At 39.0% G+C, this 288,358-nt stretch overlaps 1 protein-coding gene across 1 annotated transcript; it reads left to right on the top strand.

The window, feature by feature from the left end:
- The first annotated feature begins 43,708 nt into the window (after positions 1–43,708).
- Positions 43,709–235,375, top strand: fstl4 (follistatin-like 4). Its single transcript, XM_061055081.1, has 16 exons — positions 43,709–44,011; positions 60,174–60,325; positions 69,865–69,898; positions 122,646–122,888; positions 166,550–166,740; positions 170,091–170,211; positions 202,816–202,982; positions 207,012–207,132; positions 209,970–210,131; positions 214,224–214,358; positions 215,067–215,093; positions 216,340–216,458; positions 218,414–218,563; positions 224,415–224,522; positions 231,037–231,146; positions 231,360–235,375. Exons 2-16 carry the CDS (start codon positions 60,182–60,184, stop codon positions 232,060–232,062), a joined length of 2,535 nt encoding a protein of 844 aa, XP_060911064.1. The 5' UTR covers positions 43,709–44,011; positions 60,174–60,181; the 3' UTR covers positions 232,063–235,375.
- Positions 235,376–288,358: the final 52,983 nt, after the last annotated feature.

The raw sequence follows: 288,358 nt of genomic DNA on the forward strand, positions 1-288,358 counted from the left end.
TAGACTGCAGGTGTAAAAAATTAAGATTTTGTCTCATATGTCTGTTTATACTATTATACAGAATAATAGCATACAGTATAGCTACTTTCTCTCTCGTCCTCTCTCCTTCTTTCAATATTTGATCTCTTCTTCTCTTACTCCTCCAGTTGTCTAATTTGCTTCTATTGTTCCCTTGGAAATTGGAATATGCAAATGGTACATCAATGGCAGAGTAGCCATGTGCCACAATCACACACAGCTAGAATATTATTCCTCCTTACCGTGCTCCGGGTAATTAGCCTGATTTGATTGTTAATGCACTGCCAATTAGAGGTGGCAGGCGTCACTGTGGCTCCGCTTGACAGCACTCATTTAGAGGTGAGCAAGCAGCTCCGGCGAGATGAGCTCTGGCTGGAAGCAAGCAGGCTGTTACACAGACTGTCTGAGTCAGTAAGCACTTAGAAGGTGTGTGTGAGAGTGTGTCTCTCTGTGTGTGTGCAGTATGATCAAAACTGTCTCTGACTTTCTTTCCATTTGTGTGGATGTGTGTGCTTGTATCTGATGTGCTTCCATGTGTGTGATTTGTTTTAGTTTTTTCTGTATCTCTATCTGACTGTCTGTTGGGTTCTGTGTGTATGTGTGTGTATGTGTGTGTTTTACATAAAAGTATAATGACTCCCTTAACACAGACGTAGGGAACGAATAGAGTAAGAGACGCATGTTATTCCAGTCTAAAAGGCCTCGCCTGTATGAATTGCACAGCACTTTCGTTCACATGCACTGAGGCTTTTAGATGCTTTCTCACACATTGTCCGTCATGTTTTACACCATTAGCATCCATGTGATTTTGCCTTCTGTCATGCAAAGATGAAAATGCATTTGTTGGGTTTCCTCTCGCATGTATTATGCAACAGTGCTATACTGTAAGATTTTACTTCTTCGGGGTAGAGTTTCTAAAATATGGGTATTGGCTTGTGAAAAAATTCCACCCTGAGGTTCAAACATAATAATCATCAATCCTTGAAGCTCAGTGGGTTCAACCATTTATTTTGTTGCTCTGTGAAATATATGTAACTAATTTTCATTGAACTGCCTAATCTATTTCTGATTCGCTGCTATTTGCCAAGTTAACAACCCCTGGGGTTTGAAGATTTGACTTGTTGCAGTCACTAATACATGTGCTGATAATAAAAAAAGATCAACAGAAAAAGCATGTTTAAATGCACACAGAAAGGTAAACATTTTTATTTTATTACTTTCTAATATATTGACGTTCCTGTCAGGTGAGTAGTTTGTAGCTGCTGCAGGCAGACCTCACTTTTTACTTTATAACACCAGACATAAAGATCCCGTGAAAGATATTAGGTCCAAAAACATGTTGTAAATGTAAAAATTGTAACTGAAGGGTGTTAGCTGTACCCTATATTGTAAAAACCAAATATCCTGGGGAAAAAACACACAACATGGGTGCATCGACTTTTACTCCGATGCATTAAGTGATCCCTGGAAAGCACAGACCCTTCCATGAACTGTAATCCTACAATTCTTGGCACAGTATTGGTTAATATGATATTTGATATTGGAAATAAAATGCCAAGCCAAGCCACAGCCACATCAAGCTAGGTAGAACTTTTACGTAATTACTCCAAGTGGGGAAATCAGATATTAGCTAGTCATTTAGCCAAAAGCGGAAATTAAAGGGAGCAATATCAGCAAGCTAACCTAAGCAAATTTGGGGGAAAAAAATTAAACATCAGCTTTAGCTTCTGTGTCTAACGCTGCCATGTCAAACTGTAACATAAGGCAAAGGTCAGAAACTAGCTTGCATTAGAGTTCAGCTGCAGAAAAACTGTATTTCAAAAACACTCAAGATGTGAAATGTAACTGTTAAACTCGCTAGATAGCTAGCTGTTGACCTGCATTCAGACAAAGGAGCCGTTCAAGTTAAGAGGGTATTGTTCCAGTGATTAAACTGTTGTACGAATTACTCCCTCCAGTTAATTGCGACAAAGTTATCTGATTGGACAAGAGAAATATCATGAGTGCTGACATAGAGTACAACAGCACTGGGTCATTTTGCATCACTCTGCCTCAGCCATTTGTTATGAATACTATTGATACCAATACTTAGACAGTGTTGCAGAAGGTAATTAATCCACTGGTTGCATGGTGATTTAAACATACTAATAAATGTACAAAACACAAAGTAGCTGGTGTGGCGGCAGCTCTCTCCACCTCTCCCCACCTCAATGGAGCTGAACACACAACAGCTGCTCCTTTAAACTATTTTAGGATGTACAATATATGTTGATCAGCATTCAGTGTTACTGTCCTCTGAGGCTGACATAACTAGCTGAGAGAAACAGACAGTTTACAGTGACAACAGTTTGTGTGCATGTTTGGTCTGTCATTAATTAGGAGGTACTTCACAGAGTGAAATGAGAGAGCAGGGGAGCAGCGGGCGTTTTCTTTTTAAACATTGGAATATTTTCCTTACAGCCATTTAACATTTACAAAAATGGCAGAAAAGATTCCTCAGAATCAAAAATCAATCTACAATCAGCCAATAGAGACTTTCCCTTGTGCAGTCAGGATAAGAATAATATATGCATTGTGTATCATCTGTGTGGGTGTAATAATGCTTTATGTGATGTGCGGATCTTGCAAAGGGCCCATACCATTATGAGGAACACTGACCATGTGATTTTTGTATTTTCTGGATATCACTGGGTGATGTGCACAAGACTGGCAGTTTTCTTCATTTCACACTTACTGCTGTGTGAAGGAAGCACAGGACCAGACGAACACTACCTCAACCTGTGATTCACAGCGCACACGTAGGGCAAGCAGATCGCTTCTGACTGAGATGACAAGAGAGGCATATTATTGAAGATCACAGCTACTCTGTTAACGCACTGTAGTGCACTAGCAATGTGGAAGCATATGTTGCATTACAAATCAAAAGATGACATAATGCAAACATCTTGTTGAAAAGTGACTCTGAAGAGACTTAGTTCTTCCATCGGCTTTTAAGACCAATTAACTTGTAGGCGATTGATCTCCCTCACTCTGAATCCCTTGCATGTCATAGATGTGTGTACTCTGCAGGTGACCAGAGAGGTCTCTCAGCTTTTAAGTCTATTTGAATGCATTTCTTGCAGTGCAGCGTCCGAAATACAAAAATGCCAATGTTGATGTTTTTTTTTTGCAGTCATTTTTTGCAGCTGCTTTCTGTCGATGTGATTCTGCTCTCTCTTGGTTTCACTCCATCTTGATAACATTTTCATATTGTTTGCCATTCTGACAAGTGCATAAACCAAACAAAATGATGTCATACTAAATTATATATCAGCTATGCATAGGCTACGCGTATAAAGAAACTGAAAACAATTGCATGGCTAGAATAGTGCAGAAACACTACAATTATCTTGTCCACATGTTCATGAAAGATTTCAAATGAATGCATTCATCATTGTGTGAGCATGTGTATGACACTAAAGGAAACACTAAAGGAAATTTGAAAAAAAAACACATAGTATAAAAAGACTAGATCATAATCATCAAGTTGTGCAGAAAAGACACAAAATGATGCTTAAAAGTTGGAGTGCAGGAACGGAACATTTTGGAGCTTGAAACTTGACTTATCATCCTTTTTAAAAGTTGAGTTTAAAATAAAAATAATGAGCGAGAGAGAGAGAAACAGAATAAGTTACATTATGAGGAGGTATGTTTCATAATTATTCATCTGCAAATAGTAAACCAATTTGATGCATTAAAAGCACAACAACTACATAGAATGAACTTTACTTACTTTTTATTCAATATTCATTTTTAACTTGATTACATCTATTCTCATCTTTTATGATAACTGTAGCAAGAAAGCTTAAACAAACCTTGCTTTACTATACAAATGCAGATGTGTCTCAACACACCCCATCATGCATTATTGTGTAATTCTGAGCGCCACAGCTGTAAACAAATTTAGCAAAAGCAGATGTACAATTTCCTCTAGATGAAAACCAGAATCTTTTTTTTGTGTGCAGAATCTTTTTATTTTCCCAGATAACCGCAAACTCTCTGGCCTAATCTCTTAGTGCACATCTTGTTTTGTCCCCTGGAATATGATCTGTCGTGAAAAGGCATGTAATGATGACTGATGGGAGCGAGAGAATGCCTGCAGATGGCGTTATCTGTGCTGTCGAAACCTCCATCTACACTAAATCAAATATTGCTCTGTTTAAACATTCCATTTATCCACATGAATTATGGCAGAGCCCTATGGCTCTCATAACATGGAAGAGAAATGTGTGTGTGTGTGTGTGTGTGTGTGTGTGTGTGGGTGTGTGTGTGTGTGTGTGTGTGTGTGTGGGTGTGTGTGGGTGTGTGTGTGTGTGTGTGTGTGTGTGTGTGTGTGTGTGTGTGTGTGTGTGTGTGTGTGTGTGTGTGTGTGTGTGTGTGTGTGTGTGAATAAAATGTTGTATGCTGTGTCTTCAAAAAAAGCACAGCTAATCAGACCAAATCTCCCTGTGCCTGCAGGCTCACCTTCATGAGGACCCTCAGTCTAAGAGCGCGAGTTCAGTCAAAGTCTCACCCTAATCTCGTCCCCGGTGAGGCAACAAGCTTCCTGGTAATGATGGAAATAATGACTTTGGGGCAACAAGCAGATAGAATGAAGTATCTCTGCAGAGTAGACTCCTCACACTGCACAAAGGATCCCAACTAAGTCAGTTTCTTTAAGCATGACCAGGTTGAAGAAAGACCTCAGGGTAGGACTGAAGGGTCTCTACTCCCAGGTTGCCTGTGTGGGCCATGGGGGAAATCTGCTAAACTTGCAGCAATCACAACCCTGGTCCAGCTATTATTTGTGGCAAGAAGCATGAATAATTGAAAGATTGGTCGATTCATGCTCCCTACAAAATCGTCAGAAACACGACAGCTTGGTCTGTTGTTCTAAATATTTTCGACATGGGCCACACTTGCCGTTTGTAGGGCTACACGGTCAAGCTAGCAATACGAGACATCTGGTTAACCTAAATAAAAAATGAAAAATCAGGCTAGGTTTAAAAATACAAAACCTTCACAGGCTTCAAAATGTTTTGACATTTAAACAATAATTCACATGTTGTTTATATACTTTGAATAATGGTCACAATATAGCCATAGTTAGGCTTCATAATGAATTGGTTAGATTAAGAAAACTATGGAAGTAAGAGTTTCAATGTTATCAAATTGTACCAAATGACATAACACAACAAATTACCAAAACTTGAAAAGTCAACATCCAAACATAGACCCCACTTTACTCATTGTTTTAGACCAGAACTCAACCCTGTCTCCTGTAAGTCCTGTTTATTTCACCCATCCCTGCAGTATTTACCGCTCATCAGATATCACTACCTAATTAATATGCAAGCGATGGTTGTTACTGTAAATATCTCTCATACCTTGGATTCTCCTTTAAATATCTATAAATATGGGATATATGGCCTGTGAGACTTCTGGGGAAAAGTATGATGAAACGTTGCATCACGGCAATAATCGCTATGAGGTTTTAAATTACTCACAGAGGTAGATGTTTTTGGTACAACATACGTTAGTGGAAAACAGAAATACAGAAATTATCAAAAGTGAATCCAAACTCCTCTGAGATTTATTGGATTCTATTATTTAAAGTCTAATGTATACAGTTTATTGAAGAATTCAGCTTTCTATGACATCTTAGCTATTCCTGATTCATCCAGTTGCATGAAGATTTTGTGAATTCATGATGAGCGGTGACATATAATGTATGCCCCCCCCTCCTCCCCAAGTGCATGTGGATAGCAACCCTCCCACGTGGAACGCAAACATTTATGGTTAACATGCTGACATTTTGCTTCTTATTAACATGCCAAATTCCTTCCGTACATTTACCATCACCTAGGAAACTAACAGAGACTGACATGTAGCTCAAAGCTTTGACTTTGGTTATGGAGTTCACTAAAATGTTTTCCAAACCACTCAGTCTAAAGGCTTCATAATGCTTCATGGGTACAGATCAAATTGTATCACACTTTTAATGATGCATACATTACCACAATCTTATTGCTAAATCCTTATTCTTATTACATCTAAATATTTCAGATACTGAAAAGCAACACACACAAAAAAAAAACATCTAAAGCCTCAAACACATCCATTGTTCTTTTTTACTGCCCCTGAAGGTTTAACATGGATGAGGAAAAAAAAAAACCTAAAAGCTTTTCTTTTCTGAAACCTCTCCACAGAAACGCCTGCAAGATGTCTCACACCCGATGTCTCTTACTGAGTTCAAAGACAAAGTGGCTGCAGATGATCTGCACAGAGCTGCTGTTGCTTTGAATAAGTCATCTCTCTTTCAGTTCATCCCCCTGTCCCTTTTCATTCTATACTTTTAATGTTGCTGTCTTGATCAGGATTCATCCTGTAGGTTCATTTGTATTTAAAGGTTATATTTCTTCTGTTGAAAACTTTTGTAATCCTTCTTGTTTTGATTCAATTTCATGCCTGTGGTGTCGACTGTATCTACGTGCCTCAGGTGTCTCTTCTAATCATTTGTATATGAACACAAATGTTGGAAAATGTGAAAATTGTGTCTAGATCATTTCCTGACTGCTAAAGGCCTGTGTTCACAAATTAAACCTTTTGCACCAGCAACGCCCATTTCAATACAACACTAATGTAGATCAGCACTCATCATGAGCACTAAAACGCCCTCAGTGTCAACACCTTTGTGTAGCTGGGCTCACTGGGCTCTCAATTGAAAACAGTTCAATGTTTTGAACAGTGCCACGCACGTCAATGTCACTTCTACCTCACTGACCAATCAGAAGGAGGGGCGGGACTTCTGATATCAGCTTTATCAACATCAATGGCAGAGGAGAAACTAATAGGACTCGTTTTTTCAAGGATACAATTTTCAATTTTCTTGGTGATTTATACTTAAATAAAAGCAAATAATAAGCACACTGGGCTATCTCAAACACACCAAACAGACATTAGCGAGGGAAGTGGGGGTAACATACAACAATAACAATAGGCGCCGGTGAGAAGCGCCCTGAAACTGAGGTCATGAGCACAGCCGGCACAACCAGCACATAAGTTCGTTGCACATTGTTAGCGCCTGTGTCCGTTGTAAGCGGACACAGGCGCTAACAATTCCATTCCACCCAGTACCTACCATAAGCTTCTACAGTTTTAAGAGTGTTTGCTAGATGAATGCATAAAAACCTGGCTGAAGACTTCTTCATGCTTAACGCAGTCCCTGTAACCTGCTGTTATCCTCTGAGAAATAGTAATATACCTATATTCTAGTATATCTATGGGTTGAATAAACAAAAATAAGTTTCTGTGACTGGAGATGTTAATGGTTTTCATTTTTGTAAGGCAAACTGTTTACAATCCCTTACTGTTGTTATGCTAAGCTAGGCTGATGATGTACACGTTTAGATGTGCGTAACATTCGTGAAGAAAGAACCAAAATGTTAAACAAGTCAACGGTATAAAAACCGGTATGGAAATTGCCGCTATAAAGGAAAGCCTTCAGCAAATTAGATTGGGTTTCAGGCAATCAGCCACAGGCAGGATTATAATAAACCCACAAATTATTTGACATCCCTCTCTGCAATATTACATAGATCAATTATGTCACCAACAATACATAATATAGAGTATGTATTGTTTAGTTATCTGCTGTCTGCATTAATAAAATAAATATTCATTAAATTATGGGCATTAGGAGGTAAAATGATTAACAGTGTTTTAACTTAGCAACAGATATGTTAATTTCCCCTTTTAATTAGCACCCAGAGAATTATGAATGTAAAAAAAAAACATAAAGCTTCAGGGTAGTATTTGGCAAAAACAACACTGTAAACAAAAATACACTGTGGGAAATACTTCAAGAATCTTTCATGCTGCCTACCAACTTCTTCATGCGTGTGTGGGCATTTGTTTGCGTGTTAATGAGGTCCTGCGTATCTGCATGGGCTTTGTGAACAAATTCTGAGTGTGTGGCGATGCAGGCATTAGTCAGGCTTGTGTATACACCTCTGATTGAATTTTGGGTTTGTTCTGCCTGGAGTGGAATCTTTATTTAACAGAGTGTTTGTAGAGGCACTCTAAGAAAACTGAGAGAGAGAAACAAACAGAGGGAGATAAAAAAAAATAAATGGTAGAAAGTAAGAGAGAGTTGAGGAGACAACACAAAGACGGGGAGCGTAGCCGGCGTCTCTAATGAGAACATGTCGGGGGAAGACTCGGAGTGTAGCGCAGCAGGAGGGCCGGCCAGGGAGAGACTGAACGTGTTGAACAACAGGGGGCCAGAAATAATTAGCTGACACTGGTGGATGAATGGAATGGCCTTGTCTGCGGCTCCCCGAGAAACAAGCACGGGAGGTTGTCATAACACATGTTTACCACTGTGGCTAGAGGCCTTCGTGCATGTAGAATGCACACATGACATAAACAGACCGCTAATTGTCATTTAGGCTAACATTTATGGACATCTAAATCCCCAGTTGGGTTTTCTACATGAGATGCAACAACAGCAGCAACAGGAGCAGTGAGCCTGGGTGGAGCAGGAAGGGGGAGGGGCAGGGAGGTGTTTCTGGTTAAATTAATAATGATCAGATAAGTCTGTAATCACAGGGACTGATAAAAGGATTTGACCGCTGGTGAGTGGAGCTGTGCATGCCGATTACTGCAAAGCAGGTAGATCGACCCAGGTGGGCGGAGGAAAAGGCTATTTTTTTAAATGTATATACACCACCTGCATAAATACTAGATAAGCACTCCTCTGTCCGTAATCCACCTGTGTGGAAACCAGTAAATTACATCCTACCTAAATGTGACCACTATTTTAAGGACACGAAGAGGTGTGATATAATGCATCAATGACTATGTTTAAAGAGACACAATTATGGACTCCTAGATTTGATGCATGTCTTAAACCTAAAGGTATAAGTTATAACCGTTTTTTTTATTGTCAAAATGCTCCTTAGATATAGACATTCATTTATAATCATGGACTTAAAGTTTTTTCACAGAGGTCTTAAAATGTTGGGGGGTAGTTTGAAGTCCTTCATAGTTCCTGGTTCTTTACAGTGTTGTCAGATGTGTTTGTGTAATTACTCTGCACCTGGAGGAGGAGAAAGAAAACAGATGTGGTGGGAAAAGAGTACTTTGGATGCCCAATAAACACACTCTCTAAATGGGTGTCCTCTTGCCATGTTTAAAGTGACTTTTAAACACTGTCAAGTGGAAATTGCAGAGGTCTAATGAAGTCATATCATTCTGTGTCAGTTATAGTGAGTATTGGGATTTCTGTTGGTGTCATCGTAAGAAAAAAATGTAATTTGTGACTTATGAGGATAAAAAGAATTGGGATGCTGGAAGTCAATCACTGTTTTGGAAAACCCTATAGGATGATGTCATACTTAATTTAGCACCTGCATCATTTAAATCTATTGTATATAGACAACATTTTAAACTGCAAAACAACAACAGCTATTACACATTTACAAACACTTACACCTCGTTCTGACTGCCAGACCAATTCATTTTTTAATCGCACAATACAATTACATCCAGATTGATTTTTTTTTTATGTCTGGGAGGGAAAAAATGAAATACTTTTGAAGAACACATGAAAACCCCCTTTACATGTGCCCTGAATGTTTTGACACATGTATCTTTTTTTTTGTTGTACAAGTTGGATTTATCATTTGCGTCACCAGCATCTCGCACAATGATGACGTGAAAACCAGAGTAACTCAAGTGCGTCAGTGTGGCTGAGCTGAATACATGCTGCAGCTAGCGGAGCAGCACAGTGAGATGAAGATCAGATTTGAGAAACAAATCTGATTTCTTGCAGTGTGAACAAAGCCTTTGGTAACTTCCTCAGCCTTGGGAGTGGAAAAAGTCAGGCGGCGAGTGCACATGAACGAAAAGATGTGGCCTGTGACTAAAATAATGCATGGAAACAACGCTACGATATACAGCTTGGGTGACATAACTGTTCATCACTGTTTATCAGAGCAATCTCGAGTTGCTAAATGTATAACCAAGCTATGACTAAATCACATAATCCGTCTGTATGTTGTCAATTTGTGCAACAGTAATTACAGCTAACTTCCATACTTTAGCTGCAGCTGACTAAATGTATAACTATTTAGTCAACAGGAAAAAGAAAGGCAAATATTTCAACTGTGTCACATCCAGAAATAGGAACTTTAAGTAAAAAATCCTTGACCTATAACTGAAAATAAAATACAGCAAAGTGAAATTTATCACAAGCAGATATTTGAACGATCATCATTAAATATCTATAGGCTATAAAGTAACAGTAATGTGACCTGCAGGGTGCAACAATGACGATCAGCCAGTGATTTTTCATGCTTCCTTACATTAAAGGGTGACAAACAGGATACTTTACAGATATTTTAAGAAAGCTTTAAAGTGAGCAGCAACAGCCCCCCCCCCCCCCCCCCCCCAAAAAAAGAGATTAGCCTATCCAAGGAATAAGTCAGCTGGATTCAGTTCAGAGTTCTAAGAGCATCAAGCTCCACAGCCTAAGACGCTTTAAGCTGTTTATTCATGCTGCTGTCACAAAATGCAAACGTGCACGTACACATAATCTTGGCGTGCATGTCTGTATACAAGTTTGTTAATGCATGTACAAGTTTTTTTTCCCAAGAATTTGTACACTGTCTACAAACTCCTGGAGAAATGCACAGCAATTTAAATACCGGCACCAATGTCATTGTATGTTTCAACACTTTTCTAACATCTGATTACCTGCCAGGATGCTTTACATGAAGGGAGCGTACAGAAGCATTTATAGCTGTCCACAAGTCTCTGATGCCTTTAGAATGCCTTTATTAAGTTCAAGAATAAGTCAGTAATCTGATGCTTTTCAGAAACCAACATTATGCAGAGCCATCCCTTCTCTTAACCTTTAACCTCTAAAATACTGAATAAAGAAGAATATCACAATAACAATAACCTGATTAAGTGATAGGAGATGAGAAGAAAAAAATACATGTCCTCTTTTTAATTTGTTCTTATGTGCAGACAAACATTATGTTTAAATGAGATGTCACAAGTGACCTTTAGAAGGGGGCATTGGAAAATGTGAATAACCTTTAGACAATGCAAAGGTAGCGGTTTCCTCCTGCCTCCATGCTAAAACTTTATCAAAGAGAATCAGTAGCCTTTTATTTTACCAACATGGCAGCACTGATTATTTTTCATATAACTCCAAATTAGGGAATTTCTCAAATGTTAAACTCTCCTTTTGAGCAAAATTGGTATGATTTAAATAAAGACATGGTTTAAAACCACAATTTTCCTTCACATCACAAAAAAACAACATATTCTACTTCGCCTTTTCTACCATTTCAACATTAGGTTCATTTTTATCACCCTTAAGACTACAGCCGGCGCCTCCTGTCTTGCATAGCGTGAAATCACGCTGGCTTGTCTTCCCTTTACATCCTCTGTCCTCTTAAACAGCAGTAAGATGAAATGGGCTAAGAGTTGATATCCATCAGGGGACGGGACCCACAGTGACTTTACTAGACACTGTGGGATCATTAGGGCCTTTAGACTTGATGGGATATTGTGTTTTTATGAGCTCTGTGCAGTAATCCATTAATAGAGCTGACACGCCATTAGCCTTTATTGATGTCCAATGCGTGGGCTCACATGAAAACACCATTATTTGTCATGATCAAAGTTTAACGCTGACACGCAGTGATTTAATGGCACCACCGGCTGCTGGGACCCCTGTCTTTAACCTTCAAGGACATCCAGGTTGATGAGATATACAAGTTGGACAGTTTAACAGACACAACTTCATTTTTTTAGGTTATGCCTTTCAGCTATTTTTGAAGAATACCCTACTTTATGTTTTCTTTTAGTGGGGCACAGAAAGGGAAATGTGTTCTTTTGAACAACAATAAAGAAACACTTTCTTGTAGTGAACATGAATTAGACTTCTTTTTTAAAATACTACAAACCAGCACATTCTCAATCCTGCCTGAAGTACTGCCTCTGCCTTGAGAAACAGGTTTGCTCAGGTTTCTCAATGCTGATACCTCATTTATTAAAAGGAGGATACATCTTTTATTTGTTTAGCGTTTTTTTTTTGTAATGCTGAGTTAATACATTTTTCACCGTGGCACTCCTGCAGAGCTGCTTGCTTGTGCAGACTTTCTTCCCTGCCCCTCTAGGGAAATCGAATATGTATTTGCCATTCTCTTAGGATTTTAAAAAGGGTTTAGCAACATTAATAATTTCTAAAAACATAAAAGAGGATTGTGGCTTTTTTGATGTGTCGTCCTTTTGCCAGATAAGCATTTGGAAGAGTTAAGGAGCGTGGGCGCTCACTGTAGGAGGTTGGAGAGAGGTAATGGGTTTGCAGTGAAACATCATAATGGGTACCTGAGCCAAGTGTGCAATGCAGGAAACGAGGAAGAGAGACAAGTTGAAAAAGGAAAAGATATCAAAGGTGTTTCTGATCACCAATAGAGACAGACTCATTTTAACCCTCAGCAGATACCATCCATCCATTTTATTCAGAGGAGAGAAATGTTCTTAAATGTTTGGAGTTTTTAAGGTTTATTTACGCGTTAGCTTTTACTTGTACACTCTTGTTTTAACTTTGCTTTAAATAGTTTTTTAATAAATATGTAACTGTGCACAACTGACATATCATCAGCCAGAAGGCTACAGAGGAAAATCATCTCAGTCATTTCTGATTGAAAGATCCCATTTAGCATATATTTCCAGCTCTTATTAATGATGACTTAAATTCCTCCCTATGTTAGTCCTGATCTGATCCCTTTTATCACATAAAGAGAGCGTCTGAAAGGGAAAAAAGTTGATATCAATCACCTGCCTGCTTTCATGCCAGGATGGTGAGGGCATCAGAATGACACTGAAGCATGCTGGGACTTGTATGCTCCTAGCTGCTATGTGTGGCTAAGTCCTGTTGGTCAGGGTTAACTCCCAGACACCCCGATGACGAATGACAGTTATCTATTTTTACGGCTTGATATAGATCCATCAGCTTCCTCTGGAGAGTCCTCCTCAGCGTCTCACTGCCCTTTGGAGGAGATTTTCCAGGTCACTAAGCCAAGGTGAAAAACAAAACAATGCACTTGAGCACTCACATATTGTGGAGAAAAAACACACACTCTCACAGACATGCATGCCTGCAGACGCACTGTGCCACACACACAACAACTTCCATCCGACTGGACATATGGAAATGTCAGTGCCTCCCAAGAGATGTTGGCTAATGTCAGGACATGTGGCTGGCATGGACCCGGGCCACACGTAAACTCAGTCCAGCTGTGTCAGGGACTGCTGGCCAACCCCTGCAACCCCCCCTCATGTACCTCTTTTCTGCCTCTGCCCCCAGGAGGGAAACTAATTGTGAGCATTATTGATTGCCACAGCAAATCTGCGCTGTCCAGCGGGTAAATAAGATGGATGGAGTTGTCAGGTTGTCATCAGGCAAGGTTTTTTGACAGCATGCCTCAGGGCGTGTAGAACACAGTCCAGGTTAACTGAGGCATAGACTGAGCAGTGAGGCAGTGCAGGGCTGCAGCTTTGACTTTGGACAGAAACACAGGGAGTGAAAGGCGTCCTACTTTACAAGACAACTTATCCCTATCATTCACAAATTATGTTTCAAAGACTGTATCATCTATTGATGATGATGGCTCTGGTTCAAAAGGTCACCTGAACTACAGATAAATCAAATATTCTTTAAACACTTTAGTGGTGTAAAACCCATGCAGCTTTTTGTTGTATCTGTCTGTCAAATTTGTGCTTCTTCAGCGTCCCTGTTTGTCTTCTTATTCACATGTTGTAAAGGTGGACTCTATTTTTGTCATATACACTTGTCACTTGCGAATGCAGATAAATTTAAGAATTTAACGGGGCTCTGAAAACATTGTGCATGGGATGCAAGTGCCGGATTTCTATGAATAAGTGGAATGTGTAAAAAACAAAAAGAGGAAAACATCATGTGACAAATTTGTTGAATTAGGTGTATGAATAATCGACATAACAAGAAGTCTTCAGTCTAATAAGGACTCTTATTCTCTTTTGTGTATACCTTTAAACCTTTACCAAGTTAATGAAAATGTAATGCTTGCTGTTTTAGTTTGCTATAATGATTGCAACAAGAGGATTTGGGCAGGAACAAATATAAATAAATAGTTGTCCAACTTCTGACCTCTTGCCAGCACTTTTGAGTGTTGTATTCCCTAAAGACCAAAACACTTCTGCTTCCTTTTTACTGGCTAACATGAAACACACTGTTGAACTTTGCAGGGGAATTTTCAAACACAAGTGCTTACTATATACACGCTGTCCATCTCATAAAAAAATTGTGGAAAAAAGTAATTTTCCATCTGCTGGTCTGTTGTTTCGTCTTTTAGGCCTTAGGGGTTAAATTGAGACTTTTTAATAACAAGTTACAAAAGTCCATGGTGTAATTTTTAATAAAATTGTTAGTTGCTCAAGTTAATTTCACATTCAGTCGGTGCTTACCTTTTAGATCTATATATTAAGGTCATTAGTCATTAGCTCATGATATTTTGAGTGTATTTTTGTCCCATAATAGCACAGTGCAAAGCAAAGTAAGTCCATCTAAAGAAAACAAATATGAAAGTGAAGTATAGGTGTTGATGTCTTTTGTCTCTTTTATGTTATCATGCTCTTGGTGCAAGACAAATTCCCCTAGGGGCAATACAGGTTTAATTAATTCCAATCAATCAAAACCTGTTACCTCTGTTGAATTACAGGTAAGAAATACCACTGTATCTATGGTCATTCATTTCTACTCAGCATTCAGAGTACTCTGATTGCACTTTGGATGTAGAATGTGATATGTGTGTGGTTTGTTTTTGTGCTGTGCTGTCACTTCTGTAAACTATACGCACTGATGCTTTTTACCCAACTGAAGTTCCAAAAAAAGTTTGAAGTTTAAGTATTTCTTCACTGATAAGTACCATGTATGTATGACTTACCAACAAACAAGATTCTCAGTTGTATTGAATTGCCCTAAACTATGAATTTCAGAGTGTAAACCCTCAAAACGGCTTCACAGAGTCCTAACCCCATATGACCTTATTAGCATTTTTGTGGATCAACACATACATTACTTACACACCCGGCACACATAGGTCTAGTTTTAGGATTCATGGGGCCTCTCCAAAGGCAGAACAGGGTTCTGAATATGTAGAAGGGCCGTCTGTACTCCTGTGACTTCTTGCTGCTCACCACACTCTCTAGATTGTGTGCAAAGTAAACACTGCTCTGGGCGAGGATTGCTTTCTAAATGCTGTTGAGGATTTGAGTGATTATGAAGAAAATGAATACAGAGGAACCAAAGATTAGCCAGAGCCTGAGTTGACCCTCTCCTATTGTAAGCATGGTCTCAACACTCGGCCGTTTTCTTGATGAATTTAAACGATTCTGTGGATGATTTGCATTTTAAATAATGAGCTGAACGGGGATACGGTTATACATAAAATGATTGGAAAAGCAAAACAATTTATATTTTGCCTTGGTGGAGAGATTTTCAAATATTCAGTTGTATAACTCATATACTGTTAGCAGTATGGACTAAATAATGAATACTATCTGCACTAAAAGTAATATAGTTGAGGACTTTATAACCTCAAGTCTTGCCAAGTGAAAAACTCTTTGGTTCATGACAGCCCTCTATCTCTTCATTTAGGATGGATGGACTAAGACTTATGTTAAGCAGCAATCTTTCTCACATTCCTTTACTTCGGGCACAAAATAACCAGGAAGGGGCACTATGGTACTATACTAAAGATGCTTTACTGCTGGTAACTAGGATAAAGCTGGGTATTTGTTCTTCCTTAAGAGCACCTAAGCTCAACACCAATCAGATACCTCTCAGCCATCAACTGTGTAAGATGGTGACATCGCTTCTGGGTCAGAAAAGTAAAGCCAATGTTCAACTGTGCAGAAGTCTGTAAGAAAATTAACTTACTTCTCATTCAATGTTTTACCTCAGCAAACATTATTCCGGGAATGAAATGGTCTAAATATTTAGTTTCAAGTTTTCTTCAATACAGGATGATATTCATTTTGTAAATTGTGGCCCTGAACATTGTACATTTGGGGTTGGACTAAAGTGACAGGTCACTATCATGTGACCTCTAAACAAAGATAGTAGGTATAAATATACAAATGAACTAGATGGTTTAAAAAGACTCTAAAACAACAGAAGCTATTCTTGCACATATAAATGAAACGGAAACCAAATCCTTTGTGACTTCCCAACTATCATCTGTCGTCTGAGCCTCTGGGTCAATTCCTCAGTTTTAGAAACAGCCAATTAAATATTAATGATTTTTGTGTGGGCCGTTGTTATTAAATTTGATTTGAACCCAAGAAAGAGACATCTTCTAATTTAGCTGCTGGTGTTGGTGCACAGTTTATTCAGCACCTCCCTACAGTATGTGTTTTCTCATGGGAGAAGCTCAAAATGGCCCCTTGACTTCTTGTCTGCAAACGAAGAAATCAATAGGAAAGACCATGATTCTTGACAACTCCTGACACGTACACTAATGTATGATGTATGGAAATAAACACTGAGTTATTCTACTTTCCCATGGGGACTTTAATGGTGTTGTGCACCTCAAACTACTTAAGTTGCTGAAGTGCAGCGCTTTTCTCTACTAATGTTTTCCATTAACTAATTGAAAGCACTAACAAATGCAGATGCAAATGTACACATTAGGTTTATTTTTCACCTTCGTGTACCCCTATAGGTGTTCTATTAATGGAAATGTAAAGCAGAAAACAGATGAGAGTGTTAAGGGGTAAGTTTTCAGCGCAGCACTGCAGGATGGCCTTTTCTGCATATTGAAATGTTCATCTTGAAAGCCTTGACTTAGACTTTGCATCTTTACTCTTAATGGGCCTCTCTGTATTTTTTATTTTTTGCCTCTAAGGAAAAAGGGGGGAATTTCTGTCAGCATCTCAGTAATGCAGCATTAATTCACAGGTGTCTGTAAATCCTGAGCGGTAAATACTGTGGGTGCTGCCAGAAGGCGTTATGAGTCACAGAGACTCAGTGATCAACAGTAATGGAAAGACTGCAAGACAGCAGGCATTGATGTCAAGCCAGATGAGCAGCATCTGTAAACACTTGGCTGGCATCGTCATCTAGAAAATATTACAAAAACAAAAAGGTATTTACATGTTGATTTTCTCATCCCTACAAGCTATTATTTTCTTCAAGATGGTCCCACATTGCCTTGCTCCGCACGACAGCAGCCCGTTCACAGCAAAATGCTTCATTCTGCTTCAGCTATCATTGGTGGTGTGACAAAAGAATTGAAAGTCAACAGATTATGTTTACTTCCAGAACAGAGCTTATCAAAGCGTCATTAGGCTGCTGTGATGCTCCCTTTTTTATATTTGAGGCTAATGATCCGTGTAATATCTGTCCTTTCCCCCCGGATGTGCTGTTTTCCATCAAGGCAAGGCTATTTGAGACAGTGTGTGTGTGTGTGTGTGTGTGTGTGTGTGTGTGTGTGTGTGTGTGTGTGTGTGTGTGTGTGTGTGTGTGTGTGTGTGTGTGTGTGTGTGTGTGTGTGTGTGTGTGTGTGTGTGTGTGTGTGTGTGTGTGTGTGTGTGTGTGTGTGTGTGTGTGTGTGTGTGTGTGTGTGTGTGTGTGTGTGTGTGTGTGTGTGTGTGTGTGTGTGTGTGTGTGTGTGTATGTAATCTACTTTGTAATGATACCAATGACCCTACTCCACCATCTTTGGACAGAAGGACACCTTCTCTTTGCTTAGAATGGAGCAACATCCTTCATTTGGTTGGTGTTTTAATGAATGTGCTCTGTTGGTTCTCTAAAGTCAGAGTAAAAGAGTCAAGCGCATCATAATCTTTAGAGAAATCAAGGTGAAAACTGTGACTTTGCGTTGATGTGCTTAAAAACATTATGAGTGGAAGATTTATATAAAACGGAGGGACACAGGTTGGAAGCTAATTTGGCCTTCGCACCATGCTTCAAAAGTTCTACAGTAATTTAGAAAGGTTTTCTCTAAATCAAGTTGAGGTTCAGGTTACTTTATTTGTACCTGTAGGTAAATTTGGTTGCAGGGAGAGTCACTTAACACATACAAAGTGCAAAATGCACGGTATATGGGTAAAAGTGTTGCGGTGCATAAAGTGCACAGGATCTAATCGCACAATCTGAGACAAAGAGTTTTTTGGTTTTAAAGCAGGCAACTTCTTTGTTTTGATGCTCTATTTTCAATACCTTAAACAATGATGTTTCATGACTCAGCTGAAAGAAAATATGCATAAAATGTCACCCAAATTCATGCCTTAAACCTTTGTTTGTTTGTATGTAGTTTGCTGTATCAATCAGGCAAGTTGATCAAACTTGTACAGTCATTAAGTGGGAGCTTCGCTGTCGATCTTTGCTACAGTTCAAAGTCAGCAGAAGATTAGGCCTATTTCTTATACACATTTTTCCTATTGATTGATTCTCCGAACAAGTTTTACACATTTAAAAACCCTACTATTCCACTAATATCTTATTTTTTCTGTAACACTTCAGAACTAGTTCATCTTCACTCACCTTGACACACTTCTATGCTCATTACCAACACAGACCCCCTTCTCGGGCTGTGTCGGGTGCTCCTCTTGTGCATGTGTGGAGATGTGGATTAACATGACGGCAGGCTGTACATATGGCAAGGATCAAACAATTAACCTGCTAGTGATTGGCCGTGCCATCAGGGTGCAGTAATTAGAGCTAAGTGGCCCTGAGACCGGACTGCAGTAATAGGAAAGCTCACTGCTGAGAAGAGTCATGACTCTCAACGTCTGTGCGAGTTTGTGTGACCTCAGGCTTCATTCATCTTGACACTTTTCAGAATCAGTAACAGTTTTATTTGCTGCTTATAATTTCATGTTTACTCAGTGTTTTGATTTAGTGTGAAACCACTGAACCAATGGACATTTCCTCTACTCCTGCACTCATATAATATGCTACCAGGCTGCTGGGAAATATTGAATGGAACATGTATTTTCATAGCTGTACATAGTTGATGGACTATATATGTATTTTCTGCACCTTTGCACTCGATATGTGCCCTCATACCTGTTTTGTCTGCATGCATTTATCTTCCCTTGCGAGTATGCTGCGCTCATTTTACAAAGACAGATCCATCCTGCTCTCATGCGCTCTGTGAATAAAGTGATTCTTCATCTGATTCTCATATCGATCCTTGTTGGAGAGGGCTACAAATGTAGCTGTTTTGTTCAAAGTCCTGCATTGGAATCAGCCAGCAAGTTGTTAGATCTTATCTAACCCCCTTAGACTGCGATCGATAAAATTAAGCTCTTAAAACTGAAAAGATTCAAAAGTCATTCAGTGCTGCATGAAGGCTACACACAATCATTCTGCCGTGGGTCATGCTATATACACAGGACTCATCAATCCGCAAAAGTGAACTAATTGAATTGCGAATAGCTGCAAAATGTAGAGTTCTCCCAAATGCATTTCAATTTGTGTACCTTTATTTTTTGTGGCACTCAAGGCTTGTTAATATAGATATAAGCCCTTGTGCTGTTATGCTTTTATACATTAACTGGCTTTTATTATTGTATTCCTTTCTTCAATTGTTGTCTTTTGTTTGTTTATGATGTTTATTATTCTTGTTAAAATAATAAAAATGTGTTAACAAACAAAAATAGTAGGATAGAGGGAGAGACATAAATTGAGACAGTGTTTCTATATACTGTAAATCACCAGCTTATACATAAAGAAAGAAGTCAGAAATGCTGTCTGTCCTCATGATACAAGCTCTAAACTGTTATAGATGATCTGTACAGCCACACTCAAAGCCTGAGTGAAAGCTCTCTGTGGAGGACATGTGATATGATTTTTAACGAGTTCAACAGTGTTCCTTTTTCTGACAATCACTCCTGAAATAGAGAAACATTCATATCCAGGAGCTTTTCTCACCTCTGCACAGTTGACAAACCACACTGTGAAGTGGTTTTCAAAGTTCAGATTGTCCATTTTGGAAAATTACAGACTTTGCCTGACACGGCCCCCCACAAGTCTGACAAAGAGGAGTGTGTAGTGCCTTAGATCATTGGCACCAAAAGTGAGGGGTCAGGACACAACATGAGGGTTTTTTTTTAGATGCCTTCCAAAAAAAAAAAACTAATGAAATGTTAATGGTTTGAAATTCCATATTTAACACATTATTGTAAAGATTTTCAAAAATAAACCATTTCATTTAGTGAAATGTATTCTGAAATGAAAGTTATGTGTAAATCCTTTACATGTAAGTTTGCAGAGAGCTACTTCAGTTCAGTTGGTCGTGCAGATGCACTATAAACAGAGGCTGTATACAGTCCTCGTGGCACTGGTCACACGTTTGATCCCCACTCTCTATCCATATATTTCCTGTTGAGCTTCAACTGTTTCATCAAATAAAGGCAAAAAGCCAAAATACACCTTGTGTATGCAGCTCTTACAGACAAAGATTCACATACCTGTATCTAATGACAATTGTTTTTCACAACTTGTATTCTGCTTCGAGCCTTTCTTACAAGAAATTACTGAATAAAAGTATGTTCTTTAGGCTGTCGTATTCGTTTGTGTTACCAGTGTTTGGAAAGCTCTATTAGTGCGTGGTCATGCCTGTGCACATGCCTTAACCATCTCCAGGGACAGTGGGGGTCCCCAGTTTCTGGCACCATTGGGGGTCCCAAGCTGCAAAGTTTGGGAACCAGTGCCTTAGGTCATGCTGTATCACGTGGTCAGTTATCATAGTCTCTGGCCTAAGATGTGGCTGTCATCCTTGATACTTGTCCATATATTCCTCAGTCAGCGGTATGACAGAATGTTGTTTAACCAATGCAGATGTTGTTTGCTCTCAGCGTACATTGTCCAGCATCATTGCCATTCCGTGATGTGGTTTTCATCACCTCTGTCTGATATGAAGTGATGCAACAGTAAACTCCCTTCATCCAAAGTTTGTTATTACCAAGATCCGAAATCCTCCTCCACCTGAGCTTGGATCATTATGATACATACTTCTTTTTTTAACAGGTCAGGAATCAATTTACCTTCTTTAAATGTATGAGACAGGTCTGGTTTTGCTGAATTGTGACTCTGTTTTTTTTCCAAACTCACTTCTAATTAGGCAGCCTCAGCTGAAAGACTCAAGGTAATGATGAAAGCATCTTGGATAGCACTTCACAGCAGCATTATTCAAAACACTTTGGTAGCTGTGACGTCATTTTGACACAGTTAGTAACACTGTGACACACACACATATTGTGAGTAGGGTTTGAGTCTGACTGCAAAGTTACTGAGCGGCAGATATTTTACTCAGACACTATAGGGGAGCAGTATAACACTTTATGACTAAATGCACAAGGTGGAGTGATGTAACGATGCACATTAAAGCTTATACAGTGATATTTCAAATTAAGTTTCATAAAGTGAAGAGTGCATGGCATTTTATATACCAGTTTTTTATATCATAATTTCCACATTCACAAATAGTTGCAGCTTTATGTTAACATTAGATCATTATACTGTAGCTGCTTTGTGTCAGCGAAAGCTTTTCTTGATGCTCTTTAACGATGACGAAATTAAACTATTGAACTAAACAATTTTTGTTTGATTTTCTGTGTCTGCCCTGTTCATCATTTGGCCTTTGAGACAAAATCGTGAACCAAAAAAAGTAATACAGAATTAAAAACAGGTACTGTTTTACACCTTAGCTTGCTGCTGAGCAACTAAGAGATAAATCTATCACTAGTGGTGTGACTGAATGTGCTAAAAGAGTGAGTTCATTGAACTTTCTCTTCTTCTTTTTTTTTTTTTAACACTGAACTGAATGGTTCAATTTTCACCTCTTGAAGGAAGACGTGAAACAGTAATTAACTGCTCACATTCTGAGGTACTAAGATTTATTGAGCACTGTATTATCTGGCATGTACAAATTCCAATGCCTGAAATGTAGAGTACAGTAACACTGTACTAACACAACACTGGTATTGTTTTTCAATGTAAGGGCTCAACCGTTATTTATTTTTATTTATTTATTGTATCTATGATAAGACTACCCGCTCTTTCCATACATATCATTTATTCAGTATTTTTGTCTGGATCACTTGATGTAGTGAATGAAGTCATGACTTTTAAGGCTGTTTAGCTCTATCTTGGGGTTGCTGCTAACCCTTTTTGTATTTCAGAATACTGTAGTTATAAATCTTGTCCGCTGTAGGTACGCTATGTTAATCATTTAAACGCATCAGGTTATGTTTATTCTTGTGTGATCTCTCTCCCGTTCTCTGCCTCCTTCTGTGCACATATGTGCTTCTATATGTCTGTATATTAGTAAAGTACCTATTTTTACAGCGTTCTAAATCCAAATCTCTGAAACTTTGAAAACAACTGAAGCATCCTCGGTATAGGTATAGCAAAGGTGTATTACTTTACAGTTGAGCATAGCCTCTTTGCCCTTTCCTTTGATTTAAAAAAAAAAAAAAAAAAAAAGTCATTTTAATAATTTATGTGCCTAATTTGGTCGAAACTTGCAAGTGAACGATGATGAATGACGGGCTGGAAAGGAAGCTCTCCTGAAAGAGAGCTGAAAAAAAGAGTAAATGAACATGAACTAGTTAACTTTTGTGGAATTTAGTTCAAAATTCAAAATTGGGAACTTTGTACATGAACCAGTTCATTTTAATCTGTGTGGCCTGAACTTTAAGATAACTCCTTTGAAGTGTGAACTTGCACAACACTGTCCATGGCTAGCATTAGCTGCAGGCTAGATATCTAATTATCTGCTTAGAGTTTGCAGATTAACCAACGTGAAATAGTTCCTGCGAGTGTCACATCTGTTGAGTAAGACGGGCAAAAAATATCTACACTCTTTGGTTAAGTTTATTTACTTAGTCTTTTTTTTGTATTATGTAGTTCCAACAAGTAAAATCACTTTACTGGCAAAAGAAAACAAGTTTCATATATTTGACCTCAAAAATACTTCATGTGATATCAGTTGGATTGCTTTCATAGAAAACTTCATAAAAATTTCCCTCACAAATCCGAGTTTAATTCTGCTCTCTGAATATTTTACACTTTTAAAAGATAGAGATACTATGTGCATGTAAATCAGTCCCCCCAAAACATCTGGTTTTGTAATTATTTGTTGAGGCAAAAGTTGTCTCTAATTTGTTCGATCTCTTGTCTTATCTACAGTCTTTCATTTGTTCAATTGTAGAGTTTATTTTGTCCTAATCATAAGACTATTCAGCTGTGTCCCGAAATCACCGCATTTGTCCCAACCCCTCTAAGATAAAGTAATTATTTTAATTCATTGTGAAAAACAATCTACACAAAACACACTGATGAGGTCACTGTGTTTCAACCTCTGTGGCCTTTCAGCAGGACATTCTCTGACCCCCTAATATATTCAGGTGAGGGAGTTTTTATCGTAGCAGCTGGAGCCTGAAAGAATCCACTGATTGCGTTTGGAGCCACAGCGATATTGTGCTGCCAAACAGGATGGAAGGTCACTTTGGACCTCCAAATATCAAGTGCTTGTGGGAGTTTCTCATGGAAGAGGAGAGGGTGCTTAAGGACACCAGCTGAGCTTAAGGTGAGCACCATCTCATCTCATTGTTGTAGAGGAAATGATGCGATTCCTCCCCATCCCAAGGTCATCCCATGCTACAGTGATTCCCACAAACAGTTTCCAGCATCAGAAATACCCCACTGCATTGAAAGCTGGAGAGCTGGATGATTTCCGAGGCCAAGCGGTGGCCATCTGAGGTTCTAATTCCATAATTTCTTGGCTGAAGGAAGTCATCAGCGGTAATATGTTTGGGTGTTAGAAAATCACTCATCGCAATGTTAAATTACTTTCTACGTAAATGACTTTCTTCGTGAACTCAACTCTAGTGTGCAGTTGAATTTTCATTAGTGTTTGCATATTGCATCTCCAGGCTTTATTTGCCTCAGTCCCTCTCAAACGTTCCCGGTGGTTACATTTCTCCTTCAATTAATCATTGTTGCTTTCATTTGAATTCATTTGGTGAGTCCATAGCCGGAAACCAGTAACTGTCCCTCATTTACTTCCCACTAATTGAGTCTCACACTGTAGGCTAACGTTTCCCTTAAAACAGATTAATGTTCCTCTTTAAAAACACACACGGACACACTATCTCAAGACAAAACTTTAGGAAGTCCCCTTTCACATGAACTGCATCTGTATTCTGTAAAGTCCATAAGTGGATCCCAATCCTTTTTTCTGATTTTTCTTCCTTCTTATGAAACAGAAGAAATCAAGCCTAATACATTTTTTGCAAACAGCAGCTTACTACGTTGGTTCATACCGGAACATTAGAGTATACTTCAGAAGAATTGCCATGAAACTTTACTTTTACTTTAGTTTTTTAGTTTCTGTTATAGTGTAGAATATGGTAACAAAATCGGGCAAGTTGACTGATTGTTTGTTGGCAGGACCTTCCCCATAACTTGAGACCAACCATCTATTAACCCTTCAGCTTTCTTCTAATGACCCACCTCTTGAGACGACTTCCCAAGGCTTACATTTTTGCCCATGGTTTGAGATAAAGGGCTTCCAGCCATGACTTCCTTTTCCATGCGTTGGTTTTCTTTATAGTTTCACCAGTTCTTTGGGAAGCGATAATAGATTTAGAGTTGATAGTTTTAGCTATTTACAGTACATGCAGATACTGTTGTTGACATTTGCAATCTGCCCTTTTTGCCTTCCAGACAGACTGTTGTCCTGTATAGAGCCAGTGTCTGCAGAAACACTTGTGAATGATTAAACCCGGACAACAGGAAATCAAAGAACTTCAGATACTAATGTCTGGTTGAGAAGAGCAGAACCTTTAAATAGAGATGAGCTATTAATATATGTTATATGTAGCCTTTGAAGGAGTTGGGTTAAAGATTAGTAACGGAGCAGTCAATGTCTACTTGAAATCAGTAGGAGTCACATACAGTCTCCCTGTCCCTCAACAGTCATTTTCATCAATCCCAAAGTCCAATTCTTCCAGTTCTTCACACAATACCTTCAAACCTATCTTTCTTAATTCATCATCACACAACCAGCACCTCAGTGTCCTGACCTTCCCAGCCCACTCAACTGTCTCAGCTTCAATATATCATGCTTATTCCTTATATGTTGAACTTTTGGCCTGTTTCATTTTAAATTGATCTGTTTTGCTCCACCGTGTTGCTTTGCTGCTGTCTTGGTTTATGTATTTGTTTTGAAAGTTTTACCTTAAGACTTGACCTGCCTGCCTACCTGCCTGTTTCTTTGTCTGCCTTTTTGACTCCCATACCTGCCTGAAAGTCAACATATCCCCAATAATTTGCATGTCTGACTGTAATCCTCTGCGCTTGGGTTCTACCTTTTCTGCCTGGCAATATAGCTACAGAGCTTTGAACCTGCCTGTAGGTTTGTCCTGCTATAAAATGCAGAACATCAAAGTATACACACACTCAGTACAGCGTTGAGATCCAATCATATCGAGGTGGACAGTGAAGCATTTGGTCAATTTAACAACAAAGAGTAAATGACTGTGTGTCAAATCAACATATAAGAGTGATGTAAACATTGCGTTTTCTTTGTAGATCCAACAAGTATCTCACACCTCAAACAGACAGCATGCAGTCTGGATTAGCCATGCGCCGACAGATGGGAAACAAGATGTTTACTGTCAAATTTAAAGTATGAGAGAGTAATGTGCATGACAGGGGAGGAAATGAGAAATCAGATTTCAGAGCACACAAGAGGAATATTTTAATGTGAGCCGTAGAGTTTTTTCAGTCTACCAGAAGTCTAGAAATCATATCAGTCGTCTCTGTGTCTTATCTCTAATGCGTTTTATTGGATCATATCAATATGAAAAGGTATAAAAAATGTCTGTTTTCTTTATTTTCCTTGTAGCTACAGCAATACTTCCACATCTCCACCATATTACCTGTACTATTTCCATTTCTTTCACTTTTTGATGATGACATTTCTTGAAGAAGACAATTTTTTTTTTTTTTTAAATTACTCATCATTTACTAGAAATTTAAAGAACTGTTCTCTGAAGATTAACCCCTGTAACCCCCCTGTTTTTGCTTTGTAGCCTTGAGATCAAAACTTGACTAAAGACCTACTTTTCTCTCTCCTTTCCTTGCCATCCTCTGTCCATTCTCTTTTTTGGCCTCTTACACTTTGTCTCCATCTCATCCACCCATCCCTCCTCATTCTCCCCTCCCAAGACAATGAACGCTTTTGTTATCTTCTCTTCCCTCATCCCCTGTGTATCAATGTTAACTGCCAACTAAAAAAAACGACTCCCCGTGGATCAGTCTCTCACTGGTGATGCTTCACCTGTGGGACTCATCTCTGGTTCCTATTACCTTAAAGAGTGGCCGCGGAGATTTATGTCGACGGTGCAGCTGACACAGGTTTAGAGCCGTATCAAGCGAGCCAGCTGGCTGCTGTACTCTGCAAATAAACCTGAGTACTATGTGAGAGGCAGAAGAGTGGGCACGTGAACGTCTTCCCAGCAAGCTCTATGCTGTCTCGTCATTTATCACAACTTAACGACTTTAGTTTTAATTTTATTGCCTTCTGGAGATGAGAGTTTCCTCTCTCACTCTGGTTATCCATCAACAGAGCGACATTGATTGCTGTCATATAATTTTGTATAAAGCAATCATGATTCATGGCTGTCTTATGAAAAATTGGTTTGAGTGATCTTTTCTTTTCCTTTTTTTGATTTTCAACAAATAGTGACTAAACAGCAATTACATTTGTCCTATGTTCTTTAGTGAAACACTGCATCTCCATCTATCTGCAACAAATCCTACATAAATTATCAGACATGTTTTAAGAATATTTTAAGTGGAAAAAAGCCATGCCCGGTTTCATAATTCAGCAGCAGACTCATATAACTAAAACTGTTATACATGGTTGTTTTTGATCTTCAAAAAATAAAATGGCTTGAGCAGTGTATCTTCTGCATTTCTAATGTCATCATTGGTCATTGAAGAGATAGTTTTGCAAAACATAACAAGATCAACTGCCTTGTTTTTGTCTGGAGCTTTCAGCAACAGCATGGTACTCAAGGAGTAAAGCTCTCAAAGCTCTCCATTTCCATGACAGCTGAGCAAATTACATTTCTTGATACAGCCTTGTGTGATATAGAAAAACACTAAAGTAGTCATTGAGTCCGCATTGTTTGCTTAAAAAAAATAAGAAAAAAAAGAATAATCACTATTCATGTATTTGGCCTTTTTTTGCCTTTTTTGTGCAGCAGCAGCTCCTTCTCCATGAATTGTCCAAAAGCATATTGTTTGATTGATTTGTAATGTTGAAAACCAATCCAGGAAGAATTGTGCACTGGAGGGTTGTTGCAAAAATGTGAAAGTTCAGTCAAAAATAAAGTATCTATTCCTAACAAACTACTGACTTAACTATGTGTATTAATTTAACTGGGGTTGTCAGACATGAAAATTACAAACTTGATCTGTGATCCTAGCTTTACAATCTGTGCTATATTGTGCAAACTGTGTGTTTATTAAATGTGTGTTTTCTTTGAATTACCTTGAATTGTTGGGAGGAGAGAGTGGGGAACATTTTAAGGATAACGCATTTCCTAATCGTGTTGTACTAATAATGACAAAAAAGGCTTTCTTAATCTAATCTATTCTAGCAAACCCTTAGCGGGATAATATGAGCTGTAGTTATTTAATTTTCTCCACTGTTAGTGATACACCATCAAAAAGTTGAGTCCAGATTATATTTATTTTCCCTCGATGATTGTAATTTGCTTGGGTATGGTACAAATTGTGGATTTCTTGTAGAAACAGCTCCCTCATTTTTTCCTTTCCTCTTTCTTCCAGGACAATGTGAGAGTGATAACGCATACTTTTATCACTGCCTCCACAAAAATGTGCAAGAATTTCAGTCCTGGTTACAAGAGACTATTTTCTTCCACAGCTCCTGCTTTTTGTCATATAATCTCAACCCTGTTCCTTTTATATGACACAGTGTGCAGCATTCTGCAGCGCATGGTATAAGATATAACACAGCACACGGGTAAAGGAAGGATAGGGGTTATAAAAAAAAAAAAATCCTCTCACACAGGCTGATGTCCAATCTCCGATAGAGAGAGAATAACCTGTGTGAGATTTAAAGAGCTGCTCTGCTTTACTCCACAGATACAGCAGAGATGTGAGACATGTTGCTGATATACAGGCGATGCTAAGACTGTGTCTGTGTATTTGTGTGTGTATGTGTGTGTTATAAACCTGCAGCCCCCCCCCCCCCCCCCCCACCATCCCCACAACTCCCCTTCCGACTCTTGATGGGATTGTACACTTTCAATGATGGAGAGAGACACGGTGCAATAGACGGCTTCTCATCCGTCTCTGCCTGGAATACACTGCAGTCTGTAGCTGCTTGGAGAGACAGTAGAGAGTGTGTGTGTGTGTGTGTGTGTCTGCAGGTGTGCATGAGAGAAAGAGAGCAGGTGAGGAGAACTGTCCATTCATTTAAGACTAAGGATAATATAAATAAAAAACATTTAATAGAAACCGAGGGATTTTGAAAACAAGTAAAGGACAAAAAATAATGTGTAAAGACATACATAGTTTACCGGCTCCCTTTTCTTTCAGAAGAATATTGGGCAATATTTTGTCTGTATTGTGTAACTATAGTGGGATTAGTTCTTTACATGATTGTTAGTTTCTGTTTTCATTTCTATAATATTCCTTTTATACTTGTTCAGCCCAATATCATGAACACAAATAGAAATACTTTCACAGGAGAGTATCATATGTTATCTGAGAATATGTTGATGCTTATTAATAAAATATAAGTCACAAGACACATCTGCATTCAAATCACATCATCATCATCATCACATCGTCATTCCTATTACATGTACCACATACTGTATGGGCGGGTGTGGTTCAGTGGTAGACAAGGCCATCTTTCAATCAGAATGTCGGGGGTTCGATCCTCAGCTCCTGCAGCCGATGTTTCCTTGGGCAAGACGCTAAACCCCAAGTTGCTCCCTTTTGTGGTGTATGAATGTGATATGAATGGGATGGTCACTTTACAAAGCAGCCATCTACGTATCAGTGTGAATGGATGTTAATGGGAAGGTGTGACCTGAGGTGTAAAGCGCTTTCAGGAGCCACAAGACTAGAGAAGTGCTCAAGTCTTTTAGTCATTTACCATTTATAATAAACTTAATGAAACTCCTACCTTCCACAAAAAAACACACATACACATCTCCAGACATCTCACATTTTTTTCTATCCACTTCAATCTGCTTTAAATCCTCCTTTCCCTTCAGCACAAGTTGTTCAATCTTAATTTAGTAGCTTAAATGTTCTTTCACACCTCATGAAATTTCTTCATTTAAAAAAAAAATAATAATAATATTCAGAACAATGATTTTCTATGGTCAAACAATTCTCACCAGTTCTTTCAAAATCTCCAAAGTGTTTTTTTCTACTTTTTGAACATGCTTCTTTTTAATAAGATAGAAAGTTGCTTGGAGTGTGTGCAACAATAGGGAAGTGTGGTGCCATAAAGTACATCTAAAATGGTGTGAGGGGCAAAGGCAGATTTTCCACAAACACACATGATCAGTGGATCAATGTTTCTAGTGTCCGTGTATGTGGTGTGTATGTGAGGAAGGTGTCATTGGGCTTTCAGTCCATCACACCAACAGAAAGTGTACCCACCCATGGAGGGTCATTTTCAGGGAGCGACCAACCACTGCTGTTAGATGAAATCCTTCATTTTACAGCAGAGTGGATAACACACTTACTGCACAGCTGCCCCGGCCTCGTAATAGACTGACCATTTCAATACGAACCAAAGTGCTGATCTTTTATTAAATTAACCTATTAAATGTGCTTCATTAATGAAGGGAAGGGTATAAATGAAGCAGAGGAAGAAGTGATTAAAAGAAGGGGTTGGAATGACCACGAAATGGAAATTGTGAAAAGCACTTTTTTTTCTTTTTACATTTGCAAGAATTCTTCAATTTTTATCTAACTTTTATTCAGAGACCCAGAAGCTCAAGGACACTTTTGACAAGATGCTTGCTGCTGATGGATATGTAAGGTTAGATTTACTGATTGCTGCAGGGCCTGAACGTGTCAACATAAAGTTAATGGGAGGGACTTTAACTGGCCATCAATCCTTGGGAGAGATTCCTGAAATGTTGCACATAAAGCGAAACCTGAGATTATTGCTTATCAGAAGTCAGAGTGGAATGATCATAAACAGTTTCAGGGTGTGCAGGCGTCTCTTCACAGGTTGCTTAGGATGGATTACGGCACGCAGCAAGCATGATAGACGAGGTGAGACAGACATTGTGACATTACACCCAAATGTGATGGGTGAGAGTGCTGAGGGCCTCACAAGCTATGACTAACACATAACCTTGTTCAAAAATTCAAGACGAGAGGGGGAAACATAAACAAGAACATGTGCGAGCAGGGACACAAGGGCGTGATGTTCATGTTCACACACTCTCTGTGTCTCTCTCTCGCTTTCTCTTCCTACGTCACTCTCTCCTCTTCTTCTACTTCTTTCACGGAGGTCTGCCTTTGTTCCTGAAATAGAGACTGAGAACAGACAGCGTGGTGCAAACCAAAATTCTGAGACACTGACGGAGATGACATGGGACTTGTTTACGAGAGCAAAATATTCTGGATAAAAGCTTGTATCTGTTAAGGTTATATTCAGAATGAGTTGTTTATGTGTCTCGTTCTGTTCTTATCACAAACAGCAGGAACGCCTGACAACATGATCCATTATTCAGGGTGTTATAATGGAAATAGTTCTTACACATGCCACAAAACCATAAGCATCACAAGATATGTTAATGTCTGTTCTTACATTTTAATATCCCATCAATGATATGTAGATGGGATCTGGCATTTAAATGCTTTTAAATTTAACATTTGTTCAGCGGTGGGGTTCAACTTTGGCTCAGTGGTTTATGTGTGCGCCCTATGTGCAGAGGCCATAGTCCTCATTGCAGCGCCATTGGTTCGCTTCCGACCTTATCTTTTCACTGTATGTTGTCTCAGACTCTCTCCTCCCAATATTTCCTTTCTCTCATCAGCTGTCCTGTCCATTTAAGGGAAAAATGGCCCCATAATACTTCAAACAAAAATATATATATATTTTTTTAAGAATATCTTAATACTTTTAGTATTACTTATAGTAATGCATTTACAGTAAGCTTTAAGATGAAATAACTGATTTTTTTTTTTTATCATAGTAGTGTTGTTAAAACTTCCACACATTCATTATTCATACCATGATGACTTATAAAGACCTCTCCACATGGATGTGTGAGTGTGTTCACACCACGCTGTTGGCCATCTCTAGCGTTTCCAACACTTACTTTTGTTGTACCTGTTAGCACCGGAAAACTAACGCTCATGAGTTCACTGAAGTTGTGAATAACACTTAAGATCCACAACAATTCAGCATCGACTTCAGTCCAAGACTTCATAGTTAAGAGCTAAAGCAGCTAAACCTGGGAGGTTATTCATCAAACAGCTGAAAGTGGAATTCAAGGCTGAAGTGAAAAAGTACAAATCGTTCTCTTTTACTCGTAATTGCAAAATAAAGAATCAAAGCTGTTCTGAGGCATTTCATTAGATACATTTTTATATTCTTTGAGAGAATTGTGTCCTCTTTCTCACACTGGGTAATTACACTGTTGGACTCCCTCATTGGAGCACCAATGATAGATGAGATAGATGCAGTTTTAAGAATACCCACTATGCATAAATTACCTTTTACTTTCCTTACCAGTCCCATTCCTCCATATCGGAGCTCTCGGATAAACATGCCCTCTTACTTCATCTTTATCTTCTGCATATAGAATTTTGGATGATAGTTTAATTCCCCTTGAGTCAGATAAGAACATGTTTTCAGGGGGTCTTTTTCTTTGCAAACATTTAGACTCTTTCACAGTATTAAAAGCACAGGTGTATAAAACATTAGAAATGGCTTCTTTGTATTCAATAATCCAAGAAAGTCTCACAGTAGTGGCAAAAAGAGTAAGCTATAGCTGTGGCTTTAGCAGCCATCATTGAGTGTCTTGTTTACACACTGCAGGAAGGCTCTGGAATGTCACGTGAACCAGGTGATTTGAAACAGTTCTAGACATTTGATAATGTCTACTCTCCACTTTACGCTTTTCACCTTTCCTTGAACCTTCAAAATGCCAAGTCTCTGGAGAGTTATAAAGTCTGTTTCGTTAACGACAAATCCATCTAATTGATTTGACTTAAGGCACACCACCGATGCAGAACAGACGTGTTGTGACTGTCGCACCCCATCGAAGGCATCTGAAGTCATTTGGTTCCTTCTGATTGGGTCTTGCAAATGATATTAAACAACAAGTGAAAGCCGAACAGTTGCTTTTCATTTTATCATATTAATTACAATGAGGGAGTGACCGGACGCTTTCCCACTGTGCAGAGCTGGCTCTCTGTTCAACATAATGACGAAGATTCACATCTACAGTATTGATCGGGCTCCAGCTTTGGCAGGGACAACAGTCATTTATAATCCCTCCCTGCCGCTGATGCAAAAACTATTTCTTCTCTTGGTTGGATGATTTGGTTTCCTTTTCAATCTGGGAAAAAAAACAGGATTGTATACTCATACTGTAAACAGTAAATATAACTGGGCTGAGATTAAGAGGGGTGTAATTGTAGACCTCTTACATAGGAAGTAGGTAATAGAGGAGCTTCTGCATTCTCAGGGGGAACATTTAGGAATGATGTAAGAAACCAAGTAGTCTTAATGTGTATAGGAGTAAAGGAACAAAACATGCACCGTCCTTTTTTTTCTTTTTTGCAATCTGAAGTTTGATATGAAACCAAGACAATGCCACAATTACAAGAGAATGTCGATGTTTACCACAAAAAAAGTTCCACTTTTAGGAGGAGAGATTGCCACACCTTTACACTAAAACTCTTGCCACTTGGATATAGATTACAGTTTGTTCAGACGGTTCTTAATACCATCCTTGTTGCATCTTTAATGGTAACTGGTCATTTATTTTTGGAATTCATATTTATCACGTTTTCTTTTTTTTTTTTTTTTTTTTTTTTTTTTTTACTGATTTTTATTATAATAAATTTGCCAAACACTGATTATTTCCTAAAAATGGGGAAAAGCTGAATGACAGTGAGCAAAAATGGGCAGTTCAACAAAACATTTTGTTTGGTCAGAGATTTAGCTCTGTTGGTAGTTCAGAAATGATTTCTGGATTTAATCATCCATTATCATAATTTACTATCGTTGTATGTTTGCAACACAGCTAGCATGATCAATATATTTTATTTAAAGATTCATTTTGGGCTCTCTGTTCCTCTTTTCCAGAGACAGGACAGTGGACAGAGTCAGAAATCAGGGGGAGAGAGAGAGTGGGGAACGACATACGAGAAAGGAGCCACAGGCCGGACCCGAACCCAGGCCACCCACCCAAAGGACCACAACCACCAGGCCACCAGCTCTCTGAGGTTTATTCTTCTCAAACTCTTCATATTTCTTCTTTTAAGGATCTTGCCAAAGCTCAATTATTTTTAAGATCATATCTTGCAGAGCCTTTTATTCACACACATAACTTTTGTACTTTAGTTTCACACATCAGAAGTTCTAAAGCAGGAAATCATGACTGTTATAAAACCGGCTTCTGCAGTCTTGGTTTCTAACCTTTAAAGAGAAGTTAATACTTTTATTGTGCAAATATGCAGAATGAAAAGCGTTTCTCATGAACTTGGTGGAGTTTCAGTTCTCAGAAACCATCCTGCCAATGTTGCTGCTGGTTTTTTGCTGCAGCTGGAGCAACTGGCTCTAAGCCTGACGTTGGCAAGAATCTTCTGGCTTTGAGCTGACCCTGATCTCTGGCAGCTCCTGCAGTACAGTGAACGAGCTATTACATTAACATTATATTAAACCTCATTATTTTAGAAAAGGAGGCTCGGCTTTTGGTACCATTCATCATCTTTCCAATAAGCTCCCTAAATATTGGAAATGAGACAAAAAAAGGCAGTGGAGCCTCTCTAAAGCATGCAAAATTGGTTGCCTGCCAGTTTGTGAATTGATTTGAGCATTTTATTGATTTCTTTCAAAGCTTTTTAAGGACTGGCCTCTAGTTATCTGTCTGAACTTTTGATCCCTTATGAGCTACGGGGCCCTTATGGCTGTTAGTCTTTTTTAATTCTAATCCTTGTTGTACCGCCGGCTTTTCATTTCATTTGTTTTAGCCTGTGGCAGAGATTATTCACTTACTCTTTCATAACTCTTTTACTGTATTGATCATTAGTGCAGTTTTGTAATCCCTGCTGACTCTTTACATTTTAAGGCAGACCTCCCTTCAAACCATGAATAAGTCATCTGAAATCTTAAGAGCCCTCCATGCATGTCCTCTCTCCTGACTGTTTCAGTTTAAAATGACCCCAAATGACATTAAACATAACATAACATTAAAGTTATGGTCATAATTTCAAATAAAACTAATAACTGTCAATAGTTCTGAATATTGTTGCAAACAAAAAACACTCATGTACATTCTTACACATACAGTACCATACCCAGTCTGTGCATGCTTGCAGTTTGGGACTGAAGATTTATTTGCCTTTACCCTTTTTAAAAAGTGCAGATTGAAGAAAAAAAGAAAAAATACTCAAATGAATTGACACAATGACAACACACGTTGATTTCCCCTTTCCTTCACACCATCACCCTCTGCTCCAAGTCTGTTTTCAGTGTTTTTTCATCCTTTGCCATGCTCTGCACTCTCTGTCTGGTATTATGATCTAACTTTCATGTGCCAAATCCCTGCAGGCAGATTGTCCCTGACTGGGAATTACGCTGCTAAATGACAGGAACGCAGTAAGACGCCACTGGGACTCATAATCTTAAGAGTTACCCTGTTATTGCAGCTGTCTGGCATGACTGTGGCACTTAGAAATATATGTTACAATGGGAAATCTTCTTCATTAGATAGTGTTACTTGTGGCGGTGCCATTGCTCTCTACAATGGGAAATGATGCAATGAGTCTCAGGTTCTGCAGTTATATTCCAATAACCGAAAAGCAATTAACAAAAAGGACATATAAAGAACTTTGAGTCCTGTGTGATTCTTTATATGATGACTAAACTTAGGAGCAAAGCAACTTATTGTTCTGCTTTTGAGCCAGAAGGACAAGGTAAAGAACAGGCTAATCAGATAATGTCATATATTTCTGTGACAGAGAAGTTCTGATATGCTTTTCTTCAGGCTGTTTGTATTCCCTGATCGTACTTGTTACCTAAGAAAAGTAATGCTCTATAATTTGTATATAACCCATGTAATCCCCTTGCTCCTCTGTGTCTCATACATATGCACAAGGAACCCTTTAGTATCTGTATGAGATGCACAAGGCTTTCTATTAATTCCAACTTAAACACTCCTGCAGAAATATTAGGCACTCAGAGCAACTGCTCAGGCGGTCCAACATGCCCAAGTCCCATGTAAAACAAAAAGTAAGCATTGTGATGTGACTTAACTAACACCATTCAGTGTTTTGTAGGCTTACCCAAGTCGTGCTTTGGCCTGAATTTACCCAAACACACGACTGTTTCATTTTGAACGTGATGGAACAAAACAAAGCAGCCCTTGAAAACAGATGTTACCTTGAGAAACACAAAAGAGGGCAGTGGCTAAGTATCAATATTAAACACACTAAGGTGGAAAACGTGGTAAACCTTTCTATCTGTAATCCTACAAATGTCTGGCATGTTTTGTGGTTGCTTTTATAAAAATATCATGCAAATCTGCTAAGCATTGTATCGCCACAGTGATGCCACCACCTCCTCATCTCAACCTGTTCATGAACAGCCCATGAACCTGAACAAAAACAGATTTTCAAAATATTTCACCTGCATTTGTGCAGTTCAATAAATATGAGGCAACACATTTTGAAACATGTAAGAAACTAGATGCTTTTCTGGCTGTTGGCATGGAACAAAAACCCCTGTAGACAACAAGAAAAAGAGGGAGGATGAGGATTTACAGCCTTTCTGGGTTAATGGGGGCTGAAACACCAAAATGTGCAAACAGGGTAATGTGTGTGGTATGTGACAGTGAGAGTGTGAAAGCTGTCTGATACAAAGGACAGATAGAGAGCAACCCTGATGCCTAACTTCTTAGCATTGCTGTGAAAGATAGAAACCCTCCTATTTAAAAAAAAAAAAAAAACATTCCAAGTCATTGTTTCTGCACAAACGTGTCCTGACCAGGAAGAAGAGCCATTATACCTCTTGATCAGTAAAGAATAGAAAGAGATACAAACAGACCTACCTGTAAACACACACACATTTCACTATTTCTGAACAAAAACCCACCAAACAAATACACCAAAGCAAAAAAAAAAAAGTGAATTTCCTTCTGGCATGCTCTTCGGTGAGATAACACTCATGTCAATCACTGTTGAATCCAGGCCCGGTCTGTTTCTTTTAGTATGATTTAAAAAGGTACAGATCCTCTGCAGACCCTCTCTTACCCTTATTAACATAAACTTCCCTGTTATCATGAAAAACAAACAAACCCAAAAAAACATAATCCTCCCTCTTTTCTGAACCCTTTCATACTAATAGTTTTTAAAAAAGTCCCATTATGAACATTACCAGGAACACTAATAATATAATTCTTTTATTTTACTCTGATTGGTTCTAGTCTGCGTTTTGCTCTTAGTCTTCCATTGCCATAAATCACTTTTTGGAGTTCTGTAAGAGCACATTTGGCCCTGTTTGCAGCCCTTTCTATACGCTACGGTACATGCACAGTTGTTTCTCACATCACATAACAAAAATGGGAAACTACATGAGCTGAAAGTGCATCAACTTATTAAAGTAATTTATGTCCTTGAAAGCATTACTTCACATTTGTCCATGCTGCATACAAGCTCCTGTGTCCCTGCCTCTGTAATACTAACAGCTCCTCCCAGCAGCTCACTCCTGCAGGTGTCAGAGGGAAGCCGGGCGGCACAGTCATCAGGGAGAAATATGGGCTGTAAGCCGGAGCTGTAGCACCATTACCGCCAGCGTCTTACTGCTGCTTTCATCTGTTAGCTCTATCTCAATGGTCATCTGGGGAACCTGGAGGCCTCGCTGCCATCAAATTGGAGGTGGGCAGGAGGAGGAAACAAAGACCATTATACAAGGTGTGTGTGTGAGAGTGCGTGTGTGTGTGTGGGCATGGGAACAAAAGTAAGAAGTGTAGCTCTGTGCAAATGTCTGAGTGTGTTTCAGTGTATACAGGAGCTGGTATGCACTTCTGTGTGTGTACCCCTGTGTGTGCATTACAAGAGGGTGAAGAAGGACAGAGTGACACAGAGAGAGAAAGAGAGGGAGAAAGAGGGAAAGTAACAGAGAGAGAGGCTGCATAACAAATGAGAAGCACTGGTTGGTCTATGAGAGAAGCCCTGTGGCTGGAGGCTACAAAGAGAAGCTGGTCTCTCTCTCTCTCTCTCTTTCCCTCGCTCTCTCTCTCGTTCTGCGGTGGCAGCTCGTTTCTTTGAACAACAGTACTGCAGCTGATACAGCACTGGCTGCTCTGACGGCTCTATTCAATAAAGTACAGGATGAAGTTACTGTTGTTTATGCCTGTGTGTGTGACAGCATGTGAATGTGCAGAGACTTGTTCATGAGGGTGCTTGTGAGTGTTGTTTTCATACTGCTTGGGGAGCACAACATGATTGTGCACTATATGGCTACTCTGAGTTTGTTGTTGCATTAGAAACTATATTAAAATGAGAACATTTTACAAGAGGTTGCTTTTATTTTTAGTTTATTTACAAGAGCATCATAGTGTCCTTAGTGTGTTGAGTCCTGGTCTATTGTTATTTGCAGCCCCTTTTTTCTTCCTCCCCAGTCCTCTAATTTTATGTGTTATGAATGAAGTGATGTAGTGTGAGTTGGTCTGCTCACTGTGTGGGGTTGGGGGAACACACAACTTTCATCCATTAAACAAAGGCTTGTTTGGATTCTGGCTGGGAAACAACAGATCAGTGGTCTTCTCTTGATGTTACATGGGGGCACGTGAGGGCTTGTGGTTAGTTCAGCTGTAGTCCTCAAAGCCTGGCCTGAGTTTGAATCCGAGCTGTGGATTCTTTCCCGCATGTCATTCCCCATTCTCTCGCTCCCCAATGTCCGACTCTACCCACTGTCCTGTTTCTCCAATAAAGGCACAAAAAGCATCAAAATAAATCTCGGGGAAAAAAAGTGACATTACATGTTACTTACATGCTTGAGTTAGTTTTTCCTAAATAAAGCCAAGTTTGTTTTGGGCATTATATGTGACGGTATTATGTGATTTTGCATTTTTACACACGTGTTGATGATTGTTCCATTCCAACTGTTGTAAAAAACAAGAAAAGCCACAAGTGTTGTTATTAAAATCTAATTTCATTATCTGTTATTTCCAATGTAACTTTTTGTTCTGTAGTGTAACAGGGCTTTGCATATTTATAGTTGCCACTATGAATGCAGAGCCTTACATTGACACTATGACATACCTACATCTTTCTATTTTCAATTGTCAAATTTGAAGAAGCATTATAAATGAACTGTAATAATCTGTATATGCAATCAACCTCAAAAATAAAACCAAATATTATGATTTCAGTTCAGATAAGGTCAGGCATAAGAGTTCCTTTACTGTAAGTGATGTAGACGTGTATGAGTGTGAATCACATCAATACCCGCAGTTGTGAGCTGGAAGAAAAGGGCATAAAGAAGAGTTATGGCTATATCTCCTAGTGTCTCTGTCTCTGAGGGAGCAGCTATGTAAGAGAGACCTTTTAGTGCTGACACATGCCTGAGTGCCTTTAAGGTTGCGGCGAGAAGATGTTATGTTTCTGAGGTATGACTGCTGGTACAAACTCTCCTGAGCAAACTACGGCAGAGATAATGGGGACTGCTGTCCTGCTGAATCTTCACATGCTGGTCTGAGACTCAGGTTTGTCCAGATTGTGGTATAGCTACGAGGGTCAGAAGCTTGTAATGTTTATCTTGAAATGCCATGCACAGGCTGTCCTCTATATGCGGCCCTCAGGAGTCGATTCATATTTGCACCATTTAGGTGTGATTGATTTGCCACTCAGGGTACACCTGCAGCAGTCTGAGATGGTCTCTGCTTTACTCAGAGAGATGTTGGTTTTACAGATGTATCACAGAGATATGCATTTGTCAATAACATGGATTTGAACATATTCTCAGCAGTGGAAAAAAACATCGGTGAAGGAATGTGTGTGTGTGTTGGCACCTTATGAGGTATAGTGTGAATGTGTTACATTAAGGTATTGCATTCTTTGTATGCTGCGTGCAGCGTGTAACAAATTGATATACATTACAGTGAGGATATGAAAGCACAAGAACTTAAATCACAATTGTTTGATATTGACAGTATCTGGGACAATTGTTGTTTAAGTGCATTTGGTGTGTGATGTGACCCATGTAATTTGGGGCGGCAGTATCCCAGCCTGTAGGGATTTGGATTGGGAACCAGAGGGTCGCCAGTTCACGTCCCTGGTTGGCCTGGTAGCTGGAGAGGTGCCAGTTCACTTCCTGAGCACTGCCAAGGTGCCCTTGAGCAATGCACATAACCCACCAGCTCAGGAGCACTCACTATGGGCAGTCCCCTCTCTCTGACATCTCTCCATTAGTGCATGTTTAAGATCCTGTTTGTGCATGTGTGTGTATTTCAGCCGATGTGTGTGTAGCATGGCCAAATAACAGTGTAAAATTGAATTTCCCATCGCTGGATTATTAATAATGTATATCTTCTGTTGCCAGATTAGAAATCACAGGATATTACACAAGTATTTTACACCTAGATTATATACAGTAGTGTAATTTTTGTTGTTTATATCCATTTCTGTCAAGGTGGTTACTAACACAGGAGCACAGACCATTTATACAATCCACACAGTGTTTACATTATCACTCAAGACTAGCGTCACCAGTTCACGTTGTTCCCTCTGCTCCTCTTTGGTGCTGATGAATAACAGCCAAGAATGTGTTTCTTCAGGACATTTTGATGTAAGGGAAGTTGTTCTTTGACCCCTTGGGTCATAATTTTTCCTCTCCAGCATTCGTGCAGGAATTTGAAGTAATGGTCGAAGAGAGTTCTGATGCATGCAAGTGACCTTGACTGTTGACCTTTGGCTCAAGAATGAAATGGGTAGAACTTGGCTGTTGGAGTGGAAAATGTGTATAGAAATTCACACAAGTCATTCCAGAAATAAACATTTAAGAAAATGCAACAGACAGCGGAGGCAATATGCCTTTAAAAATATGTGCAAGGTGCATTGTTTGAAATGTTTAAGTTCTGTGTCTTCACTTTTACAGCTACAGTATATGTTGATGTGAAGTTGTAAATCAGATTTTTCAACACTGGACTGCTGGTTGATGTACTTGCTTGGCATCAAAAGTCTGCTATCTTCAGTAATTTTATTTTTAAATGTTTTCATTGTATTTTTCCACACTGTTTGCATTCATTTTTGAAGCTCTGTAACACCTCATGAAAATAGTGTAATTTTTTATTCAGAAATACAAAGTTTGGCCTTGTTCTCAGTCGAATAAAGGTATGCTGTATTTTTCATGGATAATAAAACTGATGTACCAGAATGAATAAAAGAATGTCTTAATCATTCTTTTCCTTGCTTCATTTAATCACTAGAGACAGAATCAGAAAAGCAAACAGACCCTGAACATTGGGTGAAAATGATTAAACTCAGTGACACTCTGATCTGCTGAAACGTGCAAACTTGTGCTCTGAGAAGACACCAGGGATACTTTACTAGAACAGATCTGAGATATCAGTTTGCTACTGAATCGGATTGACCTTTAAAGAGCCCATATTATGCCCTTTTTGGGGTTCATATATTTAATCTATGTACCTACTAAAGTATGTTCACAATAGCTAAACTTCGAAAAAAGTGTCTGTTTTCATGTACTGCAGCACCGGCTCGCTTCTGACTCTCTCTCTAAGGCTCTGAAGTGCCCACGTTCAGAGTCCCCACGTGTGCCAAGTCTGATCTGATTGGTCGGCCTGTCGGCTCTGCCGTAATTGGTCAGTTGCTCAGCACGGTTCTCGGAAATGTCCCGCCTCTTTTACCATATTGGGAATGCAGCCACTGGCTCCGTCCGAGGGGAGCATAAACATTAGCACCTTAGCACTACTGTGCTACCGCAGGCTACGGCATATCGTGGGCGTGCTACAGAAGTTAACGGGCGTGCAACGTGAGCTGCTGGGCTTGACACAACGAGCCAATGGGCTTAGATCAGTGATCTCAAACTGACAATGACGTTGGACTGACAAATTTTTATCGAGGGGGGCTAGAACCGAGCGTTACATGCAGCTAATGCTGCAGCTAACAGGAGGAGGTAGGAGAAGCCGCGTTTCCACGGACTTTGAATTTTTGCAAATAGATGTGCCTAAACATGCATAGGACACTTGGAAAACACACTAAAGAGCATATAAAACCAGAAAAAAGCATAATATGGGACCTTTAATGAGTTATGGACACTGCTACAAGTTGAAGCTCCTTACAGATTAGAACAATGATAAAATAATGTGTCAACATTCTTTTTTGGTCTCCATAGGATACTGTTGTTGCTTGACTAAAGCTTTGATGTGTCTCCAAGAAAATGTATCATTGTCAGACGATCGGTGTTGGGATCCAGGTTTGTTGTTGCCTAGCTTCATTTTATACAATGCAGCAAACTACAACTTATTTTAGTTTTGACTTGAAGAAAAATAGGTTTTAACATTGTGGTCTCTAACTGGAGCCGACATGAGTAAAACATAAAAAAAAGCCCCAACAACCACAGCAATATAGCAGTTATCACGTAACACCCAAATGTTGCCACAGAATGGCAACCGCATTAAATCTTTGAACCAACCCAATAACCACAAGGTATAGAAGCATCTTAGCAGTCAACTAGCAACAGCTATGCTCAACACCTAAGACACAAACCAACCTCTTCAGAAAATGTAGCCTTGTTAGTTGTACTGGGAGCTTGCTTAAATACTAACACTAAAAAAAATACAGAGAAATGTTCTAATTTAGAAGAGAATGTTTCATCAAAGTTTATTTCTGTTGTATGATTGCACTTACATTACTTGTGCATGTCTTTGGATACACAAGATGTTGCAGTTCATTGGAAACAACTCCTTGACTTAGTCTGCTTCAACCCCCACCATGCTGTAAACTGACTTCCCTCATTTGAAAAAGAAAAGAAAATGTTTTATTTATTGCAGACAGAGATGAAATAATATTCAACAAAATTGGGTCATATCAAAGATGCATGACAATTAAATGCATTTAAATGTAAAAGGCAGATTGTGTAGCATTGTGCAACATGGTGTTTTTCCCTCAGTCATCACCTGTTAGTGCAGGTAATGCTCTCATCTAGACTTAAATGTGTAAAATGTGCATGTGTGTTTCATTTATTCCATCGCTTTTCTTTTGCACTTTCTCTAGCTCGAGGTCTACATAAGGAATCAAATATTGCAACTTCATGACTTAAGTTCCTTTCTTTACTTTTCTCTTATTCTCCTCTATCCCCACCACCTCATTTGCTCCAGCCCTCTTGTCTTTCCTCTCCATTGTCTTGATAAATGTTACATTGAGTATAAATGTTTTAGTGCCACATGCAAATTTGATGTGGACGCCACCATTCTCGTGTCTTTTTGGAGTTACAGTATGTGGGCCTAATTATGCCATGCGCAGTTAAACCTCTTCCCACTTTAATATCATGCTTCAGGGGGAAAGAGAAGAACACATAGAGAGAGAATAGTTGGGTGCCCATGCACATCCTTGCTGATTAGCAATGGGTGCATTTAGTGTTTGTCAGGAACCTTTAGGGTCTGAGTGGAGAAAAATCTGTGAAAAACAAAATTAAATATGCATAATGCTACTTTTGACAACATTTGACTGTTTGACGGTCTCGCTGGGTGAATCCAACAACATGCTCAACATCTGTCTCCATGTTCACGTGTGCGTGGCTTAGCAACATTTCCATCTTTATCTTGGTTTAAATGGACAACACATGCTGTTTTATGGCATTGGATAACCACCTTTTGCATTTTCTGAAACATGTTTGGCAGTATGCCCTACCCAGCTCTATGTATTTATTATCAGCAGATCACTGTGCCAAAAATGACGAAAAAAGCCGCATATAGAATATAATATAAAATGTCTCAATACACATTCTTTTTAAACTTTTTTTTGTAGAAAAAAAAAATCTAAATTTCATCTGTAAATTTCACCCAAAACTAAATAAATTCCCCCAACTGAAATTTTGGGATTAAATTTAAATCATAGGCTACTACTTTTCAATCCCGAAATGAGAGAATAAAACAAGTCAAGTATCACCATGAAGACAAACTGTATAATTTTAATGTTCACAAACTTACACAAACAGACATGCATGAATGCACACGCAAACACAGGTGTCGCTTTTCCAGCGAGATGAATCTGCAGATGCAGCCTCCCCGCATTCGGCGCGCAGCGGCTGACGTCAGGAGCGGAGCGGAGTGAGAGGAGTTGAAATAGGGCAGAGCAGGAGTGGAGCGCGGAGAGGAAACCAGCCGGACCCAGCCGTAGGATGGCAAACCACCACTGCTGCTGATGCTGCTGCTGAGAGTTGGGACTCGCTACTACCTATAACTACTGATACACCAGCCTGCAATTAATCTGAAGCCTTTAAGCCTTGCTGAGCGGAGGAGGAGAGGAGTGGAGCTAAAGGAGTGCAGTTTGGACGCGTGCTGCGAGGAAATCTGTGGCATATTTGCTCGAATTTCCTTTCCTTTTCTCTCCTTTTGCCTCGGGATACCACAGGTAAGGTGGAGGAAGTATTTACCGATGCGCAACGAGGGCTTCAATGTTGCTTATAGGCTTTTTCATTATCATTTTTTGATCAAGTTTGATTTGTTTTTGGTGCATGACGCTTCTCTATCGTGACTGTTTGCATTTGAAGTGTGAGTGGTGCGAAACTGTGAAGAGGGTGGCAGTGGCGTGCTTTAATTTTGGATAAGTTTGTGAGTAGCGGAGGAGAAATGCATCAATAATATAGAGGCAGAATTTACAGCCTGAAATACATGCGTGAGGTGCAGGATTGTAGCACATGCAGGGCGATGTCAATGGCAATCTCTGACATTGTTTAACCACTCTGCCTGTTGTGTCTATGCCTATTGTCTGGGTGTGATTAATCATGGAATATGACGAGATGCCAGCTTTGGTAACCTCACAGTACAGTAAAGGGACTAACGTACAAAAGGGCAGTGTTTGATTAACGGTTCAAGTAGGAAACCTCTGCCAGGTTTGCTCAGGCAGCAGAGAGGGACCGAAATAATAACACAGTGAGACACGCACATCCCTCCTCGGGCTCTCTGGCACGCATTCCAGGTCCCTACACCTCCCACCCCTACACCCGCTCCTCCTTTACCGGCTGACAATTTATTAGGCTGTATGCCGGGACAAGCTCATCTTTTAAAGACCAGTGTTTTTATAAAAACCTCCCTCACCAGCATCCAACCAAAAGTCTCAAGAACATGTCTGGAGAGACATTCCTAAACAAGACGAGATTTCCTTATCTGATTGGGTCTAATGAGCTGCTTCAGCGCGCTCTCATGGGAGAATCCTCTCAGTGTCAGGAAAGAAGCTGGCACAGCGGCAGCAAAGCCTCCGTGACGGCCAGCGGAGTGGGAAATGAGGATTGGTTTGCGCGCACGCTGCCGTGATGTAGCGTTTTTATATTGCACCGGAGCTCTCCAGGGTGCTGAAAACGCTCCTGCCTCCTCCTTCCCTATACTCCACTCTCTGGACTCTGTCTTTTTTTCTTTCTTTTTTTTGCTTTGTTGGATTTCCTCCTTACCTGGAACCAGATACGTAGCAAACATCCAGCAGCAGAATTATGGCCATTCATCACTCTGATATCTGTGAAAAACTGGTTGTAAATCTTCAGCCCTTCAGCTTTGTGCTGGGCCAACAACACGTCCAACTCTTCACTCAGGCACCTAGCCTCACATAAACACACAGACACATGCAAACACCACAGTCAAGCACATGCAGAGAGCTGGATCAATATATTAATGGCAGCAGTTCCCATCTGGATTTTTTTCAAACTGCTGAATCCTGTCTCTATACTCTTACATTTTATACAGCCTTAGGACACGAGCCTAGTCATTCTTTGCTGGGGACAATAAACACAGCAAGCACGCTGACATCCAAAATACCATGATTTCTGGAATACAATAGATTTTCATGGAATAATTTGTCTTTCTTTAGCACACTCAAAGAAAAAAATAATAAAACAGGGGTGAAGTCAGCGAATCACTCTAACTGACAGCAATGTGTGGTGATTTTATATTTTTCCGTCTTGGTGACCCCCTGTTAGATGCTGTAGCGGTACCTCTCATCTCTATGCTGATCCTATTCTATTCACACAAGTTTTGTTTTTGTATTAAAAAAAATAATTCTGCTTTCTTTTACAGTCAAAAGTATCACTAACGGGCTATCTTTGCCATGGAAAATGTAAACAAAGGCTTAATTAGCTGCATGCTGTAAATCACCTAATCTGCACCAACCTCCTGGCATTGGTAATAGGAATAAATAAATAAAAATCTTCTTGCTGTTGGTTGCATTTGTTTTGCAGGTCAAATAAACTCATTCGTTTTGATTTCAGTTTGTTTCATAGCCTGCTAAAAATAACCTTACAGGAGCTTTAAATACTGCTAAACAAAAACATACAGTGTATTTAATTTATTCCACATATACAATATATAACCTAGGGGTTACGGAGGTCAGAGTCCACTCTGGTTTTTCCGGTGGCACCATCATGTCAGAGCAGTTCCGCAACGCACCATGCGGTCATGTCAGCCGGTTGAGAAATAATGATACAGCCTATAATAGTGACTCAGCCGGGCTTTTTGCAGTTTGCAATCTGGTGTGTAACTTATTAGCTGTCTCGCAGGCAGCCATTACCGCGCAGTGTCCAGCAGATTACGGCTGCTTGTTGGGCTTCAGAGACAGCCTAATAGTGGGATGAGTCACACACTTACAGATTGACGCCGAAGACACGCTGTAGGCACATCACCCTTTGCACAAACACACACACACAGACAAAACATCAGTGTACCATTCTACTCATTAGAGTTGAGAATGGCTGCTGGGGTGCTCCCTTAAACTGTACAACAGCCAAAATGTGCATGAATGCATGTGTGCAGATTGTCATGCATGTTGGTTGAATAATGCACACAATTTCAAGATAGCAAAAAAAATCGCGTGTAACCAGGTTGAGAAAATAATTTCCATTCTCCTATGGTCTTGCATGATCGGCTACTCTCAGAGCAGCAATCTATTTAGCCATGTCTCCAGACGAGGATTTGCACATATCAACATAAGCATGTAATTGACTTTCTGAGTGACACTGTTGGAACATAAGCTGTAGTCAGCTTTCCCTCTCCAATGAACAGTGTCACTACTGCCTTTGTTTTCACGTGTTAAGCTGATTGTATTTTGAGTTTCTGTAATAATTTGTTGGAGTGACTTTGAGTGTTAAAGCTAGACCAAAACAAGTTAAAACAAGAAATACATTATTCAATAATATGATGAATGTGGTACATTATTAATCTTAAGAGAGGCGTCGCTTGTGAGAGGTCAGAGGTGTGACTCAGCGACAGAACAGCAGACAGGAGTTTAGTGTCTTGCTCCGGGACATTTCAGCTGAGTGAGTACTCAGCGACAGGAGAGGCTAAAAACAGGTCGTTTTGGTAAAAGCGCAGTCTCTCTACCCACTTGCACACTTGACTTCTCAGCTGCTCACAGATGCTAAACGCTGAAAAAAGAAATAGAAGCCTGTGTGCTGGAGATAGATGTAGAAAAATATTCACTGCCTGCCTTTCCTGCTCCAATACATAGCAAGAGCAAGAAAAAACATGAATCTAACTATTTGAGGTATTGCAAATGGGACAACTTTCTTGCAGCACTACGGTGTAGTATTGGTACGCCTTACCGTGTGTGTGCGTGTGTAAAGATTGTTTGAAAGTTTCCTTACTAAGGTCCAGCAATAAGAAGACAGCAAACTTGTATTTTTTCGTTTGTACATTTAGGTCTATTGGAGGTTGAACATGATGCAGGAAAAAGTCTAATTTTGTCGGTCACAGCTGTTGTTTCTGAACAAAGACTTCCAAAAGTGGTGGCTCCCAAATCTGTTTCAGTGATTTTTCTTACATTCTGCATTTCAAGGCAATATTTTAAACAACTGTATATCTTTAAAGCACATGTGGACAGACCAACATCCAGAACACATCAGTTATTATACTTGTGGTAAAAATGTAGAGTTTCAGGTGGATAATTCACATGCGTATGTTCCCAGTGGTGTATCAATGGTTCTGTTTTCTCCTACACAAAGAGTACACTTGACCTGCCCTTTTTTTTTTTTATATTAGGAGGCACTGCAGGCACTGAACAATAGAACTGAAAAGAGCCCAGGATGACAATTTCATGTAACGCTTAAGTAGACTAAATTAAATGTTTCATATCAATTACAATGCCCTGCTTGTGAACAATTTAAATCATTGGCATCACATCGCCTGAACCCCATGCAGAGCTCATCTAATCAGGAGCAGGATTTATTTCCACACCACAAAGCCTTCCCCTCGGGTGAACCGAACCCGCTTCCTTCCCCTTTTTTTTTTGTTTTTTTATGCCTGGCGACTTTGATTTGTTTGGCTTTGCAAACCATTTTTTCAAATAAATGTAATGAGTGGTGCTGCCAAACAATTGTAAAAACAAGAAAATGCATTACAGATGGTGAGTCACACTCTTATTGGCTTCACACTCCCGTTCTGATGGGGCTGACGAGATTAGTTTGAAATTGAACTGATGAAAGTCTTTCTCCTGGGTTTGAGAGTGGGCACACTGACACTCAAACAAAATCATATTCCTAATTTTTTTTTTCATGATTAACATCAGACCTTTGACAATGAGAAGCACTTAATATGAATGACTCTGAAATTGAGGAGGACCAAAAGCTCGCATCATTAGCATCTGAATCCTTTTTATTCCAGAGACACATCACCGGATAACTCCGCTGTACTCCCTGAAGAGCGCCGGGCCACAAAATGTTGGCATCACAGTTCACTTGAAATTCCGATCACTTATGTTGAACTTCTAAAAAATGACCTTTACGGCTGCATCCCATATGAACACCGCAGCTGAGCGCAAAGCATCAGTGGCGCGGCTTTGAGCAAACAGAGCTCTCTTCCTGCTCCGCCTGAACAGAGAGGCCTGACGAAAGAGTCAGCAGAGAGGGAGAAATGCGTAGAGGGGTTACGGAAAGGTCACCTAGCATATCTGTTTTCTGCAGTGAATTTAGTCAGCCATCTGCCTGTCCCTTTTATGCAGTCACTCCTCTCCGTGGTGCTCTTGCTCAGAGTTTTTCTTCTTATGTCACACTGGGAGAAGCGGTGTGATTCAAGGTTGTCTTGAATTGTTGCTTCACATATCACAGTCTAATTTCTCCACACACAATATTCAACATTTCAAGTAGAAGGAATGATTTCAAGCCTCACTCATTAGCAAACTACCTTTTTGAAGATGAAAATGCTTTTTTTGTCACGCACAAGAAGAGAAGACATCTGAGACGCAGTAACTCTACGGGAATAAAGTACAAGCTTTAAAAAATTAAAGATCAGCTCCAATACGCACTGTAAAAGTCTTTGAGTTTAGATAAACTGTCACATATTCTGTCAAGGTCAGGAATGAGCTCTAATGCTCGAGTCTTTATATTTAAAGTAAAGTTTTACATGATTCTACAATGTTTTAATGTTAAATAATACACTGAATTAATGTGTTGTTTGGCCTTATTTAAGTTGAACATCCTGACTGAAAAGACCATATGCTGTGGCAACAAAACCAAATATGAACACATTCATTCTTTATAAATTATAAATATACGGGGTGTTGGGGACCTAGCGGTTAGTTCATGCACCTCAATGTACAAAGGCTGTAGCTCTTGAATCAGACGGGTTCTTTTGCTCCTTCTCATTTTCCAATTTACAAAGCATATCAAAGCGCAAACATGCCATTTAGTTGTCCTTTTCTGTTCAGTTTGATCTTCCTTTGCTTCTGATTGTGAAGATGAGCAGTCCAAAACTTTACTCTCAGCTGCGCTGTGCCATGTCACTGCTGAGGGAGATCTATTTTTCCACAGGATGATGAGCTGGGAGGGGAGGAGACACTACATACCAGATAAATGTGATCTGAGTACCCCAGTTTGTAACAAAGCTTCCTCCCTCTATCATACCAGCAAGGGCATCTCATCTAGATTAAAAAACTATTCATCCCCGTCATGCGCAGCGGCTCTTCAACACATGTGGAGAGAGAATGTGCCCGTATGTGCCAGGGTTAATCCTCAGAAAGCCAGGGACTAATTCAACTCCTGATTATGATCATAATTGTAGATGTCATAGTGGCATTTACAAACTTTATTTACAGATCATTTATTTTTATGCCATCCAGAGGTGGAGCCTGAGCACGGCAGACCTTATAAATGCTGCAGCACAGTCACAGTCAAATCTCAAAAGACAGTCATATTTTTTTACACTTGCTTTGCGTGGCTTTCAGCATCAGGGTTTGTGTATTAGACATATCCTGCAATGAAATCCACAGAGTAGTAGGGGATAATTTTAGCATTTGCACAGGGTTAGCACCTGCAAGGCTCATCTCTGGAGAAACAATAACAGTTGGAAATCTGCACCGCTTTATTATCAGCCTTTACGGTTTGTTTAAGTTAGGTTTCTGTGGTAGGCTTTATTCGTGCCATAATGCATCTCTCTGACTCTGTTATACACGTTCATTTTCCTTCACTTTTTGTGAACTCCCAAACTTGAAGTTCAAACTCCTCCTATGCTTGGGGGATGAAAAACATTGAGCGTAGTAGTTAGAACAAGCAGCAGAACCTCAGTAAACGGGGTCATAACTCTAGAAATTGGTCCATCAAGTGGTTCTCCTTAAATTGTTACAGATCCAGGACATCTGAATTTGATTGGTGAATCTATATGACCCTATTCTTGTCAGTCACACAGAGGCTTGCTAGATGCAGTTTACATGCAGCCCACTTTAAAAGAACAGTATGTCATTTTTAGCACTAAGTCGAGCTAGCAAGTTTGAGAAATGAAGGGTCTATTTTGAACATTAGCACATTTAGAAAGTACAATGACCCACATGGTCCATAGGTGACAATGCACGAGTGCGGTGCTCTAGTTACAGACAATAATAACATCTTCACAAAGTGCTGCAATTTGGAACTTACCTCAGGCTTCTCTCTAAGGAACTGACGACGTCTCCAAGCTGCCATTTGAGTTTATCAGAGAGCGAGAGAGCTCCACTCTAAAGACAATAAATCAATCAGACAATAAATCAGTCAAATTGCCTTGATATTAGATTAAAGCAAGCCGTATCACATTCTAGATACATTTTTTCACACAAACATATTTGTAATGGTCATAGCCCAGGCTCAGTGAGCTGGACAAAGAGGCAAGCAAGAGTTTTAAACTATGATTTATTGAAAACTAATGCCTAAGATCCAGCGACGTGCTTTCTGTAAATCAGTAGTGATTGCAATGATGTGGTGCGGTGGCTGCAAAACAGCAACAATATACCAACGTTGGTGATCGCAAGAGAGAGAGAGAGAGATGCCAGACATCAAACTAACTAGCCCCTCCCCTTTCTACCTGAAGGCATCCTGAATGGGGAGTGACATGACAGCATGGTGAAGAACTGACACATTCAGGGGTTGTTGTTACAAGTAAGGCTTGAAATGTTCCTTGTTTGTTCACTTGTTTGGGTAAACCTGTTGGGCACAGCCGTGGTGTTATTTGAACTGCAAAAAAACTGCTCAAACTTTTGAGCTGCAGTAGGACAAACACTAGTAACTGCCAGGGCTAGGCGAGTGGGCATGTCATCAAGGCACACTCTGCAGCAAAAAAAAAAAAAAGCCCTCTGTGAGCTTTAACAGCTAGCTTCTTTGTTGTACATATTTGTAGTGAAAGAAAGTAGTGTCAACCTTGAATTTCTTGAGAAAGTTGGTGGGATTCTTTTGGCAATTCATGTTTACTTGACTGCACTTTGAGTTTTCTTGTACATAAACTTTAAGAGTAAAACGACAAAAGGGATTTATTTGACACGTGTGGGTTTTGGAATGTGAAATCACAAATAAGACATTTGCCTTTTCATATTTCTTTTTTATTTCAGGCTGATGCAGCCATGAATGTGCCTCCAAATAGAAGCTCACACTTATTTATGGCTTTCACGAGGTCCCTCAGTCAGTCATGGCTAAATACAAACAACATTTTTCAACCTCTTCCAAAGTGCAAATCACTGCCTCTCAACACTGATTTGTACTTTGGAAGGAGTTTCTCTCTTCACTACCAAATCAGAACTCTTTTGTGTTGTTTGCTAACACTTAGCACCGCTCTATAATTAGCACACACAGTCCAATTATCCAGGCAGACCACCCTGTTGTGGCACTGCACATCCTCCTGATTTTCTTTTTACTGTAGCATGTAGTCAGCGGGGGAATATAACGAATTAAACCATTTCGAGGGCTTTTAGTATGTCTGTGACAAGCAGGAGAAAAGTTAAATGTCATTATCAGTGATGAGTAAGAAAGGTGAAGAGGAAGAGAAGAAACAGAAAGAAGCTGCCTCTGATTTTTTTTTTTTTTTCACCCTTACTCTCTGAGTCTTGAGATGAGCTCTTATTACTCCTAAACGAACAGCCCGAAGTTCTATCTCCTCCACACACGCAAAGAAGCAAAGAAAGAATGTCAGACTATAATTAATTCTGAGCTCACACACGCTGATAAGTATCTTTGGTCTATGTAAAGCACAAACCTACATTCGGTTCTTTCGAAGGTCTCTGTTCATATTTCTGTGAGGCCGGCTCATTCTTTTTCTCTCTAACGCTACGGTGTTTCCACAATCTGAAATGGCACGTGCATTTTTTGGCATTCATTTTATATCTACGACTGCCATATGCTTTTCTGTCTCATACTCTAATTGCTTTAAAGGCGTCCCTGTTGTTGCTCACATTATTTTCTCTTTGTTAGTCCCTGTGTGTGTCCTTGTGGCTTCTGATAGAGTTTAATTGTGTCTATTTTCCTCTACAAATTTCCCCTACTAGTTTTCTCCCCTTTCATTTAAGGACTGTTCTAATGTTTTGCATGTTTAGGACCAATTACTGCAAGACAGTAAAAGTCATCATCACAGCAGACTTTTTTTTCAAACCAGAGTTTTTTTTTTGGGATGTTGCTTTAATCCAGGTATATCCTCCGTGTTGTTGAGCTAGTTTAACCCTTTCCTAATGTAACAGCGTTTCTTAGGGTGATGTTGATCATTTTTAGTTTAAACCTTGGTTTTCTTGCCGTTAACTATTCATTACACATACTTTATTAAATAAACCTTCGTGTGTGGGTAAGCAAACGCACGGGGAAAACTTCTGCTGTGCGCCTCGTATACTTTAATATCTGTCCTTGGCATAGAAAGCATATCACTTCACTTGTCTCAAAACAAACCGTAACCATGAGCAACCCTTAAAGGCAAAGTGCAGCATATCAAACAGTTACTCTAATAATTGTATGCAAAGTACAAAATGTAAATGTTATTTTTTTTTGAAGATGTACTTTTGGGCTTTTCGTGCCTTTAATGGAGAGATAGGACAGTGGAAAGAGTCGGAAATCAGGTAGAGAGAGTATGGAGCGACATGCGGGAAAAGAGCCACAGGTGGGATTTGAACCTGGGCCGCCTGCTTGGAGGACCACAGCCTCCATACATGGGTCGGGCGCACCAACCACTGTGCCACCAGCGCCCCACAAAATATAAATACAAATGAAGTTAGCATTGAATCAAAAAAAGTATATTGTCTCAACCTGAGAAAAATAAAGATCTATTAAATAAAAGTTCTTACGCTCAACATCTTACACTAACATCGAAATACAAAGTAGCCGAGAAAATTAACATTGTCCCAGAAAAATGCAGAATTGAACCCTTTAGTGAAAAGCTCCTTAAAACCACAGTGCCTTTCAGCTGTTTCAACTTTTTTATTTTGATCAAAATACTTTATTTCAGACAGAGGTCAGAGTGCAGTGGAGATGAACTCAAGCTTTGATGCTTTTTTTTGTATTTCATGAAACATTCAAGCACACGTTACATTTATTCTTTTTTTTTGCCCTGCAGAACAGGTCAGACATTATACTTTCACACTGATGCTGTTGCAAATGAATGCCAAAGTAACCTCAGTGTTAATTGCCAGTTGTATTTTGGCAAACTGACTGATAAATCCATTACTTGTAGTCCTGACAGCTCTATATTGCTCTGACAGCTGATTAATACTCAATTTAGGTCAGCAGCTGGTAGCAAACTTGTCTGTGGTTTGCTGCAGAACAAGTAGTGGAATGTTGGTTTTTTCAGAGTTCATTTTGTTTTTCGCTGGCTGCCTGTTGCTAAAAAAAGAGATGTTAAAAGAGAAAACTGGCTCTGGAAAGGGACACATTTTACATTACTCATTATCATTAGATCACTGAGGATTAAAAAACACTGAATCATTCAGCTTTAACAGCCTACATCTCCATACACACACAGGCATTGTCCTTTAAGAATTAAGTTGAATAAACAAAGGGAATGATTATGAATTAATTTATTTTGACATGTATTTTTGTTGTTGGAGGCAGTTGTTAGGTCAGAAATAGGATCTGAGACAGAGCCATGGGTTTGAGCCTAGGGGCAATTATCAGGAAGTGAACAGGAGGAGAGCTTAAATAACCCTAAGCAGACTGATAAAGGCTGAAAAATGTCCTGTTATTCACTTTTTAGTCCTTATACTGCAATCATCATTAATGAGATCTTTTCTTTCTTAATTAGTTCCAACTAGTCTGAGTGAAACTGCTTTTACAGTCAGCCACCTGCATGATGGGCTGAAATGAACTGTCAGCCTTTAACTGGGGGGGCTGTCACCTCCCTGTCTGCTTTCGAAGTGGCAGTACTTATGAGCCTTTAACATTACACTGAATGACAGTTCATAACCTTATCTCTCTGGGTTACTCTGCTGTATAAATTCTCTTCAGGAAACACCACCCTAGAGCATCCTGGGATTTATCACATTTCTTGTCATAATATAAATAAATAAAAGGGGGAAGAAACCTAAAAGGATATGCATCCAGTTCACCTGGAGTGTCTGGAAGATAACCAGGGTTAGCGTGTGATCCTGATGCATGACTGACAGACTAGATTGACACTCCTGGTTTCCTCAGTTTCTCTACCCAACCACACAGGAACAAGAATGGAATATAGACAGAACATCATCCAAGCGTTGTGAAAACATTTTGGGCAAAGGCGATTCCCCTTGGTGGCTCTATTTCATGCTGCATAGACATCTGTCTGCGGAAAGGGGCTGTTTGAAACCTGAGTGCAGGCTGATAGGCTGGCAGATGTTGTATGATAGCAGAGATTTTACAGAAAAGTAGCATCAGTTTGTGACAGTACTGAAAAAACGAGTGTAGAGTGGTTTGTTCTAAAATGGGACATGCACCATTTGGGGAAACCAATGACACCGATTTTTTTTAAATGATTGACAGCAGCAAATCTTAGCTTTCTGATTTTTAAGGGTAGTAGGATGCCAAAATGCACAACATTAAAACAGTGATTTTTCTTATGAAAAATTACTTTTTCTAAGCTTCTGTCTTGATTAGTGGTGCCTTCTAAAATCCAGCTCAATGTATTTCTGCTTAAAAAAAAAGGTTGAATACAAATATTTCAGTGATTGTACTTGAAGATGGTGAACTAAAAACTATACGGCCTCAGTATGTGTTGTTCAGCGCTTGTAGATGTCGTTTCATTTCCTCTATAATCTTAAGCATTCAGCAAGTTGCAGGGAGGAAGCATGCTGAGCTAGGACGTATTGTCATAATGGAAGGGCATGTGTCATTTGTAACTTGTGACGGCAAAGCTACGGTACCTGGAGCTCAGAGCTGGGACAGAAAGCAGAGAGGAAAGCTCAGTCTGATCCAGGAGTTTGTCTTAAAGCACAGCCAAAGGCTTTTTCCTGCTGCTGTTACAAAGAGAGGCTGCAGGGCTGCACGCAATCTTCATTAACATGCCAGTTTTACTCGTAATCTTGGTCTCTTGATTAATAAGAAATAGGATTGTATCACGTTATTTTAGCTCAGTCATAACAAATCAGTGTTCATAACCATGACTTGATTTTCAAGTTTGTACCAAACCTTATGATGATGTTTTGGTATAATAGATTGAATGGATGCAATGCATTGTCTTTATAATCTAGGTTGGCTTGACTGCTGGTGTTTAAAGTAACTATGTCTAGATCAAACCTCGGAGGAATTATCTGATCTGACACCACTATAGGCAGGATAGGATCGCCGGTCAGTTCCTTTTAAAACCATTTTGAAACACTATCAAGATATGTCACCTATATAATATGACAATTCTCTGGCCAAGGTTTGGTTAGGTCTTTGCACATTTCACTTAGCTCGGTATAGGTTTAAGAAAGGTCTTGGTTTTGGGTAAGCATGACTACTTTTGTTACTCTCAGGAAAGCTCCATTGTTATTATGAAAACTGTTAACAGTTGGTTAAGATTGAGCAAAACTCATGGCCATGCTTTGAAAAAAACATGTACAATGTTGATTGATGGCTCCGAGGAGGTAAAAAACAGTGCTATACTGCATTGTTCAGAATGCGATATTTTGATGATCTGACCCCCCTCATATGACTTATACATTAGAAAAGAACAGCATCACTAAAGCGTATGGATACACTTTAAAACATGAAAAAAAAGAGTTGGATGAAGAACTTAATTATTATGCAGGGATACCATCCAAATCATTAGGTTCTCCATGTTGTATAATAACAACAAAGCATCTCAAGATTTTGGTAAATTTGCATAAATATAATTCTAAACCGAGACATCTGTAAGTGGTGAAAAATTATATTAAACCACACAGAAAAAGGCTAGAATATTCACAAATTAATACAATAATGTATATGGTGACCATTGTTCCAAACATGAAACCTTCTAATGTTTCTTTGCTAGCTCTTAGACGCAATCTAATAATCCCATTTTTGCTTCATCATACCAGACTTTGCCCCTTTAGTGAAAATAATTAATTTGTGTTTTCCATGCGTCCATGCATCCATTAAGAAATCCTTAAAGCCATGTAAAATGAAGCAGAAGGTGAAAATGAATATTTTACCTTGACCTAGAAACAAAGCAGCTCCTGGCTGAACAAAGCTGGTACGACTTAAGGGCGTGATGCAGCCTTCCATGGAATGCCTTATTTTAAAATGTGACGGCTTGCAGATGGCTCTTTATTGTGCCCCTGCAATGCACATTAAAGGTATTTAGCTAGCTGTTTCCATCAGAGTTATAGTAGCACAGGAAGGCTTCAGTTTCTATACTGTGAGCATTTCAAACGACTAAAGACATTTAAATTATGGTTCTGTAGTCAAAAGTTTTATTATTTCTTATTGCACACTTTCTTGACACTGACATTATCACAATGCAGAATCAAGTACATTCTGGTAGCTATTGGGTGTAATCATTTTCAAGTCAATAAATAATTGTCCTTGATTTGTGCAAATATGCATCTAAATTCTAAATTGGATGTGTCTGTTTTCTCATGTCATAAAATCAATTGGTGAAAGCCAGTGTTTCAACTTATATCCAGCTGGTTGAGTTCATAATTTAAAAAAAGCCTTCTTACCAATTTCTTGAAAATGCTTATGAGGAAAATGATCATCAAAACTTTTGTCCTGAACGTAAGAGACCAGGAAAAAGGAAACAACTGCCTGGCGGCTCTACAGGACACTTCAGGTCTCTAACTTTGACTTTAACTTTTGATGTCCTAAAATGTTGTTCTGAGGAAAGAGATATGAAAACAAACACATGAAAAATATGGAGTAGCGCAGCTAGCACTGAAGATGGTATTTAACATTCAGCACACTGAGCCTTTTACAAGACAAATCTTTCATTGAAGAAGTCTGGTCGGAGCAAAACTGCAAAAAGGTGCAGTGCTTTAAGAGAGTCTGTCTCTTTAAGCTTCTTAATATGCTGGTCAAATAATAGCTTCCTCATTGACTCTCTCCCTGCTGATGAATTCAAAAATTGACCATTCAATCCACACCACCAGTGCTTTGTTTGTGTCAGTGTGTGTGTCTGTCAGTGTGCATTTATGTATAAATGTGTGTAGCTGTGTGTGGGCCAATGCCAGGGGGCTATAGGCAGCACATTAAGACAGTGACTGGCAGATCTCATTTGGTGTTTAATTTCACAAGGGTGAGCTCTCATCAGTGAGGGCCCATTAGCCTCAGGCTAGCTAACTGAATGATGCTGGCGGTTCCTCGATGACTGGTGTTTATATTGACAGGGCCTACAGTATGTGATTCTCTGCATGGTTAGCTGGGGTAGAAAGTAACTAGGTATACTTTTGTACAAATGGGTAAACTGTCATTGTAGTTTTTGTTACATTTTAAATGCATTCTATTTAATTCACTAAATTCCAGGGTCATATATTGTTTGTATGCACTCTCATTGCCTTGCAGAACAGATTTTTTGTTTAAACCACTGGGCACAAAGGACCAAATAATTTAAACTGGAAGGTCCAAAGAGGTCGTAGTCTACACATCTTTTTTTGAGCTTTCAACCACATCGAGCAGCCCGAGTTGGTTGTAAACACCATTGGGAAAAAAAACACATGGCAAGATACAATTAATAGTAGCTCAGAGTAAGCAGACTAAATTGAGATTTGTCACAAAAGAGAGTGTATGAGATAGGATTTATTAATATAATATACATTTATTTAGAAGATAAATACTCAATAATACTGTAGTACAACATTAACAGGGTGACATTCTTCATGCATCATGTCCACATTGCTGAGCATTGTTGTAATTATACCTTTACTTGCACTTATCCATATTTTCATTTTAATAATTGATCATGTGACTAGTTGTTCATTGAAATGGATCTTCTCTTTTGCCAAATACTCTGAGAATGATCATCTCGATTCTAAGCAGAATTTGGTTAACTTTGGCTCAGGTTGTTGGTTTCTTGCTTTCAGATATAACATCTGATACACTGACTGTACTCAGTGAACAGAGCTAGTTTGTAACTATCATAAAATGCCTCATAGACAAGTCCCTATGAAGGCTGTGTATGTCGCTCCATAACTTCTGCTATGCAAATGATAACGGATCTGTCTGTCCCACTACTTCCAATAAGCCTTAACAAAATCAATGTGGTTTTAAGCCTTTTTATGCACGCAGGATTGGGGGGCTTTTACATCGTGTTATTTTTACTTGTATCTAACACGTGAATATATACTTCTGGTGATAGGGCAACGTTTTAAACTTCTCATGCATCTTAATGTTACGAAAATGAATAAGTCAAAGAATAACATGTTTGAAAAGCACAAATAGTGATGAAAATAAACACAAAAAAAGATTTGAGATAGCATGACCAAGGTTTCTCAGGTCAAGGTGATATTCAATATTCTTGTAAAGAGCTGCTGCAGACATTGAACGCCATAAACAGCTGCACTGTTTGAGATACATCATGTGTTTTTGTGCCCTTGATTCGGTTCAGATGCAAACTTTATGACCCCCTAAGTGGAATTTGTTCTCTTACTAGTTCTGCAGTTAAACACACAATAAAGCCACATGATAAAGTAAAAGACCTTAATAAAAGCAAGAAACACATTACCTTAAAGTACAAAGCACATATAACAAAGTGTCGTGTCACACAACAAAACCACAAGGAATGGAATCAACCAATGAGGCTAACCAGAAATCAGAGCTCTGATGCTAACCAATGAATGTTTCTCATTAGAGCTAAAAGCCAATGCAAATATAATGGAAATTAAGAGGGTGGGACACAAAACTATTATGCAATATAAACAGTGTGGTACTGCATTCATCTATTAATTGTGACTTTATCAGAGAGTACCAAATTAACTCTGTGCTGTCCAGCCTGTCTTTTATAGGGTTTTATTTTTAAGTAAGTTTGACATATTATCAAAGTATTTGCCCAGAATTTAAATGTGATCTTATGCTAGTTTACTATGATGCCTTTTTTGAAAACAGCTTAACCTTTAATTATTAAATGGCTGCTAGCATTTTTAAAAGATAATTTCCCAAAGGAAGCAGTAATTATTTAAAAAAAGAAAAAACCTGAGGCTGTAGCTGCTTCAGGTTTTTTTTTCTTTTCTTTTCTCCGTCATCCACAACACTAGTCGTGATGCTTTGTTTATTTATTTATCCGTTTCTATTTAAGGAGGGTTTCATTGTCTTTGTTTGTGCTTTTTGTATGTGTGTATGTAACCGAGTGAATAAGCTTGTATGTGTCACAGCAGTGAAATTGATCCTCTCAGTTTATATTTTTAAGCTCCCATAACACACTCCACCATTTTTTGACTTCACAGGCTTGTCTCTTTGTTGACATCAAAAGATTCTTTGTGTCCTTTGTAATAAAGATAATTATCCCCATCAGTGTGGGCTTTGATGTTTACATAGCCGTATTATGCCGTGTGTTATTGTGAGTGTGTTCCTGATGAGTGTAGGTGAGTGTACATAATTTGTCCCATCGTCTCTGTGTGCATGCATGAACATCATTTCTGGTGTTTGCTCTGCATTCACTCTAAAATAAAGACGCCTGTTAGAAGAAATAATCTTATTGAAACTATTGTAACATGGAACAATATCAGATCAGATGCTAGTGACTATATTTATAGAAAACAAACTACATCTTAACTTTAAAGTATTTCAGTGTTACAATTCAATTCAGTGCTCAAGGTTGCCAACGGTGAATGATTTCATTCACCTCAAATAAAGACGGACATGGGTGTGGAATATATTTTGTTGGAAGTGTTTATAACAGAGTGACTCTAAAGACTTTGTGTTTATTGTGTTTTACATTTTTCCACCCAGGTACACTCATGGGCTGCCTGGGTGTTTGGGCTGTTGTTGTGGCCGCTCTGCTGGGAACCTCAGGGTGCTGGCTGGCTGAAGGACACAAAAGATGGAGCAACGTGGATACAGCCAGAATGTCACAAAGCTCCTCTAAGGAACAACACTCCATGGTAAATATCCTTCCAGAGTTCCACATTTACAAACTTCTTCTTCCAACATGGCAGCCTTTCCTGTCTTTAACTGTTTAACTGTATCCTCAAAACAAAGTTGAAATCTAGAGCAGTGTGGCTGGCCTAAATCTCCAGTTTCGTATCCCTGAAATATTCATCGGCCTGAATATATGTTGCCTACAATATAAATGTTTTCACGCCATCATCATCATCAAATAAGGTAAATTAGAAAGTCCTGCTAGTAAACACCTAGCTATATGCAATTGGTTACTTTCCCAAGTGTTTCAAGTTGCAGATTACTTACTTGATGACACCAGCCATCATTTAAATAAACGTAGGTGTCAGGTAAACATGCATCCGTCTGATTGGATGATGGCATTACCCATGGGTGTTAACTTTGTTGATGCTTAAAAGCATTGGTCCAGTCAGTAGTCCATCCGTTGTAATAGCATGAGTTAGATGGTTGACATCCATTAACAAGATTTTGTTTACAAAGTAACATATTTGAAGAAGTTTTTTTCTTATCTGGTAGGGACTTCAGATTAATTTAATCATTGAGGGGAAGTTCCAGGGAAAATATGATCATTGGCGAAGGGTAGGGTTGCCTAGTTACCGACTGTTTGATGCAGTAATCTTTAGTCCTTATCACTTCCTTTTTTCTCCTCCCTTCTTAAAAGAAGTGGAAATTGACAGGTAGAGAAATTGGCAGACTGTGTGAATGCGAGGTTAGCAATTACTCTGTGAAAGTCACAAAGTCAAAAACATTGTTTGGCCATAGCTGAAGGAGAGAATATGTAGGATAAAGAATTGAATAGTCCTTGACCTTAAACTGTCTCCAAACATATATTTTCTTTGTTTCCCTGTTGATTTTAATTACACGTAATGAAGACGAGAGTGAAGTTAGCCTTTTCTTGTTTAATTAACCTTCACAGTTCGGATTGCATGGCTTATAATAGTAGTTAGCTTAAGTAAAAGAATCATATATCCATTTAAGTTACCCCTCTATTCATACTAAATATATTTTATGTATTTTCTTTACTTTATTATTTATTAAACAATAAGTGACTTGACTTGGACTTGCAGTAAGTGATGTGTTCATCTCTGCTTCGCTAGTTCATATCGCTTGTAATACGATACTTTAATAAGATCATTACAGTCAAAAAATAAATAATGTTGATGTTTGCATGAAAGGGACAGCTTCTGTCTGTTGTAATTAAACACTTCTTAGGTGACAGACTACAGGGAACTGTTTAAGTGTTATACAGGTCTTGTAGGCGGTGTTGAAAGAGACGTCTCGCTCTCTTTAACATTAAAGATGATTAAAGCATTTGTCACACTTAGAGGAAATTTAAGAGGGAAAATCATTCAGTTAAATTCATGAATTCAGAATTTTCCACAAAGGTTTATTTTTGGGTTTTTTGTGCCTTGATTCAAGAGATAGGACAGTGGATAGAGTCAGAAATCAGGGAGACAGAGAGAGAGTGTAATAACATGCAGGAAAGGAGCAACAGGTCGAATTTGAACCCACTTGGAGGACTGTATAGCCTCTATATGGGGATACAGTCCAACAGGCTACCGGCACCCCACTCACCTGCCTTTTAAACGTAATGGTTAAGGCCACTGAACCTTATCATGAATGAAAGTATCATAACAAAGCCAATGCCAGTCAGGCTAAACATTAATGAGTGAGAACAAACAAAGCCTGAAGAGTTTTCATTTTAACCATGCCAACCGATTTAAACAAATTAAAAACCGGCATTACCCTTTTTTAAATGACTTGTTTCATTTGTGTTAAGACCCTCTAAAAACTAACAGAGGCCAGGAGTTCTTTAGCCTTTGAGAGTTGCTGTGTGGGTATGGGTTGTTACTTTATAAAAGTGGTATTTATCAGGGATTGTGTGCACATAGTTGTAGATGGCTGTTAAGAGTAGTCAATGCTGTTTCTTAATACAATACAATTTGCAATACAATATGTGTAACTTAACAGTGTGTCCATGTATTGTATTTACAGAGGAAGGGAAGTGAAGTTCTTTACTCATTGTCTCTATCTAAGGCTTGTAAACAATACTGTGTATTTCATTGTTACGTGCCTGGCTAAATTAGCTAGATCTAAATGTCTCTCTATCATCGTTCAGAGCCAAAGGTCCTGTAAAGCAACAATACAACAGTTATGTAAAACCGTAATCAGAAATAATGGAAGAAAACACCAATTATAAAAGCAAAAGGCTGTGACTCACAAAAAGACAAACTCTCCTGCTCAAAATCTTATCCATAAAGTATGACTCCTTGATGATGTGTTTGTACAGCCAGCCTTTACACATTCAACTTTTCAACTTACAAATTTGTTGTTGTACTCCCCTGCTTGACAAGATTTACTGTACTCAAAAATTATTTTGAATCTGATTTGATCATCTAGCTGAACTTGAGTAAGCCAGGGGAGCAGTGGGAACCTTGTTTGTAGTTCACCCAAGTTGACCAAAGTTTGCTTGCTGCATCTGAGTCTCCCATTGGCACAGCTTGGTTCTCACTTCATCTTACATGTCTGTTACCACACTATCCTCTCCCTAAAGCTGAAGGTTTAACACACTGAGATGATATCGCACAGACCTGATATAAATGTTCTCCTGGCCAGATGTGGCCTGTGCAGGCCTTGATTTTGACAACTGTGATGTACATCTAAAATGTGTGCACTGTTTCATTCGATCTCTATGGTAGTTCCTTATGTTGGTTGGGTGTTTCATCTGTTGGTTGCCTTGTTGTCTTGTTTTTTTCTGTTGCGGGTTCTTGTGCTTTGTTCTCATGTATGCATTCTACACATGTCAAAGCATTTTTCAAACCCATGATTTCAAAAGTGCGATACAAATAAAATTATATTGATTATTATGATTATTTTATGCTAAAGGCAGCAAAACGACAAAGTAACCTCACATCTATCCTCAGATTGTGGTTCATTTATTTATTTAAGATTGTGTTTGTCCATCAAGTTGAACAGTTTTTAGTTATTGCATAATCTTCTATTTTCTCTAGGTTCTTAATAAGACGCTTTCCTGGCAGCATCTATCAAAGCTGAATAGAGGAGAGAAAAACTAGCCCTGTGAAGAAATGGGTCCTTGCCAGCAACAATGAACACCTTAAACACACCTTCTCTGCATAACAGAAGCATAAAGCCCGAGCAGGTTATCAAAAAACGTATGCACAAACAGACGGACACACACAACACATCCCTGCGGTCATCCTTATTCTTTCTCAAATGAAGCAAGCACACCCCCTGGTCTGTTCAATGTGTGACTCACTTTGGGCTTTGCCAAATTGGCTTCCGGATCTGGGATGTAATTTTGCCCTGGTGGTTCAGTCCTTTTGAAATCCCTAGGCACCAAAAACAAAAACAAAAATTCCCAGGCTTTCTCCTTCCTTCCATGTGGCCAGAATAGGAATTAAAAAGCTGTCATTTGGCACCAGCATTTAAAGAGAGCCCCTGGATTACAACCTGTGAATCAGTGCAACCACATGATTATACAGAATGAATTCTCAAAGCCTTAAATAATGAATAAGTAGTGCCAGATTCTTTTCTTTCTGTTACTGAAATTTCCTCATAAAAAACAACAACACAGTTACTCTGGGGACTAAAAGACTGAATAAAATAAAGTAAAAAGTAAAGACAAAAATGCAGATGAAAACTTTGTGACTGTTGACAAACCCAAACTGGGCTGGTGGCGGCTTTAGTACAGTTACAGTGTGCAGGAGTTCTTGGTTTATTTTTTAGGGACACATTTTCAAGAAAAGGAAAACTAATCAACGTAAAACAATGCACAGGATGCTGGGGCAGGTTGATTTCAGCTATAACTTTCGGAATATGAAATATTGGACTGCAGATTAAAAAGTAGGATTATCTTGTGCTGCCTGTTGGCATCCCTTTGCTGGCAGCGACAGCGTAGAGGCTTTGAGGGGCTGCAGTTAGAGCTGCGTTTTCAAAGCATTTTTTATCAAATATTGATTAAATATATGCTGAACCTTATTCTATTATTGAGTCTTATTAATAAATCTGAATCAGTTCTTATCCTTTATTAAATCCATCTAAGTTAAAGGGGACATATTATGAAACACCCACTTTTGCAGTGTTTTTGAACATATATTTGGGTAACCTGAGTGTCTACCGTCCCACAAAATGTGAAATAAACCCATCCAGTCCTTTGTGTGTGGTCTGCATAAGTCTTACAACACAGAGAAAAGTACTTTGTTTCCAATTTGCTGTCCTTGTGATGTCACATTGGGATCCTGGTAAAAAGAAATACCCTCCCCTCCCCTGGTATCTCCGACCATTGACTCCACCCCCAGCCTAGAGCTAAACTTTTGAGCATGTCAGCCATTTATATTCCCGCTAGTGAAGGAGTGGTGTCTACCGGGAAAACTCAGGGGTGGCTTATTGCATTTAAAGAGACACACACACCAAAACGGAGCATTCTGAGAGAGCTGGTTTAAACAGGGTCACAAACCTCCTCTGGTGCTTGATTCATGTTATATTTTGACCAAAGCACATGCACAGAAGTTTCATAGACCACAGGGGACTGTTTGAAAAGGTGGAAAAAGGGTATATTATGTCCTCTTTAAGTGATCAACTTTTGTAGAAACTAAAGTGAATAATTACATCTTAAAACACGAGCTACAATATGTATAGGCTAACTGTTTTAAGTGGATTGCAACCTTATGTATTCTATAAACAACATGTGAATCACAAAGATTTTTTTCATGAAACAAATGCTCTGTAAAGATACATTTTGGAAGTAGAGTTCACTCCAGAAGTTGACACTTTGTAATCAGCTTGATTATAAATCATGGCAGCATGCTCAGCACAGATGAACAGGTCAGTTTTCATTTATTTGACAGTGAGGTTATAACTTGGTTTGGAAGTGGTTTCTATGACAACATTAAGGAGTGAAGTAGTTGAATGATTTCAAAACAACTACAAAGAAAAGAAGTAATGCATTGAGTGAATATCAACTGCAGAAAGGATGAAAGAAAAAGAGAATTAAATAGCCTTCTCTCTTTGGGGGCATGTTCTTGGTTGTGTTTTTGATTTTCGGTTGCAAAAGCTACTCCCTGCCACATTCACAATTTCATTATGACTTGTACCCAGAGACTTTTATTTTATTTTATTTTATTACACTCCTTCAGACTCAGTTTCCCCTTATGTGGCGGCCTCCAGAAACCGTATACTCAAAGCTGAAAGAATCCTGTCAGGCAGCCAGAACATGTGCAATGGTTGACTTTCAGTTAGTAGCAGGAGTCAGGCGGCATGGAGGGATAGAGTTCTGTTAACTTGTAGACGGTGAAACACTTCATTGAGTGGTGCTCTTGCTTCTGATCTTCTCCTGATGTAGAACTTTTGTTGTTTATGATTATGTCTCGAGAAGCGAGGGACAACTTTGAATAAATGAAAATGTTTAGAGAACAGATCGTGCCAGCGGTGAGCATCACTGGAAACATGAAACCACTCCAGCTAATGATGCCGGGATAAAAGCTTGAATTTGCAAGGCTTCAGTTCTATTTTTGGACTCATCAGAGTTATGCTTGTGAAGGTATTACTACTTACAGTAGGTTCATTGCCAGTTCATTTTTTTCCCTTTTGGCTCCTTTTCATTTAGTTCATTAAGTAGCTTGTTTGTGCTCTGATGAATTACTGTTACGTAAGACAGGTCCCTTTTCTCTAAGCAACAGACAGAGGGGAATAACTATTGAATGTAGATGGATGAACTCTTGTGAAAAGAAAGACATTAATGGATTCAACTTCCCCTCCCTGTTCCTCATCGGGCTGCCTCTATGTCCTAATCCGGCTTTATCTTATAAAAGTTACAAAATGTCAATATGCTTCACATGTAAGACAATAACGTAACCTGATGCTTTAAAGACGTATCCACAGCAGTGTGAGTCTACAGGCAGTTACAATTTGCAGAGTGTTGTTGTTGACTGGAATGAAGACTCAGAGAGAGGTGATGAGAGAGTAAGTGTGCACCACATAACATATGGGTCCTTGAAGAAGAGAGCCTGCATAGCAACATTTTTAAGAGAGAGCAAGGAAACAACATATTCAAGCTGACTTCATAAGAGGCACAGCTTGAATTGCCCTGTTGTTTAAATTGCATTCCCACAATATGTCAGACTCTGTGGCATCAATGTCACATTCTTGTTTTGTTGGGGTGTTTAAATGGCATCAAAGATGGAGGCGAGACGCACAGAATGATTTGTTTGTACTAGTAATCGAAACACTTCAGCAATCGTATTTGGATTATGCCGTTGAACTCTATTGCTACGTCAAATCCAATAAAATGTGCGACTTGAAAGAAAGAAAGAGCCAGTGATATAAATAGCACCACACACCAGCATTATATTTTAATTTGCTACACAGCACCATTACTGCTTCTTTAGTATGTGAAGCTTTTTGTAGGAGTAAAAATCTCAGTTTATCAATGCTTGTCAAGTGACGCCACAACCCCCAGGTAATAATACTTAATTGGCATGTATTTAAAAAAGATTTAGAAATGATAATATAAGGATGAGAGGGTGTATCTGGAGGGTTGCAAATTGTTGGCTAATGCTAAGTTAGCAAAGCTGCACAGTCTAATGGTAATTCATTAGCTGTCCAACTTTTTGGGGAGAAATTTCCCTTTGGTTGCAAATGACTTCGTATTCAGTCGTTAACATTTTTTTTACTCTCGTATTTATTAGTATGACTTAATGTAATCATTCTTGAAATGTAAAGCCATTTGATGGTTTTGAGTAGCACAAACTGTCTTGACAAGGGTTGGGTGGGTGGTTAGAAGGTATTCATTCTCCTTTGTCCCTTTTGTGCATGTCTTTCAGCATCCCAACTGTTTTCATGATCAATTTACAAACCCTAACTGCACTGGACAGTTAAAACCCACTCCTATGTTGAAGTAGCCTTTACCACAATGACAAAACCTTCTGATCCCTCCTAATTGAAACTCAGTGACTTTGTCCTCTCTGCTCAGATAACATTCTCTTGATACGTATTTACATGTCTCCAGCAATTGAAAGGGTTGCAGTGCAAAAGAAGAATATAAACTGCCTCCTGTAAACGGTATGTAAGAGTTAAGAGTCTTGCCTTGTGACAGTTATCACAAAATTGAAAATTTTCCTTAAAAGTCCCTAAAGCTTAATGGAAAGGGAAAGAGAAGAGTGATAAAAAGAACTGTGGGGAGTCATGGATAAGAGAGGACTGTATTTTTAGAAAGAAGCACATAGCCTTTCTTTCACCTCCATGCTTGGTTTGATTCTCTAATCAATTGATCAAACAGTGGCACTCGAGATGATGGAAGGCGGTGCTGATGAGCACACTCAATTTTTTCCTGCCATCATGAGGAAGCACGTCTGCAATTAAGATGGACAGATGGCAGAAAAGAAAGAGGGATAGAGATGAAGAGAGGCAGTGACAGGAGGCACTAAAACTGCTGGTTTCTCGTGAAACTCTCATTCTCCTGGGAAGCCAAGAGGGCCTTGCAGACGCACACATGTTTTATCACTGAGCCTCATTACTGGAGACATCCACACTGAGGGACAAAAATGCAGAATGTCAAAACACTTCAAATGTTGCCACATATTGGCTTCTTCAGAAGGCTCTCTTATGTTCTATTCTAAAACACTGTGTCGATCCTTTGTTGTCGCATCTGTACATTAAATTGCATCTCAAGTTCAGATACATTTATGCAGAGCCACATGCTCTCCTGCTGTAACAAGCACACTTGATCAGTGGCTAACAAGCACAGCATGCACACTCAAATTCCGACAGTTTGTGCACACCAATTCACCCATTCATACACTGGTCAGCTGTACTCCTACTAAAGATCACAGCAAAGACAAAACTCTATGTCCTTTGAGTTTCAGTTGTTCTAAATGCTGGATGCAAACATATAAGTTTTTCACTTTCTGTTCATATTATTATTAATTCATAATGCCAGAAACGAAGAGAACCCTTTCTCAAGTTTTAAAGTCCTATTTTGACCTCAATCTGCCATATAATGATGTCTTTTGTTATCTTCGTATCCAGACGTGTCTTCCCCTTTTCACTTCTTCAGGATAACTCTCCTATAGTTTCCAAAATCCTCAACACTTTCTTTCATTTTGCAAGGCTACTCGGTTTCACCGTGCACAGATATGGAATTTAAGGCCAGATAACAACGTGCGATGTTAATCTGTTTTTTTATGGCAGATACAAATGAAATAACAGATTGTACAAATCATGCTAATGCATGTATGAGTAAGAACTGAAAAGCTAATCTCATTCTTGTTTGCAATTATTGTCACAGCGACTTCAACTTTCAACCTTCCCTTGAATAAGAAATGTTGCAAAGGCTATCTAGCTCTGTCAAGGTTAGTTTCCCTCACTTGTAGTGCTCACAATCCAAGATATCCACTGTACTTTTTACAAAGTAGGAGAAATGATGCTGCTGAAATTCAGCTTCACAACATTAGCCTTGGTTATAGATCTTTAGGGGGGGGGGGGGGGGGGGGGGCTGTGGCTTAGCAATAGAGTCGGTTGTTGCTCAACCTGAAGGTCGGGAGTTAAAACCCCTGCTCCTGCAGCCACCACATAGCAACCTCTGCCGTCAGTGTGTGAATGATTGGGTGTGGCCTGCACTGTAAAAGTGCTTTGAGTACTCAGAAGTCCAGAAAAGCGCTATACAAGCTCGAGTCCATTTACCAGATGAGCTTTGATAACAAGCAGAGTTAGAATCCAGATCATGGACTATGTAAACATTCTGACATTTACTGTATATATTGTCGATGATGGAGACAGTGGGGGGGGTGGTGAATTTGAGATGAGTATGTGTGCATCTCCCATGCTCATGTATGCAAGAGCTGAAAGAGCTGAAGTCAAATAATCAAATATGAAGTTTTATAAATACATAATATTCATGTAATTTGCATGCAAAACAGGACTACCTCAGCCGCAGACAAAATATTCAACCCACAGCCACACTTCAAAAGTAGCCCAATTTTTGCAGGAAAACCGCAGACCAGGCAACCGTGCTCCCTGCTGTGACCTTTCCTCTGAAGTTATGCAGCTCTCCAAACACTACTGAAGCCTTAATCAAGCCACGAGGGAAACTGAAATGTATTAAGATAAATGTGAAGCCACATCTCACCCTCATTCTCAGTTTGGACTGACAATTAAATCTGTGTTCATCCTGTATCAGTTGTTTGACATCCCGACAAATATTTCAGCGTAACAGTATGTCACCTGCCACCTTGCAGCCGGTTTTCAATTAAGGTGACTGAATTGATTCTAGGAGGTGACTTTTGAAAGGACTTTTTGTTACTGTGCTGTCATTCCTTCCTTTCTCACTCTTCATTGTCTCTCTGTTACTTCACTTTTGCTTTCTTTCTCATCGTCTTTTTCAGAATCCAGAAAAGGGTAAAAGACACAGTAACGGATGGTGCGCAAAAAGCTGGAGAAAGTGCTGTTTTTGTCTCACGCTTCCAAGCCTGTAATAACCACTTTTGTGTGTGCTCTGTGTTCGCAGGAGAAGGGGAAAGCAGACGGCAACATCGATCAATGTGAGTACACTCACTGTGTTCAAACCAAACAGCATTTTTCAAAATATGCCATGTTGTGCTCCAATGACAATTTCTTTTTTTTTTTCTTCTGTTATTATGGCGTGCACTTTCGTTTTCTTATTGCTGGGAGATGCTGCTGGGAAATGATTCAAATTGAAATGGTTTCCATAAAAGGGACAGTGCGGCCAGTAATGGAAGAGACATCTGATGATGAAATAAGTGTGACAGTCTGAACAATCTAACTAATCCCTGAATCGGGTTTATTGCTCAGCCATCCTCAGGGCAGTGTTTAAAAGCATTGTAGATGTCATTTTGAAAGGATTTCAGTTGTTAGTGGATGCTAATATATAATCAACTATCCAGCGTTGGTACTCAGAGTCATCAGTGTGCTTACTTTACTATTCATCTGAGAGGAAATAACTCTGTTCTGTTTTCAGAATCAACTCCATCATGTCCTGCCATCTCTTCCATCTCCACAAAAAATACAACAAAAAATAGTTTGAATCTGAAATCACTCATTGCTAGTGACAAGCCCTCTTTGATCTGAAAAATTAGTCCGGTGAATAATTACTCAGCTGTCAAACATCCTCAGCTTCCTGTCTGAGATGATAAAGTAATGTTTGTTCTATGCAGGCCTCATAGGTGGTTTTACACTGCAGTGATTGCTTTGGCAGTTGATCTCCTGTATAGAAGATCAATCACAATAGGATGGAAACACTGATGATACAGTGCTATACTAAGTTCAATAAATATAAAGTTGGATGCTAATAATTCTGAAATTTGGCTGTGTCTACCTATAGTTATTATTTTTTAAATAATCAACATTGTCACAGAAATCCTGAAACAATGTTGTTATTGTTTTCAAGGACAACGGATGTCTGAATACAGATCCTGTCTTTGGTTGAAACAGCTACATGTTTTTGTTTTTCTTGCCTCACTTTGAGGCTACATGACATTTCTGGTAACCAGCCACGTTTGTTCACCATCCTTCGGTTTTATCCCTAACCCTAACCCTGGTGAAATTTTCTCAGTTTAAATATGGACTAAGCTGTGAAATGTATGATCATGTAGCTACTTTGGACATAACCATTATGTGTATGGCCTTTGTATTCATAGGTTTCCTGTTTTCTAAGCTTGGTCCACTGTGTGTTTTGCTGCATTGTAGTGCATTGACAGTTAGATTGAGTAGATGTGTGTAAGTTACTGTAACAGCATTATTTCTATGGCTGACTGCATCCTATTTGACAAGTGACTGGCTCTGTAAGCATTAGGCCCTATTATGATGTGTTGTTGTCATCTCCTCAGGAAAAAGCTGTTTTCTCAGCTTGCAGAACAAAGTTCTCTGTGCCTGCTTCTATTCGACCTAAACATGACCTAGAGGATTTTTCTTGCTAATGTTTATTATTCAGCATCCAGTGCGGCATGTGTTCTCTTTTCTTTTCTTTTTTTTACCTCAGGATGTTTGCGAGTTGATTTCTTACACTGTATTTTGTGCAGGAAGGTAGCTTTCTAGGTGATAATTGCTTTTCCAGCTATGTGAGCTTCCCTCACCTTCTTCTTACAATTCTGCTGCAGAATCACACGTGCTGATGAAAGAAATGCTGGGAGGTGTTTCTGGTACAGGCATTTCCATCATACTCTAGCTCTGCTCACAGATGTTTACTCAGACTTATGTGCATGTAAGAAAAAAAAAAGACAAATGACATTGAAGGGGCAGGCTGATGAAACCAAACAGTAGAGAGAGGGGTAGCTCTGTCCCAGAAGCAAAATGCAAAAACACATCTCTATAAGCTGTAAGCATTTTACAGAAGCTTGCTGAATGTGGAGGCACTGTTGTTGAACAGTAGCATATAAACACGTGTTGGCAGAAGCATATTTAGCATGCAGTCACAGGAAGTTTATGGGAACACCAGAGGGAAACAATGGATTGAAGGTCATGGCTTTGATTTTACATATACTTTGCCCTTATAATTTTAATATCTGTCTTCCCGAGCTCAAGGTGCTCCAAGTGACAAAATAAGTTCATCTTGTGCACAGATGCAGTGCTACATGGTCAACTTGGGGTCTTTTTTAAATTTTCCCTTTTGCTATGTGTTTATTCTTGTGTTGAGAATTGGTTTATCTATAGTAGGCCTATTTGACTCTGTAAAATCATTCATCCTAAACCATTGAACTGTCGAGCGAGGAACGTGTCTTATTTTCTGTATTAAATCTTATTAGTATTCAAATCTGCAACTTTCAACTTCTTTTTTTCCTCTTTTAGAACATGTTACAATTTCTCACAATGTGATTTAGTTCTCATAATGACTCATTACAATATGTTCAAGGACTGACAGCCACTTCTTAACATCAGCAGTGTGTTTGACTCTCCTAATGAAGTGAGTTTTGGAAGCGTCAGCATTGAACCAAATAGTCCCTACTGGGACTCTGAGAACAGTTAGAATGCATTCAGAAACACTTTAAATAATAATTTACCGAGCTCTAGTATTAAAGGCTATAATAAAAAAGATATACTGTAGCTTTTGTCATGTTTTCTTTCCCACTTATTTAATATTGGTATCCATCATGGCCATGTCAGAGCTCATAGGCCAATATTACATTGGCCATGAGGTAAGAGGGCAGTCTCTTCATTCTCTGAAATCAGTATAAATATTATATATGAAGCCATTTAGAATAATTCAAATTGGTACTGAAACAAAACACCTTTTTGGATATGTTTTGTATTCTGAGATATTTTAGGATGTAATGTTTTCTGTCTGTAGTGCTGTGTCATATGGCTCTTTACTATTAAGAGCATAGGCAGGAAAGTACATAGCATGTGTTGATGTCTATGTATGAGTAGTATGTGTTTCGCCAATCAGTGGTCTCATCCTATTTATTATATTTAACTGTTTTTACATTTTATGTGATTGCATGAGACAAATAAGACATTGTCGATGGCCTTGTGTGATAGAATATTCGTCTGCTTCCTATCCATAATGTTTTTCTCTTTCTGTATATTAGTGAACAGAAGTACCGAGGAGTATTGCTTGGTGAAAGACTCTGACATAGGTAATCAGTAAAATGCAGGAGAATATTTCTAACACCTGATATTCATAAGCCTCACTCCAAGGTCTCACCCACATAATCTGAGCAGGTTTGACTAAACTGTAATAACAAGGTGTTGACAGTGGTTGGCGCTTTATGTTCCATTCCTGAATGCCTTTAAATCTAGCTAAACGACATGACTGATTGTGCAACAGTTTCTCCCCATTCATCAGTAAACCATCAAAGCTACCGCTATTTAGTGAAATGATTTTTAGATTGCATTTCACTAGGAGCATAGTAAATTGTTGACCTGATTTATGACAAGGGATAAAATTAACATTGTGAAAAAGTGAGGATATGTTGAAGATCTCTAGCCAATAATGAAATATTTCTGCTTGTCATTTAAGGACAGCCGGTATCATACCGTGAGCTTTTCTTCCCACTTAGCGTACGCTGATTTACTCTTGAGACTAATTATCCGCAGCCTGTTTGTATACTAAACTAGATCCACCGTCAAATCAGGCAATTGCATTTCATTTTCTTGCTCAGCTCTCTCTTGGATGATGATCAGTGTAGCTCCTTAGGATTGTCTCTTTTCACTGCCAGTTTCTGATTGCTTATCCCACTTTTGATTTTTCATTATTTTATTTTACCTTTCCCTCCTTACTCTGTATTTTGTAAATCCTTTGTTATGGCTCTATCTTCTGCTCTACCTCATTTGACTCCCCTTACAAATTTTCCAGCCTTATTTTCACTCACCCGCTATCCCTTTTGGCAAACATTATACTAGGGTGTCTATGCTCCTCATTTTGAGACGGTGACATTAATCAAATTGGCCCAGTTTCACCTCTGGAAGGCAGATGCTTATGGTGAATATTTCTTAAGTGCAAACATTGCATATGAAGGTTTTTAGCTTGCTCAGACACGAACAAAATTGACATTTTACTGGCTGGTTAAAATGCTATGGTCTGGAAAGTAAGCAGTTTCTTTACAGAGCTTTGTTGGTTGGATCCATATGGAAAAAAATGAATAATGCCCATTTATCTACCAAGCGAGTGGTGATTAATTCAGCCATGAGTGCTTAATTTATGAACCTTTGCGAAGGCCTAATCAGAGTTTGTTACCGTCACAAATTAAACAATAGGAGGAGGCAATGGGAAGAGGCAAAGCAAGTTAAGCAGTCCTGTGGTTCATTTAGATTGTAATTGGGTGAGAATTAGATGGGACAAGGTTGACAGAGAGACTCTCTAATAAGCAGTAAATGACTGAGGAGGAAACTGGGAGGAGGGTAGAAGTTAGTGGAGGGGGCTTAGAGAAGCTGGAGTGAACTGGGGGTGGGGAAGGAAATATGTTTGGTAGATTGGTAGTCATCTCCTGGCTCTAATTACTCAATTAGGTAGGAGACTTCAATTGTCTTTCATTTAGCATTCTGTGACCTACGGCATACTGACTGTAACGAAGTTTGCCTTCCTGCTTCAGTCAATGATGAGAATATATTTTTTAGAATCCTTTCTGAAATTAACAGAAGGTTGTTGGACATTTACTTTTTGTATCTTAGACGCTCACATGGCTCGTGTGTTTTGTTAAAGGTTTTGTGAAAGGTTTACTCCCCAAAAAAAAAGCAGAAGAAAAAGACATAATGACAATTCAATAGTTTTATTATAAATATATTGGTGGGGCGCCGGTGGCCTAGCGGTTGGTTTGGGCCAACCTGTGGCTCCTTTCCCTAATGTCATCGCCCATTTTCTCTCTCTCCTATTTGCAGCCCTATGTCCTATAATGAAAGAATAACCCCCTCCCCCAACAAAACCAGAACAATTACATATACATTTCATTTTTTCCAATGGACTCCTAAAATGATTAATCTTTTAGCCAAAAAGTCTTCTCGAAAGATGACTCCATGAATAAAATATATCTGGCAACACTAAACAGACCATACACACACAATAAGTCAAAGCCTCAGATTTGATTATGGAAAGATCAGAGGAGTAGGTCTAATAAAACAAGGGTTAGTACAGACAAACAACAAACAATAGCTAACTCATTCATATTTTTGTTTTTGCACCAAAACATTTGGTTATTTATTTATTCATAAAAGTCGTATTTGACAAGTTGGACATTATAGAGATGGTGTTATTATAGGTGGTGCATACTAATCTTTAGAAAGTCTGTTTACTCTCTGAATGAAACCCATGGTATTCTATCATTGTGTAAAATATGAGCTGATGAATATCAGGGTAACATCACACAGTAAGGTGTAGTTAATCTTATAAGGTTTGCAGATTTGCACAAAAGTATTCGAGAAGATGTTATGAGGAAAAAAAGATGGCAGATCAGATGTATAGTTTTGATAGAGTGATAGAGTTTAAGGGATTCTACTTTTCAATGCATAGAGAAGGTGGAATACTATAACCTCTAACTGTATTCAAGGTTGAGAAGGAAATGATTAAATCACTAGCTGAGAAACAAATCCACCCAAGTTTACAATTTATCAGTCCTGAATCCTTCACTTGCAGAAGAAATGTAAACTAAAAGAACACTGTAATGTCATCAGATACACTATACTGAACTGTAGGTCTCACTGTTAACTTTGATCTCTTAATTTACACGTTTATTTCTCTTTCTGAGACTTGATCAATATGAGCAAATCGAGTTGTCTATGAAGTATCTCTGTGCTTACTCATGTTTTCTGCAATACATTTCCCTCTCCCTACATTTGTCTCGCAGGGAGCTATCGTGTAAGAATCTGCCAGTTGTCGATTATTTTCCCAGAGACAATGTGCATAATTAGAATGTGCAAAAAAGAATACATTTTCACAGCTGAAAGTTGTAAGTCACTCTCTCAGTCACATCATAAATCTCTGTGAAATGTGATTTCATTAAGCTTCCGAGCAATAAAGATTACCTAGCGAAAAGTTCATTGACGACTTAATCAAAAGAGCAAAATGAAACCGGCGCTGCTGAAATCAGGCCCACCTTTTTATAGACCTGGTTACAAAATTAGAATACCTTCAAGCAAAGTTATGATTTGCGCCATAAATCTCACAATTTCCACATCGTCGTGAAACTTAATTTGATCGGCTCGGGAATTATGTCTCATTTATTTTTCTGATCTAATTCATAGTCAGCTGAAGTTTCATGCGGTGATAATTTTGGCCAAGAAGTCTGAAAGTCAAAGACAAAGGGGATTGTAGCAGCAGGGTAAGCTCCATGTTGAGCATGCCTGCAGATAGCGCTGAAGGGCTTAAGGAGGGCACACAGCCTCTCCAGGGACTAAGAGGGACTGACAGTGGCACTCTGAATAACACTTTCCTCTGACTGGAGCAGGCTGCACCACTAGGCCTTCTTTGGACACACAAACACACACCTGCTGTAGTAAAGGGAACTGAAAGGACACAGGCAGTGCTAAAAAAAAAAAAAGACAACAGAAAGAACCAGCAGCAAAGAAAACGTTCATGCTGAAAGATGAGCACAGTTTTTTTTGTTCTTTTAATGAGCTTAAGTTACATCTCCACATCATTATGCTTCCCTTTGTGATACAAGAGAGCAGTTACAGCGATAGCTGTAAGGATACCACCAAAGGGACAACAGTATTGTATATGTTCTACAGGTTTTTATTTTTTTTTTACCGCAAACCCTAACTGGTCTTTTATAGTTACCTTTCTTGATCCCATGGCCATACTTTTTTACACTCAAAATGAGTGTATGAATTACTTGATGACGTGTGGTGTTCTCCTGATAATACAAACAGTTTTTTTCTTTCTTTAGCCTACCCTCTCACAGTTAACATGTGAAGTACCTGGTGCCAGGCATAAGCATGTACTATATAAGTTGGCCCATAGGGTCCATAGGGCTGCTATTAATCAGTGTTTATTGATCAATCCTTAAGCACTTTTTTATAAATGCATTTTTCAGTTTCTCAAGCTGAAGATTACATTACATTATTTGTTTCCCAACTGATTGATTTTCCTTTTGGCTGCACGTTGGTGCAGGGGTTTGCGCTGTTGCCTCACAGCAAGTGGGTTCCAGGTTTGAATCCCCTTCAGACAGGGTCTCTCTTTGTGGAGTTTGCATGTTCTCCCTGTGCATGCGTTTGTTCTCTCCGGGTACGCTGGCTTCCTCTAACAGAGACGTGCTCGTTAGGTTAATTGGTGTTGCAACATTGCCCGTAGGTATGAATCTGAGTGTGGCTGGTCTCTATATGTCAGCCATGTGATTGACTGGCGATCAGTCCAAGGTGTACCCCGCCTCTCGCCCACTGTCGGCTGGGATTGACTCCAGCTCCCCTCGACCCCAAATGGGAAAAGCGGTATACATAATGGAAGGATGGATGATTTTCCATTTTTCAATGAACAAATATTTTAAGTGCAACAAATGTAACTGTTGTCTGATTATCAAGAGGTTTCTGTTCAAACAAAAGAATACCATTTCCATGTATACCATTTTGCGCGATTAAATTACTTAGACTCCGCACCTTAACATACCATATAACCCACAGGAGGTCAACTCCTGGATGATACCATCTGCTGCTTTGTTAGCGAAAGCATCACTGCAAACCGTCAGATCCATTCTTTACCTTCATCCCCCTGGTTTTTACTGCCTTACCCATCACCAGCAGACGGCTTTATGAGCTGAGAACAAAAATGATTGCTTTTGAATTCAGATTATATGCCTCTGCACTCAGCTCTTTCTTTTTCCCTAGCTCGCTCTTTCTGCTCTTGTCGTCTTTCCCACCTCTAACACACACACACACGCACACACACACACACTCGTATATAAAAAAACACACACACACACACACACACACAAACTGCGGTGCACACACAACCACACGTACATTATATACAGTACGTACAGTATATGCCTGCTAGAGTTTGAGAATAAGTTATTATGATTTGAATCTCAAACAGCAAGGTCCTCAGAAGCACTTTTCAGAAGACAAGGTGAGCTTACACCCAGGGGAGTGGAAATATTAATACGCTGCTGTCAGGTCACATTTCTACAATTCAGTAAACACACTCACTCTTAAAATCCTTCTTATATCTCATTTTGATTAACACCCACTGCAATTATTCTGTTTTACGGAATATTTTTTGAGAATACCATCTATTTGTGAACTATTCCTGATGTATTCCTAATTCAGTTGCGTTCTTTTATTGTTACAGACTTCTAACTACACCAAAATAATTGATCAGATCCTTTTAAAGACACCTTAAAGGCACTGAACAAGCACTTTTCTGCTCAGTGTCTGCTATCAATGTTTCCAGACGGGGACATACAAGATCAATTTAGATCTGAAACAATTTACATTTTTAAAACATACAAAGCTCATGAATTTGCTTTTCTCTGAAAACAATGCAGCAGACAGTATGACCTCTTTCTATGTTGTAGGTGAAGTTGGTAATGGTTTATTTTTGTTTTGACCAGAGAAGGTAGGCTGTTTTGAGGTACTCTCACACGGCCGTCTTGAGGTACCCCCCCCCCCCCCCCCCCAAACCAGGAGATGTTGCAGTGATGGAAGAGGGCAAGCGCACTGGTTCAGATTTAACTGATTCTACCTGACCTCAGCATTTTTCTAACAAACTCCATGACAACAAACGTTGTAAAACTAGGGTAATATTGGAGATGCTAAAATGGAGAGAGGTTAGAATAAAAATGTCAAAACCATGCAAAGTTGGCTAAATACTGAAGCTTCAGTGTAAGTGACATGGCAACCTGCGTGCATATGACTCTAGGGAGGAGGAGACGGGGGGAGACAGCTCTCTCTCTGTAGTGTTTTTTTATTCAACAATTTAAAATGCTATGTGTCATTGTTTTGTATTGCTCCTGTCAATAATTTGCATAATCGAAAAGAAAGAAAAATTAGAATATAAAAGTAGAAACATCTTTGCTCTTCTGTTTGGTAGCGACATGGTATTGTAGCTCAATAAATGATTGCTTGTCATTGTGACCGCCATGTAGTGGACTGTGACGTTTGCAGGCAGCAGGTCATCTGAGGAGCCAGTTGCTATCAGGCAGAAAATAAATGAACAATTGATTGTACAAGCAGGATGCTCAGGGGAAGGGCACAGCAAGTACAAAATGAAGAGTTCATCCCTCAGTATGCATATATGCTCTTTAGTTAAAGGATTTCAGTCAGCCTTCTGCGGTTACCTGATTCAGAGATCATTACACATAATGGACGTAATGGTCCATCCTCATACTCAAAATGAATTTCCTCTGACGGATATTTGAGTGTTCACTCACTCAAAGCCCATTCATGTAAAGAAAAGCTCCCGCCTCATTACAAAGCCAGTTCATGTGCTGTCGGCCCTTCTTCACACAAGCAGGGTGAGGAAAGACTTGATTATGAACTCATTGTTAGTTTTCATGTAGCCTCCTGTTTTTGAATTATTTTCTCAAAGTATTTATCATTACAACCACATACTCAGGCCTGGAAGGTGAAAATGCCAGCTCACATAGCCTCACATCAGTCATTCCTATTTGTAGACCCTTGGGTATGGCTGCTGAAGTCAGTTCTCACAGTGTACCCATTTGCTTGTCTGTGTAGACTCTCTTATTTGTTCCTGTGCTCCTGGTACTGCCCCTGTCTGTGCAGGCTTGTCCACAGTGGCAGCCTCTATCTGTCCAAGCGTCATCTCTCTGCAATTTCTCTTTAGCTTTACCCTCTTTCACCATCTGGAAAATGGTTCAGTGTCTGAAGTGGTGACCTAAGTGTGACCTTAGTGTAATGGCTGTCTCCACTCAATATGTGACCCACGCATTTCATCAGCTGGCTTCCTTAAAATCCAGAGTTCCATAAAATAGCACCAAAAAACTATTTATGCCTGCAACTCCATTCATTGCCATTATATGATTATTTAGAATAAATGTGTAGAGACGATGTAGACACATTTTCAATGAAATAGAAAATGCTGGCAAATCACGATTATGTATGTAAATAGAAACCATTCATACCTCATCAGGCTAAAAAACCTTTAAAAAAAGTAATTTATGTCTGATTAATTAAATTTAGGAACGTTACAGTGATATTGTCAATTCACTGCAGTAGAGCCTTTAGTAGGTATGCTTCATAATGTCATGGAAAAATTACACTTTGTTGCAATGAACTTTCCCACCTGCATCAGATGGAGATGAAGGTTTTCTAAAGATTCTAAAGGTTAACTATAGACTACATTTTCTACTACGAGTATTTATCTTTACTAAATCATGATTTCACTTATTTTAACTCTACTGATCTATAATGTGATTACACAAATAGAATGCAGTAAAGAAAGTTTGGCAGATAACTGGAAAGATCTCAATTGGTGTATTTTCAGCCTTTCTGTCAGAGGAGTCCATCAGGGAGGTGTATTGTCAAATTGTGCTTTTCACTGCTTTTGAAAAGGATGATATGTTGAATTGACAAAAAAAAAGGAAAACATGAATTTGAGACACTCCTGTGTAGATTGGAAAGCTGGGGCTTAGATGTAATAAATAAGGCACTACTAAAAGTAATGAGTCAGTAAGTAGCCAAGTCAGAGATCACTCCAGTGCACCTCATCTGGATGGAGTGAGAAGGGACTGAATCAAATGGGCTTTGTGTATAGTTAAAATAAATGAATAGAGTATTTGTATTTCCTAGATAATTTTCCCAAATATGACAAGCAATTATGATTGTCCAGGTTTTGGCAGTGGGAGTGAGCGAGCTCTGCCAGGATTCTGCCTTTGATGGGGAGCTTTTTAGAATTCAATATGCAATTTGAGGTTTCTCACAAGCTCTTTGTCCGCACCCCCTCCTTTTCTGTCAGCAACAAGACAGCACATAAAAGCACTGCGGCGGCTGTCTCAGACATTGTGATCTCGACAAACTACTGTATACCCATATCCCACTGAGAAACATCTCCGGAAATAGCCTCATACACTCTCAGGATTGTGTGATCACTGTCATGGCGTATATACAGGATTCTATTTTTACACATTGTTATGATCCCTGAAGCCCCTTGAAATGCATGAAGATTAATGAGAATCTACTGTAAATGTAATTTAAAAACAAGTCAGTGAGGGAACAGCACCCGTGGCTGGGCAGGTGGGTTGCTTGTTCTCAAAAATGTTTGCCACTTTCTTAGCAATTTAATCACTGAATAATTTATTTTTCAACAAATTTATATGTAAAATGGCTCGGGCAGCCAGCCACTGGGGGAGGAAACCATGGAGCACCTGCAATAATAGAAAATATAAAAAAACTGTTTCTCATCTCAAAGTGAGCCTGAGAGGCAGTGTCCAAGATGGTAACTAGAGCCATGCATACATAATGTGAAGAGGTCATGAGTTCTGGGGGAAAGGAGGACAGGTCAAAGGTGGTGGATAATTTAAATTTGTCAATATCAAAAGATTAATTATTTTGTCAGATCAATATATCACTTCATATTATCAAATTTCCCTTCATTTCCAAAAGGCTGGAGAGGTGGAATGTCTTGTCAAAGGTCTTGCTTCAGCTCTGCCATTTCGCTGATAACTGCTGTAATGAGCAAATTAATTATAATGCAGATTATTAAACCTCTCCTAGTGAGTGACTCTTTGGGCCCTGACAGAGCTGTGCTATTTTGAATTTAACTGAAAGTTGGAAACACTAGTGTCTGAGGTCAGGCAGGGGATTAACTTTGTCATCAATTGACAGTTTTCTTTCCAGCGTGGAAACTGTTCCAGACGTGCTTTTAGCACATGAACGTTAAGGTGTTGGTTAGAACTAACTTTACATCTTCATATAATTCATCTAAAAAAAAAAAGAAGTTTAAGCTGTTAAAATGATGATGACAATTCTATTTATTTTATCATAAACAGTACTACTGTACTGGGTTACATTGCTACTGTATCATCACCACCATTGACAGGAGGTTTCGCTGTCTTTAGCAAACAAATCCAGATCTTCTACATATTGAATGTCAGGATAACGAGGTCTACAAGGGTTTTTTTTTCTAGTAACTGTTAGAAGCAGCACTTTACCTTTCACAGTTGTCTGATCTAGGTTTGAGGTTTAGGTGAAATATTTTAGATTTGCTTCACTTGCTCTTCTTCTCATGGTTAACTGTCTACACTTTGGTTTCTTTTTTATACTGTCGACTTTTTGACAGTAAGTTGCCGTATGTCTCACCACCATGGACCAGTTACTGAAAATGAGTAACTAGTAAGAGTTAGTTACTACAAAGTAACTGATTTTCTTACTGACTACATTATAGAAGAAACTAGTTACTAGGGAAAGTAGCATTTATTTTTATGCTTCAATACTCATATTAATGTACATATTATTGGTAATGCCTTTGGCAGTTTGAGAGGAAACAACTCACAATATGACTAATATGGTAGAAGCGTGTTTTCAGCTCTGTGCTTAATGAGATTAGAATTACTATTCTTGTCGGTACACAAAGTTTTCCTTCTTTTCCTTCCTTCCTTTGTTAGTTTAATAACCACAGAAGATCTTATTTTGTTTTAATTTGAACCAACAGGGCAGGCAGGTAAACCACATATTGCATTTTTTCACAGGACAGCATTTGCAATACATAGACCCTTCCTACTTTGCCTTTGATTGGCTTACCCTGATAATCTTACTCAACCAAACAAGAAAAGCAACAAGTACTAGCCAATGACAAGGCCGGTTCATACCTTCACCTTCAGAAAACATTGCAGTAAACTACTGAATGATGTGCATTTTGTAACAATGCACATGTTCACTTCTATCTACAAACTGTTTGTGCCATCTGACATCGCCCATGTGCTCCTCCAGCACTTAGTATTATACATACAGTATGTGCTGATTCCTTTTCGTCTCCTTTTTAAAGTGGTCCTTAAACATGTCGGCTAATGGAAGCTTGTATTCTTACTTCCAAAACAACCACCATGTAATCATAAGTGCACTCTGCACTGACTGAAGAGCGTGCTCATGGTGCTTGAGTAAATGTAAAGCACAAAGACTGGGATAACGTAAGATGGCAGAATCTAATGTATGATGCTTATAACTAGTGATGTCATTTTGACCATAAAAAAACAGTCACCGAATTCATATCATAAAGAAATTATACAAATAAATGCAACCAATCATTTGTTTGCCCTAATGTAACCTTAATTTTTGCCATTGGGCTGGCCTTTATCCCATTTATAAATGAATAAAAATGTATACAATAAAAACTAGGTAATCCGTACTGTGCCTATTCGTGCTTTAAAACAGTGAGGGACAACTTTGCCTAGTGTTAGTGCGCCCCAAGTGACTGAGACGGTCACAGGCATAAAGAAGTGTGAAGCATTTTTTGGTAAAATATTTGACTCATAGGTTTGTTGGGATTTTGAGCAAGGAGGAAAGATTATAATTCACTTTGTGCAACATATTGATCAATAACGTTATTACCGCTGAATATACTTCTACATCAATGATGCAGATGTTAAATCACATCAACCTTTATTAAGAGATACAATCTCAGTGGACAGTGGCTTTATACTGTCTAAAAAAATAGCTAAAAAAAATGGAATCAGCCATTTTATCTTGTGTCCGAATAGATTTCATTTTAGCTTTTGTAATCTTTGTAACTCCTTAATTATTGATGCTTAGGGAAAGTGCCTGTCTTTTATGTGTGCACGCCTGAGTGCTATTTACAAAATCTACAGTCAGTGAATTAAAGTCCAATAATGAGCAGATATCGTACATCCTGTGATTTAAGTAGGGAAATTGTAAAAGTCACTGATTGATCAGTTCATTTATAGATAAAAAGTACACAGCATTTGCAGTGTTGCAGTGTGTGCAATTCTATGGTATTAACAGATTTTCTGTTTTCCCCATCAACTGTCCAAGCCCATTTGAAATCTACTGAACAGTTCAAGTCTTTCATCAGCAAATGGAAATTTGGTTGTTTGTTACAAATTCACACACACAAAAAATTCCTCAAACGTCCCTCACACCATTGGCAACGATGAATTGAAGAGCCAATTTTGATGAAGAATAAGATATCCCCCACACCAAAGCTCTCTTAGGGGGTAGATATGGTTTCCAGTCATATTCATATTCATATACAAATGGAGCAATTTTTGCAAATAGTATGTGCAATAGTGGGGCAGCCTCCCAGGTGTGTGAGCGACCGCCAGGACCCTGAGGAGATGCTCTTCACCCTAAATGCATCAGCAACTACACCCTGGGCCAACTGAAGTAGGGCAGTGAATGAATTAGGGTGTCATTGGTTAAGGACATCAGTGAAAAGAAAGAGAGGGAGATGGAGAGAGAGAGATCTGTAATAAAATTGCCACTTGCCATACAAAGCAGGCGCAGCAAGTTTAGTGTGAAATCAGATGGAGCTGGTTGTGGCTAGCATGGTGTCGGATGGATCTGTCTCTCAGTGAGCTAAGTGATAATTCAGCTGTCATTCCGAGGGGGAGGTGAGAAATAACAAATTTCTCAGATGGCTGAGAGAGGGCAGGGATCAGAGTCATCAACCTAACGTTGCTTTCTGGTAACACTAATTAAAGAAACGTTAATCACAGACTCACAACTTCAAGCCACCCAGCAATCACCTGCCTCATTAGAGATATTCTGTAGGATTGTGGAGTTATCACTTGAAGTCTTTCTCAGTAGATCGTTGGCCCTTTTAAGCTATTGTGGAGCACTTATTAATGCTTTACCATGCATGTCTATGTTCTACATTTACAAAGCCATTCAAAGAGTTCTCCATGTATAATCTCCTTATGAACTAATGATATGACCCATAAGCAGCAACTACAGGGTAGGTGTCCATTAAAGGGAAACTCTAAGATAAGGGCTTGCTAGAGTAAAATGTGCTCATGCAGAATGAGGCATTGATTAGTGTAGTGCTTGTTAAAGACTTAAAATAAGCTTTTATTTTACAAATGCAACATGAAAGTCTTATTACTGTGTGAGTTTATATCTGTGCCGTTCGGTTAAATTAAGTGTTCTCAAGTTCTTAAATGCAAAGTAACTTCAAACAATGGGAATCAAACTCGTTTTAATCTCTATTCTAAATGTACTTAGACCCCTGTACCTTTTCTCCAATCTTTTGGGGCAAGTCCAACTTGTAAGTCAGCCAGTCCCCTTTCTCTTGCATTTACGTTGGCTGTTTGATCTGCTCATATCTTGTTAGTATGAATGGTTTTGGCTTTGTTAGTTGGGATGTTAGACATAATTCACTGCATCAGCTCTTGTACTTTAAACTCAGTGATTTCATGACAAACCAAACCCTTGTACAGACAGACTGCAGGATTTCCATCTTTTATAAATGGAGAGCATAATAAGCAGCAACAGGACAGAATTAATTCACCAAGGTTTCATACCCACACAAGACAACCCACGCTGCAGTCAGTAGGAAGTCAAAACTTATTCCACAGGCCTTTATTATTCAGAGTAGGTGTTTCAAAGCCCTGACCCTAATCACAGTTTACTGTCATTTTCAGGTGTCTCTGATGATAGCGTTTGCATTCATAGTAGCAGCAGAAACCGCAGACAATCAACCTTTTGCTTTGTTATTCTGAAGCTCCGACTCTCAGTTCCCTGTTCTTTATCGACTGTTCTTTTTTGTTGTTTGGCTTTCTCTTTCTGGCTTTTTATCTCCCAATTCTTTTGTTACCAGTACATACATTAACCCAGAGGGTGCATGTGGATGCAAAGATACAGAGTCAGACTGAAAACACTCAGACTTGATTTTTAAGTACTGAAGTTTCAGCTTTGTGTACCTACAGTCCATAAAACTCTCTTCAGACATTCATTTAATCTTTATACAGGTACATTGTTCAGTCTGTTTCAATATAGACTTTTGGGGGAAATAAGTATGTATAATCCTCTCTGAATAGGTTTATGGATTCAGTCTTCTAATTTGTGTCTTCATGTGAAATAAAATGATTCACACATGGACATGTTACTGTCTATGTCCCTGTATGTATCTCAGTGTGGTCTTGTATGTGTGAGTGCACAGGTATGGAGACAGGCCGTTGAACCGCTTTAAAATACATGAATCTCTCTTTAGTTGGCCCCCGAGACCTGCTGAGCTGGATCAAGAATGATGTCAGCAGAATTTTTAACGATATAAGGGAGGAAGACTGTGACCACATAATTTCTCTTACATATTTTATTACCTCACATTCAATTTTTTTTTTCTTCTGGCGTTTGTATCGAATTTGCTTGAATGTACACCTACATATGTCTACTTGTACTGATGCTTGTTATTTTATATTCATCTCTGTCAGACATGATTATTTTCTTTGAGTTTTGTTGATTCTAAAATCTGTTGAGCTACTCTCAAGAAAGAGTACATAACTAAATTTACACACATTAGAATGAAATCAACTTAGTAAACTTTTTAAAGGTACCCTGAGCTGTTGTATTATATTGAGATATATTGCACATATTCACATCTATTGACATGAACACTGAATGCGTGCGCACAATTAAGCAAGCCCTTGCCCTTTGAATGAACTGGCTTATTTTTAACACAGAAGACTGGCGCAAGTACAGGAAAAGGCTTGACAATTAATATTATAGCCCTCAGGTAATATTATATTGTTCTTCAGTGTCATTGCATAATGTACGCCTATTTGATTCATAATGCATATTCAATTAGGTCATTTGAAATGTGGATAATGAGGTTCCACTTTACTGGTCATTGTGATTTAATTCATCATGCAGAGGAAAAAGGAAGTTGAATATGAAGTTAAAAGTGTTTTGCTACATGGGTAACCCCCCCCCCCTTCCTCCATGTAGGTCTTTATTTCATCTAAGTATGCTGAGCTGCAGTTTGCTGCTCCAGGGCAATAAGGGAATGATGGAGCATTTGAGTGTGGTACCCTACAGCCAGTGCAGAATGACTATGTTGCTGCCTCTGTGTCTATAATCCTGCTTTAACAAGTTGACAGCCGTGAAAATCACAGGATTATGACATTAGATGACCATCCCATGCTGTCATCACTGACTCACAGAAACCCTCCACTTCAAAAGTAGGAGTCGTTCTACAGGGCTGCTTTCCACTCCAATGGTGAAGTGTTTGAGTGGTGTGTGGTGTGACAGAGAGCTAAATGACTCCATACTTCATGTTTTTTCCTGCGTTTGATAGACACATTAAATTGTGACCTCTATTAAAATCAGGGAGCCAAAATGAGTCTGAAGCAATTTATTTGCACCAGTCTGAAGTTGTTTTTAACTTGAAGCAATAACATCATGGCTCTTGCAAAAAAAAAAAAAAGGAAGCTGTATTGTGAGCGCGGTTGAGGCTAATGAACGCCTGCTGTGTTCTCATCACTCTGCGTCCCCATTCATTTGGCATATTAGGCCAAATGCTCTGAGAGATGTAATTACATTCATGTATCATTAAAAGGATATTTGAACGTTTTTTTAGATGAACAAAGAAAAAAAAAGAGTTGGACCACACTCAGTGGTTTTGCAGTCAGATTGCCCAACCTACACAAACATAATCTTTCAATACACGTACAAATGTTTTAAATATTTGCCTACAGTAGGAAGATAGTGATGTCATGAGCTGAGAAGATAATAGAATTACATTTGTCATCTTCCTTTATTTGCATTTAGGAAAAAGAACTGCTTGTTTTATTCAAACAAAGCTATTCTTATCTGGGATTGTGGAATACGTCTGTATTCACATCTAGGCTGTTTTCATACTTAGTATTCATAAGGATTTGGGCCACTATCGGTTTTTCTCATAGATTTACAAATTACTATGCAAGCTGTCACCTTTGATATCAAGTATGGAATATAATCTATCAGAAACATATCTGCTAGCTTTGTTCAATACCAATGAAGAGTCACTTTAAGTATCTCTATTTCTGACTAAATCTTCATGTTCTGTGTTGAAGACATCATATGAGTAACCAGCAAACTTTCAAACCTTTTTTTTAAAGATTGATGTTGTTGGGAGATGCTTGTTTCTCTGTTTGAGGTTATTTTTGGTACCTGGCAAATAAAGACAATCATTCAAGTTTACATTTTAAAAAAACCTTTTACATCTTGTTGAACATTTTATGAACCTTACAATTACAGTCCTCACAATAAGCTATAAAAGAGTTACAGCCAAAAGAGTGAAGAGGCACTGATGTTGGGTAATTAGTTCTGGCTGTTCAATGAGTGTTCAGGTCAGTGTGCTTTGCCAAGCCAGTGAAGTTCTTCCTTCCCAAATGTACCATTTCTATCTTTGTGTACAGAAGTGGAAGCACTCTAAAATATCACTCATGTACAATAAATAATATATATTGTGTCTAAAACATAGTTTAAGGCATCAAGACATTGGAAAGACAGATCCATTTTCAACATTTTAGCATTAAACATTCAAAAAGTAGTTCTTAGTATGTATTTTGTGATTCTACATTGCTTAGTACTTTTGAGAAAACTTCCACAGGTCCATGATAATGATGGCTTTCTGGCCACAGATGAGAATAGAGTACAGCTCACTACTGGCTTCAGCTCTACAGCCAAGCTGTATTGATCTCTATTGGATTTGGTCTACAACATACTCTCGTCTAACTCTGAGGATAACCCCCAAAGGCACCTTAAAGACTCATAGAAGTTCATAGTGAGTCTTCCCTGAAAAGAGAACAAACGATGTAAGACTCATTCAGTGCCCTTAGGTTACTTTGGCTTGGCTAAATCACAGGGAAGTGCATCCAAAGTCCTGACTCCCAGTTTTCAATCAGTCTTCATCAGACCTATTCTGTGAAGGGCTTAAAGGTAATAAGGCCCATATGGTATAGAGATATATATATATATTTTTACATGTGAAAGTTTTGACAGTCATCAAAACAAAGCAATATGAAATGTAATATACTGTTCATAACAATTATAGTGATAGCAATGTTTTTGTATATTACAAATGCAGCCAAGCAAAACTCACTCTATACAGGACTTCCATAAAGTCTTTACAAGACATATCCCATATATTTAGGAAACTACAACGCTAAAGTTCAGAGTATTTAGATTTTTTATTAAGTTGCTATTCATAATTTAACTTTTATTCATTGTAATTTGTTGTATTAAATTGTGTATTTATTAAGCATGATTACTAGCATTAATAATGACATGTTTGAATTTCCATTATTTTGCTTTTTTAAAAAGTGCTTTTATTTTGTATTTTTGTACTGTCTTAAGTTAAAGTTGCTTGACTTCCTGTTTGGATACAAAGCTGGTTTTATATTGAAAGCAAATAAGGAACAGACATTTAAAGGCACGAGTAGGTTTACGTGGACTTCAGAATTCAGATATGAGCCTTGTCCTAGTTTTGATCATATTCGGATTATGGCCTTTTAATGGGATAATGGTTTATTCCGGTTACTGAATTTGTGATATGATGTTTACATGCACAAAAACAAAAACAAGATTCTTTAAAAACTAGATCAAAACCAGGTCCATGTCCATGTAAACATACATGATGCCATAACCACTAAATAATGAATGAAAATGATTTTACAAATATGTGTGTATACACATAAAAACAGAGATACATGTCCCTTAATTTGTCCTCACTTTATGTTAGAAATATGCAAACAGTGAAGTGCAATGAAACAACAGAGCAGATATTTTTCAGTGGTACAGTATAAATGTGAGGCGGACAGCTACGTGAGGATGAGGATAAAGCCTTGGATGGAGCTCAATCCCCTGCTGATGGCTACATGTGATGCAGAGGCTGAAGCCAGATTTACAGCTGGGTTTAATTGCAGGACTCATGCAGATCCATGCTTACCTTTAGGGCCCAGCAGCGTTGCCAGGTCGTACTGTGCTGTGCTGTGCTGAGCCATGCTGGGTAGACCTTTGCAGAGAGATTTTGTTCTCCATGGTAGAGTAGCCCGAGAGCAGCCTCTGCTACAGTTAATAGAGTGACATGCAAAAAGATGCACAACACCTGCTGAACGTTAGTGCAAGTATGCTCATGCTGCCTATATGTGTGTGTTGAAGGGTAAAGACTCCCTCACACTCATTATCACTTACAGAATGCCTGTGCACACACATGTACATCATGCCTCTGGCTCTTTCACCACTTGCATTAATCAAAACAGCAAGGGCTCAGCTACACAACATAATTATCCATTTTTATTTAACTTTTGAGAGTCTTAAAATCAACACCCTGCCTGTGTTTATTTAATCCCAAATTCACAAGAGCTGTTTAAAAGTTTTGAAGTGTAAAAGTAAAAAAAAAAAAAAACTCCTTAAAGCATCACAAGCTTCATAAGTAAGAATAATTTACAATTGGCATTCAGTTTTTAGACCAGTATGACAAAAACAGACCAGCTCTATCGTCTCCCTCCCTATACCTCCCTCACTGCCTGTGTATGCATGGCTGGATTCCAATCGTGGATGAATATGGTGCTCAGCTACAGTTGATGGATGCCATTTGTCTTGGCGAGCAATCATACCTGGGCCTGTATTTTTGGTCCCCTTTATTCTCCTGCTCGCTCCCTCCCTCTCAAGAGAGAAGTCAGTTAGCGTGATAAGTGATATTTATAGCCATGATGACAGCTGTGGAGAGTATATGCACGGCATAGCAAAGCAGAGACATATCAGGAAAGTGGACGATTCAAAGGCATCAGGGAATTGGGGCTTTGTTTTCATTAATTGCTTTCGTTCTCACTGCCTCTCTCTCTCCTCCTCTCTCTCTCTCTCTCTCTCTCTCTCTCTCCTGCTCATTGTTACAGCGTCTCTTTCACTCTCTCAAACAACTACTCTTTGCTTGAAGGACAAATATGTGGCTACTTCTGTTATCACATTTCTGTGAGACATCCTTTTTTTGTCGAAAATATTGAAAGAAAAGTGTTTTTTCTGATGCACATATATGGATGGCATTGTGTCCATGTGGTATCTTGTCTGGGAGTTAAGAGGGTTACAACATTTTAAGGTCAAAGGAGGCAAAAGCCATCCAGCAATCTTGATTTCCAAGAGCAGCTGATTGGCTGGCTTCACCCCTAATCAGCAGCAATCATAAGTCAAGATTGAGGATGATTGATCATTTTTGATGACGGTCAAATCCTGATTAGACGGTCCTATAATGATAATGGTTGGGTTTCCTGTGGAGCTGCAGCACTGTTGGCTCACCTTTGATCTCCTGAAATACCTGGAGGCACCAAACGGCTATAAATGTTTTTACTGGTTTCAGGAAAGCTGATTGAACTAGGATCTGATGAGAATGAAAGGTTTTCAAAAAAGAGCTGAATTGGAGGGGCATCAAGTGCTCGGGTCAAAAGGAAAATATATAGTAATTGGGAGAATTTGTGTGAACTCCCTGTGATTTATTAGCCACGCTCTCAGGTGAAAAATGGATGACTTGAAACCTCCTGGCAGGCTTAATCAGTCAGTCATGTTTTCTTTTCAAACCATTTCATACTCTACTCAAAGTTCAGATAACATTTATGAGTGTGATTTGTATGTTGTTGTTTTTTTGGCTGTTAGCCTTCATGTAATCACCATTTTCAACACACTGTACACAGACTGTATTTTCATTCTGTCCTGTTTCTTTAACCATCAGCCACAGTGTCTAACTCTGTCAATAATTTAGCTTAATAATGCAATGTTTGGCTTCACTGGTGCCTGAGAGCGGCCCGTTTCCCATTTATAATCAATTTCACTGCTGATCCTATTTGTATTTCCAGCTCTTCTCTATCTGCTTACACAGCATTACTTATTGCTGGGTTTCATTATCAGGTGTGCAGCTAGCCATGGCGGGGAGTGAGAGGAGAAGGCTTGGCTTAAACAAACACTGGAAATGAACACTTGGAATACTCATTTTCACTTCAAAGTATGCCCAGGCTCACGGACTATTGATTATTTAAAGAGTGCCATCCCCATTAGCCGGGTTATATTAGCTTGGGGGAAAAGAGATAAATAAGACAGTATGTTTTTAAAAATTATTTATACATCATTTTGTTTTAATGATGACAGGGAATAGATGAAAGAAAATATAGTGTTAAAACTGAGATACTGTAAAGCTTGATCACATACCACATGGTGATAAATGTGGCTGGATTCAGTATGCCATACTATACCCAGTATCATGTAGTATAAAATGGATCAAATTCATGCATTGTTTGACTGGAACAGTTTTGATATGATCTAAAATAGTCACCGCAGGACATTTTCAATTGAATGAGCCGTGTGATTGGCTCGTTACTGCAGCTGCTGAAAACTATAGGCTATGGTATGGTGAATGTATTCATGTGTAAACAAGATAAACAAGAAGCTGAGAGATTGGGCATGACAAGCAACTGAGCTCTTACATTCCATTCACATAATGTTCATTCACTAAAATAAATAAAAAAATTGGTATTGGTACCACCCAGAGGGCACTTGTAATCTTAGTAGAATTGTAATTTTTTTCTAGACCTATATTTTGGACTGACCTGCTTGATACCTAACAATCAGTACAATGTTTTCCAGTTTAGGACCCAAGACACGTGCCTATGCAATACAAATTTAATGATGAATATACTGTTTGACCCACAAAAAGAACCATTGCTTAGTAGAGAGAGGATTAACACTACAGGGCCCAGACTGCTGATCTATGAAACATACACTCCCTGATGTGGTGTGCATCTTATTTAGCTACCTCAGGATATGCTGTATAGAAAGATTTGCTTCCCCTAATGGGCTGAAACAGGCCATAGATTTTGAAGTCAATGCACAAGAGACAAGTCTTCTATTTGCCTCTATATGATGGCTGCAGGACAAGATGGAAGTCTTCAGTTATACTAGCGTAAATGTGTAAATAATTCTGTTTCTGCTCATGGCACTATTGCCAGCATTTACTATAGTTTAGTTTTTGTTGTTGACCAGTTTTAAGCAACAGCTCTTCCTAAATATATCCTCAAGAATCTTACTCATAGATTATCATTCTGGTTCCTTACACTGATTTATTTTTTCCCATTAGAGCTTTCCCTCTGATCTCATATTTGTTGTTCTATTTTTGCAGTAGGGTTAGGGTTGGGTATGCGATGGGTCCACTTCTTTTACTATAGAAACGAAACAGGAAAAGTCGAAAGGTTGAATTTACTCCACATATCAATTCAAGAGCAATGATACATTTTCACAAGATACAGCATGTAAAAAGATGAATCAATGCAAGATGCAACAGCCCTAAATTATGGAGGAATCTAATACATATTAGTACATATTTCATTATTTCTTATCCACTTGTGACAATCTTTTGAACAAGAATAACGCTAGAGTTTAAAAAAGACTGCCAGTGTTCTCTTTCATAAAGGTGTCCTTGAGCCACACACTGAGTCTACCTGCCTCAGGCATACTGCTCCCGGTTACCCTGGGTTGTTTCATCCCTGCGGTAACATATGTGAATGTAATTTTCCCAAGGGATAAAAATAATATAGCTCTCTAAAAATCTAATTACACTCATGGCAATTTATGTCTCATAAACACTCATAAACACACTCTATCCTCTATTTTACCTGTATTAAGATGAAGTCATTGAACCCAAAGGGGCTTATCTCACATATGGCACCAAAATGTCTGCTCATGTGTCGATGCAATTACTCTGTGTTGTCATACTTTTATACAACCTTCAATTTCAAACAGAACTCAACCTTAATGTGGCATGTGATTCTTTAAAAAAGCAAATGTGTAAAATCCTGGGTTGCACTTAATAAATATTATTGCCAAAACATGTTTCCCTTTAACCCTTTTAAAAACAACATAAAGGTCCAGACAGGAAATAGACTGTCAGCAGGCTCACAGCTCCTAGTTGATAGGAAAACGTGAAAATCATGGTCTATCGTTTTTTAGGACTTAGGTACGGGTGACATTGTCGAAATGGTAAATGTCTTAAAGGGATACTTCACCCATTGAAACATGGCAATATAGCAGTAGAAATATAGCAATAAAAACATTTACAGACATATTAACTTAAACACATACGGCCATTTCCTCAACTGATTCCGAGATTTCTTCCAGAATTGATCTTGGAAATTCCTGGCAGAAAACAGTCTCTATGTCTGTGTCCATAGGCAAACTGTGAGAGCACCTACACTACCAGTCCGCCCCAGCTCGAGCCGGCCCCGGGCTCCTCGACCTCACCGCTGCCGACAGGCAGGCCTTAAGTCTCGGCTGTTGAGCTGGCAGCGGCCGGCGGTGGCCAGCAATATAGGAATATAGCCGCGAGACGGTTGCTGCCGACAGGCCGGTCTTGTGTTGTGGCGGCCCTGGCGCACCGTGACGCAAAAATCATCATTTTGCGTCACTGGAAGCTCCTTTTCAGACTTAAAAATACAAAGATTTCCCACCCAAGGGAAAATGAGGGCGGGATGCATGACCATTCAAAAATACTACCAGGTTTCTAATGATACAAAGCTTAATGCAAATGGGTGAAGTATCCCTTTAAGTATCAAAAATACTTTTTGATGGAATAACTGGTTTTCAACTATGTTTTAGGCATCCAGTGAAAAGTTCAGAAAATAATCCACATAGTAGTCTAAGTAAAAAGATGTGTGGTCTATCTAAGCCATTTTTCTCTGGGTATACCTAAAGTGACTTATTGATGTTGCTCTTAGAGGTGAAAGAAAATCTTCCGCTACCTTTGACATTTTCCTTATGCCGTCATCATTCAGGGGAAAATTATTGGGGAGAGTGCTGTTTTTTTAGGGTATATAAAAAGTACATGGAAATAGTCTTGGGTGCGAGAGAAGAAGTCAGCATTGGAAAGGTTCACCCAGGGGAAAAATTCTGGAGGGTGATAACATCAGCTTTTATCACTAGTTGTATGGTTGACTGCATCCTGTATTGTTCAGGGACAGGCAGACCCATCCATCTCCATTGGCTTTCATACAGCAGGGCGGCCCTGCGGATCAGAGAAAAGAGTAGCAGCATGAAATGTCAAGGTAATTTGGTTGGCCATTTACCTTTTTCAGAATTGCTGGTGTGATTGTAGTTTCTCTCTCTTTTCTTTCCGATGGAACTGTTAAAATACCATAGGTGAAGTTTTTCTACTGAGACAAAACATGTTGGGAGGAAAAACTTGGCAAAAAGGAATTTAAATAATTTTCTGTCAGGGACACATTTTTTCTAGTCTTATTGTTAATTATTTTTAATGGAAAACTCAAATCCTCCATCAGAGCAGCGTCTTGCAACTCAATGTATCACGGAAAACTGAGGCCATATTAACTCCATCAGACCCTCCGGAGTATTATATTCAGGATAATGGGGAAAAAAAACCTTGAAAGCCACTAGCTAAAGCCTTCCTAATCTTTTATACTGAACAAATATCTCAATAGATCCATGTAGCTAATTTGATACATTTTATGTTATGCAAGCTCTGATTCTTTAGTCAGACCTCACTCCTTCTCAAATGACAGGACTAATGGTGACCAATGGTGACCCTACCTCAGCTGTGAAAGCATTTAAAATCCACAAAGAGAGATTGGAGGAAACTAAACATTGGCTAGTAGTCTTCGGATGGCATGTCAAGTTGTCAAGTTGTGGAGAAAAAAAGGGGTGATTGAGATATGCTCCTGAGAAGCCTTGTAGAAGTATGAAGCTTCCGTTGAGGCTGATCATGTGGGTGATTCCGAGTTGTAGCTACCATTGTTGAAATCATCCACAGTGCTTATGAAAATGTATCAAAATGTGTCAGTGAGGTGAAATTTCGGACCCTTTCATTCAGAACTGTGAGATGACGACTGCTCTTTCACAAACACTCAGCTGTGATGAAAGGCTAACCTGCAGAAAGCGTAGCCACCTCTTTTAGAGAAGCTTCTGTGGAGTGGGGGGGTGTTTGTGCTTGTGTCCATGACAACTGCATTAATGTGTTGTTGGCAGAGAAATGCTTCCTTCAGTACTCTATAACAATTTCATGGAAGTTCTTGAATTTGAAAATGACTTCCTATGCACATCCCAAGTGCTTTAAAAAAGTTAAATGTTTGCAATTCAGTTAAGGAAAACAGAGCTAACACAGAAACCACATTATGGAGAGGTCATGAATGTAGCAACAGAAAAATAAAGCACATTTATACCAGCACTAAAAAAAGAATGTCCCCGCTGTGAGAGGAAAAGTTGTTTTCTGTCCTGTGGCTGAAAATCAACCTTGAGGTTTCATAATGTGCCAATGCTGATGGCTAACCACGACCTGAAAGCAATTTCCCTTGCAGCTGAGATCGTTGACTGGCTGAAATGACACACACCAATTGTTACCACCGAGCCGGCGAGGAAGCATGCATACATGGTGGAACCCCGGCATCAATCATGATCCCACCAGAATTTTTAATAAGAAGCAGAACGGCATAATAAATAACACAAGCCAAGCATATACTGTTACTAATGATCTTTTGATTAGCCATTATGAGAAGCAGAAGTGCTGGGAGTCACTTAATTATCCTCCATGGATGCGATGGACATTGTATTAAAAAAAAAAAAAAAAAACGGGAGTCAGCCTGCGACAGAAATGATACTGTTGGAGAGAGAGAAGTTATTAAACTCATGCATGTGACTGTATGTTTATGTGTGTGTGTGTGTGTGTGTGTGTGTGTGTGTGTGTGTGTGTGTGTGTGTGTGTGTGTGTGTGTGTGTGTGTGTGTGTGTGTGTGTGTGTGTGTGTGTGTGTGTGCTCATATTCTGTAATTGAACATTCCAATTATTTGTTCCTGCATATGTATGGCATTGTGATTTATGTGTAGGTGTCTTGATGCAATTAGGTAATAACGTTTAGAATGAGGGGAAGCCTTATATATATATATATATAACGAAGGGAGAAATAAAATGTAAATGTGCAAGTTGAGCTGATAGTGTCTATGAATTTATGAATTCTCAGCACTGTTATAAATGAGTTCTCTACTTAGATTACCTTTATTGTATCATGTATTTGTGTAGTTTTTGCTTATGAGCTAATACTTGGGAGATGTGATCTCTTGTGGGGCTGTGAATATTTTGCTTGTATAATGTGAACACCTTCCATAGATTAGTTAAATTAAGTGTGTGTCTATGGTTTAAAGTGTGGGCTGAAATGTTACATTTCATTAAGCACAGATATGTCCATCTCCCTACTTGTGTGCCAGTTTTCCTTATGGGATGGCAGCGTGGTATAAAGCAGATATTGTCCCATATATGAAAGGTTACATTTTTTCTGTCCCTGCTAAAGCCGAAAAGGAAGCTATCAGTAGCCATATGCCCTTGAGAAGACAATAAACCCTACTTGCTTTTTGTAAATCACTCTAAAAAAGGACATGATTTAATCTCTAAATTGTAATTTGTGCAGCTCTGTCTCTCTTTATATATCTGCCTTTTTGATTAATGTTGCAATAACCCACCTGTGGGAGGATTCTGAAATGATTCATGGTTATTCTAAAGGCCATCTCCTGTACTCAAGTCCTCGTCTGAGTCAGAATTTTCAAAGGTGAAAAGTTATAGTCCTTAACTTAAAAAAAAAAAAAAAAAAAAAAAAAAAAAACAGGCAGAGAATTTGAGAGACTGAGTTTGATATTTTGTGATATTTGTCTTACAGTTCACTTTCACAGCTCGTTCAGATGGAGACAGAGTTTAAGACACAAAAGAAACAGCAGTCTGCTACTGAATCATGTATGTATCAAATGTGAGAGCATTATTTTGTCTCTTCTCTTTGAAAGATCTGTCCATCTAGTACTTCAAGTGATTTTGCTGTCTGGAAAAAAATAAATCTATCTCATCTGAATCCAGCATGAGAGCACTCTTCCTTTGTAATTGTTCCCTCATGAATGAGACTCAGACATCTTTGATGCATGCCAGATAATTTCCCCCTAGCTGTGTCAGACCCAAGGGAGGCCTGCCCACCAGCTTGAGAACAAATGTTCCTCACTGTATTAAGATGGCATGAAACTTGCAACACAACCAGCTAGCTTCATACATTCTATATATTAGCCACAGAGAGAGAGAGATAAATTATAAATGTAGAGATTTGGTTGTTTGAAAAGAGGATCCAGTGTCAATTCATCCTCCTGCAAGGTTGCTTGACTGGACTCAAATGCAGAAAATTATTCTGGTTCCTTTCTTTGAGTATATATATCCTTCTGCTATAAAAAATAAAGTGCCTGCACTTTATTTTTTTGTGTAGCAGATTTTAGTTTGTATTGAAGCAGTTCTACACATAAGTGGTTGTTAAAATATGAAGGAGGCATTAGTGTCTTATTCGTATTCTGTGCCAAAGGAAAAGCCTGGAAAATAGGTAATAAGCAGTTACACTAGCTAAGTTGTCCCGTACCGTGCTTAAAGGTCCCATATTATGCTTTTTCTGGTTTTATATGCTCTTTAGTGTGTTTTCCAAGTGTCCTGCGCATGTTTAGACACATCTATGTGCAAAAATTCAAAGTCCGCGGAAATGCGGCTTCTCCTACCTCCTCCTAATAGCTGTAGCATTAGCCGCATGTAACGCGGTTCTAGCCCCCCTCGATAAAAATTTGTCAGTGTGACGTCTTGTCAGTGTGACATCACTGATCTAAGCCCATTGGCTCGTTGTGTCAAGCCCAGCAGCTCATGTTGCACACCCATTAACTTCTGTAGCAAGCCCACGATATGCCGTAGCCTGCGGTAGCACAGTAGTGCTAAGGTGCTAATGTTTATGCTCCCCTCGGACAGAGCCAGTGGCTGCATTCCCAATATGGTAAAAGAGGCGGGACATTTCCGAGAACCGTGCTGAGCAACTGACCAATAACGACAGACCAATCAGAGCAGACTTGGCCCACGTGGGGCTCTGCAGTGTGGGCTCAGCAGAGCGTAGCTGACGGATTCAGAGCGGAGAGGGAGCAAGGAGAAGCAGTACATGAAAACAGACACTTTTTTCGGACTTTAGCTATTGTGAACGTACAAAAGTAGGTACATAGATTAAATATACAAACCCCAAAAAGGGCATAATATGGGCTCTTGAAGCACGATTGTCCTCCCTCCCTATTCCCCCGCTGGCCTGCACTCACACTGCCCCAGGACTAACCGGGCCTGAGCACGGTTACCTCTTGTACATAACGTAGTAATACAACACATGCAAGGCTTTACGGGATCATGAAGCATGCTTAGTTTACAAGACAGGCGGACTCGAGAAAAAATAGAAAAAGGGACGCCATATCTGTACATCGGAGAATTACACGGAGAACAAGACAGATATTTTACTGACTTATTTTGAGTCATTTTAGTCAGATACAGCCAGAACACTCCAGGATTTCTCGATAATGAAGGCTGTCAACATTGTGTACCCGCATGCTTGTGCATGATCTGCAACGTGCCAAAGCACACCTCTTCAAAGCGTGCCAGAGCCAAGGAAGTGTACCGTACTTGAGCATGGATCGGAGCACTCACACTACTCAAATGAACTGGACTGTAGTCTGCCTAGTGTAAGTGAGCCCTAAGAGGCCCGAGTTATACAGAAGTAAGAGTAGGTAGACACAGCAGATTGGTTGGCAGTTTTGTGATTTAAATCATCCTGTGCCGGAATCTTTTTATTGGTTGCACTCCCTCCAACAGAGTCAATTAAACTGCCAGCATCAATCAACAGCAATCATTCTTTTACCTCCTAATCCAAATTGAGTGTCCCGTCACTTATTCAATTCAAAATACTGAGTCATTTTTCAACTGAGAGCCTTCTCCCATTTCATACTTTGTTTGTGTTCTCACCTGCTGATGTAGAGGAAACAATTAATATCTGTATGCATGCATGAATTATATTCCAGTATCCTCCACTTTATTCATGTGGCATCTGTAGTATCTGTTGTGAGGCCAATAAAAAGACTGAAAGACATAAAGGGAATGGGGAAAGCCGTGCACTGAAAAGGGAAAGATGCGCAAAAACACAACCTACAGGTACATTTTCTATAGGCTGAGAATTGGCAGAAAATTCCAGACACTGTGAGGGGAAGGAGAGAGGAAAAGGACATTATAAAGTGCCATGTGATGTGTTGTTGTTTACCCCTGGAATCCTCATTCTTTCCTGCCACCATTGTCCTCTGGGACTGCTCTCTGTGCCTATGCCAGGGGGCTTAGGGGCTCTGTGGTTGTGTGAAATGAAAATCTGTGAGTTGCTCTGCATTCCCCATATGGAAGTATGTACTGTACTGTATAGCTGCATCCGTGTTTTCGGATGTTTTGTAGTCTTATTAAGTGTCATGGATTTTGTTTATGTCTGTTTTTGCAATGTTTAAATATGTATGTGTGTATTTGTCTGTTCCCCAGGCTTGAATGTTGAACATACAGTACACCAACAGTGCAAGGACTAGAAATCATTTCCCCTCTCTTTTGTCCTTTTAAATGTGACTAGCATGGAAATAGAAATGATCATCATCTGACAGCATTTGTGGAAATTAAATGCTTTTCTAATTTGGTGCCTTCAGACTGTCCTCTAACTCATTTGCATTGTTATCACAGATTTCCTTTGAGGATCCTTTTTACCCTGCAAACAGCAGAGAGAGAGAAAAAACTGTCCTATAAAAATGACAGGGAATATTGGATGAAAACCACTGAAAAAACTGGAGCTGAAGAGGGGATCTATTTGCTGCTTTCAGTTGTGAAGCCTTTCTAGGGACATGCAGTAATGAATATTCATTTAGGAATATTAATCAAAAGAAATTGCAACAAATTTGTCAGCCACATTAAATTCAACATGACACTTGAGGTGGCTTAAAGGTACAAAAAAAAAACTATTTGATCCAAGTATTATTATTAAATTATATTTGATTTGTTCTGATAAAGTATAACCACTAAACAATGGAGTGGTGTTGTTTTAAACATTTTAGTCAACACTGCCTTGACTGCTTGCAGAACAGGGAGGTGGTTTGTTTTTTAAATTATTTTCTTTAAATCAACTTGAGTTAGTCTATGTTTATAGCCTTTTTGATTTAAGAAATACATATTTCTTTGAGGTTAATTTGTGTATATTGCATTTATGTCAGAAGGGAAATGATTTCTGTATGAACTCCAAAAAACACATTTACTCAGTACGTTCAATCAGAAATGATTGAATCTGGATGATTGCATTCTTCTGAAAACAAACCAAACTTTGTCAGTATAATTGATGAGTTTAATTTGTGTAAAAAGAAAGAAAGAAAAGGAACACCATGTTCAGCATTCCCTTCCTCACTGTTACCACCATCATGTCCATAATTCAATTAAAACCTATCTTGGATAACACAGTAAAGCCATTGAGATCATTCCCATTGTGGTCCTTGCGGTCCATAATTAACATCCCTATCTCCAGCCTCGCCTGTTCAAAGAGAGTTAAGGGCAAAAGAAGGCCATGGGAACTCCATAAAAATGCAAATCGGAGTCACCTGTTTAATGCAAATCACTTCCGAGGTCATCTTAAATCCGATTTCATTTAAACTCATCCTAAATCTGCTTTTTTCCCCCCTACTTTCAATAATTTGCCTTTTAGAGGATATTGCTTGTCAATGTAGTCAAGAGTCTTTGTGTATCCTTTTCTATATTTTTCAGCAAACCTTGTTCTTTAATTAAATGCTTAATGAATAAATGTGAGCACACCTTTTGCTAACAGGATGCTATCGTGCTCCTACAACTGTTACTACTATTTCTAAACATATCACAGTTCACTGATCATCATTGTAGAGCACCGCTGTGATCCTCCTCATATCCGATGATTTTGATGTATGGAATCATCACTTGATAACTAACTCGATCAATGGTATAATGCTCTGAAAACCCTGTGGTTTGATTTATATTTAATCATTGTTAATAGGTGGACCTTATAATAATAAAAAAAAAAAGATGGATTTATTTTCATGCCATTGATTTCTGATAAACCAAAAAAAAAAAAAAAAAAATATATATATATATATATATATATATATAGTCCAGAGATGTGCTAATCAGGACTTAGAGTCGATTCTGTCTATTTGGTAATGATTTATTTTTATTTATTTTGTTGCACCCTTGTCTTTATCAGATTTCTCCCCCTTTTCATCAGTCCATCATTGTCAGACTCCTCAACATCCACCCTCTCTTTTGGAGTATTAAGTTTGGCCCAACACTTACATGGCTGACTGTTTTTGCAGCAGTCGGCCAGCTGGGCTGCCGGCCAACGACAGCTTCCTATACCCACAATGGTGGCATCCAGCTCTATTTTCTCCATGTCAGGCAGGCAGACCTCAGAAGAGACTCAGAAATGGTTGATGACTCACCACCACCACTCTCCTCCCTTATGCTCCTCCCATCATCCTTTTTTTTTACGGTAATGGAGCTAATGTTAAGCCTAGCGGACAGCTTACATGGAGGCTTGGGCCTTATGCAAACTTTATGATGGCGGAGACCGTCGTCTCTTCGGCATGCTGTAGAAATGATGTGTCGTTTGGCGCTGCACTTTTTCTAACCCTGATTTATGCTGAATTATTGATCATCAACAGGGTCAGGGTTTGCTTTTAGTGGTCCCCTGTGGGGACTCACAGGGCTTCACAATGCATCTGGACTCATAATATCATCAGCACCCAGACAGCACAAAGCAGACTGAAAGAAAAACTTCAGTGTTATAAGTAATGGGTTTGTAAGTGACTAGATAGACAGTGTGTGAGGGTGTGCATTTGCTCTATAAATACCCTTTTGATATATTGTGACTGCTATTGTCCATGTTTGTTTTAGAAAACCTGACATTAAATACAAACAGAGCAGAGGGAAACAACCACTACGACTTAACTGAAATGTGAGAGCATGTTGTCCAACCAACTAACTAATTATACAATTGAATTAACCTTTTTGAGGATTCTCTTCGTGTCACAGACATTGCCGAACTTTTCCACAAATGCATTGAAACAACTATTGAAACTTCTGTCTCTCCCTGTTGAAAAGTATTAGACTGCAGTGTCTACTTGAAAAATCAAAAAGGTAATCTTACAATCCCCTAAATATCTCGTCTGCCTAACAGCAAATCTGTGTACAGCTCTTAGCCTGTCGAGATAGATCTTTAGGCCTTTATTTCCGAGCTACTGTCCTTTGGAATTGGAGAAAAATGCATCCATTTAGTTTTGTTAATTCTATAAAAGAGTCTTCTTTTACAAGAAGAATGTTAAGCACCGGATAAGCCAACTCTTCCTTATTCCTCTCTGTTGTTTTAGCACAAGTACCTTTTTTTTGTGTTGCAGGATGGTGTTTAATTTTTCATAAAAGAACTGATAAAGAAAAGTGTTATTTATGTATTTAGTTCGAACAGGGACATCTTGTTTTAGGAGCACACTCCAGTTTTGCTGAGCAACAGCAAAAACAAGACAGCTTTCACACAAAAGATCCATTAAGATACGGCATGAATATTAGATAAATACACTTTTATTCTGTGCATGACAGTGAGGGATGTCTGCTGTGTGTGGTCCAGCTGTCTGCACTTGTTGTTCTTCGTGTGTGTGTGTGTGTGTGTGTGTGTGTGTGTGTGTGTGTGTGTGTGTGTGTGTTTGTGTGCATATGTGTGTCCTTGTGTTTGTGTGTGTGTTGCTCGGGCACAGAGTAATTTTCTCCATAGCTCCTCCTCATAAGATATTTACATGGCCATCTATTATAGATTGTGATCTGATTGAAGCTGAATGTTCCCATCTTGCCCCCTCAGTGAACTCAACACACAAGCGCCAGGTTTTTAAAAAACCCTGATTTGGCGTCATTTTTGTCTTCACAGCAAATATGGAAAAAATACAGGGGGCAAAAAAAGTAAAGGTGTTTTGTACTTTGTTTTTAACTTTTAAGTTTCTTTAAGCTATCTGTTGTGTGTTTTTCACACTGTCCAATATCTAAGTACATTATCTGAGTATATATCTGAGTTTTAACCACACACAACACCCCCCCAGCTTGTCACAACTCATATTTAATTTGCTCCCTTTGTTCACTGTGCTCCCTCCTTCAAATTTTACCGATAAAAGCAAGTCCAGCTTGGATTCAAAGAATACTCGCATCTCCGGGCAGGAGGCATAATTCTGGCCTCATGCAAACACAATCTGTTCCAACAAACCCTAAATCCCTAATCCTCAACACATTGGACAAAGATCGACCTCCCTCACTGTCTCTGTTCACCTTTATCTCTCTTTCTTTATTCTTCTTCTCTCACTCTTCCGTCCCCTCATTGTCTGCCTCATACTCAAAAACATGGTCAAAACACCCACACAGACTTACACACACACACACGGACATTGCCCGCTCAGTGGTGGTCCCTCAGATATTTGGCCTTCGTTCATTTTACCAGCAGCCCTCCAGTTACTCATCCCTTATCCACTTTCTCCCTGCTCTCCCCGCCTCTCTCTCCATCCTTTCTCTGCCGAACCTCTTGTCTTCTCTCATCACTTCTCTTTCCCCTTTAGCCCTCTCTTTGTTTCTTACTCTTTCCAGTGTTTTTTAAATTCATCTCCTCCTCCCCTCTGCCTCTGATTATGATCCCCCTTTTCCTCCCACCTCTGATCTGTGTCACTCCTCTTTCAACCCTGCTCTGTGTCATCTCTGTCTCCTCATCATCCTTTGTTTCATTCTCTCTTCTCTTTGTGTTACGTGACAAATTCATAATGGTGTGTATTTCAAAGTCAGAAGTCAAGGGTTCTTTATGCCATCTGAAAGTGAGAAGATCCCGATGATGACTAATGCAGTAAAGTACAGTAACGTGACTTACAAGTTGTTAAGAGATGAAAACAGGGGCTTCAAAGATGTGCAGACTTGCTTCAGATGTGCTTTTTTCTTTACACAATAAAAAGTACAGCAGTTATTAAGTCCTTTCAAAAGGTACTAACGAGGAGTATACCTTCATCAAGGTCAACCAGTTTGGCACAATGGGGATTTCTCAAGATCTTATAAAAAAAGCAGACGATATATTTAATCCTAGATCTATTTCCAGTACATAGAAATAATGTCAACAAAGATAGTCCGGCCAATTGGCCAAATGACTGTGTTCTATTTAAAAAAAAAATTAAATGTCATGCATTTTCTATATAGGATTTTCTATTGTCTATTCTGGATTATTTATGTGATTTGCTAAGTACAGTCTATATGTAGCTTAGCTGCTGATGTGCTGTATCTAAGGCCTAGTCCACACGTAGGCGTGTATTTATGAAAATGTAGCTTTTTCTGTGTGTTTTGGCCATTCTTACAAACGTGAACTGCGTCTTAGGTCCATGAAAACAACCTTTCAGAAAACTCCTTCCAGGGTGAGATTATTCAGAAACACAAAGGTGTTGACGGGGGAAAAATAGCTAACGTAATGTGACAATGCTCTGGTTTCTCCTCTGTTTGATGTCAGTTTCTGGCTGAGGTTATTGCAATGGCAGACAAGTGCTGGTGTTAACTGCTCTCACACTATGTTGTGAAGAAGAAGCGCCTGAATGGGCGACTTTGAAGTGGTCATTGCAAAGAAATGGTGAGAAAATGTTTGCATGTCAAGGAAATTGTTTTTGTCGTGAGAGCCATAACAGTGCGTTTTGTGTTTTCATGTGGACGAAGATGGTTTTTGAGAATTTGAGAGGACAGGATATTTTTAAACTTAGGAAGAAAACCTCTGTTCAAAAACGTGTGGACTAGGCGTGATACTAATTATATCTAATGGTTTTTGCCCTTTTCATGGAGGCATGCTTTGTCCCACATACAGTACGGGAGTATCAGACAGTGTTGTCCAGATCTGCTTCTGATTGGTCCAACTGGAGAGCAGGTTGACTCTCAATCACGCAGATCACACTCACCTGTAAGTTGAATGTGTTTTTGCCTTTATATTGCCTGTCCAGCTTTGACATCTCGAATTGACAAAGCCTGAAGAAGATCTGCTTTTGCAATTAAAGTTGCTGGGAGTTGCTCTACAGTGTGCAGATCCTTTTTTGATTCTTGCTTTCAGATTGATTTTTATATCCAATACCTGTGAAAGTTTTCCTTTGCCAAAAGAGCTCCATTAAGGTATTTTGAGAGAAGTTGTAACATGTGTACAATACCTTTATAGAGAGCTAAGACAAGCAATAAAAACAAAAAAATATTATCAAACAATGCAACATTATTTTGTATTTATTCTATGTTATATCTACTATAAGGTCTTAAATATCTTGTTCACTTACAAAGGAATAAAGTAATAAGACTGGATTTGGTAGCAGAAATAGTCAAGGCAAAGACAAATGCTCAAATTTAGAGGGATTGGAAAATAACAAAAAACTGAACTGCCAAAAAATGATCCCAGCCTGATTAAAGCTTTAGGGAATATGGTTATGGCCCAAATCTAGTAGGTTAAGAGGTCACTGTACTTGACATTTGCCATCTCCCTTTCTTCCTCTTTGTCCCTGTGTTTTTATTGGATTTTCCTCAGACACCTCATCTCATCCCATCTTCTTTGTTCCCTTCCTTTGTTTGCTTTTTCTTCCTCCTGTCCTGCTGTTGGCCCTCACTTTTTGAGTAATGACAGCCAGCTGTCAACACCACGCCAGCTCTCCTGACTACTGAGCGGACTCGACAGGAGCACTGATGAGATCGCTCTCCGAGCGTCTCTCACTGGGCAGAGCTCACTCAGAGCCATTTCAGATGGCAGTTGTTCACTTTTATTTATTCACTAGCTTTTTTTGTTGTTGTGCTTGTGTCTGGTGTGTTTATGTATGTGTGTGATTCCATCTTAGCATATCCTCTTTTTCTCCTGATGATTGAAATCCCAAAAGAAAAAAATATATATCAGACTATCTTTCTCTGTGATGCCTCATGGGTACCTTGAGGCAAATCATCATTTAAACATTCAACCTGTCAGTTGTATGAAAGGGAAATGGGGTAATATATTATTCAGTACTTCTAATTCTAGGCTTTTCTGGTCACGCTTCTGCCTTCAACTGTCTGGTTAAGGATTGTCTTAATCAGGTGTATTCTGGGTTACTAATAGCTAGAAATATCGCTATTCACTTAAAAAGCATCAGGAAGGAAATGGATACCATTGTTATAAATGGAAAAATGCTGCTTAAAGTCAGTCATCTTCAAAACGCTTCCAATTTTAATTTGGGATGAATCCGTCAAAGTTTTGCACGAGATCCATATTTCTGTCAAAGAAGGTCACAAGGACTAAGGGCCCTATGGTACGCCTGGCAAACATTTCCGTGGCCCATAGTGCAGGTGTCTTTTATATTTTCCTATTTTCACATTGCCGTTTTATGCCCAGCACTCACGTAATATAAAATAAATAGTGAATGTTCTTACACTCCCGTTAGTGCCCAGGGTTGTGTTGGTTTTAAAATGAGGCGTGGTCAGACGTAAAGTGGTGCGTTCCTAACTTGACGATGCAGAAAACTACATCGTCAGACCACTTAAAACCTGGTCTAAAGTCTGTGGTGCAGTATGTTCCTGCTAATTATTTTATTTATATGTTAATTTAGAGGTTTACTCTGGGCTTTTATTGCCTTTATTTTATTTATTTTTAGAGACAGGACAGTGGATAGAGTCAGAAAACGGGGAGAGTGAGATTGTGAGTAATGACCTGCGGGAAAGGAGCCACAGGTCGGATTTGAACCCGGGCTGCTCGCTTGGAGGACTTTAGCCTCCCTACATGGGGCAACCGCACTAACCACTAGGCTACCAGCCATATTTTTGCATATGGATTAGTTCTTTACACGTTTATTCATATTTTTATTTTTGTTCTCCATACAATTATCATTTCATTCATTCCTTGATTTCTTTTTTAGGATTGCTTTCAAGGTCCTGTTGTTGAATACATTTTATGTAGGAGCAGTCTTTTAACATACTTTTAGTTCCAGTTACATATCTCTTGTTAATCTTTTGGCAATAGTTCATGCTGGTAGCATTCATGCTTCCATAAAGGGTTGAGTTTTTCAGTAACACAATGATTCATTAAGCAGAAGAGGTTGACTTCTCCAGGATTCCATGTTGAAAGAAAATAATGAAATCTGAAAGCATATGGCAATTTGTCCAGCACTGTGTCATTGTTTTTGTCTTAACTTTTTATTCCTGTATCACAGAGAAAGTCTTAGAAAGGAAAGGACTTATACAGCCCTCCAGATTCCCCCTCAGCTTTCTAAAGTGCTTTCATTCCCAAGTTTAAACTTCACTCTCTATCTCACACCTTTTGTTTTATCTGTATCATCTCCATCCTTCTCTATCTCTTCGTCTTTCCATACCATCTTTCTCCTATCATCCTCTCACTGGAAAGAGTCTGTGTACCTTCTCCAGTCTCATCAGGACCACGAAGCAAGTTTCACATCTCTTATTTATTTCTGAGATTACTCTCCCTGAACTCCTTCAGAAGCCACCTGAATTTATTACATTTCTAGACACATATTTCATTTGATTTGGCTCTGTGCAGATGCAATCATAGGTTAATGTCCCTTCTTTACTTGAAATGAGTCATTTCTGTCTCTTTAAACGACTTTGTAACACCCACACCTTAGTTTTACTGAGCCACATTCATCTGTGCTTAATTAGATCAGTTTGAAACCCTCTTGTTATCTATGTCTGACTCATTGCTCAGGCAATATCATTTTGACTCTTCCATGTGTCATTATATCAGGCATGAGGATTAAACATAGAACAATGTGTTATATCCAGTACGTTGTCTTATTACTGGGTGCACAACACTATGACAACCTCCCACATTATTCACTGTGCGCGTTTGTGTTTCAGCAAGGCTAGATTGGAAAATCGAAGGTTACACCATTGTTGCTGATGGAGATTTATATAAAGACACATGCTGTGTCTGCGTAAGAGTGCTTGAGTCCTTAGGAGTGAAAAGCTGCAGGCGATTGAATATTCTGTGTCACAAGTCAGTAAACATATTTATTACAATATAGCAGCAAGGTAAGTGCAAACAAGAGAGTCCCACTTGTTTTTATATTGTCAGGTTTATTGTGACCACAGTCCAATACCATTACCATCGGAAAATAATGCTGCAGCAGTAATTGTGCATGAGTTCTTGCCAAGTTCTTCAGCTGCTCTCTGTAGTTGTTTTTTATCGCCCCTGTTTAGTGTATAGACAAGGTGTTCTAGTGTTAGCACTGCAGCTGCATCAACACATAGATCACAATGGTGCTGTGCATTCACTCTCCTGCTGTACTTGACTGCATCTCTGCAAACAAAGACAAAAACTTGCCAAACATTGTTTGTTTTCTCTGCAAATATATTTGACGGAAAAAATAAATATGTATATAAATCAATAAATAAGACTTCAGCAGTCAGTTAGCAGTACTGGATGTATTCATTGTTTATTCATGCCATCACAATAAATCACAAAAATAGGGGGGGGGGGGGGGGGTGTACTGCATCTATATCTGCACATATTTCTCACTCTGTTATTTAGCTTTTTGTGTCCCCTCATCTCATTCAGCAGTCTCTGTGTGTGCTGAAAAGCTGGTGACGAGGGGAAGTGAGAAGCTGCATTCACACAGGACTATATTACCTCTGAGGCGTCCAGTGATTTGTAATAATGGCGCACATCATGTGGGATTTTAATCTTGTGTGAATCTTCATGTCTGCCAAGACAGAGTTTCCCTTGATAATTCTAATCTTATGCAAATGGTTGTCTCCAACATGATGTATTTTTCAGCCACAGAGTCTTTATCTTTTGTTCTTATTGTAGATGTGAAACTTATTTATTTTTTTACCCTCATATAAGCTTTTGAAAACCTTCAAACTCCAAACCCAATGTCCTTGGGAAAAAGTACTTGTATTGGCAATTCTACTGTCCATGATTTATGGTGGAAAAGTATGGTATTTATTCAGAAGGAATTATAATTAAGGGAAAAAGAACTGCAGAAGAGTATGATGTGCAAAAAACCTGTCCTGAGTGTTTCCTGTGTAAGCCTATGTATTGTCCTTTTCAAGTGCATGTGCTGTAGTGATGTAGGCAAGACTAAAGTAGCCGAGACCAAGCATACCCGAGGCCAGAGTGGTCCGAGACCGAGACAAGACCGAGACATTTAGGGATCGAGACCGAGCCAAGAACAAGGCAGGGCGAGACTGAGACAAGACCAAGACCATACATATCACAGAACCCTAACCCAAGTCATCATCTTGTGTGCAGGGGGCAGATCACTCACTTAGACTGTAACACCAGGAAGGTTGCAGCTGTAACTGGGGGATAAAAATCAAATAATGAATCAATTAAAGTGAATTATTCTTTTAGAAAGGGGGCGTTTTCCTTCTAATCTCAGTAATGACGTGGACAAATAGCCTATCAGTGGTGGTCTTTTACTGGTCTTGATTTAAAGTTTGCCCAGTCCGAGACAAGACCAAGTAAAAATGCTTCTGATTACGAGACGAGACCAAGACCTTCAAAAAGTGGTCTCGAGAACGGTCTTGAGACCAAGACCGATTTCGAGTACTACAACACTGATGTGCTGCACTGTATGTTGTCAAGGAACACTGTGGTCCATTCATAATTCTTTGGCATTGTGTGTCCATTGAAGACAGTGTATGGAATCAAAATAATTAGTGAGACCAATAGTTATAATGCTCACTAAAATCTGATTGGAAGGTTAGGGTTGTGAAACTGGTCTAATGCTTTACTTTGATGTCTGTTTCTGTCAACTACTGTAACTGCTTTAAAATGATTACAATCCAAACCCTCTATATTCAAACTTCACCAGATTTCTGTTGTTTCCTTCTTTATCTAAATCATACTCTTGCTGCATTGCGCAAATGTGAACAAATATTTCCAGTTTTCAGCAACAGCATTGTGTCCAAAAACATATTGCGGCAAACTCCAATCATCCCTCTCTTTTCTAACTGCTATGAACAGACAAGAAGAAGAAGTCCTTTCTGATAAGGCAGCCAGTCACCTAAAGAAAACCTAAAGGTGCTTACCCAATGCAAAAATAACCTATAACAAACATGGGTTAACATCTGCAAAGTTTGATTTAAACATGCAGCAGATTAACTCCTTTTGTTGAAGAAAAAAACACATCAGGGGTCACAAACTCGGTCCTTTATGAAGATCACCATTAACATTGTACATGTTGTAAATCCACTCAAGAACAATGAATGTGTATTTGTTTCTCGAAGAAATCGATCCCCCAGAATACAATTCACTCCATTTCAATCAGCCTCCTACTTACCACTGCTCTGTCGTTTTGTCTGCCCTATTTGTACAGAAAAGCCACGGTAAGACAGAAAATGTATTATCACCATGATGTGAACCCATCAGTCTGTCTTACGAACAAAAGAGAGTCATGTATACGCAGGTTTTGCTGCAGTGCTTTTTAACACAGCATAGAGAGCATCAATTCTCTTTATCAGAGGACTCAGTGCTGTTTGATAACGATCCTTTAAATGGACACAAAGGATTTCATACACAACACTATCTCTGAGTGAGTATAGCATTAGGCTGCCAAAGCCCACCCAAAAGAGGAAGGCCTTTATAAGCCGTGTGAGACGGCGTGACCTCTTGATCTTCCCCCCCGCTCTTTCTCGCTTACCTTTGCTCCTCACCTCTGTGGCCTCTCGCCCTGCGGGGGCTATTAGTCATCTCAGCTGTGGGAGCGAGGCCATCGGGGGGCACTTGGTCTCTGTTCTCCCAGAGCCCTGTGGCGAGGGAAGTTGCAGGTGTGGAGTCAGCAGAAATACAGTATATACTGTTGAGAGATGTATAAATAGAGAGATAAATAGGTGGAGGTGAAAGCGAGGCGATGCCGATGATGGATGGAAGGGATTACGATGTTGTTGATAATAAACAGGGATGGAGCGTAGAGGGACCATGATATGGAAAGGTTAGGTAGCTATGAAAACAGTGCATTTCTTAATAAGAGAAAATAAACATAAACACAGACTGGACTGCCCATTTCTTTTCACACACACATGAATATGACCCCAAAGACTTGTTTTAAGGAAACATTACTGATGTTTTGTTTAAAACATTTGTAGTCTACAAACTCATGGGATGTGTGGGGATTTTTTTTTCCTGCAGTTGAGAATATATTCTTCACATTCACCCAAACCTGCAGGAAAAAAAAGAGTGCTTATTTCATCCTTCGCCCTGCTGGCATTAATGTGAAAAAATGAGCGTGGCAGCTGGAGAGGACTGATGCTCTTGTAGTGTTGTAGTAGCCTTAGTTGTCGTATCTGCAACAGTGGTAAACCTGCAATTAATAATATACCAGATGGTGTGAACAAGCTTCTCTGTTTCTTTGACATCAATCACATGTGGCTATACTGGTGCCTTTTTTATTTCAGTGAACTTTTTTTTTATACTACAGACACATGCAGGAATGTGAACACTTAAGACATCTTTTCATGCACACCTACACAAAGTCAACTAAAAACAGCAAAGTACACTCAAGAACTTTGATCCCTCTCGAGGAGGAGCAGATGGTGCGCTTCCAGCACCTGGGTAAAAATGTGTGTTGTTTTCACGCACAAGGCATGACACCCAGGTTAATTTATATTCTGTGTAAATCACTCTTCTGAGAATGCTTGAATCGATTTATATGGATGCTAAAAAACATTTTTCTTACATACATATTAAAATGTAATTTATTTGAGTCCTGAATCCAATAAAGATTTTCATTAAAGAGGACATATTATACCCCTTTCCCACCTTTTCAAACAGTCCCCTGTGGTATAAATGAAACATATGTGCTGTGCTTTGGTCAAAATATAACATGAATCATGCACCAGAGGAGCTTTGTGACCCTGTATAAACCAGCTCTCTCAGAACGCTCCGTTTTGGTGTGTGTGTGTCTCTTTAAATTCAATGAGTTCCCCTCACTCCCCCTCTCTCTTCTGCAGGATGTGCAGACGAGTTCAGCTTTGAGCTTCCATGGAAGCTTGATAACATGTCCCCTGGGAAAAACATGGCTGTTGGAGACAACACAGGGGAGGGGGTATTTTTTGTTCCCAGAATCCCACTGTGATGTCACAAGGAGAGCACATTTGAAACGAGGCATTTTTCTCTGTGTTGTAAGACTTATGCAGACCACCCAACAAATTTAATTTTACATTTTGTGGGTCGGTAGACACTCAGGTTACCAAAATATATGTTCAAAAACATTGTAAAGTGGATTTTTTTATAACATGTCCCCTTTAAACGTGTTTTTTAGAAGAGTAATGTTTTCTTTCAGATGTCATTTTAAATTTGCATATAATACAAATAAACAGACCATTCTGCAGGATTGAAGTGGTTACAAACTGTTTCACCCATTTGAAGTAAAAGTTCAACACATTAATAATCACAGTCCCTTGTAGCTTCTAGAGTTACAATAAAAAATGATTGCAAACGTTCTTTCATCAAATTTGCAGACATCCCTGACTTGAGCTCACCTAGTTTTTCAGAAATGTTTAACCAAACAATGTTTTTTTACTGTGTTCTTACTAAGTAGAGAAAGGCCAAGGCTGCTTTAAAATTGTATTATCGGGGAGGCCCTGCCACCTTCCCAAAACATTACAAAGTCCCTTTGCTTGCCCAGCCCACAGAGTGAGAAACACACACCAGTCATACCAAATACAACGTGAACAAGAGCTTACTGAGACGGCTGCTTACTGTGAATTCCAGTTCTGTTTGGTCTCACAGTCGTTTCTCCACGCTGTCAAAGCTTTATACTCCCACATGGTTCACCAGCTCTGTTTTACTTTATGCCTCCCTTGATTTTACTTTTCCTTTATTTCGTGCTCATATTTCATACCCTGTGGGCAGTCACTCCACAGGTTACCCAGAGAAAACATGTTGCTTCATCTTGACATCAGAATGAGTTGTTTTCCTGCATCGACACTCATCCTTAGATGTAATGAATGAAATAAATCCATCCGTAGTATTTTATTTATTTAGTTGTGTTTTGCGCAGGAAGTAATTGGGTTTGCTCTAGTCCAAAAAACAACCCTGACATAGAAATGCATGAATGAATATTTACATGAACCAGAGTGCAGTTGGCTAGCATGAGGGTTGAGCTGATAGGAAAACAACAACAATGCAGGACAAGTTGGAGTCGGGGTTGAGTAGAAGATTTTTTAACATACAGCTGCAGAATATAAAAATAATATTCGGATAATCGACCTAACTTATCCGCTTCAGTTTTTGTGAAGGCTTCTAAAAATGCATTGTATTCCCTCCATTTCTCTTCTGATTCTTCTTTCTCTGGGCATGCCCTGTTCCGTGACCTTTCCTCTAACCAATCAAAAACGAAAATTTAACCCATGAATCCCCCACTAGTCTGGTGTGTAGTAGATCATGTGGGAGCCCCACAGTAGCAGTAACAGCAGCAGGGCTCTCCCAGGTTGCTCTTTCAAGAGAGCTTAGCCTCTTGGTGGAGCGGCTTCAGATACACGGGGATCAGAAGATCAATACAGACCTATCAGCTGAAGCAGATAGATGAGCCCTGTGACGTTTTGTCTGAGATACACTCTGAAAATCCCTGCTCTCTTGAGGAAAAGCCGGCCTCTCTCTCTTCCCTGCTCCATTGCTGGGTGTCAAAGAAATGTAACCACTCATTTGTGTGTTTGCTCTTTATATAACTTTTAACTCTCTTTGTTCTGTAACATTTTCTCTATCCCAGTCCTCAGCTTTCTGTTGTTCAACTATGCTTATTATCATCTCCATAAAAGGGTTCTTATATTTAATACAGCAGCACCCTTAGAATAAACATGAAGCCCGTTCTTACCTGCTTAACCAATAAGAGGAATGTAAAATTGTAGTACATTTAAAAGTAAAAGGTAAAGTAAAAGGTATGAAGTAAATTCCTTCTTTGACTCTCCTATTTTGAAGAAGTAGCAGTATAATATCGTATCCTAAGACACAGTAGGACCTCATCAACACCAGCAGCTTCTAGTGCCTCGATTCACTTTATTACTTAATCAATTGAAATGCTTTACAATCAATAATTTTAAAGGGCCAGGCAGAGAAAAAGGGAAACATCAAGACATGGGAGGAAACAAAATCAGAATGTGTTAATAATGGACTTGACATGTATCCAAAATCAGCAGTTATATGCGTGTTTAAACTTATCATCAGTTAAAAAAAGAAAAAAAAACAGAAAGGAAGATGATTGTTTTGTGGCCGTAGTTTGAGAAAATAAATGTTCATATGAACATGAATATTCTCTGTAACTGTGGTATACAGCAAGTTCAGATCGTCTGTTTAACAGTTGGGTTCAGAATTCATCCCACTGTTCATCACTTTCTTCCACATATTTTCTGCTAAGTGGTGGTGGCACTATAAGCTAAGCAAATCACTCAATAAGTCCCTGTCCTAAGGAACTGTTTCAATCTCCTCCTTGGTTACTGGAGGAGTTTCCAGTCCAAATTAGGTCTACTGTGTTCAAATTCAATCCCAGTGCCCAGGAAAACTTCTGATGCAAGGCTGTCCATGAGACAGCCTGAATGTGAATGAGTAACGGCTCTAAGCTGAGCTACTATCTAATGTCTTAGCATTTTATCTTTACTTAAATACTCAGCCTTCTATGCCATAGCTTTGGTTTGAAAAAAAAAAAAAAAAAAAATAAGTGTTGGTCACAAGCCCCTATGCATCAAGGCTCCCAATGTGGGACCAATAGGATTCTTAATGGCTATCCTCAACTACGTTTGGTCCTACGTTTTTTTGGAAGCCCGATTTCATCAGTGTGTAAGTTGTGTGTCTGGCTGTGTATGCTTTCATACACATAAGAGAATGAGTAGGTCACATCCCAGACGCCAGTCGACAGTAACATTTTGTATTCTCATATCAGCCAAGAAATGTCCCGTGTCAAAAAAAAACATCCAAATACAAACAAAGGACAGGGTCTCTGCAGACACAGCCACCACCACACATGTTTGGAGGCCCAAAAGTAATGATTGAGTGGCATTACTTTTTTTTAGTCAAAAGCTACTGCCTTACTGTCTTTAAATGGCTTCTTTCTCCATCCATTCAGTCTGCAGCAGTGAACATCCGAGGTACTGGCTAACCTGTCATTAAGCCATTAAAAAGAGGTCATGGAGGTAATGGGTAATTCGGAACACTTAATGAAGAGAAATGACTCTAGAACAAAGTTTATATTAAGTATAATTATCTTCTTAGGTTACTTCATGTACAGGAGCTGCTGTTGTCATCTCTGGTGTCCAGATGAAGTTAGAAATATGAGGGATGTCTGAACGACAGGTTTTAAAAAATGTCCTTGTCTTAGGTTGTTGCTCTTTTAGTTGAGCACTTTAGTCCAGGTTTATTATTATTTCAGTATATTTTGGTGATCTTTTTCAGATCTTTTATATATCTAGTATAGTAACTTTGTACTATCTAAGGGTCGTATAATGTGCAAATCAGTGTCTGTTCTGACTTTGAACAATTCTTTAACAAAAAAAGACAAAACTTATATTTTGGGTGAAAGGGTTAGAAGTTTCCTTTTAAAAACCAAGCAAAGCTTTGTGTCCACATAGTGCAGTGTGTCCAATCTCTGGTTATTTTTATTCTAGTTTGTTTCCTTGGAGGAACGGCATCATTTTGGGTACAATGCAGCAAACAAATGGACAGTTAATTCTTATCTATGTGTATGCCACAGCATATCTCACCTAGCACCAAGGGCTGCTGTTGTCCATTGATATTCCAGCTCAGCATGCATGTCAGAAGCGCTTTGTTCAACTGCACGGCACAGGGGAGACAGTGTTTGACGGCGCGTCTCTGAATTTAATTATCTACAGCTGCTTCAGAGCAAATAGAATTGACTGTGAGATCAGCAGATGTGACAGAGTTTGTCCTGGGCTTCAAAACAACCTATACATAAACACAAGTACTCCTTAGACATCGGCACTATGCATGCACAAAGATGTGCAACAACTTTATTTACACAAGTGAAATGAAATGACGAGACAAGGACACTTTTGGGGCTGAACTGCGATTAACAAAAGTACACTACTAGCAAAAAAAAACATCCTCTTATTTCTGTAAATGTCACCGGCTGGTATCCTTAAGGGTATGTGACTCCAGCTTTCATGTTTCCATGGATCACGGCGGTTTATAACATGGTTGCGCTGCAGGCAGCGGGTCCCATATCACCAGCTAGGGTAAATGTTCTTCCATTCTAATTAGCAAGAAGCTCAGCGGTGTCCCTCTGTGTCTCAGAGGAGAACGTATCAAAAACAACAAACTACCCCTCTGTGGAGCTGGATTATGCACAGAATAAATAAAGTTTGTTGTGTATGCCTTTAAATGTTAAAGGGATTTAGAGAGCTTGAGAATGTAGCCTCAGGTGTAAATATATCGAGGCATATTTTAGATGCTAAATAGGGCAAGGGTTTAGACAACGCTTTGCTGAGAGTGAAGTGATATATATTGACTCTCTCTCTCTGTCTCTCTCTCTGCCGCTCTCTCTCTTGTTCTCTCTCTCTCTCTCTGAGCCACACACCATACAATGCACTTGTGATTGCCTGCATACAGATTGTGTGCCTCTGGATGCACTGATTTCAAATTACCGAAGGCTTCGTCACAATAACACAGTGAGGGCTGAGACTGACAAGATTGTAGCTTCTCCTCCTGAACAAGTGAATAGACAGCCAGTCAGGCAGACTGTCGATCGTGCTGCGCCTCTAGTTATGCTCTCATCCACTTAGGGCTTGCATAAAAGAGAATGAAAAGGCAAAACTTGTCTTTATTTTCTGTTGAAAAATGTCAGAAAGATAAGGCGAAATGTTCTTAGCACTTAAGACAAATCCCTCATGTCCCCCATGCAACTATCAACATTGTTACTTATTGCAAAACATGTTTTGAAATCTCTGATTATAGTGGACTATACTGGTCTCAATTTCCCTGAAGCCCAGTAGAGCTCAGCACCAGAGTGGAATTGACCAAAAGACACACGGAGGGAGTATACACATGCACAGCAAAATTAATGGGAAAAAGAATAAAGTACAAAGAAACTGGAGTTACAGAATGCAAGACTTTAGTCTGGACAGTCAGCCTGGTCTTTTCCTTGTACCGCAGGGCCTCTGAACTTGTAAGAGCCATTCATAAGCACTGTGCCGGCAGCTTAGACAAGGAGGATTATCAAACAGCACTTTTAGCCTCTTAAGCAAGCCACAATTGAAGTCAACACGGTCCAAGAGACACAAAACAAAGGACTTACAGTGAGGGTGAACGGGAGCGTTTGGACTTTGCTAAATGTCACACAGCTTGTGTATTGTAGATGTAACTTTGTATGCTATTGTCTCTGTTGTTTGAGTAGCTGCTGTTCATGTACTCCTTTCTTTGAACAGAAAGGGAAAGGGCAGGGGGGGGGGGGAGAAAGAGGGAGGCAAGGAGGGAGAAAAAAAAGAGGATGAAGAAGGAAGAACAACTACCGGTGGGTTACTGCCGCTGGACGGATGTTGCTAAGCGTTTAATCTCCCACGCTCGGAGAATACAAACGATCTTGTAATCGTCCCCGACCTTGACATGAACAGCAAGGTCGCAAGGGAGCTGCGCTATTTTGCATTTCCCACAGATGCTTTGCAGAGACATGCAAAACAATTAGTACACTGGATAAAAAAAGGAGTTGAGGGTGTCATTACTTCCCCACTATCACCACTCCTCAGGGAGTAGTTACCTGGCCAACCCTTAACCCCAAAGCTTCCTTTCGCAGATTTTTAAACTTAATTATAGAAAAAAAAACGTTAATGCTTCATATCTATGGGCTGTGTGTATTTATTCATTTTTTTCTGACTTCATGGCTGACACTTGTCATAATTTCAAACCGACCGGTCTACAAAATGTATTTAACTTAGATACAAATAATGTCTTAGACTTCGACTTCTGCTTTGAAGTCTTGAGTTTGGCATTCTTGGCTGGTTCTTTGTTTCCGTGGAGTTTGAAGTGTCCATATTTGTATGAATAGTTTGATAACAACTTTCTATATTCTGGTGGACAGGTTCCTAGTTAGTGATTATATTTCATTTGCAGCAAGGCTCCAAAGCATTCCCTGCTTTTTCTCTTATTTTTATTCATGGTTTAGTAATGCTTATTCAGAGCATTAATAAATGGTTAATTATGGTTAAGAAATGCTTATTCAGAGCATCAATAAATGGTTAATCATGTAATGTTTATATAACATCAACAATAATGATAGGTTAGGCTGTGAGTTAAGAACGTCTACATGAAGATAAAGGAACAATCTATCGTCTAGATGAAGACCATGGTGTTGTCCACTGATCTCAACCTTTACCAAAAATAAGTAATCAGCTGGAGGATGGACAAGTAAGTGAACAGTCATTAACCTTAAATAAACATTAATAAAAACAAACACTTTTGTCTTAATGACATGACTTAGCTGTGAACCTCAAGACATGCATCTAAATGAACATCTTTATCAAGCATTTAGTAATATTAGTTAATAGGCTTAATTAACATGTAAACCCTTAATTAATGTTAACAAGAGACATCTGTTAAGGGTTTCTTAATGTTCATTATTGTATGAATTTGCTGTTAATTAAGGCTTATTACTGCATTAACTAATGTTAATAGCATCCTTAATAAGGATTAAATAATGTATTAATTAATACCGTAGTTAACATGAACACCCTTAATAAATGATTACTAGACACATTAGTTAACTGTTAGTAACCATTAGATAATGCTTAATAATGCCTTAACTAATGTTAATTTATGTACCCTTATTGTAAAGTGTTACCGATTTTTCTTTTTGCAACCAGCAGAGTTGCCCCCTCCTCACATGTAGAAAAATAATTAGGATTGAGGCTTGGAAACATTTTAAACCAAGGAAACAACCATTTCTTATTTAAAAAAAAAAGTATGGTTAGTCTACCAAAAGTTCAAAAACTTAAAGCTTTGAAAAGTGTTGATAGGACATACAGAGATTAGAAGCTAAATTAATGAAGGAAGCAACATGAAGAAAATGAAAATATCAATCACTTACAGTTAATTGATTAGTGAAGTTTTGTCAGTTTATTTTTTTTTACTGAAAATTATTAGAAGAGCTTATTGTTCAAGACGTAGCTCCAGTGTTTGTATTTGACAATGTACTGCTTGTGTTTGCGAGCACAGAAGTTTTGTATTTAAAAGAGAATGAACACGAGAGTGCACAGTATGCGTGCGTGCATGCTGACATCTCAAAGGGAGAAAAAGGTTGCAATGGTTGTATTCTTTTTTTCTTGAGTCTGCTCTGATGAGCCTCTGTGTGTGTCTGCTCTGGAATTGCCTTTATGTGATTATGGAAGTTTTGTCCTCCGACAACAGCGCATTACCTCTATTATTGAATATGCTGAGAGTTGAGATATGATTATACTCCAGGCAAATTCAATTTCTGTTTTCAGCAGTTTGATTATAAAAGGCCGGACTGGGCTCTTTTAAGTTAAGCCAGTATGGTTTTAACCTTATCCTACGGAGGGATAATAGAACTGACCCCCTCTCAGCATCTTAACCGACTCAACCTTTACAACAGCGTCCACACAATGGCCAGACAAGTGCCTTTTGGGATATGTATTCATTTCCATTTAATAGCAAAACAGCCTTCAGAGTGTCCCATATCTGAAATGCAAAGTTAAGGGAAAAGCCTTTAGACTTTCTTTTACAGGCTTAGTTTCCTCTTTAGCTCTTTGAATAACAGTGCGCCATTTCTTTTGTGTTGTTTTCTCACTACCTTGACATCAAGTTTATTCATGTGGTGCAATTAGATTCTCAGATTGCTATGGCCACCAGCTCTTATATTTGCCATGGAAACCATGGCAAATTTAAGAGCTTATTAATATCAAAGATGATAAAAGGACAGAATGCTTGAGAAGAAAACAGCACTTGTACTTCACTGGGTCAATAAGGGCAGAAGATCTGCTCTTCGACTGAAATCCCCTTTGTTCGATAGCAGGAAAATGCTTTTTGAAGGACAAACACTGAAATGCAATTATTTCTGTTTTGAGTTTGACATTTTTAAGTATTCTGTAACAGCACTGACATTGTTGTGTGTCTAAATTCAGGGGTTGGGAATGGGTGAATTTATTGTGTCCTTAGAGATGCAAAATGTATCTGTTCCTTTATCATTTTATAAACGTGTTTGCATGTTACTATGTATGTATTTGTATACAGATTCCACATAAATCTTTAATCTTTAGTCAAACAAACTGAGCTTCAGTTGCTCCTCTGCCAATCATTTTGATATTATGTGGATGGGTATTATAGGCCTTGAGTTTAGCTTTCCCACAGTGGTACGAAGGATTTTTAAATTAGGTTCAGGTTTTCTACTACATTTTTTGTCTCATTTAATACGACTGACATTCACAAGATCTGATTGAGAGGCAACAAATGCTCTGCTCAGCCTGCCTTAACATGGAGTTTTTTACTCTAAATCCCCAGGTACGTGGGTCTAATAAATCCAACCCTCAGATCAAAACAGGGAGGGGGGATTCTGGTCAAGCTCATGGAGTCAGAAAAGATCAATCCAAGGCTGAGGGTCCGGCTACATCAGCAACTTTTTGACTCACTTTAGGTGCAAATAGATTAAATCAGGAGAAAGAGAAGAGAAGAGGAGTACTAGGCAGTGAGTGGTGATGATGGTCGTGCTGGCGTGTGCATTTGTGCATGCCTGCGTGCGTGCCTTTTTATGTACCTGTGTGTGTGTGTGTGTGTGTGTGTGTGTGTGTGTGTGTGTGTGTGTGTGTGTGTGTGTGTGTGTGTGTGTGTGTGTGTGTGTGTGTGTGTGTGTGTGGGACAGGAGCGTTGTCATGCAGCTGATGAACTGTGAGTGTGTGTGCATTTGGGTGCACTTTCACTCTCAGGTATTTTTGTGTACAGATGTGTGAATAAGTTACTGAGATGTCTTAATGAGGACATCTGTCTGTATGATTTCTATGGAGGTAGATCATCTTAATATAAAATGCTGCTCCTTGTTAGCACTGTGTTATAACTGCTATCATAACTGGAGGTGTTGGGCATGGGTTCAGTTCTTTTTTTAATTTACGGTGCATACAGATTACTTTTTCTTATTTCTATTTTGTTGTTAATCTGTTTTTTGTGTACATGTACATGTACATTTAATGGAATAAAAAAAAATAATTTTGTATGTGTACTAAATTATTCTGAGCTATATCAATTTAAGTAGCCATGCCAGTATAATGGACAATCTGCAAGTTGCAATAGCATTGTTTCATATTTTGATTACAATATGACTTTATAGGGAAAACCCTTAATTCTGCAAATAGCTTAAGACTGAAGTTGTTTATTCTGTTTGCTATCGGGCATGCTAATCATGCACACTTAGTTTGAAATAAGTTGTGCCGCCTGACTCTGAAATAAATCAAAGTGTTTATCTCTTGTCAGACTTATTAACAGGTCTCCTAAACCACATTTCACTCCTTTCTAGGCCATCAGGCTTGCTAACAAATTGAACCAATTCATCTTAAAGAGGCTGGTCATCTGGGAAGACATCTGATTGGCAAAATGTTTTTATAATTTTATCCATTTTTTTATAGAACAGGATGCATCAGTATTGTGCGGAGCACACTGACAACCAAACTGAGTTCAGTTTAGTTTGACCGATTTTACTGCGAAACCATGTCCTGCTCAGGTGGCAATCAGGGCCAACTGTTTTCTGTTGTGGGGGCAGTTTTATATTAAAATTGCTCTTTGCTTATTGTGCAGCAAGACTTTTCTGTCTTGGTAAGAGATCAGTCTCCAATGACTGTCTGGAGGTTTGAGGACACACAACTGTCCCCTCTTAACCCAAAATTTGTGATGAGACGGCTGTTTTTTCTTCTTAAGTGTGCAAAATGGACTGATCTTTATCTTGTGCCTGTCATTGTTTCATAGAATAAAAAGGACAAGTTATATTGTGGAATACTGTATAAAGTTGTTCTCACTTTGTAAGATATTATGAACTTTTCCACTCCTGCTCAGGTGCTAAACAAACCATTTTTTTTGTCTTTCAGCCCTTTCTGACACGGACGGAGGCCCCTGTCGGAGGACCTACTGTGGACGGGGTCGACAGTGTGTACTGATGGCAGAAACTGGCCGTGCTGAGTGTGTTTGCCAGGAAAAATGCCGGCCCTCCTTTGTGCCAGTGTGCGGCTCGGACGGCAGGTTCTACGAGAACCACTGCGAGGTGTACCGCACCGCCTGCCTGGAGAGGAGACGGATCTATGTGGTGCACAGCAAGGACTGCTTCTTTAAAGGTACCACTTAACTGTTACTCCACACCGTCTTTCATTCTGTATATTTAATTTTTCTACCACTTATATTGCAAAAAAAGGAAACCATTGATTGAGGTTCCATTTGCTTATTAACAGAAAATAGTTATATTTCCATTTAGGGTTAGGGTTAGGGGACACTGAGATCGAGTGTCACGTCTACAATGGACGGTTTTCCCTTAATCACACAAATTAACTTTGTACTTTTGGTTAAGGTTGTATAGTGAAAGACAACAATGCTGCTTAGAGACTGTTTATTGTGGTTGAAGATGTCTCTCACTCATGTAGTAATACCTGCAAGGCACACTTTAAAGCACTTTTAAGCAGTGGGGCTTTGACTTTGATTCCACGTTGAAACATTTCAACAGAAATACAGATGTACAAACAAACATAGTATATTGTTTTGTAACACATTCTAGCTGTGTAGCTGTTGCCAGGCGCATCAATAACTGTTAAGATCGTGCTGTTTCTAACAGCCAACTATGGACATGAAAGAATGAATGCATTTATAGCATGGCCCTGAAGGCTGTAGCTCAGGGTCCCGTCTGAGAGAAAATAGCTAAGCAATGAGATCGAAACACAGTAAACAATCTTATCAGCTGCTGTGTTCATCTCTTCTGTGTGCTCTGCCATTCTGATAAAAACACATTCAGTTCAAGTCAGCAAACATACTTAAGGTACTAAGTAATCTAAAGACTCTATCATCTAAATCATGTTTCACTTTATCCTTCGGCTAATTCAATGATCAGTCAAATTGTGGCTCTTGAATGAGGAGTGTGCATGCTGTGATTTCAACCAAGAGTTGAAGTTTCTGTTTCATGAATCAAATTGTATGCAGTGCTAACGTGGTTATAAATGTCTAACTTCAGCGATACTCCTACACACCACTGCTCCAGCTGTATCAATATCCTGGCGAGCACAAATCACCACCAGGTTACTGTGGATCTCTAGTTCGCTCAAGTAAATCATTCAAATCTCCACACCTTGCCTATCACTCATTAGTAAAAGTGCACTCCAAGCATGAACAGTCAGCAGTTTTATACAACAAACAGCCCAGTCGCTTCATCATGACTTCGATTTAAAGGCAACCGGGTCAGGCGGTCTCCTACTTATTTTAAGAACTCACATACACAAACATTATTCTAAATGTTTACCAGCTGCTTTCATCCTGACACACTGCAAGCATGCATGCCTGTATAAAGGTACCTGTTAGCAAGTTCTTCAAATCTTCTTCTTATAATCCTGCAGAGAGTTGATTTTAAAATAGAAATGAGGCTATACTTATTAAGAGAGCTTGGTTTCATGTTGGTGCAGGGGCAAAACGCGCACATATGGCACAAATGGCAGAACTTTGAGGTGTATCACATTATGAAGGGAAGGAGTCCTGGCAGCCACTACCATGCATAGCTAATCCACATTAGGGATGTTCAGTTGACACATTAGGCTTAAACTGAAAGAGAAGTCTGAATGCAAAACCAGCAGGGGACGAGAAATGTTAGCGATTATGTGCATTGTGTGCGCACGTTTGTGTGTAATTGAGATTTGATTATTGCACCTGAGTACAAAGACTTGTTTGACACACGTTTCTCACAATATTCTGCTAGAAACATTTTGTATAGATGGACGAGAGAAAGGGGGTGAGGCAGTGGCTATGTTATTATTTGGCTTCATTGCACTTTGTTGCATTATCTGATTCTTGAAACTCGTGAAAATGATAACCCATTCTGGTTTGAACTCTGCGTAACTCATCAATATATAATTATCTGCCACTGTTTGAGACAACAGACTGCGTATTACCTCGATTCAAGTTCTTTACCGTGCTGTTGCTCTGTGTGATTATTAAACAAGTCTCCATATAATAACTGAAAACATGCCACAGTTAGCACAATGGTCGGTGTTTTTTTTTTTTAATCCTGTGTGTATCTCTTTGGAACACCTTGTTAAAAGGCTGGATTGATTGATGTTTTCTCCTCCTCCTCCTCCGCCTACTTATGAACACATTGATTTTCTCCCCTAATTATGTTTCTTTCTGGTGTTATTTTTGTTTGTTTTGATTTTAAATTGTAGAGCCCACTTTTGGATGCCTAGAGCATTTTCAAGTACTGGATAAGGAAAATGTGTTTACTCTCAGTCAAATACGAGACCCTTAGATGAAAATTTATCTCTTTGGTCCTTCAGCTATGCATTAAGCCACATGGCCAAAATCATTTTGGGATTCCTTTTTTTGTGGGGGGGTATTTTGCTTTTGAGTTTGATAAACCTAAAATCTGTGCTGTGAAAGCCAATTTCCCTCAGCTCGGGGCTATATGACCAAAGTCGCTGTTCTGAATTTGGCAAGTTCTTATGCAAGCTTTTGCCCCATCATTTCTGAACTCTTGAGATTCACTGTGCAAAGCTAGTCCAAAACTGTCCACTTTGGCAAAGAGAGGAAACGACACATTACTGCTTGCTGTTTCCCCTCTATAGTGTTTGAGTTGATTTAATGGTTTTAATAATCACAACTTCCGCTGTCACAGTTTCAGCACCAGGTCACTTTGGACATCTGACATAGGTCTGAAGACAAAGAACATCTGCATACTGTGACTGATGTGACAAATCCCAATAACTAGAGGTAGAGGTAAACATAGGTGTAAAAGCAAAGGAATTAAGCACTCTTATAGGACACAGGAATTATTTGTGATACAGCCCAAACTAAGGCTGTAGGCTGATAGTACAGGTACACTGTAAGTGTTTGGATTTGAGGTGTGTGACAGACAGGAGAGATTATTGGGGATGACTTGGAATGAGGCACTTTGTTATGCCCTGTCACTAGCGTCTTTGTAGCCATACGTAGTCCTTGAAGGTGATACTGTAATCCACAGTGACTTTCAATTGAGTGTAAATACTAAATTCGCATTAGAATTTCAGTCAAAGAAAAAGAAACTCTGATAAAATGCCTCATTCACAAGTCTATTGTGAACTATTTCACACGAGTCAAAGAGCAAAATAGTTGGAACCAAAACAGGATAGAAGGGGTTTTATTGTGGTACCTTTTCAATAAATGGAATTCTGTTTTCATTACCACACTTTTTACATCACACTCAGCTAGCTTAAGCTTAAAGAGACACTGAGTTTATGATAGAAACTGCACTTGCTCACACAAGTCAAAGTCATCACGTCTGCTTTAGAATGGTGAATTGATAAACAGCTTCAAAGTTGAAAGATATTCGACCTTTCAATGGTTTCAGAGGGGGCACATGGTCAATAAAAAAGACTGATATGCCAGCTGCACTCAAACCTTATTACCCATTTAGATCCTAATTGCCAAAAGACATAAAATGGGTTTTCCTTGAGGGTGTCGTCTGCCTTTTTTGAACTATTTGATGAATGTCACTCTTATTTCACCAAATAGTTCATGCCCTCAAAATGATAATGCTTTTTTTTTTTAAAGGTTTATTTGGCGGCTTTCGTGCCTTTATTTTGAGATACGACAGTGGGAATGACATGCAAGAAAGGAGCCACGGTTTGGATTCGAACCCGGGCTGCCCGCTTGGAGGACTATAGCCTTCATACATGGAGCGCACACTAACCACTAGGCTACAGGCGCCCCATGATAATGCTTTTTAGAAGGATACAGTGCCGCCCTTTGACTTTTCCACTTTTTTTTTCCTGAATTATCAAAAAAAACATTCATTCGATGTCCCATTAATAACTCTAGTTGTTGTTTTTTCAGCCAAACCCTTAACATCTAATAATAAAAAAAGAAACCTATTGGCTTAAAATGCATTAAAAAGGCTAAGCTAGACATACAAATGTTGAAACTCTTCTATCTGTTAATAAACTAGCTATAGTTGTAGAAGGTCATTTCAGTCTGCAACCAATCACTGCTAACACGTGAAATTATTATCACAAGCACAGATGTTTTATCTGCCTTCTCAACCCCCTTTTGACCCTGGCGTTGATTACGACCGCATCCTTCTGAAGCCATTTGAAAGAGAACTAACACGGATGATTAATTGCTTTCATCTTTCTGATGAGCAGGAAGCTTCGGCAAAGGCCGACCAAAGAGACATCTGTTTCCACTGGGTCATGTAAGGATCTCAGCAGGGGGTCTATAAAGCATCCAGCTATAGCAACTTCATTAGGGACAAGTGCCGTGCTGCTGATATTTGGTCATACTGCTGGTGACGCCCAAGATCAGCGGGGTGATGAGTTGCCATCCGTCCAGACAGAAATTAGTCATGAGTCTCCCTTGAGTGTGCTTCAGATATGAACTGACTCAGTCTGGCCATCCAATCTGTTTCATATTTGTTTTACTTAAAATAAAACTTAGATTATATTCTATATTGTAGCCTCCCATCTTGTATCAATGTTTGTCATGTTTCTGACTTTCAAAACCACCGCAAACATTCTGATTTCTCTTTAACATCCCACTTTCTTCTGTGGATGCAGCTGTGTCTATTGCATGAGCCATCAAACCTGCCGTTCTCATCTCTGTCACCTCACCGTTCCTCTTCCCTCCGTCTTATTGTTGCTAACCTTCTGCCCCCCCCCTTCTGTGACTAAGGTCATCCATTAAGTCACACAAACCAGGGTCAACTATGCTGTGAAGTGGAACCCAGAAGCTATAGCTGTGTACACAAAGACCGGTCACAGCAAGATGCGTAGAACATCTATGAGTGGGTGCTTGCAGGTTGTTCTGTTTCTGTTTCACACTCCTCTGTGCCAGTGCTTCAAAAGATTCAAAATGATGATTTGTGGACTTCTACAGTCATGCCAAACATTTTCTCTATGCTTTTTGTTTTCTCAACACTGTAGTTGTCTTAACTGTGATATAAACACTACAATTAAATACACTTCTTTGCATACTACATTTACAAGTGCATGCTTTTGAGCTCGATTTCTGTTTGTCAAAACTAAATGTCGGTGTCTGGTTGTATTTATACATACAAGAAGACTTAAAAAGAACATTACAGATGATTTTAAATAGAAAACTGTTCCTTTATTCTGACGAATAGCTGCCTTCACTTAAATCTGAGTGAACACTCACACTTCCAGATAGATCATGTAGGTAGTTGATTTTCAGTGTTTTCTGTTCTATGCTCGCAGACAAACTGACAAGGAGGAACACTCACACAAAACTCAGTCAATGATGAGACATTAATTGTATTACAGGCTAGTTTTGTGGGACTAAATTGTCTCTTTCTCTTCACAATGAGGCTGTCAGGTGAACAGCAGTGACACATTGGTCTTTTCAAAGAGGGCTAAACTCTACAGGATGCTTCTTGCTCTCCGTTTTTTGAATCTTTGTTGTAAATTGAATGCTGGACTTGTGGGGACTCCTCAATTCATGATAAATTGCCTTCATTCACTGCCCTGCCTCCTAATGAGACACTATTCAGTGTACATCACAATGACACGTTATATAAATACTCACAATTGTTCTGAAGTGTTTCAGCAGGGGTGTAAAGTTGTGCAGGTCATGAAGTTTGATGAGAAGTTGCCGTCTAACTCTTTGTTAGGTTAAGAAGGACTAAAGCTGGGCTGGACTACCATGGTGTGACACATCCACGCTTACACAAACACACACCTTACACCCTGCAGTACTCCCCTGACAGGCCTTTATGTGTTACATTGCTTTTATTAACGAGCATTCCAGCTGTCCCCATCTTTCTTTCTGTGTTTACCCCTCCCTTCCAATGCCTTTCTCCACTTTTTCTCTCCTCAGTGGTCACATGGTCTCAACTCATTAAGCCGAGTTCCTCCCCCCAGATTCATTACTGTGGACGTATTGCTGTTTGAAATGGATGCCCTGTCCCAGATAGAGATGTCCCCTGGTCTGGCTCTGGTCCCCTGCCTCATAAACATCAGTCTCCCCTATGAAAATAGAAAGCTCTCTTTGGTCAGCGATGCCCCCCACCTCCATCCCCACTCCCCCCCCCAACCGCTGTGGTAATTTTGGGACACTGTCAAGGATACTGCACCAAAACACAGATCCATCAGCCATGAATAAAGCAGCAGTCTGTGTTAAACAGGTTACATCTGGTTTGATATTTCAACAAAGAAGAGTTAATTTAGGATAATGAGATAGAATAGTATTGGATGGTGCATGGTGCTCCAAATCATGTAATGATTGCAGCAAAACACATATATCGCCTTTGAAATATTTCATTATCCTCTTTAAAAATTAGTGCTACGCTTACAATTCTTAATTCTTATTATGGGCTGTATTGATCAACTACATGCAGAGAAACATTTTGTTTACATCACTATGACAATAATTTAGTAAATATTCTTCACTTAGTTAGAGCAAGGGGTTAAATATTCACCGCCCTTCTAACATAAAACAAACTGAGAACAGATTGACCAATCAGCTCCTGGGTCTGGTACATTTATTTACCAAAAAAGGAAAACACAGCAAGCCAATCAGCCTAAAATACAAATTACGGCTCACAAGATTTAAGATTAAGATTTACTTTTTATTGATCCCCGCAAGGGGAAATTTCAGTTTTTACACTCTGTAAGTCATGCAACACACACATAGGCTGAAATATATATACACACATGCACAAACAGGATCCTATGGACATGCACTAATGGAGAGATGTCAGAGTGACGGAGCTGCCCACAGCGGGCGCTCCTGAGCTGGTGGTGGGGAGGGGGTTTGGTGCCTTGGCTCAAGGGCACCTCGGCAGTGCTCAGGCACCTCTCCAGCTTCCATATTTGGTCCGCACCGGGACTTGAACCGGTGACCCTCCAGTTCCCAACCCAAGTTCCTACAGACTGAGCTACTGCCGCCCACAATCATAACAATATACTATACAGTATATTATATCAGCTTAAAAGACAATAAGGATCATAAATATGTACTAATGCAGGGCTTCACTAAAGTATGAAACATTTGATATTAAGTTAAAACCATCAAAGAATCAATATACAGTCAAACTGTAAGCCTTTATTTTCCCATTGCTTATTGTCAGCAGTAAGTGATATTTTGTACCAATTGAATTGTCACACAGAACATAACACAATGAAAATTGATCCAAATGGCAACAGTAGATAGCCACAGAATTCAAATCTTATTTGGCATCCTTTGTCATGTCTTGGATAAACAAACTTGGCCATTGTGCTGATGACTGCAAATAATTAGCAATCTCTAATCTCCGAGTGATGGCGAAGCCAAACCAGTTTCTGTTTTCTGACCAATACAGCAGACATTGTGAGTTTCTGTTAGAACAGAGTGTTTGTAAATTAGTTTTTTTTCTAAATCCCTTTTGATTCATGAACCCTTTTAAAGGCCTTGAAGATTTTCTTAGCTGCATCTTAAATGTATCAAATAATTGAAACTGCGGCTCGCTTTTTTGTCCTGATACTCACATCCCTGTAGCTCTCTTCTGTTACTGCACACACTTCTCTTTGTTCGTTTATTCTTCACCTCTCTAACATAGACTGCCTACTCATCCTTTTCTTGGTTTGCACACACATACACACACACACTCAGACAAGGCAAATTACTCACAAACAGGAATGAAGACGGCAGTTCTGCCTTGACAAAAACAAATAATCTCTTCTGAAAGAAAATGTTTATTCGTGCCTGAGAGATTTTGACATGCTTGTCATAATATTGGTATTGCCTTTCACTTTTCCTTTCAGTGGAGAGCTGTACGCTTCAGCGCCACAAAAGGCCCATTGGATCGGGTGCACAGCTTTTAGCTTTTTGCCGCATGTTGCCCAGCTTGGTGAAAACAGCTTTATTAAGAATCTAAATGTGAGATATGACTTAATACATTCAAATTGCAGAGCTATTTGGAGTTCATTTTCTTTATACCTCTCTCTCTATCTCTTACCAACCCACACACTCTTGTGCCCTCTGTTTCACTGTTGTTGAGGTAATTAACAGATCCCTCATGGTAACTTTGTTTGCAGCAAGCCAATTTGGCATTTTGTCTCGCTTCTTGTCTAATTAACAGGTGGTACGGCATCATTTTTGGAGCTTTTCATCCCCATGGTTTCCTTTTATCACTGTTTGTAATACCTCTCTTTAAAAGCTTTTGGCAAAAGCATCTGAACGACTGAGAAATTAGAAAGTGACAAACGCACACATTTGGCCCGTCACCTTCCTTTCATCAGTTTAATGGCTGCATAAAAGTAGAATACATCTGGCTTTCAGTGAATCTAGACCCAAGTGAACTTCTGCTTATCAAATGTGTTTTTGTAAGCTTTGAAAAGTGAGATGATTAACATCTCTTATTGTATTTTGTACACAACCCACTTAGTGCATTTCATGTTTTCCATGCAGCCCATTGACTTTCGTACAAGATGGAACACATGTCTCACCCTCTCCTTCCCTCTGCTCCCCCTTCTAACCCCCTTTTAGACCACTTTCCTCTCCTCTATATTTCGCCCTCAATTTTTCCCTCACTATGCTCCCAATATGGTGCAGATGGGGATTTGAGTGACTCTGTCAAGCTTCCCTCTACATTCCCCGCTTCTGTATTAAATTGGTTCAGAGCTTAAGTTGAGTCTGAGCCGGAAAAAAATATAAAAAAATACAAGCACCACCTCCAGGCAAAGTGACCCTGGGTAGAAAAAAAAACATACAACACTATACGTCCCTGACAAAACACTCAAACACACACAAACACTGAAACACACACACACTAGCAAGCAAGCTCTGAGTGTAAAGATATGACTGTGTTCACGCCTTATCCATTTTACATGTTAAAAACTGTATTTTGCTTCTATTTTTTTTAACTGCCACTATGCAGTGCTGCTTTGTATTCAGTGTATTCTTTCCATTTCGTGTGTAAGAAATGTGTTTTAGCCAACCAGCCTCTTTATTTTTTATTCAATGTTATTAATATTACACAGAATATACACAGCAAGAGTAGAGACAGAAATTACTCAAATGTCAGGGGCAGACAGTGCCTTTAGGTAATGTAGGTAACTGCCTGAAGCCTTTTAAAAAAAACCTAACAACTATAGATAAACTTAGCGGTAAAATGATTTTCCAATCATAACTTGTATAAAGTAAAAAGATCAAAAAAAGTAGCTGAAGCAGGAATTAGAGGGAGCCGCCTTCCTAATACTGTAACATGTCTGGATTAAAGTGGTTGTTATGGAGACCTTTAAAACTTTAAAATAGAACATGTACTGAATAAATAACTACTTGTGAATATTGCCAGAGAAACTCCCCACACCCCTTTGATTTGTATTTTTTTACCAAGCCAGTCATTGCAAAGACAGCCATGGAAAGCTTACGATAATGAAAGGAGAGCAGAATAATCAGCAAATCAATTTTATAATCAGTACAATTCCAAAGATAAGACTTCATCCATCCTCACAGCTATTTATGCACTGCACTTACTAATCATTTGGCAATTCGGATTTTGAGAGCCTCAAATCATGGTCTGCATTTTTAAACCAAAGTCTGGGTGATTTGCTTTCGTGTCTTTGTGCAGGGCCAGCGGTTGTTCACATTGGGAGTCAAGTTAAACGACACTCGGCCGTTCTCATAAAGTTTGTCTTTGCTGGGTACATTCTGCTTTATGTTTCCTGCTCAGCTCAGTCAGTTTTTACTGCGTCTCTGCCTGCCTCCCTCCTGATGTTGAATTTGAACAGTCCCTCCACCGTCCTGTGTAATGTGAGCTGTCAGATTTTATATTTCCTCTCTGCCAGCTGAAGAGTTTGACCAGAGGGCAAAGAATAAACTCAGATTGACAACCAGTGCAGCTCAGTGTGCTGTGCTGTAGCCTCTGATTTCCCAATTCTCTGACTGAATGATCAATCCGAGGAATACCCATCTTTCCTCTAAGCCCTTTATTAAACCAAGCTGCTTGAACTGCTTACACTTAAAACACTTTTTTTCACAACTAATGAACTCTGAGTTGACCATAGTCAAGATGAACGGGTGTAACAGACCTGAGGAAAATAATATTTTTACCAACAAGCTAATGTATCCAAGTAAAATGTACATGAAGTTTTCATCAAAGCATCACATACAACAACAGTACGGCGGCTTTCAGTAACAGTTTTTGCTTCCTTATGCAGCGGTCTTTGACATGACAGCCTGTGTTTCCACGGCAACGGCCAACGATAAACATGTCATGCTGGCTCTGTCATGGCGGCCGCCACAAAAGAAACAGTTTCAACTATAAAATGAAGGATTTCTTTGAGAACTGTTGGAAATATTAGCGGTCATGTAAGTACTCACCAAAAAATGTATAACATAGGTTAAGTCAATATTTTATTTAAATACATTTCAGTGTAAAAATTCTACATATTACACCTTTAAGAGTCTCAGTTTTTACTAGCCAAGACAAGTGGCACAGACACAAATCCTCCTGCAAGAGATTCCAAGCTGCAGGGGTTTTAATCAATGAATCAATCCGTTTTTATTCAAGAAACATACAAAGCATGTCCATACCTTGTAAATATGATTTACTGTACCCTAACATTTATTCTATTGAGCACTTAAAGTCAGTGGAAAGGAAAAACTTTCTTTCAACAGGCAGAAACCTTGAGCAAAACCATTGATAGCTAGCCATCTGCTACTACCAGTTTAGCAAAAAAACTACCCCCCTTGTTAGCGACATTAAAAACTTGGTGCATTATAAGGACTTCTATTTTCTTTAAGCTGGAACTTTTTTAAATGAAATAATCCTTTATTATTGGCAACTTAATATGACGGGCTATCAGGTGAAGTCCCCGTCTTTTTTCTTGACTTCTAAAAACAACAAGTTGTTTCCTTGAGTGAGCGCACATTTAATTTTTTTTATTCGTTGCTCATACAAAAAGGCTCTAAATGCTGTCTCTTCCCATTTGATAAAGGTCAGTGTCCTGACATGAATGGTTGATTTAATGGCTTATAACACAGTACAATCGAGCAACATCAGAGACCATCTTTAATGAGAGAGTCTTTATGTGGCCTTGGCTGTGCCCAATAAACAGCAGGTCTGAATTGCTGACACGGTGTTTGTGTCTATGAACAATTTAGTTGAGTTTTACAACAATGGTTAAAAAAAATACTGCAAAGAAAGTAGGTTCACATGATATCCTCCCGTGGGAGGAACAGTCATTCATTTATTTTTTCAGGGTTGATTCATGCTATTGACACGAGAAGCTCATACCATATAGCTCCAATAAATTGAGTGACATTGTGCCCTTGGCGCTCATCATTAGCAACTACAGCATCTCGGCACCACAGGGCCTATTTGCATCATCGATTCACCGTTCTTCCATAAGTTGCTGACTATGGAGTGAGCTGTAACTCTAAGACCCAAAGGGAGTTACAATCCCAACAGCTGCCTCAGGGAAGTTATCAGTCCGTGTTATTGTTTTCAAGCTCATCCCCCATTGTTTCCTCAGAGAGTTGGAGCATTATGGATGAATGCTGCTGACCTTTTTGTTTTAACGCGTATGCTACAGGTGTCACTGATGCTAGCGGGAGCTAGTGGCTTCCTCTTGAGGTGCCACTCCATCTGGTCACAGTCCCAGTGCTCACCCTGTGCCTGCTGGCATGATGCACATCAATGCTGCCAATTCAGCTTCTGTAATTTACAATTTACCCTTTAATTAGATTCAGTGTTTGTACCTGAGGGCCAGATTTTATTGTCTTGGGTTTCTTACAGGCTATATTTCACAAGCTCTTTATATTTTATGTACCTTACAAGGATATGTAAGAATAAAATATGCACTTATTTTATATGGGCATCATCAAAGCTTTTTCCAGATACGAAGATTGGAAATACTGTCATTAAGTTCATCCAAAAGTGCTGTTTGGTTTCTATTTCCCTTTTGGAAAAGGGTTTTATTTTCTATTTATAGATCCATGACATAAATTACAAATGCCAGAGCATGACTTTTAATGTCCTTCATTACTCATGCTTATTTTTTGACAGCCCCAACTACTTATGGACACAAACATAATATTTTATTTGAAATCAATATTTTTTTTGTAACAACAACTGCCAGTGGATAAATTGGACCAGTATTTAATTCTTATTTACAGGTAGAACTCAATTTCTTCTCCAACTTGTTGAAGCTGGTTTGGAATTTCATTGCAACATCTTTGCTCTCAAAACTTTAACAGCATATATAAAAAAAATCTTAGAGCTGAAACTTACTTCAGATAACGTTTAAAGGTCACATATTATACAAGTTTAAATAAATCTCAGAGCTCCCCAAAACATGTCTATGAAGTTTCTTGCATGCATATAAACCCCTGCTCAGAACAGGCAGTTTCTGTGTCTATAGCTTTAAATGCAAAAGAGCGGTGGACTTGTGACTTGGGAGGGGTGACTGCTCTTTGTGATGTCATAAATGGAAAATCTCCAAACAGGCTGTTTGAGCACACATTTCCTGAAAATGAGAGCAGGCAAAAGACAAGAGACGATGGACTTTTCTCATAGACTAGGGACACATATTAGTGTTTGAAAAACATGGTAAATTGCATTTTGCATAATATGTGACCTTCAAACATTAAACCAGTGGAGTGGTGATTCGTTTACTCTATACCCAGATGTAGCATTGTGTTGTTGTTGTTGTATAGAGGCAGCAGCGATTAAAGACCCTTGTACTGACTCAGGACTCACTGCCCAAAGGTGGATGGCCAGAAGCAGAGGGAAGTTTGTCTCTACTAACAAACACACTTCTGGGTCACTGGTGATGAGTGAGATGGATTTTTTGTTGCATGACAATTCTTGTGTTTGGGTAAGTCAGCGATCAGAATTTAACATCCAGATGAAACCCCTTATGGCACATGAGTAATAACATGACGGTTGGGTTTATAAAAGTGATGGTATTTTGCAGAGACTTGATTTGACTTTCATATTCACCCTGTGCAGCCCAAATCGTGTCCATTCTTTATGTAACATTAGATATTTAGCTTGTGGGGACTGAAGTGTGATCCCTGGCCTCGCTCATTATTATGCAAAACAGTAACATTATTCAAGTGGGCTGCACGCCGATGTAAGATCCTTCCAGTGATGGATACTATTTCATATGAATTAGTCACTGCAATTCAAGTGAATTACTTACAGCTGGATGGAAGGCAAGGGATGCTTATTACTCATGATACTAATGCTGCCGTTTGTTTACTTCCCCCCTCTCGCTGCTCACTCATCTGCGTTCATTTTCTACATTCTAAGCATTTGTCAAGGAAGTGATTAGAGGCTCCACATCTCAGTAAAGGCCACTTTGTAGAACATTTGTCTGCTCAAGCGGTCAAACCCTGTGACCTTACTGTAACTAACGACTCTCTAATCACCAAACGACTACTCCTCACACATCTCAATGTAAAATAATTTGTTTGCAGCAGACCCTGGGATAAGACTAAAGACACAGATCTGGGCTAATATCTTTGAGTGTGTGTGTCTTCGCCTGTGTGTTTTTAATTAATAGCTAAACTGCTAATTGGCATCGTTACATTTTGTAAAGTTGTGCCCTACTTCTTGTGCACCAAGTCAGCAAGTTACTATGCTCACTTTTAATGAGGAATGTTTGTGTGGTTTACAATCAGTGTATTGTAAATGGTGTTTCCTGCCCTTGACTGTAGTAAACTAAAACAAATCTGAGAGTTACATCATTTGCTTGTACAGATGCTGCTTTATTTACTTTATTTAACAAAATACATTTAAACACTTTTAATGTAGGTTAATCATCAGATAACACATAAAAATGTATCTCAATGGCCTGATCTTCTGGGGATAAAACAACTGCTATCTGTCGTTTAAGATCTCTCATCGAATGATTTCCTCTACAATGTGTTGTGTCAAGTTAACACTCATGGAATGTTTTTTTTTTTAAAAACCTGCATCTAATACTTTTTCTAAGTGCTTCATAATCTGAATGCACAATAAGACCATACAACATCATAAGCTTATTTTTGGATAAAACATTTAAATATAAGTTTAGAATTGCAATAGATCAGAGTAAGTGTAGTGAGTTTCAGTCTAAGTGTGACGGGTATATTAAGCGCATTGATTGGAACTATTAACAGCATAAATTGTATCTCATGGAAATCCAACATTCAGGCTGTGTTGCAACACATTTTTCAATGCGCCAATGTGTGTTTGCAATTTTCAAAATACTGTTTTATATTATAATATTGGGATTTTGGATGCACATTTGTCTTTTAATTCCTAGAGGAATTAAGTTTGAAAGATGTACATGTTGCCTTTACCTTGTGTTACTTAAAAAGTGGATGTGATTAGTGCAGACAGAAGGGAGTAAATAAAGGCTCTTTATTCTTGTGTGCGCACACAAACTTCAGACGACCCCTGCCAAAATCAGTTACCCCAGTAGGGCGACCCCAGTCCAAAAAGTCTGGACACGCCCCTCTTCCAAAATATCAGAAAACATCAGTTCTAACTGTAAACACATTTTTCGAACGTTGTATGGGCAGACACATTCTAAGTGATAAAGTATGTCATCTCATTTCTATATACATTCTTTTTCATTGTATGTATTTGGTTACTTGTCTTTTTTAGCAAGATACAGAATCACTGAACACGTCTGCTCAGGAGAGACAAGAAGCCAATATCGATCTCTCCCGAACATACACTGAGAATGCTATTTATACACAATGTCACAGGACACATGAGGACATCTGTTTGTTTTTTAGGACAACCCCTCTTACTTCAACAGCAGGGGTTTCTGTCTTAGTCATATGTATGTCATAAACTTAAAGGACAACACAGGTCACAGGTACAATCTCCTGTCCAGATGTCCCTGGGCAACCCTCTGGACATAAGGGTCCATTTGTTCACATTCCCCTGTGGGGGATCCTAGCTTTGATCTAAGCATTTCCTGCACTCATCCTCATCCTGCGAACAACACCTCTAAACAACCATTCCACTGCAAGGAAACCCCTTTAACAGATGTGTGCAGTATACACTTAAAGATCACTATAATATCGCTGTCCTAGATATTTAAGACACTTCAAGCTCATACAATGAAATCAACTCTCCTGGCAGATAATAGCAACATATCTACAAGAAAACTCAAAATGTTTTAAAGCGTGTCCTATGTGGTTAAATGAAGTCATATCCATTGTGGCCAATGCTAGTGTCTGCTTCCTTGTCTTTGTGAGACGACGGCTGTTATTCTTCTCTCTGGCTGTCTTTCGCTCTGCGTATGAGCACAGGTTCACAGGCTGAGAGGATGATAATTGAAATCCTGAGTGGCAGATCACTTTCATAGTAAACAAACACTGCCTACTTTAGCTGCAGTAATTACTTTTGAAGTGCTGCTACAACAGGAGTCTTGGAAAAAATGCAAACAAACTCGGAAAAACTCTCTCACTAACACACACACACTAAATACACGTGGAAGAAAAAGAACCCAAACGCAGCTTTTTTTTCCTGCAGGGCCTTTTGCCATGGAACACTGCACTAGTGGTAGGCCTGGGAGCCTCAATGACAGGGCAAACAGGCTCTTCTTCCTGTGACCGACACACACACACATTGGAGTGTAGACCCCTGAGCTCACACACTGACTACCACCACTGCTTTCTTTCTAGCACAAACGGAGCAATGGAGCAACCATCCCTACAGCTATACCCATGTCTCGCTCATCCTCTTCACTCCCCGGAGCTCCAACCTAGAGCTCCAAGCCCTCCACTCTTTCCTCTCCTCCTCTCCCCTCTGCTCCCTTACCTTAATCCTCCACTTTTCCCCACTCTGCCCTCCTTCTGTCCTCACTAGTTATTCACTCATCCACTTCACTTTTCACCCCTGAGGCCCCCATCCTGCTTGTCCATGTTCTTGTTTTATCTCTTCGTCTCTTGTCTTTACCCTGCCGTCCCACCACAGTCCTTCATCTCTCAGTACATTTGTTTTATGGCTGTGTTTAGGATCATAAATAAGCTTACAACTTGATTTGTTAGGTAGGAACTCTGGTCAACTTGTTCCTTCATTTATTGAGGGTTCCGGGTTTTCCTCCTGTGCCTTTTGAATCAGGCTTCAGTCCAACACTACTCATCCAGAAAAACTGAAAGTCTCGCTGCACCCTTTGAAAATGTTTCTGGCCTTAGAGCAGCTCTTCCTCTGAGAAATGTTTTTGTTACTAAAACATCAATCTGCCTCAAGAAAATGTCCCTTTCTTTGAATTGTCCCTCTCCTCTTTTGCATCCACTCTGTCCCGGAGGTCTCTACTTTTGTCGCCCTTATACTCCGATCTATACTCTTATTCTGAAGTATTTAATCTATACACTTTCATGACTGATCTTTTCTCTTAGTCTCTTCTTTCCTGTGACCTCAACTTCCCTTTTCAACTTCATCCTCGGACACCCTGAAGGCGAGCCAGTGCATCGAGTGCTCTCTCCTTCCCTCATGTTCCAACCCAGCTTAATGTGACAGTCCCCGTGTTACATCCCAATCTTGTCCTCAAACCAGCCTGCAATAATCTGTCTAACACAAAGAGACACTTTCAGTCTCCTGAGGTTGTGATGGCGATTCAGGCCACTGTGGTGCCTCTGCAAATGGCTCACAGCTACAGAGAATCGTTTTTTGACATTAACATCAAATATTTCTCTCTTTCAGTCGTGTAAAATGTTTTTGTTTTTTTTACTGAATGTGCATGTGAATAGCTCTCGTGTAAAACATTTTTATAAGCATTTGTTAACTTTGTACGCCTTTTCTTCACTATAACATATCAAAGATTTAACATTGATTGCTGAAACTGGACCTTAGATTATGACCTAGGGATGGGCTGTGAGTAGTCGATGCAACATGGATGAATTTATAATATGACAAGCAGCAGATGAAAGCCATTCCCAAATTTATTGATTGAAATCTTATAAATCCATTTCAGTGCTTAGTTTTATGAAAATAAATGTCTTCATAGAACTGTGTAGTTTATGAAAATAGGAAAAAATACACTGGGTCCATTTTGTTTGGCTCTTTTTATGGGTGTAATGGAAAGTGTAGCTAGCCAGTAACAGAATAAACCTAAAAATTGCATTTAGATTGTGTGTATTTTTTTTAAAGTTTTGCATAAAAAGTTTGAGATTTTTTTAGGGCTCCATCTTCTCAGTATATATTTTCAAAGGCAGGAACCCGACTTTTACACCGCAGACAGTATATATTACTCACCTAGGATGCGGTCAGGAGGGGAGCTGTCCAACTGACTGAATGTACACGATGCTTAATTACTCAAACAGGTACTTGCCACTGAGGTAGGATGGATGCTTCTGGAGCACTCAATTAATTGAAGCCATTGTCAATAACAAGCTGTGAATCATCCCTTAGATCTCCTCTGATTTAATTTAGCAACACACAAGGATCAACAGTGTTAATTAGGGATTTACAAGAAGGTAGGGGCATCAGAAATAAATGTGAGCATCTGGTGTGATTAATTTATCACATGCTCTCTGAGCGAGGACTCCATACACTTTAGCACACTTCCTGTTTTTGCGGTTTAAATGAGCTCTTCGTATCACATTAACAGGTCATATATTTCACGGCTCTCTGGAGAGAGCACATGTGCTAGACATTAGACATGACTAGACATCAGATAGTACCAAGAAAAATGAAGTGATGATGTCCTCTGTCCTAAAGCTAATTGCATGTTTGCACTGACCTTGTGCAGAATGGGTTAAACTAAACTGATATGCTCACACGGATACCCGCAGCTGGCAGAGAAAACACGCATCTGCATATCAGGGCTTGCACACACTTGCTCTAATACACACATTTTTCTAATGCGATTACCTCGGCAGACATTAATAGACCCAGTTAATCTAACAGCAAGAGCGCTGCACCATTCCATATATTTTTGTTTAATTCCAATTAACCTGGGCTGTGGACAAACTCATTTTCTAAACCAATTACTCAGGAAGAGATAAAAGACAGAGGCAACCTTTGAACAACCTTTTTTTTTTCTCCATGAAATCTCTTACTAAAATAAAAACCAGACCCTGTTAAGCCCAGCTACATGGCAGAGTGGTTGTAGTAAACTGCTGGTGACATTTGTCAGATTTATGTGTATGGGAAGCGCGGCTCTGCCTGACAGCTTGCTGTCAGTCTTTCTTAGGCTAAACAACTAATAGAGGTAAAGCTATAAGCCCTCTCCAGACTCCTTATCAGTTACCATCTTATATGATACACTGAAGGACGGCACCGTGGCTTTGTAGCACCTCCCTTTGTTCTTTTGAATTTCTCCCTCAGTTGGTGGACATTCATGATATTGATGATAACAGCGTGATCTCTGAGTCATGTCAGTGTTTGAGATATGATTCAGCACATGTAATTTGCATGATCTTGTGTTTGGTTAATAGCATATCATTAAAAAGGTGCAAGAGTTGGAGAGTCACTGTGTTTAATTCTAAAAACATTTTCATGTATCAATCCAGAATAACTGTGAAATGTCTAAGATGATTCAAATCATTGCAAATAGATGTTCAGCCTTATCCTTGGAAAATGCCGTTGACAAAGTATCACCTCAACCTCTGGAGATGGTGTTTGCCCTGTCTATAAAGTTAAATGTATTCAAAATAAACTGGACAGCTTCCAATATTCAATTTCACACCCTTGTCCTCTCTCATGCAATATCAAAGATGTCATGTGTTTCAGAAAACTAAAATAGGGAATATTCACAGCTTATTTAAGAACATCCTCTGATTATCACAGAGACGATAGTTCCCAGGCTTTCACATGAGAAAATGCAATGCCTTCATTGCAGAATGTAGACAGTGTGATTCTTCACCGATTAAGACCTTGAAACCTCCCCAAAATGCAATCCCGTAACCCTTCACCTCCCCTGCTGAGGGCCTGCAGAGCCCCCTTAGCCCCCGATCTTTGATCAGCCAAGCCAAGAGCATCCTAAAGCCCTGCCTTTGACTTCCAGTGGACCCCCTCGCAGAGAGGCCGTGGTCGAGGGAGCGGCTCTCCCGCTGGTGTGAACCTTAGATCTGCTGGCTGTCAGAATCAGGGGCTCTCACCTTACAGGATAAAATTGGATATTTGAATGGACAAGAGTCTTGACACATGAATATCATACACTAATTATCAGTTTTTCTCTTTTTGGAGAGTTGGATTGGAAAATAAGGTTATGAGCTCGTGACCTTGATCTGTCCTTGTTATTATAACCACAAGTTCGCAATGCAGAAAATTCATAAAATGAATGAGGTTTATTATCTGAAGCATACTATTTGAAACAAATGGACTGGACCCAAGGTGTGCTTTATTTAACCTTTGAAAAAAATACAGATCAGTTTAGGGGGTAAACTGTTTAGAACAAAAAAAAATACACAGATTAGAAAATTATACAGATCAATCCAGTGAATAATTAGCTAATTATTTAACCTAGGTTATGATTATGAGTAATTTGGTATGGTTAAGACTGACACTGTGACGTCGACACACAGCAACCACTGGTGTAGGTAACATGCATTAAGGGTCGTATAGATATAGGTCGTATTAATAGTTGTATAGAATGAAAAATTGCTGCTATAAGTAGGCACAGAGTCTAAGAGCTCCCCTTCTTGTGGAAGATATCTAACAACCAACACACTCCTTAACTACTAGGGTTTGTTGCTATGGGAACAGATGCAAAGGACAAAAAGGAAGCAACACCTTGCATTTTAATTTGAACTTTCTACATACAACTGGTGTATGGAAGAAACAGTTAGAAATACGAGTATAAACATTATACAGTATGTTGGACTGTATTTGCAAACATGAGACAACGCTAAGTGCTCCTGCTTATTGTCTGTGGGGACTTCCACACATTTCTTGACTCCTCCATTACCCTCCCTAAAGCATCAATTACCACAAAATGCCAAGCTTGTCATCATGTAAGGAATGTTAATTTCCCCTCTGAAATGGCAAATTATTGTATGAAACACTGCATTAAAAATGCGGATGTAGGCTGAAGGGAAGAAGAGAGCAAGAGAGAAAGTGTGCAGCGCATTGAGGATATGCTAAAGAAGTTAAATTATTTCTGCACTGTAGACCAAATAGATTATGATAAAGCTATGCAATGTAAGGAGTTTTAGAAGCCCTCGAAAGTAGAAATAGAGACATTCAAAATGTATTTTCGAAATAATAGGAACTAAAGTTGCAGGATGAACAGTGTTTTGTGCAATAATGATGAAAGTAAATGGTTTAAGAACATTGATAAAGGTCCTTTTTCAAGCCAGAGGACCAAAAGCAGTTATTTATTTCTTACAACAATATTGAGGTTATGATAAACATTACAGAATGAAAAATATATCACATTCATATTTAGCCTTAGATTAAATACAAAAGATACTGTTTCTAATGAAAACAAGGCAAAATGTACTAAAATTAAGTCAGAGAAGTTTGAGATAAACTAAACTACCTCTGCACTGATCTAAATGTAGAGTAGGCACAGAGGTATTGGAGCTCATTACAGCAGTTGATGAATAGATTTCCGGTTGGGTGGAAAAGGAAGCAGTCTCTGTTTCCGCCTGAGGATGTTCCTTCCCAAAGAGCAGGTGGGACTGTAGGACGCGGCCTCACAGACCTCTGAATACTTCCCCAGGTAGCTGATGACGGCTCCAACCAGGCAAACACTGTTCATCATGTTACACCCTCTGGCAAGGCGATGGAGCACAGGGACAATATTTGCAAAGCGTTATTCTGGATGGTCTAGGTTAACTTTTTTTTTTGTGCGTGTGTGTGTGAGAGAGAGAGAGAGAGAGATCCTGTTTGTATATGCATGTTTTCCAAAGGGCTGCTTCCTTCATATTCTGGGTGTGTTTGTTTCCCAGAGGGGTGCTGAATGCATTCGTGTGATTTGTGTTCCTGTGTAGTCGATAGCTAATGCCCAGTGAAGAGGATGCAGTAATATTTATTCACTATTAACTTCTATATGCCAATGATATGATAAATCTCAACTTTTAGCAATACATAGTTACAGGGTGATGCAAAAAAACAGTCACATAAAGGTTAGATATGTGGACGGCCGGCTTTTTTAAATTGATCCTACACAGATTCTCTAGTACATAAACAATATTTTACCATGTTTGAAAGGTTTGAATGTCAAATATCCAGACAAGACTTATAGAAGTGATGAGATTCTAAAAAAATCAATTTCCCTTTTTTCTTTTATACACGATGTATTTGTGCTTTATTGTGTTGGCTTCTCAGCTTTGAGATGTAATGTTCATGTCTGTGTGCAGGTGTGCTAATAATTTCAGTGTTTCGGGTTTTTGTTATAGTGAGCAATGAAGTGAGAAGACTTCGAACAATAGCGGCTTCTAATTTTCAGAGTTCAGAAAGACAATGAATTATTTTACTGTTTAAAAGTGAAAATAAAAAAATACACAACAAAGATGAATGAATAGTGATGTATTTGGCGTACACAGCCAAAGATTAACCGTTGAACCATTCTCCATTTTAAGCAGTCCTGCATAATAAACAGCTGGAAACCATAATAATCCAATATCACACCAAGATAATGGAGTGAATTGTGAATTGTTTCGTTGATCCCCTGCATTGAGTTTACCTCGAATATCACGAATAATCACTTCTTTGTGTTGTTTTTTATTGTGCATTAGTACCTTTTGTGTTTTTTTAATGAAGTATTATGTATTCAGATTTAGGAGACGTAGCAAACAGACAAAGCCTTGGGAGGATTTAATTTTGGGTCAGCAGGGAAAGCTTTTTTTTTCTTTTTTTTTCTTAACCACTCGACTATCCCTTGGTATTACATCAAAAAATGACTCATTCAAAGGGATATTTTTTGAAGGATGCTGTTGTCTTAATATTCCTCCCAGTTTCTTCCTAATCTCAACACTGTGTGTTCTATGAACAAAGAGCAGTGGTGGTGTTATAGGATAGCAGCTGGCTCTCCACATGATGAAAACACCGAGACTTGACTTTGATGTTCTAAGCCTTTGTGTAGTTCAGGTGTGTGTAGGCGTGTTTTTGTGTTGAAACCATCACATCTGAGTTCTGTACTATTTTCATGCATTTTTTCCTTGGATCTGATGTCATGGATTTTTTTTTACTAAGATGAATCCCCTTCACTATATATTACAGGCATTTCACTTTAAGTAGAGTATGCACTTATCTTCTTTTCAGACCCCCTTCTCTGCAGTTTTGTCTCAGAAATTATGGTCAATGTGACATTTAAAAGGCTTTCATTAGAATTACTGTTTGAGGAAAAGACATTATGCAGCGACAGGTTCAGTAATAGTTTTGGTTTAATGTTACTTTTTGACTCATGTGTCATCTAGACTGGGAAGTTTTCAAAGTAATGCTACTTTGGCAAATGTATTTGTACTCATCTAATGTTGGCTGACTTCAGCAAGAGATGGCAGCTGGGACCGTTCCTATTCACCTTGCCCTTCTCAAAGTACATGGATTTATTTCTCCAAGCTCTAGGAAGATGCATAAAGAAACTATAACATCTGCACTTTCTGATTCCATCCCTGAAACCATAACTCAGTTTGATGACTTGTCTGCACTTGTTGTAAAGGAAAGGAAAAGAAAAGAAACAGAAATCATGATCTTTGGATACTTTGACTTCAATTTGTTGTCGTAGCAACTTTACAAAACTAGACCTGAGATCAGAGTCATGAACTGAGCACCGTGGAATTATTTTCTTAATGTGGTCCAGGCTGGACCAAGACCAAAACCTGCAGTTTTTATTGACTCAGTACAAGCATTTAGTGTCATCCAAGTTGTTTCCACCTGTCTTAATGAACCAGAATAAAAAGATAAGCATTCTGGAGTTTCTGAAGCTCATTAAACATGCCCTTTAAGTAATTCTCTAAATGTAGATTGTGAGCTTGCTGGTGGTTGTTATTGATATGTTGCTGCCCTCAAATTTAACTGCTGTTACTACTGGGAACTCAGCCTTTGCATCAGCACAAAGCCCTGCTGTCATCCCTGATTGTACCCATTGATGAAATGACCTTCCAACTCCAATCAAGCCCAATTCTAAACTGAAGTCTTAATCCAAAATTAGGCTGATATCACCATAACCAATGGAAGCCAAATCAAACCAATAACCATTTTCCTCTTCACACTTTCATTTGCTCCTGATGAAGCTTTTTCCTTTCTGTAGCTCTTTGTTGCTGCTGTTTAAGTTCATCATTATGTTGGCACTGGAGGAAGGTCAACATAATGAGTCAATTTTTCTCATTTATTGTTTTTAATCATCTCTTGAACTAGTCATATTGAATCCCTACTTTTGTTTTTACTTTCAAATGTCCTAATATGTAAAACAGAAGAATAGAAAATCATCATCAAATGATATGAATGCACCATGCAGAGTAACTATAGAATACAATGTATCTGAAGTGACTTCCTCAGAATGACTGTGACCACAAGCTGACACTGATTATGTTTGCAGATTGCTCTTTTTGGAAAAATAATTAACCTGTCAACGTTATTATTACATAATTCTTCATGTAGGTGTCAGGAAACTCTCATTATCATGGCCTCTTTGCAAAGTTTTAACTATTGGTGCATTGCTCCCAGGTCAAAAGGTACCCCCCTCTCTTTAAAAGGCTGACGATCTTGCGCCTGAAATGTGCATTGAAAAAAAAGCTTGAAAGTGTTTTTAAAAGACATTTAGTATTAATGTTGCCTGGGAAGATGTTAGATCTGTGATTCTTGGACAGATCAATCTGCATATATTCATGGCAATTATATGGTAATTTGGAGGAAAGCCTTGCATTCATGAATACTGCTCATCAATCACAATGCCACATTTAAAATTCAGATTCCTGCACTGAAGAAGAACATGCGATGCACATGGCCTCCTCCCAAAGTGCATGGCTATCAACTAGGGGTGTAACGGTATGTGTATTCATTCATTCAATAGTCATGGTACAGAAGCCATGGTTCAGCACATGCAATCACACTACAAATATGTCTATATATAGAAAAAAAAGGCAATCACACATGTCAGTATTCACACCCAAGACAGCATCACCCAGATTTGCCAATCGCCATAGCTAGGCAAAAGAAAACAGGTGTCAAACATTGTGCCCTGCTGCATCTGCATGTGAAAGCAGAGAGGGTCAAAGACATTACCGAAGCAAGGAGCATATACATTTCAATAGCTAAGCACCCATATGGAGGAGTAGAGGACCCATTCTTCAAGTATTTGTTGAATGCTCAAGACCATCCAGTGCGAACATAAACCAGTCCGGGTCCCTGCTATTTATAAGGAGCAGTGATTGAGCCCAAGTTTTTTTGCTGCAAATAGATGGACCTCCTTTGCCACTTGAATGAACTTGAACACAACCATGACACCAAATCCGGTACTAGTAGACGCTGCCCTATTTTTTAACAAAAGCATGAATAGAGCTGGTTCAATCGAGTGAGGCATGCAGGGTATACTCAGGAAAGGATTCATGTCCTTGGGGGGGATTCTGACTCCTGTTACACTTCACTCGCACACTATGTTTACATTTTAGTTTACACTTTAGTTTTAATAGACTTAAGTTGTTATATACTTTAGTTTTGACACAAAAGCTGACTAACATCAAATCATGATTACTTTAACTATTTTTGGGAGACTAGCTGTCATATCAGAAGTCTTTCTCTCCTTACATTTGAGGTAGGATAAGGCTATTGTAACACTGATATCCCCTTCTCCAAAATTAAAAATTAAAACATTTTACAGATGATGTCATGCTCTCTATGAATGATGGTCAAACGGATCTTAATGAGGTTTTTTGACAGCAGACATGTCTTGTTGTTTCAGGAGGGTTATCATTGTAAGCTGAGTAATATTTCAGACTTTCACAATCACACAGTTGTTCTATAACCCAAGAAACAGACGGTCACTAAAAAATGTCTCAGGATGCAAACAATTAACCCAAGATTGATGTCAGTTTCCCCAACAAAGTGGAAATGAAAAGTATTTACCTGGGCTGTAAATTAGATCTTTGGCATGACAACAGGAATCATTTGGAATGGATCACCAGGTGCCCAGACAGCTGTGTGATTCCCTGAAGGGTTAGAGTAGTGTGTATGTGTGTATGTACAGTGATGTGTTTGTGAATAACTTGCATTATTTACAAAAAGCCACCGAAAATTGCTCTGCTAGCAGACTGGTCACTAAAGCACACAGATGGAATTTGGGGGAGGGGAAGCAGGACGTAGAAATAATGAAGGGAGGAAAGAAGGAGTCAGGAATGGAAGTGTAGGAAGGAAAGAACAAGGAGATGACCACGCAGAGAAAGAATGAAAAATAGAAGTGCTTTTCAATCTGATTGAGTTATAAAGTGGCTGCAGTAGCAGCAGGCAAATGCCTAAACATGGAGAAGCACTGAATCACTCCAAGAGCAAAAAAATCACACACACTTCAGCAAGGGAAATTATGGATGGGACAAATAGATGGCTAGATAGATAGATTGCTTGCGTGTGTGTGTGCTTTTGTGTGCGTCTGTTTGTGTTTGTGAGTCCGTTTTCATAATTCTGATTCATACCGTCTTCTGTCTTTCATCTGTTAAAGTGGCACTCCATCAAAATCAAACAAACAAAAGATGATTTATTATCTACCTGATTTAGGCCATGTCCCAAAACAGTGTTGCACATTTCCATTTTGACAACACATTTATTAAAACTATTTTTTTTTGTCCTCCTTTGATGACATTTAAGGACACCTTTACTTTTGTTGATTTGTGATCGAATCCTGGTTGTGTACCTATTGTATTATCTAGATATCTTATGAATTATGTTTATGATACATTGCGTAAACTGAATGAAAATAAAGTTTTAATCAAACATCTAACTATTGAATAGCAGGAACACATTTTGAGGGACCATAAAGGGGTTCTATAAATGGTTGTGTACACATACAGTAAGTGACGTCTTTTTAATAGCCTTCTTCTCTTGCCTTGTCTTTTGGACCCCAGCACAATTTTTTGTTTTTAACCTTATTATATTCTTACACTCTCCTTCTGCTCGCAACAATCTCAGTCACACCAGTGAAACAGGTTGGTGTTTAAGCACCTTGTACAAGGACACCTTGACAGTACGGGTTGAAGAGCATGGTTAGTTCTGCAACAAACCCATTTTTTTACCTGCTCTCTCCAGGGAACTCACACCTAAGAAACCTTCTTGTTGCAATCTCTTTCTCATTGCAGTATCCTTCCCAGATTTTCCCAGGCAGGCTTGAGATTCACACCAGCAAACCTGTTTTCTAAGACCTTTATTCTTTTGCACTCTGAACATCTTTGAGCAGTTTGATTATAAAACCAAGGTAATGTTGTGGCTGAATCACTGCATTTCCACTCAGCTAAGATTCTCATCATCACAACCATACATCATAACGCCCCCTCTTGAACTGCATATTAACCATGCATATGTTAGCCCTCCTCTATAGTCACAAAGGAGAAGCTGTACATTTTGGGAAGTGGTGAAAAAGGTGTTTAAGGTCAAGTCTGTGATCCTGGTGTGAATAAATGTGCTTGTCAAGTACATTATTGAACTGGATACTTGGTGGGCCGATGCATCAGTTTGTCTTTTGTGCTTGATTCTTCCATTGTTAGTTTGTCTATGTTTTTAGAATTAGCAAAGGTCAGTTGATACAGTCCCTGGGAGGATAATTACTAGACAATGATCATTTATCACTGAGGGGAAAAAATGTAATGAGGAGTGAGGAGTGACTTACACCCACAATAGTTGCCTGGAAGGTGGGAAATGAGTCGTAAAAAGTTAACAGCAAACTGTGAAAAGTAATTAGAGGTAATGTGAAACATGATTTTGGTGAAATTAGTTTAAAAAAAAAAAAAACAGGTGTAGACAGCTGTGACAGCTTAATTGGCTAAATACAACCAAAATAAAGGCCTTTGTACTGCAGGCAACAAAGGACATTTTAGTATGTTTTGGTGATAAGACACATTTTGACTTGGGTTCATTTTCAATGTCACAAAACTTTTTAATGTGTAAGAACAAGAGGTTTGTTGTTCTTTCTTTACTGGCATCACCAAATGGTGGACCATGGTCCAAATCTGGACACTGGTGACATCTATCCGGACCTAGGGTTATTTGACGAGCGTTTCTGTTTTAAACAGCGCAGCATTTGATGCTTTTAGGGGTTCAACTTCCAACCTTTTCCTGACCTTAAGAGTAGCGATTTCAGCAGCCAGGAAAGTCACAGACCAATATATTGATTTAGAATCATCACAAGTAATGCTGCTCAGCCAATGGAACTGTTTGCTCAGACCAGGCATTGTGAGTGAAGTGTCATTATACAGAAGCACGGAGGAGTCCTTAGCCAAGAAAGTTGGACACAGCGGAACAGACAACGTGAATCAGGGAAGAGTGAGCTCTAAAACTAGAAGGGGGGAAGGAAAAAAAATGTTTTAGTAAAGAATGGACTGACTCCTCTATCTTCATTCTCCCAACTATTTTAAAACAAGTATTCCTTTTATGTTACAATCAATCGTGATCATTTAATGCGGCAATCTCAATTGTCACTACAAGACAAAGCACACACAATTTGAGCTATCGTATCGACTCCCATCTGCTCTGAGGACAGCAAATAAATGAATTAAAAGCCCAATATGATCAATCAACTAGAATCATGATGATCATTCACTGATCAGCAATGTGCAGACCATGTTATTTTAAAGCTGCTTTGGATTGGGGTCAACATAAAAATCCTTTCACTGACACAGGGGTTGCCTGACACAATTTAATCTCAGATTAAATTCCTGACCGGTGAGCTGAAACTCTTTTCTCTCACTAAACAAAATAAAAGAAAGTGTGAGAATGATATGGGCTATAAGAGGTGTGGAAAGAGAACCTCAGCTCAGTTTTTAATATGTGTTGAGCTTGTTCATTATAAAAACGTTTTTAAAATTTAGGAACTAAAAAGAAGAAAAGGAGAAGCTGAAATTCACCTTTTCTATGGAATACCATCCGGTTCATAATAAATATTTTTGTAATACCATCAAATTGAACTTTCTTTAGGCTCTTTGATTTGACAGTCAGTTGTTGACTCCCTTACTTCGTTTACACAGTTTCCCATATAATTTAGCACGTTTCAGATGATTTGTTTAATGAAGACTCTGTATTTACTGTACTTTGTAAAGCCCACCACTCTCAGTCTCTTTCATCCTAATGATGGTTCTTTCTGCTCCTGCTTACAACCAGCTCTTATATTCAGTTCACACAAAACGCTGCATAATATGCAAATTCCTCACTTCTTGTTGCAGATGATTATTCCTTGGAGAGTTTGTCGACACAATAGAAAATGTGGCGGCTTAACAGCTGTCAAAGGGTGATAGAGCAGTGATAACATGGACACAGTCCTTACAATGTAGAGACAGTGGTGAGGGATATCACGTTTACTGACACGTGCGTGTTACACAGACAGCTGCAGTATTTAAAGAGGTCAGTTTCAGGTTAGTCTGATAACCTGTCCCTGTTCTTAAACACCTCTGACAACATTATCTCCCCTTGATCTTAACCCTGGCAATGTGTGTGTGAGTGTGTGTGTGTGCGTGTGAGACTGTCATTTCTAATCAGGTGAGACTTGATACATCTTCCATAGTGTTATTACTGTGTTTTACCTCAGCTACCACTGTTAGCAAATCCACTCATTTAGAAGGCTGAAGGGCTTCTCTGCAGGAAGTTAAATTGATATGAAACTAAATTTCTCATTCGACTTCACATCTCATGTAAAACATGGTTCAGAAGGCAGAGTACTGCCAATTAGTTTTTAACTGGTGTCAGCAAGATTTTCTCTTTATTTTTTGATCTAAGGAAATTGGATTCTCTAACTTGGTTGAACTCCACAACTCTTTTCCCCCACTTCCTTTGCTTCATCTAACATCATCTTTTGCCAAATTTTTTACTCTACACTTAAAATATTAAGTCTGTCCAACTGTGAACTTCTCGTCTTTCATTTATAGTGAATAGTTAAAAACCTCATCTGCGAAGTCATTTTCAATCTGATGGAAGAACGTGAAATCACTTTCTTAACCTGGGAAACCTTTCTTGTAAAAAAGAAAGCCTGGATACAGAACATAATAATGATTGACGTCTTTAGAGTATCATTAAAATCATTAATCAATTAATTGAATTGAGTTCATGAATTTGAGGCAAGAATAAATAGGAGCCTTTTCATTTGTATTGACACGTGCAATTTAAAGCTTGTCTGATTGAGACTCTAATTTGATTAGAGCTGCTTAGAACACCTAAGAATCGGCTGTGAGTGCTGGATTAACATAATCTATGAACGTCTGTCTGTGAAGGAAATGTTGCAAATTGGATCAAATGTGTGGCAGCGCCCTAAAGCAGTTTGGGGATATAATTACAGTAATATCAAGATGGAGGCTGCTGAGAAAGAAAAGCTTACACGGGTATTAATTTGCATTAATTAGAACTGGGGGGAAAACGTTTACCTGTTTTGCTTTTTAAAAATGGCCCTGTCCAAGTGTATGATCAAGTCCACTAATTGCCCACACATGATATCTATGTCTTTAGCACTCGATTTTATTAGCTAAATCATCTAAGTTTGTCAGAAACTTCTCGGAATTGCAAAGCCTTAAAAATAAATATAATATTCTTATTCAGGCTTTTACCAGGTAATTATCTATATGTACTTCTCTTGTCCAACCCTAGAGATTAAAGCAGTTAATCTGCTGTTTGGGAAAGTAATTGCTCTGCTTTGCCTTTTCATTATTCATTAATTGCTCCCTGTCGATTAATTATTCCAGATGATGAAAAAGCTCCAGAGACACTGTAAACAGTGTTTGTTGTAAAAAAAAGCACGTCATGACTCTGTTTGTGGACAGCAAACAAGCTCCAAAACAAAGATGGCTCCCTGCTGCTGCAGTGCATTTGAGCTACTGTAAGAGCTTTTAATGAGACCTCTCTCCAAAGTTTCTCTCTGCAGTCATACCATCGGTTCAGAGAGAGGTGAATTTATGGTTTAATTACTCTTAGTGTGTTTGGTGATATAACATGAAAATAACTTGTATCCCTCGAGTCCTGCAGAAAGTGGCAGCAGAAGCTCTAATCTTCCACGTAAATACCAAGATGTAGCAACACCCCATTACAAGAAAAGGCATGGCGTTCAAAGTTTTAAGTTAATGTAAATGTTGAAAAAGTTGGCTAAATGTTCATATATATTCAAAGTAAAGTACTTAAACCAAAAAAGTGTTCAGTGGTAGTATCTAAGCATCCTCCAAGGAAGGAGGAAGGAGAGTATCAGTAAATACAAAGTGAAGGAAAACAAGCTAACACAAGGCTACACGTAGCAATACAATCATTCGATCAGTATTATCTTATTAGTTGTTTAGACCTTTTATAGGCTATATCACAACAAAGTAGAGTCTAAGGGGACATCTTTTCAACTGATACAATTCATTTTGAAGAACAGACCTTGTACCATGGAATTAGTGTTACAGAATGAGTGCTTTGCTCTCATACTGAGTATAACTCATCATGCACAGGGGGGCTTAGGTAATTAAAGAAAGAACAGGGATGAACTATGTTTCCCTGAATGCTCTCAGATTAGTCACAGCTGTAAGCAGGAGGACTCTGGGGTACACTGTTACACCGTACTGTACTGTACATGTGACCCACTGGCCTGAATCTGCTCCCCTGCTTCCTCACATTTTAATCATTAATGATCCCATTTCTTTCATATTCTTTTCAACCAATTATCCAAAAATGTACCAAAGCAGGTTTATCTGATTTAAACTCACAGCACTGATTCTGAAAAGAGCTCATTGGCATCCATATTGTTTGCATTCATTTATTCATTCAGCTATGCAGAGCATGTCACTCACTCACTCACTTTTACACTATTAACCTTCCCATGTGTTCATTTTTACATCATGGACAGGGTTAACCCCATTGTGTCTTACTTTTCTTTGTCTCAGATATCTCCTCATGTATCCCGTGAAGTGTGACAAAAAAAAAAACAAGTGGACTGAAGTAGAAACTTCTTTGAGAAATTCATGGCATGGCACGGCATGCCATGAAACAAATCAACACGTCAGAGCTCAGAGACAGGTCTTCCTTGATTTGCGTGTTTTGAGTGACAGTCTTTGGCACGAGGGGAGGAATATGGAGGCTTGGCACAGGATCCTAAGGGGCCGGGAAGCCAATGGGTATTTAAATAGCTGTAGATCTGGGGCTTTGAAACATGTCATTCTGGTTGACAAGCTGCTGACTGAAGGACTGGCTCCTGCAGTTCTGAAATTGTGATGTTGTAAAGCCCTTGATCCCTGATAGGGAGACTATGAATTTATGAAGAGCACAGAACAGGGTCGAATGAGGGGAAAAAAGAACAAATACCATTTACAACCAGACCAAAGTCATAGTTTCTTTCTAGAGGCAATTCTCTGAAGGGACACAGAGTTGTAATGGGGTACATGTTTTTTTAACAACCCTTCTCCCTAAATGATAAATTCACCTGTTTGTTATTTGCACTGTGCTCATTTCTATGAATAGTCTTGAGGCAGAAAGATCTGAATATCTCATCGTCCATCCAGGTTAACTCATAAAACCTTGTAAACTTCAACTTTGACAAAACACATTCCTTGTATTTTTTTTCCCCCTTTCATTTTTGAGGATTTCCCCCAACGGCAGCAGATGTGTGTGACCCAAATAGCTTCACATAATGAACTGAGCGGGCGACATGCAAACAGGAAAAGCCATATCAACAGAAGCCAGGCAGGGAATTCGGAAGAACATGTGTTATTTGTTTGTGTTTTGTTAATTTCCCCCTTCATTAGTTCTGTTTTCTGGTTAATGGCCCTCTATGCTGCCGTTTCTACCTGCTGGCACAGAGGAGGACTCCAGTTGTAAACCTCTAATGAGTCAATATCATTCCTCTGCTGCAAGTATGTACCTTGGGGGGTGGGAAACATTTTGATGTGCAGTCAAATGCACTCTGACTTCTTAAAGATTGATTTATCTTTTCTTCTAGGACATGAAACACAACATGGTCACAACACAACAGCAGAAAGGCTTTGGTATTGTGATTATACTTATTTTTACCATTGTGGGTTGCACTACAGTACAGAAATATTTGAACATCCCAGCAGCAAATGGTAAATGCTGTGAAATGAATTGATATGTTTTGCTGAAGCTTTGATTTGTATAGAAAGTGATACAATCATCACAGCGGAGTCAGCATGATCTCCATCATTTTCATACACATTCCAAACAAAATAAGAAACACTAGATTTTCACCTTTTCAGCAATGCAAGGTTTTTAAATTGATAACATGCACATAATAATAATATGGCTTTTTTGTTTTGCCCATCAATCCATTTAGGTGCTACCTATTTATTTCTTTAACTGTGAATTCATTAGTTGGAAAGAAAGTATGTCATCCTTTTAGCGCATGGAAAGTCATCTGTACAAGTTTGGGTTGTTTGCCGGATAAATCCAGAGACTTTGGGAGACTTAGGGGTTCCCACACAACATCCCACATATTTTAGCACAAATAGACCTGTTAAGGTTTAGCTAAAGAAAGATAATTGTGTCAAAAAAGTAAGTGTATCCTCTCTACTACATCAAGTGTCTGTTGGTTTTGTTCACTGTTATAGAAAGTCCTCAAGCTGACCCTAACAGTAACAAAGCCCTTTGAGCCGCTTAATATAATGATAGACATTTTCTAAAAGTCGTGCCTTGGTTAACACTGCAGATATTCTTTTGAAAACCAACAATGAATGTTTAAATTATATATATTTTCAACACAGACATAGTGGGAAAGCTGAACCATCATTTCATCCTCAGTTAAAGGTTCAATTAGCGGTCCACTGTGATCTCATAATAAAAAAAAAAAGAGAGGACACAGAATCTTAACCTTTTGTACCTACAAGCAAATGAGTACCTTGTAACTATTGGGAGGGAAATAAATGACCTCCATTATGATCTGATTGCATTGTCTCTCATTAGCTCAGGGGGGAAACATACTCATTGTAATTGCAGGATGTCATCGCAGTTGAAATTAGCTCCCTATGTTTGCTTCATCTGATGATAATGAAAGCACTGTTGCTTTTGCATGATTGCGGAGAATCAAATATTGTCGAACAATTCATCTCCCCTCTTGGGAAAACAGCAGAGGCCAAATTAATTTCCTTTTTATTCAGAGAAAATCACACTTGATGGCTTTACAATGACAATTTGGTTAAAATTAAAGAAAGGTTGCATGCAAATCAGCTTAAAATATATGATAGCATTACTGCAATCTTATTTACATAGTGTTAATACTGTGCAAATATTCCTGTTTTTTTTTCACGTCCTTAAAAAAATGTTGACAAAAAGAGGATTCAAATAGTATGATTGATATTGTTACTACTGTTATTACAGTTATTGTTAAAATAATTGTGATCTGTTTAAATGATGATGAAATGAGACAGACTAAAATTATTATTGAGACTGACAGCCATAAGATTGATATTTTCCTAGATGAAGTGATTGGTAGCACACTGCTTAAACAGACTTTGTTAAGAGTTTCTACAGCAAAGATTCACACTGAGTGAACAAGCGTGACACTGACATCAGGATTAGATCTGTATTAAACAACATTAGGAAAAAGGACAGATAGGAGCTAACACATAACGATTGTTCAACTGGTGTTACTATATTTGACTTAAATGAGCAATATGTAAGTCTGAAACCTAGCATTTAAAATGGGTACTTCAGTCCAAAATCAAAACATTGGCGAGCACGGTCTCCCCCCTCCCCCTCCTCCATAGATGCTATGTGGCGGACACAAAAGCTGCAGTGTTTATCCAGAAACCTTTCTGTGCTCTAACCTCTCTCCATTTATCAAAAGCATCTTCAATATTTATTCTAGTTTTACCACGATAATGGTCGCGGAGCTTATTAGAAAAATTCCAGGGCTTTTTAGGGCACTTATAAATGAAACCAGTTCACTTGCCTGCTTCCATCGCTCTTGGTTTGCCGTTTGCCTGACAAACCAACGGGCGTCCAAAGCAGCAGTGTTCGGTTGCCTGAAATCCACCAACCTTCTCTGGTCACAAAAAAATGGAAAAACATTCCGTACCAGAATCGAAACTAAGGAGGAGGACATACTGGCTGCTGCATTGTTGTCAGAGAATCCAGCACTTCAATATAGCATGATTCCATAAAGTGCATGAACTAGTTTCAAGTGGCAGAACATTTTGGCATTTTTTTCCACTTTTTCCACTCCGTTTGTTGTGTAGTGAGGTGTTAAAGTTTTACATTTTTCGTTCATAATCCAAGCCTGTCAAAAGACTCTCCCACACAAAATACTTCAGCCTTTGCCACTGATACAAAGTTATGACCTGTAGAAAATAAAGGATGAACCCTAGTCTTCTGAAGGATGTGCGTTCAGAGGCAGAATCTAGATGAAAGATAACACTCTTAGATAAAAGGGATTCCTCTTTGAGGAGAGGAAAAAAATAAAACCCTTGTTCTCAGCCTACACCTGTCTTGCTCTTGTTCCTCTTTCTTGCATTTCAAGTGTCAGTCCTCTGCAGCATTGATCTGCACATATGTATGTGAAGAAAAATACTCTAACTAGCTGATGGCAAGAGGACACCATATTCATTATTTCTCCACAGTGATTGTCATTTGAAGAGCGTTGAGCCTTTTTTTTTTGTTCTCATCTTTGCTTGTTTTTTGTGGAAGTTCTAAATTTTACTTTAGTGTGATTTGATTACAACAATATCCTAAGCTTAAAGGTCACATACATTATGATGAAAAAAACGTAGTTTTCAAACACAAATATGTGTCCCTGCATGGCCTGTCAAAAAGTCCATCCTCTCTGTCTTTTGCCTGCTCCACTTTCCAGAAAATGTGTGCCAAAACGGGCCGTTTGGAGATTTTCCACAGCTAAGTGTTTGTTTTGTCCTCTTGAGTCTGTCTTCTCACTGTAAACAATAGGGCATGGTGCAAGAAAGCCCAAGCCACATCTCCTTCTAGAGGGGCAGTACCAGGCTGTTCCAAGCAGGGCTGAAATAGAGGAGTTTATAGGCATACATAAATACAAGTTCACAGTGGATTCTTGGCTAGAAACTTTTCAGACATGTTTTGGGGAGCTCTGAGACTTATTTCAACTTGTTGAAAAGGAGTATAATATGTGACCTTTAAGGAAGTGCGAGCATTAAGGGTTGTTTGTTTTGTGGGCACTGTTCATGTTGTCCTTATCAGAAATTGAGTGCCATTTGGAAATCATTTAAAGATTTGTTAGCATCTCTGCCTAAAATACAGACTAAATCAAGAAGATCTCGATTAATTAAACTAACAGTCACAGCGGACAAAGTGTTTTGTTTTTGCACATATCCAATTGTCACCTTGCTGCAATAATTCAAAGATGTGCGACAGGACATTGTAATAACACTGGTAGGGTTAGTTAAGGCAGCAATTAAAAATAAATATGGCCGCAGCCACCACACTCATCACTGATGTGTGTCAATGATTTAATGTTTCGAGGGCATAGACAGTAAAGCCAACTTTACTCTCTCTAACCTAAAACTAACGCTTTTTCACAGTATTCTGGCAAAGGAGAAACCTTAACTTAGAGAAAGTTAAAAAATCATCCATTCTCTGTGTGCGTCTGAAACTTTTCCTCACAAGGTCACTGCTGTATTTTGTGAGCTAATGTCAGATGTTCGTGCAGGGTTCTCTGTCGTCACTGAGTTTCAGTTAGGCCACATACAGCCCAGGGCAGTGGTAGCTGCCAGTCCCCACATTCAGGCAATTTAAAAGGGGTATACTCGAGGGATCATCAGGCAGCAGCTTGCAAGCCTCAGCAGAGGCTATGAAAGGTCCTGAGATTACTGTATAGCTTAGACGGCAGGTGTATGGGGAGGGGGGAGCATGGATGCTTAGAAATGTAATCAACACCTTAACATGTTCCCAGTCTCAATCTATTAATGTGAATAAGGGCTTGGTAATTATTTCGTTTTGCTAAAATCCATGTCACCAGGGTTATATGTGCAGGCAAAACTATATTTATGCTCCGTCAGTGACATTTAGATGTGATTATTGCGTGCGTTGTTATTCTTGAACCTGTACTGAACAAATTGTTCTTTTTCATTTGCTCTATAGGTCCTACAGGTCATCATATTAGTCACTTCAATCTCCATTAGTCAGGAGGCTGCTGCTGTAACAGCACAAACTGCACACATTAAGGGCTGATTGGTCTAGGTTGCAATTTCTGTGAAAAAGAAAAATGTAGAGCAGAAATTATCAAATTGCATTGGCTGTAGTTATGCTATGGTGCATTTCTGCTGGAAATAAGTTGCTAAATTACATCCAGCATTATGACAGCAAGTTGAAAAATAATGAACAAGTTTTTGGTATGCTGTATAGATTAAAGGACCTCTTCAGGAAACTGTGTGATTTGAGATGTAGCCTACTGACTTTTTATTTTGACTAAGAACGTTGCCACCCTGTTTGCAGTGTTCGACTTCTAATAGTTTAATTTACTTGGTTTACAACACAGAAGATCACTCTGCCGTAAACCAACAACAAAGATGACCCAAAGATGCATACAGAAAATTATCACAACTCGGTTCCTCTTTTTTTGTATTGGCTTTGGCAATCTTGAGTTTCAGATAAGAAAACTTTCTCTCAAGGCAGTGAACCTCTATCGTTTTTTTGATGATTGCTCCAGATAATGACATGTACATTGAAGAGTCACGCCATAGGCAATTGGAAAAAATGATCAGTACTCCCCCAAATAATTTTTGGATGGCTTGACTTTGCATGTTTCATGCCCCATCTCATGCTGTAACAATTTCACCAACCTATTCTATTCTATTGCATGATATACAAGAAAAAAATGTGTTCAGTACACCACACTTCAGTGAGTCAATGTGATATAAATCCACATAGAAACATACAAAGTTTAATTTCATTTAAAAAGACAAACTTTGTTGTAGGGGTAAGCTACCACTTGAGACATCCACAGCTCTTTATAGTCAACTCTTTTGATCAAAATTGGAAAAATAAGGCGAAGAAATCATCTCCCTAACACACACACACACACAAAGGACTTGTGTGGCTAATTAAGTGTGCTTTCTTTATAAAGGCAAAGAAACATCCATGCTAGAGGACTTAATAAAGAGTACTGCTGATGTTTCAGTCCTAATCTTTCATCTGTTTGCTGCCTGCTGCTTTTAAACCAGCTTCCTCTGCTCTTTCTGTATTTGCAGTTGTCATTAAGGTCACTAACACTGTGAACAATATACAACACCTTCTATGAAGACTTATTTAGGAGCTGTAACATATGCGATAGAGAGAGTTGATATAAAGAGTATCTAGTGTGTCACTCACAGCCTGCCACTCACTGAACATCTGTTCAGTGCTCTTTATACTAAATGATTCATTAGAACTGATTAAGCACAAAGAAAGGCTTCAACATTTTGTTGATAAGTTGATCACCTGCCATGGGACGAGGGACCACCAACATCCTATTCGTTAATATTTTAAACGTAATAACAAAGGAGCAGACACACATGTGGGCTCAGGAGGCTTCTTCACACGCACACAAAGTATCCAAAGAAAACTAGCAGCATCCTCATTAAGCATTATAATTGTTCAAAAAGCATGATGCATGACATTCTGCATGGGTGTTGAAAAGAACGTGTCCCTCTGATGCTCTTCAGTGTGGGCATCCAACTTAGAAACTATAGAAGAATTTGTAACCATAGGCTACTTGTTTTTTGTGTTACATTTCCTGAAAAGGATTAATAAAGTATCCATCTTAACTCAGGTCAGAGAGAACCCCATCAAAAGAAGGTAAAAAGCAGTTGCTTGAGCTAGTGTAGCTACTTAACTCTGCATGTCTCTGTAAGTTTAATTTTTTTCTCAGACTGATGGGAGTCTCTGAGAGTGAGTGTGTATGAGTAAAAGAGAGTCCGATTCAGAAAGAGAGAGAAGAGCAGATATAGGGCTGATGGGTATAGTGCTGACGTGCAGTTTGAGATAGGCCTACAGACAGACAGACAGACATGCAGGGAGTAAGTGGATGCTATACTGTACTATTTCTCCTTCACTGCTCTGCCAATAACTTTGGTGTTGCATTGAGTTTCTCATTTAGTCAGTGCCAAGCTGCACAGACTCTGATAAGACTTCCTGAGCTCACCCTGATCCACGACGCTGAATGTATGGCGAGGCAAAACCGGCAGACAGCTCAGGGAATTTAGAGGTGGCATTTTAAATCAGTTTGAGTTATGTATATGCTGAGTAACTCTAAACTATGAATCATCACTTTTGTACTGTTTTTGATATATAATTATTCATCAAACTACTAAAATAATAAGTTTCAGAAAACAGTACCAGTAGGAATATTTATTAAGAAGCACAAATGGTGTTCTATCCATCACACTGACCATGATATTAGATGCATGGTCTTATATCAGCATACTTCTCGGGTAACCAGTCACATTTAGTCATGAGATTTCTTTATAATGGACAGCTCAAACCCCGAAATCTGCTCATTGTTCATGCTTCTGCTGCTGCTGCTGCTGCTGCTGACCAATGTTTCAGCAAAATCCCTCGGCCCCTCCTCCAACCTCCTCCTGCTGTTCTTTGTAGATGGATGCTGTGCAAGCTGTTTCTGAATAATGGCTTGTTAGAGCCATGCTATCATATTCATGGAAATATATGTCTATAGGGCTTTTTATTACTCTTCCAGCAGCTTCTCCCACATGCTCTTCTGATTCATTTGGAGTACTTCCTTGTGAGCTTTGTGGTTTTTAAACAAAGGCGTCTTCTTTTTTGACTGATCCCTGCTCTTTAGGTTTTTTTTATTTTGAATCACATTTGTGATACTATTCATGGATCTTGTTTTTTTTCTGACTTTGTCATTGATCATGTTTCTTGCAGTATCCATCTTTAAAGTTGGTTTCAATGCAACTGTGCAGTCTGCCATGCCTTCAGTTCACTCAGATTTTCTGCACACCCTCAATAAGTCCAAAGAAAACGATGCGATTACATGCAAAATCACATTTTCCACTACTGCTGCTTTATTGTAAAAGTGTTCAACTAGTGAGAATCCAGGTAGCCTTCATAGTGAAAGGGCAACAACAAATGCCATCTGACAGGTCAGAGCTGACAGCCAATGATCACCAAAGTGAAATCTACAAAAACGGCATTGCATCTTTCTCATCTGAACCTTCCTGTAACTTGTTGTAACTTGATTAACCAGTTTGTCAAAAATATATATCATTAACTTTACCATGACCAAAAGATCTAAAAGTTTTCTTTGCTTGATCAAAAAATCACAATCATTTCTGTTTACAGAAAACAAACTAAGGCAGCAAATCTGAGCCAGATCTAATTCATTTATAAAAATATGTACTCTCATTGCTATCAATTTATTGTATTGGTAGAAAAAATGTATAGATATAATATGTTAAGGAAAAGAAGAGTTTTAAGTGTTTCAAATCACAGCTACCACAGACGAAATATTGGATGGACTGTGAAGCTCACAGTAAGCCGATTTAAAGAGCTGCCAACAGTGATTATGCAACACAGGGCTCTCCTGTGACTTGTGTCGCCCTTCCAAGATTTGCCCGGCTCTCGCAGACCTTACTGCCCCCTGGAGCAAGGGGTGTCCATCATATTCATAATTATCTGGAAGGTAGGTCCATCAACATCCCATATTAGCTTCACAGAGACGCCATGGCAGTAAATAATCCCATCAATTCAGCCAGGGGAGGTCAGGCAGACATAAATTTAACACGGAACACTTTCACATCCTGGAGGGCATTGGAGGGAGTTTCTTATGTGGAGGATTTATGTCTTGGGTTTCCCTTACCAACCTCTGTGCTTTTTAACTGTGGAGCTGAGATTTCATCCAAAAGGCACAGGAGAAAGTTTGAGTTTCTTTGAGTCATACACACCTTAATTGCAGTCGATGTATGATTGCTTTGTACCTTTTGAACTTCTCCTCTAGATTCCTGAACAAATTGTTTCAGCAGCAACACTTGACAGCAGACCAGCAACAATCAGTTTTTGGTTCCTCTCCAGCCACCCAGTCATGCTATCAAGAATGCCTTTTTGTCAAGCCAGACCGAGAAGGAAAAATGTTGCACAGCAAATTAAAAGCAAGTTGTTTTTAGAAAGAGATTTTAACAAAAGTAAAATGCCAACTTTTTTGGTATTGTAAAGCGAATAAGATCTTGTAATACATTTGACTGGTACAAAATAAAAACTTCTGGTAATGTATCTATATCTTTGGCATTGCTCAATATAGACTCAGCATTCTACATCCTATATATTTATCCAGCCCTTTTCTTTACTCTGCTTTGGTTTTAGGTTATTATTCTCTGTGCAGACTGTCCAGATTTCCGACTTTTTCCATCTATTATTTCGAACATTTCTGCTTTTATTCTCTTGTCTTGAAATTCGAGAGTCCTGTTTGTTCTCAAAGTAAAAAAAAACATGATTTCACAGTACATAACCCTCAAAGTAATAATCATAAAGAGAAGATGTTTTTGCGCTCTGGATTGCATTATACAAGCTCCGCCAACAGGTTCATTGTCTGCATCACAGCAGTTCCACTTAGCACAACAAGGAATGACAACATTTTTTACACATGTGAAAATGCACATGTCTCAACCTCACTTTTTTTTTTACTTTTGAAAGTTTTCCCCTATTCTTTAAATGTTCTCCAATTACATTTTGATCCTTCGGACCACTCATTTCCCTCTCACATGACAGGACTTTCTCCGCTGCTTCTCGACTCTCTGTTTGTTTTCCTCTGCCTGACATTTATAGACTCTTGAGTTCTGAGGTTGCTCCGAGCAGTGCGGAGAAGCTCTGTCTCCGGGACATTGGGTGTCCATGGTGCGAGCAGCTTCGGATCACTCACTTAAGCAGCTAACATTTCAAACGGGCAATAAAGGGAGTCCTAGTCCCTCTAGAACAATAAAACAGTGTTAGAGTCAGGGGTGGATGCACTGTAATACGGACAGATATTTCTTTGTCACTGCCGCAGCTGCTGCGCTCAGCAGAACGAGAATCAAAGGACATTCCCTCCACAAAAGAAAGACAGCGTGATTCACCGTATAGTCCAGGTGAAACATTGACTTTTTTCACCATGGTCAGAGGAAAGAAGGTGCACCTTGAGAGATAAGGAAGTTATAAGGGCATCAAAGTAATTTATGACCTTAATCAAATTGTGTCAGAGAAGCAGCACTGGTGGACATTGTCTCCTCCTACGGACGTTTTTTAAACAACCTCAAAATATCCCTTTTTTAATATGGCACAGTCAAATTTCCTTTGGAATATCTCCTCATAATAATTTCCCCTCAGTATAGATTCTTGTGGGGGCAGAGTAAGTCTGAGCAAAGAGAGGATTGTTCTCTCCGTCTATGACAAGATGTAAATCAGCGTGGGGTTAATTTGTTTCTGTCCTTCTCGGGCAGGAGCAGGGATGACAGCTAGGTGATGATCCCTCATGTCTGATCCACCTCACGCCTCATTCCCCTTGCAGGAATAACATTGAACAGGGATTTTGCCAAGACCTTGACTTAACTGTCGGCTTGTAGAGAAGAGTGCACCCTGTCTCTGACGTGTGGGTGTGTTTTGAAGGGTAGCCTATGTCGAGACATGCATGTGGGTGTCGTTGTAGGTTTTTTGTGAGTAGGTTATATGTCAAACATCATGAAATCCTCCAAGAAATTACCAGGAGATAACTGAGATTTGTTGGACTGAGGACTTCCTTAAATTTTTTGCTTTTACCTCAACAACCAAGCCAAACATTGCCACAATTTGATAAATGTTCTGGATTACAAAATCAGAACACTAAATCTTAAAAACTGGCACAAGTCACACAAGCTATGGCATGAAATGTGTATTCATTAGAAGCTAGAAATAGTCCCAACAAAGTCATGATTTACTACTGTTTGACTGACTTTTCCCTGGTTTTGGAAACCATTAAGAACAATATCAAAACATATATTGTTACACATGTATAATGATTAAGGCCATAAATGGTTACCATTGGGATTAGGGCTTAGTGTCACAGATGGTAGCAGAGACGGAAGATATTAAGCAAAAGACTGATTTGTTTGTTTTGGACTTTTCATGGTATTAAAAAATTGAAAACTGCCTTATTTTTTTTATTTAATATTACATTCATGGCTACAGAAGGGCTAGTCTGCAGGAATCCCATCAAATGCAATTTAACGAACAAAGTCAGACATATTCCACCACCTTCCAAAATGACCAACTCTGATGGAAACATCTGGTCACATTAAGGGAAAGCACAATACCCACGGTACATTGAAGCATTAAAGCTCTCCTGGTGACATGGGAGGAGGAACACTGTACAACATTCATGTTTGTTTTTCTTTGGGTTGCATCCATCTTAAGTTTTCAAGCTGTGTCATTCAAACAGCAATCTCTTTTTTAATAATTTTTCAATAATGTCTCCCAATTTGGGAAAAAACAATAGATGGAGAGCAGTCCATATAGACTAATGAAAACCTTTAATATTATTTTTTTTTTGTCTTAACTTAAGCCTGTCTCATTGTCTCAGACCAGGCACTTTCATATCAATAGAAAGTTCATTTTAAAAGGTTGTTCAGGACTTAATCATGGGTCACCCTGAACTTTCTTTAGAAAAGAAGACATGCACACCAGGAAACCTTTGTTTGTTCACCTCTGTTTGTACATATGCACAAGCATTAAAGTATGTGCATCTTTAATTAGCACTTTAGCATTGAGCACCACAGCAGGAGTAATTTTTCTGTCTGCTGTAACTTAGCTGATCCCCTGTTGACTTATCTGCAGTGGCAGTTTTGCTAACAGCAGTAGATACGTTCAGACAGCACTCCCCACTGCAACGAATTTGGAACTAAAAGTAGATGCTGGCTCTAAACTTCTGGAGTGTTTCTATTTGGTCCGTCATGTCCGCGCACTTTAGATTCATTAGCTTTGATAGTTGTTGAGTTGTGATGAGATTAGGCAATAAGATAATTCTCGTGTAGTCTCAGAGGGAGGGCTCCTGCTCTGCAGGGATCAAGCAGGGACGTTACCTAATGATTTATTCATTGGGTTTTCTTTTTTCAGATTTTTATTTCTGTCATCACCATGTTTCTGACTCCCACCCACCAGTCAGGGCTCCATGCTGTCATGAGGCTCGGATAAAGCAAAAGAGGGACACAAGAGACAACGTTAAAAAAATTTGCCTTTCCCTCTTAGTATCCGCCGCTTATTTGCCTGCCCTCTATTTGTTTCAAGTCCGCCACAGCATGGGACAGACGTGTTTCGCATAATTATTTATTTCAAGTGTGAAGAAAAAATAACACAGCACGAGTGCTGCCTGTGATTAGTTTGTGGTCTCTCATTTCATCTCCACATCCTCATCAGGCAGAGCAGTGCAGAGAATCAGGGGAAAGAGGACTATTCTGGTCTGAAGCAGCTCTAATCCCAAAGCAAAGGAGGACAAGAAGCATGAGAGGTTTAAAATTAGGATGTTTACCTTTTTGTTGTTTCATGTGGATTCAAGGATTAGTTAATAATTAATTAGACCCCCTGCACAGTAAAAGCTGGCTAACAAATTATGCATACAAAAAATACAACATTGTAATGAGTAAATACTTAAGGACACACACATGCATGCACAGAAACACACATTATCTTTCCTCTTTCTATAAAACATACAGACACATTCAATCCAATGTACTGCTTTAATCCAAAGAGAGTAATTGAGGTTAATCAAATGTCTCTTCTTGTGTTCCTGTGTGTTTGCTCTTGTAGGCAATGCATGCACCATGTCGGAGTACAACAAGCTGAAGAGCATGCTGTTGAATATGCAGCCCAAAGTGCTGGAGGCTGGAGAGCAGAGCCAGCAGAGGGACATGGAGGAGAAAAGAGCGCTGGTGGATACCATGTTCAAATACCTGGATGTTGACCAGGACGGCCGGCTGGTCAGTGATGAGCTGGAGAAGGTGAGTATCAAACTGCATGAATTATCAGGTCACTGTATTGATGGACAAATTAATGGTTAAGGCTGATTGAGAAAGTAGAAGTTCTTGTCATTTTTGAAAGGGATGTAAGATTGTTGGATGTGTCATAACACAATCTACGTTTGGAATAGATATAGACAATACATTCCCAACTTCATCTAGAGTTTAGGGCATAACTATGTTATTTATTCGAGTTAAAGACAACTAAGGCGGTGTATGACTCACACCATTGAAAGACAAATCTTCGAATACGTATAAGATCCTTAAGAGTTGAGATGTGATTCTATTCTTGCTCATGTTTTTGCATCAGTTGATTAGATTGTGTCTTCTTTGTGAGCCCCCCTTCAGAGTTGTTACTGGGTGAGTGACATGTGGCTGGAGCATTTAATCATCCTGTTTGACAATGAAAAATGTTTACTCCCCACAAGGATCTGATGGGAAACAGTGTGTAGGGAGGGGAGGGGGGGGGGGCTTTATAAAAGATTGGCATTTGAAGGGTGTGAGGAAATGAAATTATTGCGGGCATCATCTGGTATCAGGAAATGGGCATCAGAGATGGGTGTTAATTAGACTCCTCCCAAGCAATGCTGCGGTGTCAGGGACTTGTGCCAGAAAGCAGTGACCGTGTCCAACTTCGACTTCATCAGGAAGATAAAATTGTCAGATGCTTTTTAATGTCAAACATTAAAATTGTGATGTGGTTCTTTCTTGTGTTTGAGTCTGAGGGGAAATAACCTTATGAAGAAGCTGATGATAAATAAGTGGAACTAAATATAATATAAAAGATGTCACTGTGATTAGCATCTTTTCAACTCACTATGGGTCAAATGTAAATGACAATTTGCTTTGTCGCCTTCCAACATTTCAATAGATGGAGTGATTCTTGGCCTATTTCTAGCAGCTGAAATAAATAATAAAATGACTTTCCTGGAAGATCTAGACTTCAAAATCCAACAATATTTTGATCAATCCCAGCAGCACTCACTAATGCTGACAAGTTTCCTGGAAATCTGTAGACTACACACTCTGTAGGAATTCATAAATTCAGTTTCCAAAGAGCTAAAAGATGAATTCCAGTTATCCATCCAGACTTTATCCAGTTGAGTTGAAATCTTTGGTCACAGAAAGTCTTAGAGGGTAAAGTCCAGTACATTGGCTATGAAATATTTAGTTGAAATGCCCAAAGGACGGATCAGTGTGTCACTGAACACATGGCCAAAGCCTGCTGTAGGGCCCAAAAAGAGCAAAATAAAGTTTGCCACATCCCTTAATCTGCTGTGCGACATTTGCAGCTCCGTATAGAATCCATTTGTGGAGATGAACATGCTGGCAGGCTTTTCGATTTCTGTTGTAAATCATAGCTGAAGGAGTAACACACTGAGTACCTTGTAAAAGTTGTGTTAGCATTTCGGCCTGAAACACAAAAACTTAAAAATATCTTATTTTGTTGAAGGACATATAAAAAGTAAGAGCCGCAAAAATATGAAAATATATAAATGGTATGAATTACTTCCTTGCAACTCTGAACCGGAAGGTTTGGGAGTCCAATCTCCAGCTGAACCTGTCTGATGTGTCCTTGGGCAAGACACTAAACCCCAAGTTGTTCGCACTGCTTCGTCAGCGGCGTGTATCAATGTATTAGTTAATACTGATAAACACTTTAGCAGCCATCAGTGTGTGAATGAGTGTGACCTATGGTGTAAAAGTGCTTTGAGTGGTCTATTTACCATGAATAAAATAAGCTTTATACTGACAACTTTTTTAGTGGCCTTCAGACCTAACAGTAGTAGATTTCGTAACACTTATTACGGAGTCAATATTCAAGAGTGAAATATTAGCTGACATAGAAATACTTGTTCCAGTAACTTCAGTACATGTGATACTCTAGACCAAAATAACTTTACACCTGGACAGTCCCACATTGCATGTAAACAGGTTCACAATTACATAGAGTGCAAATGGTTCTCAAGCAGAGTTGGAAGTATTTTTTAAATAATGATTCACTGGGATAGTATCCCTAAAATGTCCTCTAATAAGGGCCAGACATTCATTATTCTCGGCCTCCCTGTAAGAATGCATTGTCGCTGGTCATGCATGAACACATTCACTTTTCAGTGATTTCTCTTCAGGTATCCTTTTGTATTTTTTACATTTGTAACTAAATGAGCTTAATCGACCACTGCTACTAAGAATGAGCCCTCAATAAAACGATTAAGATGTCCATGAGGACAGTGCTCAACTTCCAGTATCATACTTGTTTCTAATAGAAGAAGGATTTACTCTTACACAATGTAGTGCAACTGTAATTATTGTGCACAAGCTAAGCTTTCTGTTTAAACCACCCTCCCCCCCCCACCACCACCACCACCAACCTGCTTAATATCCCCTTTTGTAAGAATGTTCCCCTGAGAAAGACACATCACTTAATGGGAAGAGAGGGCTCATGAATGACAAACGGTGGGGGAGATAGGGGGAAAGAGAGATGCATTTTCCCAGGAGAACATCTTTGAATGCACTCTGGTGCATTATATTCAAGCGTAAGTAGTACCAGAGGTGATGGTGCTGAAATGGTGAGAAATCAGAAACAGCACTAACGTCTAAGATAACATATTTCAGCAACCCATTTTAATCAGAATGTAATAACTCTGAGTGAATCAGTTCCTGTGATTCTTGGCTTTTATCTACATGTGGCACTTTTGTCCTGATGGAAATCCTGTCCTAATTATAGGTTGAAGGGAAAATCTCATTCCAAACACTACTTATTATGGCAACTGTATTCAGCCTGCCAATTTCATTCAAGTCGTTTTTTCTTCTGCCATTTCTTGTAAACCAATGATTATTTCATGTTACACTTAAACTAAAGCTCACACGAGGGATCTGTTTTATCACGGTCATCGCTATAAAAAATGACATGCAAATTATTACACAGTAACTTTAAAATGTAAAATCCAGAATGTCGACAAATGTATAGTTTTAGTGGTGGGGAGGTTTCTGTGATTCTGCTTCAGTACTTAAGAAAGTCTGAGCATATTCATTAAAAACACTGAGGTTACTCCATTAGGGGGATACTGAAATGTTAAATGTATGTGGTATCTACCATTAACAAATGTCAGATTTACAATAATACAGTATTTGCATAATAGTATTCTGTTCAGCAGACACTTGAATTTAAAAAGGCAAGGCGGACACAATATGTAAATGAGGTTTCGAGGATGTTATACCTGTGAATCTTAAATTCCTTTTTTATCTGCATTTCTCTGTAACATCTCAATTCTGAATGGACTTTGTGCTGTTTCATTATGGGTAACACCGTGTGTGTTTGTGTGCGTTAGATCTCCATGAAGGAGCATCTGGAGGACAGTCTGATGGAGTGCACCATGCAGGACCTGCTGAGATATGATGACTACAACAATGATGGGCATCTCAGCCTGCATGAATTCTACACAGCTTTCCGTGAGTCCTCAGTCTTTCCTCATGTTGTTCTTTTGCTCTTCTCCCATTCCCTTTTTTGATTACGTAAACCTCTTCAAACTTACTTTCTTTTATAGTCTTCTATACGTCAAGTGCCTAATCATTTTATCCCTGTACAACTATGCACATTTTTAAAAGGCTGTTTTGTTCAAAAATGTAAAAATGTGCAATCACAGTAGCAACCACTTTTTATATGCTATTTACGACATTCTGACCACCTCTCCCCGTTGAAGGCAGCCTTTCCCTCCACAGCAGCCATTAGGTTGAAAGTGCTTCAGTACAGATAAATTGATAATTGCACACTAGTCCATGTGCCCAGACCCAGCAATGATTATAGCATCTGGTACAGCCATAATAGCCTCTGGGCTTTAGGCTGAGCGGCAGCTGAGAGCCAGGTTCAACTTTATTAAGACCAATAATAACAATTACAGCACTAATGCCCCTGAAGCATCAGATTGGTTGGTCACTATGGTAACCGGCTCTAACTTTCTTTCGTCTTTTCTCTTCTCCAGTATACTGTGTTTTTCAGTTCAAACTTTCAGAAAAAAATACATCTGAATCATATATTGTTAAAAACTGTGGCCAATTCAAGTAATATGCTGAGGCAGGGGGGCAATATAGGCTCTACCCTCAGATTGTGAAGCTCCATTAAACCTCACCACTAATTCAGCCCCCTAATGACTGGTTTTAGTGGGAACCATCTTGCTATTACTCTGTTACACTTCCCTAATCTTCCAGATGGGCAGTGAACAGACATTGCATGCTGTTTACCTACATGCAGGCTTGCCTGCAGGTAATTGTCAATGCATTTTATGTTTGACAAGCAGTTGAAGGAATGGGTTGAGACCAATAAAACATGCTATTGATTAGATGAAGCTCAAGGTTAACTGTTGGGCTGCAAAAATGTTACACCAAGGGGGAGTCATTGTTTTTGAGTGGTGCATCTGTTCTTCTGGATAATTGTTGATGGTGTCGGATGGTGTAAGTTTTCACGTGTGTGACGGCAGGTGAGTCTTCGTGTGTGTGTGTGTGTATGTGTGTGTTTGTGTGTGTCCAGTCATTGCTCTCCCCAGCGAGTGGTCGGGGGAAGCAGAGCAGCCAGGAATCACAGGTGTGTTTAGCAGGGTGGAAATTTAGAAAATTCTCATGAGCTTGGAAAATAGAATGAGAATATTAGACCTAAATAATGTGAGAGGATTTATCTCTTATCCAACTATCTGGTCTCAAGCTCGAACAACCTTTATTCATTTATTTTGTAGAGCTAGATGACTTAAACTTTAATGTTTTATGTGTTGCTTTTTTCTTTCTGCAACTTTGATGTAAGTATCAAATCCCTCTGACTGTTTCCCAAGAACACAACTCCATTCATTTTTTGTAGCTCCGAGCCACTGAATCTGAGCTGTTAAGGAACGCTAATTGTGATGTTTTGGCTCCTTTGTTGTCTTTCCTTTATTTAACATTAAAACCTTGACAACTACACCACTCCACAAAGCTATTCTCTGTTGCCTCCCAAATCTTTTTTCACCACAAAGTGAATCGAAGAGAATATGCTTGGTGAATACTCCTGAGATGATTGCATTCCTATTGATTTTTTTCCCCCACGCTTATTCTACCTTGAACAATTCCAGCAGGTTGTTTCTTGTTCTGACTCGCTGTGCTGTCTCCTTAGCACCTCTGTTCAGTAGATTGAACTTTGAACACATACTAATTTCTTCCAAAAATGCAGATTTATAATTACAATCCTGAATAATAACTGAATATTACAGACTGTCTCTACTCGTTATATGGAGATATTTTAGAAAAGGCAATCACATTTACATCCATGTTTCAGTCTGATGATATAATCCAATCATTACAAATTTGATAAAATCGTTAATTTTTAGGTCTTCCCATTAATGATAAACCAACAGTGTGTAGTGGGGAGCTATTGTTAAAAGATGATGGAAAGGAATTCAGTAAGTACATGTTTATAGATCCAACTAAAATGATAGAGATACACTATTTAGAAGCAATCTACCATCTAGGATTGAGAGGTCAGAGTCTGTTTTATAGAGGCATTGGGGAGTATTTCTACCCATCCTTCACTCTACAAATCCAAGTTATAAGTATAATGAGTTTTAGTAAGAGTACACTAAAAAGATTGAACAATACTTTAACACTCCATGTATGAGCTGTGTTTTTAAATATCTGTTAGTTGTTTTTAGTTATTGGTTCATCTTTGGGTAGATTGTCATATATAAGAATTAGGTGAAAAACTCTGACAGCCTTATGTGGTGTCTAAAGATTGCTCGATCTGTCAGACTACCAGTAAAATAAACATATGAGAAGCCAGACCCAGAGAACATTTGCTATTTGGTTTATGCAATTATTTGCTTTAATATATTTCCATAATATATTTCTGTATTTTTTTTTCCATTATGCAAAGCACACCCTTAATTCTGAGGTTAATTAAAGCCAGAAAAAGATGACTCCTTGGTTCATGCTGCAGCAGAAGTGGAAAATTAAGCGTCTGTTTGCTTTAGAGCATATTGCAGGACAGAGATAACAGCCTGATGGATTTAAATCAGCCCGGTGGTTTCCTAATGGTATTTGGTTTCACAAGGTTCTGTTTCCTTACATAGGTTACAGTGTCAGCATAGTGTGGGCATGGATGTTTTATGTGCCCTTTGAGTCTGAATTAGAACCACTGTAATTAAACGACAATGAATGTGCAGGAATTCGCCTCTTATCACGGATGCTGCAGCAGAGACAATTCTTATTTCCAGTTCGGTAAAAAGGCGTTGGGGCATGAGCACAGAGGCTGAAACGTGAGTGGGGCTTATTGAGAGATATCTGAGGCTTGCAGATGTAATATATACGGTCACACAAGGTCAGAGCTCCTTTGTGGATACATGTGTAGTATATAAAGCTGCCCTGCGGTGATACATGGACTGCATGTGCATTCTGAATGGTGAGTAACCTTTTGTAAATGTGCAGGTCCAGGTATCACAGCTACGCTCATGAAATAAGCTTTTACACCGTTTCTTGAGTTCGGATCAGCCTGTGCAGTAAAAAAATATTTATATATTCTGTTGTAGACCATGTGTTCTTATGACGAGAAGGTATACGGATAGAAGAGCATCAGAAAGCAACACAAAGTTAGAAAATGGAAGCACAAATGAAAACTCTAAAATATTGATCAGCTTTTTTGGCGTTATTGAACTGGAATGTAATTTTCCCATGTATTTATGAAATTCGGCTTTTTAAATTACATGATTTCAAGTCTAATGCAGTTGCTAGTAGAACCAAGATAGGCTCAAGGCCTACTCAGCAAACAATGATGCAGAGTTGTCTGAATACCCCATATTTTTGTGCTATGACATCCTGATATCTTGATAAAGCAAAAACAAAACAGGTTTGTTACTCATACCATTTAATGATCAACAGGTAAACAATATGTTGACCAAGGTCTCTATGGTTTACCTCAGTCCCATTCTCACATGTGCAATGTCACTGAGAATTGTATAATAACCAGATCATTTATTTTATCTTCGTAAATTCTGAGAGAAAGACACTATTGGGGATTTGTTGGTGGGTTAAACACAAGATACTTGTGCCCTAAACGAAGGGTAAGCACTCACTGAAGAAACTTCTTATCCCAGTAATGCCCCTTTGCCCTGCTGATGAGTTACATAACCTACCTTATGGCCTGTAGTTGACATTACAACTAGAACAGCAATGCCACCTTCAACAGAACAAGGCTGTATTTAGGGCGAGCAAGCCAGGCAGTGACAACGGCCCAATACTACCGACCCGACCACAAGTCCCCTTCTGGCCCCCGCAACTCAACCGTGGAGTAGACTGATGGGCAGCCAGAGCCAGAATCTCAAGTTCCCTCCGCTCTCCCCCGTGTGTACCTGTTGTTCAGCTGTAACTTGAAAGATAGACTTTACTGATAACCCCATGTTAGGCTCAAAAACACACAGAGAGAGAGAGAGAGAGAGAGAGAGGCCTGATGTCAATGTAACCGATTATGTGATCTGATTGATTTGTCAAGTCAAGAAGGATTACACTGAGTAAATAACTGCAGGGTTTTAGACCTTGTTCATGTATGTAGAACACAACCATTAGTTCTTAAGTTGGACCACAGTGAGCCAGTGGTCCTGTTTTCATTATTTTGCAAAACAAACAGCTGGTGAGCACCTAATTAGGATCGGTCAGGTTTTTACTTGTTCCCATTGTTCCTCCATATTTCTCCCACATGCAGTCCGTACCCTGCAAGCGTATTCTCTTTATTTTTCACAGAACTCTTCCACCACTGTGAGTCTATTTGTTTCTCACGGATCTTGTTAATAGTGGATTTATATGGAGATGTGGGCTGCCCTGGCAGGGCCACTCAGCAGGACGGGCTAATTAATCAAGAGCGAAGTAGCGAAGGAGAGGGAAGGCAAGACTGAGAAGAGAGCGGAAAATTTACAGATGGAGACAGGAGAGTATCATGTGGAGACACTAAAAAGTGTGGCGTAAGATTAAAGCCAGTGGTGGAAAAAAGTGAAGAAATTCTTCTTCTTTGGAAGGGAAAGGACAGCTGGTGAAATGTCCAAATTTTGGAGGAGTACACACAGAAGGGAAGGAAAATAAGATGGTTAAAATCAGTTTGCTTGGGAGAAACAAAGACCAGCTGCTTTCACATAAAGGTAAGAGGTTGAAGACTGTTATTTACAACCTGCATGCAACATTATTTTAATAACATAATAGACCATAAATACAGTTATGGCACGAAAAAAAATATTTTGAAAACAGCACAGGGATTCAGAAATTATTCAGCAAAGTACCAGATGCTTTTCTGACTTATATTATTAGCAATCCTTTAATTTATCCAAGGCTCACAGTTATATTATTCCAGTTCAAATTATTCTTTTTTTTTTTCTTCTACTAAATCCATGATTTTTGTTTTAAATCAAAAGGTAAAAGGGGCTTTAGTCCACTGACGAGTACAAGAAAGTGTGGCCTTACTTAACTTAACCTCTGCATTGGAAATGTTCTTCGAGTGCATGCATTTGTATTTATTGTGAAATAGTAATTTCCTGGAGTATTTTTAAAAGTTTTTCAAAGTTCCAGTATGGTAAAAAAAAGCTGATAAAAGCAGCTTGCACCACATGTATTGTTATATTATGTGTCATCAACTTGCTAACCACATCATGTGTTTTCATAGAATAAAAACACAGAGAAAAGCATATTAAATGAAGGTGTCAGCATATTTTTATAGGGAAGAGGGTGGGTTAGACGGAGCACTGAGGGGATGCTACTTTCAAAATCATGCTAGTTTCGAAAATGACCAACCCTTCCTTTAAAGAGTGACTTCACAGTGTTTACTATATACATGAAGATATGTCTGAATCCTACCAACACTCAGTCTGCATGCAAACAAAAACACATAAACATAAGGCTAAAGGTATTTAGCATTATATTCAGAGTTTCTAGAGGCAATAAAACTTGTAGAGCGCTTTTATTTCATTTGATGAATCACACAACACATTGACTTTCTAATTGGCAATTATATGAAAAGTCAAGTTTTTATTACGTATAAATAAATTATAATAATATTTTACCAGATGGGCTCTTCCTCCATATTATTCCTCGTACATACCCAGTGAAGCTCTCCGAGAGCCATGATGCCTCAGCAGCAAGATGATATCTTTCTGTTGCTGGCAGCTCCTGACAGGGTTTGATCTTTCATGTTTCTCAAGTTTTCCCTTAATCCGCACAAGAGATCTTGCTGAGATCTATTATCAGTTTTTCAACAGGAGCCTGTTGTTCTTTGACAGCCAAGTGGGTGAGAGACCTTCAGCTAAACTCTTAACAACAAAGTGACTTTGAACTGGTCTTAGAGGTTCCCTCTGCACCGACACAAGAACCTCTAAGTTTTCCTTCACCTATTGCAACCTGTCCATGGTATCACTACAATCTATTTGTGAACCTTCCATCTCACGCCCTTTTTGATCTCACCTTTATGTTTTCTACCCACGTTTCTGCATTCTCTTAACTGTTCTCTTGTCTATACTTTTTATTTTTACATTCTTTTCTCTTCCATCCCCCTAGCCAGTGTCCAATGCCTCATTACTGCACAGTGGACTTGTACACCTAATTGCTGGTGTGTGTATTAGGAGCTTTGTGGCACCAACCAAATGTGTTCTCTGGTCCTGGGTAATTACCGAGTCAGGTAGCTGCAGTAACAGGCAAGGGACTGTTGAGGCCTCGGTAGCACTTCTTCCATGCTGCACTGATTGATTGATTTTTCCTTACAAACTGATGCCCAGTTAAAAAGGTGTGAACCTGTTTGTTTTTGTTAACTTATAGATCAATTTTCCATGTGATTTGTTTGATGTATGGAGATATTTTGGTCCGTCCCATTAGAAATAAAACAACATGTTAACGGCATTTTGCATCTTTCAATATATGACTTTTTGGGAAAATGTAATGGCACAAAAAGCAGGGAGGGATTGTTTCAGACTGTAAACTAATGGTGTAGCAGATAGAGAGAGGAAGGCAGTGATATGTTGGTAGCGTCAAAGGAGCAACATTGTTATTATCACTGCTTTTAAATGTTCTCACCTGCTTCAGTTGTTATTTTACTCTGAATGTTATTGCTACAATAACAATGCTTTATAAGGGGCATCTGCACCGACCACTAGGCCAGAAGGTGCAGAAGCATCTATTTTTGACAACAACCATTGGAAATTACCGAAGCCTTTGCCAGTACGGCTGTAGAAATAACCAAATTTGTTCATGAAGTATTTGCAATTTGGTTGCGCACCTAAACCACTTATTAAGGCCCAGAGAAAACGATTGTGGGATTAGATAAAAGTATAGATATTAACAAAATTTTAAGTTGTGTTAGAAATGTAAAGTAACAACTGTCAATCGCAAAAACTCAACTTTGACTTTTGGTCTCTCACACAACACGGACTAAGTTCATTATGCTTGAAAGTTCTGTCTTTGTTTGACTAATTTATTCACCCAAATAACATAATAATGCTATAATGTTGCCTTAAATGCCAATATAGGTCGTGCCACCTCACCATTAGATGATATCAGGCTACTTGACCAACCAGGAGGTGTGAGGCCCTAAGGTCCCATAACTGTGCTTCTGACAGAAACATTTAAACAGTTGACACCTTAACTAGTCTGTTTACCCTATCTATTATAACCACTAAATATACATTTCTTGAGAAGCCTTAGTGCCTAGTAGGTATCATTGTCCGTTCAGCGTTATGGAAGTCCACAGTGACCACTTACAGCTTCTCGGTAATACAAACATAACCCTCTCTTACAAAGATATCAACACTTTCATATATCTTAAATGCACTTTGCTAATATTTAGCCACTTACTATTCAATATTTCTCTCCAATATATATAATCTACACTGGCCAAGCAGCCAATTAATTATTGGTTCTGCGTAATTACATCACACAAACATGCACTCATCTACTCACTTATGTTCACATGCATATGCATTTCACATACAAGATTAAGATTTAAGATTTACTTTTATTGATTAAATTTCAGTTTTTTACACTCTGTTAGTCATGAACACACACATAGGCTGAAATATACACACACATGCAGAAACAGGATCCTATGGCCATGCACTAATGGAGAGAAGCCAGAGTGACGGAGCGGCCCACAGTGGGTGCTCCTGAGCTGATGGTGGGGAGGGGGTTCGGTGCCTTGCTCGGGGGCACCTCGGCAGTGCTCAGGGGGTGATCTGGTACCTCTCCAGCTACCAGGCCAACTTCCATGTTTGGTCCGCACCGGGACTTGAGCCGGCGACCCTCCGGTTCCCAACCCAGGTCCCTACAGACTGAGCTACTGCCGCCCTCAGGCTCATTTACAGTCAGGCTCATTTACTTATATAACTGCTAACAGCCAGTGGTCATCCAGCAGTCTGTTCTGAATACAACAATAAAAGATGCCCACTGAGTCGCCATGGCAACTGCAGCCAGGGTTTAATGTCCAAATCATTTATTTAGTACAGCTCTTGCTGCTAATTCCCTGCAGGCGAGGATGGTACAGGGCAATATGAACCCTGTGCACAATGGACAATTAAGGATGGGACTTAATGCATTGAGAGATATAGGTATATATTATATCTGAGCATAAACACTGCAATTAGGTTCAAATCTGTAGTGGGGGACATAAGTAGGGTAAAGTTGAGTCAAAGCAAAAACAGAATGAGAAACATAAGATGACATTCAGACTGTTTCTGTTAAGACCCTCTCAACACAAAGAATAAATGATTTACTTCATCTAAATGAACAAACAGGAGTGCTGCCCTCAACGGATCGCTCCAGCCAGTGGGCTATCAATTTAATTTATGATTGTACAACTCATCTTAAAGTGCACAGCATCAGAGGTCCAAATAAACTCCCTTCAGTGAAACCCTTAATCCAGACATCCATGTTTTATAAACATCATACGAGATTAAAATCACTCAAACCAAAGCGCCATTTACTTTGTTGCTTATAATGGACGGATCCTAGTCCACCTTCTTTTGTGTTTTAACTAAATAGCCAAACAGTAAACTGAATGATCAACGGCCCTGAAAAACCCAGAATACAGGGCGTCCTGGGGTCCTATCAGTACATAATTAATGTCATGGGTCTGTGGTTTTCATAATTTGCATGAAGTCATGTTCTCATTTGTCAGTACCTTAGAATCCTATTTGAGTTTCATAGCAGAGAAAACTAAATTACTTTAACTGACTACACATTTAAACTTCAAACGTCTGTTGGCCAAACAAAACTCAAAACAATGCAACATGTTACATTTTTAGAAAAAGAGGTAATTAAACCTTTATATCATCTCGACTGGCAAAAAACTTATTTTGGGCCTGATTCGCTAAGAATGTTTTTGCACCCTATCTACAAAATCCACTAATTAAAATTCAGCACCAACACGCCCACAAAGTTGTCCTGCTCCATACAGTTTTTTCCTGTTTCTCATCTGAATGTGGAGAAAAGCCGTCTGCACCTCTACTCAGCGTGGAGATGAGCTGTCGTGCTGACAAAGCTGTTTTGTCAACACAAAGATGATGAGCTAGAGGGGGAGGGGGAACTTTTTCAGGGCTTATTTTGATGCCAGATTGAAAAAAATTGTAAAATGAGTTTCACTGTTTAGAACAAAGCAACTAAGTGCAATTAAGAAAAGAAAAATGTTTTATTATTATGAATAAACGGAATGTCAAGTCATATTTACAGACTTTAACAGATCATTCATTTAGTCATACAGAGGTGGAATTTTTTTTCTTCTGGTTACTGGAAAGTTTGTGTGTGTGATCTCTTATAAATACTGTGAAACAGTTACCACCAGCTGAGTGAGTGCAGTTTGCTGTCTTTTTTGGTTGAACTGATTAAGTGGAGAGAGAAAAAAAAGAGAAGGAGAAATTGTACCTATTTAATACACAGGTATCAATGGCGTAAGGTAGCCCCATTGTGGGACTTAGCACTCATCTTTGTGAATTAGATGGTATTTGCAACGCAGGTTATTTGCATTTGAAGCAGTCCATTTTGCACCAAATTTCTGAATATTTCAAAATGTGCATGGATGCAAATGAGACAGGCGTACCAGGAAACTGTCAGCTTGGCAGTGCAGTGTGCTTGCATTTCACCATTTGTGCATGTTATCTTTTTCTCTCATTTGCACAGTCTTTTTTTTTAACGATCAGGCCCTTTGTCTCTTTAGCTGCAGTATTGCTTTTTTCCTCTAATAACTTAAAAAAACAACTGTTACGGACGGTTGGAAAACAAGGGAGATGGACCGAAGTGCAGAAACCAAAAATATTTAATTTAACAAAAAGGCCAAAAGCAACAAAACTTAATTTCAAAAGTTCAACAAAAAACACTGGGATCAAAAACAGGGAGCCACAGAGGAACACGAGCAAAACTGACATTCATACAACATACAACATACAATGAACTGACACAAAAGGGAAGAAACACAGAGACTAAATAGACACAGGGGTAATCAAACACAGGTGAGACTAATGACACAGGTGAAGACAATGAGGGCAATCACAATGGCGGGAAACTCACAGAGGAAGGAATGGACACAACACTGAGGACAACTACAAAATAAAATACATGAAACACTGAAGACACACAGAACTCAAGAATGAAACAAAACACACTAGAACATAAAGAAACACTTGGATATGAAGTTACAAATATAACACATGAAACACTAACCTAGAAAACACACAAGGGAAACAACACCATCAGACAAGAATGAGAACTAAAAACAACAAGAAAACCTACAATCTGAAAATAAGAAACCACATCATGACAAACAACAGCTGTTTGTATCAATTCAGACAAGTTCTCCGAGGGTAACTCATTTTAGCAGATATGGTAAATGAATAAATTAAGTAGATGAGGAAAGGTTGAAGGAAAATCAGTATTTCCAAAATCTAGATTTCAACAGTGAATGAAGGAAAATGTCTTTAATATGGTAGATGGATGATGCACAGAACTGTAAGAGTTACTTCTTTAAAAGTGTATAAATTAATCAAGAAGTTCAGTTGAGGATACTGTTGCACTGCTTTTGCAATCCAGATAATCATTTGCAAGCAGATTGCAGCACCACATTAGGTCTTGGCATATCTACTAATTAATATTTGAATTATCGTGTGCGCACATGATATTAAAGTGCTTTGTTTTTATTTTTACTTACCACAATTTTCGGCTGTAATGACTGTCTATAAAAGGAGAGCATAAATGTAGACTGTCTCAGCAGGGTGTTTTTGTTGAAAAAGAACAAAGAAAGGGAGTAAGAAAATTATCTACCTTGGGTATGTTAATGGTGGCACAGTGTAGTACAAATTGCACTTGTAATTCATTTGACTGTGTGTCTCACAGTGGCTAGGTTAAGGGTCTTCTAAGTGCAGATCATGTTGTAATGGGATAAAAACACACTGGGAAAAATCTCACACTACATCTGGAACATCATATAAAAATCATTAGGACATGACTTCTCATTTGTGACACACTCACTGTTCTACCAGATATAATATCTCTCATAATTGCACATGCTGAATAATCCCCCTTGACCACCCCCCCCCCCCCCCCCCGTCTTCCATCCTTCTTTCATTACCAGCACTTTAATTCCATCTTTACGTTTCTAATTAGCCATAGACATGTGAATCCATGCTTCGCTGGGACTTGAGGGGCTTTGCTTTGACCTATTACCCTTTCCGACATTTTTTGCTCGTCCCTCCAATCTTGCAGCTTTCTTATTTCTATTTTTTCCCCTCTCGCTTTCCTTTGCAACCGATGGGTCCCGAGGGCGGCAAGTGTGTTCCAACGCGCTATAATTCACAGGCAGCGGCCCCCAGGCTGTTAGTGGCGCAGCATGTGGTCTGCTTTTATCTCTCTCCTCTAACTCCCTCTCTGGTGAGGAAATAATTCATTATCATGCCTCCATTGATTTGCACTTTCTCTTGGCTCTTTGGTGGAAACTATACCCCCTTTCTCCCTCACTTTTTGTTATTTCAATGCCTTTCTGCAATTTCAAACTAGCGTGCATCCGCGTGGATGTGTGTTTGGCTCCAAGTTGGTGCGTGCCTGCATGGGAATGCTGCTCTTCCTCCTTTTTCTCCTCTCAACTCCTCGATGCAATCCCCTCCAGCATCCACCTTCATCAACTTTGAAATCAGAACAAAGGAGATAAACAGAGCAGCAAAGAGAGAGGGAAAAGAGGGCTTCTTGTGGAATAGAAAACTGAATATAGTAGCCGATTCATAGAAGACAAAACATCCCAGCAAGTTTAGAGTACAATAATCACCTCACCTCATTGCTCTGCTGTTACAACATGTTGTAGAGAGAAAGTAAGACATGTTTCCCATATACACTTACACAGAGTGTTGTTGTCTTTGGACAAACATCTGTCAGTTTGTCCGGATGGCGATGAAACTTAAAAAAAAAGGGCTAGTCCTGACATTAAAAAGCTCAACTTATATAAAAAAAACACTCAGATATTATTGGGTGGCTGTAGCTCAGTTGGTAGAGTCGTCTCTTAACCGGAGGGTTGGGGGTTCAATCCCCAGCTCCTGCAGCCACATTTCAATGTGTCCTTAGGCAAGACACTTAACCCCAAGTTGCTCCCACTGCTTCGTCAGCGGCAGTATGAATGTGTACGAATAGGAATAGTTTATCACTTTACATAGCAGCATGGGCCTTCAGTGTGTGAATGGGTAGGTGTGACCTGCAGTGTCAGAGCTCTTTGAGTAGTCAGAAGACTAGGAAAGTACTATACAAGCTCAAGTCCATTTAGCATTTACCAAAAATTAAAGCGAGTGACTATTTGACTGTGCAAATGGGTTATGCAGATGCGGCAGATTCCAGCTGAAAGGGTTATTTTACAAACTGATCCAAAACCCAAACAAACACCTTGAGGCATTTTAATTTCAGTTTCTGTATATTCAAAAGGGATGAAATTCTGTGCTTGATCAAAATAAGAGCAGCTGCAAGAAGAAATGTTTACCCAGCGAGTTAGACAAAGAAGAAATGGGATATCGTAGAAAGCGTGTAAAGTGTTAAGATAGGAGAAGGACAAAGAGGGGGGTGGTATAGAGAAGAGAAGGTTATGCATTATTTGTTGTTTAATACGTTTTGTCAGGGCTAAAAATGGTACAATGGAATCAAAAACTCTGTGTAGAAAAAGAGGTTATACACAATAACACATTTATTAGAGTATGGGGAAGCAGCAAAACTGTGGGGGAGATTTAAAGGGTGTGAGAGATTAGACATGACAAGTTTGAGAAAGTCTGAGGACAACAGAGAAAGGGGAGTGGGCGAGGTAGGAGCACAAAGCTGGGACTGGGAGAGGAGGAAAGAGGAAGAATGAAGGGCAGAGGCCTGACTTGACTCAGACTTAAGCACTGGGGACTTGAGACTCGACTTGGACTCGAGTTTTGGGGACTCGACTACACCACAGCTGGGAGCTGCTCTCTCATTCTGACTGAGAACTATTTTGTTCAAATAAAAATGATGAGTGTGGAGGAGACTGAATTGAATTTTTTTTCAAGTTTATTGAGCGTCCACTTGAATAATGTAATTGGGAGTTTTGTTTTTGTTATTTTTTAAATAAAGCGTCCTCCCTGGATGCAGCAAACAAGGGCAGCTTTTAAAGGAAGAAAAAAAACACTCACGTTACATAACAGCTCCAGACCTCCACACACAGCCCTGGACTGATTTAAGCCCTGTTTGTATTGATAATAGTGTCAAAGTAATTTTAACAGACCTTATTTACAGATAATTGATTTTCAAGTACTACAGAGGCAGAATTGTTTTCCTGATCAGTGGAAAGTTTGCACGTGACATCTCTTTTAAATACTGCGGCGCTGTTACCACCTGGTCTCAGCAGACGGTAATTGTTTCACTTTAACTGCGGGTGGCTGTTAGCGCCGCTGTTTGTAAATTAGACACTTTTTGCAATGAGGCCAATTTGCATAGAAAGGGGCCAATTATTCTCCAAATGACTGCACAATGTATTTTTTTTAATATGTGAGGCGCCGGTGGCCAAGTGGTTAGTTTGCGTGCTCCATGTGTAGGGAGATATGGTCCTCAAAGTGTGCGGCCCAGGTTCAATTCCGACCTGTCGCCCCTTTCCTGCATGTCTTTCCCCACTTCCCTACTTCCCCTACTCTCCAATAAAGGAACAAAAATGCCAAAAATCAATTTATCGAAAAAATAAATAAATACACATACATTACCCTGTGCACAGAGATGCTGTTTGCTCTGCAGCCCAGTAAGGGGTCATTAAACACTTTGCACTTGTTTTGTGAATTAGACACTATCTTTTTGACTTATTTGCCATGTGTTGACTGAGTTGACTCCAGATCGGACCCTCTGAATCAAGTCGTATATAAATTGATAGACTTGTTTGAAAAGTGCAGATTAAGATGTTTTTTTGCAAGAAATACTTGAGTTTTTGTTTTTCATGCAAACATATCACAAATCAGCAGCTTCTGTGGTGGAATTCAAGGCAATTTAATAGAAAATAAATTAAACTTAACCAGAAAATAAATTGATGTTTTTATACAGAAGTTTTGATAAGTTGATAAGCTCCTGGACTTTTCTGATTTGCAAGGATTACGTAAGCACTCAGACTAGCAGCCAATAGCACTCAATGTTTTCCAAAGAATTTCCAAAGCCAATGTTTTTTGTTCAGTAGACTTTGTAAGAGCAGCTTTGCCAGCTTTTGGAAGCTGAAAGAGTCAAACATTTTGAAGTGCAAGTGTGCACAAGTGAAAAAAGGTGATGATGGAAGAACAGAAATCTCAAATCCCCAAAGTCTCAGGAGTGTGGTCTAACTCTGCAGCTCAGCTCAATGTTTCAGGCTTCTAGTGGATTGTTAGTACTCAACATCTCCTTTGGCAACAAGCTCCTATTCAACCCAGTCTTCTAAAACAACATGCACTGAGCAGGCTTCAGGGTTAAAGCTCAAAGGCTTTTTTTGTACCAAGATGATGCGGGGATTTTTTCTTCTTTTTTTGGCTTGCCAGGCTAAATCCAAGCTACAAGCTACACTCATGTGGAACACCTTGATGTGATGTTGTAGCACTCATCAAAAAAAATCTAGAAAGAAACTCAGCAGCTTTTTAGTTTGATGCCTTGATATTTTGAATACAGCATTGCAGTGGGCTGTAGAGGAGATGACTGCTGTAGTTGGGTCTTCAGTGCTGTGAAGGGTCCAAGCAAATCAGCCAGACAGATATAAACAGATATGTTCTGTGAAAAACTAGTCACGTTAACTTGAATATGAACAGCCAGTGGTAAACATAAAATGAATGCAGCTGTTACTAGTCTCCTTTAAACTGAGGTCTAAATAAGAAGACATGGACAATAAACAGATTGTGGAGACTGACAGACACATACACACATCTATTCCTATGTGGTCTATCAAAAACAACAACAAACTGTATATTTAACTTATAGGTTTAAATTTTAAAGTTGGAGAAGTGAACCATTACTTTGCTATATTTTCTGAACTAAATACACAAAAACTATATTCAAACAGTGTTCCAGGGACATATTGTTGGAATATGGAGGGACTGAGCCAAACCAAAGACTCTTTATTGTTCTAAATCACTTTATCTTCAACATACAATTAAGATAAATAAAGGTTTATATTATGAGAGCATTACTGTTGTTACATCACAGAGCCTGGTTGGAAGTACTTCATCCAAAAAAAGGAGGAGTTTTGGTAGAGAAATGTGAAAGTTGGCCAAATGTACTGATTCTGTGGTATATGTTCAAAACTCCATACACAACATGTCCTCAGAGGAATATTTGGTCCCTGGAACACTGTTTGCAGGTAAAAAGCTACCAGGAGAGTTACGGTTTCACTGTTGCGGGCCCTTTACCATAACTTCTCGTGTAGCATTTTATCTTCAAACAGTGTTCCAGGGACCAAATATTCCTCTGAGGACATGTTGTGTATGGAGTTTTGAACATATACCACAGAATCAGTACATTTGGCCAACTTTCACATTTCTCTACCAAAACTTCATAGTGCACCTTTAAGTAAGGGTGTGATCAAAGTGTGGATATACACCATGCTGGTGTTTATTCAACATAAATAGTTGAATACCCTGTATAAAGTCTTAAAATATTGAGCTTTCCCCTAACAATTTTTTTTTTAAATGACAACGAAAATAGTTTAATAATATTGGTTTGGGGTTTTTGCTCTTCACACATGCAGTTTTCAAACTTAAATGCAAGTGTAGCCCTTCTCCGTAAGATTCTGCACTAACTTTCAGATATTTGAAATATTTGATATATCTATTTTCACAGATCCCTTTCCTTAGAAGCTGTAGCAAGTCATGTGACTCAAGATAAAGATCCAGCTAGCTGTTTGTCCAACGTCTGAACAAAGTCTGTGACAGAAACTGAGCTGCTTTTGTAAACTGTAAAGAGTTCCTGACACATCGCGTTCCAGTCCAGTCAGGTACAAAGCATGGAGGTCAAATACGAGAAGATCAAATATCACAAGAGCCATCAAGGTAATAACACGTTTTGGACAAACTGAGCTGTGTAATGAAATTATTAAATAAGCCACGGCTGAACTTCTATGTCAGAAATGTAGCATCCACAGCTGTACAACAGTTTGGTATTTGGCCTGAAGTCGCATTGCTCCTTACCTACAATGTTAATGGGATAGACATTAGCATACTATCTTCTGCAAACACACAGGTCAGTTATTACTAGAGGTCAAATCCTTATGGAAAGGGTCCAGTTTGGGGATCAAAACAAAGTTCCTCTCACTTTGAACCAACAGTTCTACCCTCTAGCCTCTGGGCTGCTCACACATTGTTTAATCATTAAGAATGCAGAAATATGGCCTCAAACTTTCCTAATTATTTTCAAAACCCCTGTCATGCTTGGAGGATCCATAATAATTCAGTAGTGCAGTGTATGCATGGTGTAGACAAACTTTTTCTCTCCCATTCAGCAGTAGGGGGAGAGAGAGAGAGTGTTATATGGGGGAAACTATGGAGCAATTAATCAACGTCATCAAGACATCAGCAGCTATTTTAAACACCCTGTAAGTAGTTGTAATGATTCAATGTTGCCATGCCTATTAAGTTCACTTTTCTGGTAATTCATCAGCCCATATTTATCAAGGTGTATTGTTGGAATATGGAGGGACTGAGCCAAACCAAAGACTCTTTATTGTTCTAAATCACTTTATCTTCAACATACAATTAAGATAAATAAAGGTTTATATTATGAGAGCATTACTGTTGTTACATCACAGAGCCTGGTTGGAAGTACTTCATCCAAAAAAAGGAGGAGTGTTCAAAATCTTTTGTTTAACCTCTGTAAAATGGGCTTGGATTCCTGGAACTCTCAGAAATCATCTTGACAGTAAACAATATAAATCAACTTCCCTCATCTATATTTACCTAAAACATTTCCATTCATCATCCGACCAAATAACCCCTTGTCATCTGATGATAAAGAATCCCAAAGAATCAACCAAGTAGCTGTTTTTACCTCCTGATGAATTTTATATCAGACATAGTCAGAAGAATTTGTTTTTTTTTTTAAATGCAGTCTAGTGTCTTGCAGCCAAGTATTTTGGTTTTCACTGACAAGTCCTGCAGGTGCAAAAATGCTGAGCCACATGAGACCTTTATCATTGCTGATAAAGAACATGTATGCTCAGCAAACCTTGCTCACATCAATAATTAAAAAAAAAGATGTGTCAAACATTACATCTTCCAAAAATTCCTGCCTTTATTTCTGCTTTTGATGCACAGGTGTACCTGAACCATTTATCATCAAGGTCTTCCTGCTGTATGCATGCAGTATGACCCATCCATGACTTTACAAAAACAGAAAACTAAAGACTGCCGTATTAGGGTAATGCCATTTTTTTCAATTCAAATAAAATGGGTTGAATATGAGTGTGATAAAAGGCTTTTATGCTATTTAAAATAGCAGATCCCCAAAATGCATGTGTTAATCCTGTCTTCACTAAAAGTATGCATGCCTCACTGACCCAATCTTATAGCCTATGTTTTCGTCTAATAACATTTAGTCTGATGTCAGAATGATGTCACAATCCTTCACACTGTACGTTTTCATTTTGCCTTGACCAGTAGGCTTTTGGCTTTGTCTGTCAGATGCCTTTTTTTCCTATTCTCTCCTTTGGTCTTAACACTTTTTCAGGGTCCTTTTGTTTTTACATTGGTCCTTGTGTTTTAATGTGTTCCATGGTTTAACTTTTTGATTGGAGAGCACTTTTATGTGGCTCATTTGAGTTTTCTAGTGGCCCAGTGAGCATGTATGTGAAATGCTAAAATGCATTTTAGACTTCATAGGTGCTTTTCTTTCACAGGTGCAACTTAAAACATATATGTACTCTTTTAAATCTACTGGTGTTGTCACTAAAATCTGATTTAAGCTAATTTCTTCTATGGTTTAGATGAACTGTAAAGTATTCTGCTTGCTTCTTGTGCATAGCAATTATGTGCTGAAGAAATGATTGTATTTGATTGCGGAAATGATACCAAGGTGTACAGTTATCTTACATTATACATTGTACTGGAGCAGTACATTTACAGATTTTAAAGTAATAAGGGAAGCCTCTGATGTGTTGTTAAGCCCTTTTGCTGCAATTTCAAACTATATATCCACTTAGAATTATTCTTACTTTTCTGTGTATTTAACTGATAGTACAGATGTTGATATTTATCATAACACTTCATTTCCTGTACTTTATTAAACAGTGGCCTCCCTTTGCTACCAAAGTTGGATAAATGAACAGCATTTTTTGCATAATGGCCTCTGCTTTAAAAAAAAACGCTGGAATCTTATTCTGAAAATAGATCATTAACCGCATGAGCTTGACAAGGAAAACGTACGTTTTATACTTCTTAGAAAAGCTGCATATTTATCTTTTACAAATCCAATTGCATTTGCAGGAGCATAATGCTAGATCAGCAGTGTGTCTCACTGTGAAACAACACTCATTAGTTCTGACAGAGTATGGTATTTGTGCAATGTTAAATCAGAGCAAATGTCTTCATTCCAGTGTTTAATTGAAGACTCAGTCAAAGAGAAACCATTCTCTTTTTTAACTTGTGGTTTCCTGTGTCTTTGTGTCCGTTGTCTCATTAGCATTTTTTTTTAGCTCATATTAACTTGCGTCAAACAGTGACCTCTCTCTTGAACTTATCTAATGAAAAAGAACAGAGTGTTATGCCCTTACAACCTCAACAGTTTCAACTCAAGGGTCCATTTACGTCTTGAACCTTGGAGTTATTTCTGTGGGAAAAAAGCCCTCATATAAGAAAAATAAGGCATGTGTCTAAAATATTTGCCAAGACTTGATAATTCCACATGAGACATGCTGACAATACATACATTCACATTGCAACACATACAGTCCTGTACAGATACATCTACTTAGAAGCACACATACAGACACATTCAGTAAATCTCATTGTGCATTCGGCCTTTCTCTCGGAGGAACCTGAGGTTGGGTCAAGCTGCGGCTCTTGCAGTGCAGAGGTCTGCTGCAGGCCTCTAATCTCTCCTACCCTCAACCTCCCTAAAGGCTGAGAGGGCTTTAAAATGATAAAGACCACTTAGCACACCCCGTCAGGAAAAAGCCTCGGCAATATATAGTTGGTGGGATGTAGAGAGGAGAGGGTGTCCTCTTGGAGGGGGTCTCTCTTTGTTTCCATAAAGATGAAAGATTATCCAGATTGTCAGAGATCTTTTGCTGCCACAAAATGAGAGTACTCTTTAATGAATTGGGTCTTATTCGGCCAAATGAAGTATGGGAGATTAGCTCCAGACTGTCAGCTTGTTTCCATTAAGCCTCTCAGAGCAGGAGGCCTTTTGAGACTTAAAATATCCATTTTATCACACCAAAAGATAAAGATAACATTTTCTAAGCCTAGCTGTGAGATTTACCAAAAATTCATCATATATTTTCATACATCTTTTACCCTATTTTCAAGACGGTATGCTTTTAATAGAGTGTGAAACAGACAGTGAAGTTATACAAGCCACTACATGTTTTGTTCAAGTCAATAGAAAACGACCTGTGCTCTAGAAAACAGGCTGGATTAATAAAAAACTTGCTCATGCAATAAGGAACATTTTAGTTTAAAGCGTGTGTATACACTTTAATACCTACCCAAGTTTGTTTAAAGGCAGATAGCTTTTCATTTCTTAAGGTGTTGCTACAAGCTTTTCTCTATGAAAGTAAGAGTCAAAACAAATTGACTCTCTTTTTTCATACAGTGACAGAACCTTTGCGAATTTGGAAAGGACAGAGCTGTCTTCAAAAGAAGACTGAAAGAAAGCACAGGCCTGTCGTATAGCTCTACTAAAAGAAATGTCAAGAAAAACATGACAGGCTATAAGCTCGCTTTCATCTCAGTCAATGCAATTTGATAATGCCAGAGGGTTGCTGTATCTTTGACCTTCAGGAGTCATATTACGTGAAATATTGAAAAAGCTGTTGGAGAGAAGTCATGAGGTGTGACAAGCTTATAAGCTGATTTGGTGCAAGATTCCTTTTAACAGTTTCGGTGGCAAATCACAGTTTGGCATTAGACAGACTTTTTCAAACATCAGACTCAGCTATAGTCAACAAATGACAGTGAGTGCATAGTAATAAGATGACAGTTTGGAGGTCGACTTCCAAGTAAACATGTCCATGAACCCTCCAGACAGGCAATTAATCTGTTCATTTCCCCCAACAGGTTACTTCCACCCTCAAGGACTGAATGACACAGTAAAGAGAGTTCTGCCCTGTTATTACGCCACTGATGGCGCTTCATTATTGAGCCTCGTCCTCTGTAAATCCACTGTTGCCCAGCAATGTGCTCAGGTGCTAAGCAGCAACACCCACCTCAGCAATTGGCTCTGTTGTGAGCAGGATGTTTTTTGCAGAATTGGTCATTTAGTGTTGCAGGGGTGACTATTGTTCCCTTTTAATGGCCTTGGAAATGTGCTGTTCCAGGAAAACAGCTGTGGATATCTCTGCAAACTAAATATTGTTGACAATAGCAGGTTTATTTTTAGTGAGTCTTGTTTATTTATTTCTGAATTTATTTTTTGAAAACATCAACTCTACTCAGACAGCGTACTGAAGAAATGTATAATTTTTCCGGATTTTTAATTTTCTTTGGCTTCTGTAGTTCTGCAGAAGACAGGAGTGTAACTGTTCATCATTGTTTGTTCAAGAGCCTGTTTTTTTTAATAAAGCAAGAGATTGCAATTTCATTAAATTATTAAACTCGCTAAAATAACAACCAATGACTATTGTATTTAAATTCCTCGGCAGAACAACACATTAAGTTGTTGAGAACTTCTAATCATGACATAACACAGAGCATTGCACAAAGGGTCCTGCTGCTGTTATTTCTTTTTTAAAACGCTTATACAGATACCGATGCAGAAGCAGAGCCAGATCTCCTGCCAAATTGCTGCTCCTGGCTTGTTAATACAGCCTGGAACAGACTGTTTGGGGGAAAAAAACTTCTTCCTACGCACACACTCCTTCTTTTCTCTCCTCCTCCAATAGCTTCCTCTCAGTCCTCTCTTTGTGATCCTAACAAGGCTTTGTCTCTGCCTAGTTAAGGGTCCCTGCTTGAGAAGAAGCACCATCATGCCTTTACAAGAACGTAGAGAGAGACAGCGAAAAAAGATGGATCTTTTAAGGGAACAGCAAGGAAGAGAAAGTGAGGGTGAATTAAACCAAGGACAGATGGAAAGTAAGACTGACAGGCAGTCAGAGAGTCACTGAGTTATCATGAGTGTGAGCGACTCTGAGAAGGACAAAGACAGAGAGAAATAGCCAAGGATGCAAACAAAGCATGAGAGAGAAAATGAGACATTGGATGGAGGAGAAAGTGAGGCAGAGTAAGGGAGAGGAGGAGGGCGATGATGAGCGGCAGAGGATTCCTCTGTACCTGTAGCGGAGATTAAGGGTCTGGATCCAGTGTGATTAATGAGACGGCCGCTGATTGCTCATCCCCATCTCCCTCCCATGAATAATCACCAACCCAGCACTCTCAGAGAGGGCTTCACTTCTTCTATGTATATATGAACAAGCGTGTGTGTGTGTGTGGGGGAAAGAGAGAGAGAGAGAAGAGGGGATCGCTTGTGTGTACATACAAGATAAGAGTGAGGGACAGTAAATGAACAGTATGAATGTGCAAAACAGGAAAGTGAGCTGATATACAGTGTGTGCATAGAATTGACTGTCGCAGTGTGCCCAGTTATTGATTGACTCAGAAAAATGGGTTCATTCAGGATGTGATGTACAACATATCATTAATTCAGAGTGTCAGTGTGCTTGAAACATGGATGATATATTTGCTAATGGCTGCAGCCCACCCGCTGAGAGCAGCCCTCATACTGAATGCACAGTGGCACACTGGGATCATTTGTACACACTGTGGGCTCCCAGCGGGGGGGGCCTGTCTCCCTTCATGTACTGTACAAACCCACCAGGGTCATAGTGTTCACTGTGACATTATCTCAGGCAGTCATGTCATGGTACATCTGGTGTGAGTACAGATTCTTTATAAATCAGATATTTGAAATGAGCCCATAGTTTTGTTGTTTTCTGTGTATTTGCTGCTTTTTACAAATATGTGTATATTAACAAATTTAGCTAAACAGTTGATCTTGAGGAAGCTGTCCCTTTATTATTTGCAGTTATATAAAGTCGATGTGGGCAGTGTTGCAAATCAATGAGCACATCTGCTTAATAGAAATATTGGATCTTTTTTTGTCAATGTGATGTACTACCTTTATTTTGAGGTATTTGATTCAGTGGTTTAGCTAGAAAATCACAAGCCCATATGGTAATTTCATCAATACAGTTTGTCACTTAAATTTGCATTAGCACAATTATATCTTATTGATCCACATTTAAAAACATAAAAGTGCTCTCCAATCAAAAAGATAAACCATGGAACACATTAAAACACAAGGACCAATGTAAAAACAAAAGGACCCTGAAAAAGTGTTAAGACCAAAGGAGAGAATAGGAAAAAAAGGCATCTGACAGACAAAGCCAAAAGCCAAGGCATAAAAGTGCATTTGAAGGTATGATTTAAGAACAGGCAGCATGAGGGACAGCCGAACACGGCTAAGGCAGAGCAATCCAGAGCTTTGGATCTGAGACTGAAAAGGATCATCGCCCCTGAGCTTCAACCTAGACCATGGAACGGTCAGTCGGTGGTTCTGAGTGTCTGTGATAAAAGGTGAGGTTTTAAAAGGTCTGAGTGATAGGTTGGAGCAAGCCCATTCATCGATATATATGTTAATAATAAAATCTTACAACCAATCCTAAAAGGCACAGGGAGCCAGTGGAGTGAAGCTGAAAAAGGGGGGGGAAGTGTTCATGTTTCCATTAACGAGTCACAAATAGAGCCGCAGTGTTCTGAACCAGCTGCGGTCAATTAAGAGAGGCTTGGCTTACACCAACATAGTGTATTACAGTGATCAAGACGCCTTGTGATAAACGCATGCATAACCTTCTCAAAATCATTGTAAAAAAAGGGGACTTTATCTCGTTGCATCCTCAGTTCAGTCCAACAATGACGACCTCTGTCTTGATGTCATTGAGCTTAAGAAAATTCAATGCCATCCAAGCTTTGATGTCTTTAAAACGGTCTAAAAGTGTTAGTTAGTGTTAGTGTTAGTGTTTGATTTTTAAGGGCAGGTAGCATATTGTAGCGAAAGAGATTCCATACTTTTTTAGGAATGGACCCCAGGTGGAAGCATGGTCAAGGAGATTAAAAAAGGGCCAAGTATTGAGCTTTGGGGGACTCCACATGGAAGAGTGGCTGAAGAGGATGTGAAATCAGCAAGGCAGACACAGAACTTTCTGTCAGATGGGTCCATCTGATCCGCTCCAAATCGGTACTTTTAATTCCAGCCCAGTGCTACAGACGAGAAATTGTGTGTATTTTGGTATAGTGTCGAAAGACGCTGTGAGATCTAAAAGTATAAAAAATAGCACTTAATAAAATATCATTAAAAACTTAAAAAAGTGCTGTGTCAGTGCTGTGAAGTGCTTTAAAACCAGATTGGAACACTTCAAAGATGCCATTTGTGTCTACAAAAGTTTGTAGTGGAATAAAACAACTTTCTCCAAGACTTCAGAAAGGAAAGGGAGTTTGGAAATAGATCTGTAATTGGAGAGGACTGTTGTCCAAGTTGGATTTCTTCAAAACTGTCTGCACTGTACAGCATGTTTAAAATGAGCTTGGACTACACTAGAGGCAAAGCTACTGTTTGCAATGCCCTGGATGTTGTAGCCTCGAAATGGCCTCGAAATCCTGTAACAGTATTTTGTCCCCCCCAAAAAGTTGAGAAATTATTTTCAGGTATCTGCTCCAACTTTCCCTTTAAATTTCAAAGGATACCTGTGGTCTATCTTTTTCCATTTTCATTCAGCTCTCCTGCATTCTTGTCTGGAGCAAAGATGGGTGTCATTTAATGAGGGTTTATGTTTAGCTTTAGACCATATCCTTTAAAACGGAGCAACAGTTAACATGATGCATTTGCAGGAGGCGTAAACTCACCATGGTTTTATAACAAAGAGGAGACTCAGATTTAGCGACATCATTAAAAGCAGCAGAAAACTGTTTAAAAAGTTTTTAAAAATGTTAAGGATTTTGTGTTTACTAACAGGAGCACAAGGTTTAGGTGTTAGACGGGGGGGGGGGGGGGGGGGTTGGAATACAACATGACTGTCATCAGAAAATAATGGGTCACACACAAGTAAACCATCTGATAAACAAGTGTGTACCCATGTTCCTTTGCTGGGCCATCACAGACTGTTCTAATTACTATTGACAAGAAAACTTATTTAACGCAAACATTTATTCCAGACTCTATAGATTTACCCCCCTTTTGTACCTGCAATAGTTTACACCAGTTGCTAGTGACATAAAAATATATATTTGTTTACATTTAAAAAATTAATCATGCTGGTAATAGTGTCTATACACATTTTAGGTTAAATGAATAAGGTTTCGATGACTGTTTTCCTGCCAGAGTTTCTTAGGTAACCCATTTCAGATCAAGTTAATCTGACCAGACAACATGTATATTTTTACATCGGCTACCATCATCTGTCAGAGGTCACTGAAGACTGTGATCAATCTAAATGTGCAGTTTAGCTGTCACTCAAGTTTAAATCTTTGTGACAAATTCACAACTATAACTGTGGAGTCTTCCGAGAGCACAAGGCATAAAGCCTGTGGATATAAATCAAAGGGTTTGGGTTGTTTGAGGAAACTTAAGAACAGAATGTTTCATGACATGCAAAGTGTTGTTTTCCCAAAAGGGCCGCTCTGTGAAGAGATTTCTGCAGCTACAGGGTCTGTTGCTGAAGGCACATTTGCCACATTAAGTAATGTGAGTGACTGAAAGTTTCTCATCCATTAACTTGAGAGAGACACAGATCCAAGAAGAACAATAAAATATTCAGTTAAACACAGAGAGGATAACCACCAGCTGACTTTCTATCAAACTGTTATGTGAATGATGTAGTAAAGACGACAGAGAATAAAAGTACAAAATGTATTTAAAATTCTAAGAAGTTTTTTCAGCTCGGCAAGTTTCTGTCCAAAGTGATAAGTATTTTTGACAAGCTTACAGCACAGCCTCTGTCAATCCAATTTAACATACGACATCCGGGCTGCGTTTGACTAAAACAAACTTTCCTCCAACCTACCACCGAGGAGATCATTCTTTAGCAAATCTATTAAATTATTTGGAAGTCACTCTTAACCTTATATGCTCATCTTATCTGTACATCTTTATAGAGATAAAGACAGCTAAACAACTGCAGAAATGTTGTATTCATGTCTCAGATTAATACTTCATTGATATAAAATACTTGAGTCAGAATGTAAAAATACTTTGCATGCTTAACATGTAGAGTACCAGCACCCAGTTTTCCTGGTAAAACAAGTTGGTGACAAAGCTGAATTCTCCTCCTGGGATGTAAAACTGCAAACAATTTGACTTTAAATCCTGATTAAAACTGGGAACTCTTCAATTAGATCTTTCTTGTGCTTCAGGTTCAATGTAGAGGTGAGTGCACTCTCATTAAACTACTTGTTGTTGATAGCTGTGGTTGATGTTGATGGTTGATGATTTAGAGTATAAAGTGGTCAAAAAGACATCTAGATGTAAACTTGAAGAAATCTGATGGGGAAACTTAACTGCTGGTTCAAAAGTATTTTTAATCATTTAAAGGGTGAAACATTGTTTTATAAGAAACGATGGTTTTTAAATGACGCAATAAACGTGACTCATCTCTACTTGCTGGTTGCTTGTTTTTTCTGTGCTTCTCGGCCTCGAATCAAACTCCTTATATTCAACTCCTCCACCTGTAACTCTGTTTCAATCATTTCTCTATCTCCTCTTTGCTCCCTTTACCTCAACGCCTATCTCTCTTTCCTGCTTCTATTGTATGCTGCAGTCAGGATGTTATCTGTCTTACCTGCTAAAAAAAAAAGTCATGGCGTTCTGCTCCTTTGCTTTGTGGCTTGATGTCTTACTCCGGCTCACGAAAGGCTTGTCATTTAAAAGTGGAAGGGGACATCTCTCTGAGCCACAGTCTTCAGCTCGCCACATTAGTTATTCCCTGCGAGATCTGCTACGTGCTCTGCATCAAATGAGTCTTTCTTCCTGTCTAACATGCGCACTCATTTGCACTCCTTCTCTTATTTCACCGTGTTGTTGGTATGGTCTTCTCTCCTGTTGTTTGCTCATCCTTTATTATATTGTTTCTCACCCACATTTAAGCTTGTTTTTCTCTATCCTATTACAGATTTTTTTTTACATTTTGGTTCCATTTCCCTCTATTAAATATATTTTGTTGTGTCTCTGTATTTACATCTTTCTCCCTCTACTTTTCCTGTATCTCTCTTTACTTTCTTCCCTCACTTTAAGTATACGGTATTTCCCTCCAGAGCTGGATACAGAATTCTCCCTGTTGGCCCTGTCAGCCTGCCCATAGCTCAGTTAGCAGCGCTGATCAATCGGTGGAGCTCCTGAATTCCCCTGAAAGACAATTACTAACTTACACATTGAAGCTATTTTTGGAGAATGGGGAAGCTGCAGGAATCATTAGCTAGATAATGTCCTGACAACCTTCCCCAGCAAGCCGGGGCAGAACAGGCACTGCTTGTGGATGTGTAATTTGTCTGGGTCATGTGGGAATTGGGACAGAACCAGAGAGGATGTTTGAACATTTCTTATGTTGCTCAAAGTGGAAGTAATCTCTGTCTTTGATTTGAACATGAATGTAGTTATTATGGCTAAGCTGCAAAGCTCATACCCTTTAGGAACTTCCCAAAAAGTGTCAACAGCTGTCATTGAATGTTGTTCAGAATCTTCTACTGAATGTTTATTTCAATGAGCAGATATAGTATTTGTATTCAATCATAGCCTTGCTAATTTGCAAAAGAAAGTTTTTCCTTGGGATTGTTTTAAACTAAATCAGGCGCTGATGCATCCGGAGATTGTGCTAATTAGTCCTTCTTCTCAAGGTCATGTTGAGGGTCATTAATGTGTTCCTTATAAATTAAATATGTCAAGATAAAACACAGAATAAAAAAGAGACATTCAAACGTTGAACCTTAAATATGCACTTCTGTTCCTTGTTCATTCGTGTTCCTTAAATAAAAAACTCAGTTTCATTCACTTAATAAATAAAATATCCTCAAATACTGACCTGAATAAAATGTATCAAATATGCTGTTCACAATGCTAACATCAAACGAATAGGTTATAAAATATAAATCTTACCAAAAAAACATTATGAAGTAACAGTTATTCAAGTTCCCACGTGACCTTATATGTCTGTAACCTTAATAAATGACAAACCTATCTCACCCCCCCCCCCTGCTCCTTTGTCAAACCTTCAAACACAATATGACCCTCAACTTTGAGTGTTGATTTAAAGATGATACGTGTTATAGAAACTGGTGGAACATATAGGGTTAACTCCATGTTAGCTCTCAGTAAAACGTCTGTTTGAAACTAAGCATGGTAAAATATATAAAAACATTGTGCTGCTGGTACCAAAACCCAGGAAACTGCCACCTCAGGAAAGATACACAATCATTACAGCCATTTAACTTCAGGCAGCAGGTACACGGTCACAGCAGACAGCAGTGCAGACCAGGCTGGTGGTGCCCATATTTCACATCTTTTCTCCCACATTGGGTCATGCATTTAAAGCGAACCGTGGTACACTGTATACTGTTTAGTAAATAAAGCTTCTGGAGGGCTGTTTTTTTTGGAAACCACTCTTCGAATAAAGACAAGGGCGAGCAGAGGTGCACAGTGCGACTCCAGGCGAATTGGTTCTGAGCTGTGGGTGTGTGTACCTTCCAACTACCAATGTTACTGTACAGACTGAGGGCTCAACTGCTGTACCGGTGAAACAAGGTGAAAACAAGGTGAAAACAAATGTCAGAAAGAGCTACACGCAGCTGCACAGAAACGGCACGTTGTGCTCAACGCAATGGAAATTGTCACGCAAGGGGACTTTCTTTTCTCTGGGAGACCCCCAACAACTGACTCTTTACGGGGCTTATCTCTGTCATCCATCTGGACATATGTTGTGTTTGCACTCAGGCTTTTACACAGATTAAATTCTTAATGTGTCATTTAGATTATATGATTTGAGTTGACTTTCTCAAATACAATGGGATACGTTAACTAGTTAGCTAACATCAACTTAAAAATAATCCAAAAACCTGAGCCTATGTGTATGTTAAATCCTGTCCTGAACAGACCATACCCCAGTTGAAAGGAAAAGCCTATTTGAAACAGATTTTCAGTTTTATATTTTTCTCATTTTTTTGTGTTTGTATAGTTATATATATCATAACTTTAGTACTTTTATCACAGGTAAATAAGCACCATAAGCCCCTGAAGTTAATGGAGGGGGAACAGTGTTGTCTCATTGTAAAGAAAATATTGGAAAATAGGTTCTTTCTCTCAACATAATACTGAAGTTATTATGTGTGATTATCAGTCTCTTCAACTCATTAACCGTGACTGGAAGCTTTAAAACTTTGGGAACAATCTCCTGTCAAGTGATGGCTATTATTAATTATTCAGCAACAGCAGATTATTTGCCATTTGTTTGTCCCCTAATGACTCTCCCATCATCATCAGGCCATACAGAGAAACAGTTTCTAATTTCTAAATGACGCACAAACATATTTTAAGTTCAAATGAGGATGACAGACAGATAGTATTTTTCCACTACAGTTTCCCAAAATAAATTATATCAACTGTAATCAGCCAACTTTCTAACTATTTACTACACAGCTTTTTTCATCCAATAAAAAGTAAGGGCATTTTTTTTTTGGCTTGGTCTCCTAACTGTAATCTCACTGGGTAGGGTTTGGATGGCATCAGGATTAATTTCATGGTGTCAGGATTCATTTCACCACTGCTCCATCTTTCACAAAGCTAGGTGTTTTTTTTTTTTTACCCTGGCCTTTCCTGCCAGACATTAAAACTGAGGGCTAATATATCAGCAGAAAGTTTAGACTGACCTCGTATAAGAGGTTGGCAGAGAGCACCTGCAAAAAATTCAAACAGTTTTGAATTGATTGTGCTTTTCCTGTTTGATTTAGTTTGTGGAAAGCAGTGTTACAGCCCTGCATTAGGGGCTCAGAGCTGAAGGTTATCTTTCCACCGCTGTCAGTGCTGCTTCACGGGGCAGCAGTAGCTCAGTCTGTAGGGACCTGGGTTGGAAACCGGAGGGTCGCCGGTTCAAGTCCCGGTGCGGACCAAATCTGGTAGCTGAAGAGGTGCCAGATCACTTCCTGAGCACTGCCGAGGTGCCCTTGAGCACCAAACCCCCTCCCCACCACCAGCTCAGGAGCGCCTGCTGTGGGCAGCTCTGTCACTCTGACATCTCTCCATTAGTGCATGTCCATAGGATCCTGTTTGTGCATGTGTGTGTATATTTCAGCATATGTGTGTGTTGCATGACTACAGAGTGTAAAAACTGAAATTTCCCCTTGCGGGGATCAATAAAGTAAATCTTAATCTTAATCTTTACAACAGAGAAATGAAGGTATTCACTCCAAAAACCTGCTAAAAACAGTGCAGTCTGAGACTCACCTGGCGATATATCATGAACTGTACATGACTCATTCAAAAACACAAAGCCTACAAATAACTTTAATAGTAACCTTTTATTTCTTTGTTACAACATTTATTTGACTCTGAAATATTCTCTTGTTTTTTTTTTGTTAATGTGTCAAATCTCTGACTCAAGATTATGTCCTAATTTTAAAGCATCACCACTTGCTTATTTGGTAGTGTTGTAGTGAAGACCACACCAACCAACACCAAGACATACCCGAGACCAGAGTACCGAGACATTTAGTGATCGAGACCGAGACAAGACCAAGCCCATAAATATCACTGAAAAATCATCATCTTGTGTGCAGGGGATGTTTCACTCACTTAGACCGTAACAGTGCGGAGGTTGTGGGATTTTAACCGGGGGATAAAAATGACTACACTTAAAATGACTATTACTTATAACTACAAAGTTATTTGTTCTTTTAGAAAGGGGCATTTTTCTACTAATCAGCGTAATGACGTGGAAAAAAAGCTTATCAGTGGTGGTCTTGATTTAAAATCCGAAGTCTGCTCAGTCTGAGACTGAGGCAAGACCGAGTAAAAATGCTTTCAATTCAGAGACCTTCAAGAACTTCAAAAAGTGGTCTGGAGACCGGTCTTAAGACCAAGAACGACTTCGACTACTACAACAATATTATTTGGTCCTACTATAGTTAAAATGATCATCCTTAACAGCAGCCATTGTTTCATCTACCAGAGTCTATTGTATACAGTTATTACTGCTCTGATTTAACTTTGAAGAAATGGCCCTCATTAGCATACAACCAAAGTTATAGCTGTACTTCAAGACCAAAAAAGAGTTGTATAAATGTCCGTTTGAACAGTCAAGACATGGCAGCCCGTACAAGTCTTACTTCCATGCTCTGTATGAAATGTAATGTGAGCAGTCATGTGGTTGAAATTCACAGTGCCACCCTGAAACCAGCCCTCCAAGCCATGTCAGATCAATGCCCTTCATCCCTCATCTGTCCACATGGCACTCAAAGCTGTTCTGCCACCCAAATTACCGCTCTGCTGAATTATAACTTTGTTGGATCTGGCAGTGTACTGTACCCAAGGCAGTCTGAAATATCACTGACAGACTGAGCTGTCACCCCGGATACATCTATCACCTGGCGAGCTATGCCAAACAGACAGCTAATATCCAGGGGTACTTTACAACAGCGTTTGTCAAAGTCTGGAACTGGACAGAAGGTTCCCCACAAACATTTCAAAGTCTGTTAGCCGTCTACTTAAAATCTGTTTTGACATTTCAATACTGTCTCTTTCCGGGCGTAGAAGTAAAACTTTGGGATACTGGCCTTCTGTCTTCAAGTTCTGATAAAAGCCAGTGTTTGTTGTTGTTAGATCTTTATTTGCGTATACATTTTCATGCCATTATGGGTAGGGATGGATCTGATGGAGTTGGGGTGCTGAGAATTGGAAGCACAGGTCAGCAAACTCAAAAGGTCCAGAGCACAAACATGTTGAAGGGGAAAATGGTAAAAATTAATGTTAGCTTCTCAAAGCAATAATTTACGTTGCTGTAATTCATCCTGACACAGAACAGCTCTGTGTTGTACACTTGTTGTGTACATATTTAATGATACACAGCTTTGCTCATCAAAGGATCTGATATAAATAAACAACACCTGTTGTTGTTGTTGTTGTTGTTGTTGTTGTTGTGTCAGGGAAATTCTCTTGATATTCAAATGAGTCTGCTTAATGTTCTGTTATGTTGCTTTCCAAGGTTTTTTTCCTTAAAATATAAGTGATTACTTTCTAAATCACAAAATGTCTAACATTTGTGTATGTTGAAGATCCAAACATAATTACAGATACCATTCCCTGCTCTTGTTTCCTATTTTTTCTGTCTTTTTCAGTATCCTTTTTGTAAAGGTTTCAGTAAAAGCCGGTTCTTGACTAGTGTTAGTCCATTAATTGACTGTGTTGGTTTGTGTGTGTGTGCTTGTGTGTCCTTCTGTGTATTTTGCACGCTGTAAGGCTCCAATGGCTCCATTCAGATTTCTACCAGGAGTCTGGGCCTCTTTATTTATTGATCCAGGTATATCCTGTCCCCAGTCAATATTGACCCTTGTTCACACACTGACATTTAGCAGTTCAGTGCACACGTGGTCCACATCCACATTCACTCTGCATCATTGGAATATGTAATACTCCTTTCTCAGATTGACACAAACCCTAATTTAAAACAGACTCAGTTTCCGCACAGACCACAAAATAAAGCAGTGGAGAAAGACAAGTGATGTAGTGCAGTGCAATGCAAGGTCAAACGATCACTGTGAGGAAATATGGCACAAACCGCTGAAAAGGCCCCCTCTGGTGCCAAGACACCGCTACATGGATAGTTAAAACACCTGACTCATTGTAAATGTACACTGACATGAGAAAAATGTTCAGCAGATGACAAAGTTCCCACACTGTGGCTGTAGATTTCTAGCGTGACCACACAGCTTGTCCACAGATACTATTTATTGTGCCGAGGGGAACCGGTGAAGAGTAATTCTTAATTTGCCGTAAAGGTGAATTGATTCGGATGGCCATTTCAATGATCATAAATTTCGCTTAATGAGAAGCATGATATTTGGCTAGCTGTGTGTCCTCTAACACATGGTTCTTTTTTCATCCTGGATATCCCTCCCCAGTGGACAGGTGTTTATCTCCTCGGCCCACTAGTAATGAGATGGATGCTTAGAAATGTATTTAGCCTGGCTATAGTTCTACTGTATCAGCACCCTCAATCTCAGTTGTCATTTTTTTCTTTCTCTTTTTTAACTCATCTTATCTTCCTATTCTCGTCTCACATTTGCTCCTGTGGAATCTGTTCTCTGGAACCAACACCAATCATTTCCCTTCATGCTCTCATCCTAACAGAGGTGGTGCAGCTGAGCCTGGCTGAGGACCAGCAGATCAGCGTCTCCACAGTAACAGTGGGCCTCAGTGCTGTCCTCACCTGTGCCATCCAGGGGACACTACGCCCGCCAATCATCTGGAAGAGAAACGGCATCATACTTAACTTCTTAGACCTCGAGGATATCAATGTAAGTGTTCTAATACTGTTGTTGTTGTTTTTTTTTACTAAGCAACATGTACCTTATCCGTCTGGTTATGATAACTGAAGCTCATGTGTAGACAAGTCATATTAATATGAATATGATTAAATTATCTTCATTGGTCACAAAAGAACTTCAAATAACTGTAAAGACACATAGACCTCAGGAGATGATGGCCTAGTGGTTAGGTTATGCACCATGTATGTTGGCTTGTCCTCCAAGCAGCAAGGGACTGAAGTGTCCGGCTCCTCACAAAAACAAATTATAGTCAATTTGAAACAAATTAATCTGAATATATTATTTCTGTTTTAAATTGTTTGGAGCTCTATTCTCGTTTTTCTGTTTGAAGTTTGCATGTTCTCCCCGTGCATGCGTGGGTTCTCTCCGGGTACTCCATCTTTTTCCCACAGTCCAAAGACATGCTAGTTAGGTCAATTGGTGACTCTAAATTGCCCGTAGGTGTGAATGTGAGTGTGGCTGGTAATATGTCTCTACATGTCAGCCCTGTGATTGACTGGCAACTAGTCCAGGTTGTACCCCGCCTCTCGCCCAATGACAGCTTGGATCGGCTTCAGCCCCCCCATGACCTTGAACGGGGAAAAGTGCTATTCAGTAGATAATGGATGCATGGATGGACACTAATAATCAAATGTACTTAAGTGTGCATGTGGACATTAGAAGAACCCAGCAGCTGACAGGTTTGTGTAAAGCTGCCAGAGGCCACAGACCATGATTTGCCCGGGGCAAGACGGAACATGAAAAGTAAAGTAAAGCTGACAGTATTTAAAGAAAAAAAAAATCCAAGGATCAGACAATAAAGAAAAGTTTTCCTCCCCTAAATGCACTCCCCATGAAACTGCACAGTTAGAGTTTGCTCACTGCTTAATGAACTACGTGGCCCTGCTCCTGTTCAGTCACATCTGCTCAGGTGACAGCACAGCGCTGGCCTTACCTTACCCACCTCCGGATCACTATCCGCTAATTGCATGTTAATGAGCGGCCTTGTTGGTCTGCTGTGATGATGAGCCGATAAACAATGTCAAGTGTTGAGGTGGAAACTGGAGGGGAGGTGGTGGCAGCAGAGGTCCCCCAGGCTCATGACCGTGCATAATGAATTTCCACAGACTGCAGTGGTCTGAGTGGAGGAAGGAGAGAGGAGCCCCATCTGCGTGAGTTTATTGTTGTCACAGTAACAAAGAATCCCTAAATTAAAGAAAATAAATAACATTAGTAATTTGTTTTAAACAACATTTATTTATGAATTTCTGAATTTCTGCGCACACCAGATGTCAGTTCCAGAAAGAACAACGACCTTTGCAAAGTCTGTAAATGGTGGAGGATAAAATGTATTTTTGATTGCTTGGATTTGTGCATTTTTTAGTTTAAAAAAAAGTGTAATGTGTACAGTACTTATACTTAAAATATGCCCAATGATAAACTAATAAGGCAGTTTGAAAATCACAATTGAGCTGTTTTTTTTATGTCTGAAAGCAGCAAAAGTAGATGACCTGTCTGCCAATATCCAGCAGCTCCATTAAGGTATAATGCACCAATCAATGAAACTGTAAGAAAGTTCTAAAAGCAGCAAAATAAAGAGAAGAATACGATAAAGATGGAAACAAACAAAAAAAATAAATAAAGAATGGAGATGCATGTTTTTAAGCCTGTTGTTGAACATTTTGTTCAAGTTGACGTTAAAAACTAAAGGTCAAATATTTGACGGGGTGAGTGGAGGGAGGGTCCTCTGTCTCTCTATTAGCTATACACGTTGTCCTTCAGAGGCAGGTGGGGGGCCGTAGTGCGAGGCAGGGTACACTCTGGACAGGTCATCAGTCAATCACAGGGCTTCACTTTTCTGTCAGCAGCCTGTCAGCACTCTGTTTTCTTCTATTGAACTGTGTTGATTGGAAACACGCTTGATTTTCAGAAGTTTTGTACACCGATGATTGAAATCTTTTTATAACATCTTTTTTCCCCCTCAACCTGACAGCTGAACCTCTATTACAATCAGTCTTATTTTTCTGCTCTTTTTCCAGTCTTTCTTATTCTTCCCCTGTTTGTTTCTGCCCAGCCTCTCAATCCTCTGCACTGTTTCTATGTCTTTCTCTCCTTCTTTTACTCTCAATCAAACTGGGTATTTTACATTTTGAGTGGAGTAGTTTTTCGCAAAACTGCACTTGTATACTGATGGGTTCAGACCTGTTTGATTGAAGGAGAGCAAAAAAGATAGTCAGAACTACAAACAGGCGCAGACATAACCGCAATATAATCGGTTGAAACTACTTATGCTGCTGCTGAAACTGTCCATCAGGGAGGTAGTTGTTGACTGCGTGGGATTGGAAACTGACTCATTCAGAAATGAAATGAATAATGTATATTTTCCTTTATGAAAAACAATAACTGGACAGCTCTTCTTTTTTTTTTTTATCTCACCACTTAACAAAGTTAATGAGGCTTTTAAGTTTATGCAAGCTGATGTTCACTGCATCAGTTATATTGAGTGGTACAAAAAAGCTCTGAGAATCAGTGTTCGAGAATAGGTCAGAGGAGGCTTTGTAATTTGCATCTTAAAAGCGAAACTTCACTGAGGGACTTGAATGTTATTCATTTGATCATGGCTGCTGGCCACCTTAAGGCATCATTTATCCACTAGTCTTTCCACCACATTAGTGTATAATTCAACCTGGTTTAAAATAAAAGCCTGTAATTCCGTCCGTCTCTGTAGCACTTCTACACCTCATGAACCAAAACGTTAACAAACACCTAGAAAACAGACGTCCACACACAGTGCAGGCTCAGTTAATAAAGAATGGAGTTGCATTCAGATAACCAAACTCTCATACCATATAGTATCTCATAAAGTGAACATAAAGTGAACACGTGAAAGGCAAACAAGGCAATACTACATTATATCCCCAGTTTTGGCCAATTCACTTTCCAACAAAAGTGAAATTATTACTGAGGCTCTCTTATTTATATACTTCACTTAGAAACACGAGATATATTATAACTTTCATGAATTATGCGCATTATACTACAGTATAGCGCCTACACAAAGCAGACAGTGTATATGTTAAGCACCTTTGATTATCCTGTGAGATATCAAACATCAGGTAAGACGATAGTCAAAGAATTAAAACACTTCTCTCAATTCTCCATTTCAATGACTCATTGGTTAGAGGTACCTTTTATCATAGCAGAGAAGAAGGAACCATCACTTTTACACATGAAAATATGCTCGACATATAATACTTGTGGTTTATCACAAATCACCTGTTCATTTGTGATTGCCCTTGCTCTTGTATTTTCAACTTTAAATTTGGAACATTAGAAGCTGTCTAAACTTCCATGAAAGTTATTTCACACTCATGTCACTAAGACACTCTCCACCGGGTCACGGAGATTTCTTAAGCTCTGAGAAAGAAAGCAGCCGTTTGTGGTTTCCATGTCACGACTGAGCCGCATCAGGACATCTGCTCTGCCACTTGGTGGGACAGCAAACTATTTAATGCCTTAATCCGCCCTAAGCTGTGGCTGGAACCCCCTGGTGACTGTCGCACGCTGCACCAACAACAACCCGCTCCATTCATCAACCTAATGGGCTTTATATTTTTAACCCTTGCCATTTATCAGGCTGAGGCAGCGTGATGAGGGTGAGAGGCTCAAATTCCCCAACGCCTGCTTCAGCTCAACAGGGATACCGTTGATTCATGGTCCCTCTTCCTTTTCACATCACTCTTTTCTCTCTCTTGTCTTCTCCCATCACTCCCTGCTGTTGTGTGCATCCCCTCTCCAAGCGTCCTTATGTATTCTATCAGGATGCCTTTCTCTCTCCCTCACTCCCTGTGGCTCTTTCCTGCCCCCCATCCTTCACCTAGTCCCTCTCCTACAAACACACTTGTTCTTCCTCTTTTTTTCCCATTCTCTTCTTTCTCTCTCATGATTTTTTTCACCACCACTCCCTCCTCTTCTATCTTGACTTAACTTTCTTCTTCCCTCTCTTTCCGTGTGTTACAGGACTTTGGGGATGATGGGTCCCTGTATATTACCAAGGTGACAACCATACACATGGGGAACTACAGTTGCCATGCCTACGGCTATGAAGATCTCTATCAGACACATGTGCTGCAGGTGAATGGTCAGTAGCGTCTCATTTCTTTCATACAGTGGTGGGAAAAGTGTGAAAAGATGCTTTAGTTCTGTTTTATTGTGCTCTCTGGTTATTCTGAGACTTTTCTCATAGCCTTCATACTTACAGTGAAAATAGTCAGGCAACATACTGGTGATTTATGTGTTTGGAAACAAAAGATGGTTGCATTGAGTGTGACATTGTCATATGACTGTAACTCCGAATTTATTTTTGTCTGTTTCACTTACCAAACCCTTCCAGAAAGGCTTATGTTTCCTGTAATGTGCATCATACATATTCCGAATAAGATGAGTTTAATTAATGATTTAATTTTCACTGCTGAAGAAAACAATGGCTGTTGTGGATTCTTGATACGTCTCCTATAAAGAAAATATTCAGAAATACCCCTGTGCTTCATAGAGGGAGAAAAAGAAGACAAAAACAGAATGAATAAAATTAAAAATGAGGTTTTTTTTAAAGCAAAAAAGTTTACAAATCACAGAATATTAGAATTCTATAGAAGAATATATTTGAATAAAAAAATCAAGAAACATGAAACATTTAAATTCGATCTCTTTCTTTAAGTTCAGCACCAACAGTAGCAACGGCACAATCACTACGTTCAACGTCTCTACAATCTTAATGTAGTGTAGAAGTCATCAATACAAAGTGAAAATACAAAGTGAATCAACTAAATCTCCTCCGAAGTTCAGAAAACCAACAGATGGAAGTACGTCTATTCACACATAAAGTAAATCATCATCTCAAACCAGTACAAAAATGACATAATATGACATTAGTAGCTTGAAGAATGGCTAAAACGATTATTCATTATACAAAATAATTGAACATTCATTTTCTTTTGGTCCCATAATTAATTAAACATTGAAGCACACATTTTTAATTGTCACATTTTCATTATCACAAACTCTTCATAATTGAGTTACCCTTTTTGTTTTGTGTCAACACAATAAGTTACTGTACAGAGAAAAGCTTCCATGAAATGTGTTGTTTTGGTATTTCACAGGATAACAACAAGTGTCTTAACACAGCATCAAAGTGAATTTCTTTTCATTCAAAATTACATCATACTCGAGGTTGAAATCTAATGGGTGCTGTGAGCGTACTCACTTTGTTCACTGCAGTGGATAAAAGCTACTTAAGCTTATCTGAAAACCAGCAGACACAGTTTCCACTCATGCTGATTTTGGCAGCCTGAACTTATCAAAGCACTGTCTTGCTCATATTAATCATCTACATAACGGTCTTCCTCTCCCCTGCATTTACACTCGAGAGTTATTACTTGGCTTTTCTCCAAAGAAATCCAGGGAGGATGAAGTTTAAAAAGCCCTCCTACTTGTAACGTGACAAATCAAAGATGCAGCACTAATTTCTCTACATTCTTAACAGTACGGCACACACTGGAGAAATGAATTCTCGTCTCTAGATTCATTTGCTTGAAATGCTGATTGACTAAAACAACCACCTACATTTAGGCCTTAAACTCAAGTGGGCGGGCAGGTGATAGAAAGGTGTCATGGAGGCTGAATATTGGTCCTGAGGGATGAGTTATCAGGAGAGTGCAATTACCAAATGTTTCTGTCAGGGTTTTAAGGTATATCCAGTTAGATAGGATGGATGAGTTAAGGGTGAAATGGATGGAATCCAAGTGACACATTAGGCTAAATGGATGGGCTGCATGGGGCTGTGATAGAATAATAACACCACAAACACAACTTCCTCTTCTTACTGTGATGAAGGAAAAGACATCGCTGCAGTTCAAGTGTCAGCAAGGCAGTCGTAGTGATGGTAATACTTTCATGGTCTGATTGTGTTACCAATAATGCTCGTGTAATGTAAAGTGTATGCATTGTAATAAAAAGGAAAACAGAAAGGAGCAGAAGTGCTGTCTGATAGATAAACTTAAAAAGTGCGTTCACAGAGACAAACAGGGACACAAATACATCACAGAGACTTTATGAGGATGACAGTGAGCCATCTTTGCAAGAAGAAAGTGGGTTTTGGCAGAGAGCATTCGTATTTTATTTCTCAATGCCAAATTAATTTAGTTTGTTTTAAACAGTTCATTACATTCTGTAAAAAATATCTTGTTTTGAAGTAAAATCTTGATGTGAAATAGCCGTCTTAACCAAAACAAAATAAATATTAAGTTGACAAACTCCAGTATTTAACTTTAGTAAATACCTCTTTCACATTTCACCACTGCTTATTATTAAAATACTGCTTCTAATAACTTAAAACTAATCATATGTGAACTTTGTCAAGGAGAAATCTATGGAAAAAAAAAAAACAACAACACACATAAATAAGCAAGTAGCAAGCAACAGCTGCAACATTAATATTGCATAAAGGTTGAGGGGAAAGGTTACAGGTTGAACAGGAGAAGAGAGGATTTAGCGGCAGCCTCGAGGTTTTAGAGGGTGCCCCGCATCACAACTAGAAACAGGACATCTTACCTGTTCATGTAAACTATTACCTCATATTTCATTTCCCCCCACCTCGATTCCTTCACATTCATTTGCGGTCTGCTCCCTGGAGGCGCTAGTAAGTGGTAGATACGTCTCCACATCTATTTCATGCAGGACTCGAGCTGTAATAAAGCAGCCCCAGAGCTCTTGGATTCTTGTTATGTGTGAATATATTCCATGCTGGGGTGAGACAAATTCTTCTCTGCCCACTGCGTGTGTGGGTGTTTGTGTTATATTCCCCCCGGAGTTACTGTCTACCATGAAACACTGTGTAATTATGTTTTTTTTTTGTTCACTCGCTTCTCTCTCTTCTCTCCATGTTTGTGTCTTTGCTTTTGTTTGTGTTTGTGCGTCCAGTCCCTCCAGTGATCCTGGTCTATCCAGAGACGCAGGCCCAGGAGCCCGGTGTATCTGCCAGCCTCCACTGCCACGCCGATGGCATTCCAAATCCCAAACTGCTCTGGCTGAAGAACGGCATGGACCTGCAGCCCAGATCCTCCAAACAGCTCTCTCTCATAGGTGAGGGGTGTTTTAAGTGTAGCAGATACTGTTTGTCACATCTCGTTGATGCAGTGTTTTTCAATTGCGTAGTGTTACATACCAAGAGTCCTGCACTATTCCTACACTGCAGACATCTTTATAAACATGGAAACTGGGAATAGACAAAGAAAAAAAGTGTTACTTTCAAGCTTATGCTCTGACAAACCAACTTTTTCCATCAATGTCACTTGTCAGCAGACGTATTTAGTTTTCTTATCCATTAATTCACACTCAAAACCAAAGTGATGAAATCAAGATTGCACTCACCTCCTTCAGTCTTCAAAATAAACCTTCTAATTCTTGAGTAGTGACTGAAAAGGGAGATTAAGGGAGAGAAAATAAAGTGTTATATACTGTGTGTGTGTCAAGAGTTGGCAGCTACTTATCCAGTCTGGAAGGCCGCCTTTAAGGACACACTCTCAGTATCAAGAGAGAAGGAGCAGAATGGAGCACTACTTTCCTTTTTATGGCCCAGTTCTCATTAAGGGAGAGTTTATTGGCTGTGTGTGGGTCATTACCTGTGGTAATAGCCTGTTATCAACCCTCAGACACTCAAACATGGGAGGTTCTGCAAGGTTCACCAGCACATAAACACTGCAGTGCCATTGGTTACACATTGTCAAGCTAATGCAAGCAATGGCAAGGAGCAGGAGTTATACTTGCATTTTTGATTTCCTTCACCAAATACCAAGAAAAGTGAAATAACAGAGTGGAAAAGTGGTGTAGATTATCCTTTTTATTCAGCAATGCTTTCAAACAGAGATGGAAGCACAGAGGAGGTTTTGATTCGATTTCCACGTCCACATATCATATTTAATGTCGGGAGTGTAATAAAGACACAGTAAAAGTGTTGCCTCTATCCTCATATTTGGGTTCTGTAAAACCTGAGCCACACACACTGACAGTTGGTGGTGAGAAGTATTGATCGTAAGCCACAGTTGAACAGTAAAAAGGGAAACTGCTTTTTTTTTTTTTGCTGACTGGATGGAAACTTGTTCTCTAGCCTGTTGTAGATCTCAACCCTGTTGTTTACTTTGGTAAACAGCAAAACTCTTTAAAGCTGAAGGTTTAACTTGATAGGCGACATTATGGATCATTTGTCGGACCAGAATGCATTGTGGTAGGAAGGCTCAGCACATTTCTTTAGTTCATTTTCACGCCAATCAAACTCATTGTTTATTAAAGTCAACAGATGGCTGCAAGCTGCATTTGGAGACATTAATTTAAAACTGTGAGCTACATTTATTTTATTTGTTTTGTAGTAACTATCAGGCAAGAGAGTAAATAATCTTTAGGATCATGAAGGCAGCTATTAGTAAGTCGAGTGGGAGCACAGACAGTTTCATGAGCACTGACCCAAACTGCGGTCAATAGTCTCTTCGGGCACATAGAAAGTTTGATGCAGATTCATTAAACACATCATGCATGAGGTTGCAAATTAGTTGACCATCCCTGTACAATATGTGGCTAACAGGTAGCATCAATCTAGTGATGATAGCTCAGGACAAAAAGTCACTAAAGTCTTTGATATTTCTTTATACTTTTTTCAGCTAGGCAATATACCAGGAGAATGTATCAATAGATTAATTAGCTTACATTTCTACCTGCTTTAAAGAAAATGTAAACTTGCAATAACAGATATACAATACTTTTGTTATATACCTTCAAAACATTTTATTAATACTTAACCAGACAACAGACACCACAGCAAGACTTTAAGTGTTTGCTGTCTACAGTGTACTAATGTGAAAGACCAAAGTTAGCAGGTCAGTGTGTTACAACCTGTCTCTGGCTACAACAAAAATAGGAGTCGAAGTCGGTATATCAAAAAATAACACCAAAATGTATTTACGACATAATAACAATTAATTGTGAAACAAAAAAGAAACAGCCGCAGCGCGATGTTCACACAGGCTGTGGGAACGAGAGGAGAGAGAGGACGTCTGCAGAGGAGGAATATATGAGGTCTCTGCGGGCCCAGGTAAGGTGTAGCTCATCCCCTGATTTACAACCCCGCCTTGACTGGAACCTGCAACAGACAGAAAAACCAGCAACACAGGAACACCTACAGGTGTGAAGGGGTCGTCACAAGTGACAGTCAGTGAATCTTCTTAAAATATTTGGTTAGATCGGCAGCACTGGAGTAGATTTAGAACCATTTACAAACCGTACTTTCCAAAGAGGCTTTACCCTATTTTTGGCAGAGAATGAAAGCTGTAAAAAACAACACTGACATATCCCCATACCTATATATAGCTAACATGATAACAAACAGTAGGCTTTATATAGACATAAATTGTCTAACAATTGAAAATAAGAGTGTAACATTTGAAATTGAATAGGAGTTGTGTTAAGCCACTTAAGGCAAAAGGCCCCATTACCTCCTAAGCCCCTAGCATATTACCCATCATCCCTTGCAGAATTACACCCATGAGTTGGAATTATGAAAACTTGCAGTCTTAATTTCAGACTACACCAATACCACAAAACATTCCTGTCATTTATATCGTCACAAATTGAAGATATAAAAGCTAATTAAATGAGTGGTTGATTCAGTGGTTTTCAATAAGAATTGATCAGAACATAATCACGAATTAGACATAATTAAAGTGGTGTCCCATTCTATGAAGGCTGCTTCAAGGCAGATTTCACTTCAAAGCATTACACACTTCCTTCCCTGATAAAAGAGAATTATTATCGCAATCCAAGAGGACATTTCACTAATGCGAGAAGCTTTACATCAACTTCTGTAATTGTTATTTCACAAGTCAGTGGGCGTGAATCAGACGGCAGGGATGGTTTCCAATGTAGAAAATGAGAACAACAGGCTCTCTGGAAAGTATTGCTGTTTGGTAAATATGTATTCTGCAGGAGAGCAAACACCAACAGTATGAAAGCGACAAGTTAAACAGGCAGGTAGAAAGTAGATTAAGGAAGGAATGGATGGAGAGATGAGAGGCTGAGTATGAATGTAATATGTTTTATTGAAGTTCAAAAAGGCTATAGATACTTCAAGAGAGGTACAGAAAGCGATGCAAACATTCTTTTATGTTCTTATTCAACACGGCTTGAAAGTGTGTGGTGTGTTCATGGTAACGCTACATACAGTACAAGAAGGATCAGAGTGCAGCTGTACATCACAGAGCTCCATGCTACAGCAAACATCAGAGAGTCCGCCTCTGATCATGACTTCTGTGTCTAAACATCACCTGTCACCTCCTGCTAGCATCAACACTGACACTCCAGGCAAACAATGCAGCTTTGTACTGTATGTGGGGAACAGACGTGTGAAACAAGATTTCACTCAGTGAGACAAAGTGACTATACCGCAGTACAATGTTTGAAATGGGTAAGCATGCATGATAATGTTGGAGGAAAAGCAGAATATCTGTCATTAAGTTTTACCCGGCCGCAAAGTATTCAGTAACAAATGTGAAGTTTCTGCAAGTTGAAAAAGTCTCAAGGTTGCTTTTGCTAAGCTAAATTACATGTTTTACCAAATCCAGTCAAAGGTACAGCCAACATATTCCTCATCACATAGAGACTGTTTCTTGAATGCTGTGACAGTAGACTAAACTGATTGTTGCACATAAGTACAGCCATCTTAGTTAGAAAAAGAAATGCAATGATTCTCCTCAACTCAGTGATGTAATCTCACCCGACAGATTAGAGATCTTATTGGTCCAGCGTTTACATGATTTTATTCATTTCACTATGATAGAATTTGCCTGATGTTTCACATGCAGTTACAGTTTCTCTTTTTAATTAATGACACAAGATTAACCAACTTTGACAATATGCAGTCCATCATGTATGCTAGACCTCTGAGTGACACTGCAGTTGAGGTGACAAGCACTAAAGTTGATAAGTCTAACTCAACCAGCTGTACTGAAGGAGTCAGAATCCAGTTTGTTGTGAGGGCTTTTATTATCAGTACATTTGGTATTTTTGCAGAAGCTCGTCAGTTAGCTGTCTCAAGTGTATCTTTCATGTTATTTTCAAATAAAGCAGCATGATTAAACTGTTACAGTAGCACTAAAGTTTCTTTTCTTCTGTCCTCTCTTCTTGTAGCAAACGGGAGTGAGCTCTTGATCGGCAGTGTGCGGTACGAGGACACCGGAGCCTACACCTGCATCGCCAAGAACGAGGTGGGAGTGGACGAGGACATCTCGTCTCTGTTTGTTGAAGACTCAGCCAAGAAAACTCGTAAGTAATAGTGATCCAAATTTAAAGTTAATAATGAAACGATACATTCACAAAACATAAACCTCGTCTCTGTGATAATGATACCAAGAAATGACCTTTTTTTAAGCTAAACAAGAACAACCGTCTTTATCTTCATGTTTCTGTAACATTGATCTACATGAGCATTGAGCTCTCCATTAAAAAAAAAATATTGAACAGGGCTATGGAGAAGCAAGACTAATTTCTAACCTTTACACTGTAAATATTAAGTGGAGGCCCTCTATGCTCTCTTCTAACTCTCTGTGGTGAAATGAGGCTCCGCTCAATTATCTGTGGCGAGCTCATTACATTTCAAAGTTTAAACAATCTAATCACATATTTTATGCTTCTTTGATATCGGGTCTTTCGTTACATTGCGTCATTTTGACGAGTTAATCATCTGTACCTAGAAAGAGAATATCAGGCCACTGGATTTTAAACGGAATAATCGATGACTTGTCCTTCCTCAAGGCAAGTGGGATCTCTTGATTTAAGAGGAAATATGATCCTGTCAGAGACGCTGGCGAACGTTTTGTAGCTGTCAGATGTGTTTTGTTTGTAATGGCATGTGAGAAATCACCTCCTCTGTTATCTTGGAGGAGATGTGTCTTTTTTTCCTCTGTAGATAATTAATTGTTCTCCCTCTCTTTTTCTCCACCTCTTCCTATTGCTCGTTGGCTGACTCTGCAGTTGCAAATATTCTGTGGAGAGAAGAAGGTAATACATTACACTTATTAAAAGATATTTTGTAAACATGAAGCATGGAGTAATGTTTTGCAGCTCCTCAGGTCCAGCAGCTGGATCTCAGCTCTTTTCAAAGATGTTTGCTGAGCTGCCCAGAAGAATCTCAAAGTTGTTTTCTCTCCAGCACAAGTTAACTTCAAATCCTGCTTCCCTCCTGCACGCCCAAGGTGTTTCTTTCTTTAGCTGGTGTGGTTTTTCAAATAAGAGTCATCAAATCATCACTTTTACCACATAATCCATAAAAGGCAAGGTGGTTTAGACTTTAGTCTGAGAAACATGGTGATGGTGAACGCGCTGATAGCCTTGCGGTTATGTCATGCGTCCTATGTACAGAGACTAAGTCCTCATTGCAACGCGGTGGGTTGTAATCCGACCTCGGCCCTTTGCTTCATGTCGTCCCCTGCTCTCTCCTCTAAGCATTTCCTGTTTCTCTTCAGCTGTTCTAATAGAAAAAATGGCACAAAAACAATCTTGTCAAAAAACTGTCTGAGAAACAGATCATGTCAGTGTTGATCACTGCTCAAAGGTTGATTTTGACTCATTGTGGGAGTATGTGTTAGTTTATACATACATCTGGCATCTTTGCATGTTTATGTGTGTGATTTCCTGACAGTGTGTATCAGATTGTTGAGGACTGCTCATTCTCTGGAATGTTTTCTCTGTCATATATTGAAGTGTAAATATGATGTCAGAACAGCCTGACAAATCAGTCATCATCAGCTTGATTTGCCTCTTCATGCATCTTCTTGTTTATGCGTACTCCAAGCGTGTATATGAGCCCATACTTATCATCTCTGCATATGTGATGTTCCTGACAGCGTTATCAGCTCGTTCCTCATCTTAACATCAGACTGTGATCCCTGCTAACTCATCAGCAGCTGTTCATACAGTGCAGACAAAATGTGAAATGTTTCCTCATACAGACGGAGCCTTTCATTTGATCCCTCTCGCTACGGTATGTTGAGAACATATTGCTGACTGAGCCCTTTGTAGGCATTGTCAGAATGGCTGTCAGCTACACGCTGTCCACTCCCACTAATGTGATAAAATGCTAACAGCATTCCTGCTGTTTCTCTTCCAGCCGGGGAAATGGAAATGCCCATCACATATGTCAGATAAGATGAAGAGAGGGACATTTTGGCTGTTTGCAATTTGTATCTGTTGTTTGCTTTCGAGAATGTCAGTCAATATTTTCCTGTCTTCCTGTCTTGTCTTCAAGGTTTGAGTGTGGGAAACATGTTCTACGTGTTTTCTGATGAAGGCATCACTGTTCTGCAGCCCAGTGAATGTGAGATACACAGACACATGAAGCGGACGGAGAGGATTGTTGCTACCTATGTGAGTGGATATAAAGTCTTTGTTTTGGCTAAATTATTGCAGTAGATTCAATAGAAATATAACTTTTTCTGTGCACCAAATACAGATAAATAGTATAGTTAATATCAACTTCAACTTTATTGTCCCCAAGGGGAAAGAGTTCATCAGGTAACAACAGGAAACTGAGAATGTATAAAAACGTCCATAAAACCATCATCAAAACCAGAATAACAAAACACATTATCCGTCATCAGTCATCATTGGACAGTAATACATAATAATACTGGGTGTTTATAATATCCACAAAAAGTGGAAGTTATTCAAATCACAGCTCAGACATTAAGATATATCACAGAGTCCTTTCTTTTCTTCGATCAGTCGGTCAGTCTGTCTGTCTTCAGTTCGAGTGTTTGGGCTAAACGGCACTTAAATGATAACCATCCTTCCTTACTCCCTCCCCTCTCTGATGTCAGTGTGGGCTCTTCTCCTCACTTATTGTAATGGGATTACTCATGTCTATTAGTCAACAGCTCTCTCACCGGTACACTGTCCGTAGTTTATCCCAAAGACCCTGAGGCTTTTAATCCACTGGAGAACATCCCTCTCTCAGAGCAATGGGCTTTAGATGGTAAAAGTTGCTTGTTTCTTCTGAGGGATTTGGGTTTTACAGGACCCTGTAATTGTACTAGAGATCAATACAAACTCAATAAGCCATGTGTTAGCCGGTTCCTGCTGTAAACAGCACTTTCTCCACTTTGGGGAGGTGGGGAGGAGGTGGGAACTCTTGAAACACAACCTTTGTGTTTGTGTGTGTGTGTGTGTGTGTGTAAGAGTGAGTAAGTGCACAAACGTCTTGTCAGCAAAGACAGCGACCTGCAGGGCCGGTGGTGGCAATATGATACTTGGGTAAGTTGTGATATATGTATGTGTTGATATTTCATATCAAACTGATATGAAGGCTGATTTCTAACGGGGGGAATTTTAATAAAGATAATAATTAGTAGACTCAATTAAATAGTATTTCTGGAAAGTAGCAGGCAGCAGCAAACACACTTACACACAGCTACAGGCAGTGAGTGAGAGAAGCAAATAAAGTCCCCTGAACCTGAACCTGAGGCTGAGGTTAAATCAATGCTTCAACTTTGCTCTTTGCCACTTGCTTTCATTATCTTGAATTGAATGTATTTATTTTTTCTCTGTTGCAATACTGCTATTTTAACTTTTTGTTTGTTTGTTTTTTCTAACCATCTAAATGTCGTTTGTCTCATGTTAGATTTTGTACAACACATATTATAATAAATGTGTTTTTAACCCGAGTAGGTGATTAACAGAAAACAATGACTAACATTTGTGATCATTGATTCTTTCTTATTGTTTATCCAGTAAAAAAAAAAAAAAGACATATTTGCAGGCTTTAGTTCCTCTAGAACGAGACATCAACGAAAAACATAACATTTTAGGTTCAGGAAATGTTGCCATTTCTACTTGTTTCCGACATTTTAAGGACTTAACATTGAGGCAAGGCCACGGTGTGAAATGGTACCTGCTGGATTTAAAGTAAATAGCTAAGAGACCTTATTTGTTGTCATCCATTCTCTCTCCTCAAACATTTCCAGTCAGTTAAACGCACAATTGTCCCTGAATGATCTTTTAAAAAAGAATGAATTAGATGAGACAACATTTAAAGTCAGGTTAAACACAACTCTGAATCACTCATTCTGCTTGTTTTCACTTACAGTTTGCATTGAATAATTATTTAACAAGATTTTTTTTTTAAATTCAATGATATTCCATTCATCACATCATGAATCTTCAACTTTAAAGTTATTACTGGTGAGGGGTGATGGGGTGAAAATGCCTCCCACTGCTAACCCACAGTATGATACACCAGGGAGTCAACCTTTTCCTCCCTCCTCTTCTCCCCTCACTCCTTCTCCTCCCATAATCCTCTCTGTTCTCTGTTGGGTTCTTCGCAGGAGGAGATGTGCCCTAAAGGTGAGGGGGTGTCACCTCAGCACTGCGTGTGGTCGTCAGCAGTCAACATCAGAGAAAAGTACATCTACGTGACACAGCCCCTCCTGAGCCGACTGCTGGTTGTCGATATCCAGGCGCAGAAGGTGGTGCAGGTGGGTGGAGCCGGTGTAAGGCCTGTTGGGAAACATCAAAGTGTGCGGAACATCACTGACAGTATTCATCTATGAGTTAGTGACTGACATTATATGACTTCTGAAGAAACATTTTGCATATTGATAAAGTTTTAACTAAAGTTCATCCATCTGAATAATGTTCAAGGAGAAAGTTCACTTGAAACAGATGTGAGGAAAAGTTTTCTTTTTCCATTACTGTTAAGTGAGTTCAATCTCTAGTGTTTATTCTCTTAGAGATGTGTGATTGATCGATCCAGTCGTCTGTACGGGCTCAAATTTTTACAGATCCTTTATTTTGGTTTATTCCTCAACCATTCAGTGTTGCAGCACTCCTCTCCTGTCTAACCCCCAAGGCTTCACAGCTGTAGTATTACCTTTTCCATGTCAGTGAAAATGACAGTGTGTTGAAGAATGATTCCAGCACACCAGGATAGATCTCTGCAGTTAGATGCAGGATGGCAAAATGAATTCATTGGCAAAACTCATATCATAAACAATGATCAGCAAATAAAACATTCTGTTGGCAGCTTCTCATATTTGCCGTTTCTGCTGGAACCTGGATGTTACTTTATTGGAGTTTGGGGTGACCTTACTGACTTTGTTTTAGTCTCCAATGGATTTAGGAAGCTCACTCTCTTGCAGCTTAGGCCAAACAGCTTGTTCAAGATTAGATGGTTTCACTTGTTGTGGTTACGCTTCATGATTTATGATGGTAAAACACATTCTATATAAAATCTGACCTATTGTTGGGCAGCTTTACTACACTAACATGTATAACTGGGAACGGGCTGAAAAAAAGCTTGATTCATTTAAACTTTAATCATATACAAAATTAAGACAACAGAATTTGGAGAGTAGAAATGTATGCAGCCAACATTTGGATGATTGTGTGTTTAGGACAACTCACCAGGCTATACCAGCGTGGTTAAGTTGTGTCGAATACACCAGCAACGTAAGAAGACCACATGCAAGGTAAAATAAATCAAATACACCTCAAGCGCTAGAAACAATATGGTGCCCAGGTGGGTGCTGGCTGACTCGCCATTCATCTTGGCTGTAACGGCTGTTTAGAGACTGAATCCCTCAGGGGGTTTTCCCAGGGTCAACATCATTTATACCGCGGCTCAGGATGAGAGGAAATAGGCCTAACTCAAGGAGGAGAAGGAGGCGAGTGAGGAGAAGGGACATAAGTGAAAGTCTGAGTAGGGAGAATGAGACAGTGAGCAGGTAGAAAAGTCATTTTAAACCTGACCAACTTGACCTTGGTGTCAGTTGAAAGTAACAGGAAACTGAAGGCTAGATAATGATACACACTGAGACAAGTCTGAAAATCAGTTTAATGGATTACCCCAATGTATTTTAACGGACTCAAAACAGTATAAAGTTCAGCCAATACTTATTACTGTAGATTAGATTACTTTAGAAAAAAAACCAGTAAGAATGGGATTTAAGAAAATAAAAGGAAGAACCCACTCAAGATTTTCTCCCAACTAGAAGTGTGCAATAAGATGATCTTAGATTGTGGAAGATTAGAATGTGTTGATGATCTGCCAAAGCAGAGTGACCATAGTATCAGGCTACAGTGTTCATTCTATCTGATTCAGTTCTATGCTCCCGCATAGATGCATCTCCCCCTCCCTTTTTGCCTTGCAGCAGAGCGGGATTTATGACTGAAAATGAAAACGAATTGAAGAGTAGTATGTAAAAATAAATCCCTCTCAGTTATATGGAACTGCCTGAGATGTTTGCATAGTTAAGGTTTTAACTTTCTATGGCAACACAACAAACCTTTTTAACGACCAAGGGACGTCATCCTAAATAGTCTGCTGAGAGTCAAACAGTCAGCAATGGGGGATATGATCCTGTTGTCTAAGCTGCCGGTGTTTTCAGCTCTCTCTTGGTTTTTACAAGTTTCTAACAAGCCTCTCCACTCATAGCTAACCTGTTGTGATAACGGGGTTGAGAATGAAACAACGTCATAAAATGGAGAGAGGCGATAATATCGGTGAGGTCAGGACCTCGGTTGTTCAGAAAAATATTGTGAACAGTACAATCATTTATTTCCATGCATGCTGTTTGAAGTGTTTTCAGCCAGCAGCTCTTTCTCCTCTTGTTCAGTGTGCAGCAGGCAGGTGAGAGTGAGTAACCATGGTGACTGTCTGTCTGAATTAGACTCAAGATTCAGTCAAATTTACTATGACCATGTGTCACAGAATAATCACATTCTGGATTGTTCTGATTATCTTTTTTTTGTTGTTGCCACAAACGAAAGTTAGTCCAGTTACCTCGTAAAAAAAAAAAATCCTATGAACAGAGGCTTCTTCTTCTATGAAGCTACAGTTGTAGGAATTCTGCAGGGCTACAATAGAACAGAAACACAAGAACTTGTGAAGTCCACATGTTTTTAAGTGAATGCATCACTGTGTGAAAATGTACCTGAAGAACACTAAAAATAGATTCAAAGACACAAAAGAGGACACAATACTAAATCATCATTTTAAAGTGGTGCAGAAAACGCTCAAAATGTGCATGGTGCCAGCCAAATATTTAATTGACATGTATTGACCAAAAGACTGTTGCTGAAGACAAAGACTTGTATTCAAATCGGCTAAACTTACCAGTACAGTTTTTATGCATTTAGAAACATTATGCAGGGAAACATTTGGTTGAACTGGTCAATAACTTGGCATAAACAAATCGTGATATATTTTTCCCTTTTTACTTTCTTTCCCAACCAATACTAACGACCACAAACGTGCACTTGGTGTATTGCAGCCCCCTTACTCTTCGTTTTGCTCTCCTTCTCAATCAAAAACGGTTTAAATGCTTTTCATCCCTCTTACACACTCTCTCTCTCTCTCTCTCTCTCTCTCTCTCTCCCCCCCCCCCCCCCCCCTCTCTTGAATACCCTGTCTGGCCTCTGGGAGCTGGGGGTTAATGCATCCTTCCCTTTCCTTTTTCTTCTCTTTCTTTTTTAGCTCAAAGCTTTTGGTTCTTCAAAGACATTTGTAGCTGCCTTTCAACAATGGCCTTTAGAAAAATAGGGAAGATGGCAGGCTGAAATAAATGCACTTATACACCTGACAGAAGGAAAGAACAAACAAAATACCTTCAATTTTTTTTTTTGCATTATTGTCACATGAGAGGCCACCAAACCCAGTGATCAAAAGAAGGTCTGTTAAGGACAGTTCCAAACACTGATTATGTCTGAATAATAGAGGGCAAGAAAATTACTGTTTTTAAATCCAGCCAACTTATTTGTCTTCAGTCATATTTGGACATAGGAGGTTTGATCCTTGATACATTTGAGGAGATTTTCAACCAAATCAACATGTGATAGTAACAAAAATCCAAGTTTCATAAATAGTAGCTGCATCTCGAAAACAAATAAGAAATGCACAAAAGTTTAAATTTAGTCTTTAATCTTAAATTCTAGAAAAGCAGACACTGCTGATTTTGAACATTATCACATGATTTATCTCCATTATTATGATTGCATGCGTTTGCCCCCAATGGTGGAACGTTTTTTCTACACATTACAACTCCATCATACTTTTGTGTCACCGTCAGTATTCTTGCACAACCATGATCTCCAGCAGACAAAAGATTAAAAGGCTTAAAATATTAAGAGAAAAATATAAAGAGCAAATCACAAAAAAAATAAGGCTTTCATGGATTTTAAAGTCGTTGCACACAGAGACATTACTCCTTTTTTATCTTTTCCAACAAAGGGATCTAACCTTGACTGGGCTGCATCAGACTCCTGTTAGCTAAGCCTCCCTTTGGATCTGAAGAAAAACTGCACACCAGCTAATTAAAAAGAAAGCCAGATGGCAAAGACCTCTGGTTTTGTTGTCACTTTGGTGGTCTCTTTTATGCCGCAGTAAATAGGAGGACGGAGGTCTGCAGTTGTCATTGAGGTTTCTGATCAACTTTTCTTGTTGCTCCACTAAAATAGCTTCTTGTTGCTTTAAAGTAGTTAAGTTCCTTGGAACAAAATTATATTCCAGTTGCCTGAACGATAAACGTGACTCATGTATTTCAAAAAGTATTTATTTCCTTTAATTTTTATTTATTAATTTGGTTTTTTTTTGTTTTTTTTTAAAGAGAGACAGGACAGTAGATAGAGTAGGAAATCAGGGAGAGAGATTAAGGAATTACATTCTGGAAAGGAGCTACAGGTGAGATTTGAACCTGGGCCGCCCGCTTCAAAGACAACAGCCTCATGGGGCATGCAAACTAAATACTAGGCCACTGGTGCTCTGGCTTATGTGTATTTTAAATTCAATTTTTGGAACAAATACTTTGAGGTTTCTCTTCTGGACCCTGTCATCTGTATATTGCATTCTATAATGTGACATCTATTTATTTGGGGATTTTTCCTACTGTAATTATAACGATCACTGCTTGGTCTAACAGTTAAGATCTGTTTCTGCAACAATCAACAACAAACACTCCTAAAACATAAAATGTCAAAACTTGATCAGCTTAAAATAAAGTAAATATTAATATCACCTTTATTATAAGTTCCTTGAATTCCAACAGTTCCAGTGTGTCTGGAGTTAAAAACAAAAAATCAATTCCGTTGCCTCCTAGTCAGCTGCATTGAGGTCTGACCTCAGCTTTACCTCTGCTCCCATCATGTAGAAAGCTAAACACACACAAAGACAAACTCACACTTGCAGTCTCCACATACTGTACAAACACACATGCTGAGCTGGCACTGGGCTGACCAGTGCAGAGCAGAGGGCTGGACCTCCCATTACTGAACACAGAGCCTGTGGTCTCGCTCCACTGGTGAGGGTGTCAGCAGCTCCCTGTCCACCCAGCCAGAAGCAGGGTAATGGATTGTGTTATTCTTTGTTGTTGACAGTGCAGCAGGCCTGAGGTTGAGTACCCCACCCCCACATCTCTCTTTTCACTGTCTGACTGATCTCTTCTTGCTTTTTATTTTCACTGTCACATTATGAGCAAGATATTTTATGTTATTTCTGTGATTTTAACTGATGGGAGTCATGATATCACTGCAACATCTCAAACTCTATTCATTTTGGCATTCACAGCTGATTTGTAAATCAGGTGTAATAAAGAATTGTGGGGGGGGGGGGGGGGGGGGGGGTGTTATGGCCAAGCAGCAACACCCCAACAACCAAACTAAAAAGAAGATTACTACACAAATTTAAATACTAAAAGTTGCAACACCCTTGTACCCAGGCATGAGGACTGTCATTTGAGAAATGTCCACTGCTGACTTGACTTATTGATTTCTTGATATATATGTTTGGTAAATGAGTAAAGAATGAGGGGGGGTGGTGCTTACTGGGGGGGTTGACCAACCAGGACTTAATCATTTGTCTTCCTGCTACCAGGCCTTGATATCAAGGTATATTATCATTCAGGCCAATAGTCTGACCAATAATTGATTGATGAGGCTTTAATACATGGTTGAAAAAGATACATGATTAATTTGCTGATGTCTGTTGTTGTTATTTTTTTTTACATTACAAACAGTGTTGATATCTTTAAATAGGTTTATTGGAATTTTTGACCAACATACGTTTCCCTCTAGTTCATTTGTAAAATAACTCAATCTAAATGATTGTTCTAAATGTTCTTATTTTGTTCATGTTCATTGTTTTGACAAAGTTTGTTGTTGTTATGACTGTCTAACTTGAAGTTTCTAAATGTAGTATGCTAGCCAAGCATTTGACCTTTTTACACTAATATAAGGTGATCTTTTGTAACTTTTCAGCACCATGGACAGAGCACTAAACATTAAGCTGTATAACATTCAATATGATCTTTTCTCTACTTTTTTCATCTCTTTTAGGCAGTAGCAACGGATCCTTTTCCAGTAAAGATGCTCTACGACAAGTCACATGACCAGGTGTGGGTGCTAACATGGGGGGATATGGACAGAACACATCCAACACTTCAGGTGAGTGTGTGTGGTATTTTAGGCTAAAATGCTCTCTTGGGTTATATATCAGTTTAGATTATGTGTAGTTCATTGCAGAGGTTCCTCTGCAGAGAAAAGCAAAATATCTTAAAGGTCTGTGTCCATTAACAGCGCTTTGTGCACTGGCAGCGCTCACAACCTCACTTTCAGAGCTTTTCATCGGTGCTTATTGTTGCTAGGTTACGAAAGTTAACTTCTGCTTCCCTCAGAAGTGTCTGTTAAGTCTTTTTTAGAAAGCTCTGTGTGCTTTATATTTGTTTTTATTCAAGGAAACATCACAAAGAAAACATGTAAAGGATTCCTGTCCTGGCATCAGAAGCAGCTCTAGACCTGGAGATTGGACGAGTCAGAATAGTTTCTTCTCCGCCTTTGTTGTTTACATAGCTGATATCAGATGTCTTGAAGGTGACGAGCACAGCAGTGTTCCAAAAGTTGAACTTTTTTCAACTGAAAGCAAAAAACACCTGACGCCATGGGCATTTTTTAGCTCAGGACATTCAATGCTGAAAACGTTGAACTTCATTGGTTTTGTATGCCGTCAATGGACACAGGCCCTGAAGCTGCACTAGACAGCAAAACAGCTAAAAGACAATTCATGAGCTGCTTGGAGTGCTTGTTTGCTACTTTTACAGACACTTTGGTATTTTATTTGATAGTTTTTGTGTCATCCCTTCTTTTACTCTGAAAGGCCTAACTGACATATCTGCCAGAAAAATCCCCAGCTAAGAAAGTTTCTCTCTGTTGCAGTCATGATTGTATTTAAAGCTGTAGATTACTGTACATAAAAACAAGCCTAAGGCAGCTTTACAAGCACAAAACTGTCCATCTGTATTATTGTGGTATATCTAAACTGCCCTACACAGACCTTTACCGTTTGTGAACATGTAAACTCTGATGAGCGATTGTCTTCCTGGAAGAGTATAATCTATACAAGCAGTACAAAGTTAAACATGCGAGGAAAACAAGCGTAACATAACTAATTGAGCTCCTTAGTGTACCTCCGTCCCTTTCTACATGATAAGTATTAATCTGACAACGTCTAATCTATAAATGCTTTAGCGCATTTACCAAGCCAGCAAAAACAGCAATTCACAGCTGCAGCACAGTCTGCTGGTGCCTGGTGTCCCTTTAGACCACTGGGTTTGGAGGCTTCACAAATGAGAAATGATCACAGGTGTGGTTGTATTTAATCCACCTTGGGGGATTGGGTGAGGAGAGGGGAGGATGGGGAGGATGCAGGGTTGAGGAGGTGAAGGGGAGGAGAGAGGGGAACCAAGCTGGTGCCCATGAGAGAGGTACGTATGATGCTGTTTTTAAAGGGACAGTATTTATGTGTGTGTTTTTGTCTCAACACTACCTCGAGTAACACCACCAAGGGATCCCACTGGAATCTCTGTAATAGACACAAACATGTTTATTCTTCTGCTTTGTCCCATTGGAGGGAAAGATCCCTTTACAATCAAGTGAGATGTTGTTTTCAGTTCTTACTGATGATAATATGCTGGGTCTATTCATTACACAGAGTGCAGGGATGGAGGCTCTCAAATGTATGTTGCTTTCTTTCGAGGTTCTTTGGAGTATATTAACTCATTACATACATTTGTTGGTGCTGTTTGGCTTGGGGTTTTAAACACTAGAGGTTTAAAAAACACTGGAATGCAGAGTCAACAAAATCCTTCTAACTATGTATTTTTGACCCTGCATACATAATACAGACATTTAATACAGATTGGACCGTATTTTATCAATCTGTAATCAAATTATTTTCATCTTAGTTTCTTTTACTAGTTACTTTTCTATCAAGTTTGAAATAGGTTTCTTTGTGATCTAATGTGTTTTACAATTATTATGCAATTTATTCCATAAACCAATCATGCCACATGGCAGCTCCCAAGGACAAAGATGTCCTTCAAAATAAAAGATGTCAACCAAATATGATCTGCTAATCCACACCTCCACAGTCATTTTAAACAAGCTTTGTAGTATTTATGAACATTGATTTTACACTCAGATGAGACTTTCAGCTTAAATACCACAAATGTACATGTATTATTTTAAGACTTGTTTTCAAAGGCTTTAAATAAATGTAACCATAAATCAGTGTCTTTGGAGGTGTTAAAAATACCCTCCATATTTTAAGTTGTTCTATCAAACATGCCAGATAAAAAAAAAACACATATTTAACTGTGAGGATGGATTATTTATAAATTAAGGTGTCTCTATGTTCTGGCAACAAAAAAATGAGTAAAGACATTCTACCCTCTGTGGGGGTTTTAACAACCTTCAGCAGGTTTGTATATTCTGCATGGGCATGTAGTGTGTGTGTGTGTGTGTATGTATACAAGTCCCTCTTTATGCAGCATTCCTTTACCGAGCGTAGGTGTGCTAGCGTGGGATTTATGTCTGTGTATTTGTGACAGTACATTGCACACTCTGGGTGTCTGCTGGAGTCATTTTTAAACTTCTATGAGACTTTTACTCTCAAATAAAGCAGAACATTCAGTGAAAATCCTTCTTTTTCTTACAGACAAAACAATTCTCTACTTGTGGAATTGTAAACAGAGTTCATGGAGCATGCTTTGTGTAACATGGCTCTCTTTGAGGCTGCCGCCTGAACCGCAGAAAGCTCATTTTTATGTTTTTCATCTTATTAATGTCCTCCTATCTCTGCAGTGGTTGAGGAGTAATGGAAAATTAGAGAACAGGGCATGAATCACTCAAAAATGCAATTGCAGGGAAAATGCATAATGGATTAGTGCCCACATGGATCACACCACAAATAAATGGTCTGATAATGTCATTATCATTTGGACTGAAAGTAATTGACCTGTTCAGCAGCAGCCTGTCACTACCAGAGGCAGCGCTTTGCCTCAGCAGATCATACATGTGTATGAGTGTGGGTCTGTGTGTGTTCGCAATGCTAATTGAAACGCTCAGGATGTGTAAACGTGCTTGTAGGATTGTGGGAATGTGTGTAGGAGTGTGTGTGTGTGTGTGTGTGTGTGTGTGTGTGTGTGTGTGTGTGTGTGTGTGTGTGTGTGTGTGTGTGTGGTAATTTAAAGCAGCCAACTTTTTGGGATGGCTCAATATCTCTGTGTAAACATCAGAGGGAGTGTGATTGTCAATTCATTAGGGAAGACAAATGGTGGATTCTCTGGCGGGCAGTGAGAGACATGGCCTTTCAGACTGTCAGTCCGCTCTGCGTCTACGTGCCAAGAAGACATTTTACTCGTGGGCACTTTGTTTTTCTCTGTGCACACACACACAGATCTTCCCATCTGTTTTCTCCCCGTTTATCTCTCTATGAGGATTGCCAAATAGATGTTTAAGACTGATTACTATTATCATAAATTAAATCATTATTACCACAGCAATTTGTCACCACGGGAAACAACACATTCAGTGAAGGCTGGCAGAATCATCTTTGTGTATTACAGTTTAGTCTTTTAAACCTTTCATAATGAAGATCTTTCATCATTAAGCCTCTTTTTCTAATTCATTTGGTCTTTTCTGTTTTATGGTGCTTTCTCTTAACTCCAAATTTATCAACCCGAAAGGTTTGTCTCTGCAGATTTAACTGGATTAACTTTTAAACTATTCAGATGTTACTTTAAGGATAATGCACATTTGATTCATTAAACAGAAAACAGTTCACCAACTTCTAACTCTGCAAGAACCAAGTAACTGATTGCTGTTGGGTTAAGGAAGAATGTGCAATTTTTCACACTTAAATGTAGCAGAAATCAAGTTTGTCCTCTGAAAATAACTCTGAGTCATAACTGTCTACAATGAGTTGGACACCCGAGTCCCGCTGTCTGAGATGTTTTCCAAGCCGTATCTACATTTACATGTGCGCCAGAGCTTTTGGGGGTTCAGTGCCTTGCTCAAGAGCACCTCTGCAGTAGGCGGTGGCCTGGCACCTCTCCAGCTACCAGACCAGCTTCCAGATTGGTCATCACAGGGACTTGAACGAGCGTCCCTCTGTTTCCAGTCCATACAGACTGAGCTACTGCCGCCCCAAAATAATGTTTGTTGCATTTTCACGCTCCAGAAAATGCAAATTAACTTCATGGTAACATTTAAATACATGACACAGGTAGACAGACTACAAATCTTAAGTGATTGGATGTCAACTTTTGGTTCTTGACAAGTTCCAACTGTGTGCCATTTTCTAGACAATTGTGTGACATTCAAAAGAATTAAATAAATGTAACTTTGGACAATAATATCTACTTATAAGCAATATATAAGCAAACATCTCTCTTTCCTCACTCTGACTTTCTTTAGCCTGCATTAATACATTAACATTGATGTCTCAGGGAATGTAACACAGAGTATCCATTTAGAATTCATGTAGGTTGTGTCTTCCTGGGTCTATTATATATATACTTAACATATATTGACACTATTTTTTTAACCGTGTAACATGTAGGACAGAATTAAAGCATTTTGTAAGATGCATTGATTAACCTAAATGGTGTGAATGCATCAGAGTATGTGAGACACTTTCTCTTATTTCAATTCACTGTAGAAAGATGTCATTAAAAAAAAGAATAAAAAAGAAAAGCTACTCAGAGCCAAATCCCCCTCAGGTATTAGGGCAGCAAGCGAGGCCTGAGCAGAGTGGAACTCAATTGGGTCTTGTTGCTGAGTGTGTGGATATGAAATCCAAGGATGAGCGATGACAAAGGGACGCTTGTGGCATTAAGTTGAGTACACCTGCAGCCCTGGAGACCACAAAGGCTGCCTAATAATACATGAGGTATACTACACTGAACCTCATTAACTCCTGTCATTGTATTCTGCAACTATTATAATTACTTTTTTTTTCTTAAGGGGGATTCTTTTTATGTCTTGCAAGCAGGGAAGAAAAGGCGGATCTGCTTGGTTAAAAATGGATGAGATAGTGAGGAGGATCTTTTATGGAGTAGTGCAACAGTGGAGAAAGAGTAACAACTCTGCAACTCTATTTGTATTTCTTTGCATTTGATATATCTGAGAAAGGAATGTGGCATCTGGCCCCCCATTGGGCATCTGACAGAGGGTTCGGCTTTAGCGGCATAGGAGTAGACATCAATACAGTTTTACACTTAGTTCTTTCCTTTTTAAAACATTATTCTATATGTGCTCAAGCTGCATTTGCAGAGTTGTCTACACAAAGAGCGACTTCAAGGAGAAAAGTTTCCACAGGAATATATAATGTGTAGAATCTGATGTACTGTGGATGCAGGATCATAGAGTAAACTGGTTGCCTTAAATACATGCACAGCCTGACATGTGCAAGTCCCATAAAGCGCCTCACTTGTCCTTGAGTGTGACCTGATCTTGCGGCATGCATGATGAAGCGTGCGTCATGGACAAGGCAGTGCATCAAAGCCCATCAAGAGTGTATGCACTCCCCTCTCTGCACTTTACAAACATGCTGATTCAGTGCCAGCTGTATGACATGAAAGATGGGCCTTTTATCGTGGTGAATGAGACAACCATCACTGAATAAGATACGTTATCAGAGGCGTGAGGAGGGCCAGCATTCAGCCGGAGGCATATACAGTAGATGTTTATCTGTCCAGGGTATATGGGTGTGTCACCAAGCGCAGCTCCGGCTGAGATATGAGCCTTTATTCCATTCACACAAAGTAAGGAGCACTCTGTTGAAGCTAAAAGTTTGGAGGTATAACTTGGATAACATTTGGACACCAGTATGTCTGCTTCACAATTGGTACACTTGAATTGTAAACTTTTTGTTGCCTTTTTGGTTGTGACCTCTGAAAAAGCTAACATTGGCATTTCTGCGCTGCAATCTCTAGCTACTGATTGGCACGTTCACCAATAATGAATCATCTCTGATAAATGTCAGATCTGACAACTAATTGCTCTTGTCCTACTGTAATCTTCAGTCTTTTTCTGTGGAAGTATACCTGAAAATGTCCAACAAATGTTCACTTTGTGTTGTTTTGCTGGTAATACTACTTTTTGTAATTGGAAATCACCTTCCTGATGAGAATTTCAGAATGAAGAAGTCTTCTCAGCACTGAAGTGCAGATCGTATCTTTGTTAATAACTTTTTGGTTTAATTACTAATATAATATATATCCCAGATCACCTCTGTGGCAGGCAATGAGTAAGCAGACCAATAGATAGTTTCTTCATTAAAGTCAGTCCGACAGATAATTTACGGGTTTTTTCCTTTTATATATATTATTTTTTACAATTGACAGAAATCCTTGTAAAATATCTGTGTTTGCAACAACAAGGATGGATGTAAAACACATTTTTACTGTGTTATGTCAGGTATATAGTTTGTGCAGAAAAGAGCAAGAAGATAAAAAGTGTTCATTCAGATAGGAACCATAATATAAAATGTACATTTGTTGTGTTTATTGGCAGGGATATATGTTTATGTAGTAAGTATGAAGTAACTCTATCATGGTAAATATATTTTTAAATCTTTGTATTTTATTAAATATTTGCTGTTTTGTGTCACTGGTAACAGGTCATTCCTCAAGCAAGTGTGGGAGAAGTGCATCATGCCATCCGCACAACTTTTCAAAGGGTCAACGACTTCTTCATTCCTCCAACCAACCTCATCATCACTCACGTGAGGTAAGACAGCACTCACATACGCACACACACAACAATCTGCAACCTTTGATCTTAAAACAGGTGACCTCATTGCCTGCTCATGGCTGTCCTCATGAAGCAATCAAGAAAAGAGCAAATGAGAATGTTAATGAGACACTCGATGTGTGTTAATCACTGCCACCCCTCAAAATCTAGAAAAGCCATTAACCTTTCCTTTGAACTTTGTCGCCGTAGGTTTGCATTTGTCTTTCTCAAAAATGAACCTGCGGTGCACAAAATCGACCTGGAGACCTTCCACAGAGTCAAGACCATCAGCCTGAAGAACTACAGCTGCATCCCGCTCAGCATGGCCTACACACACCTGAGCGGCTTCTACTTCATCCAGTGCCAGAGCAAGAGCCACCTGCAAGCCCCACCCCAGCTCCTCATCGACAGTGTGACAGACGCAGTGATTGGTCCGAACCGCAATGTAACAGGGCAGCCTTTTGTATCTCCAGATGGTCGCTACATCGTGACCCCTGACCAGCAGAGATCCACGCTGGTAGTACAGACAGTGTCGTTCCAGGGGGAGCTGGGTCTGTACCATGAACTGGACCAGCCTGTAGCTGTCTCAGATTTGGCCTTCCAGCCTTCTTTCACAGAGTCAAACCAGCATGTGGTTGTGGCAACCTCAGGCTCAGGCACAGACCTTCTTTTTGCAGATCTATCCTCGGGTCACACCGAGGTTCTCCAGAGCCTTAAAGAGCCCCTGGCCATCCAAGCCTGGCCTTGGGGAGGCCCCAACAGAGTGGTGGTGTCTGGTGGTTTGTTTGGACAGTACCTGGTGACGCCGTCAGCCGAGTCCCTCTTTGTCCTGAACGGCAAACAGAGAACGCCGCACTGCGAGGTATCAGACATCAAGAGGGGGAACACAATTGTCTGGGTGGGTGAGGTATGAGTTTAGATTAAAAAAAATTAAGAAAAATACATAGGATTTGGGTCGAAAATGATGAAAAAGAAAAGGTAAGATCAGGCCAAATTACCAATAGTAAAGATTAATGTGAACATAAGTTGTGGACTCAACCCTGGGACTGAGCAAGAGGGAAACGTGTCTTGGTTTATTTTAACAAAAGTACACTTAAAAATAGAGTAATCGAGAAAACTTAAAGAATCCCTGTTGTGATATTTCCATTGGGAGAAAGTGTCAATGCCGTTCAGTGCAACAGTGATCTATGTGCACTCTACTATACAGAATTGTACATTATTGCACTTCCTTCCATGTTATCACAGCAAATAGGTACCTGAAGAGGGGTAATTACTGAACTATGAACTATGCACAATGCTCACTTTTTTTAGAGTAAAAAGCTTTCTGATTTTGTTTATCTCAACAATGTTTGTCGTTTCCACCAGTGCTGCATATACTCACCACAAACTGTCCCGTCTGTTCTGTCTGCCTTTAGTGTATGTGTGTTTTGAGTCCTTTTAACAGCTACAGACCCATCTGTTTACTCGCCTTTGTCACCGTATTGTACTGTATCCTCCCTCTGAAAGCTTTCATTCACCTCATGCCGGCTGAGGTTGGCTTTATGCACATGTGTAATACCCTCTATTTACATTGTCTATCCAAAGAGCGCGTTTGCTCCATTAGCCGTTGACAATGGATGTTTTGGCTCCGAGAGGAGGCCTAACCAGAAATGAGCAGCACATCTTGCGGTCTCTTGCAGAGGTAAAATCTTTCCCCTGCTGTCTCTCACATTTATTTGGTACCTGCAGCACAACTGTGTGCTGCAGAGCTTGAAAATGCCACTTAGTAGATTCCCTCAGGGTAATGACTCTGAATCAGGCTGACCCACATGCTGAGGCCACGCCAAAGTGGCATCAACCGCGCTGTCTGACTGGCTGTGAGCATTTGTTCATTCTCCCAGAGAGCTGTGCTTCGAGATCAAGCTCAGAGGCAGGTAGATTTTTCTGGCAATCATCAGCATACCTTCTGAGTCTGTCTAATCCACAACAAACTATTTTCTTTCTGGACAATAACTTTTTTTAACACTCGGCCATCTTTTAATGAAAACAAAGGTATATTTGTTGTTTGAAAAACTTGGGAGAATGTGCCATGATGCAGTAACCGAATAAACACCAGCAACTCTTGGTCTATTAAATTAGCAGATATGTTCTCGCCGGGATTAAATCATGTTCTGTGTAATTTTCTTTAGCCATTTCCACGAACCATCGCTGTAATGGGAATCCATTAGGGGCAGGACAACGGGGCTGCTGCTCTGCAGATGTCGTAACGCTCATCAGTAATTAGTTCAACCTCAGTGTCTCTTAAACATTTCTGGCCCTCGATAACAGTGCAGAGGTCTGCACATGAATACATCACTTGGACAACACCCTTGATGACTCTTAGTTACTGAGTAATAATGGGTGCCAGTCTAGGGGCAATAGCTGAATATGTTCTCTGCCTTTTGGCCTCAAACTACACCTAAAGATGATCATCTCCTAACATCCAGCCGTCATAATTACCTTTGTTCCTCCATATAATAAAATAAAGCTAGAGCTATTTTTCAATAAGCGTATTCCTATAGCAGGCATAATTGTATTCTCCTTGAATCAAATATTTCTGGTTATATAAGCCTGCTACTTATTGTAAAGCTGGATCATTTTAACTGCTTTTAATTTGTATTCATAGCAATAAAGAACATGTAAGCTACTCTTTAAATGAGTACACATAGATGTAAAATCACAAGAAAGCTCTTGGACTCTCTGTTTGAATGAGTCAAAAGGCCTTCATTTTCAGGCCAAGTCAAATTAGAGCATTTGATTACAATTTAACCCTGACATATGAAGAGGCCTTTATATTGTCAAAATTCTGGGGGTTTTGTAAAATAACGATCTAACTTATTGAATTATTTTCAATGGACCTTTTCCATCCAGAGCAAAAAAGTAGGAAGCAAAAAGTCTGCCAAGACCATTTTTTAGAACAAAATTAGCAGTCAAAATAAACTGACCAAAAAAAGGAGGACTGAAGGCCAGCTAGCTATCATGCTAGACCTCTGCTTTGATAGAGGATACATCTTTCCCACATTGGTTATCTTATCACTGAACAAATACTCACAGCCTTTAGGATGTTACAGTTGTCGACTCCTTGTTGAACCTTGTGTCAAACCCATTGATGTGACTTTAAATCTAAGTTTGATCCTGGAGGCCACAAACAGAGCAAGATATGAAAGCCTGAATTAAGGATGTAAAAAAAATCTTTGAGGAAAGTGTTCTGCTATAAATTCAGCTAAAGTCTTAGCTAAATATATATCTGCTCATGCAACAAACAAATATACAAAACAGAAGCAGATTTGAATATGAATCACTCTCAAATGTAGTTGTGCCTGTAACTCCTCATTGCAATGCAATGTGTAGGGTAGAAACCAAGCTGTGTATGAAAAGAAAAGAAAAGAAAAGAAAAAGTTAACACAGAGGTGAATCAGAAATGTCATTGTTGTGTGTGATTTAGATATTTGCTGCTAATCTGCCATGAAGATCTTTTCTGGCATGAAAGATGATGATAATGTTTCTTAGACCACTGTTGCACTGAGGAGAGAAAGATAATACTTAGTATATATTTATGTTTATTGGATGGACATTTGCTAATTGGTAGCCCAGTTTTCTCACTGCATCAATGAAAATATCAGGCTCTGATGCTTCTTAAAGTCACTATCCTATCCAAAGTCACGCCCTAAAGTGAATAATCTATCCAAGACATGCATGTGATGAAATAGATCTTCAAAAACGATTATCTACCACCTCTCAGTGATCACTCACTGTCACGTATGGTTCACAGTTACTAGTGAAAAAGTCACTTTTCTGCCCTCTCATTGTCACATCTGTCAGCTTATCTCTTCAGGTCAATTCAGCAGTATCGCATTGCTACTAGAGCCAAGGAGAGCAAAGAACAAAGAGACTGTACCTGCAACCTGATGATACAACTACATTATTGACTAGCTCATGTTGTTTGTTTGGATCTACCTTCAGAGTCACATGCCTCTCTTCATACCTCTCCTTTAACCCTGACAGTAAGGGGCTGCAGAGCTGATCCGCTTGGTGTGATAGACATTTCTAGAACCACTGTTGTAGATAACATTGTTCATGTTTAGAACACGTTCAGACATGACAACTGACTGTACAGTTTTCTTTATGCATTTTGTGTGTTCTGGTTTATGAGGGAATTGTTTTGTAATAAAAAAAAAAAATCGAATTAAATATATTGTAAAAACCAATGGTTGCCTTATGTCTTTGATTGCTACATACTTTTAGTTTGATGACCACAGGACATATACATGCACAAAATACCACTTTTGTCTTTGCTTTGAAAAACAATAATAGCCCTCTGAAGTAACTCTTCACATGGCTTAACAAAATGAGAAGTCCACAAATATGAAGGTTTTCATGCAACTGTACAAACTCATACCCCAGTTTTGCAATATTATACTGTACACAGAGCTGCTGTAAAAAAAATACAATTGAGATGTGTGTTATAAATTCAAGGCTGCAGGGTGGTACAGTGGTTAGTGCTGTTGTCTCACAGCGAGTAGGGTTTATGGTTCGAATCCCCGCCAACAGGGCCTCTCTGTAAAGAGTTGGCATGTGCATGCGTCCCTCCAGCTTTTACCCACAGTGCAGAGACATAGTCGTTAGGTTAATTGATGACTCTAAAAGGTGTGAATGTGAGTGTGGCTTGTTGTCTGTCTCTATTTGTCAGCCCTGTAATTTACTGGCAAAAAGTCCAGTACCCCGCCTCTCGCCCAATGACAGCAGGGATCAGCTCCAGCCTCCCCGCGTGCCCAAACCGGAAAAGGGGTTTAGATAACGGATGGATGGATTATGAATTCACTGAAGTCATGAAGAAAATTCTATTAAAATCTGCAGTTTAGCAGTATGGACCGAATATCTTAGCTAGAAAACATTAAAATTGGATTAAAAACGAACGTTTTTTCGTCAATGTTTTAAATTATTAAAATAAAGAACATATAAACATATATAACTAATAATGTTTAAACATTTTATTGATATTTTAAAAAGTTCTCAAATACAAAATTTTCCTTGAGATTAGGGCTGGAACTCGTTTTTCCCAACAAAATAATCAATGTCCTTCTGTTTGATAATCATGAACAATATTCAGCCATGTTTTTTTTTAGAAAAGATGGCTCAAAAGCGTCTCTTTGCTGCTTATTTTGATTTAAAAAAAGACATCAAAAGATATCAAATTCAGGGTTTTGGTAACTTTTACGGCCCATTAATCAACAGTTCTCTTTTAGACACATTAGTAGTAGAATAATTCAGATATCAATCATTTCCTGCCGCCCCTGGTTGGAAGGTTCAATAAGATGAAGTTCATGGCATTCAATCAGAGTCCTTAAACAAGACCTTCAAAATCACAGACCTCCCACTCATCACTGCACCTTGAGCCTGTTACAGCTGACAAGGTTTAACAGAGTAACAATTTTAGCTTGTGGAAAATTACTGGACATTTGCGACAAGTCCCAAATGGCTGCGATGTGACATTCATCGCCCCCGTCCCTGCCCACGTCTCAGCCAGCATCATTTACGCTCTCAGTAGACTGTTGAGCAGCATCGAGCCGGCCTTCACTCCTTTATGAGTTCATCTGATCAATTGTCTTTCTGTTCCCAACAATCCATGACCATTACTTACAACACTGCTCCACTGAGGGACGCTGTCAATACCGTATCCATCCGTGTTGAGCAGACAAAAAGGGTGGAGCAGAGAATAAAAGAGATCCTGAAGACAAAGATCAGTGAGAAGAGAGAATCTAATCACACAGACACTTTACATTGTCTTCACACCTGCTTCAATTTCCTGTGAATCTGACCCAGGCCGAAAAGCTCACTGAAATGTGTGAAGAAAACTCGAACCACAACATGACAACTTTTCAATTCACCACAACCACTTCTTCAGAGCTGCCAACAAACAAATTGTTTAGCGATGCGATGCTAATATGAGCCGACAGCAGCTTGGGGCTACGACTAAATCATAGATTAAGTATAACATTTTGAGTTTGGACTACTTTTCTTCATGCAACATAAAAGTCCCATATTCTGACTAATCTCTGTCTCCAAAACATGGGTTGAGGCGAAACTGATCAGGGATCAGACAAGAGCTTGAATAGCCGTTTAAAAAAAAAATGGAGATGTTTTATCCTATCATAACATTGTGATTTAGTGCAATCATTTTACTGTAACCTTATTAGAACGCACATAATTAGTGCACTAACTAGACAAGGAAAAAGGTAGCTGCTAGTTGGGACAAAAGTCACATCTGTTACTATCAGGTTTAATTGTATCATACAAGCCTCAGTGTCTTTTTACCAAACTCCTACAGGGCAAACTGTGATGAAATAATTTTACTTCTATTCAGGGAACATTCAAAAGGCTGTAAATCAAGGTAAATCAGCCACAAATAGTCCTCTGAATTAAAAGAACAGATGATTAAGTGGCTAGAAATGGGAATTATAAAAAAAAAAATGCTGGCTAATGTAGCAAACTTATTACATCTGAATCCCACAAGTTCCTGTTACCTGGTGACATGTGGTATCTGTGTCATGCATGTTTTGTAACCCTGGACTTCCGTACAGCCATGATATGATAAACTCTCAATTTCAGTGAAGAGAATTAAATCCAGAGAGAGCTTGGTTGTGTGTGTGCCCCAGCAGCAGATGAGGGTCAGTGAAGCTTAAATTGCCTCAGCAGGCTCATTTTGGAGATTCTCACTCTGACTAACAGGGTTACTAACCTGTAGCATCAAACCCAGTGGACAGCAGTCCAGCAGACCAGGGTCAAATATGACTTGCTAATGTGTGTTTTTTTCCACTCTGGTGAAATAGATGTGTCAGGTTTGATACATGTACTTTACAGTAGCTGTCAAGAGAGTCATAGAACTCAATTCTGCACCTTCAAAGTAAATATAGTCAAAAATAATATGTCACTGTTATATTTATATATTCTACCAAAACTGCAAAACTAGATGAAACCTATATGTCTTCAATGCACTAATCCAACAAGGTTACAATTTTAATGATATACAGTAGACCACAACTGCTGTTAAATGAATCCAATCACTGAGAGAAATATTGTGTTGTGGATTCAGAGATTATATCATTAGTACGTCTTTTAATGTGATTACAGCAAAAACCAAACAGGCCAGCGTCACTTTTCTGGCACAAAGGAAAGATAACATTTCATTGACATTTTAGAAATTTCACAGTTTTGGTTTAATCAGGATTAATGTTAGGATTAGAGTATGGCATCTTTTATAGAAATAATTTGGTTTTGGTTAAATAAAGATGCAATAAAGCAGACATATAATGGCAGAAAGGCCATCTAACTGCAGAGGGGAATTGATTTCTATTTAAATCAAACCACCTGCAAATAAAAACATTTCGATTTCAACCAAAATACTACAGTACTTAATGGTATGCACTCAGTATGCACGCCGTCCTGCTCCATGAGATTTGTTCCCCTTTCTTAGAAAATATGAGGGGCATTTTGAAAGACTGATTATCAATAGAAATGACAGTAAAACCTTCAGGTACCTTCTTCTTCTTTGATTAAACTTTATTGGGACCAATGTTCAGCCACTTTTAGAATTAAATACACATTTTAAGACCTGTATTATTCAAAGACTGGACCAGCTGGAGATGCTTGAGGATAAACATGCCTAAACATGATCATTAGAACTATTCATATTCATCCTTGTTATACTTTTCAAATCTCTGTCAAATTCATGGAAAAACATCCAAATTTGGTTGAGATGATTTAGTCCTGAGGAAAGCAGTGAGCCGATAAATCCAGAAAAGTTGGAGATACTGAAGGCAGTAACTAATACTTGTGGCTAATTGTGGTTAATGCAGCAGCAGAACAGCCTGTCATGTATCACTGACAGCATTTGAAAATAAAACCCTGTGGTATAATGAGTGCAGACATGGGGATGTTTAAACGTCATTCTTTCTGTCAATTGTTGCTGTGGTTATTGACACACTATAAATCAGAAGTGATGTTTCCATCATTAGTGTGCCTCTCACAGTGAACAGTACTTCACTGAGTAGCAAAGATAAAGGCCTGCTCCTGTCAGGAATCTCATCAATGGATCATTCACCACAGCTACAAAACAAAAATACAAAATTAAATACAAAAAGATGAGGACCTATAAAGCAGAAGCCAAATGTGCTTATGGTTGATTCAACATTTCTACAATGATTAGAGCACAAATAGGAAAAGAGGTGTCAACATTATAGAAGGCATACCCAGGTGATGTTTTTTTTTTCTGTTCAAAGCTTGTCAAGAATATAATACATTCTTTTCTATCAAGGGGACCAAAAATCTCAGTGTATTGAAAAAAATATGGTGTACAATGTCCTTGTAGAGATCTTTAGGGTACATGACTTCCACTTAATCTAAAGAAAAAAAGTAAATGAATCCAGCGATGCATTTTCAGGAGAAGATGTTACCCTACTGAAATGTATCATGTTTTCTTTTAGATGTTTTATTCCCCGTTTACACAATGAAACTCAGCCAATAACAGCTAAATACAAACTAGTATTTAGCAGCATTAAATTATAAGCTTTTCAGTTGTGAAGTTCTACAATTCTACAATTTTAGCAGATGATTTTGTCCAAAGCAACAAACATCAGAGAATAATTACAACAAAAGCAATGATCTGAAAAGGAGGAAACAATGTGAGTAAGTGCAAACGAACAGCTTTATGTCCGATCCGAAGCAGGTACTGACAAGCAGCCCAATAAGGCAAAGCATTTTTTATTTTTAAGTATTTAAAGTCAATATATTGTCATCAACATCATCGACAGCTGTTCTTTAGAGTTCTAATCAGCATCAAAACCAAAATAAACCTAAATACCCTCTTCATCAAAATCATCTACATCAGAAAAGAGCTGGGTCTTTAGCTTGTTCTTAAAGGTGCAATGTTTTTCAGTTCCTAGAACACAAAGATAAGAAATTAGCACTGAATAAAAAATACTGCCACACACTTTTCATCAGAAACTAAAGTTTATGACAAATTAAATACTGACCTCGTAACACCATAGTTATAACTATGAGGCGTGAATGTCTGTAGTAACTGTATATTGTGTGTTAAAGACTGTTATTATTATCCATTTAATAGCAGTAACATTTTACTTCAGTGTTTGTCTGAAATGATTAAATGAGACTGTCCTGTCTTCTGATAAATAAGTAGGACATTTCGATAGACTCCCCCCCGAGTCTGCATTTACAGTAATATACATTTTATTATAGCAACAAATTGCTTCCAACACATCTATATTGAAAAAGTTATTTATGTTGTTTTCCTATGTGATGTGTTGAAAGATAATAATGAAGAGATGCCGTCATCACAGAGGCTGATGCTGGTGTAGAAAGTAGTAAACTAGGTTTCATTGTAAAGAACATATCCACCATTAGAGCTGAAGTAATGAAAAAAAAAACATGCATATAAAATGTCACAGAGAAGCAGTCACACTCTGTGACACAGCAGGACCAAATGACTATCATTACAGTGGAGTTGCATGAAATAATGACAGATATTAGTGTAGAGATGGGATGGTGGTTATGATGAACAGACTGTGATAAGCGTATGGTGAAACTACAGCCTTAGTAGTTTTAGGCGATGGGGTTAAGCCATTTTATTATTGTTATTTTCTAAACTGTTTCTTTATTGTACTTTTGAGCAAAAAAGTTTTTCCATTGATACACATTCCTTGTGAAGCCAGCGTTTGAGTAATGCTATAGACCCGTTATACAAACAGTAGGTAAGTTTATTCTTAAAGGTCACATACTATCCTCCTTTCCAACAAGATTACATAAGTCTCAGAGCTCCCCAAAACATATCTGTGAAGTTTCTTGCCAAAAATCCACTCTGATTCTATATTTTAGCATGGCTATGAAACCCTGCTATTTCAGCCCTGCTAAGAACAGGCTGTTTCTGTGTCTGTAGCTTTAAATGCAAGTGAGCTGTGTCTGACGACGTCCCTCTGGAAGGGCTTTGGTGGCTTGGTCTTTCTTGCGCCATGCCCAAATGTTTATGGTGAGAAGGTTGACTCAGATGGCAGAACAAACATCTAGCTGTGAGCAGGGTTACTGCCCTTTGTGATGTCATGAAGGGAAAATCTCCAAAAGTCCAGTTTGAGCACACATTTTCTGAAAACAGGAGCAGGCAAAGGACGGAGAGGATGGACTTTGTCTTGTAATTGGGGGGTTTGGTGACAGGCTAGAGACACATATTAGTGTCACAAAAACATGTGTCTTAAATCTTAAACACCTTTAAGATATTTGCAGCACTTACATTACTGCACAGGTGTAAACATTTCCAGATGCTGTAAAAAGCTTCTCTAATGTTTGAAGTATAACTAGTTAAAGAAGACATTCATTGATCAATGCAACACAAAGAAATCATCTGAAAGCTTGCACTGCACAACACCATTTATACTTATTTAATCATAATTTAGCTCTGTGCTTTGAGAATATCCAACCTCTAAGACTGAGGCACAGTATGAACCTGAAGACTCAAAGTTAAGAGAGTTAAAGCTCACATTCAAATAATTTAACTCCATTAAATTAAATAATTAAAATGCTGAAGTGAAAACTGAAGCCCATCTTGAAACTGATTGAAACTAGATTGATGGAATATCCAGTGACCTCAGGAGAGCATATATTTTAAGTGAAGTGAAAACTTATTGAAATAATTTAAAAAAGCAGTCTCATCAATATGTTTGGAAATGTATAAAAGCACAACCTGAAGGACCATCCTAGGAGGGCTAAAATACAGCGGAAAAAAATCTTCTCAAAATGTGTTGTAAATTATCCCAAGAAAATACTAGGTATGCAAATGTGTTCCAAAAATATTTATTTGAGCAGAGCAGGGAGGAAAAGTAAAAAAGAAAAAAAGTAAAGATTTTTTTTCCTGTTTTTATTTTCTTAAAAGAAGCACAGAGCTGCATGTTTATTGGTTGAAAACTCTCCCCCCGCCCCCTTCCATTTCTCTGATACTCCAGATTTAGAGGGGAATAATTGATATGTTGTTTTGTGCCATTGTGAGTCTCCATGCAAAGATACACTATACTTCAGCTCAGTATGGAATAATCAGCAGCAGAGGAGCTCCACTCCTCATGCAGGGCCCCCGAGCCGACTGACAATTCACACTAACACACCTGAGCAGCCAGTGACTGCAATCCCTCTGCCCTGCATAACACCGCTTCTTACTTACCAGGGGTTTGTAGTGTTCAGTTTATCTTTAAGACTGCTTGCAGAGGCATGGATAAGTAATGGCTGTTAAATCAGGGAAAACAAAACACTTTTATTTCCTTTTAGTAGAAGAGGCACAGGGGTTGTTTGTCAAATCCAGCACCTTGATTCTGTTTCATAATGGCTGAGATTGTTAAAGTGCATATTTCCCTTCTAAGAGCTGATGTGTGCTTCTGATGAGAGCGTTCCATTTACTTTTAGGCTTGAACATAATGTTCCTGTCAAGAGCCGTTTATAATAATTGCAAAGTAAATACACCCATTACCTTAAACAGCCGTACACAAAACAAATATGTTCCATTATGGCAACAGGTAGCTGAACAATATCTAAGAGATACAAATAAGCTTTGTGAATGAAATGTTTTTTTTGCCTTTTAACAATATTTGTGTGTGTGTAAATAATAAAAATAAGTTGTTGACAATTAAGTGTAAGCAGAAGATACGTTAATACTTGAGTGTTGCACTGGTTGTTTAATCATTCTGTAATATGTGTTATGAGATCTCAAACAACAAGCAATAATTTTTAGTCAGCAGCTGCTTGAATTTGTGTGTATGCACCCTAAGATACAGCATGAGTGGAGATATTGTGAGCAAAAGTGTGAGCAAAAGTACTTTTATGCATTAGGAATATTATGCACGTTTATATAATCAATGGCTTATTTAAAAGTTTCAACAACAAAAAAAGTGCACTTTATTTATTTCAGCAGGAATACCCTTGATATAACTTGTTTATTCTGTGAAAGGTAAAAAAAAAAAAAAAAAAAGGCTCACCAGGTTTTGATGAAAAACAACTTAAAGAAGGAGTACTTTTCACTTCATGATAAAAACTCAGGAATAGCACTAACTCAGAAATGTGCTTCGCTGTGGCGCAGTCCCAAACCTATTTGGAACAACTGAAGCTTCTGGCTTATCCCACTTCAATAGGCAGCCATCCAGACAGAGAGCTTCTTTACATACAGCAGTCTACTGTGTGCTTCGTAGGAGAGAGAGAGAGAGAGTGGGCACACTCAGTTTATAGCACACAGAGCTACTCAAAATCCTAATAAATCCACAAAAGCATCCTAAAGCCCAGAATAGACAAAGTTAGTTATTGGTTAAAAGTCATTTGGGATTATCATGATAATAATAATAATAATAATAATAATAATAATAATAATACTACATTTAATTAGTAACGCACTTTACTACAGTGCTACAGGAAGAAAAAATAGAAATAAAAACTAATTTAATCAACTAAGCAACTAACGAAACTAAAAGCACAAGCAGAAGGCTTTGTTAAAAAGGTGATCTTTTAATTTAGATCAGTTACTCAGTAACAGTTATTTATTTTCAAGAAATGGCAGAAATATTACACTGCACTTACAAACGTCTTTAATATCATCTCACCTTTTTCACATTCTGGAAAACAGTGATTTATCAGACACACTGCTGACCTACATGGCCCTGAAAGAATCTTAATGACTTGACTGATCTTCTTCAAATCAAAGTTTCCAGTAATCCTGGGTAAGAGCTCACTGTTAAGGGGTTGGCAAAGACAATGATACACATATTCATGGTTCCAAGATGAAGTGATCTTGTTACTTAAATGTTCACTCTACTTTCTCTCGAGCACCATTTAAGGTTTTGAGCTTGCCCCAAAAACTTCTGGATGCTTTACCATGACATTTCACAAGCACAGTTATTACCCCTAAAGATGAACTGTAGCTTAAGTATTTCCTTAGCTTTTTATCGCAAACATAAGGTCAAATCTGGTTTTATCTGGATATATGACATTCATATCATCCTCTACTGTGCTTTTTTGTGTAAATTAGCAAATGTATCATCTTAGAACTCTAAACTAAGATGGCAAACACGTTAAGCACTTAACTTGGTGAGCATCATCATCTTTGCATTGTCAATGTGAGATGAAAGCCTTCCAGCAGCAGTAGATGAAAACAAAATGTTACCTTATCCATCCATCCATCCATCTATCTATCTATCTACACATCCATCCATCCATCCGTCCATCCATTTTTATATCTTGCTTTATATTTATGAATAACGCGTGGGATAAATTATGAAAATGGATGACATAATGTTTCCCCTACCATTATATTAGGGGGGCGGCCTGCCCCCCAAACAGCCCCCACCGCCCCCCTGAAGGTCAAGTAAAAAAAAATTATATATATATATATATATATACATATATATGTATATATATATATATATATATTATTTTTTTCTGGCGTTGTCAGTCCTTGGTGTTTTAGTGAAAAAAGAAAAGAAGAGGTGGAGGCGAAAAATAAGGAGAAACCGCACTGTGAAAGCATGGATACTACAGCAGCATGCTCATGGGGCTTTCCCAACCCTGTGTCGAGAGCTGGAAATAAATTAAACCTCCGAACAGCCAATCAGAGCGATTCCTCTCACCGACGTCGTTTCCATTTCGAAACAGCTGAAAGAAATGTTACCTTATCCATCCATCCATCCATCCATCCATCCATCCGTCCATCCATCTTTATATCTTGCTTTATATTTATGAATAACGCGTGGGATAAATTATGAAAATGGGTGACACAATGTTTCCCCTACCATTATATTAGGGGGCCCCCAACAGCCCCCACCGCCCCCCCTGAAGGTCAAGTAAAAAAAAATATATACATATATAGATATATATATATCTATATATATATATACATTTTTTTTTTTTTTTTGGGGGGGGGGGGCTTTTTGTGCCTTTATTGTAGGGATAGGATAGTGGATAGAGTCGGAAATCAGGGAAAGAAGTCATTTAAGGATACCTTTCCGTTAGAAAAGGACAGCTGTCATTAAAAGTAACCCATGAACACCAAGATTCCTTCAAGTGTTTGTGTCGTCGTGTCGCTGTGTCGGCAGGTCGGCTTGTCCCCACCCCCCCAATGCTTTAAACCTAGGGGAAACACTGGATGAGTTATAAAACAAATTGAACTCCTTACAGTGTTGACCAGTAAAGAAAGGAACTATTTATACTTAGTTTGTTTTTCAAACGACCAGGCTGTAATCGTTTACTTGTAACAATGGGTGCTGTAATATACGATTTTGCAATCATGGGGAACCCTTTGCTTTTGCAGCCAGTCTCAAGTGGACACTTGAGGAACATCAGATTTTGTTGCACTTCAGCATTGGCTTCATTTTCCAACCTAGGAGGTTGCCTGGATAGGATGTTGAGCCCCTGTCTCCCTCTCTTTCCCCCTTCTCCATTTACTTTTGCTCATAAACTTTGAGCTTATTTTCTTCCACATCCCAATAAATGACATGTTAATCCTGCCGGGACAGCTGGGTGGAAATGAGTTTTGAATGGAATTAGCAAATGACATTTTAACAAGGATTTCTGTTGTGATGTAATGGGGCCTAATGAAAGTAATGTTTTTGCTGATGCGCTGACAGTGAGCTTTCTCCCAGCTGTCTTAGCCTCATGTGATGAGAAGAAGAGACCAGGAGAGAATTAAGTTGCAGACATGGACTTATAGATCGCACATTGACAGATTTTGTCCAAGAGAGATGATGGTTTAGGCAACTGGTTCTAACTGAAAATGCTCCTGTGAGGAGTTTTTAATCAGGTTTTAAAACAGAATGAAAAATAATAATGCCTCTACATTAGCAGTCAAGATTGTGATGACAACCATCTTAATAGTATTTTTAACATCTGTCACTGCTGCGTCTAGGTCTGTGTCATACGAGGTGGTTTATTGTATGCAGGCCAGAAGTGCATTTCAATTTCAGAAAATATCACAGTAGGGGCTCTGATGGCCTAGCATTTATAGGTCACACCTCATGAATAGAGGCTTTAGTCCTCCAAGCAATCGGCCCAGGTTAAAGTGCGACCTGCGTCTTTTTTTCCAGGATGTCAGTTCTCACTCTCTCTCCTGATTTCCCACTCTATCCACTGTCCTGTCTAAATAAAGGCAAAAAGCCCCAAAGCATGGACGGACCCTGATGTTTTTTTTTCAAGGAGTGAAAGAACCATGAAATCAACTTCACTGCTTAATCGCTCTGCGTGATGAGGACGAGACATTTGTCTCTTCCGGGGAAAAAAAAGGTTTTCAGGGTTTCAAGTGTGCAAAGGCCTTAACTGTCATTAGACTCTGCAGTGACTACAATTGGCTGTGGCTTGTTGTAGAGGCTTTATGCGAAATGGTTGAAGATTTATTGGCCCTCTCCTTAAAGGGTAAGAACAACATACAGTTTAACACTAATTAGCTACTTTTGCAAACTAATATTTACTGCCATATCTCTAGAGTGAACGTATTCCAGTCTTATTTAACTCTTACAAAGTCAGCCATCAAATCAACTCAAATACTTAATGACAGTTGAAGAGATTGCCATGAGAATCTGTGTAGACCGTAGTCATAGCAGTACCTCCTAATCAATTCTGATAATCCAGTGCATATTATCAGGCTCAAAGCATCACTGTGTACCTGAAAAGAGCTGCTAACATGACTGTCGAGTCTCTTCTGTAAATCATGCCCCTCTAAAATAATCAATGGTTTGTTGGATCTTAGATATGTGCCCAAAGGTACTACAAGTCTATAATTTAAATGACTTCATCAATCATTTTTACAGTATTTAGATTTTTACATTGCCAACCCTTGGCTGGACCTCTGTAATGGCTCTAAAGTTGTAATTGACATTAAAATAACATTAAGATCCTAAGTGCAGTTGAAAAAAGAAAAAGAAAATACAGAAGGATGCCAAACACAGTGTTAGAGAACAGAATGAAGGCAGTTAAAAATAAACCAATTAGTGTCACTGACTTGTGAACAAAGTACTAAACTCTTTGCTTCTATGACATGGCAGACAAGCCCCATGTTGGCACCATTTGAGGGTCAAAGAAGTTGTTAAATGTGTTTTTTTAAATCTATCCTCACCGAATCAGAAACAACAACCACAGAGAGGACAGCTGAGGAGAGGGTGCAGGTGGAGGGCGATGTCATCTAATGGATTTTTAGAAGAAGAAAAAATGCATTGGGGGCCATCTGAGGTGTAGCACTTTGATATCCCCAAAGACTTTACCTCAGAGCAGATGAAGCAGGTAAGCTCAGGAGGCCTGCTTGGAAAAACCTTGACTCACTCAAGCTTTGTACAAACACTTGAGGGTTTAATTCCTGAGTGATTTAGAGCATGAAAGGAGATTTAAAAAGAAAAAAACGTGACAAAGGTTATTCTCGCAAATGTCTGACAGCCACTTATATAAGGATCTTCAATAATTACATCTCTAATCAAGGAAATCAGAACAAAATAAGAGATGGAAAAAAGGTGTACAGTAGGTGAATAATCAAGAATAGAAAGCAATGTTTTTTTCTTCACAATAAGCACCAAGATACCCCCAAGCTTTGCTGTCAGTTACAGTACATTTCACACAAAATACTACCACTACTAAGGTGACATGAAGAAAATAAAGTGTCAAATGCGGCAAGAGATTTCTGCACTTCTTTTTATCTTTCTAGGAAATGTGAAGTTCAGAGTTGCACTAAAAACTGTAGATAATGGATGATGTCTCTCGACTTGTAACTCTCCACAGCAGCAGTCAACAACCATGTCTAAAAAAAAGTGAGGTGGTACTGAAGTACCCCTGAATATGTCAGAAGCTCTCCAACAAAAGCACCCAAAGCTTCCACAGACAAAAAAAAAAAAAAAAAAAGTATGACTTGTTGGTTGATAGCTGTGTAGCAGCTGAGAAAAGCTGTGGCACAGCTCCCTGTCAAGATCATCTCTGCCACATGTTGTGTGCAGACAACTCAGCATAAGCAGGTATAATCTTCAAAGTGAACTCGGCTGCAATTACACCCTTGAGTCTTTTTCACACGCCAGCTCGGGGAAAGAAGTACAAAAATATACCTTTCAGCATTGTGAAGCTCAAACTTTTAACAACTAAGCAGACTAATTATACTTGATTCATTGAAAAAACAAAAGTGTGACTGGATGGATTGGTTTTGAAGCAATTGTATCACCAGGTGCAGATGCTTCATCAGCTAGATATACATTCAGTTAACACTGTTGAAGAGCTGAACATATGTGGGCCTGACATTTATTTGTCAGATGCGTGGACAAAGATAATTGCTTCATCTTTCAGTCAACTGCTAACTGAAGAGCTGTGTGCTGATGTTACGGTATACAAGTGAGTTGATTGGACGTCCCTTCATCTCCACCTCAGCTACTCACAAACTGCTCTGACAGGTAATCACAGACTTGAAAATTGCTCAGCAGGAATAGTATTATCACCTCGTTCAAAACAGAGTTACACATCCGGCATTTTCAATGTGAGAAAACAAGGCTGCTAAACACTTGGCTGACAACAGCACAGTCAATTTCTTTGTTGCTGAAAAGTGTATTATTAATAGTATCAGATGATGATATGGTATTGCAAGTCTTCACAGGGATGATAGAACTAAGCTACATATACAATAGTAATAATAATGACAGTCTAATTTTCTTGTCACACAGGGTTATATTTGTCCAGCGTATCACAGCGGTGATACAGTCCCACTGACAATCAATTAACTGTGAAATTTCTTCACAAGCATGTTCAAGAGGATGTGATTGCACATTAGCCTGTGATTGCACATTAGCCTGTTCTTCAAAGGTAAGTTTCACAGGTAGACAGATTTATCAGGTTTGTGCTCGAAATAAAAACCTCAAGTTCTGTATTCAAGTTTGCTTTTCACTGAAGTTTTTATTTTTATCAGAATGACAGCTCAACTGACAGCTTGAAATATTGTCGTGATTGACTGTCACATATTCAGTATTTATAGAATACACAGGGTTTGTATTAACTCTTACACAAACATTGATTTGAGGATCTGATTTCGTGACTATTTTTGAGCTCAGTGGATTTATTGTTATCGTAATTTGCCAAGCAGGTAGTTGTCATGTTACGCAAAGCTTTCTTTATGTCTTGTTAGAAATTGCTAGATTATTTTGACGAAACTTTTTCAAATTATCCAGCCATCACAAGGTAATGTTTGCTCATTAGTCTGAATAGCTGAATACCGTGTGTAGGTCAGAAATCCAGGGAGGAAAAGCAAGTCAGAGCCTACCATGTGTACAGTAGATCAAACACACATCAACGTACATCGATGACAACAACAAAACAATCATGAACACAACAAAATGGGACACTGTAAGGATTATGTCCATCCCTAAAAGACTTTGCCATGGAGGGGGGAAGGACAGAGACACTTATCCAGCCTGTTAGAGATAGGAGAACTGTGAAGAATGTGTGCTGACAAGATAAATAGCATGCGTACTGGTGTGCCAGGACAGCCCAGTGTAAGGACAGATTGAATCTGTCACCAGCCCAGGTGAGCAGGCAAGGAGAGAGAGAGCGTGAGGAAGAAATGGAAGACGACCAGTTCCACATCCAGAGCCTCAGTCGCCTCAGAAGAGAGCCTCAATGAGGGTAAAAAAGTAACAACTACAGCAATATTTGTGTTTTTGGAATTGACCATATTAATCTAACTATTTTCTTATGTTCCCCTTGTTGGTTTTAAACCATCAGCCCATCTGCCATCTTGTCCTTAGAGGTAATGGAAAAGCTTACAAAATTGATATTACTAAGATACTACTTTCAAGTTCAATTGATGGGAAGATATGCATTCAAAATTGAGAAAGAAAAAAGCTATGTGCATAAACAGAACACTAGCACTCCTATCAAAATGCATCGACTTGGAAGGAGCTGCGGCCATGTTTTGCACCTTTTCTTCTGTTGACCTCGGTAATTGAATTATTACGAAGACGATCCATGTTGTAAAGCCTGCTCTGTAATTACAGAGGCTTATGATCCTGGAAGCTTTCCACAGATAGGATGTGTCAGCTTACAGAGGTTTGACTACAGCAGTCGATACCTCATCAGGGCACAGTGCACAAACACAAACAGGCAGTCATCTGTGAACAGAAACACAGCTGCACATCTTTTCACAGCGACACACTTACCTATTATCTCCAAAAACAAGTGCACACCTTCACACATACATACACAACCACAGAGTATCTGCACACACCCAAGCAACAACTGTATATACACGGATAATACACAACGGTACAGTGAGGGAAGAGTGAAAGCCCAGCATTCAGCAAATGTTTGACAGCACACAAGAGAGGAGCCAAAACAACTGATGGCCAAATGATCCAAGAAGACCGACTGATCCTCAAAGGGGTTTGCAGAGAAAAATCCAAATACTCCCAAATGTGTGTCTGCACACTTCACCTGGAGTTCTCATTATAGTCCAAGTTTCCAGCCTGTTACTCTTAAAAACTGATACATTTCCTTCTGCACAAAAATATAAACACAATGCTATTCAAAATTGACCTAGTTTATGACTATTGTTCTGAATTATTCCACAAAATGCAAGCCCAAAGCAGTACAAAAAACACAACATCCAAAACAGAAAAGCTGAGGTGTTTGCTTGTACTCGAATATTTTGGCTAATTTTAAAAACTGGTAATTGAAATGTGATGGCCCCTCTGCACTGACTGATGCTTGCTTTCTGTCTCAAAGGATGCAGACTTGGTGGTAGGTAATGAGAAGACGGCCGGTGTGCCTCGGCCTTACATCAACACTCAGTCTGAGAGAGATCTCATTTACAACACAACTTTGTTTTTGGTTTATTTGACTTGTGTGTTACCGCACAACACCAATACAGCACGATTTCCACTCACCCACCTTACACAGCCGACATTATGTATTCTTCAAATCTATACTTTTAAAGGTGGTTTTGGTTATTTTTCTTGACAATGAGGTAAAGTCAGTTCATTAATAACCCACGTGTGTCCCATTTCTGTAGTAGTTTAAGATCTGGACTGTGAAAGAAAGCATTCAAGTCACTTAAGGCTGCTAGATAAATTTGTCATGTGAAGAAAAGATGACATTTCTTAACCTTTTGCTCTTTCCTCACACTTTAACACCTTCTTTACCACCTTTTCAAAATGTCCTTTAACAGGGTTTTATCAAGATAACATTTATTACCAAGGCTTCACATCATGAAGCTTCATTTCTGTTTCCTTTAAAAAAAAAAATCACAGAGAAAAGCAGTAGGTGGCATTTGTTTTAAAACTTCATTTATAATGTTACCTTTTCTTTTTTATAGGTTCTAAAACTGACAACTTGCTGCTTTTCTTATATTTTAATATCTTTGTATCTTTACATTGTTGACAGTTTAGAGACAAAGCTATGAAGAGATTTTATACAACAGCATTTTAACCTAATTAAAAGTGTAATTTAAAACATTTTGATAAACACATTGTTTATCTCACTGGTTATAAAGACTTAATACTCAGTGGCGGTTGTTATTATGCTATTTCTAAAGATGGGATCAAAAAAAAATCTTAAAGCAGTTTGATTTCCTTGACTTGATCCAAAGTGATTCTAAAACATCTCTGGGTAGCACACAGGGCTTTGGTAGAACTCTCTGCAGATGCAAACTCTCTCTGCGCGATATCCTCTCACAGAAGTTGCTAAACCTCCCTCAGGTGAGTCTCCTTATCCTGTCTGACACCACAACAGCCAGGCAGGGAGGAAGTCAGCCCTCGTTGCTTGATGCTGTTCAGAAAAGAGCTCCTGAAAACAGAGAGAAAGTGTCTTTGATTGGAGGGCTGATGGGGGCAACACGAGGGTTGGTAATTTTCTCCAGATAAACTTTTTCAAGATTTTGGTTGAAATTCTCTTTCGGTTCTGACAGAAATGAATTAATTGCTCCGAAAAAGCAACAAAGAAAATCTGTCATCTGTAGCAGTTGTAAGCATGTAAAAACATCTTTCCAATGACCAATTTTACCCCGAACAGTCAAATGAATCCGATTTGAACCAAAATACAGTCATTCAAGTAAACTGCTGTTAAAGAGTGCAGTTAGCAACCAGACAGCAGAGAAAGTTAGGATCCGAATTCCCCCCTAGGATTGACAAAGTATTTCTGATTCTGATACTGTCTTTGTCTCTACAGAGTTATGGCAAAACAATGTAAGACATCTGTTGAGAATGGAAAAAAAATGCACACAAAAAAACACCGTCTCAGCAGCATAGGTATTTTTGCTAACGTGAGTGAACACTGAATTACATTTGGGTTGGGAACTGGAGGTTCACCAGTATGGGAATTGGTTGCCCAAGAAGAGCCGGTTCACTTCCCCTGCACTGCCGAGGCCAACAGGTCAGGGGCAACCCTGTGTGCAGCCCCCTCTCTCTGACAGCTCTGCATAGATGCATGCCCATAGGTCCTTATTTTAGGAATATGTGTGTGAGGGGCATGTCCACATTTCCCCTCAGTAATTAGTAAGTATATATAAATAATTGTTCTTTCTAAGATACAGGGAGAGATTTAATCTCAGTTTGACACCAAATCCCTTCCCTGGTCTGTCTCAATTTCTCCCTCCTTGATATCTCTAACTCATACAGCCAGAAAATCATTCCTTAACTGACAACAAAAACCTTTTCACATCAAAGAAGCAATGCAGGTGTCATCTGCCTTGTCTTGGAGTTTGAATGATGAATGCAATTGTCTGCCTGTTATCTGATTTTCCTCCTCTGATGGTTTCTTTGGGCCTGTAAAAGGTTTAACTGAATCATCTGTGTGGCAACTGCTGTTGTTCAGACAAGCTAATGTTGCAAGAACTCAGAGAACACAATTTAAATATCAAAAGGAAGATGATGGGGAAAAAACAATTTACAGCACATCCAAGGGAGCTGGTAATTTTATAAAACACATAAACAGAAATAAGAGATGACTCACACGGTCTTGATGAAAGTAGGCATTTTATTCTTCCCAAGCAGAGGTTTTGTGAGAATTTATCCGGGGTCCGTTGGGGGGGGGGGGGGGGGGGGGGGGGGGACACTGAGACACCTCACTTATTTAAAGGGCTGCAACCTTCAGAGTGCACATTTGAAGGTCGATTATGTTACAGCAGCGGGTAGAAGAAGAACCGTGGCAAATGAAGGATCCATCTGGTGGATCCTTCATGGCCCAACATCTACCATCATTCATTGTGTCTTTTTTTTTCTCTTTCTCTGCAAAACCTTTTTTAATAATCAAAGTCTGGCATTACAATTATAAATTTCATACAGAATTCATAGACGCATGAGTTTATAAAACAAAACAAAAAAACAGTCTCATTAGCCCTGTTGAGAAAAGTTGATGGACCATGTCTGAACCTCTTACAATGTTCTTTCCGTCTCTATCCCGCTTTATCTCAAGGTGGCACAGCTTCATGGCCAAGAAAGTAGAGATTTGGAGAGGATGAGGAGAGAGCAAGAGTGCTAAAATAAAAAAGAGGGGACTGATCCAAACCCACAGACAGACAGCATGCCACTCTTCATGCCAGGGCCCTAGTGTTTGGCAAGCCTTGTGTCTGTGTGTGTGTGTGTGTGTGTGTGTGTGTGTGTGTGTGGTAACTCTTGGCAGTCACTTCTGAGCCTTTTTGCCAAGTCTGCCTCTGTTCAGACCCCCACATGGGTCTCTTAGGGGGGTTATAGACCTGGTTTGGCAAGTGATCCTCACTGATGCAAAGAAAGTACCACTTCAGTGCTTAAAAGGCTGTATGTACATTAAGGCTGTCATTGAAACTTTCTATTTTGTAGTTATCTAATCTACTGATTACAATGCTATTATTCATTGTACATCGCATCACATAAAGGAGCCCAAATTAGACTTTAGATAGCATTTTGAGGTAGAAAAAAAGTGTGCGAAAGAAAAGGTGTGGGAATTTGGGAAACATCTTTACAAGGTACAATGCCTGAAAAAATGTTCAAGTTCAAACACATCAAGTTTGGTTTGGCTGCGAGGCTTACAGAGTAGTCGTTGTTACCGATGTTACACTCCATTCAGACACACACTAATGCACTTCAAGCAATTAGTGTGTGTCCAATTTGTTTTCAACCATGTGTTAGACAATTGACACTTCTACTATGAAGTGTGAATTTACGGAGTAGCAGAGGTTTTATTTCTCTTTTGAAATGTCAAAAGCCACAGATCTGAGCCATGGTCATGTAAATGGCACATGCAGTTGGATGACAAGACACTAGCAGAAGACCTAGCTTTACTATTTTCAGGAAGATTGAAGTGTGAGTGAAACTTTTTATACAGGTGGATCTTCATGGGTTTATTTAAAGATGTTGTAACCATGTTTCTGAATCAAACCAAATTCAAAGAAACCCATGGATCCTTGGACCCATGGAAATGTTTAACAGTACATTGTTGTTTTAAAAATAATGTATTGCTGGTGCAGCTCTGTTCAGAGCTTCATCTGTTTAAATTAGGGCTAGAATGATTTTTTTGGGCCATAAATGACACCAATTTTAGGGAGACATTTTATTTCGATGTAGATATATCCACCGATATCTTTATTAGATGTATCTACATATACAGAAACAGATTTATTGTGTTGATCCCTCCAATGCTGTTATTTAATACTTGTCAAAAGGATTAATAATAAAGACTAGATTTTTTTAAAAGTTGAACCAAAGCCTTTATTGGCCAGAACTGAATTTAATTCAATAAACCTAGTTACATCAGCATATCAGAGATAAAATGAGCCAATACCGATAGTCACATAATATGCCAATATCGGCCAATATTATTGGCTGGGAAATTTATCGGTCGGGCTCAAGTTTTAATTTGACTTTTGTATCAGGAAGCACATTTTACAAGAGAGAAATCTCAAAAGAAGACCAGTTACACTCACTTTTAGCTTGGTTTTGAATAAGGTTGTTTAGCTTTATATCTATTAAGTTACACTCTACCTCACATCACTCTTACTCTCCCTCCCTCAACACTCCTCCGCTCTATACTCTCTCGAACACTCAAACTGCACACACTCATCCACAAGTACAAACACACTCCAGAGGAGCCGAGGTCAACAAACACTCATGGATCTGCAACTGTAGACTGAGGCTGATGTGAAAAAAAACGAATGAAAAAATAACACAGGCCGGAGGATTTGAGGTTACTTGTATAAATTCAACAAAGCTGCGCCGGCTAATCTTTGCTTTGATCTTTAAAAGAGCGCCGTCGTGCTGTTTTTGTTTTTTCTGAGGGGCCTGTTTTGTTTTTCTAGATGAGATTGCCGTCTCTGAGATTAGAGCTGACTAAATTGAGGAAATTGAATGAAATCTCTGTGGGCTTCATAAGTTTCTATACCTCCCCCGCTGTGCGTGAAAACACTCACTGCACCATGAAAATGTGTGTTTCACAGAGTGGTGCAGGTAATCTTCAAGACGCAGCTGCCTCCTGATTACAGATGATTATTACCGCATAGTGTTTCAGAAAAAAAGTTTTTCATTTGCATTAGAATTGTAATCTTTCAGCAGTTAATACATTTAAATCAAAATAATATCTATTATTATAGAAGCAAAATAAAAAGAGGGGAACATATAATTTTATTGTAGGTATTTCTGTATTATTATTATTATATCATAATCAGTTTGATATAGGATTTTAACGACTTGCTTTTGGTGTCTTTTCTAATAAACTAAAATAATTCTGTGAATACAACAGATACCATTACCATACAGTCCCATCATGGCGTTTGACTTTATGTCCAACAGTGATTATCAGCCTCTATGAACTATTATCTGCATAGCTGTGTGGATTTTTCCCGAGTAATATTCAGTGCTGACACATAGGACCGCTCTTAAAACTAGAACACATCTGATTTCCAGCAGCTTGCCTCACAGTATTGCAAGCCTCATGACTCTTTGTAAAGCAGTCTTCCTGCACCCATTCTACACACACATGATCTATCTGTGGCATTTTAAGAGGAAATGTCAAATCAGCACGTAGGATAAGGTCAGGACAAGAGCGACTGACGGGGCATCACTCCGAACAGAAAAAATGAAACCCAGAAAGAGGGCACCTGCAGGTTCACTACATTGCAGAAAATTGTCCATCGTAAGTCATTTAGTCTGGTATTGATTTTGAGAATTGTTTTTAGAGTCAGTTGACAGCCGAACAGCTGAAATGTTATAAATCACTATAAGAGTACAGAGAAAGCGTCTCTCTCTCTGAAAATGGTGAGTCAACATGGAAATTATATGATAAATGATTTAGAGACGTTTTGTATTAGACATTTAGTTATTAAAGGACTACTGGGGTAATCATTTGTTTATTAAAGCTGCAATTTTGAAACCATCCACTAAGCTGTTGCTCCTATATGCCCCGTTCTCAATGACGAAGCACAAAATAAAATCAATTACAGAAAGTTATCTAAAATTGTCAGCTGATTCGAGCTCTCTTTGATTAATGATTCAAATTGTCCATAACAAAATCCCTTATAATAGGAAACTACTAATTTAAGATTTAAAGCATTTCATTCTTCTTCCACCACATGTCATGTTTAGCCATGTCTACACTGAACCCCTTAGCATCATGTTTCTATTTTACTATTTGTTAGCTAAGCATCCCGCTTCAGTATGACACGCAAAGAAAACAATAAGGAACAGCCTGACTTCAACAGTTTCCATTCTTTATAAGAAGCCTTAACTGGAAAAATATATTTATAATGAACAGACAGAGAAAAGTCTGTTGGTTCAACAGACACGCTCAATCATACCGATGACTGTTTGTTTTTCCCTCTCTCCTTCTCTTATGCTCCATCTTCATGCCTGCATATCTTTACACCTTCTCTTTCTCCATCTGCCTCTCGCTCTTGCCTTCCACATTTTTGTGTGTGGTCACACTTCTGTGTAGCTGCATTTTCAACTATTTCTAAATTACATTGGGGGGGGGGGGGGGGGGGGGGGGGTGAGTCTTGGTGAGGTCGAGCAGCCTGGTGTTTGGGGGGGGCTTTCTCCTGAATTATGCTTTTTGTTTTTTCTCAATCCAAATGGCCTGGCGGGGCTGCTTTCAACATTTTCACACATGTCCTGCAAAGGGAAGGAGAGGGGAGCTGCTGATCGAGTGAGGGAAAGATGGAGTAGAGAGAGTGTGTGTCGTGTGTGTTTATGTCTTTCTATACTTATAAGGACCAAACGTGCTCAGAAGTTAAATCCTTGAATACGAGGGCGTTATTGGCAAGGCCTTACAACTACAAAGGATTTCACTAGAAAGTAAGGTGGAATTTTAAGGAGGAATAATTCTGCTCTCTTGTAACTCTGCCAATGCCAAATGCGAGAGTATTCCAAGACCATGACTCATCAAAACACAATCCAGGATTTGCATTAATAAGTTTAACTTTGAACTTCAACATTGACTAACTGATGTATGAATCATGTATACAGAGGACAGTCATGTATTTTTATTGCCCCTTTATTAGTCAAATTTGGAACCTATCATTACAGGGAATTCATTTTCAAAGATGAATATAACTCTATACTGTTGTTTCAGTACAATTCTAAAATGACTCTATTTGCAATATGGGCAAACCCTATGATATGTAAAAACAAGTCAAAACTGCTGTAAATAAATCAAAATTATTATTACAAATAATAAAAGAAAACACAAATAAAAGTAACAATGTAGGTACACATTCATTATGTTACCAAATAAAAGTAGTTTGGTTTGATACCCAGCCCTGTGTTTTATTTGTACTAATTTGTGCGCTCACTTCTTTGTTTAGTATTACCGCTTGTGTTTGTCCATCAGTCTCTAGGTACAAGTTATATTTAGTTCTTAATGTGTTTTGATGCATATGTGTGTTTAGAAGGTGCAAATGGGCCATCTGGAGAGCGAGGTGTTTTTTCTGGTTGACTGACCTATAGCCTGGCATAAAGCCAAGAACTGTTCATTAAAGGGTATGAAAACTAATTACAAGCACAAAACAAATACAATATTAACATTAATGATGTTGAATTATTTATTTACTCTCATCAGCAGGCAAACCTAGTTGCTCCAAAAGGGTATCCCAGTGCATCCCTGAGAAGACAGCCTGTGTGTTAATAAGGCCAACACTCAATGGAAAATATCATCAATTTTCATATCCGATCCTCCGATTCCGATAAGTATGAACAGATACCGATACTGATTCCAATATTTTATTTTGCAATAATTAATATTGTTATCAATGTTGTTGGTAATATTCATAAGGTTACACAAAGCATTTTTTTCCCCAAAATTCAAAATAAATTTGATTGAACTCCTGCTGGCTTTACATACAAACAGGTAGCATCAAATTAAATATTTTAAACTCAAGTGCAAGAATTGTACTTTTCATCATACAGAAGGAGCTGTTCAGTTGAAACATCTCGTCTGATCATCTTTATGGAAACGATTTGTGGGCACTTGCAGGTCAGTCTGAATGTTTTCAAAGCGAGACTCTGGGAGCTGGGAATGTTTAACATGTAAGTGCTCTTTCTTGATTACTGCCGTGGGTCCTATATACGATATATTACATAAATATCGGCGCCGATACCTATAGTATATCAGATCTGCCCCATCTCTTCCTAGCAATGAATTTTCTTGAAAAGTTCCCATGACCTTCATTTAATCATGCGCTCATTTAAACCTCACATAGAAATTGTATTACAGGCTAGCAGGAAAAAGTCAGGGTAAAGTTAGGATGAAAAATTTGGCCATTTCATGGTTTTTGTGCTTGTGTGAAAACAGCTGAAGAGTGCGTGCGTGTGTGTCTGTGAGTGTGTGTGTGGGTGCGTGCATGTGTGCGTGTGTGTACTACTCTTCACTTCCCATGCAGCGCTGCCACCCTGACTCACATCGAGACACATATTTCATGGCTTGACAGTTTCTCTGTGTGATGCTGGGGCCTGATCGCTTATCTGTGGAATCCTCCTCACTTGCCAGGAGTTTAGCTCAATAACATGTGGGAAAGAACAGCCATTGACAAAGAACACCAGCTAGGGGAAAAGATCAGATACTGGAGCCCGATACCCTGCTGAAGTGGGTCAACGCAGGACATAAAAGAGGCCAGTGAGAAACAGACATTGTAGCAACCATCATGCACGTCCCTTATTGTTACGACGCGGTGTGCAAAACAAGGGAGGTGGACCCAAGTGCGGAAACAAAAAACTATTTATTTAAAATACAGATCAAAATTCCAAAACACGGAAAAACAAGTAGCCACAAGAGACACGCGCAAACTGACGACTAACTGACGTACCACAAACCACATACCACAAACACATACAACGAACTGACACAGCAGGGAAGAAACACTGAGACTAAATAGACACAGGGGTAATCAAACACAGGTGAGACTAACAAGACACAGGTGAGGACAATCAGGGCAATCACACTGGGAAAAACACAGGCAGGAATACAAGAAACACAGAGGACAACTACAAATCAAATCATGAAACACTAAAACACACAGAACTCAAGAACGAACAAAACACACCAGAACAAGAAGAAACACCAAACACTGAAAAACAAAACTAAAAAAAGACCAAATCATGACACTTATATTATTTATCTATTTCCTGTTCTTACAATACAGGTAGCTCCTTGTTGCTTTTAGCATTGGAACATTTTAAAGCCTGTTAACAGACACACTCAAAAATGGATGTTTCTGTACTTTTCCTATCCGTAGCGTAGAGTAGATCATACAGTATATTTTCTACTGACCAAGAAACTCCCAATAGAGTCATTCTGCAGCTCAACACCTGCTACATGACATGCAGTGTTTAAGAGCAAACAGCAGAGCGACAGGAAAGTAAACAGCAGCCAACAGTCTCAGTCAAGTTCTGCATGAGAGTGAGTGAGTGTGTTTGAGCAAACACAATCCGTCAAGTTGAATCGCTCACATTGAGCAGATGTCTCTGTTTCAGTTATGTTTGACAGATGGACCCAGATTGCAAACACTGGCTATCAGGTGCATGTTTGAAGTCAAACAGAAATGAACAGCTGAGTAACTGTTTTCATATTCAGGTGTTAGATTTCTCTTAGAAATGAGTAAATATGTCTTTGAAAGCTGATTGTGTTAGGCTTAATGCCATATCAGCATCGCATCACATGAATACCCGGTATACCTCACTATTTCAGTTCTGTGGCTGCACCAAAACTTAAAAAGGTTTGACTCTGACAAATCACTAAAATCTAGGTAGTTTCCCCTTTGGAAATATTTGTAGAACTATTTGTAAAGCTATGGCCTGATGGATACTGGATTTTCACCACATCACTTTAAAGACAAATAAAAACAAACACATAAGCCAATAATGTCAACAAAATATTACTAAGCAAGACATTTTACTGTTAAAACACAACATCTTCAGTGCTCCCTGCTACACACCGATATGGTGGCGGCACTGAATCATTATCAACCCAGTGCACACGAAAACACGCTGCCAAACAACAAAAGAGGAAGAAGAGTGAAAGGAGATTAATGTTTTCCGCAACCCAGTTTGTGGTTTTTGTTGCTCATTCCAGACATCTGTGACCATTAGAAACTACAGACTGGTGGCTTCACATTAGGGACCTGGATGAGGGAACACTTGACCCCAGAGTCCAGTTCATTTTGATCAGTGTGAACACTGTGGCGTACTGAACTCCATTGAACATGGGCACCATTCCCGAGTCGGCTTGAAGAGGTGGTTTCGGCCATGATTCATGTTTACTCGAGTTTGGTCCGCGGGTGATGTGAATGCAACCGTGATCACACAGAGGAAGTGGACTGCTACTTGATGTAATTCCAAATGTCTCCTGTAATTTCAAAAACCATAGTGTCCGTGCATTACCAGCCCATTTCATCCTCTGCGAAGCATGGAAGATGTGGAAGAAGGAGCATCAAAACAATCCAAACTGCAATTTGGAGAGCATGTGTGAGCTGCTACTATCAACCGGTACACGATGAGTACAGAGGTTAGGTTTTATATTTTTACCGACTTCTATTCTTTTACAGCAACAGAAAATTGTGTGTGTGTGTGTGTGTGTGTGTGGAGCTAAGAAGGGTGACAAAGTGGGCCGTGTGGGGGAGAATTAGGGAAAGATGGCAAGAGAGGAAGAGGGAAAGCATTTGTAGAAATATAGAAGTTACAGGGATAGAAACAGTGAGTGAAGGAGGAAGAGAGCGAGTGGGGGCATGTCAGGTTGGATTATTAGTGCTCCCTAGTGGTCAGCTGGCAGATTTATTTATGATTTATTACATTGTCCCTGCTGTGGGATTTTGTGTTTAGTTCCCGTTCACACTCCTCTCGTATTCTATTTATCATGTGTGACTTTGAAATTTCCGCTGCTGACGACTTTGAGCCTCTTCAGCAAGCTTGACACCCCCCCCCCATGTCCACCAACTTCCCTCAAGCCGACCCACACATATAAACAACCCTGACAATGAATTCTAAGAGACCAATAAAGGCAATTGTGTTGATATATGTAGCTCTTAGCCTGGGTTACTGTGTGCCAATGGACAATGTTTTGCAGAGTTTGGTCCCCACTGTTCCATTTAGAGCAGTGTTAGGAAAATACCCCATTTATCGTCAGTCAAACAACGGCCTCATGTTTCGATATAAATGTTAATTCTCTCTCCCCTAGCGCACAGTTTAGTCCAGAGGGGGTTCTCTGAATGCAAGGAAGAAGGAGCTTTAGCCAACGGGAGGAAAACTTACAAGGCAGCTTAGAAATAAGAACGTAATCCAGTTTTTCCCAAAGTCTGTTTTTATCAAAATGTCATACTAGAAAAATAAAGGCCTAACATGGTCATTATGGAGTTTAACTTTGTCTGGTTCAGGAAACAAAGGGGCTGAATAAGAGGATTGCCAGAGTGTCTGTGTGCACTTTCTTTCCTAAATAACTAATTATATAATCTGGGTTTGAAACTGTTAAACAAAAGATTGACATTTAAAACTGTCAGATTAGTTTACATTGAAAACTATTTACTGCACCATGACGGTTTGCTTCCATGAACAGCTCAAGTTTCAGTTTACTTCAATATCTGCTTTAGTGTAGAAAACATACATAGTGAAGATTCTGAAGGATCTTTATAAAAAGGTAAAAGTATACTTTTAAACGCTTACTATGCGACTTTCAGAGCAAATTTTCAGCTCCCCCCTCCTGCCTCTACTTCCCCTACCCATCCTGTCCTGTTTCACTAGCAGGGATCAGCAAGGCAGAGATAGCAGCAAACAAGTGCTAATAAACATCTGAAAACAAGATTCTGTAATCAATTTCAAGTAGTATTGATATCTCAGAGGTGTGCTTTAGAAACACTTTCTTCAGTTTGGATAGATTGTTGGTTCTCCTCTAGTTGTACTCTTGCGACCAGGTCCACCCACAGAAATGGCTGGGCCCTTGACATGCCCTGTGAATGGGCCCTCGCACTAACCTCCTGGCTAACATACAGTAGCTCCCTCTGGGCCAGTTTACATTGGTAACATTACAAAAAAGAAAAAGGTTCAACATTTTAAGAGGAGGAGGTTTACATTTTAAAACAGGCTACATTCATCTGTTGCTTTAAGACATATGGTCCATATTTAGGTGTAAATTAAATTTGGTTATTGCTGCTTAACATTAGGATGGACCATGTTACCGCCAACCTCCATGGGACCGCCCAATGTTACTGGGCGCCAGAAAGCTTTCCCCTTTATCACCCCTTATGGAAACCCCTTGCTTGCGACACCACTGCCTTGTTATAATGCCACTAGTAACAGCTTCCCTAAGTGGGTTAACCATTGGAGGGGGAAGGCTCACTACATATGAACAAGCTGAAGGAAGCGCTGTACCATCCATCAAAGGAATGGGGAGTATTTGTTCTCTTTTTAGGAAGTCTCTACTCCAAAATACATTAACATAGGGTATGTTTGATTTTTTTCTAAATGAATACTTTTTCATAGTATGCCTTTGAGAGAAGTCAACAGCTGAAAATAAAATACCTGTATTTGTTTATCTCCAATAATCATGTCTGGCTCAGTCTTCTCAAGCAATTTAAAAGTTTCAACAGCCACTAGAAAACTAAAAAGTAAACTTATTTGAAATTGTTTGTAGCAAACAGACTCTGCTCAGCCAGATAGCAAATGTCTCTGCCCCTAACAAGAACACCCAAGATCAAGCAAACTCAAATTCAAAACATACAAGCAGCACAGTCCATAGAGAGAAGTCTCTATCCATGTTCTTTCTCTCTCTCCTCAGTTCCCTCACTACTCTGCTCATCCTGTGATCTATTTCCTTCATCCCTCCATCCATCCCTCCTTTTACCCTTCTTCCCACTTCTCCTCTTCAAGCCATGCAAGTAAAACTTTTCTCATCAGCACCTCGGCGATGGACAGGCATGCTAGAATAAACATTTCATAATGGAAGTATTGATTTGCCTTGGGTGCCTTTTTTTTCATTTCAGGTAGAAGTATTCTCAAGGTGATGGCGATGATTAAAAAAAGAGAGAAAAACAGAGGATATTTACCAAGAATGAACTCATCAACATAAAACACATAAAGATCACATAGAACCCCAAATAACGGGAGTGCCCCAAACTTTGTCAATTCAGATTTAAAAACTGAGGGAAACTTATGTAACCAACAAATGATAGACATAACTTGTGCTCTACATTTGTATAAATCCACTTGGAAAGGGGTTTTGATAAGATGGCTCTTACAGCTGGTCATAATTAAAATGAATATAAAATGTACCATTTAATATATCTGAACAGAAAATGTAAGTGGTACGATATGAGTTCCTCATTACACCACAAAAAGGTGCAACGACAATATAGCATGAAACAACCAGCAACCACTACAACAGAGTTCAACAGTTCAAAGTGCAAAAAAAATGTATTGGCATGTCTGGTCAATCATGAATGTGACCAAGAGAACTGGAGTCATCCACATCAGCAGAGTGTTTAGTGCATTCAGGGGACGTTCATTTAATTTTGTTAGCTAAAGTTAGCTTGCCTGCAAAGACGATAGACTAGCTTGCTTAATAATTATCATGAGAGAATAGAGATTGCCTTTAAGTCCCAACACACAGGGTTGATCAATCTCTTAAATGGACAAGCTTCTATAGCCTTTATCAAGGTTACAAATCGGAGCTGGATCCATGTAGCTAGTTACAGCTAGTGCTGGGCGATATATCATGAAGCTCGATTCGATCGATATTTAATTTATGCTTGATATGGAAAAGGGAACATCGATTTTATTTTTTAAACTACTTCAAACTTTTCTCGCCATATTTCGTTGCTCCGCGAGATTTCCGCTCCACTCCTGCCGCTGAGTAGCCTAGCTCTTGTAAGCGACCAACATGGAGGAGAAAGAGAAAGATGCAAGCGAGGCCGAATTACTTCCAAAAAAAAGGGCTCATAATGCAGGGCTCGACATTATAACTGGCCCGCTGGCCCGGATTGCACGTTCAGCTGGCGGCTTCACTGCTGTCACTTCCGCGAGCGCGCTCGCTACACTCGAATTGTACACTCACACACAGATCTTAGCGCAGGTTTTCTCTACTAAAACACACGTTTGGTAAAACGGTTTTAAAACCATCATATCCCGACAAAAGCCGAGCTAAAACTCAGCATTCAAAGAAAAAAAATCACCTGAAGAGTCGAGAGTGACAGCAGGGCATGACGAAAACAGAAGGGAGAAAAGTTTCAGCCACATGGTGGCAGACAGCTGGAGGAGCTGGAACACACTGCAGCTAAATTTCCCCTTAAAGTTAAAGACTAGATCCTGGTAAAGATAAAAGTTATTCACAAAGCATCTTAGCCCTTAAGAGAGCTCTAAAGTAAAGATCTAAGGATCAAGAGTTTCTCACAGAGAAGAAAGAAGGAGCGAAAGGTGATCATAACAATTCCAGATCTATCACAGCCTCATATTAATGTCAGTCGAATTAAGTAGACTCTTACAGTTACCAGCATGGTGAATAAACATGAGCACATAAATATAAGAATAATTCACAATATTTTTTATAATTAGAGCTCAATTAATTAAATAAAAGTTGCAACTGACTTTTGCATCAGAATGGTCAAGAGTAAATTGGTGACTGTTATTTTTCGAAGCAAAAGTATACAGTGGAGATTCAGTTCTATAGGCTACATTTCTAAACTTTAATATGATAAATATCGAGTCATATCGAATATCGACATTAGGCAAAAAAATATTGTGATATCAAATTTAGGCCATATCGCCCAGCACTAGTTACAGCTAGCTGTAAAAGTGTATACAGCAACTCACTTTAAGCCATTTTGGACAAAGGTTGCCCAACAAAGGGACAAAGGCACCAATGAGGAAAATAAGTCCCCACATACATTTCATCTTAACAAAGCTAAAAAGCTTCAGTGGCTACACACATGACTGAAAATTTAGTTTTTCAGTGATTAAATTGGCATCCTGGTGCTCTTATCTTTACTTTGATTCAGAAAATAACAATAATCTTCAACCAACATGCTGAAAGTACTGTAAGTATACACACAACATTTTCAGCATAGTCGGAGTGCTCTGTTTACATCTGTTGGGCAGAAACAATGTGTTGTCTTTATCTCTGGCTGTCTACATGTCCAGCTGAATGAAATGTGTCAGTAGCATGTTGAAGTCACCAAGTTGCACAGAGATTAAACATCTTTACTATTCAGAGACAACAGAGGATGGTCACACATCAAGAGGTCTGGGGATCTCAAGCGGTCTTAGTGACTTCTTTAAAGCCCGTAGTAGAAGACAAATTCCCTTCATCTTTCCCTCACTGTCAGAGTCTCATGGAGAGTCCTCAAATTTTCTTTCACTGAAGTGTCCCATCTCTTCCAGACATGCTTCTAACAACTGCACTATTTCTTCTATTTCTCCCTCGATCTCAAAGACTCCCCCCTTATTTTCTTATTTTCTTTCTTTCTTCCTTTTTCTGCTCTTGCTCCAGCTTTTTACTTTGATTTTTCTCTCTGCCCCACCTCTGTCCCTCTATTTCTGTGTGTAATTTCACAGGCTCTCAGGGTGCTTTGTATCCCCTGGACACAATGCCATCCATTCATATTACATCAAAAGACACAGACACCAATTATTTGAAGGGTACATAAGGCTGTGCAACCCCGTGATCTAAAGAATGAATGGAGAATTGGGACTGACGGTCAGAGAGCTTGGGAAATAAATTGAAAGAATGAAATTGGGTGAGCTTAATTGTACAAGGTTTATTCTTTTTTTAGAGACAAACAACATTTACTGAATTGGGAACCATAGTAGAGAATTGATCATTTGTGTTATTGTCTAAGTTTTAGTAAACACTTGCACTCATACTTTAAATACCCAAATGAATTCCAACACTCCTTCCAGTTTAAAACTGATTCCAATGCCTTGAAAACTCTTGATTTGATTTTTCTCAACAACATTTACTTTCAGTTGAAGATGCCATTGCAACAGTTTCCTAGAAGCTGCTGCTTGACATCCAAATGGATGTCCCAGCCCTTAGGAATATTGAAAATACTTTTTTTAACTACTCCCTGAATACCCTTGTTGGGAGAACTATCTGTTAATAGCAGATTTGTGTAGTTAGTGATGTCTTATTAGTTAGTAAGCTGACCATCTTGTCAAACAAGGGGTTGTTCATTATTGGATTTTGTCATGGGTCAGTTAATCCCCTTTCACACATGCACCCAAACTTTTCCCTCTTGTCTAGGGGGATGTATGTGTGGACAAAAAGCAGCCAAATGTCCTGCCAGCCCCCAAGTAAAAAGTCAGTGTAAAGTCAGTGTGAGATAATGTGTGGATGCAGCAGGTAATAGTCCGTAACATTCACATAGAGCGAGTGGGCAGATCAATGACATCTTTCATGTTGAGTCGAGTTTCTCTTCTTTATACTCTTTACTGCCTGCCTCAGTTGTCTGTGTTGTGTTTTTCACCTTTATGTTTGTGTTATAGAAACATCCTTATACATGTTGTAGTGATATGAACTCAGAAACTGTCACCATGGCAGGACATCAGTCCTTCTGCCCCCCTCACAAGCCACCCAGCTGCCCCTCTTCAGCCAAACCCAATGGAGTATATGGAAATATTAGTGTGTCTGACACAGATAATCCCCCCTGTGTGGTGTATGTGTAAAAGCCAAGTTCCAGAAAATATCAGGGGCAGAATGGCCTGTGGTTCTCAAAAGTAGAGCATTTTTTTCATCATGTTAGATCTCTGTAATCAATCCCTTTTTGCGGTCTATAGGACATATCCAGACTTATTAAAAGTCTTACCTTACCCCAAGAAAGTTGCATATAACCCTCACTTCAACACACTCTGTTAACACCTCTCCATCCGAACCGTAAAATTTAATGTCCATTAATCTGATTAAAGAACATGTTGAAAATGTTGATTCGTGATTCAAGCAAACATTTTAAAAGGCAACTGCTGTCTTCAAGTTCACACAGAATGCTGAGAGAATTGTTGACCAGTGTGGATTATTTTTAGATAAGATAACAGATAACAGTTTATTTTCTTGGTATGAGACAAAAATGCCAACACAGATACAATTTAAGTAGCAGCTGTACATCGGGTTCAGTTCAGGGGTTAGGAGATTAATCTTATTCACATTGTTTCCTTTTTCACCAGCGGTCTAGCCATCCAATCATCTAACCATACTCAAAGGACATGATAATGATGATAACTCAATATGTTGATGATGATGACCACACTTTTTTTTTTACAGAGTCAATCCATTAGACTAGCTGTGTTTTTCTCACATCATCTGAAAGAGCAATCTCCCAGCTCTCCTCCATTAATACATGGCACATTCATCCCTCAAAATGTGTTCTCCCTCTCATGACTAGCTACCCAAGTGTTTCCATTTCATGCACTAAGTAGGTACAACTGGATACTCTGGAGTAACTGTCATTGTTACATTTACGAAAACTTGAGGAACAATTTGAGATTAACATTTTGAGAACCAAGAATTTGTAACTAATGTGCAGTTATGCTTCAGTCTGCGGTTCTGGAAATGAAATCAATCTTCAAATCTTCATTACAACCATATAAGCAAAGATCTGTATAGAGCAGCCCTGATACAAAAATATCCAGTTTTGCTCTTAGATCTGGCAATTTTCACACGTTCACACAGAAAGTTTGGCTAGTGTGGACTTTTTTAAATAAGCTATTTTCAAAGACAGAATGCCAAGGCAGATATGATTTTTACAAAGTAGCAGCTGGACATTGGGTTCAGTTCAGGGGATAGGAGATTCATCTGATTCATATTTCTGCTTTTTCACCAGCAGTCTAGCCATCTAATCATCAACCATTCAAGCAAAGATGTGTACAGACAGATGCAGCCCTGATACAAAGTTTTGCTCTCTTCTTGGATCTGGAGGTCAGACAGTAAAGTCTGTTAATAAGTGCTTGAAAGTGTTTTATCTAAGTAATACAGCTTGGTAGACGTATTGATTTGATTCAAATTAAAGATTTTAAAAACATGTGATGACCCTTTTTAACATTGCCACACACAAAGGTGCGTGTTTCCAGGGGTTATTAGTTGCATCAACATTTTTTGGGAAAATAGAAAACATGGTAATAAATACACGACAGTCATTTATTTGCTATTTGACCTCTGTCCCTTGTCCTTGAAGAGCACCTGATTCCTCTACCTTTTTGACCCAGTGCAGCACTCGCTTCAACCTCTTTTTATAGAAAACATGGTTATTTGATGATTGACAAGTAAATGTATCAATTAAATATTATTGTTGTATGTCCACACCTATTTAGTTTAGAAAATTTAGATTTTGTGCTTAATTAGAAAGACTCAAAGCACCACAACCTAAGTTTCTATTAATCAAACATCAAAGTACCTCTTAATTAACTCGACAGAAATGGATTGCTGTTAAATGAACATTTCTAGAAAGCATGTTTTGAGGGGGAAAAAACACACACAAACACCCGCAGTCACTGAGTTATGGAAGACACATTGCTGGTGCACATGCTATCATACACAATCAAATCATAAGCTGGAAAACCATCTCTGGCTGCAGCTGTTACTACTGTAGGTGACAGTTAGCGTATGGTGAGGGCTGTGACATCTGTCAGACACAGACACATATATGGCAGTGTGGGATATCAGTGCTGCAGCTTACAGCACTGTCATAGTGTAATTATAGCACACAGGCAGGCTTAGAGCTGTTCTGTCTGTTTTCTAAATGATGACCGGCGTAAGTCCACAGTCTGCAGTAAACACACCCTCGACAGATTCTGGAGTATTTTTGTTCGAATCAATTTGAATTTATTTTTCGAAAACAATTGTTTGACATCCTCAAAATGAATAAAAAAAACAATGATGAGTTCTGATGCAGCATCTCCCACTGTTTTGGGTCAAGTTTGATTTAACCCGGCTAGTAGTGAAAACACTCTCCCAGTCAGCAGATGCAATAGATAAAAATGATGAATCAAACACAGATGGTATGCCCCCTGCAAACGCACAACCTAGAAAAGCTAATAACAGCCTATTTAATGGGTCAACCTTATGATGGGGTATTTGATCTATCAGGCAATCTTCTGCTTACACCCTGCAGCGTTTCAGCCTTTTTACTCCCTCCCAAGCATTCATATGGGCCTCGGATTCAGTGGATGGAAACAGAGGTTTAAGCGTGATTGGAGAGAAGAATGGTGAGAGTAAATGAAAGGGAAGAAGAATGATCTGATGTGACATCTGAAATGACAAAAAATCGATAATAGACAGAATGTGGCATGTGTTGTCCCTTCTCACTTACTCTCAGTCATAATCTCCGGTTTGATATCTCCGGGTTTGATACACATCAATCCTTGTATAAGGCACCAATTTGACCCTGTCCCCTAATGTTTTCACCAAAAATGAAAGGAGCATTTTCCAACCTTGGTAAAAAAAAAATATGGGATTGAAAAAGCGTGGTTGTCCCAGGCTGCTCCATCCTTTGGCGAAATTATTATCTCTGTGATTTGTATTGATCAACACAACTATCAACCCCTGCAGAGAGGTACTTATTATGTACTATATGAGAAAGCAAAAACTTTATCTATTTCGCTTAAAAGTAAAATTAAAAATCAGTCCCCTTTATCACTACAAAGTCAGCGTATATTCAACTTGTAGGGTGGCACAGATTCTGACACCCAAACTCAGACACAGATGTGACACGTCCTTACTTTTTATTGGTTGTCATTTATGTTACCATACAATCGACTTAAAAAAAATCATGCAATACCTCAAAATTGTCTCCAGACAAAAAAATGCTTTAACTGGGTTTTGAATAAAGCACATGTTAAGAAATTAATAACAATGATTGTTGCACACATAGAACTAAGAAAGCATTTCAAGTGGATCTCTCCATTTTTCCTTTTAAAGAGTTCAGTGCAGAGGATTATATCTGATCTAACAAGTCAGGTCTCTAGTTAATCCACACTTTTCAAGTCCCCTGAGTTAAAGATGGAAAAGTTTGGAAGCTGCATTTGATTGAACATCTAATTTTAGTTGTTGAAACATACAAATATAATTTTTGACTTAAAGAAAATAAAAAACTGGAAACAAGAACCAGTATATCTATGTTTCTAAAAATGAACGTACAAGTTTGTAACAAGTCAAACTGACCGAACGGTCGTGTTAGGTCATTTAAATCTCAGTATAGGGAGTTTCTTCTCTCTGACAGGAGTCATACAGACAGCCCTCAGCTGTTACAACACATTGCCTCATGGTCTCTTTGGAGGTCCTCATGTTTAAAACACAAAATCTCCATCTAAATCAAACCAGTTATTGATCATTTATTCAAATCTGGAGAATATTTTTTTTTTTTTATCCTGTACTGGATTTCAACATTTCTGTCTTGTCCAGTTCAACCTCCCCACCAAACTTTTTATTTTACCTCACTTTCACACAGACACATCTCAGACAGTCAGGGAGAAAATGATGCAAGACAAGCAATGTTGAAATCCCCCGTCACTTCTTCTCTCAGGTACTTCTCTGCGTACAGGAAAAGACCTAAACTTTTGGGGAACGTATGTGGAAGTACTACAAAAAGAGTTTGTTCTAACATTGTGATTGCTTATGACCTGTTAAGCCAAATTTCTCTTCAGATAAGCTTAATATTCATTGAGAAGATAAACTTTCCTTACTTATAGATTCATATCTGACAACTAAATGCACACTACTGTACTTTGAAATAACTCATACACAACAAAGACAAGTCTGCCAACAGGGGCGAGATCCACAAACTAATTGAATGGTGCTCAGACAATAACCTCGTACTCAACACTTCCAAAACAAAAGAACTGATCATTGACTCCAGGAAAAGGAGAGAGGAACCTACTCCATTGGAAAACAGAGGAGACACAGTGGAGAGGCACACAGACTTTTAGTTTCAGGGAAGACACATCTCTCAAGACTTCTCCTAAACTGTGAATACCACCACAGCAGTGGTTGTACTGTACAAACAGCTGCTGCAATCCTTCTACCACAGTGTTGTTCAGAATCCCAGTCAAAATCAGAATCAATTTAATTGACATCTACATTTACACATGGAAATGAAATTGGTGTTTAGGTGCAGAAACAATTAGCAAAGATATTAAGCAAATTTAAGAAGAAGCTATTAAACAGCAGTGCAAATTGAGAGCAGTTGAGAGGGTGATAGGAAAGCACTCCAGAGATAATTTAAAAAATCAGCACAGAACATCCCCAGCACACAGCTACCTTTCTTGAAGTCAGATCCCGATGTCTACGTAGGGCCACAAACACAATCACAGACACATCTCACCCTGGCCACCATCTTTTTACTCTGCTCACACTACAGGTCTAAGAAGAGCAGCATCTCCATATTCCCCAACAGCTTCTATCCAAGTGCCATTAATGAACTGAACTCTGTTAGGAAACTAGGACTGTGATCAATATAGGGCAAGTGCAACAACCATGACCAAGTGAAATTTAACTGACTTTTATAGCTATTTATCTCTTACTAATTCTGTGTAAATATGTGTCGTTTTTAACCTTTTGTTCTCTGTTGTTCGTTTATTTTAACTCCTACCACTGAGGGATGATTCACCGAAATGTTGTTGCACAGCCGTGTAATGACAATATAGTATTCGATTCTAATTTGTAATATCAACTGACTTATTGGCCAGATACATTTGCTGTCATCTGATGATGTCACAAAAGAGAGTTTTTGAGGAGCATAAAGTGGCATCATTTTCATGGCAGTTATATATTTCTGGAAAATACTTTTCCGTTGTTTTGAAAAATGAAATGTCCTACTGAATGGCCAACATCAATGATTTACAGTTTTTTTTTTTTTTTTTTATCATATATGTCTTGAAATAATATTTTTTGGATGTAACCATGTTGCAGATGTACTCTGCTGCTTTGTTCCACCTGTACATTTTCCCCTTTTGCATGCCTGTTTCCTAGACCAAAGAACATTTATTTCCTTTCACTGAAGTTAACTGGCTTAAAAATTACATGACAGCAATTTGGATTGTTTTATCTATGTGTCACACCTCTGTTAAATTCATGGCTGTGTGAGCAATTACTCCCATGTGGCTTCACTGTGATTAGATAGCCGAGCCTGTCTCATACTATTTGGGGAAGTGGTGAGTGAGGTTTTAAAATGCAAATATTATGCATAAACTGTCAGAAGGAGATTATTTCCCACCCAGGAAAACATCTTTTTGAGTAGGAGCTAGAAAAAGGGTTTGATAAAGTTTCTGCAGCAGCAAGTTAAAGTAAAGATTCAGAGTGGATGGGATGGCAGAAGATTAACAACCTAGGATCACTAATGGGTTCTATAACTTTTGGCGCTTTATCGTTTTTTTTTTTATTTCAACATTACAAGGTGCACCTAGAGATTTTTCAAAAATAAAGATAAGTTATACATTAAACATAGCTTAAATATACTATTTTGAAGATTTCAACAATGCCTCTCTACCTTTGTTATTGGTACTTATTACACAGCTGTGTTGAATACTTGGTTCTAATTAGCCAATAACACATAGCAACGGCCTGCTATACTTCGACAGATCAATGTTGTAGAAAAAAGAATAAATCATAAGAAAAACGGGCGGTTGCTAAGGACACAGCTCTTATAACAGACTCTGGAAGACTAACTTCAATCATATCAATCTTTGGAGAGAAGTCCGGTAAGTTTCACTGCAACCAGTTTAATGTGGGAAAAATTAGAAGGGAGATTTAAAAAAATGGCGAACAGAGGTTAAAAGAAGTGAAAACAGTAAGCAATGAAATAAAAATCAGCACAACAGAAGATGGCATATGAAGTAAACACATAACAGAATGTATTATGGGTATATAGTGGTGTTGCGAGACTGCTGAATGGAAAAGAAAATGTCAACAGACCCTGTTATGACAAGGCAGAAATACTATGCTAAAATTATTTAGCTCAATATGGGTAATGAAAGCTTACTTAGCAGAAGCTCTAACTGTAGATTCCAACTGACTTATTGTTCAGTGGGATACATAAATCTAAATAGATACATTTCCAAATCAACATGTTGTTTTAAATGATTGATTTCCTAAGTAAGTTTAATAACCAGGATATTACATAGTGAGCAGGTTGTCTTAAGGAGGAACACTATCCAGTTGAGTAACCTGCTCACCCTGTCACCCCCAGCTGATAGCTCCCTCTCTAGTGCTCGTGTTTCCACACGCTGTCCGTCTCTAGAGCAATAAGTCTTAAATTGATAGAGCCTGCTGCAAGCACACAACAAGCTGAACAGTAGATTGTAGATGGACCCAGACAGGAAGTCAGACAAGGGAACCCACAGAGCAACCGGTCATTGTCAAAATAAAACAGAATATACAGACACGCACGTTGTTCTCTTAATTCCCACAGGCTCTTGTAGTTGTTTTGTGACCTTGTGAACCAGTGAGTTCAGCTGCCCATGGCCTACACTGCACTGACGCTCCAGAAACGGACACAGTGGGGTAGGACGGAGCAAAAATTGTGGTGCAAGGTGGAAATTGTATAGGTCAGGGTTAAATTCCGCCATGACAACCCCGCTCAAAATACATTATTGCTTACTTCATACACTGACCTTGGTCACAATAGGTAAATAGTGCAAACTGCAAACACCAGAACTTCAACTTTCTTTGCCTGACTTTTCTACTCTTCCTACCCCCTAACACCTCTCCTAAGTTGTCCTATGAGTTAACTCATCATCATCAAGCTAAGCAAAAAAAAAAATCAAAATTAGAGGGGAGAGTAGGGGAGGGTGAAGTAAAGGTGTGAATAATGTCAGGTTATGTGGAGCAAGAATGGCAGTAATGGGCAGCAGGACTCATTATCAAGTAACACCTCTTCTGGCTTCCTTTCTATGTGTTGACAACAGTGAGAGGGGGAGGTGAAGAGGCAAGAAGGAAAAAAAAGAATTCTGGGGAAAAACTAGCAGCTGTGGAGAGACCATAAGATCAAAAATAAGATGGGTGGGTGGGGGGGGGATGAGATTCAATTCCAATTCTGGTGTTACAACCAATGGCAAACTTTACTTTGGCCTATATTTCTGACACTATCAGGCGATATGTCTACATTTATTATTCTTCATGTTGTATGAGAGGATGAGATGGGAGATGATGAGCTAGCATGCCTACCACAAGTTGTTTTTATATATTCCTGCAGAGTTAAAGTCATAATCCGTAACATTGATGTCATTGTTGATTTGGTATCAGTCGAGGTTGCTAGTGGTGTAGAACAGATTGGTTTAGTTCTATCATCCTGATGCCAGCCCAAACTTACAGAGCAGCTATCCTAATAAAATACAAGAGAAGAGAGCAGCGAGCATTTCTTCAGCAGCCAAACAAACTTTACTGTCACAAAGAAAGTTTTTAACAAAGCACGGCAATAGTAGTTGGTTGTTATATTCACGTAACAGCTCGCAGTGGCAGCTCTCTATAATTCCATTCCTGACTTTGATATTTCAAAAAAGACAATTCTGACCATTGTGTTTTTCTTTTGACAGATATTTGATGATCAGTTGTGGTCAACACTAACCCTTTGAGACAAATACTTATCTTACTGCAGCTGCTTTAGAATAAAGCCCCTACTGTGTTTCAACTAATGAATGCATTTGTGAAGCAGCCCCAGTAGGAAAAGTTGTGTTGGCATTACACTACAGTATGAAGCACTGACATAGGCCTGCTCAATATGAGAAGCACATGCGGCACATGATAGCATTGTATTCCACTGACAATAACAGGTGATATAAATGACCAAAAATATGGGTTTGATAGCAATGACTACCAGTTTCTTTGACTCTCTGTTCTTCATCTTTTTTACACAATAAACAATAAATCATTTAAAAATCCAAAAGTTCAAATCTACAAATGCTGAGTGAGAAAGCGCTTAGCGTGTTTGCATCAGACTTGTCAGTGTTAATCGCAAATGCTCATACCATGATATGAAATTGGGGAAAATTGCACAGCCCTACTCTGATTTATAGAAAGAGAAATCAAATTTAGAGACGAATATGAACAGTATCAAACGAATACAAAAAGTAACACCTTTTGTGTGTGTAGAATTGAACATTGCATTATATTATTTATTTAATTCATAAGCTTCATATTTTTACTTAGAAGACTGAACCCCGACCCTTCATGTCAGTTGATGAACAAGACATCAACTGTTTTTTTGTTTTTTTAAAAAGGGAGATTGTTTGTTTTGGGGTTGTTGTTTTTTTTGTTTTTGTTTTTTTTTAAATGCACAGTTTATTCAAATTGTATTGTTGCTTATCTTTTCTACACTGGAATAAAGAAGACCGACTAAGCACATTTGAGGTCAAATGAAGGCAGGTGGGAAGGGCGAGGAGCAAGGGAAAGGTAAGAAGGGAGCTATAGATATAGTGGCATGACAGACATCAAAGATGAAGTGAAGAATGTGCCAAAAGGCTTTTCTTCTGTCCAGTGCACATGATGGAGGAGTTTAGAGAGGATTATACTCCATCAGAACACTTTACACAGGCTCTACTCCAGTTGGTCCCTTAAATGTTTTTTCTTCTTACAACGATGTGATGCCTTGTAAGTCACAGGACACACGCCTATTTTTTTAGAAGAGAACTTTCACATTACTTTAGATATCGTATCTGTCATTTGAACAAAGTTTATATTACTTTTAAGTAGACATGCACTGATCAGTGTTTCCCCTACCATTATATTAGGGGGACGGCCTTTGTCTAAAAACAAGTCACCCATGTGAATTTTACAATCATTGTAGATTGACAGATTGGAAAATTATCAGAAGCCTAAGTATAAACCATGATTTGGAAACTTTAGTAATTTTCCACTCTGCTCCTCTTTGTGGCTTAAAAAGCACTTGCCTGGATCATTATCTGTCATCTTCAATAGCAGACAGCATATTTGAAAGCTGGGTACTTTTCAAACTTTTCAAACTAACCAATCCTGGTTAGACAGGCAGTTTTCACTCAAATTTAAGTGCAATAAAAAGAGAGAGACATTTCTCATATAAAGAGGAACATAAAGACAGCTTAGCATTAATATCCCAGTTGGGTGTGGAGTGTCAGGAGATTTTTTTGTGGCTCAACTAAATTCTTATATAGTCCACTCTTTATTCTACAATTCTACAATTCACTTAGCAGACGCTTTTATCCAAAGGGACGTACATCAAAGAGTAAGTACAACACTAATCCATTCGTACACCGCCACCGAAGCAGCGGGAGCAATGCAGGGTTAAGTGTCTTGCCCAAGGACACACCGGACATGTTGCTCAGCTAGGGATCGAAACCTTGACCTTCCGTTTGAGAGGCGACGACTCTACTAACTGAGCCACAGCCGCCCCTTTTCATCACTCTTCTATATGTTGTAGTTACAGTTTGTGTTTGTTTATCGAAGCAACAGAAGAAAGAAGGTCATACAGTAAGAGAACAACAGATGGGCTCTCACACTTTTCAAGTTTGTCTGAGGTCATATAAAAGCTGTCACTCAAACATTGGGTGTTTCAAACTAAATGAAGGAAACAAGAGCACAGGAGAGCTGGACACAGTTACAAGTGGACAAAATGAATCTTTTGTCATTTAAAAGTACCAACCAAAGGATGTCATTTCTGCTTTGAATAAATCTATCAGATAAAAGTCTTGATGTGTTTAGACAGCTCATTTATAAGCAATCTGTTTTCAGAGTATATTTTCATACATATTTAATTTGGTAGTCATTGTTATCGGCTCGGCTGCATGCTGATGCAGTGGTTAGCCCTGTTGCCTCACAGCAAGAAGGTTCCTGGTTCGATTCCCTTTCTTACAGGGCCTTTCTATGTGGATTTTGCATGTTCTCCCCGTGCATGCGTGGTTCCCTCCAAGTACTCCGGCGTCCTCCCACAGGCCGAAGACATGCTTGTTTAGTGACTCTAAATTGCTCATAGGTGTGCATGTGGCTAGTTGTCTGTCTCTATATGTCAGCCCTGTGATTGACTGGCAACCAGTCCAGGGTTTACACCCCTCTGAGCCCAGACAGCTGGGTTCAACGACAGCAACCCCGCCATCTAGAACAGGAAAAGTGGTATAATGGATGGATGGATGTTACTGGCTCTGTGACAGTGTGAGCTTTAAGGTATTTACTTAATCCATCTAAAAATGAAAAGAAAATGTGAGCTAACTTAACTTAGATTCAGTGGAGTGTTGCATTACTAAGTGCATGGATCAGGGACAAGTGTTTTCCTTCACTAAAATGTTGAAGACATTATCCAGAACCTGTCAAAATATCACAAGGGACATTATATTGAAAATACAGCTAGGTTCAAGGTAAGTCATCCAAGTAAAAGTATTTTTTTTATTATTAAATCATGGTTTCAAACACATTTTGAGCCATGCATCAGTCATCTCTGGCTCATGTGTTTTGGAGGGCACAGCTGCATAGAGAGTTATCTTAATTTATACTTGCCATGGCCATCATCATCACCATTAACAGAGGAGGGAGCTAATTGGCAGAATCCGTCTCAGCTTTCTGAAAAAGACTGCAGCAGAATCAGCGGCATCATAAATGCAGAAACTGACGAAACAACTTGAAGTGAAGTAGGTTTGTGTCAGGAGAAACAAATTGTTTCCTATGCACTTGTTTCATATTTGCTTTTTTGTGTTGTTGGTGTGAATGCATTTTTCTTGTAGCTCTTTCTGGTTGTAGATGGATTGGGGGGAAGACTGTAGCTCTCAAAAGCCATCAACAGCAGTCAAAGCGGAGCAGGCGAAGCAGAGCAGGACAGCAGTCATGTAGGACATGAACTGCTGAACCTTGCCAGAAACATCTCTACCACTGCAGGAGGAAGGGCAGGAGGAGGAGTGTGTCCTTGATACAGCTTTGGCATGCTGGTTCACAGTATGACAGCTACACACTCCTTTTCAAACACTTTATACTTATCCATTTCTCCTCTTTTATCTGTTTCTTATGGTCTATAAGTCTTTGTGCCCTTCCTTCTATCCATCTTCTCCTTGCTCTCTCTGTCATTTGTAACTATCCATCATGTCCGATAACTGACCTCTGCAAACCACTCACTAATGACTGAATCCTCCGCATGCTCCCAGCAGGAGATTGTTCATCCTCTAAGGAAAAATCTTTCCAAATGCAGAAAAAATAACCCAGAAAAAGAGCAATAAAACCATACTAATATATATATTTTTGAATGCATGCCGCATGAAATCGTGCACTGATTGGGGCCAAAGCATTCAGGATCATATTATGCCCAGGCTCAAACACATACACAGATTCATACATAGTTTTGACACATACTAGGCCCACTTGTGTTAACTGACTCACATACAGATGCACAATCATCTATTCTAAAAGGCAGATGAACTCAGCCCCTTTCTCAGCAGTCTATCATTTCATTGATCCGAAGAAGTGGAGCAGAAAGGAATGGGATTTACCATGCTGAGGTGAGGCTGTTCGCTGCTAATACTGAGAAAAACCTCGGGACTCGCATTTCAAAGAATTTAATGTCAGTTTTGCATCTTCCAATAACATTAAAATAAGAACAATGTGATCTTATCAGTGGAAATCAACTCAAAGCTTTTACATCTTATCAATGTTTTAGGTTTCTTTTGACACCAAAATTTGACATCTCTATGAATACATTCATCTGGCATTGTCTGATCAAAATAAAACAAACTTTCATTTGTTATTCCAATCAGAATGGATAATTAGGCTAAATCTGATGGTATTCTGCATACTTCTGCAAACCAGCATGAGAAGTAGGGCTGTTGAAATTAATCATTTAATCGATGCATCGCGATGCAGCCTAGAAGATTAATGCTTTTATTTCTTTTTAGTGCTCTTGTAGTTTCTCAGACAGTGTCAGAAGGTATACTATATTTTGTCAACATTAGATCTTTGTCTGAGAGCAAGCAAAGGGAAAACACATCTGGTCCGAACTATAATTGAGGATAGCTAGACCCAGTCTGAAATTTAATGGAGGAACCAAATGGAAATAGCTCATCCCATCTGCAATAGCAGTTGTTTTCTCTATAAGAGATGTTAATATAAGGTGTCTCCTCGTTTGGTTACTTATAGAGGTAATTATACTAGGGATGTTCTGAGCAGCAAATTTCAAATTCGGAATTTAAGCGAATTTAAATCAGACTTGCTAGTCGACTAATCTAAAGATATGAAAGATACTGTACACTGCTTTTAAAACCTAGAATTATTTAGCTTGTATATTTTTCCACACATTATGCTGCCATCATTTCCACCAAGAATTATCTATATGGCTTAATTGCACACATTTCTTGCTCCATTGATCTGCATTCCATTGACCTTAAAGGCATTGGTCTCCATCTCCTCCCCTTTGTTTCATCTGAAAGCTCTGGGAGCTGGCTGTACATTACACCAGCAAAGCTGCTGGAGAGCAGAGAAGTTCTTTATATGAATTAATTTTTTCTGCAAATGACAAGGCCATAAAATCTGACTTTGACACACACGCTTGTGTACAGAAAGGCAAAATACAGAATGTTGTTTTACACACAAAATCATTCTGAGGGAAAGAAACTGCTGGCTGTCACAACAGCTGCTGAGATGTGAGGTAAGTGTTTCATTTCTATCACGCCTCACTGTACGTAAATGACAGCCCACGTCAATCAAGTCTGGAGGGTTAAAAAGACATGGCGGAGGGAGGGGCGATGGCATAAAGCTCGGGAGAGGGAGGGCTGACAGAATTGGTCAGTGCATTTTAATGTCAATTAAAAAGCAGCACCATGACAGGAAACTCTCCATAAAGCCAGGGAGCTGTGACGACGTGACTAATAGCAAGGACAGAGCAACGCCTCCCTTCTTTCTCTTTGCTCCATCTTGTGTGTGCCCCTTCTCCTTTGGTTACTTCCCCTCCAGCTTTCTCATTCTTTCTCCATTTTCACCTCGTCTTACTACCCATTTATTTTCTTCAGAGACTCCTCTTGACCCTTTTGTTCTCTGTAATTTCTCCTCCAACCCTCAAGGCCAAAAAATGAAAGGAACATGAACATGGATGCAACCTTCATATAAGTCATGCTAATGGCGCTGCCTCCTCTTGACCCCCTCACCTCACCTTTCAGGTCCATTGAGAAGAACCAAATGCCAACTCTAATTTACATGGAGCCCATTAGCTTCCCTCCAGTGACTCGAAAAGAGGGAAGAAAGGCACAGAATCATCTTACGCATGGAGTGTACGAAGATTTGACTCTCATACACCTACAGTATAGATGGAGTCAATGCCTCAGGCTGAAATTGCAAACATGTAAAAACTGAATTTGGTTGTTTTAATAAAATGGAACAAACATGTATGTTCAAATACAATTCAGCATATTCTACATCGCTCTATAAGTTGTTTGAAATATATTCAGTAAAATGATTGATATCAACGTTCAACTGTGTTCTGAAAAGGTTCAATGAAATTTCACAGATCTTTACTTGTCACTTCACCAGCTTTAAAGAGATATGTGATGCAAGTGCACACTAAAGAAGTGAATATAGGCTTATTTATTTTCTTGTAGGTTATATCAACAGAGGTTGACATATGATAACACACATGAGAGACCCTATCCCAGGAAATGAGCAGTAATTGATTGACGCTTTGCTGGTGCTTTTATGATGCTTTATGATACCTGGATAATAAATATGCTCCACTGTCCATATCTCCCACATTAGGAATTTTGTTTACATGAAGCCTATTTGCTATATCATTGCAACAAATCACTTAGGCTTCATTCTGAAGGTCCTTGTCTTTGAAATGTCAACAACTACTTTACTCTACATACGACTGCCTTTGATTTATCCATTACTGATACATTTGATAAATAAATGAAGGCGTTCAATGTGGCGATTCTTTGACGGCTGTGCCTCAGTGGTAGAGTCGCTCAACTTCCATTTTCCTGACTCACAGTTTTGTTTCAAACGGAATTGCAATGGACACATCTCAAAATGTTTTCAAATTGAGGTATTTGTCATGTTAAATTTCCAACATTAAGACGAAACAAGTAAGGTCACATTTGGCAGAAAGCAAGTTGACCTTTCTTGCATACAATCAATGAATGGGGACAACCAATAATTATGGTCCAAATGTGACAATGCAAAGTAAGATTGACAGAGTTTGAATAAATTAAAATAGTGTTTCTAGTGAAAATATACTATTTGCTCTCTATATTATTTTCCAATGGATTCAGTCTGAATACAGCAGCAACTGTTCTTAGGTAGCATGAAGGACTGAGGAATTCAATGGACTGTGCAAGCATCACATTGTGTGCCAGAGATACACACTGAACACATGTGTGTCCACAACACTACACACCAGCCAAAGCCTCGGCCTTGACAAGATCAAGCTAAAGCATTATCTCGAAGAGGAAAGTTACCATTTGTCACAGATGTGTCAGATAATCTGAACAACACAACAACACAGAATTCAGGGTTCTTGCATTATTTCCTGTTAGGGCCAGGAAACCACTTTGGCCACATCAGAAGGCATGACAGCAAAATAAAGAGACACAATCTTGGAGAGATAATCAGAGAAAGAGCCTGCAGTGTTTCATAACCCCAAACAAATACAGACACACAAGTGGTGATCTCAACGCTGGGGATGTATCGGTCTGGGGATGTATCAGTCAGCGGCTGAACTCATTTTATGCCTTTATCGCCCTCAGTGCAAGGAGAGATATGACAACAGGTCAGTGTGGGAAAAGCTCTAACAACATGCACACATGCCTAACAACTACAGAGCACACAGAATGAAGAGATGATTGGTTTCTCATAAGGTAGTTCTGTCTGGTGTTAAGGTGAATATTAGATTACTGCTGAGCATTCTCAATACATGCAATTCTATAAACACTTAACTGCCAAGATAAAACACACCACTTTGACCTGCATGAGGAAGCAATCCAAGTATCGTTCTGTGATGAACCTTCAACTTCTTATCCATTGGCAATTATTTATTTGCCCGCTGTAATTGATTGTGTCTCAGCAGGCCAAAGAGAGCAATGCAAGCACCACCACTGATATGTTTTTTAATGTATTTCAGTGAACTTTATAGGTACACCTTTTACATGCTTTTATTTGCTCTTTAAAGCTTTACACCCACAATGGGATTTGGATAATAAAAGAAAGGTTGCTATTTTGATAATTCACATTAACAACGACCAAGACCCCATTTATTTATTATCCCTGTCTTTTGATTTTCAGTCGGTTATCACACAATGAAAGTTCCTTAAATAATGGGTCACTATCCACATACTAACAGTCCCTTATCCACCAGATGGTTAGTTGGGCTAATAGATGGCCCTCTGGACCAATCAGTCATTGGCAACAAAAATTCCCAGCTTTCAATCACTTCCACATGTCGTGAAAGGAGGAGTGTATATAGAGACGCGAATGGCCAAATAGGAAGTGATTTAATAGAAATTGGGCCTCCCACTCTGTTGCAGCACACATCAAAGCAAAGCTTTATAGTTCCATCTCTGTTTACAGCACAATTACTAGAAGATTTATGCCAACACTGTCCCTCAGCTTTGCCTTGAGTGCAGAGTTTCCACACAGTTGGGCGTCCTTGCAGAAGTGCCTGCTGCCCGCACACCTGGCAAAGCAGGGAAAACAGCTGAGAAAGGCATATGCAGCAGTTACTGGACAGCCTCCACAAATGTCTGTCTTGGGACAGGCAGTAAAACAATGAAGTTATCCAGTTACACACTATGTTACTCACTTTGCTTAATCTGCATACTTACACACATAGATGGTGTTGGGTGGACACCGATTAGGATGTATTTTAAATGTTTGAAATGTCAAGATGGCGGGTGCTGAGGGTGCTGCAGCACAGTCAACGAGGAGAAACACAAGCAAAGATTATTGAGATTTATGTGGAAAATGACACACATCGGAGTGCAAGGCCACTTTAGGCATCTTCAATTAAAGTTAGTAAGTCCATAAGTAAGTCCCTTTTGATGTTTTTGGTAGATACACTTTATGAAAAACTAAGTAGTAACTGTACAATGAAAATAAACATGTTATCTTGTCTTGAAAATTCTGTACATCGACTGTGTAACAAACTGATAAAGACATCCTGTTTAAAAGAAGAAAGAAAATAGAACTGAACAAGGCCTAATAACTGATGGTCTGTGCAAGTGATGAATAGTTCAGGAGGTATTTGTTAAAATGAACGAGAGCTATAAAAAACAGTTAAAACAGGACAAGTTGTGTTCGTTGAAAGTGCCCAGACTGTAACGGTATGCCTTTATATACAGTGTTTTTGTAAACTCCCAAAGACCTAAACATTTATTTTTATTTTGAGTGCACAGTCTTGGTGCCTTTGCAGATAAATGGTGGGATGCTGATCTCGTTTGAAACACTTACATAATACTAATGCAACTTTCTGGTCATTTTTGCATTGCTAATTTCATGAAAATATTAAAGATGACGAGACATATGATTTGATTACAGTCACTAAGATTGTCACTGGAATTGACAGTAACTTGATGTGTTGACGGTGTGTAAGCGTGTGCACATAGCACGTGCATTTGTACTGTAGAGCACCCCTCAGAAAAATGTCAGACTTGCAAACAGCTACTTCACAACTCAAACAGATAACAAACACAAGTCTACCTCAAAGTGTCCAAGCATTTTCGGAGTACATGTTATCCTGTTTTTTTTTTCTCCATTTGTTGACATACACAGATGAAATTTGTATAATTTCCACAATATTCCAGCGTGGCGTCATATTCTAACATGTGCAATTCTAGCAGCATATTTTTAACCCATTTGATCCCAAATTTAACTTATACGCTAATAAGACTGCCTGTGTGCACTGCCAAGAACAGGCAGATCTTGCATACTTATATAATCATTATCTCACTAGCTGCCATCTAAAGCACTCTTCCCCAACATCTACTTGCAGTCAAAGCATTCCACGTGTTGCAGTTGGATCAGTGTGTGCGATCTTGTGTTGAGATCGCACACAATAGTTGCCAAAAGCGTTCAAACAGGAACCTTTGTGTTATTCGAGAGAGCCGAGTACTGAGGGGGTTCTGAGGTTTGGTAGAGGATAATAGCAGCATGAGTTGGCTCTGGGACAAAGGAAAGGGAACACCAAGAAGCTTGTCTTTTATCTTTAACATGCTTTTGAATATGAGTATTGCATATTGTGCATGTTACTTTTCTAATACAATAATCACCAACTACTCTGATAATTATTTCATTGGTTTCTAAGTTTTAGTGGGTATTTTTATTTCACTGTACAGTCTTGTAAAGACAGAAGGTAAAAGATCTGTGATTCCAACTTTTGCATTATAAATTTGAATATTTAAAAGTTATTTTACTCCACTGTTGGGGTAAATTTATTTTCTTTTTTGGTTATGGGCAAAACATAAACACAACATTAAAGAGGTCATCTTGGCCTTTTGGGAATTATTGATCGACATTTTTGACATTTTATTATCCCAAGCAACTAATCATACCTATAAAATAATCTAGATGAATCTCAATGTTAAGCATCAGCTCTCATTAGCTAATTAATTATTTAGCTCCAACATGAAGTTCATCTAACATGTTTGTTCAGATACAGGAGTAGTTGAAAGTATATCAAAAGCCCATGAAGATACTTATCCATTTAATTGAATAAGATATACAGTATGAATAAGGTTTCAAGCAAAAATAAAAAAAACTCCTCTCCTAAAATTAAAGGGAAAAATAATCTATTGTTTTCTTTTTTTTCACCATTTTTTTCTTACTTCTCTCATTCCTTACAAATATCTACTTTCTGTCTCACAGCCAGGTTGATAATGAAGTTCCAAACTTTATTCATGAAATATAACATCCACTTGCTTATGGAAAACACAGTAATAAAGAATGTTAGAAATAAGAACGAAAAAGCCAATGGCATTATGGGTATAGGTTGAGGTATGGGTTTTCAAAGTTACACATACAGTACATCATCCACTTAACATATCCTTTTCAAACCATACAAGGCCCTCATCTATGTGCTCTTATCTGGGTAATTTACATTTATGACAGGGGTAAAACAGGCGAGAAATTCTGTCAAATTGTGAAAGTGTGGTGAAGAAATGGGCAAATTACCATCAGCCATCACAGCCAACTGGGCCACTTAACTGCCACATGTGGCCCAATACATGCTATCTGTCCTTATCAAGAGTAAAAACCTCTTTCTAAAGCTGCCTTAGGGGTCTGAGACTTACATGTGCAAATTATTGTTTAATTCTCAGCCTGTGATTTTTTTCTTTCCTTGCTCCTCCACCAGAAAAGAAAAGCATAGCACACCACAGCCCCAGTAAATTCCACCATGGCTTAGCCATATATCATATTTTGAGTGTATGGATTTCTAATATCTCGCTACAGCAGCCGAGATGATGTAACAGATATGGCCTCTGAGCACATATCAAATAGATCCCTTGAAGATATTCAATATGGCTCCCAGGGGACATTTGATCACATTATTAAAATAGATAACCTCCAATACCTTGAATAATGCTATGAAATATCAAAAGTACTGTTGGGGGTAATTAGGGGTAGAATGGCCTCCATTAATGACCACTTGAAGAAAAAAAAGGAATAGGAGTAAGTTGTTCTGGCTCCTTAATGGGATTTTCCCTCTGCTGCAATTTAGAACCCCCGTTGATTCGAACACTGAGTTTACAGTTGGATAGAAAAGAGCTTTCTTGGGACACATGTGGGATACATAACCCAGTAGTAGCAAAATCACAGCATACAAATGAGCTGTGGCTGAAAGTCCTTTGTTCAGTATTTGATTTACAGCAGACCACTGGTCAGATCAAAAGAATCTGCAGCAAATTCAAAAAATGTGTTTCAAGCCACTACATAATATAACTTAAGATGTTCTGACCAACAAAAAGTCACAACAAATCAATATTCCCGCCAAACTGCCTAATTCTACCCTTCAGTCTTCTAAACATTGAATCTCCTGTGATGTAGCCAAGCTCCATGGTTGCCTTTGAAAAGCATGATATGGAATAAAATATAACCCAACAAACCAAAGTGAGTAGTGAAAAAGCTGAGTCAACATCTATTCCAGAACCTTCCAACAAAAAGACTTTGTGTGATCATAACACAATAGTAATGGACTCTGTCTGGCACCAATGTAACAAACAGACATGGCTCCATTACATCATTCCAGACCAATGTAAGCTCAATAAAAATGGGCCTACCAGAAAGGCTATCTCCTGGGTACCTACCCCCTATAGGCTCGGCTCCAGGAGAGAAGCTCAGTGTAACCTACAACATGTATTATGTGTTCAGATAATCTTCTGGGACCTCATATGGTAGCTAATCACTTTGGGCAACTTGATGTTGTCTTGCCCAAGTCTCTCTTGAGATTGCGACCTCAGTTCTTGATGACATTACCTCTCCAAATAAAGTTTAAAGTAAATAAAAAAGGACCTATTGCCCACCACATGTAATCCCATCCACAAGGTTAAAGGGGATATTACAATAGGGATTCAAAAATGGAAATTAACAACAATTTTGCTGAGCCTTGATTCTAGTTCATTCATCACTTTGTACTATACTGTAAACTGTAACAGCAACTATACAAAAAGAATGCAAAAAAAATAAAAACTTTGCAATATCTAATTGAGCCTACAGCAGTCCTCAAAATTGGTTTTACTCCATCAATATGCAATAACTGCCAAAAAAAATACTTGACTGTATTAAATTATAATTTTGTCGTCATGCTGGATGCTTTTTCAACCTGGCTGACCACATTTCTTACTTCACATGTCACCTTACACTCTACACCTTAGAGTTGTTATAGCTCAGCCAGATTGTAGAGTATGAAAAAAAAATGGGGAATGAAGGCATGATGGTGGATTTCAGAGAGTGCAAAAAAATCCTAGGGAACTGACGAGCACTAGCTTGAAGCCAACGTTTGTGTTGTGGACTGGCGCAGCAGAGCTCATGGCGCCATGGGATGATGCACCAATGAGGCATATGAAAAGAAAATGATTGGATTTGCTGAGTCAGTGACAGAGCACTCCATATGTGTTTGCCCTTTGGAGGTTAGCTGGAGAGTATTTGTAGGAAAGTCACACTAAAGTTTGCCCTCAGGCTCATTTGGCCAATATTTAGTTTCATGTTAGGCAGTGCCAGCTCTCCGAGCTATGGTAGGTAGAGTAAAGGCAATCTAGGTTGTTTATTGTTCCATTTGAAGAAGGTGAGGCTTTTCCTAAGTGTGGAGGAAAAGGGAAGCTGGTAGAGGGAGTGAACTTGATTTTAAGAATTATAAAAGTTTTGGCACGATCGACATCTTAATAATACCAATGTGTTCTATCATAGAGATTGGCATAGAACTCCTAATTTCTAAAGATTCCTCTACCTCCTTTATCAGATGCTCATAACTCATCACATTTTGTTGATATTATGAAGCCAATGTCAGGGGGTTTTACAAGCCATGTCAGGGGGGCTTGCTTACTTTTTCTTACTTTTTCCTCCCTTACTTCTTTGAATTTAATGCTTTTATAGGTTTCCTGACAGCGTTAGTTTCCTGCTTCTACCCTGGTTTTAACCATGCATGCTCTGCCTGACAGCTCAAGTTGGAGCACAGCAGGGAAGGTTTGCGTGTCGGGGGCTGCTCACAATGCGGCGTACTTTTTCAACACATGGGCCTTTCAAATCTCATATCAGCTTTTACCTAGAGTCAGCACCAGCGAAGGTGGAGAGAC

This window comes from Labrus mixtus, chromosome 14, assembly GCF_963584025.1.
Source record: "Labrus mixtus chromosome 14, fLabMix1.1, whole genome shotgun sequence".
NCBI classification, from domain to species: domain Eukaryota; kingdom Metazoa; phylum Chordata; class Actinopteri; order Labriformes; family Labridae; genus Labrus; species Labrus mixtus.

Bases quoted from the DNA above. Each gene is read 5' to 3' on its own strand.
- fstl4 (XM_061055081.1), top strand. From the start codon at position 60,182: ATGGGCTGCCTGGGTGTTTGGGCTGTTGTTGTGGCCGCTCTGCTGGGA. The intron at 60,326-69,864 runs GTAAATATCCTT...CTGTGTTCGCAG, and splicing joins CTAAGGAACAACACTCCATG to GAGAAGGGGAAAGCAGACGG. The intron at 224,523-231,036 runs GTGAGTGTGTGT...CACTGGTAACAG, and splicing joins GAACACATCCAACACTTCAG to GTCATTCCTCAAGCAAGTGT.